Source organism: Corythoichthys intestinalis, chromosome 16 (genome assembly GCF_030265065.1).
Source record: "Corythoichthys intestinalis isolate RoL2023-P3 chromosome 16, ASM3026506v1, whole genome shotgun sequence".
Classification (NCBI taxonomy): Eukaryota; Metazoa; Chordata; class Actinopteri; order Syngnathiformes; family Syngnathidae; genus Corythoichthys; species Corythoichthys intestinalis.
Genome location: NC_080410.1, coordinates 11,782,138 through 11,993,062, shown reverse-complemented (window position 1 = coordinate 11,993,062; position 210,925 = coordinate 11,782,138). Strand labels below are relative to the sequence as shown.

The 210,925-nt window shown below is 39.4% G+C and overlaps 4 protein-coding genes across 9 annotated transcripts; 1 reads left to right on the top strand and 3 right to left on the bottom strand.

Moving 5' to 3' along the window:
• The first annotated feature begins 16,033 nt into the window (after positions 1-16,033).
• Positions 16,034-40,297, top strand: fscn1a (fascin actin-bundling protein 1a). Its single transcript, XM_057817657.1, has 5 exons — positions 16,034-17,052; positions 29,653-29,809; positions 33,552-33,673; positions 34,985-35,152; positions 38,601-40,297. The coding sequence occupies exons 1-5, from the start codon at positions 16,212-16,214 to the stop codon at positions 38,807-38,809; spliced, it is 1,497 nt and encodes a 498-aa protein (XP_057673640.1). The 5' UTR covers positions 16,034-16,211; the 3' UTR covers positions 38,810-40,297.
• Positions 40,298-71,247: 30,950 nt separating this feature from the next.
• rnf216 (ring finger protein 216) lies at positions 71,248-122,409 on the bottom strand. 3 transcript variants are annotated; one of them, XM_057817052.1, is made up of 17 exons: positions 122,276-122,409; positions 117,518-117,640; positions 117,299-117,435; positions 112,741-113,838; positions 112,588-112,664; positions 111,822-111,930; positions 104,986-105,147; positions 104,808-104,913; positions 104,565-104,698; positions 104,440-104,490; positions 99,449-99,586; positions 96,943-97,091; positions 95,668-95,746; positions 80,403-80,500; positions 77,753-77,975; positions 77,469-77,538; positions 71,248-72,082 (listed from the first exon to the last, which is right to left on the bottom strand). In XM_057817052.1, the coding sequence occupies exons 2-17, from the start codon at positions 117,582-117,584 to the stop codon at positions 71,709-71,711; spliced, it is 3,072 nt and encodes a 1,023-aa protein (XP_057673035.1). In that variant the 5' UTR covers positions 117,585-117,640; positions 122,276-122,409; the 3' UTR covers positions 71,248-71,708. The 3 variants fall into 3 exon arrangements, with proteins under 3 accessions (XP_057673035.1, XP_057673036.1, XP_057673037.1); XM_057817053.1 differs by lacking the exon at positions 122,276-122,409 and adding an exon at positions 121,679-121,804; XM_057817054.1 differs by lacking the exons at positions 104,565-104,698; positions 104,808-104,913; positions 104,986-105,147.
• A 2,293-nt stretch (positions 122,410-124,702) lies between these two features.
• smurf1 (SMAD specific E3 ubiquitin protein ligase 1) lies at positions 124,703-166,075 on the bottom strand. Of its 2 annotated transcripts, none has more exons than XM_057861157.1 (18): positions 165,798-166,075; positions 152,207-152,245; positions 150,315-150,423; positions 146,262-146,395; positions 146,103-146,168; positions 145,916-145,991; positions 145,090-145,301; positions 144,922-145,006; positions 139,424-139,570; positions 138,828-139,056; positions 135,312-135,415; positions 135,012-135,126; positions 134,754-134,932; positions 131,923-132,060; positions 131,563-131,683; positions 129,007-129,208; positions 126,303-126,387; positions 124,703-126,213 (listed from the first exon to the last, which is right to left on the bottom strand). In XM_057861157.1, the coding sequence occupies exons 1-18, from the start codon at positions 165,850-165,852 to the stop codon at positions 126,114-126,116; spliced, it is 2,196 nt and encodes a 731-aa protein (XP_057717140.1). In that variant the 5' UTR covers positions 165,853-166,075; the 3' UTR covers positions 124,703-126,113. The 2 variants fall into 2 exon arrangements, with proteins under 2 accessions (XP_057717140.1, XP_057717142.1); XM_057861159.1 differs by having other exon boundaries at positions 124,704-126,213; positions 126,303-126,378.
• A 6,236-nt stretch (positions 166,076-172,311) lies between these two features.
• wipi2 (WD repeat domain, phosphoinositide interacting 2) lies at positions 172,312-197,499 on the bottom strand. 3 transcript variants are annotated; one of them, XM_057861162.1, is made up of 12 exons: positions 197,430-197,499; positions 189,506-189,588; positions 189,065-189,234; positions 188,902-188,998; positions 186,447-186,544; positions 186,107-186,199; positions 185,912-185,982; positions 185,736-185,849; positions 180,478-180,642; positions 179,451-179,558; positions 175,811-175,908; positions 172,312-175,428 (listed from the first exon to the last, which is right to left on the bottom strand). In XM_057861162.1, the coding sequence occupies exons 1-12, from the start codon at positions 197,432-197,434 to the stop codon at positions 175,316-175,318; spliced, it is 1,215 nt and encodes a 404-aa protein (XP_057717145.1). In that variant the 5' UTR covers positions 197,435-197,499; the 3' UTR covers positions 172,312-175,315. The 3 variants fall into 3 exon arrangements, with proteins under 3 accessions (XP_057717145.1, XP_057717144.1, XP_057717143.1); XM_057861161.1 differs by lacking the exon at positions 197,430-197,499 and adding an exon at positions 196,709-196,982 and having other exon boundaries at positions 172,740-175,428; positions 185,742-185,849; XM_057861160.1 differs by lacking the exon at positions 197,430-197,499 and adding an exon at positions 196,709-196,982 and having other exon boundaries at positions 172,741-175,428.
• Positions 197,500-210,925: the final 13,426 nt, after the last annotated feature.

Here is a 210,925-nt window from a genome sequence, read left to right as displayed (position 1 = left end):
ATATTTAGGATAATTGTCAATGGCTCACTCATTTTTTTTTAAACTGGCAGGACTGAATAATATTAGAAGGGGGAAAAAATAAAACAGGATCTGGTACTGTTGTTGCATTGGTATCGACAGATATCCTGATTTAGGTATTGGGATTGGGTCGGAATTGGAAAAAATGTGAATCGGTGCATCCCAAGACACAATCATCGATATTTCTCACTGTGTAAAAACACACGCTGTAAAATGAAGTGACCACCCCCCAAAAAAACAGAGATTATCTTATAATAGTACTTTGGGGGGGAAATCATATATAGAAAAAACCCTTGATGGGGGGCTCAGGGGACTGTGTAATAAGAACCACCAACTGCTGTGTCGGATGCGACGCACTTGGGGGAGGCCCCTTCAGCTCTCCACTAGGGCAGTGCCTAAAAAGCCCTTATAACCCTTTAGGAGAAAGATGAAAAGGTTGGAGGGGGTTGCAGAGAGAGAGAGAGAGAGAGAGAGAGAGAGAGAGAGAGAGAGAGAGAGAGAGAGAGAGAGAGAGAGAGAGAGAATGGATGAGTGTGAGGAATTTCCAAAGTGGGGGAATAGCAGGAAAGTGGTGGCAAACAACACCTGCTTGTGTTTGTCCATTCACAGATGTGGTGTGAAATCTATTCTCTCGAGAAGCTGTGGGTGTTGTAATGCGCAGTTGTGGCCAGTGGGTGGCACATCAGAGCTCCATTAAATTCAATTTGAGAGACTGAAAGAATAACTGTAAACCAAGAATGCGGTCAGGATTTGTTAATTTGCATCACTCATGCAGACAGGATGTGAAACCCTGTATTTGAGCCTTAAGTGGGGATTTATCCAACTTAATCCACTTCTTAAAACAACCATGATCATGTTGCAAAAATTATAGACACCATCTATTCCCATGTGAAATGGATACTATTCATTCATTCATTCATTCATTTTCCATGCCGCTTTTCCTCACGAGGGTCGCGGAGGTGCTGGAGCCTATCCCAGGTAACTACGGGCAGTAGGCAGGCGACACCCTGAACTGGTTGCCAGCCAATCGCAGGGCACAAGGAGACATACAACCATTCACGCACACACTCATACCTACGGACAATTTAGAGTGTTCAATCAGCCTACCATGCATGTTTTTGGGATGTGGGAGGAAACCGGAGTTCCCGGAGGAAACCCACGCAGGCACGGGGAGAACATGCAAACTCCACACAGGAAGGCCGAAGCCCGGGATTGAACCCTTGATCTCAAAACTGTGAGGCAGACGTGCTAACCACTCAGCCACCGTGCCGTGGATACTAATGTATACTAAGATGTCATATAACATCATATATTTAAAAAAATCCTCCTCTCGCCCACCCGGGCGGTATGGTCTCTCCTTTCAAGCTCGGGTTCTCTACCAGAGGCCTAGGAGCTTGAGGGTTCTGCGCAGTAGCTTAGCTGTCCCTAGGATTGCGCTCTTCTGAACGGAGACGTCAGACGTTGTTCCCGCTATCTGTTGGAGCCATGCACCCAGCTTGGGGGTTACTGCCCCTAGTGACCCAATCACTACTGGCACCACTCTTGCCTTCACTCCCCACATTTTCTCCAACTCTTCCTTCAACCTTGATATTTTGTCCAGCTTTTCGTGTTCTTTTTTCCTGATCGCTCGGGATTGCTACATCTATCATTACTGCTGTCTTCTGATGTTTATCCACCACCACTATGTCAGGCTGGTTGGCCATCACCAGTTTGTCTGTCTGGATCTGGAAGTCCCACAGGATCTTGGCTTGGTTGTTCTCGACCACCTTTGGAGGTGTTGCCAACCTTGACTCTGGGGTCTCCAGTCAGCACAGGTGTTCCTGTACACTCTGCCTGCTACCTGGTTATGCCGTTCCATGTATGCCTTGCCTGCCAGCATTTTGCCTTTTTGCATAGCCTGCACCTGGGGTCCTGTCTGGTGTGATAGACCCTGGCCTCTACTGATCTTGTGTTGAGGGCCTGTTCCTGTGCTGCCATGATCAGTGCCTTCGTGCTGTCTTTCAGTCCGGCCTTTTCTAGCCACTGGTATGTTTTTCCCATGTCAGCTACCCCCTCAATTTGTCAGTGGTACACACCATACATTCCATGATAGCTCCTCAGGGTCCTCCTCCTTACTGGGCTTCTATTGTCTGAGGCATTCACCGAGCAGGATATCACTGGGGGCCATTTTCATAATGTACTCTTGGAGGGATGTAGTTTCCTCCTGGATAGTGGCTCTGATGCTCACTAGTCCTCTGCCTCCCTCTTTCCGCTTTGTGTAGAGCCTCAGGATGCTGGACTTAGGGTGAAACCCTCTGTGCATTGTAAAGAGCTTACATGTCTTGATGTCGGTCGCCTGCATCTCTTCCAGTGGCCAGGTTATGATGCCAGCAGGGTATCTGATTACTAGTAGGGCATAGCTGTTATTGGCCTGAATCTTATTCTTGCCATTCAGCTGATTCTTGAGGACCTGCCTCACCCTCTGTAAGTATTTGGTTGGGGCAGACCTCCTAGTTGCTTCCTCATGGCTCCCATTTGCCTGTGGGATCCCCAGGTATTTGTGGATGTCCTGCACACGTGTTATGTTGCCATCAGGTAGTTCAGCCCCTTCAGCTGAGATCACCTTCCCTCTTCTGAATAGCATTCGCCCACACTTACCTAGTCCGAATGACATCCCGATGTCATTGCTGTATATTCTCGTGAGGTGAATCAGGGAGTCAATGTCACGCTCGTTCTTGGCATACAGCTTGATATCATTAATGTAGAGGAGGTGACTGATGGTTGTTCCACTTCGGAACTGGTATCCGAAACCACTCTTGATGATTATCTGGCTGAGGGGGTTTATGCCTATGCAGAACAGCAGGGGTGACAGAGCATCTCCTTGGTAGAGATCGCATTTGATGCTCACATGTGCATATGTATATATAAATATATATATATTAGGGCTGTCAAAAGATTAAAATTTTTAATCGAGTTAATCACAGCTTAAAAATTAATTAATCGTAATTAATCACAATTCAAATCATCTCTCAAATATGCCCTATTTTTCTGTAAATTATTGTTGGAATGGAAAGATAAGACACAAGACGGACATAAACATTCAACATACTGTACATAAGTACTGTATTTGAATAAATATTATTACTTACCTTCTTTTAATGGCTGAGTTGAAACAAAAGCGGTTGCGCTGTGTCTGTAAACGGGGGTCTCCAGGGTAAAACGGACAGATTAAAGATAAGTTCGGGGGTTTAATGCGCCATGAAACTGCTATGGCAGCATATACTGTAGACATATTGTTCTTTTGGCTTAAAATACAGCAGCTTATTTAAAAGAGGGGTGCAAGAGCAGAAACTGCTTTTTCAGCCTTGTCAATAACAACAATACATATATATATATATATATATATATATATATATATATATATATATATATGTATTGTTTATTTCAAAACAAAACTGGTTTTGGTACAGTATTGGCCGAGTACTGAAATTGGCATCAGGGGCCAAAAAATTGTATCGTTGCAACACTACACAGAAGGATGTGGTAACATTTGCAGCAAACACCACACTGTGCATTCATGTGGACAGGATGTGTCAAAAAAAGGAAAAAGATATTTTTAGTGGCATCCTGATCAAGCTTCCTCTGTAGTCAGAAGTATCAACGTTTGTTAGGCGTTGTACCCTGGGGGAAAAGCCACCTCTCATTCCACCTGTTTCATGCTCAGTCACACACACAATTTGTCTATGTAAATACATTTATGTCCACACATGTTGAACACGTGATCAAGGCGAACACATACAGACACACATTGATGATCACGGCTCACATCTCTGTTGATTGACCTACATCTTGCTATCGGCTGCAGAGCAGACGCACGCACACTTCATAGTGTGTTAAACAGAGGGGGAATGCTATGTCCTGGCTGCCTTACTGTTGTCATGACAATAAGCCAAGCTGGGGGTGGAGTGGCGAGGCCAAAGCGCACACACGCATAGGCACACACACTGATCCCTTGTGACCTTTGACCTGACTGCTCCTGGGGAGAATGGCAAATGTGAGGGGTAACCCAGTTGCTCTGGCTTCCACCTCTTTGTTGGAGGAGAGGAGGCCCTTGCTTGGGCTGCAGCTGTGTGTCCAAATACTCTTAAGTTAAACGCACATTCCTTTGTGATTGCACTATGACAGACACACACAGGCATATGGCCACCTCAAATTTAAAAAGTCCTATGACATCCTTGTACAAAGAGGTTTCCACATCTTGAATACATACAGTAAATACACTGATTAGTGCTCATAATATTAACTAAAACAACCACCAACAATCCTCCGAGTGTTTTAATACTCAGTGAGCTCTCTGAGAAGTCAGACAAACACATCATCTTCAGTTAACCAAAGTGGTGAAAAATGCATCTAGTAGCTTCTACTGGTGTTGTGAGTGATAAGTAAACACACCTATTCTCCATTAATACTTGTAACACTAATGAGTCACGTGAATCCAGGGAGGAAAAATGACGTTATCACCAGGGGCTGTAACAACTTTGCTGCCAGCAGTATAGACATCAATAACTGTACGTTAATTTACTCACTTACACAAGCTGTACAGCGACTACTTTACATTGTCACAAAATGTCATGTACACTGCTGGCCCAAGGTATTGGCACCCCTGCAAATCTGTCAGATAATGTTTCATTTCTCCCAGAAAATGATTGCGATTACAAATGATTTGGTCGTAAGAGCTTCATTTATTTTGCTTGCAATGAAAAAACACAAAAGAATGAAAAAAAAAAATCATTATCATTTTACACAAAACTCCAAAAATGGGCCGGACAAAAGTATTGGCACCCTCAGCCTAAAACGTAGCACAACCTTTAGACAAAATAACTGCGAACAACCGCTTCCGGTATCCATCAATGAGTTTCTTTCAATGGTCTGCTGGAATTTTAGACCATTCTTATTTGGCCAACAGCTCCAGGTCTCTGAGATTTGACGGATGACTTCTCCAAACTGCCATTTTCAGATCGCTCCACAGGTGTTCTATGGGATTCAGGTCTGGACTCAATGCTGGCCACTTTACAAGTCTCCAGTGTTTTCTCTCAAACCATTTTCAAGTGCTTTTTGAAGTGTGTTTTGGATCATTGTCCTGCTGGAAGACCCTTGACCTCTAAGGGAGACCCAGCTTTCTCACACTGGGCCCTACATTATGCTGCAAAATTTATTGGTAGTCTTCAGACTCCACAATGCCATACACACGGTTTAAGCAGTCCAGTTCCAGAGGTAGCAAAGCAACCCCAAAACATCAGGGAACCTCCAACATGTTTGACATGCTTGTTCTTTTCTTTGAAGGCCTCATTTTTTCCCCCTGTAAATTATATCTGATGCATTTTCCCAAAAAGCTCTACTTTTGTCTCATCTGATCAAAGAACATTCTTCCAAAACATTTTTGCTTTCTCAGGGAGGTTTTGGCAAACTCCAGCCTGGCTTTTTTATGTCCATGGGTCAGAAGTGGGGTCTTCCTGGGTATCCTACCACGGAGTCCCTTTTCATTCAGTCACCGACGGATAGTACGAGTTGACACTGTTGTACCCTTGGACTGCAGGACAGCTTGAAGTTGTTTGGATGTTACTCGAGGTTCTTTATCGTATATATAATAAAATATTCACAAAAATGTGAGGGGTGTATTTTTTCTATAATTAAGTTTTAGACAGCCATATGGAAGTACATTTGTGCCACCGGCATTTGAATTTGAATTTCTAAGACAGATTTTTTTTTTTCAGCATCGAAATTCTAAAACTGGATTTTTTTCTGTTACAAAAAAAATCTGTACCGAAAATTCAGAGCAAGAAAAAAATTCTGTAGAGAAAATTCAGTGGACAAAAAGTTCAATCACAACAATTCAGTTGCAGATATTCAGTCGCAGAAAATTCAGTAGAAAAAATTGAGTTGAGCCAAGTAATTATGGAGACGCAATCGCTTTCCAACTGCTAATATTGACATTTCTCTTCAAGAATGCTTTTCTTTTGGTATGTATCCTGTCTGTTTTTTCTCACTTGTGTGGAAACATGACCCACTAGTTCATATGACGCAAAGAAGTGAAGTGAGGAGACAGCTAAGTGCCACCATGAAAAGAGTCAATACAATCAATAGAAACACCAGCTGTGATAATGTCATTTCTTTGGGGAAATGGCTCACTTCATCTGGTCCCCACCTTGGTCCGCATCTCTCCCTTTGTCATTTATCAGCAGCACGGTATGCGCCTCAAGATTTTCATCTCATAATGCCATCCTGCCAAAATGCAACATGATTATTAAGAATGTGTAATACTAAAACAACCAATCACAGTACAACACATAGAAGAACATTGAATTTTTTTTAAAAAACCTGCTTTTGGGTTGGGTCTTTTAGAGTTGTTCCATGATTGGCACACAGTATCACACATACTAAAAACCTGGGTGTGATTAAGCCTGTCGCAATATGCAATAATTCCATTTATCGCGTGGTATATAAAAATGAAGACGGTAATTTTCCTGCTGCGATTTATCGCCTCGCGTGCACGTGTGTCGCGCGCGCTTGCGGCAGATGTGTGGCAGACGTGCTCGGCAGCGGTGTTTAAAGTTCAGCTTCCTTGTGCCACTCTGTTTTATTGACTTCTGGGTATGTTCGTTTTATACATTTTAGTTTGAGTGACCGTCATTTAATGGATGGAGGCAGGGCCGAGTCCATTCTCGGCGCACAGCAATGAGCGAGCGGAATGAGGAAGAGGACGAACCAGTCTGCAAAATGTTTCTGGAGGTTGTTTCAACAAAGATGGCCAACAGAATAAATCTACATGCTCATTTGAAACACTGTCATCCTCTCCAGTTTTCACTGCTTAGTAAGAAAACTGCATCGCAACAAGCAGAGCCTCCTCGTCACGTTAATTGACAATTAGAGGTATTCGCTTGATGTGAGAAATACAGACGACACCGCGCAAAATAGCGTTCCCTCACGGAAAGTGAAGTCCGCTACATTGTTGAAGAAATGAGACCGTTTTGCCTCTGTTAAATGACATTTGATACCTTTGAGAGATAATTTTTTCTTACTGCTACTTAATTAGTCTATTTTTCTCTGTTGTTGTTGAAGTGCAATTACGGTTACTGCAACTTTATACCTATGTGCCTAAATGCTTCAGTTATTAAGTGCAATTTTATTTTTTCTTGAAAAAAGACATTTATTATGTGTTTCTGTGCGGTATTAATATTGTAGTCTTTTACCTGAAAGAGGCATGGTCTATTGTTTTTAGTTGTGATTTCTTAAAAGGTATTTTTTAATTTAAAAGTAAACATTAATTGCGTTTAAATGGGTGTACTTGATCTATTAATATATACTGTATTCTCACTGTGTTATTGTAAAGTGGTTAAAAGGGGACGGGACTTGATAAGCATATGCTTATCTCATCAGCCCTCTCGTCTTTTCTTCGGTTTTTTCGGGTTCCTCATATCACATCTTGCAACTGTCAATGATACCGATGATGATGATAATAAATAAATAAATACTCCCCAAAAAATTTGGGGGGTGGGGGGCGCAATAATATCGCATATCGCAATAATTTATTAGATAATTTATCGCCCACTAAAATTTGTTATTGCGACAGGCCTAGGTGTGATAGGGCCACCCTCAGAGGTATGTGAGGAAAAAGGATGCTAATTGGTCAGCTTTGTCCTTTACTGCAGCAGTGTAGTGTTGCGCCATCTGCGGGTGTAGCGAGCGCAGCAAGTGTGTCAGTGTGTCAAAGTGTGTGTGTGCTGGTATGGCTTAAACACTGCATCAAGGTAGCTAGCCCAGTTTGTGAATCGGCATCTTGCAAAGTGGACACCATCCATTTCGTCTTCCTCTGATCATTTCTCGTAATGCATTTTCTATAGTTAGTCACTAACTTTTTAATTTTTGTTCCATGTTCCAAAAGTGTATCATCTTAATATAGTAGCTTTCATATCAGCTGCCCATGGGGTGGGGTGGCTCAGTGGTGGAGTAGTTTTTCCCCAATCGAAAGTTGTTGGTCTGATGTTGTGTCCTTGGGTAAGACACTTCTCCCCAGTGGGTCTGGCATGGCAGTAACAGTCCATCAGTGCGTGAATGCTTGTGAGTTTGAACATACTGGACTGTCTCAGAAAATTAGAATACACAATATTCTAATTTTCTGAGACAGTCCTGTACATTAATCCACCATTTAAAGCAGGGGTGTCCAAACTTTTTGCAAAGGGGACCAGATTTGGCGTGGTAAAAATGTGGGGGGCCGACCTTGGCTGACGTCCTTTACACAGAACAATATACAGGACTGTCTCAGAAAATTAGAATATTGTGTATTCTAATTTTCTGAGACAGTCCAGTACATGTAAATAGCCTTGTGACACTTTTCTGTGAAGGTGCTATACAGTAAGTAAAGTTGCTTTGCTTTGCAGTAGGTGTATATACAGTATGTATTTATATTAGATTTATTTTGTCCAGTCTTAGTGCTGCAATTAAACTCCTCAGGGCCTTCAAAATTAGCAGTGCTGGTCAATATAACATCAACTTGTTTAGCAATAGGGCTGTTTCTTTAGCCAATCAGGTTTCATACATGACACCTTATTGCTTGTTCAGAGCAAAAGCTGCTAACATTTACTAGTAGAACATAACTGCACTGCACACATTAATACGATAAGCATCTCTGATATATAAGTATTTCATTTTAGATTAAATTATTTCCCAAAAAAAATCTTTTTCATATTAGTAGATGAAAATTAAGAATGGCTCCTGATAACAGTTGCATTTTGTAATATTTTGTTTTCTGTTCTTTCAATGTGATAGTGGTGGTATTAATGTTACGGTCCGCGTATGCAGAAAGCAAGATTGCAACAGACAACAAAGGAGGTGTTCAAAAGGTTTATTGATTAAAAAGAAAACACGCGATCACGAAAAAGAAGGATGACAAAAGGGGACCATGGCAACAGGTCGACGGGGATGACAAAACTAACCAAGGGGTAAACTCAGGTGGTAGGCAAATAAGCCAACAAGGTAACAAAACCACTCAAATACCTGCACAAGGTAGAGGATTCCAAACGAGGGCGGCAGACAAACAAACCAAGGCAGTGGCGAAACTAGCTAAAACGAATAAGAGGCTTGAGAGTACAAAACCGTCCGATGGCGACCAGCAAGACAATATCTCGGCAACCCTTCCTCGGGTTGCCTGTGATTAAATACGCCACTGATGAGATTGGACGTAATCGCGATCCAGGGAACACCGCCCACACCCTGTAATGAGAACAATGACCAGCTGCCGAATGTGACAATTAAGCTGTTGGGTAAGTCCCCAATGAAGGTCGAGGTACCAAAAACATGGCCTGGCACTGACTCACACTGATGTCTTCCTCCTGAAGCAATTATACCTTTAAATTTGGCAAGAGTCAAAAGTCAAGAGTCTAAAAGCTATGAAAGAGCATGTAACATCTGTGACCTCTGTCTTCATAAACGTTCTGTATGAATCAATAAAAACTCCCACACTCAGATTCCATAATATGTAATATTGTAATCTATCTCTTCCCTGAAGAGTGGAAGCAGTTGTTGCTGCAAAGACTGTCACCATATCTTCTATCAATATTAGTTCTTTCTTTAAAAAACAGCTGTCGTAATACTTTTGTCCATATAATGTATGATTTATAAGGGCCACTTTGGAACGGGACAGAAGTCTGCATTGGAATTTCCTTTGGTTTGCGTATAATCCTCTAGCTAGAGAGGAAGAATTTGTTCATGCTTTCTTTCTTGGCCCAAACTTTACTCCACCACAGAATTTGGAGTCAAATTCCAGATTGCGTAAATGGCCGTTTTTACACCATTACACCCTTTTATAAAAGAAAGGCATGATATTAATACAATATTCATTTCAATGTGTTGAAGACGAGTTGATGTGTTTGACATAAAGATAGTTATAAACCTTGATCATTGATTTCCACAACTCAGAGACTTCTTCTGGATAGCAAAAAGGACACCAATAATGTGCAGTCTGCCAATGAGGTCGAGCAGCATCTGTACTTTCACTTGAAGTGAAATATGGCTTGAAATGCTTCTTGCACGTGTGTTTGATTGTACACTCATTGCACATGCACCGGCAAGATGCACGCTTGGATCTGTTTGGCCTCTTTGTTAACAGAGCCAGATCGCTGCTTCCCTCTGATGTGCGTGCCGAAGCCATGAATGGAGCTTTGTGTGAGGAAGCATGTCCTCATGACTTTAGAGTCCATCTGACCAGAAAGAGAAGGTGTTGTGGTATGACACAATAAAAAAGAAAACACGTCCAGGTTTAAAAGTCTGCTCAAGCCCTACTGCTTGGAGTTTGCATGTTGCCTCCATGCTTGTTTTGAGTTTCCACAAAGAAATCATGCCTTTTAGCTTCATTGAGTATGTCCTGCAATTGGGTATACCCAATGTTAACAGTGATGGACTACGGCTCACCCTGAATCCTTATGATCTTTATGAAGTCAAGTCACACATACAAATAAGTTGATAAAAATCGGCCTAATGTGACATGTTCAAGTATATGTAGGGATGTACAGTATGTTCACTTTTCCTGTTTTACCGATAGATTAGTGTTTGAACTTTCAATACTTTGGGTTAACCCAGGTAAGCTTGTACCAATTATTTAACAACGTAGCTCTTTTTCCCTTTCTTTTTAATTTTAGAGACCTACCACAAATAAAAACAAATTGGTAAGTGTGCTTTTGGCTGTTATCACTAGTACACTTGAGATGACTATAAACTAGTGATGCAAGATAATACATTTTTCAACCGATACCGATAACCGCTATTTTCCTCCTCGTTCCAACCGATAACCGATAATGTCAAGCCGATAATTCTATCAAAAGATTTATGTAAAATTTTAAAGAAAACACAAGAGAAAATATTACTGTGCAGAAATATAATTTATTGGGTTTTTTTTCCAACATCAAATCTGAACAAGTAGTAAATTCCAACATCTAAATAAAGACAGATTGTCTGACTTTGTGTAATGGTAAACTTTTGGCAACAATTCCTTACAGAATAAATACCTAAGTTGCACAAAAATGCCTTTAAAAGTAAGCCATTCCTAACATACAACATTACTGCACTGCAAAAACACACCTCCTTAAAACTAGTTAAATTCCCTTGTTTTCAGTGTAAATCTATTGGAAATCTATTGGAAAGTGAAATTATCTGACAGCACTTCAAGTATATTTCACTCAGATTTCTTGAATAGCTAGTTAAAATAAGCTTTACAGCCTTATTTTAACCAATAAATTATTATACGAAATCCTAAAAAAACTTGTCAGAAATGTTCTTTATTCAAGAATAAGTATGGTTCAAAACATTATTTGAAAGCAAATTTTTCTTGATTTAGGTGAAAAATGACCTTTTTTTTTTTTTTTTTTTTTTAGATGTATGGGCTTAATAAGAACAAATGGCAATATTTACTTCAAGTAAGTGGAATAATCTGGTGCATTCATCTGTTAACTAGTCTTTAACACTTAGAACAAGATGGGGAAAATTATTTGACTAGATTTAAGAAGAATGATCTGATTAAGATGTCATAAATTTACAGCGTACTGAATGCATTACTGACTGACTGACTTCTTTGTGTGGTTTGGTGCATGTTACAATTATCATCTAACCACTGTGCGGTCATGATAAGCATTCTTACTTGACATCACTTGTCCAAATGTCCATGGTGAAACTGATGTGATCGGCATGTTTTTCACGAAGAATGGTGGTTGTATAAACGGCATTATTTTTTTATCCGGGCCTTGGACTCTCGGGTCACTTCAGTAAAAAACGTCTCTCGTCCGGCATCCCCTTCAGTGCCCTTCAGTTAGTCCGGCCGCCAAATTAGCAACCGCGCCAGGCCTCTGTCTGGCCCTAGTGCTCGATGAGTTGAACCGGCGGCAGCTATGTTCACACTGGATATCCGCCCGCCCCGGCCAGCTCGCCATGGCATATTCGGGGCCGGGCTCTGTTTCGGACGGAGGCGCACGCCTCGCTTCCCACACTCCGTGGGTGAACGCTAGAGAAACCGGGGTGTTCGCCGGAGGTCTTGCCGCCGGGAAACTGGGCTCGGCCCGCCTGCCCGCCCCCGTCTAGGGCGAGGCGGCGGCCTGCCGGACCGGCCAGAGTGGCGGGCTTCGTCGGAAGACGGCTGCTTGTCGACTATCGGTCTTGTGCCGGTGTTTAGCCTTAGATGGAGTTTACCACCCGCCTTGGGCTGCATTCCCAAACAATCCAACTCCGGGAAGGCGGCAGCGTCTCTGTATCGTCACAAGCCCCGCAGTTTAGCTTAGTTTATGTGTGTTTAGCTTTAACATTTGCGCTAGCAGCAGCCTCATATTCGTTCCAAAAATCTTTGTGATACAGTTTTAAACGGCTGCTGGGTTAGTAGTGTTGAATGAGGACGCTTTCTTTTCGCCTCGTGAAACTTCTGCAGTGAATGTTTTGCAGATGGCGAGAACGTTGTTTGTTTCACACACGGAAAAATGAACCCACGCTAGAGAGAGCCGCCATGATATCGCCTCACTCCTGTTGTGTAATGCCGCCTCCTCTATGACGCCATACTCCTCAACCCCTCCTCCCTTAGGGGCTTCAGAGAGAGGAGGGGTTGAGGATGCAGCGGTGGAGAAGTGGACAAAGCTGCTTCGGTTGCGCACATTTGGAGGCTAAATCAAGTATAAAATTATCAGATTGCATTATCGGTTGAATTTTTTAAAAATCTGGATTATCTGTGTGACGTCATAATTGCCATTATCGGTCGATAATCATTGGTAACCGATATTATCGTGCACCTTTACTTTAAATGCAACACAGCACACACAAATACAAACACAACCACAGCGTACATTAAGTATTTACACTTTCCTACTTGCCAGAATTGCATATATATATATATATATATATATATATATATATATATATATATATATATTAAGCCTGAACGATATATCCTTTAAACATTGCCATCACGATGTGCGCATGCGCGATAGTTATTTTTTTTCCAATCCACAAACCTTTGTTCTGTTTCATTCGCTCGCACGGCCTCTCTCACCCCCTTTCCCAGCTCTCAGTCACTGCGGCACTTGCTTATTAAAGTTAACGATGGCTTTGATCTGGCCAAAGAAACCGGGCAGCAATCTGTCAATCATCGTTTAACTTGTTAAACAGTTTCTGCAAGGAAGCGCGGGCTGGAATGAATGTGTGTGTCTGTGGGGGGAGAATGTGGAGACTTTCGAGACATATAAAATAAACACCAGAAGTGATTATGAGGAGTTTGTAATTTCTACATGTCACTCTAAGAGTCACAGCCATGTTAGGTAAACAGAAGCATTTAATAAAGCCAAGCATTTTACTACTACAGTACTTTATTCATGTTTTAAAATGATTCAGTGGGACAGTTATGTTTAAAACTGATCATAATTATTACATTTGAAGTGCTTAGAAAGCATTTATTAAAAAAAAAAAAATATATATATATATATGTATATGTATATATATATATAGTGCCTTGCAAAAGTATTCGGCCCGCTTGAATCTTGCAACCTTTCGCCACATTTCAGGCTTCAAACATAAAGATATGAAATTTAATTTTTTTGTCAAGAATGAACAACAAGTTGGACACAATCGTGAAGTGGAACAACATTTATTGGATAATTTAAACTTTTTTAACAAATAAAAAACTGAAAAGTGGCGCGTGCAATATTATTCGGCCCCTTTACTTTCAGTGCAGCAACTCACTCCAGAAGTTCAGTGAGGATCTCTGAATGATCCAATGTTGTCCTAAATGACCGCTGATGATAAATAGAATCCACCTGTGTGTAATCAAGTCTCTGTATAAATGCACCTGCTCTGTGATAGTCTCAGGGTTCTGTTTAAAGTGCAGAGAGCATTATGAAAACCAAGGAACACACCAGGCAGGTCCGAGATACTGTTGTGGAGAAGTTTAAAGCCGGATTTGGATACAAAAAGATTTCCCAAGCTTTAAACATCTCAAGGAGCACTGTGCACGCCATCATATTGAAATGGAAGGAGCATCAGACCACTGCAAATCTACCAAGACCCGGCCGTCCTTCCAAACTTTCTTCTCAAACAAGGAGAAAACTGATCAGAGATGCAGCCAAGAGGCCCATGATCACTCTGGATGAACTGCAGAGATCTACAGCTGAGGAGGGAGAGTCTGTCCATAGGACAACAATCAGTCGTACACTGCACAAATCTGGCCTTTATGGAAGAGTGGCAAGAAGAAAGCCATTTCTCAAAGATATCCATAAAAAGTTTCGTTTAAAGTTTGCCACAAGCCACCTGGGAGACACACCAAATATGTGGAAGAAGGTGCTCTGGTCAGATGAAACCAAAATTGAACTTTTTGGCCACAATGCAAAACGATATGTTTGGCGTAAAAGCAACACAGCTCATCACCCTGAACACACCATCCCTACTGTCAAACATGGTGGTGGCAGCATCATGGTTTGGGCCTGCTTTTCTTCAGCAGGGACAGGGAAGATGGTTAAAATTGACGGGAAGATGGATGCAGCCAAATACAGGAACATTCTGGAAGAAAACCTGTTGGTATCTGCACAAGACCTGAGACTGGGATGGAGATTTATCGTCCAACAGGACAATGATCCAAAACATAAAGCCAAATCTACAATGGAATGGTTCAAAAATAAACGTATCCAGGTGTTAGAATGGCCAAGTCAAAGTCCAGACCTGAATCCAATCGAGAATCTGTGGAAAGAGCTGAAGACTGCTGTTCACAAACACTCTCCATCCAACCTCACTGAGCTCGAGCTGTTTTGCAAGGAAGAATGGGCAAGAATGTCAGTCTCTCGATGTGCAAAACTGATAGAAACATACCCCAAGCGACTTGCAGCTGTAATTGGAGCAAAAGGTGGCGCTACAAAGTATTAACGCAAGGGGGCCAAATAATATTACACGCCCCACTTTTCAGTTTTTTATTTGTTAAAAAAGTTTAAATTATCCAATAAATTTTGTTCCACTTCACGATTGTGTCCCACTTGTTGTTGATTCTTGACAAAAAATTAAAATTTTATATCTTTATGTTTGAAGCCTGAAATGTGGCGAAAGGTTGCAAGGTTCAAGGGGGCCGAATACTTTTGCAAGGCACTGTATATATATATATATATATATATATATATATATATATATATTTTTTTTTTTTAAATCATACTTTGGGGGGGAAAAGTGAGAAAAAACATGTCTTATATGTATCTCTTTCCAGTGCTAGATCTGAATAAATACATTGAGAACACACACAAAAAAATGGTGGTGGTGGGGGGGGGGTATGCGCTACTTCGCGGTTTTTCACTTATCGTGGCGGGTTCTGGTCCCTATTGACCGCGAAAAACGATGGAATACTGTACACTGTGGTCATGATGAGTCATCCAAAGTGTTTCCATACAGCTATTCAAGTCATCTAGTTTTTCACTTATCGTGGCGGGTTCTGGTCCCTATTGACCGCGAAAAACGATGGAATACTGTACACTGTGGTCATGATGAGTCATCCAAAGTGTTTCCATACAGCTATTCAAGTCATCTAGTAAAAATGTCTTTTAAAAAAAAAAATATATATATATATAAATATTTATATATATTTTTTTAGTATCGCAATATAATATCGCAATATATCGCATACCCCCAAAAAATTGCAACAATAGTTTTTTCCAATATCGTTCAGGCCTAATATACAGTATATGTGTATGTATATATATATATATATATATATTAAAAAAATACAGTCAACATCTGGGTTGGCTTAGCAGTGCAAAATATATGGGCTGTCCACAATGAAGAGACACTTTTTCACTTTTTTTTTTTTTTTTTAATATCTTTTTTAATAGTTCATCACGTGGGGAAAAAATAGCCCCTTCTGGAAATGCTGCATGAAGGTTAACTGAAAATCTTTGGCAAACTGCAGTTGTCCAAGTACCACAGGGGGCGCGGTCTTCTGATGACGTCAGGGATGCTTATATAGGCTGCAGCTGTGGCGGCGGGCTTGCGCTGATGAGGCAGGCAGAGGACCGGGGGCGCGCGTTCACGGACACACTCCTCAAACAAAGAGAAGCACGCGAGGCACCATAGCAGAACAGAGCATCCCACCCTTTAGCAGGCAGGCACCCCCCATTAAATTCCCTCTCAGTCAGAAGCGGTCCGAAGACACCACCATGACAACTAACGGCGCCACCAACGGAAGCAGCGACATGCTGCAGATCCAGTTCGGTCTCATCAACTGCGGCAACAAATACCTCACCGCCGAGACGTTCGGCTTCAAAATCAATGCCTCGGCCTCGAGCATGAAGAAGAAGCAGATTTGGACCCTGGAACAGAGCGGCGACGACTCCAGCGGCAACGTGTTCCTCCTCAAATCACATCTGGGCCGATACATTGCCACCGACAAGGACGGCAACGTGACCGGCGACAGCGAGATACCGGGCCCCGAGTGCCGCTTCGTCATCACGGCGCACGACGACGGCCGCTGGTCACTGCAGTCCGAACCCTTCGGCCGCTACCTGGGCGGAACCGAGGACCGCATCATTTGCTTCGCCCAAACCGCGTCCGTGGCGGAAAAATGGAGCGTGCACATCGCCATGCACCCGCAGGTGAACATCTTCAGCCTGACGCGTAAACGCTATGCGCACCTGAGCTCCAAGGTGGACGAGATTGCCATCGACAGGGACGTCCCGTGGGGCGTGGATTCCACCATCACGCTGGTGTTCCGAGAGCAGCGCTACCACCTGCAGACCTCAGACAACCGCTTTCTGCGGAACGACGGCGCGCTGGTGGCCACCACGGACAAGAGCACCGGCTACACGCTGGAGTTTCGCTCCGGCAAGGTGGCCTTCAGGGACTGCGGCGGCAAGTACCTGGCGCCGTCCGGGCCTTCCGGCACCATGAAGTCCGGCAAGAGTGCGCGCGTGGGCAAAGACGAGCTCTTCCAGCTGGAGCAGAGCCATCCGCAGGTGGTCCTCACCGCGGCCAACGAGAGGAACGTCTCCACCCGTCAAGGTGTGTTCTTCTTGTGTTTGCGCGTCTGTGATGCGATGGCATGTTTGACTTCCCCTCCCCCAATGTACACGAGCACACAATGGTTTGACCATCTTTGCCATTCACATGCCATCACACGGGTACACATATTTGTCAATTGCCATACACTTCCCAATACACTCGTACAACATGGATGGACAATATCATTCATTCATCCACTGATCCAAATTGTCACATGCTCCTGTATTGATATAGAAACGATCAATGCAAAGAGGGGGAAACTACAGAAAACTAAAGTCTAATTTAAACGAGGGAAAACCGATGGGTTCGCAGTTTTGCACTACTCTAATATTTGAAGAGCATTAGGTATTACATTAATATATTATTTCTATTGCTAACTGAAACTGAGACATGGACTACATACCTGCCATTTGACAACAATAGAGGTCCAATTCATTGTAAATTGGGAGGATTTGGTAAAAAAATGTTATTTAAAAACAATGAAAATGAACAAATACAGTGATTATGGCCACCAATAACAATACTAGTTGCTCAATAAGAAATGGCATTAATAAAATGGGAATTATTATTCAAAAACATAATGTATTTTAAAAACAATTATAATTAAATATTTAGTTTTTTCCCTTTTTAATCCAAAAATGAAAAAAAAAGAAACTAAGTTTTAACATTTTAAAAATAGGAGAATACTATTAACACATTGCCCCTGCCTTTAACAAGGGTAGCCATCCAATTCATTTAAACTTGGAGGATTTACTGTGAATGCTCATGTTTCAGTGCCATTGACTGTGCCAAACGTCCAATCGACTGGACGAATAAAGCAGTCAAAATGGATTTGATGTCTGCCGTCGTCAATGGTAACCAATCAGATAAACTATTAGTCGGACAGTATACAGTCACATTTAACACATTACAAATGACTAGGTATAAATATGGATAATATATATGGCAATAAATAGCAGTTTTGCTTATTATAAAAGAAAAAAAAAATCTTAAAATCAAAGCTATGGCAAGTGCCCATTTTTTGGATTAGGAGTGTGTAGTTCTCCAATTCTTGAGAACGACTGCAGTGGAAAGATTCCAACAATGGCTGCCTTTAAACCTGCTTGTCTATGTGCACATGTGCCATCATTCAGATGTAAACTACAAAGTCCCAGTAGCACAATCAGCGTTTGAGTTGGAACATTTAAGCCACAGTATTAATCCTTTACAAATACTGTATGTACCTGACTCATTTTTGGACTGATGTACATTTAATTCTGCCTAGTTTTTGTTTTTCTGCTTACCTTTAGAGCTAGCCACCTTTTTATCTTTACATACATGGATTCATATGCCATTATTGTCTTTCAAATTCAAATTGTTGCTTCAAACAATGAATATTTTGACAATACTGCCTTTGATATATGAAAGTCACCAGTATCATCATCTTTAAACATTTCATAGGTCCTTGAAGGCGCTTATCTGACACAATGTTAGCCACCCCGGGAAAGATGAGCACACTCCACATACACCATTCGGTAGTCAAAAGCTGGTCTCCTTCCTTTTTTTCCTGCTCCATCACACCTCTTGCATTATTTTGCGCGTGGTGCAGCTCCCCCACCCTCTTCATGCCATAAAACTTCTCTGCGGTGCGTAAAAGGCCAATATCAGCACCAAATACTGTTGTCATACAAATCTTTCAACTCTATCGATACTCAAAAAAATACACCATTTTCGATACTACATAAATAAAAAACCCACAAATTAATGTTAATTTGGTTGTTCTCCATTAGTGGTCATTATTTTTTATACCCCCTGCCCCTATTAAAAAAACAAACAAAAAAAAACTTGCTCAAATTAATAGGAAGTAACCCAAAATCTACAGGAAGTGACCAGAAGTGACTAAAAACTTAATAGAAAGTGACCCGAAATAAACAGGAAGTCACTAGCAAATGCCTCAAAATCAAATGGAAATAACCAAGGAAAAGACAGTGACCGGGAAATGCTCCAAATGTACCGGAAGTAACCCAAAATAAACACGAAGTAACCCGTAAGTACCCTAAAATTAACAAGTAACTGACCTAAGCCATTGACAACGATATATGCGATTCCTTTACACTGAAAGGGTTGACTGTGAATGCTCATCTTTAAGTACCATTGACAACGCCAGATGTCCAATTCATTTATACTCTGATCGCTCGCAGGTAAAATGAATTGGACATCTAGTGCCGTCAATTGAAGCCAATGAGTTAACAAGAAAAATGCAAAAATGCCCTCCCTTGCTATCGAGAGTAGTGCAAAATCAAATTCACCTCATGAAGACAGATTCTTGGTGACCATTTGTAGTGCAAAAACAAATAACTGAGCATCGATACATTTTCAGATATCGTGTACAACATTTGAGAATCAATACTTCTGACAACCCTCATACCAAGACAGCCTATGATGAACAGTCCAACAGTGGTAATGAGCATTCTTTTATATTTTGTGGAAAACAATTTAGACACTGATTTGAATCAAGCATGTGAAACTTAAATCAACTGGAAAATAATTAGCGCTGACTTAATAGAGCTGTAAAAACTCCTAGATCTATTTTGAGTCCGTGGTCAGATGAATGCACTGCTGAGGATTCTGTGCTCCCTTGTGGTTTGTATTCCTCTTTTCCGAAGAGATCCTTTTCTTTTGGCCGCTATCTCTCCGTGACACGCTGAGCCCGTGTGTCCTCTCCCTGCTGTGTTTACTTATCAATGGATCATTTATCCACTTTTTGCTCCATCAGCACTTTGTGTCCCATTTTCACAAAATGGAGGCCAAAAACTGCTTTGTGGGAATTACATGGCGGCGCTCTTTGTAGCAAGACCACTTATGCCAGAAGCTAGAGAATGGCTGTTAACGTTTCACTTGTGCATGTCGTATGATCTTGTCTTTTAATGACGATTCCGAGAGGAAGACCGTGTTCTCGATGCCACTTGGCTTAATCATTGTGACGCACATTAAAACTCCGATCGGAATTAAATGGGTTCCAGATGTTTTTGGACTTGCAGCTGCTCCTACATTCCCTCTGTGGCAGACCGGAGCCAACATGGCGGTTCAAGTGACCTGGCTTGCATTAGCGGAAGCTAGCGTTATGATGTCAGTCCCAATGCTGATTACTGGTATCTGCTGTGGTCACGACACTAAAATTTTCAACTTTAGATCGATACTCGGGGGGAAAAAAATATATATATACAATTTTCTATACGACATTTTAAAAAGTTGCTTTTCTTAATGAACTCTTTCTGTGCCATTGACGATCATAAGCCTCTAATATTGTGGTTCTTAAAAAGTACGTATATTTAAAACTCTTAAACGAGGTTATTACTAATAGACATCAAATCCATTTGAACTGGGAGGGCTGAAAGCGAATGAACAAATTAGCTGCCAAACCTCCTAGTTCAAATAGATTGGACGTCTAGTGTCAGTGGCTGCAAAGTTCACAATGAAAATGCAAAAATATCCTCCACTGCTATCAAGAGTACTGCAAAATCAAATTTACCCCATTACAATTTACAAATGTCTGGTGACCTGTGGTAAAGCAACAACAAATAAGAGTATTAATATCTGGATACAACATTTTTGTATCGATACTTTTGACACTCTTACTGATACAAAACTTCTATTTGTTGTCAACTTAACATACTTAGACAAGATATACTATAATGAATCGTACTCACTGTAATCTAGTTCATTGGTATTTTAATGCCAGTTTCCATTATTTTTTGAGATTGTCAAAATGAATTCCTGTGTATGGTAGGCGACATGTTGCAGTTAACATTGTACACAGTATTCAAACACTGAAATGTTCAACCAACACATACCGGGTTATTCCAAAACGCTGAACCGATTTCATGACTCATTGCTTCAATTCTCTAGCTTAGTCTTGGAACGAGACAGTGACCATTTGAAAGAGGACTTTTCTTGGACTTGTGACACTGTTTGGGTAGGCTTTGGCAGGACAACTGCATATGAATGAGAAGCACAATTCAGCTTGTTAACCAGCAGGACCAACAAGTGTTCAGTGACCTTAGTTTGGGAACCACTGCTTTAGAATATCCTCTTAACAGAGCAAACCGAACAACATATTACTTTACATAATCCAATGCTGTGAAGAAGCTTACCTAGCCTCTGTGGAGATAAGCCAACCCAACTCTGTACCGGTCCAAGTCTGGATTGGGTGTATGAATGTAACAGCAGTCCATCCGTTTCTTCTAATGAGTGCTTGTATCCCTCCTAATTGCTATGAAAGTACCTTCTAGATATTTAGATCATTCAATGTCTTTCATCCTTGCCAAGGAGATGGTCCCAAATTCCCAGAGACAATTTACTGACTGGGGCGCTACATTTCGACCCTGTTAGCCTTCAACTCAATGGCCTTTTTAAGTGGTATGATTGAAGGCAGAGAGCGATTAAGACCATTTCCTGGCTGCTACCATTGTTTGACCACTGCCTTGTCTTTGTATCTGGTTTTACATTGGTGTTTGTACCCTTGATGTCGTTACGATACTAAAATTCGATATCAATTCATTACACAAGAAAACGCTCAATATCATTGTCGAAACTACATAAATGGGAAAAACAGAAAAAGGGTGTTTCCACTAACGTGTATTATTTCTAGTGGAAAAAAATACTCGAATTGCCCTAAAATTAACAGGCCAAAATGACCCAAAATGTTAAAGGAAGTGACCCGAAAATCAACAGAGAGTAACAAATGAACAAAAAGTGACCAGGAAATCCCATAAAATCAACAGGAAATGAGTCAAAAAGTCAGAAAGTGACCCCGAAATTCCCCAAAATGGTACCGCAAAAACAAATAACCAAGTATTGAAACTTTTGCAATTAAATATCATATACGAATACTCATTTATTTATTTATATAGCTCTTTAGAAAAACCTGAGAGGTCCTCAAACTGCTTTACAACAAAGGAAAATATAATACATGAAGAATAAAGGGCAGGAAAGAACTACTCAATAAAATGAGGGGGGGGGGGCAAAAAACAATGCGTCACGTTGTCTTTATAACAAAAGATAAAATCCAATTACACCCCCCCCCCAAAAAAAAAAAAAAAAAGGCTACCCTAGTCAGGAGAAAAAGCTAGTCTGAAAAAGTAGGTCTTAAACCGTGTTTTAAAAGGCCTAGATTAGTGATGGTGCAGATTTCAGGGAGCAGACTATTCCACAACCTGGGGGCAGCAACCGCAAAAAATCGATCAACCCACTGTTTAAGTCTCAACCTTGGAATTTGCAGAAGAAGCTGGCCGGAAGAACGAAGAACTCTGCCAAAGTGGCGGAAGGTTAAACTCTCTGACAAGTAGTGACTAGTCTGGCCGTTAACAGAATTAAAAAACGTGAAAGTTTAAAATCAATTCTAAAATGAACTGGAAGCCAGCGGAGTGATGATAGCACAGGGTCTATATGTTCACATCTGGATGTACCAGTTAAAAATCGAGTAGCAGCATTCTGGACAAGTTGCAGACAAGAAATGGAGGACTTCAGAAGACCAACATAAAATGCATTGCTGTAGTCCAGCACTAAGCTTATAAAGGCATGAATTGCTTTTTCATAGTCATGAGGGCTAAGAAAAAGCTTTGCTTTGGCCAAGAAGTGGAGCCGGAAAAAAACTTGCTCTTACAACAGAACTAATCTTTTGACAACACTATTGCACTCTGAGTGACTTTTGAGTCACTAAATTACATAGTTTCTAAAAAGAAATGGAATATAATTGGTTACTCAAATTTGTCTGGACAATACATTAAGATTCGCTTGGAGCTACAGTGGTACCTCGACATACAATCGCTTCGACATAGGATCTTTTCGACATTCAATGTAAAATTTGACTCACCATTTGTTTCTACATCCGACGACATACTCGAAATACGACAATTTATGACAGCGCTGTAGTTTTGTTTTCCCGCAACACGGACGCACGGCAGATTTTCTTGAGAAATCAACATGTATTCCAAGAAGGTTACTGCAAGTGGTGAAAAAATGAAAACGGTGATGCTTATCATTGAAATGGAAATGATAGAAGAATATGAATGTGGTGTGCGTGTCCGTGAACTGGCTCGACAATACGGCCGTAGAATGTCTGCGATCTTGACGCTCCTCCTCCGACCTCCGTTCGCTAGTCTTTATAAGTTAAGGTGACAGTTATTATTGTATAACATCGCCAAAGAAATCACCAGCTTTGTCAGGTTTTTAATTTATTTCAGAACTTGTTCAACACAACACGCCTACAGTCCGCTGCAGTTGACGTCAACAACAGAACATTAAGAGAGAAAGTAAAATCTCTACCGCACCTATCTCAGTCACGTCAGCCACACAGTTCAGGTACAGCACGCAAAACACATCTGCCACATTAGAACCAGATTCGTTACATAATGACAGGAAATACTATCATTTTTATTGTTCAAATTTTTATTTTTGTTTTGCTATGTGTAATTGCCATTTGTAATGGTACCAGCAGTATTTATTAAGGTTTTAGTGTAGGTTTTCGGGCTGTGTAACAAATTAATGGAATTATAATATATTCTTATGGGGAAATCCTGCTCGACATATGACCATTTCAACTTAAAAACATGGTCCGGGGACGAATTATTTTTGTATGTAGAGGTACCACTGTATATTCTTACTACCATCTGTTTTATGAGGGGTCAAATGTGGCTTGTTTCTTTGTGAGGAAAACTTTGTGTCCTGAAGTAATATTGTCCAGAAGGTCAGTCCTTCCGGTCTTGACTGCATCCAACATCCATCACGATTGTAACACTGCCATAATTCATAATTTGATGTGTTTTTATTTTGGCTGCAAGTTCCAGTTGTGTTTCATTATGTTGCGTTCTACTTCGTCTGTTGCTCACTAATCCATGTTTTGAATCATGTGAGGTTTTCTTTACTGTTAGTCTGTTTTTGCCAAATGTGTCTGACATCAGTTTTCTGGCCTTCACCTCCTATGGCTGGCAGGAAACGAAACATGACACACACAATGTCCTGCACGCACACACATGAAGTGGAAAAGAGGGCATGTGATTGCTGTTATCATTTGGTTGTGTTCACTTGCTGATGCAGAATGTGTAAACTGATATGTTGCGCTCTTTCAAATGGGCTGGACGTCTACCGCAATGGCAAGCTTATGAGTAAAAGACCATCCAGTTAATGTGTTTTGAGGCTAGTGCTGCTCCATATGACGATATTAAACGAAAGTCTATCGACATTTTACATGTCAGTCGTCATTATTGCTATGAATAGACCTGTCACTAAAGTGCAAATTTTGGCCAGCAGATGGCGCACAATTTGCGCTGACTTGCTACATTTTGAGATTCCGTATCCTATAGTAGGTGTCCCTATAGCCACTCAATAGTTAACGAAGTGGCTCACCCTGCCAACTGTATGTGAGTAATGTATGCAAAACAATTTAAAATAGCAACACTTATAATCCACACAGAACAGTGACAACACAGTTTTTGTAATTATTATATTATATATTATATATATATATTTTGTAATTATTAATGGTATTATGCTATCTAAATATACAGTCAAAACCACTAGTCACAAGTATTAGCTAGCTCTTGGGCAAAAATATTTGTCACTGTGCTGCCTGTGTTTACACTAGTTTCTGGTTGCAGCAATACAGTTAACAATTGTGGCAGGTCGGTTTTAGTCCAATTCCAAAATAATGTGAGTGGGGAAAGTTTGTAATAATTGTATAATTTTTCACCAAATAATTTGAAAATGTATTATATCGTGGCATATCGGTATTATTATATAAAATGGCCCATCTCTTGATAGTTTTTCCATCTCGCACAGCATTGGTTGAGGCCATCGGTGTGTGTGGACAGCAAGAGAAGAAGCTCTGTGATATCTACTTCATTATAGGTTTGGCTTCCTGTGTGGGTGTATCTCTGCTGAAATGCCCTTCACACTCAGCATGAGTTAAAAATCAATTTCACTGTGACCTTACCATTTAATACAGGAAGGGTGTGAGTATCTAGGTGGTGCGTGTGCATTTCCCGCAGCTTGATTAGGCGTTTTAAGGCATGGCTGGCTAGATTGACCGTGCATCTGAATTAGAACAAAGGATGACAATCTGGTGGCTCCCCATTTGTGCCCCCAGCTGTCCGCCTCCTTAGTCAGGCCTGCTGAACAATAGCAGATACACACACACACCAGCAATTGAACTGGATAAAACTGTGTAGGTTCACTAAAGACCGCTGGTGCTGGCTTACTTTAATTCCTCATGTTTCACAGCCTTTGACGGTGCTAAATGTCCAATTTATTTTAACTGGGAGAGCAGGCACCGATCAAATAATTGTTGTCAACCCTTCCAGTTAAAATGGATTGGACATCTAATGCCGTCAATGGCAGCTAATGAGTTCAGCTCTTGCAAAAATTAGTTTGTGGTTTGGAAGGATTTAGCATGTGTGGGCACTTTTTTTTTTGTGGTGTGCAAATCTGGTCCAACTTCCCTGGGAACATGCATTTAAAAAATACTGATCGGTGTCAACTTATATGGATTACACACATACACGTGGACTGCCATGGCCTCTCTGGTTCATGGCTTTGTCTCTACAGGCGTCACTGTAATGTTTTGTCTATTGCATGTGCTCGGTATTTTTTTTTTGTGATATAAGCTCTCTTCAAGGCTCATTTCAATGTGTGTTTAAAGAGACAATGTCCCCACACCCAAACATGGTTCCGCTTCAGTTTTAGGTCACAGTTCACTGTACTAAAAAAACATGTTGTAGAAAAGCAGAGTCTTATTATGTATTTGCGAGGGATGGAGACTCGAGGTGTGGTTGAATGTGTCAGTAAGAGGTTAGTTTTAAAGCAAAGCATTTTTCTCAGGACAAATTTAGGTGGAAAACATTGAAGTTGGTTACTTTGATGCGTGGACAACGAAAGATGTCAGTCTTCAGTGTGACTCTTGCTTTAACTAGCTTGGACTATAGTGTGATTCTATAGTTTTAATAAATCTTGTTTCAGGCCTGTTAGTCTTTTATAAGACTCCAGATAGCTACAAATTTGTGCTGTAAGATACGATGTTATATTTCGCCAAAACGATATAAAACTTTAAACATATTAACCCCAAAAATACAGTATGCCCGTTCCTGCAATGCACATTTTGGCCAGCACATAGCACTCAATTTGCGCTTGCTATATTTTGGGATTCCGTATGCCAATATAGTACCACCGATAGACCTCAAAATGTCCTTATATCCACTCTCAGCTAATTTGCTCCCCCTGCCAACCACATTAGCGATGCATGCAAGATGATTGGAAATGGTAATACAAAATCAACAGACAACACAATTTGTTCCACTAGTCACACGCATCAGTAGATAATTAGATATTGATTCAATTGAGTCTAATATATAAACAGTATGCTTCTGTTTACACAGGATAGTTTTGGATTGCAGCACTACTTGATGCATTTAACATTTCTGGTCAGTTGAATGTAAATGTCAAAAATGAAGTGAGTGTGAAAAAAGCTGTCATAATTCTATCGTGGCATATGTTTCGAGATATTAAGTGGGCCATAAGGTGATATTTTTTTTCCATATCTTATAGCACAACTGTAGAGTGAGCCTTTATTTTTCTTTTAATTTTTGGCATACACAATTCCATCTGCGGTTTAGGTCATTGTACAAAGATCAATTAACTAGGAATTGTTGGTGCAGTTTGGAGATATTGCAGTATCGTTTGACAATTCATTGTCACATGTCCAACTAGTACTCAGATCAACTGAGGGGTAATTGATCTTGCTGAGACTAATATGGAGAAGGTGAATACTAATTATTTCAAGCTAAAAAGCCTTGGCTGCAAAACTGCTGCAATGCAATGTCTTGCAGTTGCTTTTAAATCACGGTCAACGATTCGCCTTGATCTACTCGCCTTGCCTGGCCTACTCATCAAACTAAGCTCCATCAAGGGCAAAACTGCAGTACCTCAGCTTTCTGACTCAAGGCTTCACAAATTGTACACAAGTCACAAATCTTGTGCTTTGCAGTTTCAAAAGGATTAAACACTCGATCCAGACGTGCTACTATACAAGATATCCTTTGCTACTGTGCTAAAGGAGTGCTGGGCTGAACAGGAAACTGTGAGGATAAGAACTGTTCAAAGATTAAAGGTGGAATTTGATTTATTCTTCTTCTTTTTCTCCTCCTCCTCAAACCATGCTAGTTCCAATATTCTGAGCATGTGGTTTCTATTAAGATCTTATGTTTTTCCTCTCAATCGCCTACGAGTGTGTGTTTGGGTGGACGTGCATGTGTGTATGCCTGTATATCAGCGGAAACAGTATGTCTGCAGAGGGCTCAAGTTTTGGGATTTTTTTTTTTTTTTTTTTTTGAGTGCCCAACAAACAAGAAATTAGGTTGACATGCGTTCTTCTCTTCCTCCCCCTTTCAAAAAACAAAATGTAAGCAGTAATTCTTGGCTTTTAAACGGATTACATAACTTGTACTCAGGGGAGGCAGAAGCCCATCTGGATTTTTGGTTACATTTGCCTTTTTTGGTTGGGTTAGATTTTTTATTTTGGTGCACCACTAGAATCTGCAGATAATTACGTTATTTTCTGTCAATGGGTTCATCCGACAGTTTCTGCAAACTTTTCTGGCCTCTTTTTGTGCAGGAACAAATAATTGTTCCCAATGAATTGTAGAGCAACTGGGCTGAATAAACATGTGAATACTGGGTAGAAAAAATCTTGGGTCTTCTGATATATTAGATGTTTTAGTGTTTGGTTTTAGGCATGTGCCTGTAGGATATTCTTACGGTATGATAACCTTAAGCCAAAATATCACGGTATTGCAATTACATCTCTAAAATGTGTTGCTTTGCGATATCTGGGTTAAAAATAAAAAAAAAAATCCCATTTAACAGGATTTTTAATTTTCAAAACATATTGGCAAATTGGAACATAAGTATAATTTTAAGTTTAAAAAAATATATATTTTTTAAAATTCAAAATAAAATTAAAATAAATGCAGTCCTTTACATGAGCCTCAAGCCAGAGCTCCTTATTACCATCACAACAAAAATAATTGAATTATTTTCCATTAACAGCACGTACTGTATGTATGACTCGGATCATGTTTACATTATACACGCTTTCTCAACACAGACAGTTGCCAGAGAGAAAAAAAAAACAAGTTTTATCACCGCTAGACACACAAAACACGCTCGAGCCAACTCTCGTAGATGGTGGGAAACGTTTATCACAGTGTTTAGTACTTTTAATTATCCATAAATGCGAAATCATATTGAAGGTATCGCCTCCTCAGCAGCCACCATCTGCAAACATGTTTTACATGTCAGTTGGCCTTCCTCCTCTAAGCTGGGGCCGTCTAACTTTTCTGTAGCCGAAGTATTCCCATACCAGCAATTTTGTTTTCTTCAATGGGGGGGGAAAGTTCAGGAGTTTCACCTCCTCCAGCCATCGTGTAGCACAGCTGACTCATTGACACTGAGCAACAACCTGTGGTGGATTGTTGAACCTTAAAGCTGCAAGTGAGGAATTTCTCCATGCATTTTTGGGACATAAAAAATGGCTAATACCTTAGAGACGGTATGACAGAAAATGTTTACGGTTTTGAAACCTTGATGTTTTCATACCACGGTATACCTTGAAACCGGTAATCAGCACATGTCTATTTGGTACAATAATGTTGGAGGATCTGTATTCTATTTTGACTGGAAGGCGGTAAATGAACAATTGCAGCCAGTCCTCCCAGTTTAAATGAATTGGATGTGTAGCGCCAATCAATGGCAGCCAACGAGTTAACAAGGAAATTGCAAAAATATTCTCCATTACTAACAAGAGTAGTGCAAAATCGAATTTAGCACAGGACAACAAATTTTTGGTGACCTGTGATAATGCAAAAAAAAAAAAAAAAAAAATCCCACTTTTAATAACCCTACTAGCTTCATAACAGTGAAAAATCAGGAAAAAGTGGTATGTTTGGTTTTAAAGGAAAACGGAGTGGGTAGTTTCTGGCCATCAACAGTTAAAGGTCACCAATACAACACTGTCATTGTTGTTCAGCTTTTTTTACACTTTCACTTGAAGCTAGCGGAATGTTCCATTTTAATATAGCGACTGGTGGGCCTCTTAAAAAAACAAGAAAGATGGAAAAATGAGCCCAGAGCATCCAAGAGGGAGTCATGCATATTTAAAAAGAGCACATGATTACATTAGCTTACTCAAATACCCATTTCTATCTGTACACATTTACTCAATAGGCCACAACATTCCATGTTTCTATCTCTATCAGGGCCTCTGGCTAACAGTCAACTATGACCTCATAATACACAATAGCATGTATTGTGCTCTATGAACTGTGCATAGACTTGTATGTGTGTACAGTTGTGTATGATATCTGCTAGACTGACATTGTTTACTTCTCTGTAGCTCATTTAGGACTGATGTGATGTTAATGAGGTCAAAAGCTCTGTGTGTGCATGCGGTTAAAATCCTTTGCTAATCCAAGCGGTCTGTTGCTCATTTGCGATGTCTGACCCCGCCAGATGATTTGCATGTATGTATCTGGATCGTCTCCCCTTAACCATATCTATGTGTGCCCCCAGGTATGGACCTGTCAGCCAATCAAGATGAGGAAGGAGACCAAGAAGTCTTCCAAGTGGAGATCTGCCGCGAAAACAGGAAGTGCGCGTTCCGCACCGCCGCTGGGAAATACTGGACACTCACTGCCAACGGAGGCCTGCAGTGCACAGCCTCCACCAAGTATGTGTGACGTACCAATCACACCTCTTTTAATGTGTCCCAGCTCTCAGGGCTTGGGGAGGATATTTGAGAGATGGATAGTCCATCACTAGTTTGTTTGTAGTAGGGTTGTCCAAAGTATCGAAGTACTGAAATGTTGTATGCGGATGTGATATTTGATTACAAATGTATCGATATTTAGCTGCTTTCGCGTGACCACATTTCACTATGAATTTGTTGTCATGGGTAATGGAGGATAATGGCTGTCATTGACTGTGCTCAACGTCCAATCTATTTGAAGTGGGAGGGCTGGCAGCGAATAAACATTCATTCACTTCAAATGGATTAGATGTCAACTAGTTACATGGCCGTGATAGACCCTAACCCATTTGTTCATTCGCCCCTCCCAGTCAAAATGAATTGGACGTTTACCGCTGTAATCACAATGCAAGATGAGCGTTCACAGCCAATCTTCCCAGTTTAAATGAAATGGATGTCATTGTCAATGACAGGCAATTATTTAATTTTGGGTCACTTCCTTGGTAATTTCAAGGAACTCATAGGTCACTTTCAGTACATTTTGGGGCATTTCTGGGTCATTCTCATGGTGCATTCCCAGCTAACTTCCTGCACTTTTTGGGGTCACATCATTTTTTTTGTTTTAGGGGGAGGGTGCAACAATAATGACTTACAAATGGATAAACACTGAGTTGAAAATGAAATTAAAATTTATGTAGTACAAAAAATGTATTGAGTATCAATATCGAGTTAAATTTTTGTCTCGTCACAACAGTAGTTCTAGCTGGTTATAAGATATACTTGGGGGCCCTGTGTTGCTGCGTGCATTTGTGTGTTTGTGGTGTTTGGGGTCATTTGTGGGTGCAGGGGTCAAGGCTTTGGCATGGTGACGGGAACTGAATGCATTTGTGTGCAGCCTCAACTTGTGCAAAGTGATTTTCTTTCATGTCTCACCAAGTGCTTGCTGTCAACCTTTGACCCTAATCCTGTGTGTCTGGGTACCGTCTCCTGGGGTTCCATTAAAAAAAAAAAAAAACATTGTCACCATTCTGGTCTAAAGATTGCATTTTAAAAAATAATTAGTGAACCAAAACCACCCCGAATCAGGAGTCGTATAGCCAAGACTGCAAGAAAATGTAACGAATTTCTGTAAGTGTAGTACATTAAAACCTCCATTTGTAATTAAATTGATCCAACTCTGTAGTTACTACATAAATAAGGATTCATATTTGGAAGGATTTAACAGGTTTAACAAGGGGTGTGACAATATATCGATATGATGGTATATCGGGATACTCTGTATCCCAAAGGGTTATCGATATGCTTCCACCAAGAATTGATATATCGTTTTATGAAAGTGTCACTATTTAATGAAGGAAGAACCACTAGGTTACAACTGAATTTTTCAGCTAAAAAAGTGTTGACTAGTGATGTAAAATGCTTTTTGCAACCAATCCCGATAACCAATCATTTCCTCCTCTTTCCAGCTTATAACAGATGTCAAGCCAATAATTCTATTAAGATATATATAAAATTGTAAGTTGTACACAAGCGCAAATGCTACTGTACAATAATAGAATTTATTTATACATCAAATGTGAACAAGTAGTAAATTCCAACATCTTAACAATGACAGGATGTCTGACAATGTGTTATGGTAAGCTTTTGGCAATGACTATTTTCAAAGTAAATATTGATTTGCACAAAAACCTTTAAAGGTAAGCCATTCTTAACAAAGAATAAGATTAAACTTGAAATGATCATCTAACCACTGGGCCGTCATGCTAAACATGCTTACCTGTACTTGACTGACATCACTTGTCCAAATGTCGGTGGTGAAACTGATGTGATCAGCATGTTTTTCACAAAGAATAGTGAACACGTGCTTAGCCAAGAGATCATATAAGGCAGGAAAACACGTATCCAAAAAGTAGGGGCAGCTCGGTATCGGGGCTCCAGATGCTATAAAAGCAGCCGAAACCCCATGTCCTCCACTACTCTAAATGGCTGATCACCGAAGGCTATAAACTGCACTATTTTTTTCATCCAGAGCTTTGGCTCTCGGGTCACTTCAGTTAAAACGTCTCTGCTTGTCAAAAGCGTCTGAGAGTCAAAAGTCCCGTAGCTTTTAGTTTAAGGCACCACTATTAGCTTTAACCTTCACGCAAGCGGCAGCTTCATATTCGTTCCACAAATCTTTGTGATGCAGCTTTAAATGGCTGATCAGGTTAGTGGTGTTGAATAAGGACACTTTCTTTCCGCCTCATTGAACTTCTGCAGCGCATGTTTTACAGATGGCGAGAGCGTTATGTTTCACACACGGAAAATTAAACCCACACTGGTGATGACAGAGCCACCATGTTATCCTACTGCTTCAGTCATGTCATGTGACGCGTCACTGATGCAACAGGGGCGTCAGGGAGGAGGCGTTGAGGCACCGGCGCAGAATTGGACAAAACTGTATCGGTTACGCACATTTAGTGGCTAAATAAAGTATATAATCTTCGGATTGCATTATGAGTTTTAAATGAGGATTATCTGTGTGATGTCGTAATTGCCATTATCGGCCGATAATTATCGGTAACCGATATTATCGTGCATCTTTACTATTAACGCATTGGCTGCCATTGAGGGTAATCGACGTCCAATCCATTTGCAGTGGGAGGTATGGCAGTGAATGAATGTTCATCGTCCATCATGGTCAATGGCAGCCAATGAGTTAGACTTGTATACATGAATGTTGCAATAATATAGTGTTGTATTTATTTAGACAACTGTTGCACTGAAATATTCTTATTGGCTGTACGTAGGTTTTTGTCGGACTGTAAAGTACAAAAAAAATAAAAATTCTTTAATAGTTATATCGTAAAATATCATATATTTCCTAAACCACGTATCGATAATTGTTGCATCTCCATTTCATGAGATCGCGTTATCGTGAGCCTTAAATCACAAATCGAATCAGTTATCCAGGCGTTCCTGCCCCTAGCTTTAATGTGAATGATTGTCAGGAGAATTGTCAAGGGGGAATAAAAAAAAATAACTGACCAAAGGATAATCTCTCAGAATAATTGAGAAATCTAGCAATTAGTGCTTTCCGTTGGTGCTATGGAGCAACGTTTTCATTCAAATGTAAGCATATGTGGGCATACGTCCATATAGTGCCGCCAAAGTTGTTAATTGGCAAGAAAAGTCTGTTTGTGTGTGTGTGGAAGTTACGAATGGACGCATTTTTACTAAAACACTACCTGTAGTGTCAGTTTTATGCTGGCACTCAAACGTTCCAGTTAGACTGAAAGGAGTCCTCCTCCAATTTATTTTTTATTATTTCAAAGGTTTTGAGTTACAAAATTAAAAGGGGAGGTCGGCGTTCTCGAACACTTTGACTCCAGAGGTCAACAAAACAATCACTTATCTCAAATGCGTCGGCTCGCGATAAGACGAACCTCATTTGGCCGCATTCCATTACTGCACTCTGGAGCTTCTATTCTTCAGACACCTTAAAACCACATTTAATTTCCTCACTTTGTTTCAAATCTCAGACCGCAACTTGGATATGAAATACAGGTCTGGTATGTGAAATCTACACCAAAATGGATTATTCCGTGCCAAGATGCTTTGAAATCTAGCAGCCTTTCAGTTCAAGCAGTTCTGTAACAGCTGAGTTTGTTTACACTTGTCGCCCAAATGTGTGACCATCCTACCTTCCTCATATCTCACGCCTTTTTAATTTGTCTGTCTGCAGGTCAGCTAATTGCTACTTTGACATCGAGTGGCGTGGGAAGAGGCTGACTCTGCGGGCCGCCAATGGGAAATATGTCGCCGCCAAGAAAAACGGCCAGCTCGCAGCCACCATTGACTCTGCTGGTGAATAGAGTTGCCAAAAGTATCGAAACTCAAATGTTGTATCCGGATATGAGATTTGATTGCAAAAGTATCGATACTCAGTTACAGTATTTGTTTTTGCACAGGTCACCAGAAATTTGTTATGGGGTGAATTACTCTTGATGATAATGGAGGGTATTTAAACATTGGCTACCATAGACGTCCTATTCATTTTGAATGTGAGGGGCGAAAGAGCATTACTTTCCTTGTGAAATTGGCAAATATTGGCCATGATTTTCACATTAATCTGAACTCAAGATGATGACTTGGTTGTCAGATGAAGCCTTTCAACACACGGGTGTTTTCAAAAGGATTTTGCAGTCCCAAAATATACACTGCCTGGAATATTGAATCGATGAGCTCGGTAGCTGTTGCGTTTGATGCTGATGTGTCAGTGTTTGATTTTGTAGCAATCTTGGCTATTATTAGAAACCATGTCTCCATTCCACATTGGAGATTTTATGCTTCTGTTGCCAAGATCAGAACTGTGCCACAAATAACTCCCGGGAAGTAACTTAAAGGGTTGTCAAGAATATTTCTAGTGAAATGTATCCGGATACGATATTTGCTCAGGTATGAAATTTGTTGCTATGGTGTAAATTGGGAATTGTAATACTCTTAATAGTACAGTATAGGTAATGGTGGATATATATTTGAATTTTCTTTTGTTAACAAATCTGCTACCAATGCTGGGACCAGACGTCAATCTGACTGGAACATGAACATCATTCGCCCTTCCCAGTCAAAATGAATTGGACGTCTTGTGCCGTCAATGGTAGTGAAAGATAAGCATTCACAGCCAGTCCTCCTCCTGTAGTTTAAATGAATTGGATGTCAATTGTTGTCAAAGGCAGACAATGAGTTAATTTTGGGTCGCTTCCTTGTTAATTCTAAGATCCTTATGGGTTACTATGGCTAGCATCCAGTACATTTTGGGGCATTTCCTATTGATTTCAGGGCATTTACGGGTGACTGCCTATCGATTTTGGGACACTTGTCACTGTTATTTTTTGGGCTGTCCAAGATTTTTTTTTTTTTTTTTTTAACCAATGATAATGACCACCAATGGAGAAACACTGAAAGAGTTGATGGGGAAAAAAAACAAACTTTCCATTTTTTATTTATGTAGTATAAAAAAAATAGTATTGATTATAGAGTATTAAAAAATAGTATTGATTATAGAGTATTTTTCTGAGAATCGATATCGAAGTAGTGGTATCGTAGTATTGTACAGTAGTAACTTGTATTACTGTGGTAAAAAAAATAATAAAGCAAAAACATTTACCCCTTCAGGAGAGTCCGAGGAGTTTCTCATGAAGCTGATCAACCGCCCCATCATTGTCCTGCGCGGTGAGCACGGCTTCATCGGTTGCAGAAAGGTGACCGGAACCCTGGACTCCAATCGTTCCTCCTACGATTACTTCACGCTGGAGTTCAGAGATGGAGCCTACAGCCTGCAAGGTCAGTCAGGGTCACGTTGACACCCATGTGTGAATACTGAACTGTACTGTAACATGCTGTGCAGCTGGCAGAGAGGCATTGTCGTTGGACCTCTTGCAGGCATGAGAGGGATTACGTCTTTTGTTCATCAAGCTTGTTGTGGATTGACAAAAAAAAGGGATTTGATGTGGCTAATTATCTCCACCAAAGGCGGATGATTTTTGCTTTGTTGGCTGGATTATGCAAAAATGCTGTAATTTATGGGGCGGGGAGGCTTGAGGCTAAAGTAGAATTTAATCAACTTTAGTGTGGAAATATGGATAGTTTTTGCTTGAGGTGCAAAATGGGGGCTTTAACAGGCACATTCAACATTTACAGACTGTTCTAAAGTTGGTACCGAAGACCTTTAACCCTTGATAGAGCAAGTTACTGTTTTTGGTCATATTTGTGTATATATATATATATATATATATATATATATATATTATAAAATCTTATTTATCATATTCTACCTTCAATTCAGACTATTTTGGCTAATATCACATTGGGTTTCAGTGGAGCAGAAACTTTGCTCCCCTCCCTCTTTATGAATTGGAAGATGGTGTACACAATATAGTGATGCAGTGGTACCTCTACTAACAAAAGTAATTGGTTCTGGAGGTAGTTTCGTAACCTAAAAAAATTCTGTAAGTAGAGACTCGTTTTGCATGTAAATGCCCTAAACCCTTTCAAGCCCCCCCAAAGTTCAGACATAAATCTTTTCTAATGCATAAAAATGCATCAAAACATGGAACAAATGCATGTTACAATTAGGCTAGGTTCATACCGCAGATCTTATTGTGCAAATCAGTTTTTTTCGTGTTTTTCCGACTCGAGTGAGGAATTAAATTGATGTCTGAATGGGAAAAGTCGCATAAAAGTGGACTTTCTCAAATCCGATCTAGGTCACTTAAGTATGTGGTTAAAATCCGATCTGGGCCAGATTTTTCCAGAATGCGGGTGCGGTCTGAACTCTCATGTCCTCAAAATTCAGAATTCATGCAGCAATTACATCAGCAAAGAGCGAGAGAGACAGGGCGCTACGGTAGCGGTGCAGCTGTGCATTAGTGTTGGCGCATAGCTTGAACACGGCTTTTGGGGAAGGGGCGGGCTTGACAACTCATAAAGAAAATAAAATGGGTTGAGAATAAGCCTGAGAATGCAGTTTTCTCTCTGCCCCAAATGACCAATATTTCAAAATTGCTTACACGGCCAAGAGTCAGGGCAAACTGTCCGTATGCGTGTGTGTCGTGCACGGACAGTGTGTGCATGCTATCAATTCATATAAACTTTGAATATTAGACTAAACAGGAATTATTTATGTCATTTGTGTCCTCTTTTTGGAAATCGAAATATGATCACCCTTGAATGACATTGAGCCAGCGTGTGTGGTCGTTTGTTTTGAAGCTCAGTTGGTGGTCAGTTTGCTCAGCGCATCTCGGACTGCAAATTTGTGCGCATGCGAGAAACTTGAACGGACTCAATGGACAAAGGCAGTCTGAATGGGCACGCCAAAAAAAAGTATGACAAAAAATTGGAATTGTGCATTAAGACCTGCGGTATGAACCTAGCCTTAAATTATTGCACAATAAACATAAAATCTGAGTTGTGTGTAAATGATTTTAAAAAAGTCGATACTCATGTAAAGCTGTCGGAACACGAGGGGCGAATGAAGAGGACGCTAGGATAGGCACATATGCTGGTTCTTCTAAAGATTTGCGTATTGTGATAAAGTTAATTATTTTTTGTAATGTACTGATCAACATTACTTTCATTAGACAACATTAGACTTTCATATATTTTAGATTCATTACACACAACTGAAGTAGTACAAGCCTTTTATTGTTTTAATATTGGTGATTTTGGCAAAAAAAGTCAAGAAAAAACGAATATCCCCATCTCAAAAATTTAGCATATCATGAAAAGGTACTCTAAAGAAGCTACTAACCTAATCATCTAAATCAACGAATTAACTCCAAACCCCTGCGAAAGATTCCTGAGGCTTTTAAAAACTCCCAGCCTGGTTCATCACTCAAAACCGCAATCATGGGCAAGACTGCCGACCGGACTGCTGTCCAGAAGGCAATCATTGACACCCTCAAGCAAGAGGCTAAGACACAGAAAGAAATTTCTGAGCGAAGGCTGTTCCCAGAGTGCTGTATCAAGGCACCTCAGTGGGAAGTCTGTGGGAAGGAAAAAGTGTGGCAGGAAATGCTGCACAACCAGAAGAGGTGACCGCACCCTGAGAAAGATTGTGGAGAAGGGCCGATTCCAGACCTTGGGGGACCTGCAGAAACAGTGGACTGAGTCTGGAGTAGAAACATCCATAGCCACCGTGCACAGGCGTGTGCTGGAAATGGGCTACAGGTGCCGCATTCCCCAGGTCAAGCCACTTTTGAACCTGAAACTGCGGCAGAAGCACCTGACCTGGGCTGCAGAGAAGCAGCACTGGACTGTTGCTTAGTGGTCCAAAGTACTTTTTTCAGATGAAAGGAAATTTTGCATGTCATTCGGAAATCAAGGTGCCAGAGTTTGGAGGAAGACTGGGGAGAAGGAAATGCCAAAATGCTTGAAATCCAGTGTCAAGTACCCACAGTCAGTGATGGTCTGGGGTGCCATATCAGCTGCTGGTGTTGGTCTACTGTGTTTTATCAAGGGCAGGGTCAATACAGCTAGCTATCAGGAGATTTTGGAGCACTTCATGCTTCCATCTGCTGAAAAGCTTTATGGAGATGAAGATTTCATTTTTCAGCACGACCTGGCACCTGCTCACAGTGCGAAAACCTAAATGGTTTACCGACCATGGCATTACTGTGCTCAATTGGCCTGACAACTCTCCTGACCTGAGCCCCATAGAGAATCTGTGGGATATTGTGAAGAGGAAGTTGAGAGACACCAACCCAACACTGTGGATGAGCTTAAGGGCGCTATCGAAGATCCTTTTGGTATTGGTCGGATGAAATATGCTAACTTTTTGAGATGGGGATTTTTGTTTTTTCTTGATTTTTTTGCAAAATCATCAATATTAAAACAATAAAAGGCTTAAACTACTTCAGTTGTTTGTAATGAATCTAAAATATATGAAAATCTAGTGTTTATCAGTACATTACAGAAAATAATTAACTTTACCACAATATGCTAATTTTTTTGAGAAGGACTAGTACATACAATAGAACAGATATAAGTATGTTACGTTCTGTAAACTCTGGGAGTGCGAGTACCAGCCATGCTTTATTTTTGCCTTTTGTATCCTGAAATTTATTTCGTAACAAGAGGCAATATTTTCCCATTGAAGTGTTTTAACCTGAAAATTCTGTATGTTTAGATGTTTGTAAGTAGAGGTACCACTGTATTTTTTTCTCCTTGTAATTAATTTTTTTTTTTTTTTTTTTGCCTGACCCTCATCTTGGCATGCCTCCTGTGTGCGCAGACTCCACCGGCAAGTACTGGATGATCGGGAACGAGCAGGCAGTGGTTAGCAGCAGCGACACACCCGTCGACTTCTTCTTTGAGTTCTGCGACTACAACAAGCTTGCTATTCGCCACGCCGGCGACGGCAAGTATCTCCGCGGCGACCACGCCGGCGTACTGAAGGCCAACGCGGATGACCTGGAGACCGCCACACAGTGGGAGTATTGAGCGGGTGGGGCACACTCGCCGCAACGCGGCACCCACCCTGCCAAATGTCTACTTGTCCCCCACCCGTCCTTGTATACGACGTCTTGTATGACTTTATATTGTGAACTGCACAGAAAAGAGGAAGGATGGTAGAGGAAGGTGATTCTCTGCCTCCCAGTCCTTCCTTTCTATCCCTCCCTTTCCCAGCTGCCCACCGCTGTTGCCATAGTTACCACGGGGCTGTGCACATTTTCTCTTGCTCCTACTCTGGTTCGCTGCTCCCCAATCAATGCTCATCCCTTCCTTGCCTTGGAACCGATCGGTCTTTCTATTCGTCTTTATTGTATTTTGCTGTTCTTCTACTCAAAAACCTCCAAAAAATAGATCTTCTTTCAAAACTGAGGGTTTGTTAAACTGGCTGGAGTAGAAAGATTTGTTTGTCTGGAAACTTCTATCAAAACCAGATACACGTGTTTTCCCGGCCTGTCCATTGATGTACGGCCTTCTCCTTAATATGAAAACTTGTAAACTAGCTTCCTGTGTTGTCCTCAACTTGTTTCCCCATTGGTCAGTGGGGAGTCTGATTGTTCGGGTCCAAACAGGATGTAGGAAATAAATGTCCCTCTTTATTGTCTCCAGATCAGTTGAAAAATAGCAAAACACTTGAATCCATCTCGCCAATAATAAAAAAACAAAGGAAGCAACATTTTGGGCTTGGAGGGATGTATATGTTAAAGGCACAGACATTATCATGGCTACAGTAAGGAAGCCCAGAAATGAATATTTGAAAGCTGCTTTATGGATCAGATGAGCACAACATGAGTGTAAACCAAGCCTCGACATTTAAACTGGATTCAACCATCGCGTTGTCTCGCACAAAACTGATACAACTGGACCGTGGTGCTACTAATGTATGTGCTGATAATATAGATTGTTTTTTTTCCCCCTGCAACCAAACCCAGTGAAGCATCTCATCCTTCACAAAGCACTCGAGAGCCTTGTCATTAACCAGATCTGCTGCTTGCGTTCTTTTCCGTTTCAACTTTGACCAATGTCACGTCTGCCTTTTTAACTCACTGGCTGCCACTGACAGCGATAGGCGTCCAATCCATTTGAAGTGGGAGGATGGCAGCGAATGAACGTCCGTCCACCCTCCCACTTCAAACGAATTGGACGTCTACTAGTGGTAAACTCGACGAACGTTTTTTTTTTTCTTTTAAGGGTTAACAATCTCAAACGGTGCACTTATCCTCAGAGATGCTGTCTCCATGGTAACCAAGGCTAAGACAAACGGATGTGAAATGGCAAATATGTGGTAATGACTGTGCCTTATGCTTATGTTTTGGGCAGTAGGAAATTAGATGGGTTAAAAAAAATCCACATTTTTGCTTTGTATAACTGGAACTTCCTTTTGTATTATTTTTGTATAATTTGTTTGATATTGTGGATTCATCTCTCGTGCCATTGGTTCACCTGAAATCCAACAGCCAATAAAACTGGGATTTGGAACTGTGTTTTGTGCTTTGTTGATACTGGAGCACATGTACACGCACGCATACATTTAAAAATAATCAGTTAAAAGTTTAATACATTGATGCTAATCCTGAATAGCTTCTGTAATCCTCCAAGTAACGTGTAGACACAATATAGAGATGTTACGCCACTCGGTCTAATTTTATATATTCTAGCCAGGGGTGAAAGTGGGCCAGAACTGTCAGGAACGCAGTTCCTGTATAAGATTCAGGGCCGGAACACAGTTCCGGTACACAGCGCGTTGATTCCAAAAATATGACAGCAACTGTCAAAACGCTATGTAAAAAAAAAAAAAATGTTGCATTGATGCGACAAAAAAAGGGCAATGCAACAGAAAATGGATCAAATCTTTAAGAGCAAGAAAAGAGTTGAGGCTTATCATATTTAGTTTTATTTGCTCTGATTGGGAGGTTCAGAACATCTTAGCTGTCAATGTGCCATTTGGACTTCTATTTGTTCATTTATGTTGGGCTACTTATCCATTTCCTTATGATTTAAAGTCAATGTTTGCGCGATCTTCAAAATATATTCCATTTCAATCTGCATAATATGTCATTTGTACTTATTTTTCTGAATGTATATCACTTTTATTATTAAAAACAGCGAAAGTTTACATTAACTTCAATTTTAATATACACACTATGTTCTTAAGTAGTTAAAATTGAGATTTGGCATTTAGTATGTGAGGAAATGAGGGAAAATAAAAATTAGAGGATGGAGGTTGGGGTTATTGCTGTTTTTGTTAACATTTATTTTGCAAATCATTGAAAAATACAATTTTGAAGGAAAATCCGTTTTTGTATGAGTTATAGAAATAACTGTGCCAAAACAGTTTTCTTTGCATTTCAGTACTTTTAGGAGGTTTGTCCGCCCCAACAAATGAAAACAAGTAAAATTTCTGGCTCTGTGGCGACCTTCACATCGGGGAGTTCCGGCATGAAATTCTAGCTACTTTCACCCCTGATTCTAGCATGCCATTCTTAACTCTAGCTGCTATTGAATGCCAAATGTTCAGTTCATTTAATGTCTAGTGCAGTCAATGGCTCTAAAAGATGAGCATTCACAGAAAGTCCTCACATCTTAAATGGACATATACTGCTGGCCAAAAGTGTTGACACCCCTGCAATTCTGTCAGATAATGCTCAATTTCTCCCAGAAAATGATTGCAATCACAAATGATTTGGTAGTAATATCTTCATTGATTTTGATTGCAATGAAAAAACACAAAAGAGAATTGGGATGGGGGATTATCATTTTACACAAAACTCCTAAAAATGGGACGGACAAAAGTATTGGCGCCCTTTGAAAAATCATGTGATGCTTCTCCAATTTGTGTAATTAAAAGCACCTGTTACTTACCTGTGGCACATAACAGGTGGTGGCAAATACTAAATCACACTTGCAGCCAGTTAAAATGGATTAAAGTTGACTCAACCGCTGAGCATGGAGAAAAGACCAAAGAACTGTCGGAGGACTTGACAAGCAAAATTGTTAGGGAGCATGGGCAATCTCAAGGCTGCAAGTCCATCTCCAAAGACCTGAATGTTCCTGTGTCTACCGTGCGCAGTGTCATCAATAAATGCAAAGTCCACGGCACTCGTGCTAACCTCCCAAGATGTGGAGGGAAACGAAAAATTGACGAGAGATTTCAACAAAATATTGTGCGGATGGTGGATAAAGAACCTCGACCAGCATCCAAACAAGTTTAAGCTGTCCTGCAGTCAGAGGGTACAACAGTGTCAACCCGTACTATCCGTCGGCGTCTGAATGAAAAGGGACTCAATGGTAGGATAGGAAGACCCTACTTCTGACCCAGAGACATAAAAAAGCCAGGCTGGCGTTTGCCAAAACTTACCTGTGAAAGCCAAAAACGTTTTGGAAGAATGTTCTCTGGTCAGATGAGACAAAAGTACAGCTTTTTGGGAAGGAGTTTACAGGAAAAAAATTAGAAACGAACATGGCCCCCACAGTGGTGGAGGTTTCCTGATGTTTTGGCCTCTGGCACTGGACTGCTTGACCGTATGCATGGTATTATGAAGTCTGAAGACTACCAACAAATTTTGCAGCATAATGTAGGGCCCAGTGTGAGATATCTCCCTCAGAGGTAATGGGTCTTCCAGCAGGACAATGACCCAAAACACACTTCAAAAAGCACTAGAAAATGGTTTGAGAGAAAGCACTGGAGACTTCTGAAGTGGCCAGCAATGAATCCAGACGTGAATCCCATACAACACCTATGGAGAGATCTGAAAAAAGAAGTTTGGAGAAGGCAGCCTTCAAATCTCAGAGACCTGGAGCAGTTGGCCAAAGAAGAATGGTCTAAAATTCCAGCAGAGCATTGTAAGAATCTCATTGATGGACACCGAATGACGGTTGTTCGTAATTATTTTGTCTAAAGGTTGTGCTACCAAGTATTAGGCTGAGGGTGCCAACACTTTTGTCTGGCCCATTTTTGGAGTTTTGTGTAAAATGATTATGATTTAATTAGTTTTTTTCAATTCTCTTTTGAGTTTTTTTCATTGCAAGCAAAATAAATGAAGAGATTACTAACAAAGCATTTGTGATTGCACTCATTTTCTGGGAGAAACTGAGCAATATTTGACAGAATTGCAGGGGTGCCAATACTTTTTGCCAGCAGTGTATATTGCAACGGCAAGAGAGAAAATGGAATGTTGCTTTTGCCTTTCTTAAAGGTCTGTGCTGGTGATCATCACACACCAAAAATAACTCAAAGCGTTAGCATAGCATTTATATTAATTTTAGCATTAGGCTAATGCTAACGGTACGGTCCTCTTAGAGTCTCGGACAACTTTTTTTACACACAGTTCGTGGCGTCCAGGTTGGTATACAGTGGTATGAAAGTATCTTAACCTTTTGGAATTTCTCACATTTCTGCATAAAATCACCATCAAATGTGAAAACAGTGTCTGCTTTAACTAAAACCACCCAAACATATATAGGTTTTCATATTTTAATGCAAACAATGACAGAAGGGGGGGGGGGGGAATAATTAAGTGAACCCTTTGCCTAGGGAGACGTAAAGAGCAATTGAAACCAATTTTTACCTAACAATTTAAGTCAGGTGTGTGCCCAATCACTGATGAGTGGTTTAAAGCTGCCCTGCCCACTATAAAACACACATCTGGTAAGAATTGTCTTGAGTAGAAGCATTGTCTGATGTGCATCATGGCTCGAATAAAAGAGCTGTCTGAAGACCTGCGATCAAGGGTTGTTGATTTGTATAAAGCTGGGAAATGATACAAAACCATCTCTAAAACTCTGGATGTTTATCAATCAACAGTCAGAGAAGTTGTCTATAAATGGAGAGAGTTTGGCACTGTTGCTTCTCTCCCAAGGAGTCGCCGTCCACCAAAGATGAAACCAAGAGTATCGCGCAGAATACTCAGAGAGGTAAAAGAGAACCCTACAGTGTCTGATAAAGACTTACAGAAATCACTGGCGCATTCCAATATCTCACACATCAACTATAAGTAAAACTATGGCCAAGAATGGTGTTCATGGGAGGACTCCACGGAGGACGCCATCGTTGTCTAAAAAAAATTGTTGCTCGTGTACTGTTCGTAAAAAGGCACTTGGACACCCCGCAGAAATTTTGGCAAAATATTTTGTGGAATGATGAAACCACACAACGTCATATGTGGAGGAAAATGGAACAGCTCACCAACATTTACACATCTTCTCCCCCATGAAGCATGGAGGAGGGAGCATCATGATTTGGGGCTGTTTTGCTACCTCAGGGCCTGGACAACTTGCAATCATTAATGGAAGAATGAATTCAAAAGTTTATCAGGATGTTTTGCAGGAAAACCTGAGATCGTCTGTCAGACAGTTGAAGCTAAAACGATCACATTTGATGGTGATTTTATGCAGAAATGTGAGAAATTCCAAGAAGATTCCGATACTTGGGATTTTGATGAGTAACGCCACTCCAGCTCCACTTTTGTTTTGGTTAGATAAAGTGTAAAACGGAAGACGCGAGCAGAAATGCGGAAGTATTACCTCGAAATTTGTCTATATAAATGTAATAAAACAATTTAGGAGGCGGGGGTCATAATTTATTCATGAAAGACTTAATATCATATTAAAGATTTTATTTAGTTGGAAACATTTTCCTTTATGTGGGAAAAGTGTAAAACTGGATAGCACAGGGAGAAGTGCTTCACTTGTCTTCCTCATAGTTTTAAGGTTGAGGCTTCAAATCCTTTACATCCTCGGAGGCCGATTGTTGATCCTTTCTATCGGGACTGATTAAATAATCGTGGACTTATTGTTCCTGATTCCTAGTTAGCCAGTCAAGGGCATGCGTGCATAGCCTTCAGCATGTCAGTGTGCTAGGGCACGCCAGTGTTTGTTCTGAATAGAGCCCTTGTGATGAAACATGAATCTAGCGCACACACACACTTCCACACCAGTCATGATGGTAATGCAATGATGGAGCCTCCAGAGCCAGATCTCTAACCCATTTCCCTCACTTCAGCTTGCAGACCCTGAGGGACACTCAACATGGCAAAACAAACACACACCCTACCCTGCCCCTTGCTTCCTGCTTTTTTAACAAGCCCTGACCATCAATCGCTCTATCAGTCTACAGTCAGCCCACCATGCCCTGCTCTATGCCCTTGCCCCTCCCTCCTCGTTTCAACTTCGCCTGAAAAGATGAGTCACTCAAAATATGACCCAGATCCCAGAAATTGGAGCAGTGGTTTGTGGGTAAAGCATCACAATTGAGGCATGGCCGGCTCTCCACATTTCATTTTTTTCCTGCCCCCTGAGCAAAAGCTGCGGGGGAGGGGACGACAGGGTGGCTATGTTTGCGAAATGGCCGCCGTTTCCACCCCCCGTTTGGCAAAACTCATCCCCTGTCACTATGGCAACCTCTGCTTGCACGAGGCAACGGCTTGAAGTGAAAGGCAAGCGAGCTGGGTGTCCGAATATTCATCAACTACAATACAGATGGACAGAGGATTAGGTGTGTGTGCGTGTTGTCAACCCCCAACCATCTTTTTGGATAGGATGAGCTCTCTTCGCCCCTCTACACAGTGTTTTTTTGTGTCTACACTATAGCAGGGCTGTCAAAAATATTACAGTATCGATACGATATTTGATTGCAAAAGTATCGAGATACTCAGAAATTTGTTTTTGCTAGAGATGTCCTGATCGATCGGGTCCGATCACGTCATTTTCAAAGTATCGGATATGCCTTTTTTTAATATATATATAAATTTTAATTAAATCGTTTTCTAACTGTATTTAACGTTACAGACATAATATGTTACACTCATCCAGAGTCTTTAGTCTTAAGGTAGGGTTATCAAATCTATCCCGATGACGGTGGTAATTAATTTTTTAAAAAATGTATCACGTTAAAATATTTAATGCAATTCATGCATGCGCTGCACGACCCACTCACGCATTGTCGCGCTCATTCTGTAATGGTGCCGTTTTACCTATATAGAGAGCTAAACGTAGCGTAAAATGAGTAGAGTGAATTTTGGCAGCCTCTTTTTAATTGGCTAAAGCCTTACAATCCCTCTCCCTACGATTAGAAATAACGTGGGAAGCAAGGTAGTAATTGATCTTTTTCTTAACACTCTACGTTATTTCCCAACGCAGAGAAGATATATCAATTGGTAGCACTACGCACAGTCATGGTTGCACTTCCCATCATGCATTTGGGCATGGCTACAGTATCATTTACTGAAAGCTCAACAAATACACTAGATGGCAATATTTAGTCACAATATACAAAGTATATTACAAAGTCTTTCTATCCGTGGATCCCTCTCACAGAAACAATGTTAATAATGTAAATGCCATCTTGAGGGTTTATTGTCATAATAAACAAATACAGTACTTATGTACTGTATCTTGAATGTATATATTCGTCCGAGTTTCATTCACTTTTTTTTCTTAATGCATTGCCAAAATGTATATGATCGGGAAAAATTATCGGGAATGATTAGAATTGAATCGGGAGCAAAAAAAAAAAAAGCAATTGGATCGGGAAATATCGGGATCGGCAGATACTCAAACTAAAACGATCGGATCGGGAGCAAAAAAACATGATCGTAACAACCCTAGTTTTTGCCCATCGTTTTCGTCAACGATGACAATAACGAAAACCTTTCGTAGATTAACCTTTTTTTTTTCATGACGATAACGACCTAAAAATGTGTCTTGGGAGACATAACGAGACAAGTTTTCGTCTGACAAGACGAGAACGAGACGAAAATGGGCCAGTTTCCGTTACACGTTCACAATGTGTAACATTTTTACGAGTAGTTAGCCTGCAACGCAGCAGTGTCTGGTTGTGTCACTCATGTGACGTGCTGCGCACCCCCAACTCACCAGTATCCTCTACAAGCTTGCTTGTTTTGAAACACATGGTAAGATTGCTTTGTTATGTTGGCAAGAGAGAAAATGCAATGTTGCGTTCGCCTTTCTTAAAGGTCCGTGCTGATGATCATCACACACAAAATGTAACTCATAACATTAGCATACATTCACGTTCGCTTTAGCATTAGGCTAATGCTAACGGTAGGGTCCTCTTAAAGTCTCGAACAACTTTTTTTTACGCACAGTTCGTGGCGTCCAGGTTGGTATACAGTGGTATGAAAGTATCTGAACTTATTGGAATTTCTCACATTTCTGCATAAAATCATTAAATGTGATCTGATCTTTGTCAAAATCACACAGATGAAAAAACAGTGTCTGCTTTAACTAAAACCACCCAAACATTTATAGGTTAACATATTTTAATGAGGATAGAATACAAACAATGACAGAAGGGGGAAAAATAAGTAGGTGAACCATCACATGTAATATTGTGTGGCCTCCCCTTTGGCAGCAATAACTTCAACCAGACGCTTCTTGTAGCTGCAGATCAGTCTGGCACATCGATCAGGACTAATCTTTGCCCATTCTTCTCTACAAAACTGTTGTAGTTCAGTCAGATTCCTGGGATGTCTGGAATGAATCGCTGTCTTTAGGTCATGCATTAAAAAAAAAAAAAAAAACACCCAAACATTTATAGGTTTTTATATTTTAATGAGGATTGCATGCAAACAATGACAGAGGGGGGAAAAATAAGTGAACCCTCTGTCTAAGGAGACTTTTAGAACAATTGAATCTAATTTTACCAGACAATTTAAGTCAGGTGTGTGCCCAATCACTGATGAGTGGTTTTAAGCTGCCCTGCACACTATAAAACACACACCTCGTAAGAATTGTCTTGATGAGAAGCATTTTTTTTTAAAGTGTACCATGGCTCGGTCAAAAGAGCTGTCTGTAGACCTGCGATCAAGGATTGTTGATTTTTATAAAGCTGTGAAATTATACTAAAAACCATCTCTAAAAGTCTTTTTTCTGTGTGTTTTTTGTTTTCAACCTGTCCTGTATACACTGCAAATTCTCTTACGAAAAACTCTTTAAGTGGGCCAAATCAATTATATCTAAAGTAAAACAATGAAAATTGCTCCTGTAATTTCATTCTTTTAATAAGCCATGTAACCTGCTACGATCCGAGGTTTTGAACAGGCGTGATACTGTTGTGTAGCCACAGCGTACACATCTGATGTTGCTCACAGTGGTGCTTGGTGAGCTTGTGTATCTCCTCAGACACATGAAAAATTAGAGGGAACATTGGCTGCCAAAAGCAACACTGTTTTTGCCCTATCACAGCACTCCAGAAAGTTGTTCGTCATGGGGTAAATTTGATTTCGCACTACTCTTGATAGTAATGGAGGATATTTTTACATTTTCCTTTTTAACTCATTGGCTGCCATTGACGGCACTAGATCCAATTCATTTTGATTGAAGTCAAAATTATGGGTCATTTCCTTGTTAATTTTGGGTACTTACAGGTCACCTGTTCATTTGGGGTCAATTCCGATACATTTTGGGTAATACTGGGGTCACTTCCTGGACATTTTTGATCATTCCCTCTTGATTTTAGGGAATTTCTGGGTCACTTCCTGTTCAATGGTCACTTCCATTACATTTCAGGTCATTTTCTGTTGGTTTTGGGGCACTAACGAGCCACTTTCTGTTGATTTTGGGTACATTTCTGATAATTTGGGGTCATTCAGGGTCACTTCGTGTTCATTTTGGGAACATGCCGGTCGCTTCCTGTTAATTTTAGATAATTTCTGGTACAACCGGGGGCATTCTGGTTTTACTTCTTGCTAATTTTGGACCATTTTTGTCACTTTTAGAGCATTTGTCATTTCCTGTTGATTTTGGGGAATTTTCAGGTCACTTCCTGTTAATTTTGGGCCAATCGGGGACGTTATTTTTTTGGTGGTCAAAAATAATCATTCGCTGCTCAGCCTTCACCGTGTACAGACGCACTCTCTGAGCTCCTGAAGCACTCTCTGAGTTACTAAACCCAGATTGTTGACTGTGTTATTGTACAGTTTTGATGTATGTTCCATGCCTGAATGTGCATCTTTAGTTGTATGGGGGACGGGAAACTGATAAGCATATGCTTCATCCCATCCGCCTTTGTCTTCTTCTTCGGTTCCGTCGGGCAAATCATATCACATTTTGTAATTGTCAATGATTGTCAATGATACCGATGATGATGACAATAAAATTCCATTCATAATGACCACAAATGGAGAAACACTGAAACTTAATGAAAAAAAATAACATTTAATTATTATTTTTTAAATTGATGTAGTATCAAAAATGGTATTGTTTTTTTTTTTTTTTTGTGTGTTAATATTTTAGTATTGTGTCATCAGTAGTTGTTACACGCCTTGTAATTTGTCCCAAGGTATGAATTCAAAAGGTTGTTTTATTCTGTGATTGACTGTCAACCACCCATTTAAATTTAGCTGGAATGGGCTCCAGTTCACCCGTAACCCTCATGAGAATATGCCTGAAAGAAAATGGATGGATGTAATATCCTGTGAGACAAGTACAGGACATATTAGGGACAAGGAGCAATTAGAGGACAACCCAACAAATCAGTAGAAGAACATATCCTGGGCGTTGGGTTTCTGCTGAGTCATAAATGAGCACCGGGCGGCACACCAATAACAGAGAGGCTGCTTTCAACCAAAAGTGGTGAAAAGTGCAACGGCCCCGAGGTAGACGTCTTTGTTGAGCTAAGTGTGCTGCGAGTGTGACGAATGGCTCCAGCGTGGTGTGTTTGCATGTAGACAATGAAGACAGCCTGCTAAAGCTTCTTGATGGCTTTAGTCATGGCTGCTAAATTTAAACCTTTGTAGTTTCTGGTTCCTCGGACAGTTTTGTCTTACTAGTAATTTGTTTCTTTAAAGTGCAGCCATTTCAAACAGTAGATACTTGTACATTTCTGTTTTATTTCAATGATTTCTGCAAAAGTCTACCCTGAGGAAACCTTGTGATGCTTCTTGTTCTTCCTTTGTCCTTAAGATATCCCGTGACTTTCAGATAGAGGACAGGGATTACCATTATTATCCAGCATTATCTGCTCATGACTCAAAGCAATGAAACGGCAGTTTTAACCCCTTCAGACCTGCATTTTTTCTGCTGGGCAAAAAAAAAATATATATATATATACACATATCTATATAGGCGAACGACATCAAGACAAGGAAGCTCCTTACAATGCACAGAGGGTTTCACCCTAAGTCCAGCATCCTGAGGCTCTACACAAAGCGGAAAGAGGGAGGCCGAGGACTAGTGAGCACCAGAGCCACTATCCAGGAGGAAACTACATCCCTCCAAGAGTACATCATGAAGATGGCCCCCCAGTGATGACCTGCACGGTGAATGCCTCAGGCAACAGAAGCCCAGTAAGGAGGAGGACCCTGAGGAGATATCATGGAAGGACAAGGCCCTGCATGGTATGTACCACCGACAAATTGAAGGGGTAGCTGACATGGGAAAAACATTCCAGTGGCTGGAAAAGGCCAGACTGAAAGACAGCACGAGGCACTGATCATGGCAGCAGTAGAAAAGGCCCTAAACACAAGATCAATAGAGGCTGGGGTCTATTACACCAGACAGGACCCCAGGTGCAGGCTTTGCAAAGAGGCCCCTGAGACAGTCCAGCACATCACAGCAGGGTGTAAGATGCTGGCAGGCAAGGCATACATGGAACGACATAACCAGGTAGCAGGCATAGTGTACAGCACAGGTGTCAAACCATTCAAGAAAGGGCCAAGTGGTTGCAGGTTTGCGTTCCAACCAATGAAGAGGACGCCTTTTCACCAATTGGATCATGTTTAATCAGTGAAACTTTGTCAGGTGCTGTTTGTTTCAGCAGAAAGTTCATTGGTTAAACTCTCTGCACGTTATTGGTTGGAACAAAATCCAGCACCCATTTGGTCCTTTCTGGAATCGGTTTGACACCTGTGGTGTTCAGGAACATCTGTGCCGAGTACGGACTGGAGGCCCCAGAGTCAAGGGGGGCGACACCTCCAAAGGTGATCGAGGACAACCGATCCAAGGTCCTGTGGGACTTCCAGATCCAGACAGACAAACTGGTGATGGCCAACCAGCCTGACATAGTGGTGGTGGATAAACATCAGAAGACAACAGTAGTGATAGATGTAGCAATCCTGAGCGATAGCAACATCAGGAAAAAAGAACACAAAAAGCTGGAGAAATATCAAGGGTTGAAGGAAGAGTTGGAGAAAATGTGGGGAGTGAAGGCAACAGTGGTGCCAGTAGTGATCGGGACACTAGGGGCAGTAACCCCCAAGCTGGGTGCAAGGCTCCAACAGATACCAGGAACAACGTCCGACATCTCCGTTCAGAAGAGCGCAATCCTAGGGACAGCTAAGATCCTGCGCAGAACCCTCAAGCCTGGATATATATATATATATATATATATATATATATATATATATATATATATATATATATATATATAAATATATATATATATAGTCATGGCTCTCTTGAGTTTCCAGTTATTTCTACAACTCTGATTTTTCTCCGATAGAGTGATTGGAACAGATTATTCTTTGTCACAAAAAACATTCATGAAGTTTGGTTCTTTTATGACTTTATTATGGGTTAATAGAAAAAGTGATAAATCTGCTGGGTGAAAAATATACATACATGGATCTGAAAAAGCGAATCACTGACTTGAACAAGTCAGGAAAGTCACTTGGAGCCATTTCAAAGCAGCTGCAGGTCCCAAGAGCAACAGTGCAAACAATTGTTTGTAAGTATAAAGTGCATGGCATTGTTTTGTCACTGCAACGATCAGGAAGAAAACACAAGCTATCACATGCTGCTGAGAGAAAATTGGTCAGGAGGGTGAAGATTCAGCCGAGAGTCACCAAAAAGCAGATCTGCCAAGAATTAGAAGCTGCTGGAACACAGGTGTCAGTGTCCACAGTCAAACGTGTTTTGCATCTCCATGGACTGAGAGGCTGCCGTGCAAGAAGGAAGCCCTTGCTCCAAAAGCGGCACCTTAAGGCTCGACTGAAGTTTGCTGCTGATCACATGGACAAAGATAAGACCTTCTGGAGGAAAGTTCTGTGGTCAGACGAAACAAAAATCGAGCTGTTCGGCCACAATACCCAGCAATATGTTTGGAGGGGAAAAGGTGAGGCCTTTAACCCCAAGTACAAAATGCCTACCGTCAAGCACGGTGGTGGTAGTATTATGCCGTGGGGCTGTTTTGCTCCCAATGGAACTGGTGATTTACAATGAGTAAATGGGATAATGAAGAAGGAGGATTACCTTCAAATTCTTCAAGATAACCTAACGTCATCAACCCGAAGATTGGGTCTTGGGCGCAGTTGGGTGTTCCAACAGGACAATGACCCCAAACACACATCAAAAGTGGTAATGGAATGGCTAAATCAGGCTAGAATTAAGGTTTTCGAATTGCCTTCCCAAAGTCCTGACTTAAATCCCATTGAGAATTTGTGGACAATGCTGAAGAAACAAGTCCATGTCAGAAAGCCATCAAATTTAACTGAACTGCACCAATTCTGTCAAGAGGAGTGGTCAAAGATTCAACCAGAAGCTTGTGGATGGCTACCAAAAGCGCCTAATTGAAGTGAAAATGGCCAAAGGACATGTTACCAAATATTAGCGCTGCTGTATGTATATTTTTGACCCAGCAGATTTGATCACTTTTTTCCGTTCACCCATAATAAAGTCATAAAAGAACCAAACTTCATGAATATTTTTTGTGACAAAGAAGTATCTGTTCCAATCACTCTATCAGAGAAAAATCAGAGTTGTACAAATAACTGTAAACTCAAGAGAGCCATGACATTATGTTCTTCACAAGTGTATGTAATCTTTTGACCACAACTGTATATATATATATATATATATATATATATATATATATATATATATATATATATATATATATTAGGGCTGTCAAAATTAACGCGTTAACAAGCGGTAATTAATCAAAGTGAAAGGTGTACTTGTTGTGTTTTCCGGAGTTTTGCCGCCCTCTGCTTTATATATTTTATTTATTTATATATTTATATATTTTATTTATTATTTTTATTTATCTTTTAAGACCTACAAGTCTTTCTATCCATGGATCGCTTTAACAGAATGTTAATAATGCTAATGCCATCTTGTTGATTTATTGTTATAATAAAGAAATACAGTACTTATGTACCGTATGTTGAATGTATATATCCATCTCGGTCTTATCTTTCCATTCCAACAGTAATTTACAGAAAAATACGGCATATTTTATAGATGGTTTAAATTGCGATTAATTGCGATTATTTACGATTAATTAATTTTTGAGCTGTAATTAACTCGATTAAAAATTTTAATCATTTGACACCCCAAATATATATATATGGCGGAAAACACAGACAAGGCTGAAAAAGCAGTTTCTGCTCTTGTACTCCTCTTTAAAAGAAACTGCTGTATTTTAAGCCAAAACAACTGTTGTGTTTGATAGAACAATATGTCTATATGCTGCCATACCAGATTCATGGCACACTAAGCCCCCAAACTATTTTTAATTTGTCCATTTTACCCTGAAAACACCCGTTTGCAGACGTCACGCAACCGCTTTTGTTTCAACCCAGCCATAAAACGAAGGTAATTAATAATATTTATTGTTCAAAATGTCTATTATTTTTAGCTTAGAATCATTAATTGATGTCTAATATTTCGTTTGAAAAAAAAAAAACCGACTTAAAAAAATTATTCCCTCACATATTTTAAACTTTTAAAGAAATTATGTCACAATGAAAAAAATGGCATCTGTAAAAAAAGTCACGGATGTCTACCTCATCACGATCACTTAATTGTAAATTTTTTGGTACTGTCGCATTTTCTCAGATTTTTTAGATGATAAATAATTGATCCAAACAGAAAAAAAAAGAAGAAGAAAAAAACATTTAAAAGGGTAAATATATGAAAAAGAAAATCTCGACCACTCCTTGATGTCTGCGATTTCTACATCGGGACCCTTGTTATTTTACCATGTTTCTCCCATAAAATCCCCCACAAATCCAACTGTGGCCATTCACAGCTGTGCCTTGACACTCAGTGATACATGCTACATGGAGTTTTTGGATCAAAAAAGGGTGAGTACGCAATAATAAAAAGTCATGGCGTCTGTAATTCTGCTCTCCCGTGCTCTCACCTCCAGATAAATGTTACTGTTTAAAAAACATTGTTTTTTTGTTTTTTTTTTAAAATGCCCTCCTGTTCAAAATTTTTCTTCCCCCCCAAAATTGAGATTTTAAGCTTTCCAATGATGTATCACACATGCATATCGGACAATTTTGAAAACTGGGGGTCTCAGAGCGGAAGTTCAAGTCACCTGAGTGTTTTCCGACATATATATATATATATATATATATATATATATATATATATATATATATATATATATATATATATATATATATATATATATACAGTGCCTTGCAAAAGTATTCGGCCCCCTTGAACCGTGCAACCTTTCGCCACATTTCAGGCTTCAAACATAAAGATATAAAATTTTAATTTTTTGTCAAGAATCAACAACAAGTGGGACACAATCGTAAAGTGGAACAAAATTTATTGGATAATTTTAACTTTTTTAACAAATAAAAAACTGAAAAGTGGGGCGTGCAATATTATTCGGCCCCCTTGCGTTAATACTTGGTAGCACCACCTTTTGCTCCAATTACAGCTGCAAGTCGCTTGGGGTATGTTTCTATCAGTTTTGCACATCGAGAGACTGACATTCTTGCCCATTCTTCCTTGCAAAACAGCTCGAGCTCAGTGAGGTTGGATAGAAAGTGTTTGTGAACAGCAGTCTTCAGCTCTTTCCACAGATTCTCGATTGGATTCAGATCTGGACTTTGACTTGGCCATTCGAACACCTGGATACGTTTATTTTTGAACCATTCCATTGTAGATTTGGCTTTATGTTTTGGATCATTGTCCTGTTGGAAGATAAATCTCCGTCCCAGTCTCAGGTCTTGTGCAGATACCAACAGATTTTCTTCCAGAATGTTCCTGTATCCCGTCAATTTTCACCATCTTCCCTGTCCCTGCTGAAGAAAAGCAGGCCCAAACCAAGATGCTGCCACCACCATGTTTGACAGTGGAGATGGTGTGTTCAGGGTGATGAGCTGTGTTGCTTTTACGCCAAACATATCGTTTTGCATTGTGGCCAAAAAGTTCAATTTTGGTTTCATCTGACCAGAGCACCTTCTTCCACATGTTTGGTGTGTCTCCCAGGTGGCTTGTGGCAAACTTTAAACGAGACTTTTTATGGATATCTTTGAGAAATGGCTTTCTTCTTGCCACTCTTCCATAAAGGCCAGATTTGTGCAGTGTACGACTGATTGTTGTCCTATGGACAGACTCTCCCACCTCAGCTGTAGATCTCTGCAGTTCATCCAGAGTGATCATGGGCCTCTTGGCTGCGTCTCTGAACAGTTTTCTCCTTGTTTGAGAAGAAAGTTTGGAAGGACGGCCGGGTCTTGGTAGATTTGCAGTGGTCTGATGCTCCTTACATTTCAATATGATGGCTTGCACAGTGCTCCTTGAGATGTTTAAAGCTTGGGAAATCTTTTTGTATCCAAATCCGGCTTTAAACTTCTCCACAACAGTATCTCGGACCTGCCTGGTGTGTTCCTTGGTTTTCATAATGCTCTGTGCACTTTAAACACAACCCTGAGACTATCACAGAGCAGGTGCATTTATACTGAGACTTGATTACACACATTTGGATTCTATTTATCATCATCGGTCATTTAGGACAACATTGGATCATTCAGAGATCCTCACTGAACTTCTGGAGTGAGTTTGCTGCACTGAAAGTAAAGGGGCCGAATAATATTGCACGCCCCACTTTTCAGTTTTTTATTTGTTAAAAAAGTTTAAATTATCCAATAAATGTTGTTCCACTTCACGATTGTGTCCCACTTGTTGTTGATGCTTGACAAAAAAATTAAATTTCATATCTTTATGATTGAAGCCTGAAATGTGGCGAAAGGTTGCAAGATTCAAGGGGGCCAAATACTTTTGCAAGGCACTGTATATATATATATATATATATATATATATATATATATATATATATATATATATATATATATATATATATATATATATATATATATATACATATACATACATACACACACGGCGGAAAACACACGTCTGAAAAAGCAGTTTCTGCTCTTGCACCCCTCTGTGCAGAAGAACTGTTTTGTTTGATAGAACAATATGTCTGCCATAGCAGATTCATGGCGCATTAAGCATAATTAATTAATTTTTGGATCGACACAAGTTAAGTATGTGATAATATCTCGTTAAAATCGTGGCGTCTTTAATTTAGCTCTTTCATGCTCTCACCTCCAGTTAAGGTTTTGCTCTTTAAATTTTTTTTTTTTTTTTTTTTTTTAATTGACTCCTGTTCAAAATTTTTCTTCCCTCAGAAAATTGAGATTTTAAGCTTTCCAATTATGTATCACACATGCATATAGAACAATTCTGAGATTTGCCAAATCGGGGGTCTCAGAGCGGAACTTCAAGTCACCTGAGTGATTTCCGCCATATATACTAGTCCTTCTAAAAAAAATAGCATATTGTGGTAAAGTTAATTATTTTCTTAATGAACTGATAAACATTAGACTTTCCTATATTTTAGATTCATTAGACACAATTGAAGTAGTTCAAGCCTTTGATTGTTTTAATATTGATGATTTTGGCAAAAAAGTCAAGAAAAACAAAAATCCCTATCTCAAAAAATTAGCATGCGGCAAGTTTTGCAGACCTATTTGCAGACTTCAAAAACAAAACCGAAATAATACCAAAAAAAATCAAAGACATGCCCAGATAAGGGGCAATTTATGCACGTTCCGTTTTGTTGTTTTTCGAAACCTCAATATAAAAATGACATCAAAAATCGGATTTCTTTATTGCATTTCTTTAATTTCATAAAAGCAATGAAACCATTCATTAATTGTAATGAGGTTAAACTTGAGGTGGCATCATACAACAGAGTAGTCGAGTCGTGCGTTGAATGCACTGCAGTGAAAATAAACATTAAATTATGAAGGCTCATTATGTATTTTTAGTCAACTTAGTCATTTTGATAGGGGGCTAATATAGTTAATGCACACAAAAAGGGTTAGGTATTGTACCCATCACCTTACCAAAAGTATGAACACGCAATCAAGCTTCTCGAACACACACGTCTATATACAAATTGAAAAGATTGATAAAGGGAAAAAAATCAAATATAACAAAGAAAAAAAGTATTTTCAAAAATAATGACAAGTAGTTCAGTCAGGCATCGACTTAATAATTTTTTTTTTTTTTTGCTACTCAATAAAGTTTCCTCTTGAACTGCGCTCGGAGCTACGTCACACACAACGTCACACAGGCCACTCTTCCGCCGTTTGCGAGCTGCTGTCAGTTCTCCTCGTCCTCGCCGACTCATCCGACGAAAACAACGACAAATACGGCTCATCTTCTTCCTTCAGTTGATGAAATAATCCATTATCTCACGCTAAATTTAGTTTTCGATTCATTCCGCACGTTTCAAAGTCGCTCGCTCAATCCAACCGGCAGTCGCTGGCACCCTTGCGTCCCTTTCCTTAGGTGGTGCCTTGCTCGGCAATTTATTTAATATTTTTACATTAGGTTCATCCTTCATGACCTCACAACGGCTCCTGGGATATGTAGTCTGTCGTGTTCGTGTCGGTTTTGAAAAAGGACAAGAAATGATGGAAATATGGGCATAAACACGTGGTGGTTTTGAGACCCGATTTAAAACATAGCTCCCTATTATTAACTAAGGTGCTACAGCCCCCCCCCCCTTACCCGTCTGCAATTTTGTCTGATTTCCATATATTGTCTTGTAAACAATGCTGAACTTGTATCCCTCTCGTAAAATATGCTGTAAGGTGCTGTCCAGCTCTACCTTTCTAAACACGTGTCAATGCAGCATTTTAAAGGGATCCTCTATTTTTAAGACAAGTAATTCTTAAAAGATAAATGTTAGTATGAGTTATAATAATTTGATATTAAAACCCCTCTTAATATTTTTGTTTTAATAAAGTTTGTAAAATTATTTCAAGTGATAGGTCGCCATTCTTGTTACGTCGCAGTGCGTGATGTCACCGGTCCCGTTGCCGAAATTCCAGCGTGTCACTCGTTAGCTTTCCCAACATGTCGTCAGTTCTACCCTTCCTATTTGAACCAGATCTGAAAAGTGAAGAGCAGGACAGCACTGTCCTGCATGCAGCAAATACCTGATAAGACAAAAGTTGGGCAAAACTGGTGATGCGAGAGAGTGCTGTTGGGAACTCCGGTTGGGAGCGAGAGTGTATCCTGTTGGGTACTCCGGTTTTATTAGCAGATATTCAATGTAAGCATATTGCGTTTTCAAACTTATCCCAATATAATTATGTAGATTGTTAGCATCCAGAGCTGTCGTGTGCTTTACATACAGTACAGGCCAAAGAGCACACCTTGTGTAATCCATGTATTGTACATTGTAACGCGTGGTAGCTAGGATATGTGTATAAAAGTACCAAAAAGGGCAGAAGCTTCCACTCATGCACATTTATTCACAAAAAATAATAATTCCACCTTGACCACTCTTCATTCGGGAGCTCAGCAGTACGCAAACACGCGTTCCCTGACGAACTCCAGCATTGCTGTAAGGTCCACGTCAGAGTCACTGTCGTCACTGTAGCGTGCCATAGTGCTTTAATTATTTAGTATGATTTGGGGAAAACTCCCACGAAGAATAGTCAACAAAAAATAGTAATCCAAATCTGAGTTTTTTACTCACTCGAAGATCCAGGAGTTAGACCGAACCCATGGCAACGTAGCAGCTGCGATTATGCCATCGATTCCACAAAATAGACTGATCCAAAAAGCCGCTGTGGGACCGACGAATCAAAAAAATGGACAGATCCGAAACCAATATTGCAGATGCGGTGGGATCGTTGGATCCAGAAAATAGACAGATCCCTTACTTGACTGAGGATCCAGGAAAAATGTTCAGGCGCCAGTTGTAATGCGTGGTGGGTAGGATACGTGCATACAGGGACCAAAAAGGGGGAGAAGCTTCCACTTATTCACATTTATTCACAAAAAATAATTCCACCTTGACCACTCACTTCACTCCCCTTGTTTCCATTTGACTGGAAATTGCATCCAAAAACAGCACACGTGGCATTTGGCTTCGCGAGTTTAGGCAGCAATAAGCAATTGTTGAACACGCTACACATTTGGAAAGATCCCAATAACCTCATCACTGCGAGCCCGCAAACCATGGCGCCAACTAACGGTCAAAATATGGACTAAATATTATAAAATATTGCCATTGATTTAACATTTTATGTGTTTCTAACAACATATTTTAGTACAAGAGAACAACTGTGGTTTATTAGAGCCTACATGTATTTAAGGTAGAGGATCACTTTAATGCTTATTTATGAGAGCAATGAAACTATAAAACTCAAATGACATTATCTCCCGTTTTACTTGGTCGATTGACTTCAAGGAAAAAACTGGCGTGGACATCAACTTTCGCACTTTCAAATAAGAGCAACCAGCGGCACATGGGTGACGTAATTGTAGCGTGACGAGGCTTTAAAGATGATATGGGTAAACGTGTCGCAGCCGACACGTTCGGTGTTAAAGGGTTAACTTGCTGGGCGCCATTTGACACCTTGTACTCTTGAATTTCGTACATTTGTTAGCTTGTTCGTCTGCTGCCCTTGTTTTGAAATCCACTACATTGTGCTGGAATTTGAGAGTATTTATTTTGTTGTCTTATCGGTTCTCTGCCTACCATTAGTATTATTGATCCCCATCGACTTACTGTAACGGATCTATTGTGTTATTCCCCCTTTTCCGCGATCGCGTGTATTTTTGTTTGCATTTAATAAACCCATTAAACGCATACCTCCGTTGCAGGGCCGGCCCAGGCCATTTGGGGGCCCTATGCAAAATAATGCAAAGGGGCCCGTATTTTTGGTCCACCATTTCGTCACAGTATACTGTGAAACCTATACATGCAATCCAACCCATACGTCCATATTTTGTATATTAATCAGATTTTGTTGCACTGTATACTTAAAACGTATCCCCCAAATGATTGTCAGTACTTACAGTAGATAGCGCCAAACCTTTTTCTAAAAGAGGAAAGAAAGAAGTTAAGGAAGAACTTTTATTTTTTTAAAGCTTGTAATCAAGTATCAAAACTCACAAAAGTCAAATAAAGCAAACTGTAGTAAAAAAACAAAACAAAAAAAACAATTGCCAGATTGGGGGCCCCCAAGTGGTCAGGGGCCCTAAGCAGCTGCATAGTCTGCGTATAGGCTGGGTCGGCCCTGCTCAGTTGTACTCTGCTGTAGGTACAACCTTGTTTCCGCAGTTGCTGACCCTAACATCGGCAACAAAATAAACCACACATTTCCCAAGATGGATACTGGACTCTCTTCCTTGGCTTTACGATCCAGTAGCAATTCAATTTCGTTATGTTTTCAGATTAATTTTGGCATTTCCAGTTTGCCATGTTGATAATTGTGATGTTTCTTTACCGCTTTTTATCTTACTGCGAAGAAATAGGAAACGACGATCGGCCCGCCATGATATTTCCGTCATCAGCCACCGTGCTGTGACCAGGGAATCAAATGCGTGCTCCCACGCATGCCTCGTCTTGGCAATGTCCCGGACATAACACCAAGACTAACACTAATTTACCCTTAAATGTCCGTGTAATCTCTGTGTCAGTCGACCCGGGAAATTGCTTTCACACACAAGGGCTTCCTGTTTAAATCCCGGGATTTTAACATTGTACTGGTATATGTGAAAGGGGCTTGCAGCGTCTACAAGGACTATGCCAACTTTATAATGATAACACGCCCAGCAGAAAAAGCAGTACATTATTTTCAATTCAACCTACCTAAAAGCCCCGAACTGTATATATATAAAAAAAATGTTGTCTGAGCATTTAACATCTTATAGACTTACTGACCAGTAAAGCCAAGTGGCTCTGCTTTAGACTGGCCACTGTTTTAAGAGGACACTCGCCATTCTGAAGCTAATGCTAAGCTAATGCTAGGAATTACATTTAGTGTCTGATGATCACTCAGCACAGCCCTTTAAAGGCTAAAACAACATTGCCTATTCTCTCTCTCCAAAATAAAAAAAAAAATCTTACCGTGCTTCCAAGCAAGATAAAGCGCAGCCTAGCTTGAGATATATCCGACTCCACGTACAAAATGAAAATGTCACGCATTGTGAACATATGACAGAAATGTCGCATTTTCGTCACGTTGTCGTCTCGTCAGACGAAAACTGCCATTCGTCTCATTATGTTTTAGTCTCCCGAGCCACGTTTTTAGCTCGTCATCGTCATGAAAAAATTGTTCGTCGACGAAATATTTTTGTTATTGTCATTTTTGACGAAAGCACTGATTGGAAGCTAAACTTTAGTGATACCTCCAATCTGAAGTTCAATAGTGGCGCCCAGTTCAGAATTCAGAACTAAACACACACCACTCCCAAAGTGAATAAATCCTTGTGGTGACGTGACGACAGAGGGTTGTTCCCATATACAAAAACACAATATGAAGCAGACGTGACACATACAAAGAAGTAACACTTCCTGTCGCCCTGGTTCAACTTCCCCTGACTTTTAGCCGTATAATGTCCCATTTGAGGTGACCTTTACACCATTTGTGTGTCTACACTACAGGGACGTCTGGTGTCTGGCAGCATGTGTTCCTGTGAAAGATATTGTGAGTGTTTGGAGGCGGTTGTGCGTTATTGTTTCTGTAACCTTGTAAACTTATGTGTTTTTAATGAGTGCATGTTTTTACAGCTGTACAGTATTTGCTTGCATTTTTCACTCATGATATGCAATCGTTACGTATAATTACAAAATGATAGTCGTATTGCATTACTGTTTGTTCCTGGCTATTTATATTCTAGATGCATGCTAAATTGTTCTCCAAAAGTGATAATGAAGGCCTATTCAAGATGTTTTCTCTGATGCGTTTTAAATTCTTCTTAGGACATGAAAATAATGTTCAACTTCTTATTTTTCAAAAATATGATTTTTTTTTCATCAAGTTACAGACATTTCCAATCCAGTACACTCCATGCACCTGCACATGCAACATAAAACAATGTAAATTTACTATTAAAAATGGAATTGACTTGTGTTCTACTGTGAATATAAAAACCCTAGATCCATTTTAGGCTTTGATAAACATTTCAACAATTTGGGAAATTTCAACACTATAGGCCCAATGCATAGGCCTGAATAAGAAAACCAATGAAGATTCTTGTTGTGACTCCTACACCAAAGCATCAATGTCTTTGTTGTTGTCTGGCAGCCACTCATCATCACTGAGGTCGCTACAGTCATCATCACTGAAGCTGGATTGAATTTCCTGAGCTTTTCTGTAAACTCCCTTATTCTTTGCTGCTTTTAAAGTGTACAAAATAAGATAAAATGCATATAGTAATGCAGACTACAGTTAAAATAAAATGCATAAAGTAATGCATACTACAGCTAATCTGGACCAAAATGTAGATTTTAAATTAACTGCTTATGAACATAACAGTTAACTTCTAACCTATAACTAAAACAGTCATAAAACCAGTGACACAATTATGTAACGTGTTCAAAAATATACTGGGGGATGCATGATGTCCACTTCAATGGATACAATTAAAGATGTCGGGTCCGATCACGTCATTTTCAAAGTATCGGAATCGGCAAAAAAATTGTATTGTAATTGTAAATTCTAATTGTATTTAACGTTACAGACAAAGTGTTTTACACTCATCCAGAGTAGTTTTGGCTTAAAGTAGGGCTATCAAATTTATTGCGTTGACGGCAGTAATTAATTTTTTAAAATTAATCACGTTAAATAATTAACGCATGCGCTGCATGACCCACTCATGCATTGTCGGGTTCGATCTATAAAGACACCGTTTTACCTATAGATAGCGCTAAAAGGCAGCATATAATGAGTAGAGAGAATTTTGACAGCCTTTGGAGCCATTTTTTATGTGGTTAAAGCCCTACCATAACTCTTTCAGCAATTAAAAATAACGTGGGAGGCAATGTGGGGAAGAAAGGTAGTAGTTGATCATTTTCTTAACACCCTATGTTCTTTCCCAGCGCAGAGAAGCTATATCAATTGGTGCCCCTACGCACAGTCATGGTTGCACTTCCCATCATGCATTTGGGCAGAAGTTAAATGGCTGCAGTATCATTTACTGAAAGCTCAACAAATACACAAGATGGCAATATTTAGTCACAATATACAAAGTCACAAGTCTTTCTATCCGTGGATCCCTCTCACAGAAAGAATGTTAATAATGTAAATGCCATCTTGAGGATTTATTGTCATAACAAACAAATACAGTACTTATGTACTGTATGTTGAATGTATATATTCGTCCGAGTTTTATTCATTTTTTTCTTAATGCATTGCAAAAATGTATATGATCGGGAAAAATTATCGGGAATGATTGGAATTGAATCGGGAGCAAAAAAAAGCAATCGGATCGGGAAATATCGGGATCGGCAGATACTCAAACTAAAACGATCGGGATCGGATCGGGAGCAAAAAAAAACATGATCGGAACAACCCTAGATACAATCAAAAATTTCTATAAATGATACACAAATATTTCATATTCCAAACTGATATTCTCTTTCCCAAGATGGTACTGTATATCATTTTTTTAACCACTGTAGCTCTTCGGGCATGGAAGTATTGACAGGATTTGGCAGTTGTAGTCAAAACAGGCAGCAGGTTGTCGTTTATATTGGATTGAGGATATTTACTTGCAGTTGCACCAACTCACCACTGAATTGACCTCAATATAGTATGGCAGAAGAGAGCAATCTTGAGGTTGTTATGAAGTTAAACCATAGAAACCAATGCATTCAAGAGAAAGGTAGGACAGTAGTTGTCCACTGTAGTGACAAGTGTTAAATAAACTTAAATTCATTCACAAGACCACATATGAATACATCACATTTCGGGTCATGAAGGCCTCAATATTAAAATTTTGGATACAAGTGTGGCTGAAATATGATGTCCATGGATGTGGGTGCCAGGTCTCAATTACAATTTAATACATCCTGTATATAGTTAGGAGCAGAAGTATTTGCACTCCTTGTGATTTTGCAAGATCACCCACTTAGAAAATAGGTAGAGGTCTGACATTTCAATCATAGATGCATTTCCATTTATAGAGACAAACTTTAAAAAAAAAAAAAAAAAAAAACGGAACTCACATTGTATGATTTTTCAATTATTTGTAATTTACTGGGGTTCGTAAGTATTGGTACCCCTAAAAAAAATCAGTGCAAGTATTTAGTGCAGAAGCTTTTGTTTGCGATTACAGAGGTCAGACGCTTCTAGTAGTTCTTCAAGTTTTAACATATGGAAACAGGGATTTTGGCCCATTCCTCCACACAAATCCTCTCTAGATCTGTCAGGTTTCGGGGTTGTCGTTGAGAAACACGAAGTTTCAGTTCCATCCAAAGATTTTATATTGGATTGAGGTCTGGAGACTGGCTAGGCCACTCCAGAATCTTGATATGCTTTTTACACAGCCACTCCTTGGTCAGCTTAGCTGTGGGCTTCTGATCATTGTCATGTTGGAAGATCCAGCCAACTCATCTTCAAGTCTCTGACTGAGGGAAGGAGGTTGTGGCTCAAAATCTGATGATACATTTCACCATTCATCCTCTGCTTTATACAGTAGTCGTCCTGTCCCCTTTACTGAAAAGCAGCTCCAAAGCATGAGGTTTCCACCCCCAAACTTCACAGTGGGGATGGTGTTCTTGGGATTGTACTCATCCTTCTTTTTCCTCCACACACGATGAGCAAAAAGTTCTACTTTGATCTCATCTAACCACATGATTTTCTCCCATGACCCCTCTGCATCTTTCAGATGGTCCCTGGCAAACTTCAGACGGGCCTTCACATGTACTGGCTTCAAAAGGGGGACCTTCTGAGAGATGCATGATTTTATACCATTGCAACGTAGTGTTCCAATGACAGCAGCCTTTGAAACTGTGCGTCCAGCTCTCTTCAGGTCATTGACCAGCTCCTGTCGTGTAGTTCTAGGCTGAGCCCCCACTTTTCTCATCATGAGTGATGCTCCACGAGGAGAGATTTTACATGGAGCCCCAGTCTGAGGTAGATTATTATTCATGTTTAGCCTTCTCAATTTTTTAACAATTGCTGCAACTGTTGATTTATTCCCACCACCACCTTTTCCAATTGTCCCATAGCCTTTTACAGCTTTATTTGAATGCAACAATTTTTTTCCTTAGTGTCTTTCGAAAGCTCTCTGGTCTTGCCTATGGTAGCAGTTGGATTATGACTGACTGTAGGGCAGGGGTGTCCAAACTTTTTGCAAAGGGGGCCAGATTTGGTGTGGTAAAAATGTAGGGGGCCGACCTTGGCTGACGTCCTTTACGTAGAACAATATATTTAAGCAAATTTTAGCAAGCCATTCTGTGTGTCACATTTGCTTTATTATTTTTTTTATATTAATATTTTCAACAATCTCCAACTACCGTTCTCTTTCGACCCTCGGGCTCTTGTGAAATACTGCTGCTGTGAAATTCGTCTAACTTCAAACGTTTCCTCAATTTCTCGCTGCGTATCTTCCCTGTAATCTTGTACATGTCAGCATGTCTTGTTTGGTAATATCACCTCACATTGAATTCTTTAAAAACAGCGACTGTCTCTTTGCAAATGAGGCAGACACAGTTGTTGCGTATTTTAGTGAAAAAATAGTCCAATTTCCACCTATCCTTGAAGCGTCGGCCATCGCAGTCAACTTTCTTTTTTTTCTTTTCTTTTTTTTGTTGATTGTCGCCATTTTAGAAAATTAGAAGTCAAGGGCTTAGAGTGCTGGTGTAAATGAGGAGCAGCATTTAGTGTGTAAGCTACTTCATATGCTGGTAGCAGTATTGCTGACCAATTTATTAAGTCTGTGTGCGGCCAGACGTTATTGATCTTATCACAGAGGCTGGGGGCCGGATGAAATTTGACCACGGGCCGCATTTGGCCCCCGGGCCGCACTTTGCTGTAGGGCATTAACATCATCATTATTGACGGGTCAGCTCAGCCATTCACTGCGCAAATCCTTCAAGTAGGGGGGCGCCCACATCAAGAGGAGCTATTCACAAACATACGCACTCAGAAAACTAATGGTGGATTTCGGTTCAAAAAGAATGAAAGTTGTACCACATACAAACAGAAAGGATTGTCTCAGGAGTGATTTGTTCGAGGATTCAAGGTAATTATATTTTTCGTACCATGCATGCATTTAGAAACGTTGTGAAAAAAAATGGAGAAATTAGCCGCAAAGGCATTGGCATCATAGTTCGCAATATTTAGGTAAAATAAATGCTAGCTGTTTTTTGCTTTTAACTAAGAATTGAGACTGTTATACGTCCAAATCTATAAAGAATTCAGGGATTTAATTCACAATAATTTCAACGTTTGTTGTGGTAAAGCGGCGCCACAGTGAACTGAAGACAAGCAGCACATTTGACATACAGTGGGGAGAACAAGTATTTGATACACTGCCGATTTTGCTGGTTTTCCCACTTGCTAGCCATGTAGAGGTCTGTAATTTGTATCATAAGTTCTCTTCAACTGTGAGGGACGGAATCTAATACAAAAATCCAGAAAATCAAATTATAATTTTTAAATAATAAATTTGTATTTAACTGCATGAAATAAGTATTTGATACATTACCAACTAGTAAATATTTCGGCTCTTAGTTCTTTTTTAAGAACCCCTCCTGTTCTCCACTCATTACCGGAAGTAACTGCACCTGTTTGAACTTGTTACCTGTATAAAAGACACCTGTTCACATGCTCAAACAAACAAACTCCAACCTCGCCACAATGGCCAAGACCAAAGAGCTGTGTAAGGACATCAGGGATAAAATAATAGACCTGCACAAGGCTGGGATGGGCTACAGGAAAATAAACAAGCAGCTTGGTGAGAAGGTAACAACTGTTGGAGCGATTATTAGAAAATGGAAGAAGTTCAAGTTGACGGTCAATCTGCCTCGTTCTGGGGCTCCATGCAAGATCTCACCTCATGGGGCATCACTGATCATGAGGAAGGTGAGGGATCAGCCCAGAACTACACGGCAGGACCTGGTCAATGACCTGAAGAGAGCTGGAACCACAGTCTCGAAGAAAACCATCGGAAACACATTATGCCGTCATGGATTAAAATCCTACAGCGCAGGCAAGGTCCCGCTGCTGAAGCCAGTGCATGTCCAGACACGTCTGAAGTTTGCCACTGACCATCTGGATGATCCAGAGGAGCAATGGGAGAAGGTTATGTGGTCGGATGAGACCGAAATGGAACTTTCTGGTCTAAACTCGGATCGTCGTGTTTGGAGGAAAAAGAAGGATGAGTACAACCCCAAGAACATCATCCCAACTGTGAAACATGGAGGAGGAAACATCATTTTTAGGGGCTGCTTCTCTGCCAAGGGTACAGGACGACTGAACCGTATTGAGGGGAGGATGGATGGGGCTATGTATCGCCATATTTTGGCTGACAACCTCCTTCTTTCAGTGAGAGCCCTGAAGATGGGTCGTGGCTGGGTCTTCCAGCATGACAACGACCCAAAGCACACAGCCAAGGCAACTAAAGAGTGGCTCCGTAAGAAGCATCTTAAGGTCCTGGAGTGGCCTAGCCAGTCACCAGATCTGAACCCGATAGAAAATCTACGGAGGGAGCTGAAAGTCCGTGTTGCCCGGCAGCAGCCCCGAAACCTGAAGGCTCTGGAGAAGATCTACATGGAGGAGTGGGCCAAAATCCCTGCTGCAGTGTGTGCAAACCTTGTCAAGGACTACAGGAAACGTTTGGTATCTGTAATAGCAAACAAAGGTTTCTGTACCAAATATTAAGTTCGATTTTTGTGATGTATCAAATACTTATTTCATGCAATTAAATGCAAATTTATTATTTAAAAATCATACAACGGGATTTTCTGTTTTTTTGTATTAGATTCTGTCCCTCACAGTTGAAGAGAACTTATGATACAAATTACAGACCTCTACATGCTTTGCAAGTGGGAAAACCAGCAAAATCGGCAGTGTATCAAATACTTGTTCTCCCCACTGTATTTACGTAAAAGAAATGCTACCTGCACGTTTTATTTTTGCTTTTAACCAAGAATAGAGACAGTTTTACGTCCATATCTATAAAGAATTAAGGGATTTAAGATTTATTTACAAGAATTTTTAACGAAAAAAGTTCTTTGTGTCATTCCACTCGGTCAGCTTTGACGGCCTCGCCAACAACGCTATTTATTGGTTCCGTGTCCCGTCATTACATTATGAAGTCTATGTGTGGGGTGCACAGGTAACAATAATAAGCTCAAACGGGGAGTGAGTGCGTGGTTACTCATGGGGTAAAGGTGGACTGTTTCGAAGGTAGACTGACAACTCTTTGAGTGTCATAATTATTGCTGATTCTCAAGGGTACACAGTTAAATTACAAATTATTTAAAAAAAAATCATACAATGTGATTTCTGGATCTTTAAGATTATGTCTCTATGAGTGGAAATGCATCTATGATTGAAATTTCAGACCTCTATGTATTTTCTAAGTGGGTGAACTTGCGAAATCACAAAATAACTTCTGCTCCTCACTATACTGTATATTTATATTATTGAATAAATGAAATTATAAATAGTAAAACAAAATTGAAAACAGAACTGGCCTCATAACAACACTAATTGTGATGATAAATATAAATAAAGAGAATTATAGTTGTATCTTATTAAAGCTATTTTTAAAAAAATTAAATCAAAACTAATCTATTTGCTTTTTTTTTTTTTTTTACGATAATTGAAAAAGAGGCAAATATTGAGTATCAGCACAATGCCTGCCATTCACGATTATAGCCATCCAATTCATTCAAACAGGAGGACTGGCTAAGGATTCTAATAGTTTAATACCATTGACAGCACTAGACGTGCAATTCTTTCCAAATTGATTGGACCCCGTGCGCCATCAATGGCACTCAATGAGTGCCCTGATAAAGGGTTAATCCTGCTCACCAACACCAAGCATCCAGTAATATTTACTGAATTAAGTCATTTTTCCTCCCTACTAAAATTGTTTTCAAATGTATGAATTCAATTTGGATTCATGTATATCATTAGATAATTATTTCATCATACAAAATAAATGAACACACATCATCAAATCATTCAAATTCAGTCTGAAAAATGCTTTGCAATTGGTTAGGGAAATAATTCTTGCATGTTCCTCATGGACCTGACGTGTGTGTCCCTAATTTGTTTTGGGGAACTCTGGGACCCCTATTCCTCCCTAAAGAGATTACCCACTGACCTACTGTCTCGCCATTTGAGAGGGGGATCGTAGTTCAGAATATTCATTTGGATTAAATGTTGGAAGACACACGCTTTCACACTCAACCGAGAGGACCAGGGTCCGGTTGGAGAGCTAACTCGCAGCAACATTTTCAAATGAGTTGTTTTAAAAGGTTCAGCATTCACACTGGGTAGGGGTGTGCCATCTAAGGCACTCCACGATTCGATTCGATTACTATTCAGGGCACTACGATTCAATTATTTAACGATTATCACAGTGTTAATGATGATCGCAGGCATGTTTTTAGCGTCACCGCTGTATTTAATCCTGGTTTTACACGGTCTACATACAGTGTATCACAAAAGTGAGTACACCCCTCGTATTTCTGCAGATATTTAATTATATCTTTTCATGGGACAACACTGATAAAATGACACTTTGACACAATGAAAAGTAGTCTGTGTGCAGCTTATATAATAGAGTTCATTTATTTTCCCTTCAAAATAACTCAAAATATAGCCATTAATATCTAAACCCCTGGCAACAAAAGTGAGTACACCCCTTAGAAACTACGTATATCCCTAAATGTCCAAATTGAGTACTGCTTGTCATTTTCCCTCCAAAATGTCATGTGACTCATTACAGGAGTGCTGTCAGCATTACTGCAGAGATTGAAGAGGAGGGGGTACAGCCTGTTAGTGCTCAGACCATACGCCGCACACTACATCGAATTGGTGTGCATGGCTGTCACCCCAGGTGGAAGCCTCCTCTGAAGACGGTACACAAGAAAGCCGTCTTCACAAGAGGCTTCCTCCTTCCTTCTGAAGACTGCTTTCTTGTCTCCAGAAAAGGCTTCCTCCTTCCTTCTGAAGTCACCACTTCCAGGAGAGCGAGACTCATGAAACGGCCGCCCCGAGAGGCTCCACCTATCACTCTCGCATGATACGTTCAGCAACAGCATGCAAAACACAACCGCCACAGTAGAACCCAATTCTGTGTATCAAATGCAACTGCTTAGCGCAGCACAACATTTGGCCATGGCTAATCGTCTGTCATTTTGCCGTTATAGATTGAATAGTCTGCGTGCTGTACTTCCGCTTCCAAGTATGCCCTGAATGTACCGTCGCACCCTGGATCGAGCATCACGCTACACATAAAGTAGAAAAAATGGGCCCTGCTCCAGTTGCATTCACAAGCGAAGCATGGTGCGCTTAAAGCGGCCCGAGACCCACAATTTTTGAGAGGACCGTTCGTTCATTTGGTCAGCACTAGAGTTCGGATGCGCGTTCACATTTACAAAACGAAGAGGACTAACTGACAGAAAGAACTTTGTTCCGTTTAAAATGGAACAAACAGTGCTAGTGTGAAAGCACCCTAAGCAACACGATACTAAAATTTTCAACTCAATATCAATCCTCCCAAATATACTCGATACCATTTTCGCTACAACACAAATAAACCCAAAATGAAAGCCTCGAAACAAGAGAATGCGTATGAACACAAATCTTTATTAGAAAACTGCGTGGCTTCGCATACAATTTGCCAGACATACAGACGGGAATGCTGGAATTCGTTTTGTCTGAAAAACTGTAGAAATTGGAACTTTAACAAAACTTTTAATGCTGTTTTTTTTTTTTTTTTTTTTTTAATGAAGGGATGGTTTGGGGGGTACATGGTTAACTGCGAGAAGGCCAAGAGTGTCAGCATATAGTGTGAGATGCAGGTGTGCCTTGTTCAAGTTGAATGCAAAACATCTGACTTCAAGATCATGGAGCAAAGACAAATCCTAATATAACTGAAGAAGCATGATATTTTGCTTCCATGAATCATTTCCTTGTTATCTCATTGGCTGTCACTAATAGTGCTAGATGTCCAATCCATCAATGGCACTCAAACATGATCATACACGTCCAGCCGTTTTAGTTTAAATGAACTGGAAAGTCTATCGTTGTCAGTGGCAGGCAATGAGTTAATTTTGGGTCACGTCCACTTGATTTCTGGGTCACTTCCTGCCCACTCTTAATTTCCTGTTGATTTTTAGCCACTTCCAGTTGGTTTTGGGGCACTTAAGGGTCACTTTCTGATGATTTGGGGGCAATTTGAAAAAGTTTTTTTTGTCAAAAATAACGACCATCAATGGAAATGTTTTTTGTAGGTCTGACTTGAAAGTCAATAGTATTGAATGGACATTTCTGTGGGAATTCAACGTGCAATTGAAAATGTATCAAGAACTTTTTGTCAAATTTTGACTGAACCATATGTTTTAGCCAAAAACTGGCTGTTAACTTTTGTTGATTTTGTGAACTGCTCAAAAAATGTTTTTGCCATTGGAAAAAGAATAGGGCTTTGTCTGTCAAAAACCCCTTGTTTTTGTTACATCCGTGAACATTAAAGGCGAACTACTGAGTCTGCGTCCCGTCAATTTTTGGAATATTTCAACAGTGTAACTGGGTCAAAGAGTGCGGTAAGTGGGGTGAAAAAATGCCGAAAAAATTAGGAAGGTGAATCTGTAAAAAGCGTTTTATACTCGGCTTTCAGGAGTGTGTTATTAGCGTCTGAAGAAGCGGTGAGCAGGACCGTAGTGCATGGGCATGTCTATCATGTCCATGTTTAGAGGGTGATGGTTGCCGTGGCGATTGTGGTTATGATGGTGCTGATGGTGGTGGTGGTGGTTGTTCAAAGGGAGCAGGTTCGGCAGGGGGGGAACGTAGGGCGCCGGGGGCAAAGGTGGCATCATGAACATGCGGCCATGGACCACGGCCGGATCGGGATAAGGGCGAGGGGGCACGAAGAGGGGAGCCTGTACCGCCTGGAGGTTGCGGGGAACCGGGGGAGGTGGCATTTCAGGGGGCGGACCCACACGTCGACACTTCGGCTCCTGGATGACCTCCGGAGGTGGGCCGACTCGCTTTCCCAATTGATCTAAACAAAAGGGGGAAAAAGCAGGGGTGGTGGTGACAGAGTTCTTACAACATTTTAAAAGTCAAACGTAATGCTTTTAAAGACATTTTTAAGACTTAAAAATATAATTTAAGATCAAAACACGTCATAACAATTTCACCAACAATTAACTCATTCACTCCCAGTCATTTTCACCGGAGCAAGGCCCTTCGCTCCCGGCCATTTTACTGGATTTTGACTGATTTTGCAAGGCCCACAGAAAATTCTGTTGTATTGCTATATAAACATGGAACCCACCAAAAAAAAAAGATTAGACTCTCTTCTTTCAGCAGAAAAAAAAGTAAGTTCATTTCTTTTTCAATTCTTTAGAAATCAGCATTAGAAAATAGCTTACTTTGAGCAATTTTCCAATTTCTGAAGAAAGAAAACGGAGAAATTGAGCTTTTTGTGAAAGCATACATTTCAAACATAACTGACTTAAACAGAGCTATTTTTTGCTTTAGTTACATCCCAAACATCTGAGTAATGTTTTTCTTTTACAAAATAACAGAAACAAGACAAATAGAGCTTTTGATAGCAAAGTAACAATTTATTTACACATAACTAACTGAAAGATTACGCTATTGTGGCCGCAACAGCTGGTTAAACTTTTCCCTCATCACCGTCTGTTTCAAAAAGATGGAATTTTTTTGAGTCTCTGCTGGCTCTGCTCGCGAGCAGCACGGACTCAACGGCATCTAGTGGTCCCGGTCGTTCTGCTCGGTCGTCCAGCGCCTGTCCTCCCGGGAGTCCTATCGATTGTTCTGCTCAGTCGTCCGCCGCCTGGCATCCATTCGGTAGTCTTCTGCCGGTGCCCCAGCTTTGCGGCTTGGCAGTTTGTTGCCGTTGAATAGGGTTGCGGCCCTTGCGGGTCTTACCAAGTGCGCTACTGCCCTCCAGTGGCCAGTTTTATTGCTTTAAAATGGATTTTCAGCTTTGTGCTTTGGAGCTAAATTGAACCAGGACCCAGAGATGTCTCTTTTGAAAAAAAAATAAAATAAAATAAACTTAAAAGACGTATAAATACGTCTTTGGGACACTGAAACAATTAAAAATAGAATGTATTTATACATTTTTGAGAGCAAATGAGTTAAAAAAAATATATATATTTTTTGGGATGAATGAATGAATGAATGAAATGTTTATTGTCATCATCAGTATCATTGACAGTCACAAAATGTGGAATAATTTGCCCCAAGAAAGAAAGGAAACCGAAGACAGACAAAGGCAGACGGGAAAAGCATATGCTTATCAATACCCGTCCCCCTACAGCCAGGGACGCACAGTTTAACATGGTAGAGTTGCATACATCCCATTACATGAGCTTTTCTTTTTGTCCGTTTTCACTTATATTATCTTTCCAAAAGTTATTAATTGCCATGGCACTAGCAATATTGTCGATAGGAGTAGGTCCATTGGATAGGTTGATTTTCAAGTTAGTGTAGGGAGGGATGGCCGAGGGTGTCATGGAGGCCTACGTCCGCTGCAATCCGCTCAGGAAGATTAGTCGTCATCCACCCTAGCCCAGTTCACGCGAGCGAGCCTTTCTTGATCCCGGATCTCCGTAATGATTTTCGTGACCATTTGAGCGGCGGCATCACTTAACGCTGCTTGTTCCTTCTTCACCTGGGACAATTCGTCGCCTATGTCACGAGCAATTTCCATTGCATCTTTGTGTTGCCGCATCACTCACACCGAGAATCGGTGTATCCAGAGGGCACCAATAACTTTTTTTCACTGTAAACACAGAGCTGCTGCCACACACCACTTGTGTTTTTCCTGCTATCATGTGCGACTCGAGAACTTTGACCCCCATTGCCCCGAACAAGTCTTTTTGCAGACCTCCGGGTACTAGGCATGTGCCAGTATGATATTCTGACGGTATGATAACCTTAGCCAAAGAATCACGGTTTCACAGTTACTCGGTATTGCAATTACAGCTCTAAAATGTGTTACTTTGAGATATCTGGGTTTAAAAAAAGAAAAAAAAAAAAAAAAAAAACTTTTTTCCATTGAACAGGATTTTTCAAAACATTAGCATATAGGAACATAAATATAATGTTAATTAGCATATGGGAACATAAGTATAATGTTAAGTTAAAATAAAATAAAAAAAACATTTTAAATAAAATTAAAATAAATTCAGTCATTTAGGTAACTCTCGTAGCTTGTGGGAAACGTTCATGCCAGTGTTTACTAACCTTTAATTTTGTGTGAATGCTAAATGATATTGGAGGTATTGCCTCCTCGGCAGCCACCCAGCGCAAACGTTTTAAATGTCAGTTGGCCCTCATCCTCTAAACCGCAGTCTAACTTTTCTGGACCTGAAGTATTCCCATACCAGCGATTTCGTTTTCTTCGATGGGGGAAAAAGTTCAGGAGTTTCACCTCCTCCAGCTATTGTGTAACACAGCTGACTCAGACTGAGCAACAACCAGTGGGGGAGGGTTGAGCCTTACAGCTGCAAGCGAGGAATTTCTCCATGCATTTTTGGGACATAAATACAGTGCCCTCCATAATTATTGGCACCCCTGAAAAAGATGTTTTTTAGCTTGTAATATATATAATTTTTAAAATTCAAATAATATGGGACCTTAATGGGAAAAAAAAGAGAAAAATCCAACCTTCAATACAAGTGCATTCATTCAGTGGGGGAAAAACCCCACATAATGAAAAAATTATTTGACATCAAATAATGTGTGTCACAATTATTAGCACCCCTGGTGTTAATACTTTGTACAACCCCCTTTTGCCAACAAAACAAGGTCTGGGGACTGAGATGGCCATGGGAGGAGCTTGATTTTGTGTCTGGTGAACCATTTCTGTGTAGATTTGGCCATATGTTTAGGGTCATTGTCTTGCTGAAAGACCCAGTGACGACCCATCTTCAGCTTTCGGTCAGCAGATTTTGATTTAAAATGTCCTGGTATTTCAAAGCATTCATGATGCCATGCACCCTAACGAGGTTCCCAGTGCCTTTGGAAGCGAAACAGCCCCTCAGCATCACTGACCCACCCCCATACTTCACAGTGCACAGTGAGGTGCTTTTCAGCATGCACATCTTTCTTGGCACGCCAGACCCACTTAGGCTATGTTCATACTACAGGTCTTAATGCACGAATCCGATTTTTTCGTGTTTTTCCGACTCGAGTGAGGCATTAACTTGACGGTCTGAATGTGACAAGTCGCATAGAACTGGACCATTTCAAATCCGATCTGGGTCACTTTCGTATGTGGTTCAAATCCGATCTGGGCCACATTTTTCCATACTGTCGCGGCGGTCTGTACTGTCCAGTCTCTCAAATCGGAATTCATGCAGCAATTACGTCATCAAAAAGCGAGAGAGACGCCACCGTAGCGGTGCAGCTGTGCGTTATTAGCGCCTAGCTTGCCTTGAACACGGCTTTTTAGGAAGGGTCGGACATGACAACAGTCATTAAAAAAAATTAAAATGGGTTGAGGAGAAGCCTGAGAATGATCGGTTTTCTGTCTGCTCCATATAAGCAATATTTCAACATTGCTTGCACGGCCAAGAGTCAGGGAAACTGCGCGTATGTGTGTGTGACATGCACGGACAGTGCGTGCACGCTATCGATCCATATACTTTAAATGTATACGGCCTAAACTGGGATTATTTATGTCTGTTATTTGTGTCCTCTTTGTAAAAAGCAAAATATGATATCCCTGGAATGACGGATGACAGCCAGCATGTGTGGTCATTTGTTTTGATGCTTCTGCGCATGCGGGTCGTCTTGCTCAGCGCTTGTCGGACTGCAAATTAGTGCGCATGCGTAATACTTGAATGGTCTCAATGGACAAAGGCAGTCTGAACGGGCTGGCCAAAAAACCAGATACGACAAAAAAATCGGATTCGTGCATTAAGACCTGTAGTATGAACCTAGCCATAGAGTGTTTGTTGCCAAAAAGCTCAATCTTGGTCTCATCTGACCAAAGCACACGGTCCCAGTTGAAGCCTGGGACCGTGTGTATTTTTGTGTGAGACCAAGATTGAGCTTGGTTGATTGTGCTGTGGCGGAAACCACAGACAAGGTTGAAAAAGCAATTGCACCCCTCTTTACAATAAACTGCTGTATTTTAAGCCAAAAGAACCGTTGTGTTTGATAGAAAAATATGTCTATGCTGCCATAGCAGTTTCATGGTGCAATAAGGCCCCAAACTATTTTTAATTTGTTCGTTTTACCCTGGAGACCCCCGTTTACAGACACCACACTACAGCTTTTGTTTAACCAAGCCACTTGGTTACGACACTTGGTATATTGCCGTGTTTCACCTATAAATTCTCCATACAGTCTGGCTGTTGCCATTCACAGCTGTGTCTTGAGACATGCTACACGGAGTTTTTAGATCGAAACAAGGTAAGTACGCAATAATATCTCGTTAAAATCATGGTGTCTTTAATTATGCTCTATCATGCTCTCACCTCGAGTTACCAGAAAGCCGCAAAAAGACATACATTGCAGTCGAACGCTAGCCCGAGAATTATGGACACAGCAAGCTAACTGACTAGCGTGCTGTCCACTATCTTTTCGACCCTTGTTGACATTTGGATTGCTTATTAAGGGATGACATCGATGTATTAGCTACATTAGATGCCTAAATCATAAAGCCTAGGTCCTAGGCTTCAAGGCTAAATACAATAAATAGTGTTATATACTCACTTATATGTTCCCTTTATGAATATGGAGCCTTTTATTCTCAGTATCTCTCATTGACATTGTTTAATCATAATTGAAAAAAATATTTTAAAACCCCACTGCAAAAATTAAATGTTATGGTATTGAAATTTAACCACCCACGTCTTAGTGCATTCATATTGATTATCAAGACTTCAGTAGAGAAAGGGAGGGTCATCTTGAAGTGTTCGTTATTTATTATGTACATTTTTCACTCACCTGATTTGACCTACTTTTAACATGTCAAAAAATGCCCTCCTGTTAGAAAATTTTGATTGAGATTTTAAGCTTTCCAATGATCTATCACACATGCATATAGGACAATTTTGAAATTTGGTCAAATTTGGGGTCTCAGAGCGGAACTTCAAGTCACCGGAGTGTTTTCCGTCATAAATAAACGACCGGAGACTCCGGCGGGTACGTCGTAATCTGGGGACGACCTGTACACACCAGTAGATGTTTTACGGACGACAGTGATTTCCCTGGCATTAAAAGCATCGCCTGGAAATTTAACATCTACTGCTATTTTCCATTCAATTTAAAACAATTTAAGACCTTCATTATTCGGATTTTAAATTTAAGAGATTTTAAGACTTTTTAAAGACCAGCGGGAACCATGGGTGAAGAGTCTCGGGAAGCCCGAGGAAATACCGGCATAAAATCGTCAAACTCACCTGCAAACTTTTTATTCAGTTCCACTTCTCCTTCCTTTTGGATCTCCTGAATATTTCGCTCGTCATCTTGCTAGAGAACACAGCCGCGTAACCAAATCAGTTAAAAGTATGAACTCATACTGACAGAAAGCAAACTGGCATTCAAACAAAATAAAATCTGGTCTAATAGAAAGGATGCAGCCATTTTCAAAATAGAACTTCTTCACACTGACGATCAATAAACTGTTTTGTTAAGACAGCGTGTGACCGCAGTTCATAAAGCTACAGTGCGTGTGTATTTGTACCGTGGGATCTGTCCAGAGGGAACACTTGCGGCAGTGTTGGCAGGGAGCGCCCGGCGAGCGAGCGTGCTGGCAGAAGTGGTTGTACCCGGTGATGGCCTCTCGGCAGAGGTAGCACATAAACGTGCCGCAGCGACATGACATTCGGTTGCAACCCTCCGACTTGACCAAACCCGTGCCGCATTTGACACACTTCCTCACCCGGGCTGCCGTCATGCGCTCCTCACTGGAGGACAAAATGAATCACAAGGATGTGAAGCGAGACCAAGTGTGGCGATTCCTTGGCATTTTTTTACTGCCTGCAGTTGGCCATCTATTGACCAAAAATTAGAGGTTGACCGATGTGGGATTTTAAAGACTGATGCAGATTTTGAAGACAAAAAAAATCAGCCAATTGCCAATATCTAAAGCCGATTTTGTAAGATGATATTTGAGGCCAATGTACTGTTTTTTAAAGCAAGTTGATTATGAAAGAAAAATGTTCATTATAAACGTACTGTATATATTCAAAGTTAAACTTCTTTGAAACATTGGCTACTAGTTGGTGCAAAATCCCAATTAACAAAGATCATCACCCAAAAAGTGAAAGTAACAGTTATCCTATTTAGACTTGTCTGAGATTACCGGGTAGCCAATAGTAACGGCTGATATAAGCATTTTAAAATGATAATGGATGTGAACATCGGTTTTTCATTCTCGGTTTTGAGCCAATATGCATATTGCTTTCAAAGTGAGTGTTGAAGCCTTCTGCCTTTGTACAAGGGCTGGTCTGCCTCTAAACTAAGATGTTTGGGATTTATTTAATTACGGACATTTTAGCTGATTTAAATTCTTATTATTTACATGGGACATTTATTTTCTATAACTTCAGTTCAAGTTCTCTTATTTTTCACTGAACGTTTATTTGGGAAAATCGTGAAGTTGTTACATTTATCATTAATAAAGCTTCCGGTGGGGCATCACAATTCAGTTAGCAATAAGATGTTAAGTGCATGACCGCGTATATCAGGGTTCACTAAATCTGGACCTCGGTGCCACTTTTCCTGTCGTGTTTTCCATGTCTCCCTCCTTCAACACACCTGAATCAAAATAATCAGGATCATTATCAGGCTTCTGGAGAGGTTGCTGATGACATAATCATTTGATTCGGGTGTGTTAGGGGAGAAACGTGGAAAACACGACAGGAAAAGTGGCACCAAGGTCCGGATTTAGTGAACCCTGGCGTATATCAGTATCGGATTTTTTGAGTTGTACAAAATCGGAATATCGGTTATCAGTTAAAAAGTCATTATCGGACAACTCTAACCTATTATATTGGCTCATAGTGGCTGATCTTGAAAAAAATAATCCATATACTGGTCAACCAATATATATCAGTCGACCTTCAAAAGAAAGGTCATCACCCAAACAGTGAATATAACAGTTATGCTATTATATACAGTGGGGAGAGCAAGTATTTGATACACGGCCAATGGGAAAACCCATTGGCCGTGTATCAAATACTTGTTCTCCCCACTGTACGTAGGTTAAATATCGGCCATCTTGAAATAAGAATCCACACATCGGCCCGAAACATCAGCTAGCACAATATATATCGGTTGACCTTTATAACACACCCAAACGGTGAACATAAGTTATCCTATTACTACATAACTGCTATCGCATTTTTCGGACTATAAGTCGCAGTTTTTTTCATAGTTTGGTTGGGGGTGCGACTTACACTCTGGAGTGACTTATGTATGAAATCATTAACACATTATTATATCATTTCACATGTTATTTTGGTGTTTTGGAGTGACACTGATGGTTTGGTAAACTCGTTAGCATGTTCTTTATGCTATAGTTATCTGAATAACTCTTAATAGCTATGTTACGTTAACATGCCGGCCACGTTCGCATTTCGTTGTTCATGCATCATGTAACATCATACGAAACATTCTGTACACATTGTACATTCAGCATGTTGTTTTTTATTTTAAATTGCCTTTCAAGATGACAACTGTTCTATGTGTTGGATTTTATCAAGTAAATTCCCCCAAAAATGCGACTTATGTTTTTTCCCCCCTCTTCATTGCACAATTTTGGACTGGTGCGACTTATACTCAAGAGCGACCTGTAGTATGAAAAATACGATATATATCGGCCAATGGCCGATCTTGAAAAGGTCCATATATCAGCCCGATATATCGGCCAGTCAAACTTTACCAAAATAGTCACTTGTCCTATGAAATGATTAACGGGGCATATTATTCAAGCCAACATTTGAACCCTTTCATTGCCAACGGTGAGAAAACCTGTCAACAGTAATCTAAATGTTGAGTTCCAGTGACAACATTTAAGTCAAAGACCAGCGATGGACCATTCCATTTTGACTAGGAGGGATCATTCACCGCTATCCCTCCCCAGTTAAAATGTCTTAGACCGTCAATGTTGATCTTTCTACCAGGCCACTTCCTGTCTCTGTCATCACCAGGAAGTGGGAAGATCATTTCAATAGCTCAAAACAGGAAATACTTCCTGGCCGGCCCACGGGAAGCAGCCGGCCTCTTAAGTTCCCGTAGGGCTCTCCGGGAAAGGTAGCAGTTTCCTCCTCTTTGGCGAGGAGTGGGGAAAAGATAGCGGATCAGTATGTTGTGTGCGGATTTACACTTACATGAGCACCCTCATGCGGATCTCATCTTTCTCCAGGACTTGCTCGCACGTCTTCCCCACATGCTGCTTCCATTGAACATGGCATTTCCGACAGCTTTCCTACACATCGAGACAAAGACAATCACTGAATACCAATCAGAAATATGTATCTTGCATCAAACAAGAGAGAACTATCAGCCTGCACTGCAGAAAGAGCAAGGTGTGGCCCTGTACTGTGATGTGTCTTTTTACCAGCTGCCTGGTTGCCTAGAAACTGCAAATCTGAGCTTCAGATGCAACATGTACAGCTTTGTTCCACGCGCATGTGAAAGCTAATGCTAACCCGTGTCTAAGTGGAGTCAGCCATCATCAATATTTGAGTTATCACTCATCTAACATTGAGGAATGGCTGGGAGGAGGGTCTAGTGTGAATATGTACTCTCAGACGGGGTCAGATGAAGGACAAAGAAGAAGGCAGGGGAATTAATGGTATGCGAAAATGCAGAAATGAGACGCACTAGCATTAAATGACTTGACCTTTAGCAGACAGTTTTTGATAGCTGCTTAACCCTTCATAGGACAAGTGACTATTTTTGGTAGCAAAGAAAATAATGAATAAATAAAAATAATAACCTCATAAATATGTGGCATCAACATCACATTTTGGGTCATGTAGGTCACTCATGTTAATACATACAGTCACTGGGTTACGAACAAGTTCCGTTCCTACACTGGCGACGCAACCCGAATTTCCGCACAAGCCGAAATTAACCCTTTAAGTAGTAAATCTCAAAATTTCTATCCAAAAACATGTATTGTACGCCAATGTACTGTCCTCGCAAAGACTTTGGAGCTAAGTCCTGGCTAGACAGCGAGCTAAACTGTAATATTTCCCCTCTCTCCTTTTCTGTAACTCTGCTGCGCGACTTTTTCGTGGGAGCAAATGCACTCTTCCTTGTGTGTACGCATGCGCTCTTCTTTGTGTGCGTAAATACGTTCTTCGTGTGTACATGCGCTCTTACTCATGTGCGCGTTTATTCTGCTGCTCTACTCGTCCCGCGTCAAAATGAAAGCATGCATCACAAAACAAAAGTCAACATTATAATCAAATACACATTTCGCCAAAGGGTCAAACAGTCATATTCATAAAATTAAAAAAAAAAAAAAAAAAAAGATACTGTGAGGTACAATAAGGTACGTTTACGTAGAGACAAAATGGCAGACAAGACTCTGGCGTCGTAAATTTGAAATCGCACAAGTCAATAATAACGAAATTTAAAAAGGAACATTTTGAATAAAGAGAATATTTCTGTGTTTATCTCATTTAAAGTGTTTTGTTTTATTTTACTTTTTTGTCCCTTTTCTTGTTTATTTATTTTTTAAAAATGCAAAAATGAAGTACAACAATTTGAAAATGATTAACAGAAGATTTACAATAAACTCATTGCGTTCCAATGACATCTTATTCATTTCAACTAGGAAGACGGCTGCGAAGGCTAATGTTTTAGTGCCATTGATGGTGCTAGATGTCTAGTCCATTTTGACTGGGAGGGCTGGACAGGGAATGATCGCCAACCTTCACCAGGACGTCTAGCGGCATCACTGGAAGCCAATGAGTTAAATGAGTGCCCTATAAAGGGTTAAAGGGCGTGTTTTTTCTGCAGTGTAGTAAAAGCATTAAACATTCAAAGTGTTTGCACATTAGCATAAAAATGTGCCTAGGTCCTGCAGAAATGTACTTTGATAAAAAGGGTGGCTACCAAAAGGGGACGAGAGTGCAGTGAAACATCGCCCCCTACTGTTTCTAAATGTCTAGACCAAGCCACACATGGCCATTACAATGCGGCCCACGTCCGCTCTTTCAAGCCTCAGCTTGTGCCCCTCCCCAAATATCCGCCTCTCCTGCTCTAACTTGTCATTACACGCCATCCCCTGGGGTTCTACCATCTCCACTCCTTCATAGCATGCCTTTCCGCTCTTTCTCTATTTTTTTTGCTCTTTTGTCTGAACATTACCTTATAAGGTGGTGCAAGCCCAATAGCAGAGTTTCTAATAGGGGTGGGGTCTGCATTGCGCTACACGATATCAGGTGACAGATACCACGTGATGGAGAAGAAACAGAAAACATAATGCTACATTTGAACATGCAGTGACTTTACAGTGTTCATGAAGCACCCCTCCCAGCACTCCCAGTTCAAATAAATTGGACATCGACTGCGGTTAATGGCAGACAATGAGTTACAACAGCCAATACACAACAGTTGTCGGACAAAGATAATTTCCCACTAGCCTGCATTTGCCATGTAGAAATCCTATGGGGTTTAGGAACAACCTTGTTCAGATGTGCTCATAAGCACATGTGGAATACATTATGGGAGAGCGGGTGAAGGCGGGATGGCGGGGAGGAGAATGTGGGTCAAACTTGATGCGAACCACATTTGAAAAAGGAGTAAATGCTCTAAGCCAATGGGAAACCAGTGAGAGGGGTGTGGAGAGAAGAGTCTGCCAATGAAGCAGCATTGAGGAGGGCCAGGATTGTGGAAGTGTGTCAATTACATAATAAGGGCCTGCCCTGTTCACAGTGGTGCTGCTCTGCAATGACCCTTTGTAAAATAAAGCCCCCTTCCCCCTCGAAAAAGAAACACTCAAATAAAACTAAGCTATCCGTTTCGTTAAACGGATGCTTACTAAGCTATCCGTTTCGTTAAACAGATGCTTAATTCACAGAAGTAGTTTTAGCAGTGACTCCAAAGACAAAAAGCTAGCCATCCTTTTTCAAGCAATCGGCTCCAAAACTGATGTATGACATCTGGCTAACATTAACAGCTGTTGCATGTAGTGATATAACACCAAGGAAAGGACCTTGGGTGTACTGGCCGAGCTTAAATAAAATGCAGCTGTGCAGTGAGCACATGCTGGATTTTTCACTCAAAAAGTAAAGGGCTCCACCTACGGCCTTAAGGGTAGAATTGCACAACCATAAATCAGGATACTTTTCATGGATTCATTTTTTGTGCGGCTTGTCACGGTTGAGCTCAGCCTACAATGGTGCTGCACTGGTTGCCTACCAATTATGTATCAATAGAAAGCTAAACATTCATACTCACACATATGGAGACATGTACCAGGAGGTGTACTCGGGGTTCTTGCACCCTTTCACAAGTCAAATTTGATGCTTTTAAAAAAAAAATTAAGACCTTAAAACTATTATTTAGAACTAAACCAATGTCGCAACAATTTCCTGCTGGTTTTTGGTCAATGTGCGATACAAGGCTCACGATAACGATCTTATGATATGGCGATACAACAATTATCGATACATGGGTCAGGAAATCATTCTCGGATAATCTACAAACCTAATGAACACGCTATTTTCAACTTTCTGCTGTGAATTGGAATGAGTTTATCAGTAGTAAACGTCGACGCATGTCTATGGCCGTCAGTGGCAGCCAATGCCAGGCAACGAGTTCAATTTGTGACATTTCACATCATTTCCTGTTGATTTTGGGTTACTTCCTTTTCATTTTGGGGCATCTATGGGCCACTTTCTGTTAATTTTTGGGACATTTACGAGTCAAATGCTGTTGATCTTGGGTTACTGAAAAGGAAGCGACTCAAAAATGTCCCCAAACTGACACAAAATAAACAGGACGTAACCTGTAAATGTCCTAAAATGACCACAAAAGACTGGCGGTGAAAGCTGTGGTTTCAGTGCCATTGACAGCAATGGATGTCCAATCAAATTTTAAAATTAATTGGATGTATAGTGCTTTCAATGCCAGCCAGTGAGCTAACACTATCCTAATGGAAGATTTTGATAGCAACTTGTTGGTTCCTTTTTTTGACACGTTTTTAAAACGATATATCGATTCTTGGTGGGAACATATCGATACCCTTTTGTACTGCAAAGTACCATGATATACTGCATCACCTTATCGATATATTGTCACATCCCTACTTTGAAACCGGGCTCTGTTGCTACTGTAAGTGCCTAAATAACCTTTGGATAAATATTTATGTTAATTGTAAATAATTTATTTGGTTCTATAAAACGAGTTGTTGATTGTTATTTGGTTAAATAAGACAGGATTGCTATTTGTTTATTTGGGTGTAGTGGGACGGGTTTGTGACGTCATGTCGTACGATATAAGTGGGCAGTAGGGGCTGTTTTTGAACAAGTAGTAAGTTGGCGTGATGGCATGAAATATTAAAGATAGAGCTCAGATAATTTTTTTGACCTAACTACATTCTTCTACATTCTATGTTTTTTTTTATCTCAGTTGCTCTTTTGTCTGTATTTGATGTCAAGCCGTGGATAAATTTTTGCTGCATTAAAGAACGGACGTAAGGAGTAGCGTGAAAGTTTTTCTTCCCTGCTGACCGCTGTGAGTGAAGGGAGAGTATAGCGTCATATTGAAGTGCTTTTCGTTGTGAATTCTATAGCTACAGTATTATCACCAAGGGCCAACCACCTCTTAAATAAACCACCTCCATCCATTTTTGATTACATTCACACAGTCCCACCTCACCTATACAATCGTGAATAACCAGAAAATGGCATCATGGCGACAACTCAAGTCGCTGAAATACGCCGACGTTACGGACGTGTTATATATAACATATATGAATCCCAAACTGTCGTATTTAGCGCACAGCCATTAATAAAACAAATACCGTATTTTTCGGACAATAAGTCTTTTTTTTTCATAGTTTGGCTGGGGGTGCGACTTATACTCCAGAGCGACTTATGTGTGAAATTATTAACACATTACTATCATTTCACATGTTATTTTGGTGTTTTGGAGTGACACTGATGGTTTGGTACACTTGTTAGCATGTTCTTTATGCTATAGTTATCTGAATAACTCTTAATAGCTATGTTACGTTAATATACCGGCCACGTTCGCATTTTGTTGTTCATGCATCATGTAACTATCATACTGTACACTTATTCAGCATGCTGTTCTCTATTGTATTTTTATTTTTAACTGCAATTCAAGATGACATATCTGTTCTATGTGTTGGATTTTATCAAGTAAATTTCCACCAAAAATGCGACTTATACTCAGGTGCAACTTATATATGTTTTTTTCCTTTTCGTTGGGCATTTTATGGCTGGTGCGACTTATACCCAGGTGGGACTTATATTCCGAAAAATGAGGTACACACAATTAAAGGTTTTACGGCATGAATAGTGATTTCCCTGGCATTAAACCTAAATTTGAGACAATTTAGAACCTTGATTATCCGGATTTTAAATTTAAGACATTTTTAAGACTTTTTAAGGACCCGCGGGAACCCTGGTACTACAACTACCAAAAATACCAACATTAATTTTCATGTTATACATCATATAATACACCGATACCAGGGCAGCTCTTTAAGAGGAATGTTATCTTAACTGCTATCATATCGGCCTGATCCGATTTATTCAAAAGATCAGATCCCATCCAGTATTCACTCGGTCTTTGGCATTGCCGCACTTTCGGCTGATGCCACTACTAGGCAAACACATCCACTGTGTGGGACGACTTCGCTTTAAGAGAAAAAGATCGTACTGTAATTTTTGGAATATAAGACAACCACCAACTTGACAAAAAAAGCCTAGTTTTCATAAATAAGCAAGACTGGACTAGGGCTGAATGATATTGGAAGGAGTATGTGATATATTTTGCGAAAATAAAATTAGAAAAATTTTCACCAGATGAATCGAGTAGCTGTGTTTGGCAAGACTGACTCACCATGCCCACATTGTTTTCATTGTTTTTCATCCAGGCTAAGGGGATTCATCCGTGAATTATGAATAATGCTATGTATAAAACTACTGATGCACAGATACCGATACCACTATTGGTAATTCATAAGGAGGAAAAACAAACCAGGAGAAATGGCGGCAGTCTGGCAGTATTTCAGCATAGAAATTCCGGCGATTACAATCAATGGCTGCATGCAAGATATGCAGCCAGAAAGCTTTGAGAGATGGAGTTAAATCGGGCAGTTTCAATACCTCGAACCTGATAAAACACTTGAAAACGAAACATGTGAACGAACACAGAGTTTGAGGCTGCAAGCAGCAGGACTGCTGTTCACAGGAAGGGGGCTGGACCGCTGCAACAATTCCTGGTCGGTTCACTTTGTCTACTTTTATTGTCTTTTACTTAAAGAAATGCAGCAGTAATTTGAGACCTGTTTCCAAACAAAATGCCAGGTATTGGTATTGGGGCCAAAAAACTGGTATCGGTGAAACACTAATAAAAACATAGCGTTACAGTGTTTCCCACAGGATTTTAGGAGACTGTGGTGGGAGGGTCTCTGACCCTCGGGGTAGGGTGTGTGTGGACATCTTCAAGCCTGGTGTATCTCTTTAGGGCATTTTGAGACCACTGAATGTAATATAAATTGCTGTATGCGGTGTCGCCGGATCGCGCCAAATGCAGCAGAATGCAGCAGACAGTAGTCCCGTAGCCTGGTACACCAGACTCAGCGGCAATATGTTCCAATCCGCGGTAAATTCGGTTTTACATGACCAAAAACACATCGAGTCGCTAAAACCAACAGTCTGTCTCACGCTAGCCATGTTGAATATGTTGAAATGTCTCTCGCTAGTTTCTTGTCGCTTTACCGACCTCGCGTCAGCCCGTCGCTGATTGGTCCGCTCCGCTGTCTATTTGCTGTGGCTGGCTCCGCCCTGGAAAGTTTTTTCTGCTGAATGGTGGCCAGACTCGTACTCTCATAGCCAGGCATGAAAATGGGTCAGGGGTTAAAAAGGTGAGAAGGGTGTGGAGGAAATATGTTCCAGTACACTGTACACCCCAACAAAATATTGAGCTCTGTCGACCCACACTGTGTTTCAGCAGGGCCGTGCAGAGACCGGTGGAGGGGCGGGTGCTCGTAGATCAAAAGGGGCACATAAACAAGTATTTAATACACCTTAAAACAACATAACTTCAATTTTAATCAGCTTTAGATAATAATTGGCTGCGACTGTGACATACTTTAATTGGGAGGGGGCAACAGTGAATAGAAATCAAAACTGTCATCAACACTTTCTGGCTGTGACTCAGTCAGTCTGCCTCTTTTCTTCCTTCAACCTCTGCATCAAAACTTCCTTCCTCAACTTGTTCATCTGAGAACAAACCACGTCAGATGGTCACTGAGCCACCAACAGCACAGTTTTCTCAAAACTATTATTTCATTATTATCCATACTTAACAACTCTAGCACCTGATGATTAATAAAGCAATGACATAAAATCTTATAGAAAAATAACATTGTAATTGTGTTTATAATTGTATTTAATACCCGACTATCCTTGCAAATTTGTTCTTACCAGGTCTGCTATTCACCCAGCTGATGAGGTATCCACTGCCTTTAGCAGCCTCATCAAACTCCTTTTTTTATCCCACAATCTCATTTCCCTACGAGGCATGTCTATGTAATGAAATATAAATATTAAAAAAAAAACAAAAAAAAAAACAGACTCCCCGGTAGGCCTGAACGATATATCGTTTAAACATCGCCATCGCGATGTGCGCATGTGCAATAGTCCCATCGCAAGGACGTGCGATAGTTTTTTAATTTCATTTTTTTAAATCCACAAACGTTTGTTTTGAGGAAGGAGAGGGAAAAAAAGCGCACAGCTTCTCTTTTTGTGTAAACAACTCAGGGAACTAATGCACTTGCACTTTTATTAGTCAGATTTAATATTTAAGTTCAAATATGTTGACAACTTTGTTGTTTAACTGAGGTTTTTATTTATTGTTATAGTTTGTGAACTCTTTTGTCATATTTAATATTTTTGTTCAAATATGTTGACAACTTTGTTGTTTTACTGAGGTTTTTATTTATTGTTATAGTTTGTGAACAACTCTTTTATTTGTCATATTTAATATTTTTGTTCAAATATGTTGACAACTTTGTTGTTATTTTACAGAAGTTTTTATTTATTGTTATATTTTGTCAAAAACTTAGGGGACTAATGCACCTGCTCTTTTATTTATCATTTAATGTATTTGCTGCTGTTGAAGTGTAAAATATTGTATTCAATAAATGATCTATTTTGTGCAGACATGACTTCCTGGATACCTTCATACAGAAATCTTCATCATTCACAAATTGAACGGTATTATATGAATACACTGTGGTCACGGTGTGTTATGTAAAGTATTTCCAAACAGCTATTCAAGTCATTTAGTGAAAATTTCTTCAAAAAAGATCTTTTTTTTTTTTAATATCGCAATATAATATCGCAATATATTGCAAACCTAAAAAAAATCGCAACAATAGTTTTTTCCAATATCGTTCAGGCCTACTCCCCGGTGGCTTTTAGTTTTAAAGCTTTCTTAATTTCTTTCTCTCTCAATAACGATGGAGGTAGATTTGTGTTTTTATTAGTCAATCAAAAAACAAAGCTACTTCTATCAAAAACAAAGTTGCTTCAATCAAAATACAGTATATACTTTTAATCCCAAAAAAGTCACTTCAATTTAAAAAATTGTTTTTGATTGCAAAAATAAATTTGAGACAAAAAAAGCATTTGAAAACTATTTTTCTTGATTGAAACAAATTTTTCCATTGAAGTAATGTTGTTTTGCGTTTGGGCCACATTTTGGCTAGGACATTTGTGTCTTTATTATTCAATCAAATAAGTTGCTTCAAACAAAAAAATATATATAAAAAGAAAAACTTTGCACATGTGTCAATCACCGTTTAACAAAGCCTGAGAGGGTTTGAGTAGACTCACTATGAAGCATTTAATAAAGCCAAGCATTTTCTTACTACTTTATTCTTGTTTAAAAATAATTCGGTGGGGCAGTAACATGTTTAAAACTTATCATAATTCTTACATTTTGAAGTGCTTGAAAACCATTTATAAATGATACTTTGGTGAAAAAAGTGAAAAACATGTCTTATATATATATATGTATCTTTTTTCCAATGTAAAATCTGAATAAATACATTGAACACGCACAAAAAAATGTGTGTGTGTGTGTGTGTGTGTGGGGGGGGGTGCTACTTCGCGGTTTTCACTTATTGCGGCGGGTTCTGGTCCCCATTAACCGCGAAAAACGAGGGATCCCTGTATTTCTGAAAAGCTTTAAGAAGCAAGAGTCATTCCCACCACTCTCCGGGCCGGTGTTGTGCCGACACCGGCCGTCAGCTCAAGTCCCAGCCGAAAATAACGCATCTCAGGTGGACGACGGGAGCGATACGAGGCGCCCCCCTCCATCCGAGAGCATGCCGCTTAATTTGATTCAACAGTGTGTTTCTTCGTTTATATTACCGCTAAATACACAAGCTTGACGCCAATTTAACGGGAGCTATTTTTTATCATGGGAGATTTGGCTAGCTCTGGCAGTGTTCAACGCAAGCTGCAACGAATGGCAGTAACTTTTTTATATTGCAAAATGTGAAAACGATTGAAACCATTACTCACCAAATTCAATCTGCTGGCAAATACAGGCAAGTGTGTATGTTGCGCTCTGGTCTGCCCCGGTGTGGATAAGGCCTGCTTTTTGTTTTCGCAGCTTTCCAATGCAACCAAAGGCTCTCCGAGCACTCCATGTACACGTAAGGTGTGCGCGCGTTTGGAATAATGGAACGCAGCTTGGGCCGATGATTGGTTCTCATCAGCGAAGCATCTAGAAGGATTTGCTGACTGTCCAAGTGTCACTTTTTTAAAGAACCGATTTCTTAAGTGCTCAGTTTACGTACTAAGTTAATCACATGATGATAATAATAATAATAATTAAATAAAACCTCCCGACCCCCCCCCCCCCCCCCCCCCCAAAAAAAAGAATTTCTCCTCGGATCTACGCAATTCACGTAGGTCGGCCTTTTTGACTTCAAAACGGTGAATTTCACCGAAAGGTGAGAGATTTTCATGCCTGCATAGCACAGCTATGAGTCTGGTGTACCAGGCTAGTAGTCCCGTCTATGAGCGCGACCTGTTGGCGCGTGTGTCTGTGTGTGTGCACGCACGCACGCGCGCGCTCTCGCTCACGCGGGTAGTAGAGTGGAGTGGGCTACAGCTGTGTAATCGGCTGACTGACGCATCTGATTATTATCTTTTTTTTTTTTTTTTCTCCCGGTGGGGGGGGGGGGGGCAAACGAGACTGGCGGGCCGCCACAGTCTCGTTCATTGGTGGGAAACACTGCGTTACATGCAAAAGCATAGTACAATAATGACAATAATAACAGATTGCTGCTTTTATGAAACAAAACAAAAGTTGAGTGTTCAAAAAAAACAAAAAACAACAAAAAAAAAACAAAAAGAACACTTGCACATCCTGCGATGGGACTATCGCGCATGTTCACAATGGCGATGTTCAAACGATATATCGTGCAGGCCTGCACTGGACTATGAACTGCAGGAATCCACACTGTATTATGGAATATCTACAGCAAAAGAGTTTGAGCATTAGCCTGTAAAAATCCACAAATAAACCGCACTGCACTATAAGGGTTCAAGGCAGGGGGGGAAAAAGCAGTGGTTTATAGACTGAAAATTACAGTAATTCATACTTATTAAGAGACTAAATTATAGGAGGTACCAGCAGGGTTCAATTTAATACAAATAATATGATTGGTAATTTACTGGTTATATTATTTCTAATTCTGTCAAAATATGGGTGTTGGCAAAACGTGTCTTGAAAAAAAAAATCTGTATCGGAACATCTCTAATCAGATAATTATTTTTATATGGCATAGTGCCGTAGTGCTGTCAAACTTATCGCGTTAAAACGGGCGGCAATTATTTTTTAAAAATTAATCTTGTTAAAATATTTGTCGCATTTAACGCATGCACGGAATGACCTGCTCATGCATTGCCTCAAACATATTAAAATGTCGCCGTTTTTGCACATTGAGAGCTATAAGGCAGTAGTGAAATGTGAGTGGACACCAGCGTTCAGTGGACCGCGCATTTTACAGGTACAAGCTTTGGCAACTTTTTCACAACAAACAATTGTTGTGGCGAGCGACATGGGGATGATTTTCTTAACACGCTTATTGAACACAACGCCGAACATATACCATTTGCAGCCACCACTGACAATCATGACTGCCCAACTTCCCATCATGCATTTGGGCGGAACATTTAAGTCGCTACAGTATCATTTAGTGAAAGCACAACAAAAACTAGGCCTGCAAGCAGGACTGAACGGGCCCTCGCAATCTAGCGCAACTCGGACGTCAAGCAACTCGGACAGTGTGCAGGTCAGCGTGGTGGCAGATCCTCCTCTCTAATCATCTCATTAAAACCTAACATGCTCGAAAGTCGCCTCTTTACATTCACACACCTAAGACATAAAAACCCCTATTGGAGAGAGTACTACAAAAAACGAGCCACTACTGAGCTGTGCAGCCAAGCCCTTATTTAAAACCAAAATGAATCTTCTAACTGGGCCAATTCGACCAAGTGTGCCAAATTCTGTGGCTCTATAAGCTGCCTGAGTCTCTGAAAAAAAAAATTTCCTTTTAATGCCGAACAAAGGGTCGTCACGGCAACAGACAGAGACATGTGGACATGGGCCGTAAAATAAGTTTTTCAAAATGTCTTGATACTATAATGACCAACCTGAAAAGAACTGGACATGCATTGGAAAAACGAGTGACTTTCTATTGCCACTAGTTGGCGTTGTAGGGTTGATGCAAATGACCCCTACAGGAGCCTTCAGAGTATGACTCAACAAGCACGAGATGTTTGGGGCAGATATGTTGTAGATCTTCCAAGTTATGATTGTTCAAAACTTGTGGTGAGACGAAATGGCTTCAGTCATGTTCACTTCTCCTGTTGGACCCTTCTGCTTCAACCAAACCTCAGTATTATTCATCAGGCACCTGAACACATGTCTTATGGCTCCCCTGATGCAGGTTTCAGGTGAATGGATTTTTTTTCCTTGGAGGAGGAGCCTGTTTCATTAAAAAAGGCATTTCCTGTTCCCACTAGGGGGCGCTAGGCCTAATGGGTAATATTTCAATGCACTCGTGTTAAGGGTGGGATCCCGCACATACATGACAGATATGAAAAAGATTGAACGTTGTGTCAAGGAGCTATTAGTCATTTACTGAATTTGTCATTTTGCCGAAAAAATGGACGACTTTGGCACCACGCCCAGGTCAGACCCATGAATGAAAACGCACCATTTTGAAAATGTTAGATCTCCAATGTCGCCTGAATAGTCTCACCAATTTTGAAAATGATCCAACAAACTCCTTCTGTGACAAGGTCTCAAATGTGCACCCTGTTAATTGATAAAAATTTCACATTCGATCCAAAATACCCGATTTCTTGTTGGGTTTGGAATATGGGTTCCAGAGACTTTTTGGAGCAGTTTTGCACAAGGTATCCACTCCCCAAATTTCATTGCTCTACGTTACAAAACCTAATAGTAAACGCCTTTTTGAAAAATTCAAGGGGGCGCCACTCAGCCCTTTTGTTGCATTTTTTTTGTAACGTCGCAAGATTATCGAAATCCACGCAAAGCAACAAGCACGGAAAGTTTGGCGTAGATATGTTGTATATCTGCTGAGTTATGACTGTTCAAAGTTTTTTGCGAGACAAATTGTTGACTGTCATTTTCACTTTCCTGTTTGGACCCCTCCGCTTCAACGAAACCTCAATATTTATCTGAACACAGGTCTTAAGGCTCCCCTGATGCAGGTTTGAGGTCAATACATTTTTTTCCCTTGGAGGAGGAACCTGTCTCGTAAAAAAAGGCATTTCCTGTTCTCACTAGGGGGCGCTAGGCCTAATGAGTAATATTTCAATGCACTCGTGTTAAGGGTGGGATACCGCACATACATGCCAGATATGAAAAAGATTGAACGTTGTGTCAAGGAACTGTGTCAAGGAACTATTAGTCATTTACTGAATTTCTGATTTTGCCGAAAAAATGGCTGACTTTGGCACCACGCCCAGGTCAGACCCGTGAATGAAAACGCAACATTTTAAAAACTTAAGCTCTCATATGTCTCCTGAACAGCCTCACCAATTTTGAAGATGATCCAACTAACTGCCTCGGCGAAAAGGTCTCAAATGTGCACCCTGTAAATCGATAAAAATTTCATATTCGATCCAAAATAACCGATTTCCTGTTGGGTTTGCAATATGGGTGTAAATGCTTTTTTGGAGCGGTTTTGGACAAGGTATAGACGCCCCAAATTTCATCGCTCTACGCTGACAGACCCTAATGTTATAGGCCAATTTTAAAATTTCAAGGGGGCGCCACTGAGCCATTTTGTTACATTTTTTTGCAATGTTGCAAAATTATCGAAATTCACAATTTTCCACACGTATGTGCAAATTTTGGTGACTTTTTGTGCATGTTCAGGCCTCCAAATTGGCCGTTTTCATTTGCCCTGAAAAATAAATAAATAAATAAATAATCCTTTGCAAAACAATAGGGCCTTCGCACGCTTAGTGCTTGGGCCCTAATAATATTCCTATCTCTCAAAAAAATAATGTTCACAAAAAGAAAAGCGCTCAATGCAAAGAGAACTGGCATTCCCAATCAAAATATCTATGCTAAATACACATAAAACTTACTCAGACTTTGCCTTGGCTAGATCTAATTTAAAACTCGCCATTGACACCTTGTGGTGTATTTCAATCACTACCTTAAGTAGTTAAAGACAGTGTGGAAGAACGGCAGGGAGCCCATGTGACGTCCCGCACTGTGACGTCAACAATGGCGAGCTATTAGTTAATTTTTTTATTGAAAATTTTACCAATTTTATTAAAACGAAAACATTAAGAGGGGTTTTACTATAAAATTCAATCAGTGGATCTTTTTAACAGAAAGAATGTTAATAATGTTAATGCCATCTTGTGGATTTATTGTTATAATAAACAAATACAGTACTTATGTACAGATTGTTGAATGTATATGTCCGTCTTGTGTCCATTCCAATAATAATTTACAGAAAAATATGGCATATCTAAGACATGGTTTGAATTGCGATTATTTTTAAGCTGCGATTAACTCGATTAAAAATTTTAATTGTTTGACAACCCTAATATAGCACATTATTGTGTTTTGATGCCTGCAGCTTTATTCCAGTGCGGTTTATATTATATTTTTCAGACTGTAACACACCTCCAATGAACGAGTTTATTTTATACATAAGGCACACCTGATAAGATGCATTAGCGCATCCATGTAAGGAACGGCACGGCACGCCTTCTTGTGAAAACATCCCATAAGACTATGCGGACACCTACGGCTTAACACAAAGTCCGGCTTATGTATGAACAAACAGTTATCTTGGATTTAGTGGGTGCATCTTATATCCCAAATAATATGGCATATATTTTTGTTTTGCAACTCTATAAAATATTTCTGGTTAATTTGGCATTCTCAGATAACGTCTAGAACGTCTATTGAATCATTCTGCGAATCAACACCAGTCAGATTTCATTGTGCTAGCGCAGAATCTTATTACTTCCTAAAATTCAAACTCTTGATCTGAAAAGAACTATCCGCTCTAAACTATCAAGATCTGAAATAGATGTTTTACAGTTCACGTAAGTTTCAGTCTTAGTAGATGTCTGCATTCTCTCTGTGCTCATACAAAAATTGGAAAGCTAAGGCCTTCTAGCATCAAAAGCTGATGTTACCAACTAACTTGCTAGATTAAAGCTTCATCTTCTCATTTTGGGAGGTGTTCATCTTCAAATGTCAAAAGAAACTAAGAGTCCAGGTGTGATTATAGAAGTTGCCCAGTCAGTTGCAAAATTAAGGGCTTAATAGAAAGCCTAAAAATGTAACTCAACACTTGACTCCAGAAAATCTTAGGGATTAAAAAACAAAAACAAAAAAAAGGTCATGAGTAATGGAGTGCTATGTGTAGAGCAAAATATTGTAGTTTACATATGAGAGGGCTTTGTTTGTTGGCCCACGTTTCATCCAGATAAAGGTGATTAACAGGCTACATTGCAATGCCCCGCCACCCTACCCCAGCATTCCTGTGGTTATACAGTGGGAGGAGGCAGTGATAAGAGGCGCGCCGACTTCTCCAGATGGAACCATTTGGTCCCATCAATCCTTGCTCTCACACATTGTTTGACCTCTGCACTCACCGTGATTCTTGTTGGATCACTCAGTTGGATCACTCATGGTCAGTACCATATTTGGTCATAATGGATAAGAAAATTCATGATTTGAGACATTATCACAGGCTGTACGGGAAACTATTTCCAATTGAATGCACGTTTATAATGTGATAAGTGTCAAAGCCATTTGAATTCAGCAAAACCTCAATGTATGACAGAAATCAAGACTAACCTTGCGACAGCGAGGGTTTGGGCAGCTAAAAAGCAACATCTCTTTATCCAGTAAGGCAGGGAAGTTACAAAAGGGACACCTTGGAAGGGGGGAAAGTAAGAGGACATTAATGTTAATGTTCATAACACATTCAAATGTGATTTACCCTTTCATGCATGATTTCAGGCAAACACTGTTTCATGTATTCACTGTAAGACGGCGCTTGCATAACACTACAGCACGTCGTGCTGCAGCTCCACCGAAAGCACCCCACTTACTCTGAGAGTGGAGGAGCGATACTCGGGACAAGGTAAAATTAAGTTAACGTAGTACTACTAAATAACATTAACGTTACTGTACCTTGCTAACGTAACGTTAGCCCTGCAGAGGGCTAGGTTTCTATCAAATATGACGACTGTCGATGCGTGGCTAACATTTCTTTCATATAGGCTTTATTTAATTGGTAAAAACAGCGCTGGAGAGTAATGAGGGTAAAACATAATAAAGCTAACTGTAAATTTTAGCTCAGTAGTCATTGATGGATAATACACCAAGTAGCACTGGTGCCTAATGTGCTCCATACAAACAGCAGGTATCATAGATTTATTTTGAACAATGGAAAAACTCAAAATCCTATCAGGACTTACAATTTAGACTAACTTAAAACTTAACTAGAACTTCAAAATAGCTTGACACAAATAGAAATTCAAATTAAACACGTGGGAAAAACACCCAACTTTTTTGTGACGTGTGTTATCAAGCGTAATGACATCTTTAGTTAAGAAATAAGATTTTTTTTTTTATAGGATCTTAAGGTTTTTGAATGAAAGCAGTGAATTTATTGTTTTTCTTTTCCTAGTCACATCTGAGATGAAATTGGCCGTTTTCAAAAATTTACATCTAAAATACGTTGTCTAGAAATGGTTCAATATTAGGTGAAATGTCATTTCTCATGTACATTTATATTTGCTCTTTACCTTAAAAAAATGTTTAATCCGATAACTCGATAACTTCAATAGAATACTCGATTACTAAAATATTTGACAGCTGCAGCCCTAATGTTTTTACATTAAATGAGCTGGAGTATTAATGACACCTTTATTTATTTAATTCCTATTTTAATTAATTAATGACACATTTAAGTATTTATTTAAAGATGTATATTTCATTATTTCCCATTTGGTATCCCATACTCATCCAGTGAACACTAATGCCTACTTGTACATGTATGTGTAAAAGAATGGGTGAATGACAGCCTGTAAAGTGCTTTTGGAAGTGTAATGCTATATTACTTACCTCACTAGTTCATCTGCACAGGTGGCAGCGATGGCCTCCTCTGCCTGCCTCTCATAATATTTGCAAAGGATGTTTTCTGGTAGGACCTTTTGTAGTTCACAGACTGGGTAAGAGCAAAGGCAGCCTGACTCCATGCAGCTCAACTCTGACTGTAAAATGAATACAAAAGGGAATAAGATTAAATAAAAATGTGCGATGTCTTCTCCGGACATATTCAAGCGTAAAATTTACACGCTCTTTCAGTTGTAAAAAGAGGAGTAGTAAAGCCGCGTCTGTACCATTAGCCTGCATTGTTTATGATGTGGTAATGCCACACAAAAAAATGACGAATGCGCGCTTCATGACGTCACTTCCGTTGGCTCTGTAGCACATCCAGATCATGGGTTCCATCACGGCTGTGGCATTTCTGTGTGGAGTTTGTACTGTATGTGCTTCCCATGCGTGCGTGGATTTTCTCGGGGTTACTGGTGATTGAACACTCGTAGGTGTGAGTGTGCGTGAATGATTGTGTGTCTATATATGCCCTGCGACTGGCTGGCAACCTGCTCAGGGTATACCCCGCCTTCTGGAATATTATGCAGAGTGATTAAAAGTATGGCGTAAAAAGTGATGCAATGAAAAATTTGGGTGCACCGACATTTTGTGTTGGTGCATCTTAAGAAAAAGTTACCGTAAGCGCATCGGTGCAACCAATTCAAAACGTTAGTGTGGTGCCTTGGCAATATACACTCACCGGCCACTTTATTAGGTACACCTGTCCAACTGCTCTTTAACACTTAATTTCTAATCAGCCAATCACATGGCGGCAACTCAGTGCATTTAGGCATGTAGACATGGTTTAAGACAATCTCCTGCAGTTCAAACCGAGCATCAGTATGGGGAAGAAAGGTGATTTGAGTGACTTTGAACGTGGCATGGTTGTTGGTGCCAGAAGGGCTGGTCTGAGCATTTCAGAAACTGCTGATCTACTGGGATTTTCACGCACCACCTGTAAATCTCTAGGGTTTACAGAGAATGGTCCGAAAAAGAAAAAAATATCCAGTGAGCGGCAGTTCTGTGGGCTGAAATGCCTTGTTGATGCCAGAGGTCAGAGGAGAATTGCCAGAGTGGTTCAAGCTGATAGAAAGGCAACATTGACTCAAATAACCACCCGTTACAACCAAGGTAGGCAGAAGAGCATCTCTGAACGCACAGCACGTCGAACTTTGAGGCAGATGGGCTACAGCAGCAGAAGACCACGCCGGGTGCCACTCCTTTTAGCTAAGAACAGGACACTGAGGCTACAATTTGCACAAGCTCATCGAAATTGGACAATAGAAGATTGGAAAAACTTTGCCTGGTCTGATGAGTCTCGATTTCTGCTGCGACAGTCGGATGGTAGGGTCAGAATTTGGCGTCAACAACATGAAACCATGGATCCATCCTGCCTTGTATCAACGGTTCAGGCTGGTGGTGGTGGTGTAATGGTGTGGGGAATATTTTCTTGGCACTCTTTGGGCCCCTTGGTACCAATTTGAGCATTGTTGTAACGCCACAGCCTACCTGAGTATTGTTGCTGACCATGTCCACCCCATTATGACCACAATGTACTCAACTTCTGATGGCTACTTTCAGCAGGATAATGTGCCATGTCATAAAGCTGGAATCATCTCAGACTGGTTTCTTGAACATGACAATGGTTCACTGTACTCAAATGGCCTCCACAGTCACCAGATCTCAATCCAATAGAGCATCTTTGGGATGTAGTGGAACGGGAGATTTGCATCATGGATGTGGAGCCGACAAATCTGCACCAACTGTGTGATGCCATCATGTCAATATGGATCAAACTCTCTGAGGAATGCTTCCAGCACCTTGTTGAATCTATGCCATGAAGAATTGAGGCAGTTCTGAAGGCAAAAGGGGGTCCAACCCATTACTAGCATGGTGTGCCTAATAAAGTGGCAGGTGAGTGTATATCGCAATGTTAATTTTTTCCAATATCGTTCAGGCCTATCCCAAGCAGAGCTATTTAGGTTATCTGGTGAAAATTCTTCTAGTTTTAATATCGCAAACCCCCCCAAAAACACAATGATAGTTTTTTCCAATATCGTTCTTATTTATTTATTTATTTATATTTTTTTACTTTTTAAGGGCTAAAAAGTAACAAAACAATCCAGAAATGGCATTGCCAAAAGATCCAGAAATATATACATTTTATACTATGCAACACTATCGGGAAAATTGGAAGAATAAGTACTGTAAAAAGTACAGTACTGTAACATGTTTGGGACTTTTATCTAAATAAAATTAAAAAAAACAAACTTTAACTGTATCGGCTCAGGACTCTTATCAGTACATTCTCAAAACCAGGTGCCTCTGATTCGTGTGCAAAAATATGCGTTCGGAACATCCCTATAATGGACCTTTACAGTATTACATTCCAGAATGACTTTCTGTATTACATATTTGTGGGTACTGTGGACTTAGTCAGACTATTTCTTGTTGTCATTATGAACGTACGTACCTTTCCCGAGCCAAACACTGCCTCTTGAGCATATTTAACGAGGCACTCTTTACAGAACAAGTGCCCGTCTGAACACTGTGTCATTTTCTCAAAGGCAAACTCTCCGTAGCAACAGCCGCACTCAATCAGCTGGCCATCCTGTAAAAACAAATCTTCAGTCATTGATGTCATTTATTGGTTATGAATATATATACGAAGTCAAAAAATTCAAAAGAATTATTAGGAATTTTTTGGACTATAAGACACTCCTTTTTTCCCTCAGCTTTGAACCCCGTGGTTTGTATATGGATTTTTACAGGCTGATGAGCTGTGTCTTATAAAAAAGTTTAAATACTAAAATGTTTCATCCAGATACAATATTGGGATTGCAAAAGTATCAATACACAATTATTTATTTTTGCATTACTACACCTCAACAGAAACCTATTGTGATGGGGCAAATTGGATTTTGCACTACATTTGATACCAATGGAAAAATTTTTTGCAACCTCCTTCTAAACTCATCGGCTGCAATTGACAGCTCTAACCATCCAATTCATTTGGATTATTAATTGATCAATAATCAATAACATTTGTCTACAAAATTTTGGAAAATATCTGCTTCAGAGATAAAAATGGCTAAATCGTACTTGCTGTGGTGACATGGATAGTAAAAAACAAGATTTTAATGCTGATAGGCTAAAGTATTCAATATATTTAATATTAAAGTTACATTGGTGTAATTATCTAGGATCAATTTTGCAAGTTGCAACATTTGAGATGGATATATCAGTGTGTCACCGCTTGTCAAATGTGTCTACATGCCTTCTCACATACAAAGCACTCAATAACTTGGCCCCTCTTTACCTCACAGACATTCTACGTCCCCATAGCCCTTCCAGTCAACTCCGCTCATCTAATAGAAACATCCTCACACTGCCCCCCACAATGAACACACCAGATTTAGCAGGGGGGGGGGGGGGACAGCCTTCTCCGTTGCTGCCCCCTTCCCTTTGTAACTCATTCCCTCAACCCATCCACACCTGTTCAGACCTTTCTTCAAACCATTGATAAAAACTCACCATTTTAAACTGGCTTTTAAATTATAATTCTTTCTGTCTATAGTTTTTTTCTGCTCACATTGTTTTCTGCTTTTCTTTGTTTTAACAGTAACGCGTCTTTGAGCATCTGGAAAAGCGCTCTATAAATAAAATGTATCATCATTGTTTTGTACACTTACAAAACACGAGGATGTATGCAATACATTGAAAACAGCATATATATAAGTCAGAGCTCTTGCCTACACAGTTATATATTCTGAAATGGCAGACAATGTTTTTAAGTAGATGTGTTTACCCAGAAATAACAATTTCCATTAAAAACAATACTCATTTTCACCTAAATTGCTTGGATTTTAACATTCCGGCCAGATTTTTTTTTTTAAATTTAAGTCTCACTACTTTTATCCAGATAGCATTTTGTTTGTAGACCAGTGTAATTTATAAATTAATGTTGGAACAAATTGTGTTGTCTGTGTGGATTATGTCTTACTATTTTCATTTGTTTTGCATACCTTCCTCACTTACAGTTAGCAGGGGGAGCCAATTGGTTAACTACTGAGTGGAGGTTGTGACACTTTTAGGCGGATACGTGGTACTACTATGTAAGGGTGTCAACAATAATCGATGCAGCGATGCATCCCGATGCGGGGCAGGGACGATTCGATTCGATGCGGGCAACACGCTGAATCGATTCAGCGCATTTTAAAATATATAAGTACGTTCAAAAATCTTCCCTGCGCAATTCCGGTGATACAATGGATTTGGTTTCCCCATTTGTATTGTTATTCTCATGTTTACCTGTAGAGAGGAGCTACTTTACATTCAAAGCAAGCCGTAGAGGTTAGATCGGGCCTAAAAAAATTCCAGCCCAACCCGACACGGCCCGTTGGTATTGAAGCCCGACCGGCCAGATCAATTAACTATAGATTTGCATGCCCGAGCCGAGTGATGCGAAAAAAAAGCAAAAACGCAGCAGCAGCAGCAATTTATTTTCATTTCTTCAAGTTTTCTTACGGTTTAAATAGTCTACATATTTTTATAAGAGTTATAAAAGCCTTTACACAACAAAATAATGCTGGGAAAGTTAAATATAAAAAACCACGGTTTTGCAGACACACAGAGGAGAAGATTCGAAAGGATCACATTTGCCTTTGTGTGCATAAATAAAAGTGTCTTTCCTAACAAATTCTCAGTTGGCAGACAAAAAACGCAAGTTTACTCAGTATTTAAATAGTCTACATATTTCTAAGAGATTTATAAAAGCATTTACTCAACAAAATAACGCTGGGAAAGTTTAATATTTAAAAAAAAACACTGTTTTACAGACACACAGAGGAGAAGATTCGAAAGGATCACATTTGCCTTTGTGTGCATAAATAAAAGTGTCTTTCGTAACGAATACTCAGTTGGCAGGAAAAAAAACGCAAGTTTACTTAATATTTAAATAGTCTACATATTTTTGTGAAATTTATAGAAGTATTTACACAACGAAATAACGCTAGGAAAGTTTGATTAAAAAAAAAAAACACGGTTTTACAGACACACAGAGGAGAAGATTCAAAAGGATCACATTTGCCTTTGTGTGCGTAAATAAAAGTGTCTTTCGTAACGAATTCTCAGTTGGCAGGAAAAAAACGCAAGTTTACTCAATATTTAAATAGTCTACATATTTTTATGAAATTTATAGAAGCATTTACACAACGAAATAACGCTGGGAAAGTTTGATTAAAAGAAAAAAAAAAGCACGGTTTTACAGACACACAGAGAAGATTCAAAAGGATCACATTTGCCTTTGTGTGCGTAAATAAAAGTGTCTTTCGTAACGAATTCTCAGTTGGCAGGAAAAAAACGCAAGTTTACTCAATATTTAAATAGTCTACATATTTTTATGAGAATTATAAAAGCATTCACACAACGAAATAACGGGAGGAGAAGAAGAAAAAGAGGGCTGCGCCACAGCCCTCTGCGCATTTTTTTTTTTTCTTTTTTAATAATTTATTAGTCCGGCGCGGCGGCCCGACCCGACCCACCGAAACGTGAATGCTTAACATTTCGGGTCGGGTCGGGTTCGGGCACAAGATCTAACCTCTACGCAGGGGGGACGAGGAGCCCAAATCCGCTTCCTTACCGGAGTAACGTCACAGACAAGCGCAGTTGTAATCGAGAGAGCAGAGAGATAGGACATAACATAACAATGGCTGAAACGGAGAAAGAGGGAGCGAGAAATATTATAGATATAAGATAGGCTAGGCCTACATTTTACTTTTGTTCTACATTGCAATTTAGTTGATGTTTTGTTTGCAACTGAACTGATCCCTGGATTGATATTGCGATAAAGATGCTGCTGCACTACAATATTTTCTTTGTCGTTTTCTTTAATATTTACTTGAATATTTTTATTAATGGGTCGTTGTGACTAAAATACAGTGACTGTTATTACTGATTTTGCACAGGAGTTCAGATGTTGCACTGTGTGAAAGGCTGCTACTGTGTGTAAAAAAAAAAAAAAAAAAAAAAAGAGAAAGCCCTGGTCTCATTCAAAGCACTAATTAAATGCTGTGATCTGATTTTTTTTTTTTTTTAAGATATATATGAAAGTATACTATTTTCATTTGACTTCAACCATGAGTGACACAAGAGCCAATAAAAAGTTGTTTAATGTCTGTCCGCTTGGGTTGGCTCATGATTCACGAAAAATATGCATTGCTTTAGAATTTTAATGCATCCCAGGCTTTAATGCATCGCAATGCATTGCCGAATCGAACCGAATCGAATCGTGACCCTCTGAATCGAATCGAATCGTGGCCTTCCGAATCGTAATCGAATCGAATCGTGAGGGCGGTGTCGATGCACACCTCTACTACTATGGATACGGAATCCCCAAAATGCAAGTAGGTCCTGCTGCGGCCCGCAGTACTCGCCCATCCTACGACCTCCCTTTTTGGTGCATAAGGGGTTAGGGTTTTTGGTGCCTTCTGCATCCCATGACACAGAAAAGGGGTTAGGGTCGTTGAAAGCAGGGGGCGCGGTTGGCGGATGACGAATGCTTGACCTGATTGTGGTCGTTGAAAGCAGGGGCAGGGGGTGCGGTTGGCGAGTACTGTGGGCTTTAGCTGGACCCTTCTCCAAAAGTGTAGCACAAATTGGGTGCTGTCTGCTGGCCTAAATGTGCATGGCAGGGACAGGTCTATTTATTGTGTTAAAATGTTATAGTTTTATATTATAAGTATGGCAAGTAATATCATATCGTTTTGATGAAATCTATCATCAGATCGTACATGGGGACCCTTTGTGGCTGATTGGTGGCAATACCATGGGATACGTTATCCCAAAAAGTAGCAAGTAAATGCAAATTGAGGGCCATCTGCTGGCCAAAATTTGCATTGAAGGGACAGATCTATGACACAGATGTGTAAAATGTCGATAGAAAGTTTCGTTTTGACCATTTATATGATCATATCTTACAGTACTAGCTTTAAAACATTACAAGGTGGTTTTTACTCTGACTGCCATAGACGGCACTAGACGTCCAATCCATTTGGAGTGGAAGGGTTGAAATGAACAATCGTTCATTCGCTGACAGACTCCCAGTTCAAATGGATTGGACGTCTACTTTTGATGAACTAATTTAAAAGGTTTTTAAGAGCCAAATGATTGGACATCCATCATCGTGAATGGAATTGAAAGAGCTCATAAAAAATTAACATTTTTTAAAATTTATGTAATATCGAAAATGGTATCAAGTAGTTTTTTGAGTATCGATATCCAGTCTTTAGATTTGAATATCTCTCTGGCCTATTATCCAGTTCAGCCTATATGTGAGTAAATACTGTTCTCTTGTAAAACTTGGTGGGTGTGGCTTATAGTCAACTGCGCCTTACAGTCCAAAAATTACAGTAATTAGGCTAGAAAATGACATGTATAATTTTCCAGCGAGTGAAATAAACCTACTTTCTTATATTCATCTTCATTGACTTGCAGCGCCAGGAGGAAGTCCTCATGCTGGAAACAAGAGGAAATATCAACTTAGTCATTGCATTTTTAACTAAAGAAAGACAAAAATAGTGTAAAAATACCTCTGCCCATTCCTTGGCTTTCTTTTTAAAGAAATTGAGCTCCTTTTGTATCGGAGCTTTCAAATTCCTGTACGTCTTGCAGTAGCGTCTGCTTTTTTCCAAAAAGTACATTCGCTTGATAAATTTAACCTGACCTGCAGCACAAACGGAGGCGGCCCCTTCATTGTTAAACACTTTTCTTCTATGGTTTTGAATCGATTCTTACAGATACGCAAATAGGGAGAACATTTTATTTCCCCTCACCGTGCTCAAAATTGAAATCAATGTAGCAGCGCTTAGTTCTGCTTCGTTGTCGCTTTTCTGAGAAGTCGTGTGATTCTTGAAACTTCTTCAGAGCTTCAAAAAAGGCCTAAGAGGAAAAAGTTCAAGTAGTGTGAATACTTTTTAAAGGCATTGTTAACTTTTTTTTTTTTTTTTTTACCTTGCGTGTGATTGCATAGTGTCCTTTCAGGGCATGGAGAGCCCATTTGATGTCCTGACAGCTAATCATGCGAAAGTCTGCCATGAGCAAGTCTGCAGCCTGCATTACCATATCGGGACCTACTGGGTCCAGTTTATCATAATCGAACAGATCCTCAGTTCCCTGAAATGAAAAATGAATTCTTTCAGTGCTGTTGACGATGATAGACGTCCAATAAAGTCAAGTGGCTCTTAAAAACTAAATTAAAACACTTTAAATGAGTTTATCACTAGCAGACAGAAGTCCAATCTATTTGAACTGGGAGGGTGGTAGTGAATGAACAGTAACAAATGAGTTACAGTTAAAAATACACCTTACACAATATTGGGTTTGGGTGTATTGTTACGGTGTGATTTGTAAAGCATTAGAAACAGTTCCTAATATAGTTGTCTGTTATTATCAGGTAGTTGATAATAGCTTGAGTAAAGCATGTTAAAATAATATATTTACATCTGTTATTTTTCATCACTTTTGCGCCAGTATGCATGTTGCCTTCAAAGTGAATGTAGAAGCCACCTGCCTTTGTGCCAGGGCTGGTCACAGCTTATCACGGTAGTAATACGTATTAATAATCAGTGGTGGAATGTAATGAAGTAAAAGTACCACGTCATATTTGTACTCAAGGAAAGTACAGATACACAAAAATGTACTTAAGTACCATAACGAAGTACTTTTTACTTCACTACATTTTACAGCACACATCAGTACTTTTTAGTCCACTACTAAAAAAAAAAAACAATAATACCTGACTGCTGGCGACAGCCGCAACAAACTACGTCCACATAATGCTACGGTAGATATCACATGTATAAAGAACAAGACGCCAAATGACAGACTCGGCGGCATTAGTAAACTGCCGCCATCTTAAAGCAGTATACTTCCCTGGAAGTATAATTAACCTAATTAACTTTTTATCCAAAATACTCCCAAATCGGCAAAATCTTGACTTGGAATCTATCTTTAAAACAGTTTTAAAACTTTAACATGTCGAAAGTAGACAGAAGGGAAATTATGGAATAATGGGAGCAATTTTAACAACTTTAATGGTTGATTCACGACATAAATTAATTGAATGTAGTTGAAAGCTGCTGATACAGAATGGGGAGGGGTGTATCAATAATTGATTTATAATCGAATCGTTGCCTCTGAATCGTAATTGGAATCGAATCGTTGGTGTCCAAAGATTCCCACATCTACGTGCAACTATACCCTGATTAAGCACTACAGTGACCACCACGAGTACAAGCAAGATTAGGTAGGTGAACAAAATATGACCAATAAAAAACTGAGAACAAGTTAAAAAGTGAGTACTTCATCCACCACGGTTATAAATTAAATGTCTCCAAACGAAGATGCTTGGGATTTGTTATGCAAGCAGACCATGTGCATTCATGGGGAAAAAATTAAATGAACAATAAATGAGTGGAAAAAAAAAAAAAATCATTTTTAATTCCATACATATAACTACTTAATTACCAGAAAGAAATAATCACTAAGTAGTAATAAAATACAAAAATCTGTGTAAATGCCCAGCAAAATCCATCTAGGAAATTGTCATTGCATGGCATGTCCTATGACGGTCTGCCTGTATTTGTAATGCTTTGGGTTTCCCTTAGTGGCTCTTTGTGGTAACTACTGTAAACGTGATTTAATTGTGAATGATATTTTAAAATTTATTTATGGACATTTTGGCTCATTTAAATTCATATTATTTATACAGGACATTAAAAAAAAAAAAAAAAAAAAAAAAAAAATCAGTTGAAGTTGTCCTATTTTTTCCACAGAACATTTATGGGTGTCTGTTTGATATCGATACCGGATTTTTGGAGTTGGACAAAATCGGGATAACGGTTTTCGGTTAAAAAGTCATTATCGGGCAACTCTAGTTCCTAAGTGTCCCAATAACATATGACACTTTTTTTGTCCAAATGCCTCATTGAAAATGACAAAACAAAGATATATATTATCGTCACTCCACTGGGCCGGGCTCCTTATAGATCCAGATTAAAGACTCACTTCTTCAGACTAGCTTTTTCTCCTGACTAGGTTAGACTGGTTTTTAGGGTTTTAATGTTTAGACAGAGACTTATTATCACTGATCGTGAAGTCTATGGTTTGGATTGGATGTTTTATTTGTTGTAGTAGCTTTTAGCGCCATGCATAGTTTTTTTTTTCTCGATTTTATTGTACAGTGATCCCTCGTTTTTCATTGTTAATGGGGAAAGCCCAACCCCCGCGAAAATCAAAATCCCGCAAAGTAGAGGAGGAACTTATTTTTGGTGTGTTCAATGTATTTATCCAGATTGAACAGCATTGGAAAGAGAGTAGGGCTGTCCCAAACGACTAATTTTCTCCCGATTAGTCAGCAGACTATTTTTATGATTAGTCGACTAATCTAATAATTAAAATTGTATTTTAATTTTTAATTTATTTTAATTTACTAATTTAGCGATGAAATTTTTGTTGACGCTTATCAATTCACAAAAACATATTGGAACATGTAATTTATTTATTTAAGTACAAATAAACACGTAAATAACAATAAATCAAAAAATAAACAGCGAGTTCAAATGCTGATAGAATTAACTAGTGCAAAAGAATGCAATGTAAACAGATTCAGAACACTGACTTCGCCTTTCCAAAATGCTTCAAAACAATTCTTTAAAAAAAAAAAACACCTAGCATTAATATTATAGTATAGTACTATATATAATAGTATTATAATAATTATTCATTTCCAATCAGATTTTTCATAAAGGGTGTCATTTTAAAAGTATTCTTAGTGTAGAATTTGAATTTTGAAGTATGTGGGATTAACTCCAGAAATCGCTATTTATATGAAGAACATCACATGCTTTTATTTTGAAATGTTCAAGTACGTTCGCTAAACCGCCAACTTTAACTTTACACTCCGGAAAAAAAAGCACTTTTTGTAATTGCATGTAATGTCAGTAATAGATTTTTTTGGTCATTTTTTTTGTTTGCAAATACTGTTAACCAGCGATTTTTCATGTTTGAAGTGTCACCTTTTCACCGCAAGTTTGCTTTCACGAGACGACTGCCAAGCAGGCTAAAGTAAGTTGCCTTTTCCCCCCCATTCACCTCAGTGTAGCAGTGCTAACGTTACAGTGTTTAATATAAATGTGTTTTCTTATTTTGTATGTCTGAACTTTAATTCTACAGCGTGTTGATAAGAGAAAGGAACTGGAGTCTCATATGCCATCAGCGGGCACGCACCAATGTATGCACGCACGCACGTGCGCGCGCAGCGATAAAAGGCAGCCGTGAAAATTACCGGCCTCATTTTTATTTGCCGTGCGATAAATTGACTCATTGCATATCGTGACAGGCTTAGCAACTTCAATAAAACATGTCGTTAGTTAGTTAGATGGACTTACAAACTGGGTGACGGCGCTTTAGGTGTTTATTCACGGCTGACGTGCAGCCAAGCTTGGCATTGAAGAGACAGGACAAAAGATTGTACCCTCCTTTGTTTCTTTGAAATAAGTCAATGTTTTGGACACTCTGGTGCGCTTTTTTGGCTTTGTGCCGCTTTCCCCGCTTGCATACAGAGCGTCCGACATTCTGAACTTTCCACGCATATATTTTTTTAACCCTTTCATTAACCGTCGACAGGATGTTTTGCTCGTCGACGGATTTACGTCATCAATGACGTCGACTATGTCGACTAGTCGGGACAGCTCTAAAAGAGATACATATAAAACATGCTTTTCCTCTTTTTTCCCCAAATTAAAAAAAAAAAAAAAAAACATACACACAAATTTAAAAAACTTTGTATGTATATGTAAGCCTGTCGCAATATGCAATAATTCCATTTATCGCGCGGTATATAAAAATGAAGACGGTAATTTTCCCACTGCGATTTATCGCCTCGCGTGCACGTACGAACGCGCGTGCGTACGCGCTTGCGGCAGATGTGTGGCAGACGTGCTTGACAGCGCTGTTTAAAGTTCAGCTTCCTTGTTGCCAACTACGTAACATGCTGGGATGAGGACTTACTCTGTTTTATTGACTTCTGGGTATGTTCGTTTTATATATTTGAGTTTGAGTGACCGTCATTCAATGGAGGGAGGCAGGGCCGAGTGCACTGTTGGCGCACAGCAATGAGTGAGCGGCGTGAGGAAGAGGACGAACCAGTCAGCAAAATGTTTCTGGAGGTTGTTTCAACAAAGATGACCAAAGGAAAAAATCTACATGCTCATTTGAAACACTATCACCCTCTCCAGTTTTCACTGCTTAGTAGGAAAACTGCATCGCAACAAGCGGAGCCTCCTCGTCACGTCATTAATTGACAATTAGAGGTGTTCGCCTGATGTGAGAAATACAGACGACACCGCGCAAAATAGGTCTCCTCACGGAAAGTGAAGTCTGCTACATTGGTGAAGAAATGAGACCGTTTTACCTCTATTTAGTATTATTTGATACCTTTTGGAGCCAAATTTTTGTTACTGTAACTTAGTCTATTTTTCTCTGTTGTTGTTGAAGTGCAATTACTGTTACTGCAACTTTATACCTATGTGCCTAAATGCTTCAGTTATTAAGTGCAATTTTATTTTTTCTTGAAAAAAGACATTTTATTTATTATGTGTTTCTGTGCGGTATTAATATTGTTGTATTTTACTTGAAAGAGGCATGGTCTATTGTTTTTAGTTGTGATTTCTTAAAAGGTATTTTTTAATTTAAAAGAAAACATTTATTGCGTTTAAATGGGTGTTTTTGGTCTATAAATATATACTGTATTCTCACTGCGTTATTGTAAATCGGTTAAATTTTTTTTATTTTTTGGGGGGGGCGCAATAATATCGCATATCGCAATAATTTATGAGATAATTTATCGCCCACTAAAATTTGTTATCGTGACAGGCCTATGTATATGTGCATTTTTATAAATGGTTTTTAAGTACTGCAAATGTAATATTTATGATGTAAATGATATAAATAGTGATCCCTCGTTTTTCGAGGTTAATGAGGACCAGAACCCGCCGCGATTAGTGAAAAAGCGCAAAGCAGCGCTTTTTTTTTGGTGTGTGTGTTCAATGTATTCATTCAGATTTATCATTGGAAAGAGATACATATAAGAAATGTTTTTTCACTTTTTTCTTCAAAGTATATTAAAAACTTTTGTACATATATATTTTAATACATTGTTTTTATGCACTTCAAATGCAATAATTATGATAAGTTTTAAACATGTTACTGTCCCACCGAATTATTTTTAAACAAGAAAAAATGTAGATGCTCAATCCATTAAAAAAAAAAGTTAAAAAGTGTTTGTCTTTATTAAATGCTTCATTGAGTGAGTCCACTCAAGCTGCTCAGTTACACACAATGAGTTGCCACAGCAACTGTTTAACAAGTTAAACGATGTTGACGCATGCCGCGCTTTGAAGTCTCGGTTAACCAGCGCCTCTGGCAAGATCTAAGCTTAACTGTCAGTCAATCATCGTTAACTTTAATAAGCAACCCCAGTACACTGCCTGACCATCAAAGAGCAAGGAGAGAGAGGGAGGAAGGGAGAGTCAGACTACGCGATCGGCTCCGTACAGTTCATTTGTATTTATTTTTTAAGTGAAAAATAAATCCGCGATGGACTGAGGGCACGATGTTTGAAGCGCGAAGTAGCGAGGGATCACTGCATACAAAAGAAAACAATGATTTGTACCTGTATACATGCATATATCTAAACATTCTAAAATACTGAAATAGCCAGGTATCTGTATAGTACTTTCCTGCCTTTTATCTATCATGTACTATATTTTGCTCTACTTTAATCTTTTAAGACAGACAATTGTTTTAGGTTGTTTTAATTACCTGACATGTTTCGGCGAACACTTCCGCCTTCATCAAAGAGCCTTCTCTGAAACAACCTAAAACAATTGTCTGTGATAAAAGAAAAATTCAACTAATCTATAAGTGTAGACAAAATGAACTCAATAAACTATATTTTGCTTTGTTGTAAAGCACTTTGAGGACCTCTCAGATTATGTAAAGGGCTATATAAATAAATTTTATTTAATTTACACGTACATTCGTTTTAGGCCACATTTACACGAAAATTCTCTGAAGCAAAACAACAAAAGTGCCGCATTGTTGTTACTTTTTGTGTAGGGAAATCTGGGTGCCAAGTGCATGAAACAATTTGCTTATGTACTATGCATGCCCAATGTGTAGGTGGCAGCAAAACTTGATTCCTGCATGTTAGCCTTCTAGTTCTTTTCTGGAGTATGGGAAATAAACATCTGTTTTAAAGGTTTGGGGCAGGTAAAGGTTTGGGGCAGGAAAGAAATTTATTGTGTGAGTTGATCAAATCTTATTCTGAAGAGGTTGTAATTTTTCCTGTTTTTTATTGAACTGTGTAGTTTTTACGATGTGATTGGTCTTTCAGATCTGGAAATCCTGGAGACAGATGCCACCAAAACTCAGTTTTGGTTTTTAAACAGTTTAGACCGCATTGACAGTGGAGTGTCATCAATATTTCCACTGGAAATAAAAGTTTTCAAATATTTGCATTTTCAGTCCCCCAAAACACTGTCTAAACGATATGGACTAGGAAATATTTGGTATTTTTCCCTCAGAGTTATCATTTAAACTTAGACATGTTCAGACCTAAGCAGATAAAAGATTTGCCGTACATAATTAATTTCACACTTGAAAGGCTGAACCTTCTTGTAAACAAATGTGTGTGAATTGAAATACTGTTTTACAAAAGGTGTTCCCTTTTAGATAGCATGTTTGTGTTTATGTATGTGTTTATTTTCTTTCAACTGTGTTACTACCTCTGTGTTATCGTCTCCAGACTCCAGTAAAATGCTGGTGGACGCTACTGCGGTTGTAGCTTCCCCTGTCTTTGGATATTCTGGGTTCTCCAACAGCAGGTTACAGATACTAGAAAAAAGGTAGGGGGAAAAGTTAGAGCATTTGAACATGACTGTGTGCAATGACGACGCTGGTCAGGAACAGATACATTGTATGTTTTTTGGGCAATTTTGATCAACCTTTTCAACTTTTTGAACAATCGCTACATAGTGATGTACGATATGGTCAAAAAAGTGGTGTTCGGCAGAAAGTAAATGTACAAGCCTGCAGCCCTTGTGCAATATGAGTAAATAAAATTACAAATTAATACAATGTTAATTAAAACAAAAACCAAAAAAATGTAAATGAATAAAAAGTAAAATACTCTCTTTTTTTTTAAAAGTATTTAGCTCATTGCCTGCCATTGACAATGATAAATTTCCAGTTCATTTAAACTGGATGTTTGGGGGATTTAAAAAGTCATTTAACTCATTGGCTGCCATTGACGATGCTAGATGCTTAATCCATTTTGAATGGGAGGGGACGAATCAACATTTGTTCATTCACCCCCTTCCAGTCAATATGGCTTGGAAGTCTAGCGCCGTCAATGGCAGCCAATGAGTTCAATGAGGGCCCAATAAAGAGCTAACTTGTGTTCTCACAATTAGTAGAACAACAAATTACTTCAGAAATTCCCCAAAAAAAAAAAACAAAAAAAAAAAAAAAAAAAAAAAAATACAATCTTACGCATTCAAGTCTTTCACATTATTTGTTCGGATCAGTTCTGCTACATAGGCTTCCTGGATATCTGGGAAGAGATCCAACTTGAAAGACAAAAAGATACAAATTTAAGACAGCTAGCTGAAAGAGAAAAAAAGGAGCAGGATATTATTAACTTACGACACCAGTGATGAGAGCTCTGACGTGGTTCTCCATCTCCAGAATTTCTGTTGGTTTAGAGAGACCAGGTCTTGCATCCTCTATTCTGGGAATTTCCTCAGGAACAGGAGGGTAGGCCACCAAACCAGGGACTGGGTTGAGCGGTGGATTTACATGGGTTTGAGAAAACGCATTTGAGGTGCCAACCTGTGGCTGGGGATTGGGGCCAGCCTTGGCGGCAGCCTGGCTCCCTAGCATGATCTGGTGACCCATCTCTGGAGGTCCCAACCTCTGAGGGGCTGCAGCAATTAGCACTGCAGAGTGCATTTGAGGTGCCACCTGAGTGGAGTGCGGTTCTTGCGCTAAAGCCTGGCCCGGGGCCTGAGCAAGGGGCTGGGGTTCGATCTGAATAAGACTGCCGTGCATGGGACCTAAGGCTGCCTGGCCTGCTGTCTGGGGCCTGCTGTTCTCTTGCTGAGGCTGTGTGATCAAAGCATATGCTCGTATTGGTTGGGGTGGAAAGACAGTCTTTTCCAGCTGATGCTGAGGTACAGAGTTTCTCGACCCGCTTGGCCAATGCTCTATAGATATCCTTGCTTTAGAAGGCGGCTCTGCAGATGACGTGCTTGCCTGAGGATTGTCTTCGGTGCTGGTCCTTTTACATGCCATTTTTTGAGTCTTTGTAGAGACAGGAAGTGTCTTTGAAATATCACTGTGAGATGTGCTTGGCAGGGGGCTATCCACTAAAGGTATTGTGTGGCTAGACAGTCTAGATGCTTTAGGCAGAATGTGCTTTTCACCTTGAGGCGCTCCCAATGTGACAGCTTCAGCGAGTGAGGAGGTAGAACGGGTTTGTGACGAGGAGTTAACTTGGGCCTCCATTTTTATCTCTTGTGGCGTAGCAGCATTTTGCTGTTGCTGGTTCCCTGTATGGTCTGGCTGTGTGTATACGGATGTGCTGACTGCAGCCGAGTGGGCTACGCCATCTCTGGAGGTAGAGGGGGTAGATGGGTCCCCCGGAATGGCCATAGAATTTCCATAGACTTTAATGAGTATTTGTGGGGTGCCGCTCCATTTTGCTGCTGGCCGTATAACATGTTTACGTGCAGGAACTATTTGCTAGGAAAAAAAGTTGCAAAATATAAACAATTCTACTAAGCACAGTCAATGTGAATAACGTGTCATTTTTAGGAGTCATATCTATTGCTAACTAGCTTATCTGTTAACTATGTTGCGTTTCTTTCTTGTATTTTAGAGCTGTCCCAGCTAGTCGATGTCATCGTTGATTCAAATGCGTTGACAAGTTCAACATACTATCAACAGTTGATGAAGAGTTTAAAAAAAAAAGTTGAAAATACGTGTGCAAAATTGAGATGACGGTGGGTCAGGAGGCAAAGGTTTAGAGCGCAGAACAATAAAGCGAAAAAAAGCGGACCACCAGTGTCCAAAGCATGGTGCTATTTTCAAGAAAAAATGGAAGGTTTCCCTGTCGTGTGCAGCCTTTGTAAAGCTGAACTGATGAACTAACACCTGAAACACAGTCACCCACTGTATTAGTGGCCCCCCAAAAAATCTTTGGACATCGTTCACAAAAGATGCGAGATTGGTTCTATGCTAAAAACATATTAGCGACTACAACTTTAAAAACCTAGCAAAATACAAACTTGGTTATTCAAAGACGTAAGTACTGGCATTTCCCTCCCAACCCATTATATGGAGAATGCAAGGAGACCTCAGGCTGTCACATAAGCAGGGGAGCAGCAATACAACATATTCCCTCAAGTACAAGAAGGGTGGATATTCTGTGACAAAGGTGTTAATGAGAGCTACTCACCGTAAGTAAACATATCATAATGACATTTCTTGGATTTATGAGATTAATTAATTGGAAATTTAAAAAATAATCCTTTTTGGACAGCCCTATTGTATTTTTTTGTGTTAGTTGTTCATTATATTTGATTGTGTATAGTGGCCAAAATTATACAAATACAGTGCTGGCCAAAAGTATTGGCACCCCTGCATTCTGTCAGATAATGCTCAATTTCTCCCAGAAAATGATTTCAATTAAAAATGCTTTGGTAGTAATATCTTCATTTATTTTGCTTGCAATAAAAAAAAAAAAAAAAAAATTTAAAGAGAGAAAGGGGAAAAAAATTAAATCATTATCATTTTACACAAAACTCAACTACACAAAAATGGGCTGGACAAAATTATTGGCACCCTTTGAAAAATCATGTGATGCTTCACTAATTTGTGTAATTAACAGCACCTGTTACTTTGGCACAGAACAGGTGGTGGCAATAACTAAATCACACTTGCAGCCAGTTAAAATTAATCAAAGTTAACCTCTGTTCCGTGTACTTGTGTGTACCACATTGAACAAGGAGAAGAAGAAGGAAGACCAAAGAACTGTCTGAGGACTTAAAAAACGAAATTGTGAGGAAGCATGGGCAATCTCAAGGCTAGACGTCCATCTCCAAAAACCTGAATGTTCCTGTGTCTACCATGCGCAGTGTCATTAATAAGTGTAAAGCCCATGGCACTGTGGCTAACCTCCCTAGATGTGGACTGAAAATAAAAATAGACGAGAGCTTTACACGAAAGATTGTGCGGATGGTGGATAAAGAACCTCGACTAACATCTAAACAAGTTCAAGCTGTCCTGCAGTCAGAGGGTACAACAGTGTCAACCTGTACTATCCGTCGGCGTCTAAAAGAAAAGGTACTCTATGGTAGGATACCCAGGAAGACCCCACTTCTGAGACATAAAAAAGCCAGGTTGGAGTTTGCCAAAACCTACCAGAGAAAGCCGAAAACGTTTTGGAAGAATGTTCTTTGGTCAGACGAGACAAAAGTAGAGCTTTTTGGCAAAAGGCTTCAACATAGAGGTTACAGGGAAAAAAACAAAGCATTCAAAGAGAAGAACACGGTGCCAACAGTCAAACATGACGGAGGTTCCCTGATGTTCAGGGGTTGCTTTGCTATCTCTGGCACTGGACTGCTTGACAGTTTGCATGACATTATGAAGTCTGAAGACTACCAACAAATTTTGCAAGATAATGTAGGGCCCAGTGTGAGAAAGCTGGGTCTCCCTCAGAGGTCATGGGTCTTCCAGCAGGACAATGACCCAAAACTAGTGATGCACGATAATACATTTTTCAACCGATATCGATAACCGATAATTTCCTGCCCCTTCCACCCGATAACCGATAATGTCACGCCGATAATTCTATTCAAATATGTATGTAAAATTTTAAAGTATACAAAGACCAAATGTTACTGTGCAAAAATGTAATTTAGTGCCATTTTTTTCCACATCAAATGTGAACAAGTAATAAATTCCAACATCTAAACAATGGCAATGACATTGTGTAATGGTAAGATTTTGGCAACAATTACTTCAAGAGTAAACACCCAAGTTGCACAAAAATGCCTTTAAAAGTAAGCCATTCCTAACATATATCACATTACTACACTGCAAAAACACCTCCTTAAAACTAGCAAAATTGGACAAAACTGTTGATTGCGCACATTTGGAGGCTAAATTAAGTATATAATTATCGGATTGGCATTATCGGTTGAATTTCGTTTCATCTGGATTATCTGTGTGACGTCATAATTACCATTATCGGCCGATAATTATCGGTGACCGATATTATCGTGCATCTCTACCCAAAACACACTTCAAAAAGCACTAGAAAATGGTTTGAGAGAAAGCACTGGAAACTTCTAAAGAGGCCAACAATGAGCTCGACCTAAATCCCATAGAACACCTCCGGAGAGATTTGAAAATGGCAGTTTGAGAAGGCACCCTTCAAATCTCAGAGACCTGGAGCAGTTGGCCAAATAAGAATTGTCTAAAATTCCAGCAGAGCATTGTAAGAAACTCATTGATGGATACCGGAAGCCGTTGTTCGCAGTTATTTTGTCTAAAGGTTGTGCTACCAAGTATCAAGCTGAGGGTGCCAATACTTTTGCCTGGCCGTTTTTGGAGTTTTGTGTAAAATGATAATGATTTTTTTTTTTTTTAATTCTCTTTTGTGTTTTTTCACTGTAAGCAAAATAAATGAAGATATTACTAGCAAAGCATTTGTAATTGCAATCATTTTCTGGGAGAAACTGAGCATCATTATCTGACAGAATTGCAGGGGTGCCCATAGTTTTGGCCAGCATCATATACTAGGGCCGACTTACTCAGGGTCTGTTAACTCTTCAAAACCTACATAACCGCTTTCTATATGTATTTTCGATTTGTTAAATGTATTGAATTACTTAAAAGGCAAATAATATTCAAAAGAAAATGTAAAATATAAATCGAAACAAGCCAAGAGATGAATAAATCTGCTATTGCATCCTGATTTTTTTTCGTCACATACCTACATTTTAACTAACTGTCTTCTATCGTTCCATATAATTGCAATTGGACCAATGTTTTTATTTCATACGTGGCTAAAATGTTGAACCTTACTTGTCTTTTGTCTTAGTTATGTGTGAGAAAGTAACTAGCCAATAACCTTTTTGAGAGTACTGTGTGAGGAAATATGATACACACCTTAAGGATGTATTTGTTCCTCACTTACCTCTAGGATCTTGACATCATCATCTTCAGCAACATCATCATCTGGAACTAAAACAGGACTGTTGGATGCCAAAGTCACAGTTTCCTCGTCCGAATCATCAGAAACGGTGATGATCTCCCGCTGACCCCTGTTTGAGCCTGAAAAAAACCCATTCAGTTATAATTTAGAAAAATTTGCTTCAAATGCACAAATCTTTGTCCTATTTTTGTTTGAATTTACCTTGGCTTCGATGCAATTTAAAACTTGCCAGGTGAATGACTTCGTCATCACTAATTCCGTCTGCCATGATGATTCACAACTTACCAGCTCCGTTAATTGACTTCACTTCTGGATTTACACCATCTGGAACACACGTTATCCGTTTAATTCACTGGGCACCATTGATGGCATTGATGTCAGATTTTTCATACTGGGTGTGACTTGAAAGCTAGCAGAGTGCAGAATATTAAATAAGTGAGAAAACCCACTTGTTGACACTTGACATCTCAATTGTCATTGTACTGATAGTCAAATTCCACATCGAAAAATAATGTAACTAGTCTCAGGTAAAAAATAACGATCAGAACCCTCATAGGTAAACGACTAACATCCCTTTTCATGTACAGTGGTATAAAAAAGCATCTAAACCCTTTGGAATTTCTCACATTTCTGCATAAAATCACCATCAAATGTGATCCAATCTTTTTCAAAATCACAAAGATGAAAAATCAGTGTCTGCTTTAACTAAAACCACCCAAACATCTATAGGTTTTCATATTTTAATGAGGATAGAATGCAAACAATGACAGGAGGGGGAAAAATAAGTAAGTGAACCATCACATTTAATATTTTGTGGCCAACCCACTGGCAGCAATAACAGCAATAACCAGACGCTTCCTGTAGCTGCAGATCAGTCCGGCACATCGATCAGGACTAGTCGTGGCCCATTCTTCTCTACAAAACTGCTGTAGTTCAGTCAAGATTCCTGGGATGTCTGGCATGAATCACTGTCCTTAACTCGTGCCACAGCATCTCAAGTCTGGACTTTGACTTGGCCACTCCAGAACGTGTATTTTGTTCTTCTGAAACCATTCTGAAGTTGATTTACTTCTGTGTTTTGGATCATTGTCTTGTTGCAGTCCCAATCCTCTTTTTTGGCTTCAACTGTCTGACAGACAGCCTCAGGTTTTCCTGCAAAACATCCTGGTAAACCTTTGAATTCATTCTTCCATTAATGATTGCAAGTTTTCCAGGCCCTGAGGCAGCAAAACAGCCCCAAATCATGATGCTCCCGCCAGCATGCTTCACAGTGGGAATGAAGTGTTGAGGTTGGTGACCTCTTCCATTTTTCCTATGCACATGACATTGTGTGTTACTCCCAAACAATTCAACTTTGTTCATCAAGCGACAAAATATTTTGCCAAAACTTCTGTGGAGTGTCCAAGTGCCTTTTTGCGAACATTAAACGAGCAACAATGTTTTTTTATAGATAGCAGTGGCTTCCTCCATGGAGTCCTCCCATGAACCCCATTCTTGGCCATGGTTTTACATATACTGTAGGTGATGTATGCACAGAGATATTGGACTGTGCCAGTGATTTCTGTAAGTCTTTAGCAGACACTCTAGGGTTCTTTTTTACCTCTCTGAGTAGTCTACGCGGAACTCTTGGCGTTATCCTTGGTGGACGGCGACTCCTTGGGAGAGAAGCAACAGTGCCAAACTCTCTCCATTTGTAGACAACTTCTCTGACTGTCGATTGATGAACATCCACTTTTAGAGATGGTTTTGTATCCTTTCCCAGTGTTATACAAAATCAACAATCCTTGATTGCAGGTCTTCAAACAGCTCTTTTGACCGAGCCATGATGCACATCAGACAATGTTTCTCATCAAGACAATACTTACCAGGTGTGTGTTTTATAGTGGGCGGGGTAGCTTTAAACCTCTCGTCAGTGATTGGGCACAGACCTGACTTAAATTGTTTGGTAAAAATTTGGTTTCAATTGCTCTTTAAGTCTCCTTAGGCAGAGGGTTCATTTATCCCCCCTTCTGTCATTGTTCGTATGCTATCCTCATTAAAATATGAAAACCTACAGTTGTGGTCAAAAGTTTACATACACTTGTGAAGAACATAATGTCATGGCCCTCTTGAGTTCCAGTTATTTCTACAATTTTGATTTTTCTCCGATAGAGTGATTGGAACAGATACTTCTTTGTCACAAAAAACATTCGTGAAGTTTGGTTCTTTTATAACTTTATTATGGGTTAACAGAAAAAGTGATCGAATCTGCTGGGTCAAAAGTATACATACAGCAACACGAATTAGCAATTTCTTGTGAGTGATTATTGACTTGAACAATCATTGACTTGAACAAGTCAGGAAAGTCACTTGGAGCCATTTCAAAGCAGCTGCAGGTCCCAAGAGCAACAGTGCAAACAATTGTTTGTAAGTATAAAGTGCATGGCACTGTTTTGTCACTGCCACGATCAGGAAGAAAACGCAAGCTATCACCTGCTGCTGAGAGAAAATTGGTCAGGAGGGTGAAGATTCAACCGAGAATCACCAAAAAGCAGATCTGCCAAGAATTAGAAGCTGCTGGAACACAGATGTCAGTGTCCACAGTCAAGCGTGTTTTGCATCTCCATGGACTGAGAGGCTGCCGTGCAAGAAGGAAGCCCTTGCTCCAAAAGCGGCACCTTAAGGCTCGACTGAAGTTTGCTGCTGATCACATGGACAAAGATAAGACCTTCTGGAGGAAAGTTCTGTGGTCAGACGAAACAAAAATCAAGCTGTTTGGCCACAATACCCAGCAATATGTTTGGAGGGGAAAAGGTGAGGCCTTTAACCCCAAGTACAAAATGCCTACCGTCAAGCACGGTGGTGGTAGTATTATGCCGTGGGGCTGTTTTGCTCCCAATGGAACTGGTGATTTACAATGAGTAAATGGGATAACGAAGAAGGAGGATTACCTTCAAATTCTTCCAGATAACCTAACGTCATCAGCCCGAAGATTGGGTCTTGGGCGCAGTTGGGTGTTCCAACAGGACAATGACCCCAAACACACATCAAAAGTGGTAATGGAATGGCTAAATCAGGCTAGAATTAAGGTTTTCGAATGGCCTTCCCAAAGTCCTGACTTAAACTTGTGGACAATGCTGAAGAATGGTAATGGAATGGCTAAATCAGGCTAGAATTAAGGTTTTCGAATGGCCTTCCCAAAGTCCTGACTTAAACTTGTGGACAATGCTGAAGAAACAAGTCCATGTCAGAAAGCCATCAAATTTAACTGAACTGCACCAATTCTGTCAAGAGGAGTGGTCAAAGATTCAACCAGAAGCTTGCCAAAAGCTTGTGGATGGCTACCAAAAGCGCCTAATTGAAGTGAAAATGGCCAAGGGACATGTTACCAAATATTAGCGCTGCTGTATGTATATTTTTGACCCAGCAGATTTGATCACTTTTTTCTGTTCACCCATAATAAAGTCATAAAAGAACCAAACTTTATGAATGTTTTTTGTGACAAAGAAGTATCTGTTCCAATCACTTGTGACAAAGAAGTATCTGTTCCAATCACTCAATCAGAGAAAAATCAGAGTTGTCGAAAATAACTGGAAACTCAACAGAGCCATGACATTATGTTCTTCACAAGTGTATGTAAACTTTTGACCACAACTGTATAAATGTTTGGGTGGTTTTAGACACTGTTTTGACATCTGTGTGATTTTGACAAAGATCAGATCACATTTGATGGTGATTTTATGCAGAAATGTGAGAAATTCCAAAAGGTTCAGATACTTTTTCATACCACTGTACATAGGATGCGGCCATTTTAGAATTCCTATAACGTATTACTTAATACATCAAATTTGGATTTGCTTGACTTGAGCTACTGGCTAATGATGGCAGCTATAAGGAAACGAACTCAATTACTTCCTTTTGAACTTTTGCTTTTATCTAGATGTATGCACTGAACGACGAGAAAGTTCTATTCAACTGTAAGAATGGCATTTTAATATTAATTGACGGAGCTAGTCGTCTTGTCCTTTTTCAAAATGGATTGGATGTCTAGTGCCTTCAATGGCATCGTAAGATGAACATAGAATCAATGTAATTGAGCTTTCATGAAAGTTTCGTCAAACAAACATCAAGGTAAGGTAGATGAGACTGCAGTGCAGTACCCTTAAGTTTCATGGGAACACTTGAAGAATTTATAAAGTTCGGAGAATTTATGGGATGAAAATATTTTGGGAACATTTATAGGCCCTCATTTACGAAATGTTCACATTAATAACAATGTTTTTAACATACAGAAGTGATTTTCGTGTCATATATAAGCATTAACTCATTTTTCGGGCAGAATGATTTCATCAAGCAACCATTTTAAACATTTTTGTAACAAACCTTATTGAACAACAATGTCCATTAGGCCGTTGACTAATGTAAGATCCGAATGTCAACGTGGAAAAGATCAGAAAACGCTTGAGAAGGTCTACGTCTCTAAATGAAGCCAATCGCTTACATGAAAGTTCTTAAAAGTATAGTCACCTAAAGAAGTCGGCACATATAGAATGTCGCCGGTTGGGATTGAGGCTTTAATTTAAAAGACAAAGACAAACAGTTTTTAAATCTATGCGTTGTGTGACAAAACAAAAATGACAATCAAAGCCATCAACGACGTAGAGCTGACAATGTTGGAATAACATGTTCTCTTATCACGTTGACATTAGGACTAACGTTGTATTAATGTCCGCGTATATCGGAAACCTTCGTAAAATGCACACACGACAAATAAGCAATAGGTTATTTTTGCGGGGAAAGAAAAATATAAGAAGCAATCAGCTAAGCTAATGTTAATTAGCTCAGCTAGCTTGTGAGCTAGCCAGCAGTTAAACTTGTTCTGGGACTTCGAAATTAAGTGTCCACAACAGTGGCCAAAACCGTGCACAATCACGATAGGATTATCGTATCAGTTAGAAAGATAATAGAAGATGACAGTACCGCCGCTTCTTGTTAGAATGCCAGAACCAACTATCTTCTTTGTGGACCGATATTGCGTGGAGAAGCGAAACAAGCAGCCAAAACAAGAGCATTGGGGAAGTTAGTGACGTCAAGCGTTCAAAGCCTGGTGGTAGTCATGGCATCTTGGGAAATGTAGTTTTCAAAAAGTGATGGTAGCATTCTTCGTAAACATCACAGTACAGTACAGAATGAATGAAGAATGAATGGGGACCACCTTTTGAGTTATTTTTCTTCCCTTTTTTTTTTTTTTTTTTTAAATCTTTGTCCCTTTATATGCAGGGCAAGTACCTATTTTTGGTCATTAAAAAAACGCTTGTTTCTTTTTCACGTTTAAGACTTTTACTCAAGAGCGTAGGTTTGCATAGGGATGGTAGGGACACAGCACTACCAACTTTTCAGAATGCTCGAATTGTCCCCACCAACCTTTAAGAAACCTGATTTGCATTATATAATAACTCCAGTTTTATAAATAATTTCGATTGTCTTCCCCTGTGTTGTAGGGATAAAATTGACCCTACCATTATTAAGTGAATTATTTTCATTATGTTCCACCTTACATTCATCCCTTTTCACTTGCTGAATGTGCCAGTCCATTTTTTCGCTGTTATTATCGGCAAGCAGTTGATGTGGATCCCAAACACAGACCAGGAGATCAGGGATAGTGAAGGTTTGTATTTAATAAGTACAACAAAGGGAGCACGCAAAAAAACGAGAGTATAACAAAGTACAACTAAGGGAGCACGCCGAAAAACGCAAGTATAACAAAGTACAACTAAGAGAGCACGCTAGAAGGCGGAAATATAACAGAGTCCAAAAATCTAACAACAAAGTCTAAAAGAGCACAAAAGTAAAAATGATCAAACCAGAACACGACCGTAGAACATCGAGAAGCACAAAGGAACACACAGCGGTAAGCAAGGCAAGTAGCAAGCAATAGTCCGACACTTGCAAATGGTGAAAAGCTTCCATAAATATTTATCTATCCTAATCAAGCACAGGTGTGTCGCATTACCCCACCAATCTGGCTCAATCAGGGGCTGAATAAAGAAAAAAGAACTGAGAACACAAACAAACATGACACCCTCAAACACGTTTGATTGGCTGATGACTAATCGTGGCCCATTCTTCTCTACAAAACTGCTGTAGTTTAGTCAGATTCCTGGGATGTCTGGCATCAATCGCTGTCTTTAGCTCATGCCACAGCATCTCAATGGGGTTCAAGTCTGGACTTTGACTTGGCCACTCCAGAACGTGTATTCTGTTCTTCTGAAACCATTCTGAAGTTGATTTACTTCTGTGTTTTGGATCATTGTCTTGTTGCAGCACCCATCCTCTTTTTAGCTTCAACTGTCTGACAGAAGGCCTAAGGTTTTCCTGCAAAACATCCTGATAAACCTTTGAATTCATTCTTCCATTAACGATTGCAAGTTTTCCAGACCCTGAGGAAGCAAAACAGCCCCAAATCATGATGCTCCCGCCACAATGCTTCATAGTGGGAATGAGGTGTTAGTGAGCTGTTCCAATTTCCTCCACACATGAAGTTATGTGTTACTCCCAAACAATTAAACTTTGGCTTCATCAGTCCACAAAATATTTTGCCAAAACCTCTGTGGACTGTCCAAGGGTCTTTTTGCGAACATTAAACGAGCAACCATGTTTTTTAGACAGCAGTGGCTTCCTCCATGGAGTCCTCTCATGAACACCATTCTTGGCCATAGTTTTACATATAGTTGATGTGTGCACAGAGATATTGGACTGTGCCAGTGATTTCTGTAAGTCTTTAGCAGACACTGTAGGGTTCTTTTTTACCTCTCCGAGTATTCTGTGCTGAACTCTTGGCATCATCTTTGGTTGACGGCCACTCCCTGGGAGAGAAGCAACAGTGCCAAACTCTCTCCGTTAGTAGACAACTTCTCTGTCGATTGATAAACATCCAGACTTTTAGAGATGGTTTTGTATCCTTTCCCAGCTTTATACAAATCAACAGTCCTTGAGCCCATGTCTTCAGACAGCTCTTTTGACTGAGCCATGTAGCACATCAGACTATGCCTCTCATCAAGACAATTCTTACCAGATGTGTTTTATAGTGGGCAGGGCAGCTTTAAACCACTCATCAGTAATTGGGCACAGACCTGACTTAAATTGTTTGGTAAAAATTTGGTTTCAATTGCTCTTCAAGTCTCCTTAGGCAGAGGGTTCACATACCCCATCCCCCCCCCCCCCCCCCTTCTGTCATTGTTTGCATACTATCCTCATTAAAATATGAAGACCTATAAATGTCTGGGTGGTTTTAGTTAGAGTTTTTACATCGGTGTGATTTTGACAATATGCAGTAATGTGAGAAATTCCAAAAGGCTCAGATACTTACCACTGTACGTGATGAATGACAGAGGACAAATAAGTAAAACTATCACACAATACATGGTATTACTTTCAATTTAATTTCTTTTCATATAATCTTATTTACACTGTATTTTTTCCATAAATGTTTTAGTACATAGTAAGTTCCAATGCTCTTGCATCCATTACACAGTGAACTCAGAACCTAAAAAAACGCAGATTGAAACTATTCTGCTTAACAGTCATCAATCTACAGTAAAGCCCAATATTTTCCTCTCAAGAGTTAGCTTTTTTTCATGAATTCATTCACATCTCTGGAGGACTGGTAATGATAAAAAGCGCTTGTTCATTCATGGCTGCCTTGAGGTTAATGACTACTCGACAATGGAGGAAAAGAGATGGACAGAAAAACATCGGGGCTGCCAAAGGGGCCTGCTTGTTAAATTGGTATTAAAACGAGTGAAATGCTTGAGCTTTTATTAAACAGGTCACATAAAACTTTCCTGAAGCTGACTCTTTGCATTTTCACGGCTCATTTAGAAACTTTCTCAACGACCCTGGACTTCTCAGTAAAAGGAAATTGTCTAATCAAGGCTTGGCTTGTCGATCCCTTTCACCTCAATAAACATACCATGTCATTCATTTATAATTAACATACACTCACAGGAATAGTTGCATCATAATGCATTAAAAAAAAAAAAAAAAAAAAAAAAAAAATTAATCAAAACCCACTTTGTGGATGACTTGAAATGGAAGTGAATTGACCCATCAAATCTGCGCGAGGGGATGAACAGATTAGTGAGAGCTCTTTGCGGAGCGTATAGCAGCTTGGTCAGTAATCACTTAGTAATAAATAATAAAACATAAGTTGATCAGAATGGTCGCAGGTACGAATAAACAGAACAGGCAAAGTAATCAAACAGAGGAGCAGGCTCATTTTGATCGTTTAACAGCGTAACTAGGTGGCACGCCGTGTCCACCCCGCCACGCTGTGCCACGTGCACAACACACATACGCAGACACATTCGAGTACGCAACAGTGGTCAAATGTGAACGGATGAGTACAAGTCAGTCAATCGGGACGTCACGCACAGAAAGTCAGCCTCGGCTTTGTACTTGGTCCAGACATCATTGAACGGTGTCTGCTCGCCTGCTCAAGATGAGTGACAAGTTCGATGTGGCTGTTGACATTCCAAGGAGTTGACATCATAGCTTGTTAAACCCAAAAGGTAAAAATGCTTCTTGAAAACATTTGAAAAATTCTTAAAATACTTTTTCTTTCATTTGACTTCTTCGCTGTGCTTCCTCCACAACTGCCAACGGTTCGGGTGAGGGCGGGCCGTGTGTTCTTGTCGTGCGTGGCCACCCTGCACGTACTCCATATTCTGTGCATGTTTGTTCATTTAAAAAAAAGGTCAAAGAGTTGAATGCGAGTGCAAGCACAACTGTGAGTACGTTGTTTTGGTTGTAAGGGCTTTCACTCCACAGCGAAGCCACATGTCTCCTCCACAGCAGTCAGCAGTTTCTCATAAAGTTTCTCGTAAGACTCGTAGGGTGGGATGTCTATCCTGTTGAAACTAGACACAGGAACAGATGATTAGACAAAGCAACTTGACCACGTCTGTGAATAAAAGGCATTTGTTGAGTAAATTTGTTGTTTCTTTACCACGTGTGCGCCTTGGGCAGGTTGTCAGTGTTGGCGTCTATCAAATGGATAGTAAATAGTCTTGGTCCTGCAGAACCTGTAGAGCCTTACACACATACATTCTAGTTATCACTGCTCTATTCTGCTACACAGAAAAATATAATTAGCATTTTTATTTTATATTTTTATTACATAGCAAGATAGTATACTGTTGTAATGGCTGTTTCACATTAGCGGCAGCCTAGAATGAAATGGTCACGCGGCAAAACGCAACATGACGGTGAAAGGAAGGACCTAACATAGACGTGGCCAGGGAGTGAAGTGCGGGCACTATTTACTGAAGTCCCAAGCACGAATGCATTTATTTTTCATTTTTGCACAAAAAACCAGAACTTTTCTTGTTTTAAGGAGTAGAGAAGGTCATAAATAGCCGTATAAAGAGCTTTATTAGTTTCAGCGCGAATGTCAAGTTTTTGTTTGTGAGAAGTTCCGCACAAACGTGCATTGAGATATCATTTAACTTGGCAAGAAGAGGCATGAGGTCAGTGGCTGCCCCCTTCCTCTCTCATCCACTACCTACAACTCTCTAGGAAGGTCAAAGAGCATCATAAAAGACCCCAGCTTCCACCTTTTGAACCTGATGCCATCTAGCAGCCACTACAGGACCATAACAGCCAAAACAAGCAGACCGAGAGTTTCTTTTCAACAGCTGCCACCATACTCAACTCAAGTTTGCTCTCAAATGTCACTGTCATTGCACTGCTAATGCCACAACATTATCACATGCATCACACTAAGGCTAGGTTCATACTACAGGTCTTAATGCACATATCTGATTTTTTGCCATATCTGTTTTTTTGGCGTGCCCGTTCAGACTTCCTTTGTCCATTGAGATCGTTCAAGTATCACGCATGCGCACTAATTCGCAGTCTTAGATGCACTCAGCAAAGAGACCCGCATGCGCAGAAGCATAGAAACAAATTACACACGCTAGCTGTATGTCATTCCAGATTGATCATATTTTGATTTCCAAAAAGAGGACACAAATAACAGACATTAATAATCCCCGTTTAGTCTTATATTCAAAGTTTATATGGACTGATGGAACGCATACACGCACACACACGAGCCTTGACGTGTGTGCGTGAAATGACGTTGGTGCGTCAGTTTGCCCCGACTCGGCCATGTGTGCAATAATGAAATATTGCTCATTCGGCGCACAGAATGAAAATAGAAAATTGTAAGGCTTATTCTTTTTTTCTTCATTTTATTTTTTATGACTGTGGTCAAGCCCGCTTCGTGCTTAAAAGCAGAGTTCAAGCTAGAAGCTAATGCCTAAATGGTTGCCGTCCTCCGTGCCTCTTGCTCTTTGTTGATGTAATTGCTGCATGAATTCCGATTTGGGAGTCTTGACAGTTCAGACCGCCAGTCACGTTCTGAAAAAATGTGGCCCAGATCGGATTTGAATCACATACGAAAGTGACTCAGATCGGATTTGAAATGGTCCATTTCTATGCGACTTGTCCTGTTCAGACCCTCAAGTTAATGCCTGACTCGAGTCGGAAAAACACGAAAAAATCGGATTCGTGCATTAAGACCTGTAGTATGAGCCTAGCCTGTTTTCAGAAATCTGTTTCAATCTGGGTACTGCGTATGCATTATTTGCACCGTTACAATATAGCATTTTCGCACTGTTACATCAATAGCCATGGACAAACTGTCATTTGCACCATCTTATTAAGTCAGCCATCTGCCTCCTAGTCCAAGTACTGTAAATTGTCATATACGTACTGTTATATTACCACTACATCACCACTTGCTGCTAGTCACTTTTTCACTTTATTCCCAACCTGTGTACACTCCAACCTGTTTTTTTTAAATACTAGCCTAATTATACTTTTGCTTTACGTAGTGCACACTATGATGATGCTTTAAATCCCATTGCACTCTGTACAATGAAAATAATGGTTTTCTTTTCTATTCTATGAGAGCCACTTGCAAAACGGGGAGGTGTCTGGAAATTAGGGTGTAAGTGATAATGCGGCGCATGGTCTGTAGCTATCCCTATTCATAACCCTAACCTGAACCATGCCCCTGTCAATGAGGCGTCGAGCAGAACTTAGCAGAAGCTAGCTAGTTGGCCAATGATTTTTAAGCATTAGAACTTGGTAGAAATTGGCAAAGTGCAAATCTGTGGTGGTGTTTAGGAAAATGTTTATTTAGCAATTGATGAGCGTTATCGTTGCTGCTTTGTTGTGACGTGTTTTAGAAGCATCATTAGCGCTTTGATAAGAATAATTGCCAGACACGCCCCCATCTCGCAAGCTGAAAAATACATTTGTCAGAGTTTGCCACTTTAATATAGAACAAGTTTCTCTTTCCAGACCCGTCCTCCCAGGGACGGCCCCTCCCGTATGCACAATGGAAATGCGCGCAAACTGCGGCTACCGCAAGTGTGAAAAGGCCTTAAGAGTTCATCAAGCACGGTAGTGAAGTTACTCAATTTCATTTACTTGGTCTTTATTTGCTATAAATAGTGTCATTTCATTTATCTATTTCTGCCTTGTATGTTTTTTTTAGGAATTGTACAATGGAATAAAACTTACTGTTAAGTCATGAGCTATCATTACATTCACACAAGAAATTTCTAATATAAACTAATGTGTGACAGTCAAATAAGTAAAGGATGTGTGCGGGTGGCCTGCTGAATCAGTGCATGACCCACCCTGCAGTGCTTTGAACCCCTGTAACGGGACGCGGGTGGAGCCTGTGACAAACTGCAGCAGACGTCCTCTCCTCTCCTCGCTGAAAGCCTCCACCGCCTGCCAGAACCACCGCACCACATTGCTCTCACTTGTACAGTGCTTCAGGCGCGTGTTGGTCTTCCAGTCAGCCAGGTCGATTTTCCCCAATCCGCCGATAATCAGCTAATTAAGGGCATTAGAGGAAGAAAGGAATTATAAAATAACTCATTCACTGCCATTTATAGCAATAGACATCTACTTCATTTTAAGTGGGATGGCTGGCATTGACTGAGCATGTTTCAGTGACATTGACGGCATTAGATGTCCAATCCATTTGGACTATGAGGGCTGAAATCAATCTTGCGATCGCTTGCAGCCCCTCCCAGTCAAAATGGATTGGACATCTATCGCTATCAACAACAGCAAATTAGTTATTTTATGAAAACATTAAATCTGATCTGGGGGTAGGAAAGTTGTTGATGTGTTTCCGAAGTTTGAGTGTTCTAAGTAGTAATATATCAAAGGTATGTGTAGTCAAAATAAAAACTGCATTTTTTTTTAAAAGCAACTCTGGTTCGCCTATAGTGTGGTACCTCTACATACGAAGTTAATTCGTTCCAGGACCTTGTTTGTAAGTCGAAATGGTCGCATGTCGAGCAGGATTTTCCCAATAAGAATACATTATAATTCCATTAACTCGTTCCACACCCCAAAAATCTACTCTAAATCTTTAATAAATACTGCTGTTACTGTTGCAAATAGCAATTACAATGAGCAGATAAATAAATTATGAATAAAAAAATCATAAAAATAATAATATAATAATAATAATACCTGTAATAATGTAATGAATCGGGTTGTAATATGGCAGACTTTTTTTTGCTGTACATGAACGGACCGTGGGGCTGACGTGACGGTGAGCAAGGGAGCGCGATTCTATTTTAATTTCTGTTTTGATGCTGGCGTCAACAGCAGCGGACACTAGGCGTATTGTGTTTTACAAGTTGATGGAATAAATGATTAGAAACCTGACGAAGCTGGCAATTTCTTTGGCAATGTTACAACAATAAGAATAACTTATAAAGACTGGCAAACGGAGGAGCACAGCCGGCCTAGATCGACAATCTACGGCCCTAAGTGCTATCATTTACAGTGTATCACAAAAATGAGTACACCTCTCGCATTTCTGCAGATATTTAAGTCTATAGTTTCATGGGACAACACTGACAAAATGACACTTTGACACAATGAAAAGTAGTCTGTGTGCAGCTTATATAATTAAATTCATTCATTCATTTTCCATACCGCTTTGTCCTCACGAGGGTCGCAGAGGTGCTGGCGCCTATCCCAGCTAATTTAACTAATTTATTTCCCCCTAAAAATAACTCAAACTATAGCCATCAATATCTAAACCCCTGGCAACAAAAGTGAGTGCACTGCATGTGAACTACGTACATCCCTAAATGTCCAAATTGAGTACTGCTTGTCATTTTCCTTTCAAAATGTCATGTGACTCGTTACAGGAGTGCTGTCAGCATTGCTGCAGAGATTGAAGAGGTGGGGGGTCAGCCTGTTAGTGCTCAGACTATACGCCGTACTCTACATCAAATTGGTGCGCATGGCTGTCACCCCAGGAGGAAGCCTCTTCTGAAGACTGTACACAAGAAAGCCCGCAAACAGTTTGCTAAAGACATGTCAACAAAGCATATGGATTACTGGAACCATGTCCTACGGTCTGATGAGACGAAGATTAATTTGTTTGGTTCCGATGGTCTCAAGCATGTGTGGCGGCGACCAGGTGAGGAGTACAAAGATAAGTGTGTCATGCCTACAGTCAAGCATGGTGGTGGGAATGACCCCCCCCCCCCCCCCCCACCTCTCTGCTGCAATGCTGACAGCACTCCTGTAACGAGTCACACGACATTTTGGAGGGAAAATGACAAGCAGTACTCAGTTTGGACATTTAGGGATGTACGTAGTTCCCCTGCAGTGTCCTCACTTTTGTTGCCCGGGGTTTAGATATTAATGGCTATATTTTGAGTTATTTTGAGGGGAGAAATACATTAACTCTATTATATAAGCTGCACACAGACTACTTTTCATTGTGTCAAAGTGTCATTTTGTCAGTGTTGTCCCATGAAAAGATATACTTAAATATCTGGAGATATGCGAGGGGTGTACTCACTTTTGTGATACACTGTACATCTTCATCTCACTGGTAAGCGTCACCTTTTCTTTTTTTCTGCACCTGCTCTAACGTAACCTTTTTGGATCCAGTGTTGATTTCTCTCACAAGAAAATCAGCTGTGCGTCCGTCTTCCGTCAAAACAAAGAAACTGCAGTGCTGTCAAAAGTCATCATATTTCGAGCATGTCGTCAGACAAATGACGAGTCAAATTTTACGTCAGATGTCGAAAAGATCGTGTGTCGAAGCGATCGTATGTCGAGGTACCACTGTATATGTCATTGGCAGCCAATGTGTTAACCAGTGTATCCAGTTCCTTAAAAGTACCTTTTGGGGGGGAAAAAAAGCGTACCTCAAGTTCCTTATGGTCAAAAGGTTTTAGGAGATGTTGGGGGATAAGCTCACTAAATCCTTTCTGGAGAGCCAAGAACTGGGCTTCAATTCCTCGCATAAACCTCCAGTTCACATAAAGCCTAAAGAGAACAGTCAAGATGTTTAATACACATTTCTTAATAATGGGATCAATTTTCATAGACAATGGCAAGTAGGAAATAGATTGAATGGCTAGTTATTCTTTGTGGTTGAGTTTTTAATGCCATGGGCCAGTTTTACATGAAAATCGTCAATGTGAAGTAGTAAAATCGGCTTTTTGGTTGAACTTCAAGCAGGAAGTATGCATCAGTACAAGATATCTTCTTCATATTATCATTACCTCACATATTCCTTCTTGTTCTCCTCAGTGACAGGGATGTTACGGCCATTAGGTTTGAGTTCATGTTGGAGGAACTTCCCAAAGGCATTATGCTCCACGCAGAATGTGTGGTCGAGGACAGAAGTGATGTCGTTCTCTCTGCAGACACAAGATAATGTTGACAATTAGGATCATTAGCATAACAACGTATTAGCACGTGGGTCAGTCCGTGTCAGTTTTTATGAAATTTGGCATGTTTGTTGGGCGTTACGATAGGACTTAAAGGGAACCAAGGATAGAACGACATGTAGTTCTTAAAAGATAAATCTTTGTATGAGTTATAACAATTTGATATTAAAACCTCTCCTCATGTTTTCGTTTCAAGAAAATTTGTAAAATTTTAAATCACAAAATAAACTAGTAGCTCGCCATTGTTGTTGTCGTCTCAGAGCGGGGACGTCACATGGCCACGCTGCCGGAATTCCACGTGTCACTCTTTTAAAACAAAAAACAAAAAAAGGTGTCACTCTTTAATTATGTATGGTATTGATTTAAATACGCCACTAGGTGTCAATGGCGAGTTTTAAATTAATTAGGGATCAAGCCAATGATTGCGTTTTGTCCCTTGACTGACGCGGTAGTTTTCCTTTAATCCACAGTGGGGTGTAAGGCAGAGAGAAAGAAGAGTGGACCAGTCGTTTAGATTCGTAGCTCGGACCGCGCCGTTTATTGGCATAAGCTTCGGCAACTCCTTCACAACAAACATAACTATCATATAGTGAAAATACAACAAAAATAATATTCATATCTCTCAAACAAATAATGTTCACAAAAAGAAAAGTGCTTCAATGTGTATTAATGCGGCCCTATACTCATACAGTTAAACATCAATGCAAAGAGAACTGGCATTCACAAATTCACAATCAAAATAGGTATGCAAAATATGCATAAAACTTACTCCGACTTTGGTCAAACTCTATTTAAACATTTTAGCAACTCGTTTAGCAACAAATACACTGGATGCCAATATTTAGTAACAATAAACAAACTATGATGTTAGGAGCCATTATCTGTGGCCTGCACTACGAACGCCGTTCAACCTCCCCAGAAGTAATCCAGTTTAAAAACCCGTGCCCTCCGAAGCGAGCCCCTCACAATCGGCTCGCCAATGTCGTAGGGGTCGTCCAGGTACGCTTTCATTGTCAAGAGGACACATTCGCGGAGGAGTGCTGTTTGAATAGAGCGTGGTTAATCGGAATCCTGGTGTTAAGCAAGATCTAACTCTGTGACGACCGGTTTTGACGTGTGTTGTGTGTTGCCATGGCAACACTCCCCGGTTCCAACATATCCACCTTTCGTAGTCCCGGTTAGCCGGTAAGATAGGCGGCATGTGATGGAGTTACTCTCGAAGTTACCCTGCTAAGCCAGAAAACCAGCTTCGTAGTACAGGCCACTGGAGTCCTGCTTGTTTTGAAGACAACACTCAAATGAATGTAAATCATAATGGACCCGCGCTAAACATTGACACCTTGTGGTGTATTTAAATCACTACCTTACATAGTTAAAGAGTGACACTGTGAAGTACGGCAGTGTGGCCATGTGACATCACGGCCATGTGACGTCACCGTCCTGCGACGTCAACAACAATAGCAAGTTACTAGTTAATTTTTTTATTTAAACTTTTACAAATTTTATTAAAATGAAAACATTAAGACGGTTTTAATATCAAATCATTACAGCTTGTACTAACATTTATCTTTTAAGAACTACATGTCTTTCTATCCGTGGTACCCTTTAATATGCAAAATTTTAGCTCAAACGGAATTTGGTTCAAAGGATATCGAAATTTTAATTTGGGCGTTTTCAAAGTGTTTTTTTTTTTTTTTTTTTTTTTTTTTTAGATTTTTGTGACCTTGGTGTGTTTTGCTCCCCCCAAAAAAAATTACATAAAAGTCATCAGACGCCTATATAGGACATTTGGGATATGTCCTTTTGACAGTTTTTTTTTTTTTAACCTTGACCCTTCAGAAGAAAAAGGTTTTTACCTTAACTTTACCAAAAGAACCAACATTTTAGGGGAATTGACTTGATGACCCATCTACTTTTCTTTTTCTGTTACTTCATCCATTACTAATACTTTTGTTGCTTTCGTGGGTAACTGTTGATGCAGCCGTTTTTAATTATTAATTGGCAGATAGGCTCTTTTTATGTGCTGCATTGTTTCACATGCACATTCATCACATCAACACATTCCACTGAGCCATTATACTTATTTGGTTTATGGTTTTAGCCTGCACACTGCAAATTTATAACATTTAAATCAGATGATGTTCTTAAATCTCGTCAAATAATTTCTCCATCTTGTTTTAAGTGTTAAAGACTAGTTAACAGATTAATGCGTCAGATTATTCCACTTACTTTAAGTAACTATTACTATTTCTTCTTATTAAACTCAAACATCTACAAGTTGGTCAATTTTCACCAATACCAAGAATAATTTGCTTTCAAATAATGTTTTGAACAATATCAATTCTTGAATTCAGAACATTTGTGGCAAAGAAGCTTTTCTTAAGATTAAATATACTAATTTGTTGCTTAAAATAAGTCAGTGAAGCTCATTTTCAGCTTGCTCTTTTTCTTACTTCAAGAAATCTGAGTAAAATTTACTTAATCTCTAAATTTAATAATCACCCTTATTTGTAGTAGATTTACACTGAAAACAAGGGAATTTAACTAGTTTTAAGGAGGTGTGTTTTTGAAGTGCAGATAATATCCCGTGTGTGACAAATGTACCAAAATGAAGTCCAGAATAGTTTTCTCAAGTTGACTTGTGTGCAGGTGCTCTAACTTACAATATCCAGACAAGACTCTTATGCAACTCGGGGTCGGTGGTCTCCAGGTCATTGAGCTGAATGGGTTTTCCTAGCAGCTGTTTGTAGAAGGGCAGTGTGAAGCTCCCATTGATGTAGTGACCATGAAAAACTGCCAGCCCCATTACACGGCCCACAAAGTGGAAATATGATAGGTGGTCCTGAAATATGTGCAGAGGCATCATATATATCAATTGTAAGGTCAATTGTACATTCCTGCATGTGTCATTGAGCACCTACAGGGTTAATGGAGGAGTCTGGGTTGATCTGTAACGTGTAGATATTGTCTGTGGAGTACTGGAACAGGCCGTAATAAGGGTTCAACATTTCATGACACAATAGGTACAGCCATTCTCTGCAGAAAAACAAACAAACAACGTTAATGGAGGTCAAATTCACGCAAAGAAATAAATGGAAAGAAAATCACTATTCAGCATTAGTTTGATCATGCAGGTATTTATAGGTACTCACTTGTCTTTACGAACAATATCAATAACTCTGAGTACCTTGCCTACAAAATTGGGATGAATAAAGAATCACCTTGCCACACCGCCGTAATCCAGGCCCTCTTCTCCTCTAAATTTAACCATGAGACGCTTCTTCAAATCTTTGGGCCTCATCTTCATAATCTGCCGATATGACTCCTAAAACATCAGACATGCACAATTATAATCACTGACTTTATAGCCTCTCAAACAAATCTTACACTTTTCACATCATCACATTAACCTTTTATGTAGGAGTGTCCAAATTTTTTTCCCCCTATGACCATTTTCAGAAAAATCCAGGGAGGCAATTGCCAACTTGATATCCTTCAACTTTCATTCAATAAACACAACCATCTATATCATCTTATAACAGCACTAATATGTATGTAGGTATACAGTGTGTAGAGTCTAAATTTATAAATAATTTTTTCTTAAATCTAGTCCAATAATTTTCTTCATCTTGAGTGTTAAAGACTATTTAACAAATTAATGTGTCATATTATTCCACTTACTTTTGTAAATATTATCCATACATCTAAAAGTTGGTAATTGTATTTACCTAAATCAAGAAAGAAATGCTTTCACATAATGTTTGAACAATACAAATTCTTAAGGTAACAACATTTTTGACAAACAAACTTTAAGATTAAATACAATAATTTATAGCTTAATACAAGTTTTAAGATTATTTTCAGATAGCTATTTTTTTCTATTTCAAGATATCTAAGTGAGTAAAATTACATGAAGCATGAGCAGATAATTTTTTTCTAGTAGATTTCCACTGAAAACAAGGGAATTTAACTAGTTTTAATGAGGGGTGTTTTTGCAGTATATATACACAGTGCAAATGTATAATGTCTTAATAAGATTTTTTTTTTTTATTAATCTAGTCAAATCATTTTCTCCATCTTGTTTTGAGTGTTAAAAACTAGGTCACAGATTAATTTGTTTTTATTCTTCTTTTTCTTAGTTTAGGGAAATATTACTATTCTTCTAATTTAGCCCATACATCTAAAAGCTGGTCATTTTTCATCTAAATGAAGAGAAATTTGCTTTCAAATAATGTTTTGAACACAATATCTATTCTTAAATTAGGAACATTTTTGACATTTCAAAGCTTTTTTAAAGATTAAATATACCAATTCATTGCTTAAAATACGGTTAAGCTTCTTTTCAGCTAGCTATTTTTCTTATTTCAAGAAATATAAGTAAAAAAATGTACTTAAAGCACTGGCAGATACTTCCACCTTTTTCTAGTAGATTTACACTGAAAACAAAAGGATTTAACTAGTTTTAAGTAGGTGTCTTTCTGCAGTACAGCTAGCCAAATCTTGCGATGTTACTATGAACCAGGGGTCGGGAACCTGTGGCTCACGAGCCAGATCTGGCTCTTTTGACGGTGCATCTGGCTCGCAGACAAATCTTTAATTATTTAAAAAAAAAAAAAAAAAGTTTCATTATACTCCTTTGCGCTTTGTGCGAAACGGTGACGGGCAACACCGGTCAAACGCTGGTGTTGTGCAGACGTGACTTTTGCTGAGTATGTTAACTTTTTTAATGCTCCGACAACACTCGCGCACTTTGCACTAGATATCATCAAATAGCAACCTAGATGTGCTACGTTAGATCCCTCCCAAGTCCCATGCCCAGGGTGATCATGGGACAGGTAGTCCATATACTACAACCGGCGACTAGAAAGCCGGTTTGGAGTAATTTTAGTGGGGAAGTGGCAAACATACATGTCGTTGTGTCTATCTATCCATTTACCTATCGATTACGTAGGCAACACAGATGAGTCAAAGACACTGTTCAAGTGGGGTTGCCATATTTTGCTGTCGAAAATAGCGGCCGATGTGCGTGTGTGCATGAGATCAGGAAGTAAACTTCCCTCATTTTCTGTTTCGTTTTCCGCGTTGTCATCTAATTTTAGAAACCCTTTTGAGAAGATGGCAAAAAGAATAAAAAAATACTAGGAGTATCATACTTTTCAGCAAGACATAAGGACATAAATGCAGCACCGATTTTTCTCTCGCTTTGGATGAGTCAACAGACGTAAGCTATTTATCACAGTTCAGCGTGATTGCAAGGTTTTGACTAAAGGGACAACGAGAGGGGAGGATTTATTCAAGTCCTTCACAGAGTTCGGTAAACAAAAAAATCTACATATGGGTAAGCTTGTTTCAGTGTGCACTGATGGTGCTCCGTGCATAAGTTTCTTAACGCCTGCATGAAGCCAAGTATCAACCAGACTACAAAGCCATCAGCAAAACCATGCCTCTCCAGAAGTCAGTCGCATTAATGGTAAGAAATACTCATCATTGATTAGCAACGGCATAACTACGTCATTAAAAATAATTTGGTAAATGGTGTTATTCTTATATAGCGCTTTTCCACCTTTCAAGGCGCACAAAGCGCTTTACACTATCTCGCCATCCACCTACTGGTGACGCAGCACCAGGAGCAACGTGGGGTTCAGTATCTTGCTCAAGGACACTTAGACGAGTTCATCAGGGCGAAGAATCGAACTCACAACCTCTGGGTTAGGGGACAACTACTCTACCACTGAGCCACGCCACTAATTTATTATTTATTTATTTTTAGCCTAATTTGGAGACTTCCTGTACTTTAAAATTGTTGAAATAACACAAAATACACACATTACTTGTAATTTTAATTTTAAATATTTTGTATAGCTCTCACGGAATTACGTTTAAATATATGGGTTTCATGGCTCTCTTAGCAAAAAAGGTTCTCGACCCCTGCTCTGAACCATCATAAAGGCCCATACTTTTTGTCACTATCACCGAGGGTAATTTCTTTACTTTCTTCAAATAAAAATGCCTCTAAATTGTACTATACTTTTCCATCCTATGTGTATTTTAATCATTAAGTTCTTAACTGTAGTTTATTTTTTTGCATGGTTGCGTGTAAAATTTTACCACACATTTTGTAAATCTAAACAATGATTGCAGCTTTTTGAAAAATGAGTAAAAATTAAGAAAGTTAGGATAGCTCACCTTAAATATCAAGCCATGCCGTCTTTGTATGAAACATACATTTTAACATGTTCAATTTTGATGCCTCAAGCAAATGGAGAAGCATTCTTTAAGTGACTAGCTCCATCTAGTGTTGAAGATGAGAATCCAATTTACCTGGGCCACATTCAGTAATATTTTAATAATTTGCTGCGGGCCAAAAGAAAACTGTCGCAGGTAGTAGTTTGGACACCTCTGCTTTATAGGGCATTCATTTAACGCATTGGCTACAACTGACGGCGCAAGACATCCAATTCATTTGGACTAGGAAGGGCGACTAATATTCAGCATTCATGAACATCAATGGCACTGACACTTGAACATTCACAGCCAGTCCTCCAACTTTAATGAATAAATGGACTTCAATCGTTGTCAATGGCAGTCAATGAATTAATAGTAACTATTTTCTACTCCATTTCATCATCAATGTTCTTCTAAAAAGAAAGATGATAAAGAACATGCATGTATCACATCTGATGCCAATCATGTGTCATCCTGTACTGAAATAAATAATAAAGTACATTGGCGCCCACCTCAAAAATCTCCTCACGAGACACCTCGATACGACAGTGACCAGCTTGTGGCTGCTGCAGGGAGAGCTCGTGGCGCAGCAGCTTCAATTTGTGAACCAAATCTCTCTCATAGCGTGCCGCCACGTCTCCATCTCCCCCGACACCACTGCCTATTCCTCCAAATCCACCTTCTTCAACCCCCACATCCATTTGAGGGACCTGTGAGGATTCTTTCACTTGAGATTGCTGGCTGCAGGTAGGAAGGCACAACATGTCGAGGTATAAGTAAAAATTTTTGATAAATGAACAATACACCCAACAAATTATTTAAAAAGTAGCATATGGTGTATATACTGGATTAAACGTCCCCACGTACACACCATCCGAATCTCCTATAAGCCCACATTTCCATAATATTCCATAAAAAATAAATAAAAAATAAAAAAAACACATTTAGTAGGTCATGTTCAGATCCACTGTGAGTTCTGCATTGCAGCACTGAGATTAACAACAACAGATTAGTGTTCACTCATTCTCCCATGTGTTGGAGGTATCTCAAAATGAAATGCAGACATCCGTTGACCTGGATTTAGGAAGTATTTTGAGTACACTGGTACCTGATGATTGTATGTAAACGTGGGTCTGTGAACTGTGTGGTTCTGTTGTTGTGGTCCACGAAGTAAATGCGTCCCGACACTGTGCTTCGGACCTCCCAGCCCACTGGCAATGGACCAAGCTCCTCACAGCTTACACTCGCCAGGTCTCTGCATGTAATGAGATAAATATCCTGATAGAAAACAAACTCTGATAGAAAACAAACTCCAACAAAATGTAATACGCCTTCAAGAGGACCTCGTCTGACTACAAAGAATTTGCAAAGAAGTATTAGATTGCATAATCATGAATCAAATTGTCACTAATTTTTGCACCAATGCCGATGTATAACACTAAAATGAAGTAATCCATATCAGGGAGTCCTAAGAAATAACGTGTCGATTCTGCTTAATATGTACTTTTCGAGATCTATTTTCCAACCACCGGTTGTCCTACTCAATATGGCCTCCGTAAAAGAAAGCACTTGTAGCCCTTTCCAAAACGATGATAGATGTCCAATCATGTGGTGTCCAATCATACTTTTACGGCCTTGACGTAATTGTTCTATTTTTCGTTTTTTTCACCAGAATTTTTAACGTAAAAAGTTCTTTGTTGTAAGGCTGCCGCCACATTGCCTAACAGACGAGAATGATTCTTCGACATATTTACATACAATAAATGCTGACTGCCCGTTTTTTTGCTCTTTTAACAAAGAATCGAAACTGCTTTACGTCCATATCTATAAAGAATTCAGGGATTTAAGCATTTATTCACAAGAATTTTCATCGGAAAACCTCTGTTCACATAAGGCGGCCGCCACATTGACTAACAGACTAGCATTGTACTTCGACATATTTACGTAAAATAAATGCTAATTGCACGTTTTTTGTTTTTTTTTTGCTTTTAACAAAGAATCGAGACTGTTTTACGTCCATATATTTAAACAGTTATTCACAAGAAATTTCACTGAAAAAGCTCTGTTTACATATGGTGGCCGCTATATTTGCTTACCGACTAGCATTATAGTTCCCAATATTTACATAAAATAAATGCTAACTGCACGTTCTTTTTGCCTTTAACCAAGAATCGAGACCGTTTTACATCCATATCTATAAAGAATTCAGGGATTTAAGCATTTATTCACAACAATTTTCACCGGAAAAGCTCTGTTTACATAAAACGGCCGCTACATTTGCTTACCGACTAGCATCATAGCTCACAATATTTACGTAAAATGAATGCTAACAGCACTTTTTTTTTTTTTTGCTTTTAACCAAGAATCGAGACTGTTTTGCGTCCACGGCTATAAAGAATTCAGGGATTTAAGCATTTATTCACAAGAACTTTCAATGAAAAAAGCTCTTTGTCTGCGATTCCACTCGGTCAGCTTGGACGGCCACGCCAACAATGCAGGCCCCCCCATTAATTGGCCCTGCGCCCAGTGTCCCGTCAATATATTATGAAGTCTATGGTTTATCACTAGTAGACATCCAATCCAATTGAGCGTTCATTCTATGTCAGCCCTCCCACTTCAAATGGATTGGACGTCTAGCACCGTCAATGGCAGCCAGTGAGTAGATAGCAGATGCTTTGACATTGATAAAATAATCTTTTTAAAATTGGTGAAAAAATAAAGATAGTTATGACATAATTTGAATGTAAACGCATCTGCTTTGATAGCAACATTGTCCCTACCAAAATGGCCTCAGGGCAGCCATATGGGTAGGGCCGATGAAAGGTCTTTTCATGCTTCTGCCATGAACTGAAATCGCTTATCACGATGAGACGTCCAATCTATTTGAAGTGGAAGAGCGGTCAGTGAATGAAGTCACGCGTGTTCGATTCCAGAAAACGAGTTAAGCAGTATCTGACCAAGGAATGATAGCAATTACTTTACATTCAAAGGAGTATGCAGCAATTGAGTATTTAAAAAAAAAAAAAAAAAGTATATATATATATATACATACAGTATACTGGACTGTCTCAGAAAATTAGAATACACAATATTCTAATTTTTTGAGACAGTCCTGTGTATATATACAGGACTGTCTCAGGAAATTAGAATACACAATATTCAGGACAGTCAGGAAATTAGAATATTGTGTATTCTAATTTCCTGAGACAGTCCTGTATATATACACAGGACTGTCTCAAAAAATTAGAATATTGTGTATTCTAATTTTCTGAGACAGTCCAGTATATTAGGGCTGTCAAACGATTAAAATTTTTAATCGAGTTCATTACAGCTTAAAAATTAATTACTCGTAATTAATCGCAATTCAAACCATCTATAAAATATGCCATATTTTTCTGTAAATTATATATATATTCTGTAAAATAAATTGTTGGAATGGAAAGATAAGACACCAGATGGAAATATACATTCAACATACGGTACATAAGGACTGTAGTGGGCATTTCACTCTACTGTCATTTAAATCTGTCTATGCCAGACATGTCCAAAGTCCGGCCCGGGGGTCAAATGCGGCCCGTGGTCAAATTTCATCCGGCCCCCGGGCTCTGTCATAAAATCAATAACATCTGGCCCGCACACAGACTTAATAAATTGGTCAGCAGTACTGCAGCCAGCATATGAAGTAGCTTACACACATAATTCTGCTCCTCATTTACCCACTAAAAGGCAGCAGCACTTTAACCCTTTATTGCCAAATGTATCACATTTGATACACCTAAAGTTTCATGATTTTCAGGCTAATTTAGAATTTTGACATTTGTTTTTGGAAGAAAAAAATGATGGATGCAAGTCAACACATGCATCTGCAGGTTCCATGAGAAAAAAACATAATTTAGCAGGGGTTATAGATATTAGAGCGCTTATTACACATATTCATTTTGACTTTTCTTTTCACAAATTTGAAAAAAAGGTTTCATTAGGACCTTATTTTTCAAATTTTGGGATTCTCTGATAATTGCTTCATGTTGCAGGTATTTAAGGGCTAAGCAACATTACCCCGTATGACCCTCTACTTCCAATTTTCTAAAATGGCGACAATCAACAAAAAAAGTTGACTGTGACGGCCGACGCTTCAAGGATAGGTGGAAATTGGACTATTTCTTCACTAAAATCTGCAACAACTGTGTCTTGCCTCATTTGCAAAGAGACTGTCGCTGTTTTTAAAGATTTCAATGTGATGCGATATTACCAAACAAGACACGCTGGCATGTACGACAAGATTACAGGGAAGATACGCAGCGAGAAATTGAAGCAACTTGAAGCTCGTTTAATTTCACAGCAGTAGTATTTCGCAAAAGCCCGAGAGTCGAAAGAGAACGCCGCAAAGGCTAGTTGTGAGATTGTTAAAATTATTCATTTAAAAAAAATAATAAAGCAAATGTGACACACTGAATGGCTTGCTAAATTTTGCTTAAATATATTGTTCTACGTTAAGGACGTCAGCCAAGGTCGGCCCCCCTCATTTTTACTACGCCAAATCTGGCCTCCTTTGCAAAAACTTTGGACACCCATGGTCTATGCTGTCCTCACTCCGAAGCGTCTACTTTTTCCAAAGCTAGACAGCTAGTGAACAACGCCTTAATAATCAGACTTCTTCCTTTTTCATCTGATTTATTAATAAAATGGCCTCAAACCATTGTCCTCTTTAGACCGTCGTAAAACTACAAAAAAAATTACACAAGCATTGCATTAGCAACAATGTTAGCTTAGCACGCTATACAGGTTCACTAAACATAAACAAAAAGCGTCTCATACAAAAAATATAACATTTCGCTTACTAACATAATATGTACATTCTTTACAACAACCACACTTACGGACAAATCTTGTCCAAGGATCATATAAGCACAACATTACAACGTAGGCGTCAGCCCGAGACGTCGTGCAGCCATATTGAACTGGCAAGAAAACAATAAACCATGTCGCAAAGCGACCACAAGAGTGTCAGACAGTTTTTTGTGCTGTTAGACAGCACAAAAAGCCTTGCTGTAAAACTTACCAAAAGGCAGAACACTGTCTGAGCGGGACATGTGCGTTAATTGCGTCAAATATTTTAACGTGATTAATTTAAAAAATTAATTACCGCCCGTTAACGCGATAATTTTGACAGCCCTAGTATATATATTTTTTTCTTTTTAAAAAACGTGGTACACAGCCTAAGGTCGGAATCTTCCTCGGCACTGGTGCAACACTACCAATTACCGTATTTTACGCACTATAAGGTGTAACTAAAAGCCTTTAATTTTCTCAAAAGCCGACAGTGATACCTCTACATATGAGGTTAATTCGTTCCAGGACCTATTTTGTAAGTCGAAACGGTCGTATGTCGAGCAGGATTTTCCAATAAGAATACATTATAATTCCATTAATTCGGTCCACAGCCCGATAACACACACTAAATCCTTAATAAATACTGCTGGTACTATTAGAAATGGCAATTATACATAGCAAAACAAATAAATAATTTAAAACATAAATAAATAAATAAATAAATAAATAAATAATTTAAAAAAAATAATAATAATAACATTATAATCATAATAATTCCTGTAATAATGTAACGAATCGGGTTCTAATGTGGCGGCCGTTTTTGTGTGCTGTACCTGAACGCACCGCGTAGCTGACGTGCCAGTGAGAGAGAAGCGGTAGAGATTTTACTTTCTCTATTAAAGTTTTGCTGCTGGCGTCAACTGCGGCGGACAGTAGGCGTGTTGTGTTGCACAAGTTGATGGAATAAATGATTAGTAACCTGACTAAGCCGGCGATTTCTTTGGCGATATTACCAAAATAATAATTGTCATCTTATCTTATCTTATCTAGAATGGGGAATGGAGGTAGGAGGAGGACCGTCAAGACGTAGACATTCAACGGCCGTATTGTCGAGCCAGTTCACGGATGCGCAAACCACGCTCATATTGTTCTATCATTTCATCTTCATTTTAATGGTAAGCATCACCTTTTTCACCACCTGCACTAACCTTGGGACCTGTGTTCTATCTCACAAGAAAATCAACCATGCGTCGGTCTTCCGGCAGAGCAAAGAAAAAGCGGCGCTGTCATAAACAGTCTTATTTCGAGCATGTCGTCAGATGTAGAAACAAATGACAAGTCAAATTTTACGTCGGCTGCCAAAACGATCATGTGTCGAAGCGATCAAATGTCGAGGTGCCACTGTATATAGATAAATATTGGATAATCATTGCATGACGTTCCCTTTAGCAGAGCTCCATCTAGTGGATGCGTAACGCAACCCCAACCACCACTACTACGCCTTATAATGCGGCGCGCCCAATATGTGAAAACAGTTTTAAAATAGACTATTCAATGAAGGTCCCTCAAAAGGTGGAGGGCACAATTAGGCATGTTGACACTTCTTCACCGTTCACCTGATTTGGATGTAAATACCCTAAAATTTATGTTCAAACTCTGCAGGTAAAGTACAACATGTGAACTAAAACAGTATCCACCACCTTCAAAAAGTGTTTGGACTTGCTCGTGAAACTGAAAATTTGCCGAGCAAGGTTCCTCTATTTATGGGAATCTTACCTTGGTATCCGAGGGTCATGCCAGGTGCTGACGCCGGTCTGTGTATGAAGGAAATACACCTGACCCTGTACTGTTGTTCTTTGCTCTGTATAAAAAGAAATAAATAACCGAACATGACTGATCAGATCATTTAACTGTGAAGGAGAGGCCCAGCCAGGAGTGTCTGACCATATCCTTCAGGTAGGTCAGGCGGCTGGTTCCCATGAGGTCTGTTCTGAGGTGTGTGACCATGGCCTCGGGAATCCTGTGCTCTGATTCGCTGGGATTGAAGACGGTTTTCTTGACTAGGTGAGTCGAGACGGCAATTCCCACCACCCGCAGCACCAGTGGGATCAGAATAAGGCAGTGGTTCTTCACTGAAACATCCTTCTAACACAGGCCTGCATAAATAGTCACACATACAAACACACAAATGTTCATGAAATATCACAACCCAAAAATACCCAAACTGGATACACACGTCACATTTGGATATCGAGTACCATATTTTCCGCAATATAAAACGCACATAAAAGCATTCAATTGTCTCAAAATCCGACAGTGCGCCTTAGAATCCGATGAGCATGGATTAATAGTGGTTAATCATGGCATTAAATTACCTTTAGGGCAGCTCCATTTAGTGGACCCATAATTCAACTCCAACCACTACTACTACTGCGTCTTATAATGCTGTGCGCCATACTGTATACAGTATATGAAATACATTTTAAAATAGGCCATTCATTCAGGGTGCGCCTTATACTCCGATGCGCCTTATAGTATAGAAAATACGGTAAATGTGTAAAATTATAGTCATATAACTAGAAAATGCAATTTTGGGAGAAATTGCGAGGGGATGCTTTGCTCTGCCATTTCCTCATTTCCTCTTCAAATCTATGGGAAATGAACTACGAGAGAGAGTAAAGCATCCCCCAGAAATTTCTTCAGAAATGACATATTCTAGTAAACTAGTAAGACTCATACTGGAAGCATAAGCATTTGGTGGCACACTCACCCATCATTTTCCAAGAGACCTCGACAGTCCACCACAGGCCCTCCACTACCTATGCGGTCTCTTGTCTGCAGGCTCACTTGAGAAAAAAGGGGAAAAAATGCATTGTAAATGTCAGACCATGAATATTTTGGGGTGGCTGCACATAAGGACAGACATCAAGCCACAATGGGTTTGTTTGCAGCCTTACCTACAATCTGCCCCCGCACTGCATCACTGTCTGAGGGGTTCAGTTTACAAAGATCTAGCCGCTGGTCTGGAGGGAGACGAGACAGACACCTTGCTTATTTTTTTTCTCATGCGGTGAGTGTGATTGCAAACAGCGTCATGAAGAGCCTATAGCGCTTACAGCCTGTGTCTTTTAATCTGCTGATGGCATTTGAAAGAAGTCTAATGCACCCCAAGAAGCCTGCCCCCTGCCGTTTATGGATCTTCTTGTGGTTCCATATACTGATAGTGATTGAGTCTGCCTTTCCAATGTAGCTGAAAGAAAAATGTTAAAAAATGTTAGGCTGTGTGTGTGACATTATATCAATAAGGTGATCTATCACGTTACTTTGTAGCCCGGGAGGTTATCGATTTGCTCCCGCCAAGAATCGTTTTAAAAACATGTCACTGTTTAATCCAGGAACCAACAGGTTGCTCCCAAAAGTTTCCACTAGACCAAAATTTTCCACTAGAATAGTGTCTATGTTAACTCATTCATTGTCATCAATGGCAGTAAAATATGAGCATTATGGCTAGTCCTCACAGTTTAAATGAATTGGACATGGTTGTCAATGGCAGGCAATGAGTTAAGAAAGACAGTCGTTTGTTTACAAGAATGTTGCAATAATATGGTGTTGCTGTAATTATTTACAGAAATGTTGCACTGAAATATTTTCATAGTCTTTGAAGAAGACAGATTTTTGGACAGATTGTATGCATATTTTTTTTCATTTAGTAACAGCTTGCTTTTGTCTTTCATCGTTGTTCCTAAAATATTGTAGATTGATTTCCTGACTGATGTATCGATAATTGTTGTATTACCATATTGTGAGATAATCGTTATCGTGAGGCTGGTATTGCAAATAGGATCGTACTGGGAGATACCCAGAGGTTCTCATCCCTATATACAGTGTATAACAAAAGTGAGTAGACCACTCGCATTTCTGCAGGTATTTAAGTATATCTTTTCATGGGACAACACTGACAAAATGAAACTTTGACATAATGAATCCTGTGTGCAGCTTATAATAATAGAGTTAATTTATTTTCCCCTCAAAATAACTCAAAATATAGCCATTAATATCTAAACCCCTGGCAACAAAAGTGAGTACACCGCATGGGAACTACGTACTGGAGGTGCATGATAATTATCGGTCCAAAAATAGGAATTATGACGTCATCCCAATAAATCCAATTACATTATTATCGGGCCTATTAATAATATTTTTGGCATGGTGTTGGATTGGGATGTGAGCATTTGTTTCCACTCCTGTTTTATCAGTTTGCAAAGTTTTGTTACTGTTCTAGAGGCCGTATTTTTCCTACACTGAGTTATAAACCTTAGTACCTTACTATAGCAATTAGCAAATGTTTGCATTTTGCAGTGTTTTGTTTACAAGTTCTTGAGGGGGCCTTTTGGTTATTGATAGGCTTGCTGTTCTACAGTATAATTGCCAGGTTAAGAAAGTTGTTTCATGGATCAAGACGACAAGTCTCCTCTCCTGTTCGACCAAATGTTTTATCTGCTGACAAAGCACAATACCTGTTGGGTTTATGTTTGTGTTAGCTCAGTGCTCTTTGTTCAGGGGAACACATCGTCAATCACATTGACTGACTGTGATTGAATCAAATTATATTTATTTGAAAAAATGAATATGGGCACTTTATTTGAAGTCAAGACTGTTCCTGTCTTTGTTTTGTTCATAATAATAATGTTCATGTTATCATAAAAATTCTGGTTCGGTCAAAGATAAATCTATGCTGAATCAACCACTAGTATTTTTGACCTACAGGTGTTCAAAAACTCAGGTGAATATACATTGACAAATTATATATGTATTATCGGTTATTGTATCGGTCTTGAGGAGCAGGAAGTTATCGATATCGGTATCAGTTTCAAAAAATGGATATCGTGCACCCCTACTATGTACATCCCTAAATGACCAAATTGAGTACTGCTTGTCATTTTCCCACCAAAATGTCATGTGACTCGTTACAGGAGTGCTGTCGCATTGCTGCAGAGATTGAAGAGGTGTGTGTGTGTGTGGGGGGGAGGGGGTTAGTCTGTTAGTGCTCGGACCATACGCCGTTCTCTACATCAAATTGGTGTGCATGGCTGTCAGCCCAGGAGGAAGCCTCTTCTGAAGACGGTACACAAGAAAGCCCGCAAACAGTTTGCTGAAGACATGTCAACAAAGCACATGGATTACTGGAACCATGTCCTATGGTCTGATGAGACGAATATTAATTTCTTTGGTTCCGATGGTCTCAAACATGTTTGGCGGCGACCAGGTGAGGAGTACAAAGATAAGTGTGCCATGCCTACAGTCAAGCATGGTGGTGGGAATGACCAAATAAAAACAAAACTTCACAATTTGGACATTTCTATCCTTTTGTTCACTTTAATAATGGCTGCTTTTTAGTTTTAGCCAATAGAACTAACTTTAACTTTCAAATGCTGCGATTAAAAAAAAAAAAGCCTTTGTTTTTCCTGTTATACAGAACCCCTACAGAAACACAACCCAGGTACCGAGGTATGTCCCAAACCGTGACTTGTGTGTATCGTTACACCCCTACTAGATATATACAGGGTAGAGATGTCCCGATCGATCACGTCATTTTCAAAGTATCGGATTCGGCAAAAAAATATCGGCCATGCCTTTTTTTAATATATATATATATTTTAATTAAATCGTTTTCTAAATGTATTTAACGTTACAGACATAATATGTTACACTCATCCAGAGTCTTTAGTTTGGCTTAAGGTACTGATAACAGCAGTAATTAATTTTTAAAAAATGTATCACGTTGAATATTTAACGCAATTAATGCATGCATTGCACGACCCACTCACGCATTGTCGCGCTCAATCTGTAATGGCACCGTTTTACCCATTTAGAGAGATAAAAGGCAGTGTGAAATGAGTAGAGTGAATTTTGGCAGCCTTTGGAGCATTTCTCTAATAGGTTAAAGCCTTACAATCCCTCTTCCTACAATTAGAAACATCATGGGAAGCATGGTAGCAATTGATCTTTTTCTTAACACTTTATGTTATTTCCCAATGCAGATAAGATATATGAATTGGTAGCACTACGCACAGTCATGGGTCCACTTCCCATCATGCATTTGGGTTGAATGGCTGCAGTGACTGAAAGCTCGAACAAATACACTAGATGGCAATATTTAGTCACAATATACAAAGTCGCAAGTCTCTATCCGTGGATCCCTCTCACAGAAAGAATGTTAATAATGTAAATGCCATCTTGAGGATTTATTGTCATAATAAACAAATGCAGTACTAATGTACTGTATGTTGAATGTATATATTCGTCCGAGTTTTATTCATTTTTTTCTTAATGCATTGCCAAAATGTATATGAAAAATTATCGCGAATGATTGGAATTGAATCGGGAGCAAAAAAAAGTAATCGGATCAGGAAATATTGGGATCGGCAAATACTCAAACTAAAACGATCGGGATCGGATCAGGAGCAAAAAAACATGATCGGAACAACCCTAATACAAGGTGTTCCAAAATTTTCGACCCCATTTCGTAGACCAATAATTTTGACAGTTTTCGTTGGAATGACCTGAAATGTTCACAGCTTGTGTAGAAACGTTTCAAGTTTTTGTGTGTAACGTTTGGCATTTCTATCTTTTCAGGTTAAGAAATGCCATTCACTTCATAAGAAAAGGCATTTTGCAAGTTAGAAGACAGTGCAGCATGCCTTCTTCACAAATTCTGTAAGGAAGGCACCAACTACAAAACAAATTAGAACTTGGCACCCAAAATTTCAAGAAATTTCAGCGAGTTTGGCATGAGCTCAAATACCGACTCATAAACTTGTAAATTTAACCAATAAAACTTATGACCTTCAACATAAAGTGAATTTAGCTTCATTAAGATCCATCAAGTAGTTTCAGAGATATGGGCATTTAGAATGGGGTCAACAATTTTGGAAAACGCTGTATACCCAAAATGCGGCACTATTTTTTTAGTCATACCCTAAAATAAACTCCAACAAAATATTTTCTGATAATAAAAACTTAACATCAGCGTGACACCGACTGAAACACATTTATGAACGGTGAAAGAGAATCATGTGATTTCTGAAGCAGAACTAGAAGACAGTGAGAGCAGGCTGGCTTATCCACAGACTTTAAGTGTTGTCATGAATGGGCAGAATGAGACTTACAGGTCGTAGTGCTGATTCCATTTGGGGTCCAGTGTGCTCTTGACTGTGTCTGTTGAGTGGCATTGACCTGATCCGTCTACCACAACCTTGGCAAAAGGATCTGGTAGACCTGTACACACAACATCCACAACTGTTTAACCAAGTGTTTCTCAAATGTTTTACATCTAAAATAACTGTTAACTTTCGAAATACTACCATCGTGACAAACACTAAAATACAATAAGCTCAAGTGTTACTTAAAAACAACACTTAGGTTAAATTCGTAAAAAGTTGATATAATATTACCGTCTGTAACTTTGCTGCTTAAACACAGAAAAATGAACTACGTAATTAAGTAATGTTTCAATTTAAATGTAATTGATAGAAAGTGGGGGAAAAAAATGTACCAATACAAATGCTTTATCACAAAACATTTTTAACCCCTAAAAGTAAGAATTTACGTTTAGCAACTATACAATATCAAAACATATTGAGGGAATACATAAGTACTGTAAATAAAATTATATATATTATATTTATTTATTTTTTTCCCCGTGGCACACCAATGTGTCACAGCACAGTGGCTGGGAAACACTGCACTAGTAGACGTCCAATCCAATTGGTATCTATTGCTGTTATAATGGCAACCAATGACTTCAAAGATCATTACAAAGCACTTAAAAAAAAAAAAATATATATATATAATATATATATATATATATATATATATATATATATATATATATATATATATATATATATATATATATATATTTTAAATAAGAATAATAATATTGTTAATAAACTCAAATCAAAATGATAATTGTATTCATGGAATTAAATTGAAAAATACAACTAAAAATGGGAAAATCCTAAATTGAAAAAAATCTGAAAAAGATTTTAAATAATAGAAGAAAGTGTTTATAATAGATAAGAAATGCAGTTTTTAACAAAACAAAATACATTTTCGGATTCCTCATTTTCAGCTGTATTTTATATTCAGTTTTCTATATTTATTTATTTTTAATTCAGGATTAAATGTAAAAACATACTATAGGTTGAATATATCTCAAATTTACCTGAATGCACTTTCTTGGACTAAACAAAAACAAGTTAAAACCATAGTTAAATTTTCAAATTATACAAATTATAAAGAGTTTTTTATTTCTGAACATTTTAGTAATTATTCCTGTCACCTTATCACACTCAAACACTTTATAAGGCAAGTGAGTATTTTTGGTAATGTTAAAAATTTTTTTAAAATCCTCTAAACACCCTCAAATTATGGTTCATGCCGGCCACAATATTAACATTTGTTATAGGACAAGTCCGCAATTGGCTGGCAACCAATTCAGGGTGTACCCCGCCTACTGCCCATAGTTAGCTGGGATATGCTCCAGCACCCCCACCAACCCTTGTGAGGATAAGCGGAACAGAAGATAAATAAAGGCAGGATACAGGACAATTGTGGCCGACATGTCCGGAAATGTTATGTCCACATTTGTGACCAAAAAAATCAAAACTATATTATTTTATTATTCATAATAATGATTTGTATATATTTTTATGACAAAATAAACTATAAATTAATAAAAATTAAATTAAAATTAAATCAAAAAAACAAAAAACAAACAAATACACTCTGGTTATGGGCCCAAATAACATCTAAAGTTAAAGTGGAAGACCTAGCCGTGAATGTGCATCTTTTAAGTCAAATGGATTGGACGTCTAGCGCAGTCAATGTCAGCCAGTAAGTTAAATAAGTGCCCTAAAAAGTGTTAAGAAAATCTGATGATGCTTAAGAGCTGTTAAGTGAAAACATAGTACTTGCAGTGCACAAAGCGTCTCTTGCTCTACAGATGTCATCATGGAATCTAAGTTTAATGCATATGCAAAACAAAAGAGTAACTTACGAAAGAAGTCTTTCTTTGCGAGGTTCTTGGCACATAATACTGCAGGAAAAGACAGAACATCATAAATATAGAGAGAGCACACAATCAAATGATTTCAAATTGTGTAGGTTGCCACAATACCAAACATGAATAAATAAATCGTGCAGAAGACAAATAGGCGTGTATCGGGATGACAACAAATATAGATACACTCAGGCCACCCACGGTAAGAGTGGGATAATACATTCATTTCATTTAAATTTTATACAGCATGTAATGGTGCCTCTTGAAGTAGATATGTGAAAAATGGCCATGTTGTGGTAGAGCAATCTCATCATTTATCGTTTGACTAATTGATTTGTTACACTGACAGCAATGTTTTATTGCCCCAGTGTTTCAATTAGAAATTAAGCCGACAAAAGCGAAGAGAAAGACACCAAGAAAAAGCAGAAAACGTCAAAAGTGTGGGAGCATTTAAGCTGGAGACCAAGGCGAACACCGTTTCATGTATTCACTGTAAGACGGCGCTGCATAACACTACAGCACGTCTTCAATTTTGCAGCTCCACCGAAGGCACCCCGTTTACTCCGAGAGTGGAGGAGCGATACTCGGGACCAGGTAAAATCAAGATAACGTTGCGCTAATAAATAAGATTATCGTTACCGTACCTTGCTAACATAACGTTAGCCCTGCATAGGGCTAGGTTTCTATTAATTATGACTACTGTCGATGCATGGCTAACATGTCTTTCATACAGGCTTTAATCTGTCAAAACAAAGCGCTGCAGAGTGATTAGTAGGGTTGGGCATCGTTTGAATTTGAACGGTTCCGGTTCAGATTCCGATTCCACATTTCGATTCCGGCTCCAAACGATTCTTGATTCCGACTGTTTTAATAGGCAGGGTCCAAAAAATTGCATAGTTTATATTAATTTCTTAACTTCTCGATTATTCTTTAAATTATGGCGGAAAACACAGATAAGGCTGAAAAAGCAGTTTCTGCTCTTGCACCCCTCTATAAAATAAACTGCTGTATTTTAAGCCAAAAGAACTGTTGTGTCTGATAGAACAATATGTCTATATGCTGCCATAGCAGATTCAAGGCGCAATAAGTCCCTGAACTATTTTTAATTTGTCCGTTTTACCCTGAAAACCCCCATTTACAGACGTCGCGCAACCGCTTTTGTTTCAACCCAGCCATAAAAAGAAGGTAAGTAATCATATTTATTATTCAAAAAATGTCTGTCATTTTTAGGTTAGAATCATTAATTGATGTCTAATATTTAGTTTTAAAAAAGGCTTAATTATTTACTTGCATATCTTAAAGTTTTAAACAAATTACGTCGCAATAAAAAAATCGGCGTCTGTAAAAAAGTCACGATATCTACCTCATAACTATCACTTGATTATATTTTTTTCGTTACTGTTGCATTTTCCCCGATCTTTTAGATGATAAATAATTGATCCGGACAAAGAAAAATTGAAAAAAAATGTTTAAAAGGTTAAATATATGAAAATGAAAATCTCGAATATTCCTTGACGTCTGCGATTTCTGCATTGCGACCCTTGTTATATGACCATGTTTCACCCATAAAGTCCCGAAAAAAATCCAGCTGTGGCCATTCACATCTGTGTTTTGACACTCGATGACACATGCTATATGGAGTTTTGAGATAGAAACAAGGTATGTATGCGATAATATCTCGTTAAAGTCTTGGCGTCTTTAATTCTGCTCTCGCGTGCTCTCACCTCCAGTTAGGGTTTTGCTGTTTAAAAAATATATTTTCTTAAAAATGCCCTCCTTTTCAACATTTTTCTTCCCCCAGAAAATTTACATTTTAAGCTTTCCAATGATGTATCACACGTGCAAATTAGACAATTTTTGAAATGTGGCCAAATTGGGGGTCTCAGAGCGGAACTTCAAGTCACCTGAGTGTTTTCCACCATATATGAACTTTCAATTAACTTCAGTATGAATTTCTCACAGGGCTATTTTTAACTTGTATATAAATCAGTATTTAAACTTGAATATGATGAAGTTTCTTTCCACAGGAGTGCACTTTCACAAAGATGTTTATTTTTCAGAAGCTTATGGAGAAAACATTTGCACTAATTCTTTTGCCTATGTTTTAGAGTGTCTCATGCTGCAGGCATTTATTGTATTGCATTGTTTGTTTTAGGTGGTAGTTCTACAAGTTAGTTAAGGGCTGACATCTTGTAGATGTCAGGTGGTGAATGTTCTGTCACTTGATCTTAAGTTGAGTACTTTTTAAATTTGATTTCTTTCTAAACTGATATATTGTTCATCCGTCCACAAGATGTCACTATTGTAACTCCGGACTCTACAGTTTATCTTTGGTTTTGCTATGTGCGCTTGGCCTTCCCTAGTGTTGACTAACTGGAAGCAGCAGGCAAAAAGAAATTAGTACTTTAGTTGGAAAAGAATCCTTGAGGTGTACAGACACCTCCTCTGCACTACACATAGTTGGGAACCCTTGATAAAACAAAATCTGTAAGTTTGCATGCTTTAACACAGGGTGCGATATCGTTTCGGTGTGTTTATTCTGTTACTTTGTTGTCATTTATGTGAAGTGAAGCAACACGTTTTTGTGCCCAGCTAAATTAGCAACTTAATTTCATTTGCTCACAACAGAGCTGTCTTCACGTGGCTGCTTCTTCGTGGTGTTCGGCAGCTATTTTTTCCAGTCGACGGTCAGGGCATCGAAAATTGGAATCGAAATAAACATTTTCAAACGGTTCAGGGGGAACCGGAGTGTTATTCCCGGATCCCATCGATGCTCGATGCACAACCCCCAGTGATGAGGGTGTAAAATAAAAAAATAATAAAGCTAACTTTCAATTTTAGCTCAGTAGTGATTGATGGATAAAACACCAAGTAGCACTGGTGCCTAATGCGCTTCAATAAAGCAGGTATACATTTATTTTGAACACTGCAAAAACTCAAAATCCTATCAGGACTTACAATTTAGACTAACTTAAAACTAGAACTTAAAAATAGCTTGACACAAATGGCAATTGGATTGAAACACCAAACACGTGGGCAAAAACACCCAACTTTTAGGTTAAGTGTGTTATCAAGCGTAATGACATTTTTAGGTAAGAAATAAGATTTTTATTTTTTTTTAATAAGATCTTACATTTTTTGAGTGAAAGCAGAGAATTTATTTTTTTCTAGTCACAACTCAGATGCAATTTTTGGCTGTTTTCAACATTGTACATCTAAAATAAAGACATTGATTGCCTGAAAATTGGTTCAATATTAGGTGAAATGCCCTGTTTTCTCATGTATATTTGTAATTGCTCTTTACCTTTAAAAAATGTTTTATCAGATTACTCAATTAATCGATGGAATCTTCAGCAGAATACTCGATTACTAAAATATTCGATAGCTGCAGTCCTAGAGGAATGCTTCATTTTGGCCCAGACATCCGTTAAGGAATTCAGTCGACTGCAGGTTTAGGATGTGGTGACTGTGGTGGCGGAGATATGTCTGCTGTGTCCTCATCTACTTCCTGTGAATAACCCGTGGAGAATGGCTGCAAGATATCCTTCCCTTTTCCCTTGACTCACACATTCCACAGTGAGACATCACTACCAGAGAAGGACAGCTACGAGACAAATAGACTCGCATTTCATTTATCTCTCCTGAATTTGGTACATACTTTGTCACTGCTCAACTACCATTCCCAATTAAAGATTTTTCACTCCTCTTTTCAGACTTTTTGTTCTTTGTGGCACTAAATGTGTGACAGGCCTGGGGCATTCCAGGAAATTCCTCTTTCTGCCAAGGTCATGCCTGGTAAAGACACACACACAAAAAAACAGTCGCTCCATTGGTTCTCCACTTCCACACTGCTACTTTTCCTTTTTGGTATTCACGCCTGCTCTTTTCTAAAAAACCTGAGAACCGGCAGGAGTCAGCGGGGAAGAATCTTTTTCATCCGGTCTTCGGGGAAACAAGCAGAAACATCACAAAAGTGAGACTGACGAAAGTGAGCGACTGCTGCCTCGAAGAATTTAAAAGCCACAACATGCTTTTTTGGTATGAAAAACCCCACTCCCTACTTTTTTTTCTTCTAAACTTTTTTTCTTCTAATAGTTCAAATCATTTAGGTATGTTTTTAGGGCACAATACCACTTGCAATTTTCTGATCAATTTTAGCCATAAATGATTTAAAAAATACCAAAACTTTACTTCGATTCAATGCTGTCATGATACTTAAATGTTCAACTTGATATCGGTACTCAAAAAAAGTTTCATAACATTTTAGTTACTAAATCAATTTTTAAAAAAAGTTAACTCTTTCTTTCTCCATTGGTGGTCTTTATTTTTGACCCCCCCTCCAAAAAAATGTCCTCGAATTGCCCCAAAATGAACAGGAAGTCACCTGAAATGTACAGAAAGTGACCTGCAATGCCACAAAATTATCAGGCAGTGGTCAATGAAAAGGAAGTGACTCATAAATGCCCTAAAATCAACAGGAAATATTTTTTAAAAATGTACAGGGAGTGACACCAGAATGTCCCAAAATGCACCTGAAATGACTAAAAATCACAACAACGTTACCTGCATAACCTAAAATTAACAAGGAAATGACTCATAATGAACTAATTGCCTGCCAATTCCAATTCAATTAAACTGGGAGAACAGACTGTGATTGCTCCTCTTTCAAGGCCATTGACGGTGCCAGATGTCCAATTCATTTTGACTGGTAGGGCCTGTCAATGGCAATGAGTTAACAAGGAAAATGCAAAAAATATCCTCCATTAAGATCCAGAGTGGTGCAAAATCAATGTTCCCCAATGACACCAAATTGTTGGCGGCAGACATACAAATAACTATTGATACTTTTATAATCAAATATCATATCATTCTCTTTTTAGATTGGCTTTTCTAAGATACTGTGATTACTTCCTGTGCAACTGAGTAACTATTAAATCAAAATCATTTGCATCCGAACACAACATGGCGATTGCATTCAAATAGAAACACTAACACAAATAAGTACTGTAGTCAAATTCATGTGCTAGTCCTCTTTTAAACAACAAATTATGTGAACATTTCTGCACATGTTGCAGGCTGACGAAGGACCGTGAGAGGATTAGAAGTACTTAGGTTACCTACTAAACATTGTCTCCCCTTTCCTCATCCACGTTCTACTTGATTTGATTCCTATTCCTTCCCACTTAAATTCTTCCACTCATTTTCACTTATCTTTTTCCCTTATCACTTCCTTTTGTACCCTATCTTGTGACTGTCCCGTGTCGACTGAGCCAACCAGTGGACAACCCAAATACTTTCCATCAAAATCCAAGCAGCACGTGTTGCCTGAGCAAGCAAACTCCCAACCGAAAAATGTTTTTGTGTAGTAAGCCCACAAACCTCCTTCTTTGCTAGACAAAACAACCCTTTGTGGTACCTTTGACCCAACAGCGATTTGGGTTTTTTGGCCTCAATATTCACCAGCCTCACACTACAATGTCAAAGTCATACATATTTTAGTTTAGATTCTGTTGAACGTGAGGATGGCAATCCCAAGTATAGATACTGAAATGGTGTACCTGGACACGATATTTGACTGCAAAAGTATCAATACTCAGTTATTTGTTTTTGCAGTTGGCCATAACGTCGTTGTCATAGGCTAAATTCATTTCACACTTGTCTTGATAGTAATGGAGGATATTTTTGCCTTTTCCTCATTAACTCGTTGGCTTCCATTGACCGCGCTAGACATCCAATTCATTTTGACTGTGCCCTAGTCGAAAAGGAATTGGATGTCCAGTGCCATCAATGGCACTTAAAAATGAACATTCACAATAGAGGTTGACTGATATGGGATTTTCAAATGCCGATGCAGATACCTAAAAAATATTTCTGCCGATTGCCGACATTCTAAGCCAATTTTGTAAGCCGATATAATTTTTTTTTTTTTTAGCACGTAGATTATGGAAGGCAATTAGAAAAAAAATGGATCAACAGCTTCAAATTTACAATGATGACCTAAAGCAACATTGCATATTCTCTCATACAAGATAAAAAAAATAAAAAAAAATTCCAATATTTATAAAACAGGCAAGCCTGAAGCTTCCCGTAGCAGCTTGCCATCAAGCTGCTGTAGGGTCCTTCCGGGGTCCCACCGTCAGTCAGTGGCGGCCACAGTTGCCCACACAGATGCCTGATCAAAATCCTTTTTATATCAGCTTATATTTTTTTGTTAATCGGCCGATGTTGGAAAAGAGTCAATTTATCAGCCCGATATAGCGGTTGACCTCTAATTCACTGCCAGTCTCCCAGTTTAACTAAATTGGATTGGCAGTAGGCCTGCACAATATATCGTTTGAACGTCGCCATCGCAATGTGCGGATGCGCAATAGTCACATCGCAGAATCTGCAATAGTTTTTTTTTTTTTTTTTTTAAATATGTAAACTTTTTTTATACTTCATGAAGGCAGCAAGTGTGCAGACTCCCTTTTATATCCAGTAAAGCTAGATAAATGGCATGATATAAATTAGGGATGTCCCCGATCCGATCACGTGATCAGAATCCATGCCGATTGTGCCATTTTTCAGAGGATAGGAATCAAGTTAAAAGGATTGAGTTTATGATTTAAAAAATATCAAGGTAGTCCCCGGGTTTTGAAGAACTGGACTTGAGCGATTTCGACTTTATGACGCCAGAGTCTCGCTCGCCATTTTGTCTCGTTGTTTTTTTTTTTTTTTTGTCGCATAAACAGTACCTCATTGTACCTCACAGTATGTTTTTTTTAAATTTACTTCATTAATAATACGAGTTCTGTCATATGTACACTTATGTTCAAAATGACATGCCTTTTAGCAATAAAACCCTTGACACAAAACAGTTGATGTTCAAACATCCATCTAATCTGCTCAATATGGAAATTTAGTAGATTAAATTAGCCTAATTTGGCTAACAAAAGTCATCGAGCTTAAATGCCACGAAAGATAATGTATTTACAATTCTCATAGCAAATCGCTAACCCGAAACTCCAGAAACTGTAGCTGTAAACATAGTTACAAATGCATACACAAAAATATGTTAGCGGAAACAACTTACAGCCTTATGCGGGCAAAACCACGTACGTCGTGACCCAGGGACTACCTGTTACATGTTAATTCTTTCCAATTGTTTCAATATCGTTCAGTCATATCCCAAACAAGGCTATTCAAGTTATGAGGTGAAAATTCTTCTAGTTTTAATATCGCAATGTAATATCGCAATATATTGCAAGCCCCCCAAAAATCGCAACGATAGTTTTTTCCAATATCGTTCAGGCCTAATTGGCAGGCAATAAATTAAATCTGGGTTTATTTCCTTGTTAATTTTAGGGTAATTGTGGGTCATTTCGTCTTTATTTTAGGGCATATCCAGGTCATGTTCTATTGGTTTCGGGGTAATTCAAAGGTATTTTTGTCAAAAGTAACCACCAATGGAGAAACACTGAAAAAATACATATTAATTTTTGGTTTATGTAGAATCGAAAATGGTATTGACCATATTTCTGAAAATGGATATAGAGTCGAAAATTTTAGTATCGTGACAACAGTAGACTGTGGGTCAAATATGTAACAAAGTCAGAAGGGCCCAGGCCTTTGTGTGTCTCGCTCCCACAGGCGCACGAGCCTTGTGCTAATGTAGGCCAAACATCCCCTCTGCCTGACAGACTCAACAAAAACATATTGGCCATCCAAAGAGCCTTATACTGCCATTGGTTCATCACACATTCCTCAGCCAATTAGAATTCCCCTCATACCTGTAGGGGTGGGACAGAATCAAGGGCTTCAACCTTTGTTTGTATTCAAGCAGAACTAATGAGCGTCTGGGTCTCAAACACACTGACACACACACCGAACACACTTTTATTTGTTTTCTTTGGGGCTCATCTGGATGATAATGAAATACTACTACACAGAATGTCAGTGCCATTCAACCAGATTGCTAAACCAATATTGTATATATTATCTAGATATTACTTCCACCCATCCATTCTTTATTCCACCTTAAAGACAATTTAGCTCTATATTCATTTAAACATGTTTTTGCTATTAAAATGCCATGCACCAGTTAATGATTGAGGGTTTGTATATTTAGATTACCGTTGTAACGATACTAAAATTTCCAACTCGATATCAATACAAAAAGAAAAATACTTAAAACCATTTTCAATTGTACATAAAGAAAAAACCCAACATTAAATGTTTTAGTGTTTCTCCTGTTTTGGTGATTGTTTTTTACAAAAAAAAAAAGTGCCCCAAAATTAACAGGCACTGACCAGTTAGTGCCCCAAAACCAATATGAAGAGACCCAAACCTAACAGGAAATGATCCGGATATGCCCTGTAGTCAACAGAAAATGATCCAAAATGACCTCGGAATGCTGCCAATTGTACCAGAAGTGACCCAAAACCAGCAGAAAGTGACCCTTAAGAACTTAACAAGGAAGTGATCCAAAATTAACTCCTTTCCTGCCAATGACAACAATAGACGTACAATTAATATAAACAGGGAGGACCGGCTGTGGTTTCTCATCTTTCAGTGCCATTGACGCGCTAGACATCCAATTCATTTTCACTAGAAGGGGCAAATACATTCGCCCTTCCCACTCAAAATCAATTTGGACATATAGCGTTTTCAACAGCAGCAAATGAGTTAACAAGGAAAATTCTAAATGAAATATACACCACGTCAACAACTTTCTGGTGACTTCTGGTCGTGCAAAAACAAATAACTGAATATAAATACGTACTTCTGCAATCAAATATCATATTCGGATACACATTTCAGTATCGATACTTTAGAGAACCCTATTTGTGAGCGTGCTAAATTAACATTTAGTAGCAACAATAACTATACAAATCAGTTTATATCACCACCGTGAGTCAATAACAGCAAAACTTAAACATTATTAGGTGCAGGTCTCTTAACTCTCACTGACTGTTTTTGGATTAGAAACAGTGGTCAAAACTGGGAGTACGGAAGGCTTTTTCCGCTGGATTGTGTTCAATCTAGAGCAATATCCAGCATTTACGTCCAACTTGAATTCACAAGTTTTTGTCATCTAAACTGTATTACTTGATTCCAAACAGTCACACATGTGTAGTATGTTCATATTTTTTTATGTTTATAGTATTTTGATATTTATTTTCCGTCCAATCATATGTTATCCTATGTGTTTCCATGTCAAACTAATATGCCCACTGCTAATGTACTTTAAGTATAATCGTAATGGGACTGCTTTCTATTCTTTCTTTTTAATTTTTTTTTTTTTTAATTCGCCATCACAGGCAGAGCTTTTTCCCTCATTTATGTATACGGCGCAGTTGGGTTGTGTGGTATCATATTGTGTTGTGGTATTTAAAGTTGGATTTCATCTACTGAAGGCCCAGTTACCAAATACACAGCACACCACAGCTTGAACCCTATGCAATTGTTCTGTGTTACTAACAAAGCCCCTACTATTGAGTGCATATTGCATCTCAACCAGTGACCTATGACAAATGAATGCATAATATTTACTACAAGTAATGCATCTTGGTTCAACTATCGATACAAGCGAACTTAAGTGACAAACAGAGCAATTAAGTCATTGAATGCCATTTCTGACAGGAATAGATGTCAAATCCAAATGAACTGAGAGACGGCAGCAAAACATAGATCATTCGTGCATCCACTTTCTGTGACATTTTTGTTTAGCGGTGTGCCCTGAGATCATTTGTAATTAGTTGTGTGACAATATATCTGTACTGACCACATCCTGTATCAATGTATCGCGATACTTTAATACTTCGTATACCAAGCAGTTAGCAATATGCTCCTGTCAAGCAGTGATGTTTTCGTCAACGACGACTATAACTACACTATTTCGTCAATGAAAATTTTTTTCATGACGATGACAAGACCATAATGAACTAAAAATGTGCTTTGGGAGACTTAAAAAAAAATAAAATAATGCAAGTTTTCGTCTGACGAGACGAGAACAAGACGAAAATGCACTATAGTTTTCATCACATGTTCACAATGTGTGACATTTTATGTGTCGTTAGCCTTGCCTGGTGTACCAGCCTCACCGCTGTTCCAGCGATTGAGTCTGGCGACCGTCCGGCGGATCAAATTCTGAGGGCGGAGCAAGCCAGAGCAAACAGACAACGGAGTGGACCAATCAGCGACGGGCAGACGTAACGTTGTTAAAGCGACAAGTAATTAGCGTGAGCGGAGAATGGAGACGTTTATTCAACATGGCTAGCGCGAGCCATGTTGACTGTTGTCAATGACTTGTTTTGATGTGTTTTTGATCATTTAAAACTGGTTTTACCGCGGATTGGAACATATTCTCAGCTCTCCCGTTTGCCATCTGTGTTGTTGTAGACATGACTTTCGGCGCGCAAGAGTGACGTTACTCGTTAAGAACACGTCACGCAAATAAACGAATGTGACTGGATGATTGATTTTGTACCTTGCTCGAGAAGCCGTTAATGGGCTGGGTCCCAGACTATATCTCACAGTGTTTGAAAAATACAGGGAGAATAGTCTGGGTGTGCCAGGCAATCGTTAGCCTGCATTGTAGCAGTGTCTGGTTGTGTCACGCATGTGACGTGCTGCTGCTCTCCAGTCTACAGGCTTGCACACACGCACACATGGTAAGATTTGTTTTTTTATCTTGGCCAGAGAGAATATGCAATGTTGCTTTGCCTTTGAAGGTCTGTGTTGAGTGATCATCACACACTAAATGTAACTCATAGAAGAGCCGGGCGGTATACAGAAAATTTACAGTTACCGAAATTCTTCACGATGACCGACGTAATTTTGACCATGTCGGTAAATTCGGTAATTTAATAAAATTAGAAAATGTAGTCTTTTCATCCCGCTTTGACTCTGTGTTGATCGGCTATGTTCATTCCCCTTTATGAAAGCTTACGTATGAAGTCACGGGGTTATCAGGAACGCAAAGAAACAGAAGCCCTGTAGGCTAACGCTAGCGGCTAATGCTACAAGCAAACGTGATCGAGTCGGCCTTAAGGGAGCTTCGTCAAACTTTCACTCGACATTCTTTCTATTTGTGGCCAGGCTAACGCTAGCGGCTAACCCTACAAATGAACGTGATTGAGTCGGATAGCGGCTCTAGCCTTGTCGAAATGGCTGAACTTATGAGTGGATTGGGCACAGACTGCATTTAGCAATTAGTATGTCGCGTTATTTTGTATCTCTGTATGTCTGATTTCTTTGATAGCTTTTATGATGGAAAAGAATTGATCATAAGTTAAAATGCAACTGTTGCCACGTTTACATGGAGCCAAATATTCCAATTACAATCGGAATATTTGTTCAAACCGAATAAATGTGTTCCATATAAACACCTCATTCGGAATGAACAGTCCCAAACCGAATGGAATTTCATTCCGATTCACAGGGGTGGAATATTCCTTTTCCCAAACCGATTAGAAGTAAAATTACATCATGTAAACAGGGAAGCGGAATGGTGTCTGGTTGCGTTCTTTCTGCACATGCTCCGTACTGACGTGGTGACGTCACTTTGTGACGTAAGTAACGTCACTTGCAACATGGCTTCCAAGCACAGCGCACCTAATTGGAGTCCGAAGGAAAGATTGTATTTAATTCAAACTTTAAAAGAATTGAATATAATTGCTCGCTTAGACGGGCGTAAAACGAGGAACAGTGAACTATTTAAAAAAGTTCACGAGAGGTTACACGAAGCCGGAATAGACCGGAGCGTTGACCAGATTAGAAACCGGTGGAAAACCGGCTACTACAAGGCAAAAGAGCAAAACAGCAGAAGCGGATACGACCCCACAAACACAACAAGTGGGTTAAAGTTAAAGCAGCAGCACTCCGACGATCGATCTCCATGTTTTGCAACGTGACGCTTTGTTTAGATTAATCTGCGCATGTCAGACGGCAGTTGTCAAACGTCCTTTCGGAATAAAGGCAGTCACATGTAAACGCTGGATCGGAATAGATGAAGTGACATGTAAACAGCTGATCTGAAATTTCCGTTCGGAATGATTTGAATCGGTATGAATAAAAGTCAGCATGTAAATGTGGCTAGTGAAGCCTATATAATATGACCGTTTAATGGCCACAGCTATTTTTCTGTATGTGCTTGCTTTATTCTGTCTCATTACTGCCATCATAAATGTTGGTTTGTAATGCATAATATTTTCATTATATGTGCAATTAGAGCTGCAGCTATCGAATATTTTTATAGTCGATTTAATTGATTAACTAGTTTGTTTGAATAATCGAGTAATCGGATAAGGAACATAAAAACTTCAAATACCTAAGCTGAGCCTCAAACAGTATTTTTTTTTTAAATGAGGCGCTATGTACAACAAAAGAACAATGGCTAACTTACATAGCAAAAATCCGCTATCTTAAATGCTATACAACGCTAACTTAAAAAAAAAAAAAAAAATGCTCCAAACAAATGGTTCAGACACATATTCCCACAAAAAACGGCTAAATAGACTTATAAACTACTTTACGAATGCATTAAAAAAAACATTCGCTCAAACAAAAACTTAGCTTATGTTGGTTTTAACAGGGAGCAACTGGATTCAGCCGTGTGAAATGAGGCAGAATAGAGGGCAGTGTATCCACCCAAATCAATAAAACTAAATGCAAACACTTTCAAAACAAACCATTACAACGCCACTTTAATTAAACGAATCCCCGAAGCAGCAAAATTTAATTCAAATCGTTTTTTCTAATCAAATATTCGAGTTGATCGATTAATCGTTGCAGCACTACGTGCAATTATCCAATTCTTAGGTTTTGATCGCTCAGTTTGGCATCAGGTGACCGAGAAGTCTGTGCTGAGGCACAGAGAGACATTTCCATTTGAATAGAGGCCCCAGGGAGGCCAGTGGGGTCACACCGGCTACAGTGAGAAGCCATTGTCCCAACTGTGTCCCTATATCAGAGAGACTCCTTTATGTCCAACGCTGGAAAGCTCGAACGTCCAAAATAATCTTAAATGGTTGACTCGAAAAGCCAAAAGATAAATAAAGGGGCACGCCGGTGAAGCATAACTTTGCGACTGCAGACTTAGCATTACCAGGTCAATCACTTATCATGATTAAAATAACAGCAGTCAAAATCAGTTCATGAAGATAAGTCTGTAATGTTTGAAATGTGGTTAACTCTAAACCTTATGTTGGGGTGTTGGTTGGTTGGTTAGCCCTCCCCCGATGGGCGTAGCTAGCAAGCATTAGCGGTCAACGTTAACTACAGTGTTAAAGCCGACTAGCTAGTGTTAATAATTCATCCCGTATTAATGCTTCTGAAGCGGCTATGTTTCCAGTGACCCCAGCGGCCAAGAATAGTCTTTTGACTCGGGTGCAAGTTCCACGGGACATTGAATTATTTCTTTGGTTAGCATTGCGGCTAACAGGCTAGACTACCGCACAAAAAAACCGGACGTTTAGGCAAATTGCACACCAACAAAGCTACTTCGTGTTGTCATATGATTATTCACCACAACCCATAGACCGCAGTGCGCCGAAGGTCCACGTTTAAACATGCAGTGCAGTGTCTTCCAGTTTCAGTTTTTTTCTACCTGTCAGTCGGATTTTGATGCTGGATCCGTTCCTCCGAGTCCCAGGATTCGACATCACTCCGTGAAAAACGATCCCCACAAACTTCCCCTTCGGGTCTCCTAAAAGAGACCGTTTCACGACTCGGTCGGGTGGTGAATGTCTTCAGATTACAAACGTGCGGTTGCCTTTTCGGTTCTTCATGGATGCGAATGTATTTTTTCCTCGCAAAGTCCTGAGCTTCTTCGAGATCCAACAACACCGGAGAACATTTTCGGGCAGGCTAAAGCACGTCATGACGTCATAGTCTTAACTGTACAGCCGTACGTGCTCGCGTCCGCGGTGGGCGTGCCCGTGGAAGTTCCTGATTTTTATAGATATAAACAAGACCATCTAAATTGGATTTTGTTCCTCTAACTATACCATTTTCATACCCACACACACAACAAAAAAATAATAAATAATAATAATAAAAATAATCTATCTTAATATTTTGTCTTATTATTGACTCTTTCACTCAAGGGCGTAGGTTTGGTCTCAACAATGCAGGGACGATATGGCATAACCTGCATGTACACTTTTTGCTGGGGTCGGGACATTCATGATCAATTTCAACTAAATCTGTATTGACTTATACTAACTTTTATGTGTATACGTTTAGCCTACACTACTTGAAAACTTCAAGAAAAAATGTCCGGATATCATGAGCAAAGTTAAATTTCATTATTTGAACATAACTTGAATTATATTAACATACACAATAAATACAAGCTTGTTAATCATCTCTTAATTATCCAGGAATTACAAAAAAAAAAAAAAAATAAACATTTATCTTAAGACCACTCAACATTGTCTACATAAAGTAATTAAATATAACTGAACAAACTTCTTTTCGTGGGAAAAACAAAAATAGATAAAAATGGAGTTGTCCTTCAGGTAAAACACCATTGCTTTTGTCCACAAGTACTGCCAAACTCAACAAAAAAAATAAATAAATAGGAAAGCTCCTTTGAATTCTGCTTTAAGACCACATAAATAAAATAAAAAGTAAAATTGGGGACAAGGGGGTAGAAAACACATACTTAAGGACACTTCTCTCTAAGCAGCTTCCGACTCGAGTTTTGCAGGTTAGCAAGTTCACACAGTTTAATGTTATGCTAATGTAACTGGTGCGAAACGCGCTCAAGCCGACGGTACAGCCGCCAGCGCACATGAAGGAATTGGCAGGGAGGTTTCCACGCTCCGCTACAGACCTGCGTGTACCCGTTACACTCAACCCCCCCGAAACCTTCGCTGCCAATCCGGGTCACGGCACCATTGTAACTGGTGTGTCAGCGCCAGCCCGCGTTCCGCTTCCCCCTCTAACCAGACTGGGACGTGAACCCGCGCGCACACCACGCTTCCACTCGGCAGGCAGGTACGCTAACCGCTGTGCCATAAGCTCGAGCCGACGGCACAGCCGCCAGCATCCCCACGCTCTGCTACGGACCTGCGTGTACCCATTACACTAAACCCCCGAAACCTTCGCTGCCGATCCAGGTCACGGCACCATTGTAACCGGTGTGAAACGCGCCGCGCCGCGCCCCGACGCGATCCGCTCCCACCTCTCTGACCAAGCTGCACGACGCAGTCACTATCGACAGTGCAGAGACGCTAACCACTGTGCCATAAGCTCCAGTCAACGGCACAGCCACCAGCGCACACACATGAAGGAATCGGCAGGGAGGTTTCCACGCTCGGCTACGGGCCTGCGTTTACCCGTTACTCTAACACTGATGCAGGTTGGACTTTGAGTAGCAAAATTTGTGGTGTGTTCTCCACTTCCACAACATTGACATGTTTTTACATTTCTTACAGTGGCTGCTACTGGCTGGAAAAAAACTTCTGATATCCATAATATCTCTAATATCTGATGTGTGTTGGGTCAATTCATCAGCCAATCAAACGTTTAGGAGGGGAAAAAAATGGACCGGCGCATTCAGCAAGTAAAAAGAGGTACATGTAAGTCTGAACATAATGGAAAAAAAGCCACTTAATGGTTCAATTACAACAATTAAAACATTTGGGAAGACAATCTAAATGAACTATATAACTGAAGTCATTATATGACGCAAATAAGGTTGCTTAAAATTTGGTGGGGACAATTTGAGCATCCTGAAAAGTTGGTAGTGTTTCGTCCCTACCGTTCCTGTGCAAACCTACGCCCTTGGTTTCACTGCACCGAATGATCGCTGCCGACCCTCCCAGTCAAAATAGATTGGATGTCTTTCGCTGTGAAAGGCAGCCAATGAATTAACATTATTCAGTGGCAGAGGTGGGTAGAGTTGTCAAAAAATTTACTCAAGTAAGAGTAGCGTTACATCTAAATAATATTACTCAAGTCAAAGTAAAAATAGTCATCTAGAAATTAACTCAAGTACAGGTAAAAAAGTATTCGTTGAAAAGAATACTCAAGTAATGAGTAACATTGTGAGTAATTGCTTACAATGTCTGATCTTTGGTGAAATCATGGTATATTTTCCTTCTCAGCACAACTTCATCGATATGAACTGTTATTATTATATTGTATTATAACCTATTACTGTATATGACCATATAAGGCCAAAATGATGACACATAAAAATCATCAAATTCTGACGAGAACAACAATATGAAACATCACCCTTCCAAAGAGCATGAGTGCCCTCTAGTGGAGAAAAAACATGTTTAACTCTGATTGGTATAATGGAGTCATTTGGTTATTGTTTTGAGATCTCATTGGTGAAACTGAGACGGCCACTGTCGGCATCTCTATCGAATTCAGACCAGAACAACAATATGAAACATCACCCATCCAAATAGCATGAGTGTCCTTTAGTGGATAAAAAACATTTTTAACTGATTGCTATAATGGAGGCACTTGGTTATTGTTTTGACATCTCATTGGTGAAACAGAGACGGCGACTGTCGGCATCTCTGACAATAATAAAGTCAATATGTGGAATAAAGACGAAAAATGTAACGACTCTAGTCTAGCCCAAAGTAGTGGAGTAAGAGTAGTGTTTCTTCACAAATCTACTCAAGTAAAAAGTATTGCGTGGTAAAACTACTCTAAGATGTAAATTTTTCTCAAAAAGATACTCAAGTAAATGTAACTGTGTAAATGTAATGCGTTACTACCCACCTTTGTTCAGTCGTTCTCAACTATTGATTCAAATTAGTGCCAGAAAATTTGTGTTTGGAAAAAAAATTGTGTTTGTAAAAATAATTTGTGCACTTGCCACCCCAAAAAACTGTTCACAAAACTAATTTTTGTGCTCGCAAAATTACAATTGCAAAATTATTTTGTGTTTGAATTTTTGCCAGCACATTTTTTTGTTGTTGCGAGGATCAGTTATTTTTACAAACGCGATTTTTTGGGGGAAGAACATGAATTGTCTCTGGCACTAATTTGACTCCATACTCAACCGTTATTGAGCCAAAGCAAGAATGTCACCAAAAACATCTGCTGAACAAAATTCTGTCATGATTTTGTCTCAACTTATGCAAAAATCGAGCTCTTGGTTTTAAGTCTGGGCCTGTAGACCTAAAAGCAAATAATACTGTATATACTGTAACACTGTACTCGAAGGAATTTATGACTTAAATCATCCTGTTTTGTGTTTTATGTCCGAATTTTATTTACAGTACGTGCAGCAGTTTGTTTCAACTGCGGTTGTTTTGGAAGTGCTATCTATTAATAAAACTGAGTTGAATTGCCTCTAATTCCACCCAGATCAGTTCGACACAGGAGATATTCATACTTGTGACTCACATGTTGATTCATATAATACTGCAATTAGATTTTCCTTCTATATATATATAACCCATAACAAACATGATTAGGCCTATTTCATTTCACGAGTACTTCCGTTTCTTTCATACATTTGATGTTATTTATGTTAAATAATGCACAGTCTGTAGCTGTATTGAAGTTGAATGAACACATGACACTGACGGTCCATCATATGATGCACTTCAAATGTTTATCTGGAAGTAAAGGGCTTGATGCGGGGATACTGAGATTTGCTTCTAAGGCTGGCTTGACTGCAGCAGTATTAGCAAGTTGAACAATGGAGCCTCTGATTAGCCTGTTTTCAGGGCACAGGATTCAGTAAATCCACATAGGGCCTGACACAAGTAATGCTCACATTCAAAATACAAATGTGCAGCTGCTCCCTTGACTGCTGCACTGCAGTTTTATCGAGCAAAATCCCATTGTTTTCTTAAATCTGATTTGACACAATTTTCACGGAATCTTCATCCCCTTTATATATATTATGTTGGAGGTCTGCATCATCTTCGTTTATCCATTACAGCACACCACAGGTGGCTGTAGTGATGCTTGAGATAGCTCGGAGAATATTACTGTTGTCACAATACTAATTATTATTAATTATTATTATTATTACAATTATACAGTTATTGTTATTAATAATAATTTTCAACTCGATATCAATACTGTACTAAAAAACAACAACTCCATACTATTTTTAATACAATACAAAAAACCTAAATTAAATGTTAACTGTTTTTGTCCTCAAATTGCCCCAAAATCAACAGAAAGTGGCCTGGATTCAATAGGAAGTGATCCCGAAATGCCCTAAAATCAACAGGAAATGATCCAAAATGTACGGGAAGTGATCTGGGAATGCCCCAAACGCTACCAGGAGTGACCCAAAAATCAACAGAAAGTGACCTGTAAGAAATGTATCGAATCTACAGTGGTATGAAAAAGTATCTGAACCTTTTGGAATTTCTCACATTTCTTCATGAAATCTCCATCAAATGTTATCTGATCTTTGTTGAAATCACACAGATGAAAAAAAAACAGTGTCTGCTTTAACTAAAACCACCCAAACATTTCCAGGTTTTCATATTTTAATGAGGATAGTATGGAAAATATGACAGAAAGGGGAAAAATAGGTAAGTGAACCATCACATTAATATTTTTTGCCCCCCCGCTTTGGCAGCAATAACTTCAAACAGACGCCTCCTGTAGCTGCAGATCAGTCTGGCACATCAATCAGGACTAGTCGTGGCTCATTCTTCTCTACAAAACTGCTGTAGTTCAGCAAGATTCCCGGGATGTCTGGCATAAATCACTGTCTTTAGCTCATGCCACAACATCTCAATGGGGTTCAAGTCTGGACTTTGACTTGGCCACTCCTGAACATGCATTTTGTTCTTCTGAAACCATTCTGTAGTTGATTTATTCTGTTTTGGATCATTCTCTTGTTGCAGCATCCATACTCTTTTTAGCTTCATCTTTTTAGCTTCAACTGTCTGACAGATGGCCTCAGGTTTTCCTTCAAAACATTGTGATAAACCTTTGAATTCATTCTATCAATAATGATTGCATGTTGTCCAGGCCCTGAGGCAGAAAAACAGCCCAAAATCATGATGCTCCCTCCATCATGCTTCGCGGTGGGAATGAGGTGTTGATGTTGGTGAGCTGTTCCATATTTCCTCCACACATGACATTGTGTGTTACTCCCAAACAATTCAACTTTGGTTTCATCAGTCCACAAAATATTTTACCAAAACTTCTGTGGACTGTCCAAGTGCCTTTTTGCGTATATTAAACGAGCAACAATGTTTCTTTATAGACAGCAGTGGCTTCCTCCGAGGAGTCCTCCCATGAACACCATTCTTGGCTATAGTTTTACATATGGTTGATGTGTGCACAGAGATACTGGACTGTGCCAGTGATTTCTGTAAGTCTTTAGCAGACACTCTAGTTCTTTTTTACCTCTCTAAGTATTCTGCGCTGAACTCTTGGCGTCATCTTTGGTGGACGGCCACTCCTTGGGAGAGAAGCAACAGTGCCAAACTGTATTTGTAAACAACTTCTCTGAATGTCGATTGATGAAATCCAGACTTAAAGAGATGGTTTTGTAACCTTTCCCAGCTGTATACAAATCAACAATCCTCGATCGCAGGTCTTCAGACAGCTCTTCTGACCGAGCCATGATGCACATCAGACAATGCTTCTCATCAAGACAATTCTTACCAGGGGTATGTTTTATAGTGGACATACCACTGTATGTATTGGACTTTTATAGCCCCTTTCAGGACACTCAAAGATGCTTCACACTGCTTTATTCTTTCATTCGACACTAGATGGTGGTAAGCTACTGTTGTAGCAATTGCTGCCCTGAGGCAGTCTGACAGAAGCGAGGCAGCCAATTTGTGCCATTGGCCCTTCTGACCACCATCAAACACTCATTCTCACACAGGCAAGTAAAGTGAAGTATTTTGCCCAAGGATACAAAAACAATGGGCACAAGTAGGAGCTGGATTCAAACCCCTCATCCTTCAATTAATGGACGGCCGGCTCAACCACCTGCACTATATACAACCCATAGGTACCTTAAAATTAACTGGAAGTGACCAAAATCAACTCAAATTACTTAAACTGGAAGACTAGCTGTGAATGCTCATCTTTCAGCATTCGTTTATTTGGCACTCCCAGTCAAAATGAATTGGACGTCTATCAGCAGCAATAGCAGCCAATGAGTTGAAAAGGAAGTCAACCTAAAATGCTCCAATATTAATAGGAAATTACCAAAAATCTAAAAGAAGGGATCCATGGAAGAGCAAAGGATCCCCAAGTGGTTTCTCCATAAATTACATTTTCTAATTTTAAGGTAAAATACTTAATTTTTTCTATAGCACATGTCTTCACATGGGTTGATTCCCACAAGCTTGCTCAAATAGACAAACAGCCATTCACACTCACATTCATATTTTAGGAATGTGAGAGGTTGCTGTATTATCCGAGAGTATATTAAGATGACTATATTTCGTCTAGAATTGGATAAATATTTGCATTATTGTGTACTCAAATTGCATTATGATCTAAGGCCAAATGAGACCTTGCATATCCTGGAAAGTGAGTATTAATATCCTTGTAAAATTGGAAGGATTAGAAAAAAATGAAGCATATTAAGCTTCAAAATTGAAGCCACACATAAATAGGAAAACAAAAATGGTGGGAAAAACAAAATGTCTAATTTTGTGTTGTTAAAAATATTTTGTTGATGTGCTGTTATTTATGGATTACTATAGTTCCAGTAATTATCCTCAAAGATGTATAATGTATTCGGCTACAAAACCCTCAACTCACCTAACATGGTTTTTAAAACGACCTAGTTGCATCATTGGACACAAAAACATGAACGTGAGTAAGATCTCACAGTACATCACACATCAACATTATCTTTATTGTGGTTTCAAATGAATGTTTCACATTTTGTACAAAATCAATAGAAAAAGCCTGACACTACCAACCTCCTGGCTATCCTTTTGCTGAGTCGCTTAAGTCACCAATGGAAATAACTAGTGTTGCACCGAACCAATGTTGGTAGTCATACTAGTACAGCACTAAACTGACGTCATCGGTATCCTCGAGTTCTAAGAAATAACGATGACGTACAAAATGTACTTTTCAAGATCTAGTTTCCAATTGCTGGTCGCCCCACCCAAGATGGCCGCCAGCTATGCGTGCCGGCGTACAAAACGAGCACTTGCTGACCTTCTCAAAATGATGGAAGTCCAATCGTTCTTTCATTCGCTGCCAACCCTCCCACTTCAAATGGATTGGACGTCTAGAGTTGTCAATGGCAGACAATGAGTTAAGCAGTGTCTGACCAAGACATGATAGCAATTGCTTTACATTCAAGTGAGTAAGCAGTAATTTAGTATTAAAAGAAGAAAAAATTGTATATTTTTTTCAAATAAATGTGGTAATGATACACATCAGCATCAGCCGATACCACAGAGCTGAGTGTCGGAATCAGTATCGGGCGCCCCCACAAAAAATGGTATCGGTGCAACACTAGATAAAACATCCCTGACCTGTGGACCAATCAAATGAAGACACTTCCTAGGATCTATGGTCAGAAGCAGAGCAATTTACAGTTTCTAACCAGCCATGATGAGAACTGTACAGACATATTGTTGTTTCTCAGCTCTGCATATAAAATGGTCACCATCCATAAAATGTCTTCAGTATGTTGACACAGTACCATGGCAACATCATGCAGGCTAACACAGCATTTTATTGAAATGTAGCATTTAAAAAACAGCCTTATTACCAAAGTAGGAATTTGACTATTGATTGGAGGGAAGCAAGGACGGGCGGGTGCAACGAGCCTGTTTAAGAAGTGATTAAGAGTAATTGTAAGCTAATTACGCCACACGAACAAACACACACCTGTGCCAGCAAAAAAAAAGCATCAACTGTCACATGCAAGTTGGCGACACACATTGTGCACTCCTTGCCCAACAGTGTGTGTGTGCTCATATGAGAGAGAAGGGAGAGAAAAGAGAGTAGAGCACACCCTCAATTAAGATCTGACAAATGAAAATAGATTAAGCCAATGCAAAGATCTTAAACAGAAGAAAATATGATAGGAGGGCAAAGAGGCACTTACAATCTTGTTTTGTTTTTACAAGTGTTGCACAGATACCTTTGATGGGTCAAGATACCTTGCTCTGTGGTATCCCCCATCGCCGATACTGTACAGATACGTTTTTTTAAATTGAAAAAATATACATTTTTTTTCTTTCAATAACAAATTAGTAAATACTCTCTTGAATGTAGTCATTGCTATCATGGCTTAGTCAGACAGTCATTGGCTGTCTTTTATTGCTTTAGACGTCCCATCCATTTGAAGTGGGAGGGCTGGCAGCACTCCCCACTTCCATTAAAAATGGATTGGACGTCTACCAGTGATAAACCAATTGAACAATTTTAATTTTTTACCTTATTGGCTGCTATTGATACTACTAGACATCCAATCCATTTAAAGTGGGAGAATGGCAGGCTATTTCAAATATGGAATGGATGTCTACTAGTTATACTCATTGAACTTCACAGCAGGAGAAGGATTGGACGGCAAACAATTGGATGTCTGTCATCATCTTGTTAAGGCTGACAAACGCTCTATTTTTTTAGCGTGTGTTGCTGTCGGCAATCGTGGGTAGATTGACGAGCTGTTGGAAAACTAAATCTCAAAGAGTACATATTGCACAGCAACTATGCGATGTTTCCTAGTACTCCCCGATACCGATGACGTCATTTTAGTGCTGTATCGGTACCGATACTAGTATTGGCGCAACACTAGTTTTAACACAGGACTAGCATTTGCGTGTGTCTTGAGTAGAGCATAGCTACAGTTCTATTTTGATCAAAAGTCCAACACGCACGCTCACACTTTGGGGTTTCGTTCGAGCGGTTGGCACATGTACATGCAAAGCAGTCAGTTTGGCCCGCGCAGACGAAACTGAGGGGAAAAGGAGCACAAGAAGGAGGGAGGAAGATAAAATACGGAGGTGCATGTGAAGAGAGAAACGACAACAGATAACAACAAAGAGCACTCGGTGTGTTGTTTTTTTTTTTTTTTTTTTTTTTAAAAGACACCGTCCCTCTCTGATTCTGTCCCCACCCCCCTCATGTCACTTTTCAATAGCAGCGCCAGAGGAGCCCTCTGATTGGTGTGAGTGGCCATACGTTTGGTCAGTCAGTTTCCAGGATGAGTGGAGGTTGCTCGTTCTCATCCTCCAAACGCAAGCTGTTGAGGTCTTCTTCCAGGCCCGCCCCTCCCACAGCGCCCTGCTCGTCACAGTAACCTAAGATGGTGAAAGTTGACAGTAGGTTCAAAGATGAAGGAGCACACAAATATTCAACAAACTCATTTTATATTCAGTGTAAAAATGGGTAAGCACTAGAGGAGGGAACTCTGGGTACCTCTAAATACGATAAGAATTGTGATACAAGTTAAGAGAAAATCCCCTAAAAATAACAGCAAGTGATCGAAAATCGACAACTACAAACTGCAAAATCCCACGCAATTTCTCCAGAAATTGCATTTTGTAGTTTTCTTTTCTGGCATTTTCTAGTTTTGTTTGTCGTCACCATAACAGACTCAATGGTTCACAATACCTTTCAGTACCTTTCAAAGCAATGTCCCAAATGTACCTTGCTTTTAACCGTGAATATAGTGTGACATACCTTTAGTGACAGAAGCGCTGTAGGTCTGTGCCACAAGTGGACGATCATGTGACCCCTGTTCCAGGATCTCATTTGGCGGCTCTGCACTGCCATCTAACCTGAGGTCAACAGCAGAAGTTCTGTTAAAAATAGCTGGATTTACACTGCAGGTGTGAGTAACCGATTACTATTTAACGCCTATAACTGAATTCTTTAATTCCATGTTCATGTTTACGTCATTTGAAACACATCTACAGTGGGGAGAACAAGTATTTGATACACTGCCAATGGGTTTTCCCATTGGCAGTGTATCAAATACTTGTTATCCCCACTGTATACTGTCTGTTATTACATTGACAGTAGAGATTACATAACCTAAACTCAATTACTCATGTACCGTTGACAGGGTGGAGCCATTTGGCAAACCATTGAGTGGAGATAGCAATATCTTGAGATTGATTGGCAGTTCTAACATGGTTAATAGAATCCCATCAATGCAGCAAGTCAGCGGAAATTGGGCACCGTCTAATGGCCAAAATGTGCATTGCTGGAACTGGTCTATTTACAGTGATCCCTCACTACTTCGTGGTTCCAATTTCGCGGTTTCAGTATATCGCTGATTTTTTTTCAGTCAAAAAAAAACATATATACAGGCATAAAAAATTAAAATAATGGAGAAAATAGGGTATAAAATCTGCCCGTTCCCTAACAGAAGGCAAGGAGAGCCCGCCCGACTCATATTCCACCGCTCTGATTCACTGGCGAGCATCACTCGGGAATATCGCAAGCTGATTGGCCGAGATGTTTAACCTTGCTGCTATTGAAGGAAAATGACTCCAAAGCGTCCTCCGCCTGCTCAATCCTCTAGCGAACCCAAGAAGAAAAGAAAAATGATGACGATGCATTAGGGGTGGGCGATATGCCCTTAAATACGTATCACGATAAATGGAGCAGATTTACCTCGATAACGATAAATGACGATAAAGTCGCCCAAGCAGACTGTTGTATAATTTGAAAATCTGAATCAATGCATGAAATACAGATTAACAGTTTCTTGTTGATTTAGTTACCAGCATTCAATTTGATATATTTAACAACTGTACATGCAGTCTAGACATTAGGTTTATAAAAATGTATTGTAAACAATAAGAATTCAAGTATGAGCATTTATAACAGCGTGTATGGCTTGAACAATCTACATTGTCAAAATCAATATGCCTGTGCAAACATGTCATTGTAACACAAATGACTTGCAGCTTGAACAGTACACTTCAAAAAGACAATTTATTGTTAATGGCTGCTGTGACATAATTATTCAATACAAGTGTTTACTTTATGGTTTCAGCCCCCCCCCCCCCCCCCCAAGTGCATTTTTTAATAAATGCAGGCATACATGAACCCCCAAACAGACAGACAGATACACATTAAAGCTATATTGATCTTCTGCAAATGAAACACTTAAGATTTTATGATAGCAATAATGACACAGAATTAAGCACATACAGAAAAATAGCTGGGGCCATTTCTCAGTCATATTACAAGTTTCACCGTTGGATTGTGCTTAATGCTGAATGCTTTACCATCACAAAAGCTATCAGAGAAATCACACACAGTCAGATACAAAATAACGCGACATAGTAATTGCTAGATGCAGTCCGTGCACAATCCACTGATTAAGTTCAGCCGTTTTGACAAGGTTAGAGCCGCTATCCGACTCCATCACGTTCATTTCTAGCGTTAGCCGCTAGCGTTAGGCGCTAGCGTTAGCCTGTGGCCTGGCTACCAGTAGAAAGCAATGAAAGCACCATCTCCGGAAATCGTGAGAACAAGGGAGTACAGCGGGTGAAAGCCCGTCTGGATGCCACCAAGAGTCTATTAAATGTCGGGTGAAAGTTTGGCGAACCTCCCTTAAGCCACACTCCATCACGTTTTGCTTGTAGCATTAGCTGCTAGCGTTAGCTTGCCGGGCTTCTGTTTGATTGGCTTCCTGATGATCACGTGACTCCCTACGTGAGTACATTCACTGCTTTCTTAAAGGGGAATGAACATAGGCGAACAACACAGAGTCAAAGCGGGATGAAAAGACTATTTTCTTGTTTTATTAATTTACCGAATTTACCGACATGGTCAAAATTACGTCGGTCATCGTTAAGAATTTCGGTGACGGTAAATTTTCGGTTTACCGCCCAGCTCTACGGTGCATGAGAAAGTTCAATTACTGGACATGCTTAAAGTTGGCCACAGCTTTGTGTCTGTTGCACGCCATTACGGACTATACGAATCAACCGTTCGTTACATGAAAAAAGACAAGGCGAAAATCTAAAAGACCGCCTCAATGTCGTTTTCCAGGGACACTAAACGAGTCGTGACTCCTCGCAACAAGACGATTGTAAAAATGGAAAATGCACTAACAGTGTGGATATCGGACTGTCGGAAATAGAAGGTGAGTCTCGATACAAACATGATTCGGGCAAAAGCCAAAGCGCTGTATGATAGCCTCATTCCTGAAGGAGAGTTGAATGAAGGTAGCGGTGATGCCGTCTACAAAGAAGATGAACCACAGCCTAGTCCCAGTGCTTCCAGTGAAGAAAATTGTGGTTTTGTTGCCAGCAAGGGCTGGTTCGAAAAATTCACAAAGAGGTTTGGACTTTGCAGCGTTACGTTGCATGGGGAGGCCTCCTTGGCGGACCATGACGCAGCTGTTCGTTACGTTGAGGACCAATTTCCCAGATTAATTGAAGAGGGTGTCTATCTTCCGGAGCAGGTGTTTAACATGGACGAGACAAGCCTTTTTTTGAAAGAGGATGCCATCCAGGACGTTCCTTTTCAAGGAAGAAGTGAAAAGGCGAGGCTTTAAGGCCCACAAAGATCACGTGACTCTCATCATGTGTGGGAATGCTGCGGGATTCATGCTCAAGCCCGCCTTAATTTACAAGTCCCAGAATCCTTACGCTTTGAAGAACAAAAACAAACCCTTGCTGCCTGTCTAATCTTCTCAATAAATCATCTTTATCTTCATATCCATTGTTCTATCCATTGTTTTTTCTTCATTTATCAAGATCATCAGTGTGGTGAGTACATTTTATTCATCTTATGCATGTTATTGTATATTAATATTGCATTTACTTTTCAAACTAGTGTACTGTATACACAAAAAATATATAAAGAATGTAATCTACATAAAATAAAATTCTCCTGTATCCAAGCAGCTGAACAGGACAGGTTTAAAAAAAATCTATAAATAATTTTTCCCCCCCGCTACTTCGCGGTTTTTCACTTATCGCGGTGGGCTCTGGTCCCCATTAAATGTGAAAAACGAGGGATCATTATATGTATCATTTACATCATAAATATTACATTTGCAGTACTTAAAACCAACAATCACTGTAAAAATCACCGTATTGCGATAATGATGATACACAATAGAGAGTAAATAGTTTGTTACATGGAACGTCTTATATCGTTTGGGCGATTATGTATTGTACAGCACTAATTCATATCACTTTTAAATGTGACAATGTTTTGTTTAATAGGAAAATACAATAAATGAAGTAGTTTTTATGAAACCCATGTGAACATCAGAATCCCAATATGGTTTGAATTAGAAAAAGTAGGGCTATTGCTGCCCCAGTAAACAGTCCTTTCACTAGGTCTGTGTTACCTGTGCTGCTTCATGAGAGTACATTCCCCTCCTTCTTGAGGATCCAGGTTGTAGAGATACAAGTAGCCATCAGCCGCTGCAACCAACAACCTAGGAATTTTTTGAATCCTACAAAAAAAAAAAAAAAGAATAAATAAAACAATTAAAAAAGATGTTAGATTCAGAAATGCATGCATTTACATTACTGCATGCAATTACATTACTGTCTTAATGACAGAAAATGACATCTGTACAGAAAGCACTTTAGGCTAAAGGCTGATTTATACTTCTGCGTTCCGGTGACGGCGGAGCGATGGCGTAGACCCTACGCTGTCATTGCGCATTCAAAGTTCCTCCATCAAGGGAACGCGTTGCACTGTAATTCACTGCCATGCCACTAGAGGGGTGTGGCTTTGTCTTTGTACAGTTTTGTGGGACTTGTCGAATTCCTTTAGTTTTCCTCCAGAGATGGAATGTTTGTATTTCCACCTGCAGCTAATCAATACTGAACAACAAATGTTGTTTATACAAATGTTGAAACGTTTGCGATGCAGAGTATGTTTGCGAATGTTTGCAAACAGTGGTGTTGTTGTGCTGAACCGGTAACAATGTTCTGAGCGGACCAATCACAGTCCTTCGACATTAATGTCACACGCGTTCATGTGATGCGTAGTCAGGATTTTTTGGAGGTGCACGTCAGGCTACAGCGTAGGGTTGTAGATAGGGTCTGCGTTAACGGCGTAGGTCCGCCGTCATTGCTACGCAGAAGCATAAATCAGCCTTAATTTTGAGTGGTTACAGTAAGTCTGTAAGATTCCTATTGCACAATATATTCCCCAAGTTATTTTCTTATTCTTACAAATGTATATTTGTCACTTTTTACACTTTGATCCGGGATGGCAATGAAATATTAAATCACAACCCCACATTAAACAAAAAGGTTAAATGCATTACAAAGAAGGATAAAGTCATTAATTTCTTCTGGTGCTTAAGATTTTTTACTCTCTAGCCAGAATGAGGACAAAAAAAAGTACAGAGAGAAACCTACATTGCTAAAGCACAGATGTTCTTATGCCCACAGAAGGGCAGGCGAACGGTGGCGAAGGCTCGTCCTTGTGTGAACATTTCTGTGACCTGGGAGGGTAAATACGTGGTTGACGCCATCAGAACCTTGCCCAAGTATCCTCCCCATGTTGTAGGCTCTTCTGCTGGCCTACACATTGCGATAAACATTTGGAAATTCAGAGTGACGCCATCTATCCATTTTTATATACCGTGATTTCCTGCATGCTTACTATTCACATTTAACTCATTGGCTACCATTGCCATCAAGACACCCAATTCATTTAAACTGGGAGGACTGGCTGCGATTGCTCATCTTTTAGTGGCATTGACAGCAATCCATTTTGACTAGGGGTGTGTGTTAATTGAATATTGCCCAGTGCCCACACAAGAAACTCAATTTCAGCATACATTCTGTTGCACTTTTCAGCCTCAAAACTTAATCGAGAGAGTCATTTTAACAGTGCCTCTCCATTTCAGAGTCAAAACCTGACAACGTGTTGAAATCAATGCAGGAACTTAAGTAGAATTCCAGTGGATGAGTGAGACTAGTAATAAAAGAGTAGTCCTCATGAGTGATACACTAAGGCAATTATCTTAAAATCTAATGAAACTACAGTTGTGGTCAAAAGTTTACATACACTTGTGAAGAACATAATGTCATGGCTCTCTTGAGTTTCCAGTTATTTCTACAACTCTGATTTTTCTCTGATAGAGTGATTGGAACAGATGCTTCTTTGTCACAAAAAACATTCATGAAGTTTGGTTCTTTTATGACTTTATTATGGGTGAAAAGAAAAAAGTGATCAAATCTGCTGGGTCAAAAATATACATACAGCAGCGCTAATATTTGGCAACATGTCCCTTGGCCATTTTAACTTCAATTAGGCGCTTTTGGTAGCCATCCACAAGCTTCTGGCAAGCTTCTGGTTGAATCTTTGACCACTCCTCTTGACAGAATTGGTGCAGTTCAGTTAAATTTGATGGCTTTCTGACATGGACTTGTTTCTTCAGCATTGTCCACAAGTTCTCAATGGGGTTTAAGTCAGGACTTTGGGAAGGCCATTCGAAAACCTTAATTCTAGCCTGATTTAGCCATTCCATTACCACTTTTGATGTGTGTTTGGGGTCATTGTCCTGTTGGAACACCCAACTGCGCCCAAGACCCAATCTTCGGGCTGATGACGTTAGGTTATCTTGAAGAATTTGAAGGTAATCCTCCTTCTTCATTATCCCATTGACTCTCTGTAAAGCACCAGTTCCATTGGAAGCGAAATAGCCCCACAGCATAATACTACCACCACCGTGCTTGACGGTAGGCATGGTGTACTTGGGGTTAAAGGCCTCACCTTTTCTCCCCCAAACATATTGCTGGGCATTGTGGCCAAACAGCTCGATTTTTGTTTCGTCTGACCACAGAACTTTCCTCCAGAAGGTCTTATCTTTGTCCATGTGATCAGCAGCAAACTTCAGTCGAGCCTTAAGGTGCCGCTTTTGGAGCAAGGGCTTCCTTCTTGCACGGCAGCCTCTCAGTCCATGGAGATGCAAAACATGCTTGACTGTGGACACTGACACCTGTGTTCCAGCAGCTTCTAATTCTTGGCAGATCTGCTTTTTGGTTATTCTCGGTTGAATCTTCACCCTCCTGACCAATTTTCTCTCAGCAGCAGGTGATAGCTTGCGTTTTCTTCCTGATCGTGGCAGTGACAAAACAGTGCCATGCACTTTATACTTACAAACAATTGTTTGCACTGTTGCTCTTGGGACCTGCAGCTGCTTTGAAATGGCTCCAAGTGACTTTCCTGACTTGTTCAAGTCAATGATTGTTCAAGTCAATAATCACTCACAAGAAATTGCTAATTCGTGTTGCTGTATGTATATTTTTGACCCAGTAGATTTGATCACTTTTTCTGTTAACCCATAATAAAGTCATAAAAGAACCAAACTTCATGAATGTTTTTTGTGACAAATCACTCTATCGGAGAAAAATCTGAGTTGTAGAAATAACTGGAAACTCAAGAGAGCCATGACATTATGTTCTTCACAAGTGTATGTAAACTTTTGCCCACAATTGTACATAAATTTTTGCCCGCCACCAATTTATTAAAAATACAAAACTTTATCAATTTCCCAAAAGCTTTTATAGTTGTAAAGACTTACAAAATGTGTGGCTAAATTTGGCACCCAAACATGCAAGAGGAAAACAAAAGTTGAGAACTCATGTCACGATGGAACAAATAAAGCTTTATTAAAAGGAATTCTAGTTGAAGTAAATAAAATTAGCTTTGTTGAAAGCGACAAATAATATGGAAAATATGAGTAACATCGAAAGATTTGTTACTGTCTATATTTTATCTTAAGATATATACTGTATATACACATGTATGTACTAGAGGTCAGCAGATATATCGGGCCAATATATGGACTTTTTTCCAACATCAGCCATTGGCCGAATAACAACAACAACAACAACAACAACAACAAAACAAAGAAAAACAGGATTTTGATCAGGCACCTGTATGGGCAACTGTGGCTGTCGCTAAGTGACAGTACTATCCCAGAAAGACCCAATAGCAGCTTGAAGGCAGGCTGCTACAGGACGCTTCAAGCTTGCTTGTTTTGTACATATTGTAACTCGTAGCATTAGTCTTCGCATGGCGAGCATCCTCTTAAACTCTCACTTGTTTACATCTTGTCGTGACATCCCGGTGGGTTTAATTATTTTAAAATAATGTACTGTTCTTGCCGAGTGTGTATAATCATAAAAATAAGTGCTGCGTCCATTGGTTTGGTAGCAGTAGACAGAATTAATCCTTTAGGTCTCAGGTCATCATTGTAAATTTGAAGCTGTTAAAGCATTTTTTTTAAAATGTGCTTTTCATAATTTACATCAGGCATGAAAATTGGTCAGGGGTTAAAAAGGTGGGAAGGGTGTGGAGGAAATAAGTTCCGGTACTTTATACAACCCGACAAAATATTAAGCTCTGTCAACCCACACTGTGTTTCAGTGATCTGCGGGCCGACGATTCGATTCGATTACGATTCAGAGTGCTACGATTCGATTATTGAACGATGATCACGCTATTGACGATGATCACGATTATTGATTTGTTTTCACAGATTTCTGTACTAGTTCACATGTTTGTAGTGTTACCGCTGTACTTAATCCTGGTTTTACACGATCTGCATCTGGAATAACTTTTGTACACCACCAAACAACGCACAACTTGACATTGAAAGACATGTTAGCGAAGTCGCTAATTAGCATAGCGCTCGAGACTAACTAGTAACATCCTAAAAACAACAATAAAGGCTAAACAGTACAAGAAGATTCGTGTACTCACTTCTTGTAGACGCACACGGGACTGAGCAACACACCAGGGACATTTTCCAATTAACACGATTTGAACCTACAGCTCGACAAAAAGGCAAGAAGCAACTCTCGCTCTAAAAAATAACGAGCACAGAAGAAAAATAATCTAATAATCGATTTTTAGCACACCCTTACAAAGTTAATCACATGATAATAATAATAATAATTTAAAAATCTCCAACCCCCCCCCTAAAAAGTTATTCTCGGATCTACACAATTTACGTCAGTCACCCTTTTTGACTTCAAAATGGCGAGAAAAAGGTAAGAGATTTTCATGCCTGTTACATGCTTAATAAAAAACTATATTGGCCTCAAATATCTGCTTACAAAATCTGCTTTGGATATCGGCTGAATTTTTTTTTTATTATATTGTTATCGGCTTTTGAAAATCCCGTATCCGCCAACCTCTAGTTTATGCACACATATACAATACACATTAGTGCTGTCCGATATGACGATATACATCCTTGTGTTTAACCCTTTAACACCGAACGTGTCGGCAGCGACGCGTTTACGCATATCGTCTTTGAAGCGTCGTCACGCTGTAATTACGTCACCCACGTGCCGCTAGTTGGTCTCATTTGAAAGTGCGGAAGTTGATGTCGACACCAGTTTTTATTTGAAGTCAATCGACCAAGAAAAACGGGAGATAATGTCATTTGAATTTTATTGCACTCATAAATATGCATTAAAACGCTGCATGGACCATGTATCTATCTCCATATTTCCATCATTTCTTGTCGTTTTTCAAAACCGAGAGCAGCACAAAAGACTACATATCCCAAGAGCCGTTGTGATGTCAAGAAGGACGAACCGAATTTGATCATTTTTAATACATTTCCGAGTGAGGCGCCAACTAATGAAAGGGAGGCATGCGAGGCAAGCAACGGCCGGTTGGTTTGAGCGAGCGACTTTGAAACGTGCAGAATGAATCTAAAACGACATTTAGCATAACCTAATGCATTATTTCATTAACTCAAGGAAGAAGATGAGCCGTATTTGTCGTCGTTTTCTTTGGATGAGTCGCCGTCTCGGCGAGTAGACGTGACAGCAGCGCGCAAACGGCGAAAGAGTAGGCTATGTGACATTGTGTGTGACGCAGCTCCGTGACCTGTTCTAGAAGCTTTATGGAGTGCGCAAAAAAAAAAAAACTTTATTGGGTTGCATGCCTGAAAATTTTGAATTGAACTGAACTACTTGTCAATATTTTTTAAAATACTTTTTTTCAATGTTATATATATTTTTTCTTCATTATAATCTTTTCAATTTTATGTAGATGTGTGCTTTAGAAGCTTGATTGCATGTGGTGGTATACTTTTGATAAGGTGATGGGTACAAGACCTAACTTCACCAAGAGATATCCTCCAAACCCTTTGTGTGTTAGATGATATATATGATCTTTTTTACTATTTTGCACTGTATATAACCTGTTTTGACCATAGTATGTGTAAAGGCCAAAAACCCCTATGACCATACCTGCTGTTTGTGTTAAATTGTCAAACATAAAACTATTCAATATTATTTTTTTCTATTGAATGTTTATCCTAACAAGTTGAATAAATATTATTAGGCTTCAAAACGGTTGGTCGAGCATGTTTGGTTGTCAATGGAACATCAACGTTAAAGGGTTAACAACAGAAAGTGGAGGATTTCAAGTTGGCCCTTGCATCATTCGATTTTTCTGGAAGTTCCCAAAGTTTGGAAACCCCCGAGTTAAGTAATTCATATTGTTTCGCCTGTGTAACCGGAACATAACCATTCACTCACATTCAGACGGTCATAGAATGTGACCTGAATTCAGGTAATTAAATTACGCCATCAGAGACTTTTATCACAAAAGCAAAGAGCAGTATTCTGTCTGAAATACGTACACATACTTCTCCTTTTGTGTTTCTAGCTTGAAGATGTGAACCGTCTCCGTGTTGCTGGAGGCTGACAGGTACAAGCCCTCCATGCTGAAGGCCAACGAGCAGATGCTCACACATCTACGACAAGAAATGCACACAGATAAGCAAACACCACTTTTGTGCGGCACGAAATTAATCACCTCTTGACTCCTCGTCGAAACTCAAAGAGTTTTTGTCCTTCTGGGATGGAGAAGACCCGGATGACTGTTCCCTACGACAGTGATGTAAAAACATGATATACAGTGGAAGACAACAGCAACAGGCTACACGCGGAGAGTATTTACTCAAGTCTGCAATAAGAGAAAGAAAAAGAAAGGACTTTGTTACAGTCCTACCTTCTCTGAAGCTGTGGCCAATTTAGTCCCACTCGCATCAAATGCAAGCGCTGCTAATGGGCTGTCATGGGCTGGAATCATGTTTGCGGCTCGCTGAAAGACACGCGCACGTGTAGTAAAGGGTGCGTTACATCAGAGTAAAGAGTTTGTTCTACTGTAACTAATTGTGTCACTGTCCAGTGCTATTTTTCTCTTGTTTATTTGGTGTTAAGTGTTTAGCAACAACCAATGAAAAATTATCATGTACATCTCTATTTACTGCTAAAACTTCATTGAAAAGTCGTATTACTTAAGGGAGAGTGTGAGAGACGAAAGCAACTTTGTGTTTGTGTTCACATACCAGGTTTACTGTGTCAAAAACTTGAACTTCGCCTATCATGGAACTGCCAGGATATGCCAGGTAACAGTTGTCGTTACTTATGGACAGAGCACATAACCCTGGAGGAAGCACAAACACAACCAATTTAAATATCAAGTCATTCAGAGAAAGAGATCCAATTAAAAGCTGGGGGAAAAAAACTCAGATTAAATGAAGTAACCCAAGTTAAGTTACTAACTATTAAAGCTATGACTGCTAATATAAAGAGTGATTGCTATGATATTAAAAAAAAATATATATATATATGTTTGTAAAGCTTCTTCCTAAACAGGAAAAGGTGGACTAAAGGCACTCTTTTTTATATTTTGTGACATGAATGACACAATTAAACCTGCTTTAAGGCATACTACTATAGGCGTGCGAAATTTCCGATTCTTAGATTATTTGCGATTCGGCCGTGGAAGATTCGAGAACGATTCACAAACATCCAAATTCCGATTTTTGAATTATACCAGGTAAAGCGGAACTAAAACACAGTCAGAGCGGTCTTCGGGACGCAATGAGGAACGGACCGAGTGTAAATATTAATCGCAGTTTTATTATTTGCGATTCAGCTTGAGCTCAACGTGTAAGTGAATTTGACTGTAGTGCATTTATCTCAATAACAAAATACTCTGAATATGTACAAAAATCGGATTTTAAAAAGTCAAAAACAGATTTTATTATTGGTTTAAATAAGTTCCACTTACTATGTATTGGATGTGAGGGTGAATGTGGGAAAAACAAATGGGCATCGTTCTGCTTGTGGAGTGGAAGGGCACTCCATTGAGAGCAAACAGCACAAGTAGAAACTAATTTCCCGTTGAACTGGTTGACATTTATCCTATGTTAAATGGTAATCAATTGAGCTAACAATGGTAAAAACAATACCTTTCCCCATGAGGTAAACTGCCATCATCAGTAAAACTACCATATTGGCCCGAATATAAGACGACCCCCTCTTTTTCAAGACTCAAGTTTGAAAAAAGACTTTTTGAACACCAAATTAATTTTTATACAGAAAAGAATTACAGTACACCCAAAACAAATGATCATAACAATATATTTGAGAGAAAAAGCATGTTATTTTGCCTCATTCAAATCTTAATATCTGAACATTTAAATATGTAAACTAAAGTGCAATCACATTCATAAATGAATGGCTTCTGGTTTTTGAAATGTACATAAACCAATCTATTTTGATAAAACAACAAAATTGCAATAACTGCATTAACCATCAAAGTGAAGTCTAACTGTAATTGTAGTCTTGAAACAAATCTGAATAAGGAAGAACATTGCAATAAAATAATGCAAACTGGTAAAACTTCAGAGTAGCTGAGCTCTGTCATGACAGAACATCGCTTCAATGATATCTGGCGCCATCTAGCATCGTGAATGGGGAGAGTCGCCGAGATCTGTCATGACAGAACATCTAGCGTCGTGAATGGCTATAATGTCTAGACGACGAATATAAGACGACCCCCTCTTTTTTAGTGTTATTTCAATGCAAAAAAACACAGTCTTATATTCGGGCCAATACGGTAAGTACTATTGTCACTGGGTTGTCAAAAATCGAAGTAGCAGTATTAAAATGTTGCGTCCAGATAATATTTTCACCACCAGAGGTCACTATAAATTTGTTATCATACGTTAAATTTGATTTTGTGCCACTCTTCATAGTAAAAGAGGATATTTTTGCATTTTTCTTGTCAACTCATTGGCTGCCATTGACGGTGCTAGAAGTCCAATTCATTTAAAGTGGGAGGGTGAATGAATGAAAGTTCATTCGCTGCCACCCTCCCACTTCAAATGGATTGGACCCCTGCAACAGATTAAAGATGCACGATAATATCGGTTACCGATAATTATCGGCCGATAATGGCAATTAAGACGTCACACCGATAATAGATATTTTAAAAAATTCAACCGATAATGCAATCCAATAATTCTATACTTTATTTAGCCTTCAATTGTGTGCAACCGAGACAGTTTTGTCGAATTCTGGGCTGGCACCCAAACCCCTCCTAAAGGTATTTTTTGTGCAATTAAGTAATTAATTTGTAAGCATTATGAATCTTAATTAATATACAATGATTCGACGTTGGAATTTACTACTTGCTCACAAGTAGCGATAAACTGTATTTTTGCTCAGTAACATTTCGTCTTTTTTATAATTTAAATTTGTATATATGTATATCTTTTCAATAGAGTTATCGGCTTGACATTATCGGTTATCTGCTGGAAGGAGGAGGTGATTATTGGTTATCGGTATCGGTTGAAAAATGCATTATCGTGCATCACTACTACAGATAAACACATTTAAAGAGTTTATCATTTTAACAGCCGTTTAAATTAGATTTAAATTAGCCAGATAGATCATGGGTCTATCATGGTCAATGCCACTGAAAGAGTGAAAAAAAAATAAGTTCAGACAAACCTGAAGGGTTGGGTGGAGTTTCTCTGATTGTATGCAGCACTTTCATGTCTCGAATATTGTGAATGTAAAGCGACTCCTCCAGACACACAATCAGCCTCTGTAGAGGAAACCACACCGAAAAAGACACGATACGAACAGATCCTTTCTTTGACTAATTTTTTACCTGTCTGTTAAGCTTAACAGCCAGTATCGTGTTGGAGTACGAGTAGTTGCAGATTTCAGTTCCCTTCTTGAAGTGACAGACTTTAAGCTTCCTGGGGGCCTTCAGGCTGACGATGGCCACCAAACTGCTGGAGAACAGCCGCTCCACGATACACACATCTTCCGTGTCCGCTGCACGCACACATACACACACCATTAGCTTTTATGAGTCACTTGAGCAGTTGGGTCAGAGTTACATGCTATTTCGTTACAGGACTTTGGAGGATGTGTAATGACTGGGAAGCCAGATAAGAAGGGAAGTGACAGCTAAAATAAATCTAAGTGATCCTATAATTGGAGAACAAGCAGTTATGGACATAGACACACATACTGTATATTTATACAAGTTACATTGGAATGGCATTGCATGTTCTCAGACCATAAGATGATATACAATACTCACTACATTCATATAACTGCTCCAATTTTTCCACAGTGGAAAGAGAGAAAAACTTGTATCCTGATTTGGTGCCAACAGCCAAAGACCTTTTAAATCAACACAAATACAAACATAAGACAACAGACAGAAAGATCACATTTTATCCACATTGAAGAACTCAACTCACTTTCAATTTAATTATTCTTTTTAGACTATTTTATTTATTTCATGTTCATTATATGTCATTTGGCCCCAGAGTGGTGTTTGGAGGAGTAACGGTGCTAAAAAGTTCAGCAAAGCTTCAGAGACGACAGAATGGGACAATATATATATATTTTTTTTAATCAACCTTCGTGCACTGTCCTGCTCCTCTCTCTCATGTCAGCTGTAGAGACTAAATTCGGCACCTCATGGATGTCAAGTCCCAATGTGAACACAATTTTATTTTTTAAAAGCTCTGCTGTAAAAAGTCTTTCAGATAGTGTCGCACTGATAGCGATACTCGTATCGGTACCAATATGGCACTAAAATTACGTCAGCGGTATTGGGGAACACTAAATTATACTTCTGCGTTGCGGTGACGGCATAGCGACTACAGCGTCAATGAGCATTCGATAGTTTTGCGGCAAGGGTACGCGTTGCTCTGTAATTCACCGCCAAGCCACATGAAGAGGGTGCTGTTGTGTTTGTACGGTTTTGGGGGACTCTTGTCAACTTCCTCCAGTTTTCTTCTGGTTACACAACAATGCCAACGGGGATGGAACGCTTGAATGTGGATCTTCAGCTCATTAACAATGACCTATAAATGTTGATTATACAAATGTTGAGGCGCAGGTGACGCAGAAAACGGTTGCGGAGGTGGTTGTTAGCACAAGAATGTTTGTAAATGGCGGTAATTTCGCGCTGAACCGGAAACAAGTCTGCGCCAACCAATCACAATCCATTTGCACCACGTTACCACGCGTTGGCGCGACGCGTAGTCAGTATTTTGTGGAGCTGCACATCGGGCTACGGCGGAGGGTCATAAATCAGGTCTGCCTTGACAACGTAGGTCTGCCGCAGAAGCATAATGGCCGCCGTAACCTTTCGTGCACTTCAAGCGGTATGGACTGTGATTGGTCCACTCAGACTGTTGTTTCCGGTTCAGCACTAAATCACCGCCATTTTCAAACATTGTTTTGCTACACGCAAAAATGGACCAAGCCGACGGGATTATCATCAAAGAGCAAATTTCATCAAGACATTATAAAGATTGCCAAATGGCAAGGTCAGCGATTGCATAAAAAATAGAAGAACCAACGAGACAAGTATGTGTGTGTTCAGAGGCGAATGGCCACCCGAAGCGGTGGCCCAGTCGGCCAAAAACTGCCAGCTTTTTAACACTTTGTCGTATTTTTGGTTGGTGCACTTCATTATTTATTGTGTACATAGGTTTGCTGTGAGTCTGTGACTTTATATGTCACACTTCAAGTACATGATGAATAACGCAAAGGTTTGGTGTCAAAAGAGTTGTTTTGATGTTTAATTTTCAACAAGAGAGTTGACACACTTGATACCAACATCATCACTGATTGAGAGTGCCTCGGTGCTTTCATGATAACGTGTTTACCATCGAGGCTTCCAACGGAGTTTGGGAAGTAAGACACGGCAAAGAAATCAGAAAAAACACTGGACAACGTAGCTTGCTGGCTTCTACCGCAACAGTCTTCTGCGTCGCCTGCACCTCAACATTTGTATTGTAATAGCCCCAGATGGGGGAAGAAGGAGAGGATTTGATGATGGCTTTCCCCACTTTATTGTGGCAACAATAAAATAAACAAAAAATTAGCTGGTTGCTGCAACATGCGACCACAAACGTTCGCTTTCTCCCGTTCTTTCCACTCACTTCCCGCTATGTCACCGCTCCCCAGTCTGATCACCTCCTAAAGAACCCACGGCATAGTTACAGACAATTCAGTATGATCAACATTTGCTGTCCAATGTTGATGAGCTGAAGATCCACATTCAAGCGTTCCATCTCAGTTGACGCGTTGCTGTGTAAACGGATGAAAACTACAGGAAGTCGACAAGAGACCCCCAAACCGTACAAACACAACGCCACACCCATCTAGTGGCTTGGCGGTGAATAACAGAGCAACAAGTTCCCTTGCCGCAGAACTATCGAATGCTCATTGACGCCGCAGTTGCCACGCCGTCAACGCAATGCAGAAGCATAACTCAGCCTTTACAAAATAACAAGCCAATGCTGTGCAATATGTATTTTTCGAGATCTCGCTTCCAGCGGTTGGACACCCTACCTAAGATTGCTGCCAGTTATAGTTACGTACCAAATAGTAATTTTTCCTGTGGACAGATGAGATAAATTACGCTGCCGTGAAGTCTCGTCAGTTCAGCTCGAGTCCCCGACAGATCTTCCCCAAAGTTGATTCTGCTCAATGCTCACTCCCCATCACTTTCTGCAGTTTGCGTCTCAACTCTCAACGCCTTCCCACCCAGGTCCCAAATTCCTTAAAGTGATCCTCTACCTTAAATACATGTAGGCTCTAAAAAAACACAATTGTTCTCTTTTACTAAAATATGTTGTTAGAAACACATAAAATGTTGAATAAATGGCAATATTTTCTCATATTTAGTAGGCCTGAACGATATATCGTTTAAACATCGCCATCGCGATGTGCACATGTGCAATAGTCCCATCGCAAGGACGTGCGATAGTTTTTTAATTTCATTTTTTTTAATCCACAAACGTTTGTTTTGAGGAAGGAGAGGGGAAAAAAGCGCACAGTTTCTCTTTCTCTCCAGCAAGTCATCGGCTCCTCCCCCTCCCCCTGCAACAGCGGAGTGGAGGGAGGAGGGGCCGAACAGCAGAGCGGAGGGAGGAGGGCCCGTTCTCAAAGTGAAAGCAAGCAATCAACACGTTGGAGGAGCAAGGAAGACTGTATCCAAAAGGAGTTTTGGAAGTATTTTGGCAAGAACAAGACTATAAGGGACAAAAAACAGCCCTGTCGACAGTGCCTCGCCATGGTTGCCTCAACAAGAAGTAATCTGTCAAACATGTGGGACCATTTAAAACGCAGGTATCTATGCATTCCTGCTACGAGCTCCCCATCAGAGGCTTTTTAGCACAGGTGGGAACATTGTTAAATGCCAACGTTCTTGTCTCAAGCCTGCTATAGTGGATAAACTAATAGTCTTGGCCAAAAACCTATGAGACCCAGTTGAGAATTGCTGAGCAAGGAAGGTGGACGATATGCAGACAAATACATAACACAGCTGAAGGAATGTCTTTTCTTTTTATTCATGTGACAGCTATCAGGAAGGCAGGAAATTTGGGAGTTAAAATGGTTCTGTTATTCATCACAGTTATTTGCAGTTATTCAGTTCAATTATTTACAAGTTCAATTGAGTTTGTTTCTTTTATATTTAAATTTATTGTAAACCGTATTTTTCAAATAACTATATATAGTACAGCTGCACATAAAGTTTTGATACTTAATATTTTTGTTGAAATATTTTTACAACTTTGTTGCCGTTTTGCAGTTTTATATTGTTATATTTTGTGTAAACAACTCAGGGGACTAATGCACTTGCACTTTTATTAGTCAGATTTAATATTTAAGTTCAAATATGTTGACAACTTTGTTGTTTAACTGAGGTTTTTATGTATTGTTATAGTTTGTGAACTCTTTTGTCATATTTAATATTTTTGTTCAAATATGTTGACAACTTTGTTGTTTTACTGAGGTTTTTATTTATTGTTATAGTTTGTGAACTCTTTTATTTGTCATATTTAATATTTTTGTTCAAATATGTTGACAACTTTGTTGTTATTTTACAGAAGTTTTTATTTATTGTTATATTTTGTCAAAAACTTAGGGGACTAATGCACCTGCTCTTTTATTTATCATTTAATGTATTTGCTGCTGTTGAAGTGTAAAATATTGTATTCAATAAATGATCTATTTTGTGCAGACATGACTTCCTGGATACCTTCATACAGAAATCTTCATCATTCACAAATTAAACGGTATTATATGAATACACTGTGGTCACGGTGTGTTATGTAAAGTATTTCCAAACAGCTATTCAAGTCATTTAGTGAAAATTTCTTTAAAAAAGATAGATCTTTTTTTTTTTTTAATATCGCAATATAATATCGCAATATATTGCAAACCTAAAAAAAATCGCAACAATAGTTTTTTCCAATATCGTTCAGGCCTAATATTTAGTACATATTTTGACCGACAGTTGGCACCATGTTTTGCGGGCTCGCAGTGATGATGTAAATGGGATGTTTCCAAATGTGTAGCGTGTACAACAATTGCGTATTGTTGCCTAAACTCGCTTAGTAAAATGCCACGATGTGCTGCTTTTGGATGCAATTTCCAGTCAAATGGTAACAAGTTGAGTGATGTGAGTGGTCAAGGTGGAATTATTATTTTTTTGTGAATACATGTGCATAAGTGGGAGCTTCTCCCCTTTTTGGTCCCTGTATGCTCGTATCCTACCTACCACGCGTTACAACTGGCGCCTGAACATTTTTCCTGGATCCTCAGTCAAGTAAGGGATCCGTCTAATTTCTGGATCCGACGGTCCCACCGCGGCTGCAATATTGGTTTCGGATCTGTCTAGTTTCTGGATTCGTCGGTCCCACAGCAGCTTTTGGGATCAGTCTATTTTGTTGATTCGACTGCCTGATCGCGGTTGCAACATTGCCATGAGATTGGTCTAATTCCTGGATCTTCGAGTGAGTGAAAAAACGCGGATTTGGATTACTGTTGCTATCTTTTCTGCTGACTATTCTTCGTGGGAGTTTTCCCCAAATCATACCATATAATTAAAGCACTATGGCACGCTACAGTGACGACAGTGACTCTGACATGGACCTTACTTTTATGTTGGACTTCGTCTGGGAACGCGTGTGTACGTACCGCTGAGCTCCCGAGTGACGAGTGGTCAAGGTGAAAATATAATTTATTTGTGTGAATAAATGTGCATAAGTGGAAGCTTCTCCCCTTTTTGGTACTTTTATGCATGTATCCTACCTACCACGCGTTACAATAGAAGTGTGCAAAATTACCGATTCTTAGATTATTCGCGATTCGGCCGAGGAAGATTCGAGAACGATTCACAAACATCCAAATTCCGATTATTGAAATATACCAAGTAAAGCGGAAGTACAACACACTCAGCGCGCCGCGCGGTCTTCGGGACGCAATGAGGAAGAACGGCGCGAGAGTAGCTAAACATCATGCTTCTCATTACCCGGCCCCTCGGGTAATGCCAATGCTCAACTCACGGCTCTAGCTCAACTCATGCCACGAGATAAAAAAACACAACAACATACCTGACTGCTGCCGAAAAGCTGCTACAAAGTACATCCACATAATGTTACGGTACATGTCATTTATATAGGACTTGATGCAATATAGATTGGGAAGCGTTAGAAGCACATCTTCAAAAAGCTAGATGCAGACGTAGCAAACGGCCGCCATCTTAAAGCAGTACACTTCTCTGCAAGGCTGTTGTAGCGAACCTTCCAAGCAAACCTAATTAACTTTTTATCTAAAATACTCCTAAATCGGTTAAATATTGACTTGAATCTATCTTTAAAATAGTTTTAAACTTTCACATGTCGAAAGTAGACAAAAGGGAAATTATGGAATAACGGGAGCAATTTTAACAACTTTAACCGTTGATTCACAACATTAAATTAATTGAATGTAGTTTAAAGCTGCTGATACAGAATGGGGACTGGAGTTTTTTATTTACTGTTATTTTTGTATATTTGTTTATTGCTATATGTTAACTTGATACTGAAATAGTAGTTTGGTTTAGCCTGAGAGTATTTTTGAACAATTTTGGAACTAATGTACAAAACATAAAAAAAAATAAAATAAAAATTAATTTAAAAAAAAAAAAAAAAGAGGGGGGTGCATCAATAATCGTTTTACAATAGAATCGGAGCCTCTGAATCGTAATCGAATCGTTAGGTGCCCAAAGATTCCCAGCTCTACGTTACAATGTACAAGACATGGATTACACTCGATTCCAGGATTTGTTCCCGTTAAACTGTTGGCTTGAACTGTATGAAAAGCATACGACAGCTCTGGACACTAACAATCTACATAATTATACTGGGATAAGTTTGAAAACGCAATATTTTACCTTGAAGATCAGCCAACAAAATCCAGAGTTCTCAACAGCATACACTCTCTGCTCCGTTATCATTGAGACGCACTTGCAGCGAGTACATCACCAGTTTTGCCCAATTCTTCTCTTACAACGGACTGTATTTCCTGTTCTCATTTTGCCTTTGCTGCTCGTCTTGTGAACGACCGACAGTGCTGTCCTGCTCTTCACTTTTCCGACTAGTTCAAATTGGAAGGGCAGAACCGTCGACATGTTGGGGTAGCTAAGAGTGACACGCTGGAAGTTCGGCCCGGTGACATCACGCACTGCGACGTAACAAGAATGGCGACCTATCACTTAAAATAATTTTACAAATTTTATTAAAACGAAAACATTAAGAGGGGTGTTAATATCAAATTATTATAACTCATACTAATATTTATCTTTTAAGAATTACTTGTCTTAAAGATCGAGGATCACTTTAAGAACGAATCGGTGCAGAAGGTGATTCGTTCGGTGTCGTTCCTCCAAAAGATTCGTTCTTTTTGAACGAATCGTTCGCAACCGACACAACACTTGTCGGAATTGTACATGACAATCTGTTCTTAATAGCCTAACCTGATGGAAAAAATGTCAAGTAAATAAAAATTACATTTCAACCGACGAAATTGTCAAACAACATGATTATACAAAATCATAGTATGTGGAAAACAATTACGTGAAACAGCTGGCGAAAGAATCATTGAATAAATACACGTGGAACACTCAACGTTTTGACTTAGATACATGTTGCTAAAGTTAGCGTGACAGCACAACACCGCGTTAGCCTAGCCTAACGACCAATATAAAGCGAGCTTCAGCTTTGGAATCAAATAACGGGGGAAAATCGTGTATTTACTTTGACATTCAAAGAAAAGAAAGCCAGGCGAGGCGGCGTTTGGCAGTGTCAGGCCTTTAAATGAGCCTGAAAGCTCACACAATGCAAGATAACGCTAGCGAGATAAGTAGCACGGCCCGCCGGAGCACTGAACGTTCCCCGGAGCCTGCCTATGTTCTTCCCCGCCCTGCCCTGCATTCGGCACGGCCTTGGCTTACGTGTTGTCCTGGTTAAAGTTGGCGAAGAGGAGCTGGCTTCCGCCCGCGTCCCCGCTTAGGCTGGCCAAGTTCATGAGCCCGGCACCATCGACGTATAAATGACTGGGGGGATTGAAGCAGCTGGCCTGGTAATGGTAGTGTTTGGGGCAAAAACTTGAGGTTTAGCTTTAGGGAACCATTGCCTTGGCCAGAGTAGCACTAGCAATGCTAAAAGGATTGTTGTTGTTTTTCATTGAGGAATTGCTGCTTCACGCTTCTGCGCATGCGCGGAAGCAAAAGCATGGGGCTGCCTTAAAGAAACCGAAGCACCTTTATTTGTCCTTATCAGTCCTAAACATAAACAACAAGAATTGTTAGATTACTGTTGCTGGCAGAGTGTCCGTTTAAACTGATTAAAAAACATTATGACAGAAAATAACAGCTCGAGTGTGTAAACATATGGGTACAAAGTACAGACACAAGACCACTAAGTGTAAAGATTTCATTCTACAGCGTCGTCTGCCGTCAACATATGGTATTACAGTTATGTGCACCATAACTACAGTTGTGTTAAAAATTATTCAACCCCCACAGGGATTAGTGTTTTCGCAAGTTTGACATTCATTTTTTAAAAAATCTTGTTTATAATCACATCAAATAATGGCATGTCAAATAGACAAATACAACTGAAATAACTAAATATTTTAGGGAATATTCCAATTAATGGCCTTTCTGTCGTTACCTCATTGCCAAAATTATTCAACTGCCCCAAGTCCACCACTCTTCAGAACAAAGGTTTCCATTAGGTGTTGTCAAACAGCTGATGAAAACATCTGTAGATGTGAATGGAACCCTAATGAGCGGCAATTAAGCAGATTTAAAAGGACTGTGACACATGGCTCTTCTTGGCAGTTAATGACATCTTTACAACGTGGTGAAGTCAAAGGAATGGTCAAAAAGTTCAGAGAGGAGGTCATTTCACTTCATAAGCAAGGATATGGATATAAAAAGATAACAAAAGGATTCAAAAAATTCAAGAGACACAATTCGGAGCATATTCCGCAAGTTTAAAGCTAAAGGCACAGTGGAAACGCTACCTGGGTCTGGTAGATAGAGGTTACTGTGTGCAACTGCTGAGTGATACCTGAAGGGAAAGTTGGAGAAAAATCCCTGGGTGACGGCTTAGGAACTACGAGTGGACATGTCATAGGAAGGTATTCCGATTTCATCCAAGACAATAAGACGCACTCTGCGAAATGATGGCTTCCATGCAAGAACTCCCAGGCGCACCCCCTGCTGACTCCAAAGCACAAGAAGTATGCCAAAAACCATGTGGACAAACCACAAAGGTTTTGGGATACTATTCTCTGGAGCGATGAGACCAAACTGGAACTTTTTGGGCCAATGGATCAACGACTGGTGTGGAGGTGAAAGAAAAATGCCTATAAAAAAAAGAACACCCTATCTACTGTGAAGCACGGTGGGGGGGTTAGTCATGTTCTGGGTTTGTTTTGGGAATCCTCAGTGTGCATGTGCAAGGCATTATGAATTCAGTTTAATACCAGGAGATCTTGGATGCAAATGTCATGCAGTCATTGGCAAACCTGAGGCTTGGGTGAGGTTGGACCTTCCAACAGGACAATGATCCTAAGCATACCTCAACATCTACCATATCTTGGTTGCAAAAGAAGTGCTGGAAGATTCTGGAGTGGCCATTGCAATCACCAGACTTAAATCCCATTGAAAACCTCTGGTGGTACTTGAAGAAGGCAGTTGCAGCACGCAAGCCCAAAAATGTTAATGAACTGGAGGCCTTTGCCCGTGAGGAATGGGCAAAGATACCTGTGGATCACTGCAAGAAACTTGTGTCAAGCTATGCTTCACGTCTAAAGGATGTTATTGTCTCAAAAGATGTTGTACTAAGTACTAAAGTTATAAATACCTAAGGGGTTAAATAATTTTGTCAATTAAGTAATCACAGAAAGGCCATAAATTGGAATGTTCCAAAAATATTTTGGTTATTTCAGTTCTGTTTTTCTATTTGACATGTCATTATTTAATGTGATTATAAACAGGATGAAAAATAAAAGTCAATCTTGCAAAAACTCTTATCTACTGTGGGGGTTGAATAATTTTGAACACAACTGTATACAGTATTGACATCCAGTACAATAACTTTGCGTTGGGAGTCGGAAAATACTCACGCTCAATATATGTGTTTGTGTGCAGCGCTATCACGAAGTAAGCAGTATTTTTTAAACTATCACTCATCTGTACAATATCTGTTTTACATAAAACGATTTTATGGATGGGCCAGGGGGCCAGGCCCCCCCTGGTGTCCGAAAAGTGTCATTGCATGTAATTGACTTTCCTATATATATAAAAGTTGTAAACCAATAAAACTGCAACAAAAATGAAATTAACAACAACAACAAAAAAAAAAAAAAAATTATAATGGTCAAAATTATTTTTCTAGGATCTTAGACGGTCATTTGCTTTGCATATAATTAAAAAAAAAATGTATAAATATTTGCTAGAAAAAATATTTTTAATGATTTTTTTTTCTTTGATCGATTTTTTTTTTTTTTTTGGAAGCAACTTTTTTTTAGGATTGAATAATTTAGACACAAATGTCCTAAACATAATGTGGCCCAAACAAAAAAAGGATTGCTTCAATCAAAGAAAACTTTTTCAATGAAAAATTAAGTGTTCAAATGCAAATTTTTCAATCTCAAATATTTTTTCGCATTCAAAAACTTTTTCTATGATTGATTTTTTTTTTTTTTGATTGGAGTGATTTTCTTTTGAAAATCTGTATTTTTTTAAACTTATTTTTTGATTGAATAATAAAGACAAAAAATGTCCTACCCAAAATGTGCCCCCCCCAAAAAATCAACATTATTTCAATCAAAAAAATTGAAAAATAAAATTAAAAAACAAACAAACAAACAAAGAAAAATAGCTTTCACATGCATTTTTTTTTTTTTTAGTTTTAAATTTATTTTTGCATTCAAACACTTTTTTTTTCTTTATTGAAGCAACATTTTTTTGGTTGAATAATAAAGACACAAATCTACCTCCATATGGCTCCACCCAGGGGATACAATTTTTGACTGGTGTAACTACATTGGCACGACATCGGCGGGTGTACCATATGCAATGGATGCCGATCTTGGCGAAAAGTCTTGCCTAAGCAGCCTGATTTAGAATTCCCCTCAAGAATGATGGGGGGAAAAAAAACGCTCATCGTCAACTTATTATTATAAATATTCTTGTAAGTTAATTTTATTGCTGGCACTGCGTTTCGGGGTAATAAACATGTTGTGCCCCCCTGACCCACAAGTCAAACTCCGCCTATGCTGTTTTAATAACTTGGCTATGCTGAAAAAATATATATATATTCCTGCTTTGCTGACGTTATGAGCCGTGTGTAGACCAGCTATTGTTTTACTCAGGAGCACTAGTACTTTGCAATAATATGACTAAAGTAAAATAATAATAATAATTACAATTATAGTAAAGTAAATAGCCTATTTAACACTCCTGTCCTGAGTAACTTGTCTTTACGTGAGAGACCCTAGGCAGAAGTCTAAAACGAATCTTTAATAATTCATTATAATTCATCTCAAAGATGAGTCTCACTTACGGTACTCTTAGTAAGTGTCACAAAGTAAATGAAACATATTACTAGTAGCCTCCTCTAGAAATGGCTAACAACAACCAAAATTCAAATTAGAAAGTACTGATAAATGGCGAGAGTAAAGGGAAAAGTTGTTTTCAAAAGTAATTAAAGTACAGCATGAAGTATCTGGAAAACCCACTTAAAACATTGGTTGTCATTGACCATAATAGTGCTATACGTACATCATATATTCAACACCCTATGGTTTCACTACAAATACCAATAAAAGAAGAAAAATAAGAGATTCAAACACTCTTCACAGCCTCCATTGCGAAATTATACAACTGTTGTATTTTCAGTTTTCTTATTCATAAATGCGTGCAATTATTAGCCTTGAAGTGTGTCGACTGTTGTATCATGTTAGGCTGTGACAGCTGTGTCCTTTGGACCATTTGAATGTTATGGTTCCTCCAGAGGTTTGTAGGCACTGGCAAACTTCCAACATGTTGGTTTACATTCTCTTCCAGGTAAATATGTCTTCTGAAACAGAAAGCAAAGCTGTGCAAACCATAACTGCATCTCCATGAATAAATATGCCGATATAACACTGTTACCATCTAACTATGACAGTTGATACTTCATACTCGTTTGCCCGCTGTTTGTCAAAGCGTATTTTATCAGTAAAAAGTCAGAGTTAAATGTGTAACCTGATTTGTTTGAAGCATACAGCCCTTTGCATAATGTGTCTGTTAAGCCTTGCACACCAACCTCACACAAGGGATTCGCTTAGTTGTTGGATAATATTTAATTTTCCATTGCAGTCTGCATATTTCAAGAGTACACATGACTGAGGGCATTTGAATGAATGCAGGGAAATTTGGGCTGAACCCCACATTAAATTTGCAAAATCATTAATGTGCTGGAACCACAAAAATTGAATATGACAAATTTTACTAGAAACATAGAACCGGAAAATTAGGGATTGAATGATCGCTTCAAGTCACCCGGGTCAGCATTTCACACTACAGCATTGCTTTATAGCATGCAGATGGACTCCAGATTCAGCTGATTTTGCGGATTAATTTGTTTATTTTCCGCATCACGCCAGCCAAACTGCTGCAGAAAATTGTTGCTGCACCACGGAGAAGCGTGTGAGCCTTTTTGGGTTTCAAAAGGTTCCCATTCACCGTGGATATTGGTCAAAACAAGCCCTACTACTGTGGGATCATTGGAGTTACAAGGAAGTGAGTAAACATCGTATTTTGTATTATGTCAAATACTGGGATCATGGCACACGTTTTAATACGGAGTTGGCTTGCATTTTGTGGCTGATTCTCTACCGAGAATGCCACTTGGCGGACGACCAGTGGCTTGTTCTCAACCCCCCCCCATACTCTCCCTCTATACTATTGCCCTCTTCGTGTGCCCGGTGTTCTTTCAAATTTTCAACCCCATCACAAATTGCAACTTTGTGTTAAAAATGGCCGCGAATACAGCGATTACAAGGTAAACACTACAAAATTTCTTTAAATAAAGGACTATTTACTTACATTAGATCATGGGCGGACATGTGGAGAAGTTCCCCTCAGATACATCCTGCCATGTTAGCTGCACAAAAGCTGCACGCCGCTCTCTCACTGTTTACGTCTTTGCAGTGTAGTAATTAGGGCTGTCAAACGATTAAAATTTTTAATCGAGTTAATTACAGCTTAAAAATTAATTAATCGCAATTAATCGCAATTCAAACCATCTATAAAATATGCCATATTTTTCTGTAAATTATATATATATTCTGTAAAATAAATTGTTGGGATGGAAAGATAAGACACAAGATGGATATATAAATTCAACATACGGTACATAAGGACTATAGTGGGCATTTCACTCTACTGTCATTTAAATCTGTCTTTGCTGTCCTCACTCCGAAGTGTCTACTTTTTCCAAAGCTAGACAGCTAGTAACGACGCCATAATAATCAGACTTCTTCCTTTTTCATCTGATTTATTAATAAAATGGCCTCAAACCATTGTCCTCTTTAGACCGTCGTAAAGCTACAAAAATAAGTACAAAAGCATTGCATTAGCAACAACGTTAGCTTAGCACGCTATACACGCTAAACATAAACAAAAAGCGTCTCATACAAAAAATATAAAATTTTGCTTACTAACATAATATGTACATTATTTACAACAACCATACTTACGGACAAATCTTGTCCAAGGATCATATAAGCACAACATTACAACGTAGGCGTCAGCCCGAGACGTCGTGCAGCCATATTGAACTGGCAAGACAACAATAAACCATGTCGCAAAGCGACCACAAGAGTTCGCTGTTAGACAGCACAAAAAGCCTTGCTGTAAAACTTACCAAAAGGCAGAAAAGTGTCTGAGCGTGAAATGTGCGTTAATTGCGTCAAATATTTTAACGTGATTAAAAAATTAATTACCGCGCATTAACGCGATAATTTTAACAGCCCTAGTAGTAATGCATTATTTTACGCCATGTTTTTGTTGACCATGTGGCAGCTACACGCTCCTCCAACGTCGGCCGGTTTGCCAGACGGTACTCTCCAGCTGCTTCCCCGGCGAGCTCTCCTGTCCGCAGCAGGGGAACGAGATGTAACTTGCTCACTGCTGGGCGGGTTGCTGATCGGCGAAGGCAATCGGCAACCCCGCCGCCTTGTGACATGACCGGGCTAGTTTTGTGTGATTTTTCGCTTCGAAAAGCGAAAAAAAGACTTTGAGATGTCACTCGGTTCGGGTTAGTATGTCAGCTAGCTGTCACACCTCTTGGTTTGTTTGTGGTTTACATTCTCCAAAGCCGAGAAATGACAAAGGCCGGAATAACTACGGTGGCATAAAATATCATTCGGTAGGTGCGACAGTAAAGGTGAAGTCGACAGTTTTGACCATTAGGGAGTAATTTTGCCATGTTGTACTGAAAAAATGCATTGTTATTATTTTATATTTCATTTAGCACAAGGCTGTTATTTGTCATGACCATACCATTTACTGTATTTAGCAATTGAGGAAAAATACTTTGATAAAAAGAATATCCTGTTAATATATATTGAGTAGAGAGACTGAAACAATGACATTTTGCGTCTCCCTTCGTCGCATTTTCCTCACTCTGAATAATCCACCCTCAATGGGCTGAATTCTAAATCAGAAGAAACCATGACCCTGACGATGTCATCCTCCTGTTGGGGAAGCTAGAGCCCCAAAAATGTAGGCGTGGCTAAACGGCGGATTAAAAGACTAATTTCTCGTCATCTGCGCTTTGCCAAATTGTTGTATATAGTCAAATCGTCTCAAAATATGATTTTTATTCACATATTAATGCTATATAAGACTTTTCTTATCCTGTCATATGCACTTTAAGGTTGCACACTTTTATTTTTCATCCATTTATTTGTTTTTTTTCTATTTCCTGTTTTCAACTATCTTACTGATCTTGTGTATCAATATATTTGTGTTATTTTTTTCGTATTTCTTAATTGTGTCTTGCTGAATTAAATTGTGGTATACAGTGGTACCTCTACTTCCGAACGTCTCTACATACAGAATTTTCGGGTTACGACACGTCTCAACGGGAAAATATTGCCTCTTGTTACGAAAGAAATTTCAGGATACGAAAGCAAAAATACAGTATGGTTGGTACTCGCAGCTCCCAGAGTTTACTGTACGTGACATACTGTACTTATACTATAGCTGCTCTGCCACTGGCTATTGCCAGGCATTCCTGGCATCCAATTATCCCAGCGTCTTATTCATGTTCCAACAGATTTAGGTGTGTGTATTAACTTTTATTCTTTGTTCTTGTTTTTACATTATGCACAACTCAGATTTTATGTTTATTGTGCATTAATCTAATTATAACATGCATTTGTTACATGTTCTGATGCATTTTTATGCATTACAAGAGATTTAGATATGAATTTTGGGGGGCTTGGAATGGATAAGGGGATTTACATGGAAAACACGTCTTACTACTTACAAAATTTTTAGGTTACGAAATTACTTCCATAACCAATTAATTTCATAAGTAGCGGTACCACTGTACAAATAAATTTGCCTTGCCTTGACTAAGCAAGTAATTAGACTTAGAGATTGGTCACTTCCTGTTGATTTTGGTCACTTCCTGCACTTTTGGGGTATACTGGGGTCATTTACTGTACAATTTGGATCATTTCTTGTTGATTTTAGGGCATTTCTGGGTCACTTCCTTTAGATTTTGAAGCTTTTTTGGGTCACTTCATGTTAATATCGTGTCATTGTTTCCCTATTGGAAATGAATGGGGCCATTGGCAATAAATGTTTTTCTCAAATTTTTGTGCAACCAGTATTGTTTTCGTCAACGATAACAAAAATATTTAGTCAACGAACACTTTTTTTCATGACGATGTTGAGACGATAACAAGCTAAAAACGTGTTTTGGGAGACGAATAAAATTGTGTTTTTCCTCACTTCAACAGTCAGGGGCACACCAAACTTAATGTGAGGTTTAAATAAGGCAAGCTTTCTTCAAAACACTGTGTAATAATGTTCTAATCATGTGCACCTAATACCATTGTGTGTGATTTTAGCCATTTTGGGATTGAAAGTTGGGGTGTCCTAATTTATTCCTCAACAGTAATTGAATTTATTTAAAATACCATCTTACAGAAATTAAAAAAAACATTTTTTTTTTTCAGCTTTAATTGTTTAGTTCTATTACTTGAATTTCTCAATGTAGTTAAATTGATATTAATGTTTTTATTCCACATGACTGTATTTACAGTGCTGGCAAAAGGTATTGGCACCCCTGCAATTCTGTCAGATAATGCTCAATTTCTCCCAGAAAATGCTTGCAATTACAAATGCTTTGGTAGTAATATCTTAATTTATTTTGCTTGCAATGGAAAAAAACACAAAATAGATGAAAAAAACAATTAAATCATTACCATTTTACACAAAACTCCAAAAATGGGATGGACAAAAGTATTGCCACCCTTTGAAAAATCATATGATGCTTCTGTAATTTGTGTAATTAACAACACCTGTTACTTACCGTTGGCACATAACAGGTGGTGGATGGTAAAATGTTAAAATGGATTAAAGTTGACTCAACCTCTGTCCTGTGTCCTTGTGTGTACCAAATTGAGCATGAAGAAAAGAAAGAAGACCAAAGAACTTTCTAAAGACTTGAGAAGCAAAATTGTGAGGAAGCATGGGCAGTCTCAAGGCTACAAGTCCATCTTCAAAGACCTGAATGTTCCTTTGTCTACCGTGCCCAGTGTCATCAATAAGTGTAAAGCCCATGGCACTTTGGCTAACCTCTCTAGATGTGGACAGAAAAGAAAAATTGACGAAAGATTTCAATGAAAGATTGCGCGGATGGTGGATAAAGAACCTCGACTAACATCCAAACAAGTTCAAGCTGTCCTGCAGTCCGAGGGTACAACAGTGTCAACCCTTACTTTCCGTCGGTATCTGAATGAAAAGGGACTTTATGATAAGATACCCAGGAAGACCCCACTTCTGACCCAGAGACATAAAAAAGCCAGGCTGGGGTTGGCCAAAACTTACCTGACAAAGCCAAAAATGTTTTGTAAGAATATTCTATGGTCAGATGAGACAAAAGTAGAGGTTTTTGGGAAAAAGCATCAACATAGAGTTTACAGGAAAAAAAAAAAAACGAGGCCTTCAAAGAAAAGAACATGGTCCCCACAGTCAAACATGGCAGAAGTTCCCTGATGTTTTGGGGTTGCTTTGTTGCCTCTGGCACCGGACTGCTTGACCGTGTGCATGGCATTATGAAGTCTGAAGACTGCCAACAAATTTTGCAGCATAATGTAGGGCCCCACGGTGGCTGAGTGGTTAGCACGTCTGCCTCACAGTTCTGAGATCAAGGGTTCAATCCCGGGCTTCGGCCTTCCTGTGTGGAGTTTGCATGTTCTCCCCGTGCCTGCGTGGGTTTCCTCCGGGAACTCCGGTTTCCTCCCACGTCCCAAAAACATGCATGGTAGGCTGATTGAACACTCTAAATTGTCCATAGGTGTGAGTGTGTGCGTGAATGGTTGTGTGTCTCCTTGTGCCCTGCGATTGGCTGGCAACCAATTCAGGGTGTCCCCTGCCTACTGCCCGAAGTTAGCTGGGATAGGCTCCAGCACCTCCGCGACCCTCGTGAGGAATGAGCAGCATGGAAAATGAATGAATGAATGAATGTAGGGCCCAGTGTGAGAAAGCTAGGTCTCCCTCAGAGGTCATGGGTCTTCCAGCAGAACAATGACCCAAAACACACTTCAAAAAGCACTAGAAAATGGTTTGAGAGAAAGCAATTGAGATTTCTAAAGTGGGCACCAATGAGTCCAGACCTGAATCCCATAGAACACCTGTGGAGAGATCTGAAAATGACAGTTTGGTGAAGGCACCCTGCAAATCTCAGAGATTTGGAGCAGTTGGCCAAAGAAGAATTGTCTCAAATTTTAGCAGAGCATTGTAAGAAACTCAGTGATGGATACCGGAAGCGGTTGTTCGCAGTTATTTTGTCTAAAGGTTGTCCTACCAAGCATTAGGCTGAGGGTGCCAATACTTTTGTCCGGCCCATTTTTGGAGTTTTGTGTAACATGATAATGACTTAATATTTTTTTCCATTCTCTTTTGTGTTTTTCATTGCAAGCAAAATAAATGAAGATATTACTACCAAAGCAGGGGCGTAGGTTTGGTCTCAACATTGGTCGGGACGCTAAAACAGTGTAACCTGCATGTACACTTTTTGCTGGGGACGGGACATTAATAAGACCAAACAGATTGGGTACATTCCTCAAATATAGCTGGTTCCTACGTATAAATGAAAAAAAGTTACTAGAGTACTACAGTTAATAAAATTATTTTCATGGGAGAAAGTCATTTTTCAAAATGCTTGCTTCATTTAAAGGAAATTTGCAGTGGTTGTGTTTTTTTGGGGGGAGAGGGGTTAAAAAAGTGTGCATCGGCTGCAAATAAAAATATTTTTTAATGATAAGAGATAGAAAATACATACATTTAATGAGGGAATAAATGCACAAAATGCACAGTTGGATTAACGTTAACAATAGAAAAAATACAGGAAGACATGTCTCTAAGCAGCTTTCTACTCGAGTTTTACAGGTTAGCAAGTTCACACAGTTTAAAGTTATGCTAACTCTGATGCAGGTCAGACTCTCAGTTGCAAAATTAGTGGTGTGTTCCCCACTTTCACAACATTGACGTCTTTTTACATTACTTAAAGTGGCTGCTGCTAGCCGAAACAAAAATTCTAATATCCCTCCTCTCCAAAGGGGGCGGAGGACGCGGGATGTCGACATGGATTTCTGTCGGGATTGTGTGAATGTGGGGGTTCTAGTCATCAGTCAATCAAACGTGTGTTTGAAGGAGGAAAAAATGGACCAGCACATTCAGCAAGTGAAAAGGGGTCAATCAGTGGCGCCCCCAGGGGGTGGCCACGGCCCCCCCCTATAAATTTGTTGGCCACCCCACTGGCCACTCCTCTTGCCAGTATATCATTAGATTGTTGTAGCATCAGTTATGCATTTCATATACGTTATAGCCTGGTAATGTGTTGATCCCTGTTGGGAAGTACTTTTTATGTTTTGTTCATTCAGTAATAATTATTTTTGTGTCACGTTAACATTGTGTTGGAAAATATCCAGTTAAGACATGATTGCCTCTGTACTTGCTTTTATTTGTATCTGCCAGCACCTGCTTTTCCCCAGTGATTATTTTGTTTTGTTAAATGTACACCTTATGCCTAATATATACATAACACAATAAAACACAATTGAACTCAAAATGTTGACTGGACAGTTATGGACTATGCGCATTAAATCATTAGTAACATCAAATATTACACAATACACCTAAGTATATCAATAGCCGTGTCCTTAAGTCTTTCTGATTGTTTTCCCTTGACCTTTTCACTGCAATAATATAACGAAAACCTGAAATTATGGCTTTTAGTTTTGGTGTGCCACCCCAAGATTTTAAGTGGCCCCATCTGGCCACCCCTATGAAAAATTTCTGGAGGCGCCACTGGGGTCAATTTAAATCTGAACATATTGTAGGGTCAATTCTATCCTTACAATTTATGGGAAGACAATCTAAATTACCTATGTAACTGAACTCATTATATAATGCAAATAAGGTTGCTTAAAAGTTGGTGGGGACAATTTGAGCATCCCTAAAAGTTGGTGGTGTTATGTCCCTACCGTCCCTATGCAAACCTACGCCCTTGTACCAAAGTATTTGTAATTGCAATCATTTTCTGCGAGAAATTGAGCATTATCTGACAGAATTGCAGGGGTGCCAATACTTTTGGCCAGCACTATATAGCGCTATGCTTTGCAAAGAATCCCTACAATGGCTGTCACCTAATAACTAAGCTTGGGAACGATAAACCGATACGACCGGATATCTGGTTTTACAGGAGAGAGATACAGCTGTATCGATAGTAAAGTTACCATTCGACAGTAATTCGCCATTAAATATTCAATGAACCGATTGTAGAGATAGAATTCGGCTATCGCGAGCACAAGAATCGGCTTCTAATGCCTAGTTCAATGCATTGTTTAATATGATAATAATTTAGCTTTTACCTCACATGCTGCGCTTGAGTCATTCACCACACAGCGCACTTAGATGGTGACCGGCGGCCATCGTCATGGTTGCTTTAACTTCCCATTCATTTAGGCAGAACCGCTGGTAGTCGCCGTCATTACTCGATCGTCACGAGCGTGTCATAACAACGCGAGAGCTAACAAAACCACTGTAACGCACGCTCCGTAGCGTTTTCTTCACAGCCCAAAACGAAACTAGTAGTGGCAACGAAGCAACATGCTAAAACAATGGACACCACGCCAGCGACGTGCAGCGACTGATTTTCAACGCACCCAGGAAAACTAAAGTCGGACTTTGAAGTGACGAAGGCAGCCAGATCTGTTCGAATGGGACAGAGCTAGTGTGAAGCGGTACAGACATCGTGAGTTATTAACCCTGAAAAATAACCCACTACAATGGTGGAAAGGGCGGCATATTGTTTCCACAAAACGCAGTCTACTTAAACATGATCATGTGGATCAGTTGATCTTCCTTAAGAAAAATCTGCCCTTCAAAAAAGGTATAGACAGTCATGAGGAATAAAAAATGTGGAAGCACAGGCATAAGTGAATGACTTTGTTGTGTATAAGGTTAAAGTAATGATTATAGACCCTACCCACCGACGTCACAAAACCACGTGATCGCTGTATGGTTCCGCCCACTTGTCCGTCATTTTGTCTCTGTATTAGCATTGTTTTCAATTGATGGCAGAATTTAAAATGCATTTCATGGAAGACCCGGTGCTTTCTGATGCCGTAAACTCACTGGATGTGTTGCATAAAAGGCGTTATGTGGAAAAGCTTCGTTCTGTACAGTCGCCAGATCCATATTTGATGCCCAAATCGATGTTTTTCGACCCACTGTCTTCGCCCTGTCTGCCTGACATCTGCTACGCTGATATTTACAATTATCTTGTCCACACAAAATCAGCCTATTCTCACGAAAATTTGAAAAACCTCAAGAGCTTGGAGGCTTATAAATACTTCGTTGCTGGTTGGGTGAAACAGGTCCTCGTCCACGAAAATTCGGCAGGAATCTATCGTGCTTGGAAAGGTGAGTTACGAAATTTTCAATTCAAAATCTTTTGTTATTGCTAACATCCACTGTCAAGTCTAATGTATTTCATGTCGTTTGTCAATGGAGTTAAGGCTTTTAATGTTTATATGGTTTAGCGATAGCACTCTCACTACATACATACGTGTATGTTGTCGGCGATTAGCCTAGCAATGATCTTAATTGTGGTTATTTGTCAGCCCAAAACCCTCTAAGTATATCTTAAATGCATCTTACCGGATATAAAATGATGACTACATAGTCTGTGGTGATTTTTTGGTGCCCAGTTTTCACGTCGAATTGCAGCCGTCCATTTCGCTCTCCTCTTTGGATCCCTCGGAATACGGTAAAACTTCAAGTCTCTCCTTCCATCTTCTCTGTTAGTGCAACCAACAGCCACACACGCCTTCACCATTTTGATTATTAATGTTAAGGAGCAGAAAAACACGCCGTAAATAGGAGGAATGTACGTAGCCGTAACAGGTTAACACTATGTTTTGACGGACAATTGGGTGGTACCATTCAGGAGAGCGGAGTTGTGACGTCACGTGGGTAGGGTCTATAGACCTGTCCGTCTAAAATGCCATGTTTTTATTCCCCCAGTTATACCAGTGGTAAAGCACAATTTATTATTTATTTATGATAACACTAGCAGGTTTAATTCTTTTTTTTTTTTTTTTTTTTTTTTCCCTAGAGCTGCTGCATATAACTAGTATTTTTTGCTTGTAAGATGTTTATGTTGAAATTTTGCACTTAAATTACTTACCTATTGTGTTCAAAACACCAGGAAATACATTAATTAAATTACTGCACTTTATTGTTGTCTGTCACATGAGTTTTATTTTATTATCAATCCCATCCAACAAAATGACGGTCATATAGTAAGCTTTATTTATTTATTTTTCATAAGAAAATAAAACATGACATTGTTATGAAATTTAATTT

Coding starts and splice junctions, on each gene's coding strand:
- fscn1a (XM_057817657.1), top strand. CDS start 16,212: ATGACAACTAACGGCGCCACCAACGGAAGCAGCGACATGCTGCAGATC. Junction 33,674..34,984: donor AGCCACCATTGACTCTGCTG/GTGAATAGAGTT, acceptor TTACCCCTTCAG/GAGAGTCCGAGGAGTTTCTC. Junction 35,153..38,600: donor TGGAGCCTACAGCCTGCAAG/GTCAGTCAGGGT, acceptor CTGTGTGCGCAG/ACTCCACCGGCAAGTACTGG.
- rnf216 (XM_057817052.1), bottom strand. CDS start 117,584: ATGGCAGACGGAATTAGTGATGACGAAGTCATTCACCTGGCAAGTTTT. Junction 111,931..112,587: donor AATGTGAAAGACTTGAATGC/GTAAGATTGTAT, acceptor CCTTTTTTCTAG/TATCTGTAACCTGCTGTTGG. Junction 104,914..104,985: donor ACTATGCAATCACACGCAAG/GTAAAAAAAAAA, acceptor TTTTCCTCTTAG/GCCTTTTTTGAAGCTCTGAA.
- smurf1 (XM_057861157.1), bottom strand. CDS start 165,852: ATGTCGAATCCTGGGACTCGGAGGAACGGATCCAGCATCAAAATCCGA. Junction 150,424..152,206: donor CGCAAAGAAAGACTTCTTTC/GTAAGTTACTCT, acceptor TTGTGTGTACAG/GTCTACCAGATCCTTTTGCC. Junction 146,169..146,261: donor CAGATTAAAAGACACAGGCT/GTAAGCGCTATA, acceptor GTCTCCCTCCAG/ACCAGCGGCTAGATCTTTGT.
- wipi2 (XM_057861160.1), bottom strand. CDS start 196,782: ATGAACTTGGCCAGCCTAAGCGGGGACGCGGGCGGAAGCCAGCTCCTC. Junction 188,999..189,064: donor CTGTTAAGCTTAACAGACAG/GTAAAAAATTAG, acceptor TTTCCTCTACAG/AGGCTGATTGTGTGTCTGGA. Junction 185,850..185,911: donor TTTCGACGAGGAGTCAAGAG/GTGATTAATTTC, acceptor TTCTTGTCGTAG/ATGTGTGAGCATCTGCTCGT.